General features: G+C 43.1%; 9 protein-coding genes and 1 long non-coding RNA gene across 23 annotated transcripts; 5 read left to right on the top strand and 5 right to left on the bottom strand.

Moving 5' to 3' along the window:
• Positions 1-14,532: 14,532 nt before the first annotated feature.
• On the top strand, positions 14,533-24,543 carry VCAM1 (vascular cell adhesion molecule 1). Of its 2 annotated transcripts, none has more exons than XM_083445211.1 (7): positions 14,533-14,876; positions 16,329-16,604; positions 18,009-18,329; positions 19,466-19,732; positions 20,273-20,539; positions 20,832-21,176; positions 22,552-24,543. In XM_083445211.1, exons 1-7 carry the CDS (start codon positions 14,819-14,821, stop codon positions 22,710-22,712), a joined length of 1,695 nt encoding a protein of 564 aa, XP_083301337.1. In that variant the 5' UTR covers positions 14,533-14,818; the 3' UTR covers positions 22,713-24,543. The 2 variants fall into 2 exon arrangements, with proteins under 2 accessions (XP_083301337.1, XP_083301338.1); XM_083445212.1 differs by having other exon boundaries at positions 14,535-15,736; positions 15,794-16,604.
• A 20,321-nt stretch (positions 24,544-44,864) lies between these two features.
• RTCA (RNA 3'-terminal phosphate cyclase) lies at positions 44,865-56,190 on the bottom strand. Its single transcript, XM_083445233.1, has 11 exons — positions 55,998-56,190; positions 54,489-54,589; positions 53,079-53,222; positions 52,462-52,585; positions 50,213-50,271; positions 49,879-50,020; positions 48,290-48,414; positions 48,098-48,156; positions 47,718-47,812; positions 46,715-46,819; positions 44,865-45,396 (listed from the first exon to the last, which is right to left on the bottom strand). The coding sequence occupies exons 1-11, from the start codon at positions 56,043-56,045 to the stop codon at positions 45,298-45,300; spliced, it is 1,101 nt and encodes a 366-aa protein (XP_083301359.1). The 5' UTR covers positions 56,046-56,190; the 3' UTR covers positions 44,865-45,297.
• A 1,330-nt stretch (positions 56,191-57,520) lies between these two features.
• DBT (dihydrolipoamide branched chain transacylase E2) lies at positions 57,521-77,547 on the top strand. The gene is made up of 11 exons (XM_083444959.1): positions 57,521-57,635; positions 61,868-61,991; positions 63,140-63,215; positions 64,434-64,615; positions 65,940-66,067; positions 68,665-68,902; positions 70,144-70,310; positions 71,438-71,515; positions 73,208-73,399; positions 74,349-74,420; positions 75,244-77,547. The coding sequence occupies exons 1-11, from the start codon at positions 57,585-57,587 to the stop codon at positions 75,409-75,411; spliced, it is 1,476 nt and encodes a 491-aa protein (XP_083301085.1). The 5' UTR covers positions 57,521-57,584; the 3' UTR covers positions 75,412-77,547.
• Positions 77,548-78,471: 924 nt separating this feature from the next.
• On the top strand, positions 78,472-92,923 carry LRRC39 (leucine rich repeat containing 39). Of its 5 annotated transcripts, XM_083445050.1 has the most exons (10): positions 79,163-79,328; positions 79,529-79,582; positions 79,695-79,867; positions 80,298-80,403; positions 82,206-82,362; positions 83,603-83,739; positions 86,746-86,891; positions 88,464-88,616; positions 88,837-88,976; positions 89,715-92,923. In XM_083445050.1, the coding sequence occupies exons 3-10, from the start codon at positions 79,707-79,709 to the stop codon at positions 89,762-89,764; spliced, it is 1,050 nt and encodes a 349-aa protein (XP_083301176.1). In that variant the 5' UTR covers positions 79,163-79,328; positions 79,529-79,582; positions 79,695-79,706; the 3' UTR covers positions 89,765-92,923. The 5 variants fall into 5 exon arrangements, with proteins under 5 accessions (XP_083301177.1, XP_083301176.1, XP_083301174.1 ...); XM_083445051.1 differs by lacking the exon at positions 79,529-79,582 and having other exon boundaries at positions 78,472-79,328; positions 79,703-79,867; XM_083445048.1 differs by lacking the exon at positions 79,529-79,582 and having other exon boundaries at positions 79,656-79,867.
• Positions 89,532-97,711, bottom strand: TRMT13 (tRNA methyltransferase 13 homolog; the record flags this gene model as incomplete). 4 transcript variants are annotated; one of them, XM_083444964.1, is made up of 11 exons in its annotated part: positions 89,532-90,199; positions 90,517-90,928; positions 91,593-91,667; positions 92,753-92,819; positions 93,101-93,268; positions 94,004-94,110; positions 94,525-94,594; positions 95,318-95,380; positions 95,824-95,890; positions 95,982-96,028; positions 97,694-97,711. In XM_083444964.1, the coding sequence occupies 5 exons, from the start codon at positions 93,248-93,250 to the stop codon at positions 90,004-90,006; spliced, it is 900 nt and encodes a 299-aa protein (XP_083301090.1). In that variant the 3' UTR covers positions 89,532-90,003. The 4 variants fall into 4 exon arrangements, with proteins under 4 accessions (XP_083301090.1, XP_083301087.1, XP_083301088.1 ...); XM_083444961.1 differs by lacking the exon at positions 97,694-97,711 and adding an exon at positions 97,026-97,169 and having other exon boundaries at positions 94,525-94,597; XM_083444962.1 differs by lacking the exon at positions 97,694-97,711 and adding an exon at positions 97,026-97,169.
• On the top strand, positions 97,210-114,684 carry SASS6 (SAS-6 centriolar assembly protein). Of its 4 annotated transcripts, XR_014512325.1 has the most exons (18): positions 97,210-97,343; positions 100,121-100,181; positions 101,321-101,400; positions 101,803-101,907; positions 103,546-103,717; positions 104,483-104,560; positions 105,687-105,806; positions 105,888-106,079; positions 106,292-106,486; positions 107,037-107,126; positions 107,215-107,394; positions 107,934-108,015; positions 109,195-109,316; positions 109,638-109,763; positions 110,263-110,360; positions 112,667-112,761; positions 112,868-114,379; positions 114,414-114,684. XR_014512325.1 is itself a non-coding variant. In XM_083444909.1 (17 exons), exons 1-17 carry the CDS (start codon positions 97,273-97,275, stop codon positions 112,954-112,956), a joined length of 1,953 nt encoding a protein of 650 aa, XP_083301035.1. In that variant the 5' UTR covers positions 97,210-97,272; the 3' UTR covers positions 112,957-114,684. The 4 variants fall into 4 exon arrangements, 3 of the variants coding, with proteins under 3 accessions (XP_083301035.1, XP_083301034.1, XP_083301036.1); XM_083444909.1 differs by having other exon boundaries at positions 110,266-110,360; positions 112,868-114,684; XM_083444908.1 differs by having other exon boundaries at positions 112,868-114,684.
• A 2,123-nt stretch (positions 114,685-116,807) lies between these two features.
• Positions 116,808-139,192, bottom strand: MFSD14A (major facilitator superfamily domain containing 14A). Its single transcript, XM_083444960.1, has 12 exons — positions 138,825-139,192; positions 130,332-130,427; positions 127,887-127,949; positions 126,704-126,831; positions 125,650-125,764; positions 125,008-125,226; positions 123,072-123,185; positions 122,219-122,290; positions 121,638-121,750; positions 119,758-119,855; positions 119,344-119,507; positions 116,808-118,241 (listed from the first exon to the last, which is right to left on the bottom strand). Exons 1-12 carry the CDS (start codon positions 138,909-138,911, stop codon positions 118,035-118,037), a joined length of 1,476 nt encoding a protein of 491 aa, XP_083301086.1. The 5' UTR covers positions 138,912-139,192; the 3' UTR covers positions 116,808-118,034.
• A 10,996-nt stretch (positions 139,193-150,188) lies between these two features.
• SLC35A3 (solute carrier family 35 member A3) lies at positions 150,189-178,188 on the bottom strand. 3 transcript variants are annotated; one of them, XM_083445055.1, is made up of 8 exons: positions 178,083-178,188; positions 164,281-164,485; positions 163,236-163,390; positions 163,008-163,130; positions 161,342-161,513; positions 158,725-158,843; positions 157,395-157,528; positions 150,189-152,391 (listed from the first exon to the last, which is right to left on the bottom strand). In XM_083445055.1, the coding sequence occupies exons 2-8, from the start codon at positions 164,465-164,467 to the stop codon at positions 152,301-152,303; spliced, it is 981 nt and encodes a 326-aa protein (XP_083301181.1). In that variant the 5' UTR covers positions 164,468-164,485; positions 178,083-178,188; the 3' UTR covers positions 150,189-152,300. The 3 variants fall into 3 exon arrangements, with proteins under 3 accessions (XP_083301181.1, XP_083301179.1, XP_083301180.1); XM_083445053.1 differs by lacking the exon at positions 178,083-178,188 and adding an exon at positions 172,388-172,790; XM_083445054.1 differs by lacking the exon at positions 178,083-178,188 and adding an exon at positions 172,213-172,235.
• A 3,383-nt stretch (positions 178,189-181,571) lies between these two features.
• LOC310679505 (uncharacterized protein) lies at positions 181,572-252,221 on the bottom strand. Its single transcript, XM_083444820.1, has 78 exons — positions 252,147-252,221; positions 243,701-243,896; positions 242,955-243,091; positions 241,042-241,130; positions 240,099-240,231; positions 239,689-239,718; positions 239,313-239,348; positions 237,203-237,244; positions 236,148-236,198; positions 235,856-235,897; positions 235,441-235,479; positions 234,569-234,598; positions 234,345-234,383; positions 234,225-234,242; positions 233,397-233,429; positions 232,683-232,715; positions 231,506-231,544; positions 231,243-231,272; positions 230,741-230,776; positions 230,195-230,233; positions 227,881-228,138; positions 226,226-226,258; positions 225,606-225,644; positions 225,315-225,353; positions 225,156-225,194; positions 224,980-225,018; positions 224,829-224,861; positions 223,532-223,576; positions 223,303-223,347; positions 222,427-222,498; positions 221,785-221,823; positions 221,240-221,278; positions 220,223-220,261; positions 220,078-220,116; positions 219,802-219,837; positions 218,967-219,005; positions 218,751-218,789; positions 218,475-218,510; positions 217,666-217,701; positions 217,392-217,430; positions 214,946-214,993; positions 214,290-214,328; positions 213,752-213,796; positions 212,816-212,848; positions 212,010-212,051; positions 211,837-211,878; positions 210,335-210,403; positions 209,370-209,405; positions 208,021-208,062; positions 206,876-206,914; positions 204,949-204,981; positions 204,076-204,102; positions 203,302-203,334; positions 202,944-202,970; positions 202,744-202,785; positions 202,407-202,445; positions 201,364-201,405; positions 201,084-201,125; positions 200,901-200,936; positions 200,462-200,533; positions 199,423-199,467; positions 198,946-198,978; positions 198,745-198,777; positions 197,601-197,639; positions 197,395-197,439; positions 195,576-195,695; positions 193,039-193,077; positions 192,866-192,904; positions 192,728-192,757; positions 192,022-192,060; positions 191,859-191,897; positions 190,139-190,168; positions 188,785-188,898; positions 188,164-188,226; positions 186,826-186,864; positions 186,067-186,096; positions 183,740-184,319; positions 181,572-183,478 (listed from the first exon to the last, which is right to left on the bottom strand). The coding sequence occupies exons 2-77, from the start codon at positions 243,894-243,896 to the stop codon at positions 184,233-184,235; spliced, it is 3,807 nt and encodes a 1,268-aa protein (XP_083300946.1). The 5' UTR covers positions 252,147-252,221; the 3' UTR covers positions 181,572-183,478; positions 183,740-184,232.
• Positions 247,486-250,510, top strand: LOC310679626. Its single transcript, XR_014512416.1, has 3 exons — positions 247,486-248,253; positions 248,548-248,636; positions 250,185-250,510. It is a non-coding gene; the product is annotated as an uncharacterized lncRNA (long non-coding RNA).
• Positions 252,222-269,869: the final 17,648 nt, after the last annotated feature.

Raw genomic sequence — 269,869 nt, 5'->3', positions numbered from 1 at the left:
TCAGGGCGCAAGCCTGGGCAGTGTGTTTGGAGGTCCTGGGTAGAGGTAGATTTAGAAGAGTGCAAGTGGCATCGAGCCAAGAAAGTGCTGCAGGGGCACCCCAACAATGACTTAGAATGGAAAGTGAGAGGCTGGGGGCACCAAACTTTGGCCTTGCACAGGGCACCACTGAAATCTGGAAGCCCAAAGTCTGCCCTGGGCTGCCCAGACAATAAGACCTCTTGGCCTCGCTGATGTGGTCCAAATGAAAGCAGAGCAATATGTTTGTCACCAGCTTGGCTGCAGGAGTTGCCAGAAAGAGGTGCTCAAGGCGCCATCCAACTGTCTTAAGGACTCCGCTCTGGATTTGTGTTGTGTCTACTCCTTTGCCTTTTCTCCTCCCAAGGCAGTGGGTTCAGGGTTTTCCTCGGGGATTACTCCCAAAGCCTTTCTTACAAATGAGTATACAGTGGTACCTTGGTTCTCGAACTTAATCCATTCCAAGAGTCCATTTGACTCCCGAAACTGTTTCCTGCACTCAAGCAGAAGCCACGTTGGATGTTCGGCTTCCGGAAAACATTCACAAACCGGAGTACTTACTTCCGGGATTGTGGCATTTGGGAGCCGATTTGTTTGAGCCATTCAAGAACCAAGGTACCACTGTAGCAAGGCAGCAGAGATTTATGGTCTGTGTTTTCTTTCTTCCCGATGGGCTACCTGCCCAGGTTGACAAGCCACATCTGGCCCTCACTTCCCTCTACAGCACGTGCAGAGACCACCTTCTTGACCGTTGGACTCATTTTGGGTCTTGTCCACTCAATCTGCCAGAGCCAGTCTTGTAGTAATACCCTGCTTTACAGCTATATTAAATTTGCTGGTGCTTGGAGCTTCATTTGCATCTGCCACACAGGGCAGGGGCTTCTAACCTTTTCGCTCCAGGATAGATATTTATAGATTGTGGCTAAGGAGATAGGTATTTGGCTTCTAACTTCAGATGTGGGAGCACATTGGAGCCAAAGTAAACAGGCATGTGTACACAGCCTAAGACAGCTCTTGTCTCCTTGTTTTCCTAATATATTTATTGCAAACAGTGAATCACCCTGTGCATTGTTAATCTGTTTAATTGCCTTCCCATTGGGAAATATGCAGCTGTGAGTCATTTCAGTTTTCTTGCTATGGTGGCGGCCAAACCTTTTAGCTTTTGTCAGATTGCTGGTTAATAGTTCAGAAATAACTTTCATCAAGTCCCACTCAGACCACCCATTCCAAGTACAGTTCTGTCCCTTTAACAGTCATGGTAACTTTATCCTGGCAACTTGTAGTTTAGACACTTCCATTTCCCAACATCCTTAATAAATGACTGTTCTCAGGATTATCTCTTGATTGATTTGGGAAGAGACCTGCCCACGCTCACAAAGGAAGAACCAACAGCATTCTGTGTTGCAGATATTAATATTGCGCAGTTTGGAGCGACTGGAAGCGTAAGAACTGACTCCTTTTGGAAGAAATTGTTGTCCAGGCCCATAAAAGTACTATTAAAATTTTTACTTGCAGAACTCTTCAAAAACAGAACATAAGCATCAAAGTTACATCCAAAAATATCCATACAATGTCTTGTGCTGTGCAGCACAGGCTCAGCATCTTAGAAAATATGAAATAATCCCAACAGACTAATGAGCAAAGGTTTCTCTCTCTTTAATAGCATCCATTTCCCGTGAGAGGTTAATTTACATCAGGGTTTCCCAGACTTGGGTCTCCAACTGTTTTGGTTTTTTACTACAATTCCCATCATCCCTGGCCACCGGTGCTGATAGCTAGGGAAGATGGGAGTTGTAGTCCAAAACCAGCTTTGCTTTTGTTTGTTGGTGAACACAGCGAAGCATTCTTCTCACTCATAATCTGTTGTGGTACAGTCAATACAGCTACTACCTGCATTATGGTTCCTGAAATCAAGAATATTGTTTCCATCCATGTTTGGGTACAACTGGACACCATTTTGAATCAAAATGGTGGACTGAACCTTTCAAAACTGCACTGATTTCGTTTGTTTCCTAGAATTCCCAAGAAGCACGAGTCTTATAGTCTAGTCTAGTCTAGTCTAGTCTAGTCAGTGCTTTTTTTCAGGGGGGATACAGGGGTATGCATACCCCTAAAAAATTTGTGAATCCAGATTTGGCCTCATTGAAGGGCAGTATTTCAATATGAGTAGGAAAATGAGAGTACCCTTAAACATTTTTTTATAGAAAAAAAGCACTGAGTATAGTATAGTATAGTATAGTATAGTATAGTATAGTATAGTATAGTACAGTACAGTACAGTGGTACCTCTGGTTAAGAACTTACTTCGTTCCGGAGGTACGTTCTTAACCTGAAACTGTTCTTAACCTGAGGTACCACTTTAGCTAATGGGGCCTCCCGCTGCCACCACGCCGCCAGAGCACGATTTCTGTTCTCATCCTGAAGCAAAGTTCTTAACTCAAGGTACTATTCCTGGTCTAGAGGAGTCTGTAACCTGAAGCATCTGTAACCCGAGGTACCACTTTATACCAATATCTATAGCTATCTTCAAGTTTTAAGAAGAGATCAGACCTTTGCACTCCCAACTTTTCCTGGAGCAGAGAATGGGTTTTGGGTCTGGACACCAGAATACGCTCAGTCTCTTACAGGCAATTTATACACCTATGTGCCATAAAATATTGGGCCTTCATTGGAAGTGACATAGAGAGTCTTGTTGATCGTGCCTAAAGTGCACTTCCTGTTTCACATGGCAATTCATCAGTTGATGTTGCGGTCCTGAAGTGGCGAATACGCATACACAAACACCCAAAGAAGACATATGTGGCTATTGTTGTTTGCTTGAACTGGGAAAAGGATGATTATGGAAGTTCCAGGAGTGTGGATGACCCTTCTTCTCCTACCCCCAAAATGCCCCACAAGAGTTGGAAGGTGGCTAGCTTAAAGAAAGTCCCTAAAACTCCCTTGGAAGAGAAAGACGTGTGTAGCTTAAAATAACAAAGAAAACCCAATCTTCAGGGCCATCGCTTTCCTCCTGAGATGGCACCAGGTGCTCAGCATTGTCATAGGCAGGATACTGGATCATAAAGTGGTCTTGCTGACGAATGAAAATATCTTCCAGCATAAGAGCCAGAGTTTCTCTCACCCCAAAGCCAACTAACACCAATTTGAGTGCACACTTTTATCCAGACAGCCAACTCCAGCCAAGTCAGCCCTTGGAGGAAATCTGTGGGGACAACAGGAGGATGAGGGCTTCCTTCGAGGGATATTTACCTTTGCCATAGCAGCACAGGGGTCAAAATAATGGTCAACATGAAAATGCAAAACAAAGAAGTCAAATGAAGCAAGGAGGGTCAGTGATCTGATGGTAAGAGGAAAGATAACAATGGAAATCTTGTGGATGTCAGTAATTCGGTTGGTAATTTATAGATGCAGTATCTCCTCTTGTCTGTTTTGCTTGGACATCCTGCCTCTGTTGTGTGTGTGCCCTGTGTGATAATTTGATTCTGAAAGCAACTCCGGTGAGAAGAATGCACGACACGGTGCAGAATTTGGGAAAACAAAATGCCCCCCACAAATGTTTAGAAGTGAAGGTGGGTGATGTTGAAATACGAAGTGAAATCTCCCGTCCAATATATGCCTAAGGATTGGTCTAGAACAGGCTTCCTCAAACTCTGCCCTCCAGATGTTTTGAGACTACAGTTCCCATCATCCCTGACCACTGGTCCTGCTAGCTAGGGATCATGGGAGTTGTAGGCCAAAAACCTCTGGAGGGCCGAGTTTGAGGAAGCCTGGTCTATAAGCAAGCGTGGCTAGGAATCCTTAAATATTATTGCACACCACCTCAGTCTCCACAGTAGTACAAGATCCAGGGATCCCGGTGCCTGCCCTTTGGGGATGAGGCAAAGCGGAGACTGTGGTGTCTTTAGGATATATGGTTTATTTACGCATATATGCAACCTGAGCCTATGATGTGGAGGAGTTCACGGCAATACACTCCAGTAAGGTCTCTTACTTCTCCCATAGGCACAGCACGATTGGATCCAAAACAGAAATCAGCCCTGCTCTCTGATTTCTTTCTGCAGCCTGTTGCAGTTTTTGCCAGCAAATCGCTACCAACTGCTATCCTAAAAATGCTGGCCTTTTATCTCCTACTTCACTACAGTACGTAGGAGCTTACACCCCTCTGCTATTCAGGGCAAACTGCTTTGTTCTTTGCCCATCTCCCTGCCCGTGTTAGGTTAATAACTCAGCCATCATCCCTTTCTCCATGCATAATTTTACATGCTTCTATCGTGTCTCCTCTTGCTCACATTTTCTCTAAACTCAAAGGCCCCTAATGCTGCATTCATGGGGGAATGAAAGCCAGCCCAAACACAGCAGAGGACAGGAAAAGGATGTTTATGCTGGCATTAACCCACCTCCCATGTGGTTGAAGCCTATGGCTACATTTCCTTACAAATTCCCATCATTTGGCGGGCAGCTAGCTAGTAATAACATGATATTTTGTCTTATATGAAATATTTGATCCCCTGGATAATCCAAACATCAGCTTTGACGTTTGCAAATCACCCCCCCTCCATCTATTGTAGTCCTGCGGACTTTGCTGTTCCAACTCATTAATGCTAAGAATGTTTCGTTTGCAAGGGAAATTTATTTAGCCCTTTGAAAACCCTCTATGCCTTGGCAGACAGTAAGGGCCCAAGTTCCTACCTGGCAGGAATATCTAAGAACTTGCAATTAATGTGGTAATAATAATAATAATAATAATAATAATAATAATAATAATAATAGTGATGATTTGATGGTCCAGCTAACTTCTGTGAAATGGAGGCTATGATTTTTCAGCAAGCAGCCAGAAAGAAAACCACCTTACTATTTTAGACCAAAGAGCCGAGGTTTTAATCGAAATCATTTTGCCGAGAACACAGTGCCCCCGCAATTGGGCCTGTTCCATCGAAAATACCTGCCGCGGAGATTTTAAAGAACATTTCTTTGTTCGACTGTTTGTTTAAATATTTATAAATGGCACTTTCATAGAAAATATCACTAGGTGGTGTACAGCATAAAAACACACAGCGCTGCAAGAATATCAAGAAAAAACATCAGTAGCGTGCCAGTAAACCGGTTGATGAAAAGGTCGTCATTCGAAGCCGTAGCTACAGTTTTTAAAAGACACGTAAGATAAAGCAGGGATGTCTTCCACCAGACTCCCACTGGCAAGGCATTCCAGAGGGCACATGGTGTTGTTGTTGTTGTTGTTGTTGAACTGTAGCTGTTTTTAGAATGTTTAACTATTTTAGAAGGCTTTTTGAGGTTTTTTAAGTATGGGTGTGCTAGGTGCCTTGGGCTCCTTTGGAAGAAAGAGAAGGTTATACTTTCAATACATAACAGCAACAACAACAACTGGTCTCTGGCGAAGGCCAGCCAAAACTCAGGGGCACAGGGGACCACCCAAAGTGTCCCATCAGAAGAACTCAGTGATCAAGATGGACAATGTTTGATTGGAATTGAGACACAAGAACTACCCACTCTGGAAGAATGGCAGATGAAGGTGATGGACTATATGGAACTGGCAAAAATGACTGGCAGAATCAGAGACCGGGGAGAAGAGACGGTGGAGGAAGATTGGAAGAAATTTAAAGACTACCTACAGAAACATTATAAAATTAATAAATGTTAGAATGACATCGGAGGGAGGTTAAAAGGTTATTAGTAATAATGTGGTGAAGGAGTATGGAAAATTTGAAGGTCAAAAGACAAAGAGTTAAAGGTTTAATATACTAAGATAAAGATTAAGATAAGATAGAGGGAAGGGATTTGCTGATTAAACAATTGAATTGGAATACAGTGAGGGGAGGTGTGGGGAAGTCTGGGAAACAAGTAAATGTAAGAAATACTATGAAAATGGAATTGTTTTTATTTCTTTTTCTTTTTTCTTTTTTGTACTTTTGTATGTTTCTTTTTTCTTTTTTCTATGTAAAAGACTTAATTAAAAAATATTATTAAAAAAAATGATTGGAAGTGAAGGGCAGTGTGGTGTAATGGTTAGAGGGCTGCACCTCGTAGACCGAGGTTCAAATCCCCACTCAGCTGGGTGACCTTGGGCCAGTCACTCTCTCTCAGCCTAGCCCACCTCACAGGGTCGTTGTGAGAATAAGAATGGGGGGGGGGCAAGAAGGGCAATCGCCACCCCAAGCTCTCTGCAGAAAAGGTGGGAAATAAATGCCATAATAAATGAATAAAAGCAAAATTCCCAAGTGCCTCTGCATAGAATTGCAGCCTTGGCAACTCAGTAATCTCTGTTGTTGACTCTCCCACTGTCCAACAGTTCTTCTTACAGGTACTTTTATCTGGAAAGTGTATTTTTAGGATAGGTTCCCTTTAGTGTGCATAGCAAAAGAGGCAGAAATGTGTTCAAGTATGAGCGGCTCGCAGCCTGATAAGAACTATACGCAGCCCCTTCTTGCAGACAAGCCAAGTGAATGGCGACATGAGCTGCTGAGATTGAGTTTCCCTTTCAAGAGGCTTGTTTGGCTGGGCATCAAAGACGGCAGTCCTTGTATTCAGATATACATATTTGAAGGAAAATGTTTTGCATGGCTGTGTCACCCTCTATCAGAGCGCAGAGTGAGTGCTCTTTGGAGATAAAGAAGCAAGTTTTCTTTTTAAAATAATGTGATGTGCATGTGAAATCCTGGCATACGCTGTCTGGCTGGGTGCTGGATGATGTTGAAGAATATTTCAATTCAATTGACTCATTTGATTCCTTAACTATGAAAATTTCTCAGTGTATCAATGTGCTCGTAAGTCCCTGGTTTTCAGCCAAATTGTACTTTGAGCGACATAAGAGGGTTTTTATTTTATACAAATCAGATACACATCTAAGCTAGTGGTTAGCTCCAGGCTGCTCCAGGCTGGTGTACCTCTGCAAGTATATTCTGCAACATGTCATTGATTCCCTTATAGCGCTTTAGTGATAGATTTATGGAAGTTAAAGGGCTGATCTGGAACAGAAGAAATGGAGGTGAAGGCATCTAAACCAATTAAATGTTTTCCTCTCAAAGATTTCTTTTCTTGAAACAACGTTTCTGCTAGCCAAGTTTATTTGAAAACAGGATGCGGACAGAAGGTCTGATATTAGAGAGAGCATTGTTAACTAGATTCATGCCCATTTTCACATTTTAAATTTGGGATTTCCACAACGTGCATTTGGTGCCAACAACAACAACAGGGCATTTCCTTACTTTCCTTTTTTCTGGATGTCATTTTTCTTGTTACAGCTCACTAGATTCATAGATAAGGTTTCGTTTCATCCAAAGAAGAACCACTGTTTCAAGGAAAGGTGAAAATCAGGACGTGGCTGGGCTCCTCGATGGAGGACCTTCTCACTCGGCCCTTCCCCACCACCACCACCCCTTTGCCTCTTCACACACACACACCCCACACACATGAGGGCCACAGTGTCAGGTGTGGAGAGTCCTCCCCTCCCTTTGGTAACTTCACAGATAAGAATTAACGTGTGGTTTCCAGGTGGAAAAATCAAAATTAGAAACAGAACTGCTAGAACCCAAAACTAAGATTTTGTCAAGAATGTATAACTTGCTGTTGAAATGGAACACACAGGATGAGACAGTGAAATCTGCAATGATTAAATGGGCACAAGATGTTGGTCATAATATACCGGTAATGCTGGCTGACTGGGAACGGTTATGGACCACTGGTACGAAATTCACAGCATGTAATGCCTTAAGAGAGAATATTATGAAAATGATATACAGATGGTACATGACCCCAGTCAGGTTAGCAAAAATCTATCACTTGCCCGATAATAAATGTTGGAAATGTAAAGAAACTGAAGGTACTTTTTTCCACCTTTGGTGGACATGCCCAAGGATTAAGACCTTCTGGGAGATGATTTATAATGAACTGAAAAAAGTGTTTAAATACACCTTTCCAAAGAAACCAGAGGCCTTTCTCCTGGGCATGGTCGGCCAACAGGTGCAAAAGAAGGATAGGACCTTTTTTATGTATGCCACAACAGCAGCAAGAATACTCATCGTACAGTATTGGAAGACACAAGAGTTACCCCCTCTGGAAGAATGGCAGATGAAAGTAATGGACTATATGGAATTGGCTGAAATGACTGGCAGAATCAGAGACCAGGGAGAAGAGACGGTGAAAGAAGATTGGAAGAAATTCAAAGATTATTTACAGAAATATTATAAGATCAATGAATGTTAGAATGACATCAGATTGAATGTAAAAGGTTATTAGTAAAAAGTTTAAAAACTAAAAGACTTAATATTTTAAGATATAAGATGATTAAGCTATATTATGATATTAAAATTATGACAAAAATTAATCAAGACAAAGGGAAGGGATTTGCTGATTAAATATATGATTTGGAATACAGTGAAGGGAGGTTTGGGGAAGTCGGTGAAATAAATTAATGCAAGAAATTTTGTGAAGATGAAATTGTTTTTATTGTTGTTTTTTCTTTTTGATGTTTTGTGTTTTTGTAACTTTGTATTTTTTTGTTGCTTCTTTAGTGTCTGTTATTTTTTGTTTTGTCTTTTGTGTTAAAACTTAATAATAATATTTTTTAAAAAAAGAATTAACGTGTAGTTGAAAGATTTATAGTCCTTTTATTACAGCATCATGCTGCAAGGACAAATACACAGCTCTCCGCAAGGAGGGCAGTGGGCTACTCTAAACCCTCCTTCCGACTTCCACAGCATTTTGGGTGCCAACAGGGAGTCCCTCCCTCCCTCTGACTTCTTTGCTCTTTGATACGTTCGGACCTCCGGGTCCATGGTGAGGGGGTGTTCCCCACACTCTCAAGTGACGTCTCAACTAGCTGCTCCCTCCCTTCTGATTCTGCTGTCATTATATCGTAACTGGGTAACTCCCCCCCTAAGCTGTTCAGCTCCTGTCTCTTTCTCTGCTTCTGAACACGCTGTGGACAAGAGGGGGGAGCTCTTCCCCCACCAGCTGTCCATCGAAGAGAAGCTGGTCTGCCCTAGAAAGCATTCCCCAGTCCTCTTCTTCAGACCATTCCCTGACACGCAGCAACTCCCACGCCCACAATTAATTTTGTTTAAAGCAGAAGTTCCAAGTTGGGGGTGGGGGGGACTCAGGAGGAGCCAGGCCTGAGTGTAGTGGTTAGGAGTGGTGGATTCGTAACCTGGTGAACCAGGTTCGCGTCCCAGCTCCTCCACATGCAGCCACTGAGTGACCTTGGGCTAGTCACACTTCTCTGAAGTCTCTCAGCCCCACTCACCTCACAGAGTGTTTGTTGTGGGGGAGGAAGGGAAAGGAGATTGTTAACTGCTTTGAGACTCCTTAAGGGGAGTGAAAGGCAGGATATCAAGTCCAAACTCTTCTTCTTCTTTTCTTGTGACATACTTCCAGAAGCCAGCGTCACTTGGGCCACATGAAATGGAGGAGAGGGGTGTGTGAAGGTGCAAGGCAAGAGTGTGGCACCCAAAAACGCCGCGTCATTTGGTCCCGCGCTCTCGCACAAGTAAAAAGCAGTATCTTCCAGGATCCAACCTATCAGAAGCTGGGATGGCTTCTGTAATTCCAGGATATCCCAGTCAAATTGGGATGGTTGGTGGGTATGTTCACCCTAATGGTCCACTATCCTCTGGGAAGAGGTCAGCTGTATTTTGATAAATCTACCAGTGTTTCTGTCTTTCTTGCCTTCTTGTTTCCACCTCCTTTACATTCCATTCCAATCTACATAGAAGACAGGAATTTCCCTTTATTTCTGAGAGGAGGATTTATTAGAAATTCAAAGGCAGTTGCTCAATACGTTGGCAAAGACGGATTTTCACATTTTCCACCAGAAGGGCTGGTGGAGGGTTCAGCTTCAGCCGTTCCATGAAATGGGGCAAAATTCGAGGGCGGCCAACTTTTTGGCCTTCGCCATTAAGAGTGGATTCCTCTTCAGACGATTGTGGCAGGTGATTGTGGTTATTCCCAAACTGCAAAACTTTTTCCACCTGCTGATTTGTAGATCAAGCTTGGCCCAATGAGCAGACCAATGTGTTGTTTTCCTGGTCAGCTCACCTACAAACTAGGGATGAATATTGGAAAAAAGGGTACGCAGAGAAAATGCAGAGTAAAGTTCAATGATTCCGATTTCTGCTCTGTCTACCGAGGTGGAAAACACTCATTTAGTTTCGGTTTCCTTCAGACAGCTTCATTTCCTGGTTCCATTCTGTTTCTGAATTTTGAAGTCACCCCATTGTTTCCACTGGGAGGGCCACCCAAGTCTAAATTAAAGTAATTTTCTTTTAAAGTCCCTTCCTGGAATTAGGAGCAACAACAATAACAAAAATCCCTTTCAATTATTTGGCTATGGCAATCCCTGCTAGGCCACTAGAGTATAGAGAAATAAAATCACAGATTACTTTGGTAAAAGAGTGAAAGAGCTTTAGTTACCAGCCATTCTAAGGTAATTAAAGTCGATCTCTTGTGTTTCTACCCTTTATGAAATCTCTAGTTTATCTCTTTAAAATATAACCTGTGGCCAATTTCTACTGTGTATTAGGGGTATTATGGACTGGGGGTGGGGTGCAGGGTACTGAGGAATGACAGTTTTTGTGTGGCATTTTTCTATATTTATTTGTTACAATTCTATCCATCCTTTACATCAGAAACCCAGGTCAGCAAACATAACCTGTTCTTCTGCCCCATTGTGTGGGCTGAGAGATAGTGCTTAACCTAGGTGGGTTAGCGGGAACATCTAGAATATTGCCAGGGCACTTTTCAAAATAGTGTGCAACGGTGTTCTCCATTACTGTTATGTATTGAAGTTCTCACCCTGGCCACCAGGAGTATCGTGTGTATATAGTTTTCACTCAGGTCCACATCAGTTACTTTAGGCGGAAAACCCTGGGTTGTTGTTGCTACAATGTTGACAGCCTATAAAAGTCGGCTGAGCTGTTTACTGTTCAGTTCTGTTCTAGCTTACAAATAAAGAGCTGCTTTGGAGAAATTGCTGCATCGTCTGCTATGTCTATCCACTATTTAACAATTACTGTCCCTTCAATGTGCATTTCCACAGACTTTTTATTCATTTATTTTAATTCCCTAGTCCTTTGAAAGAAACCGGGGCAGTGATCTACTGATATACAGAAAATATATGCTGCATATCCGCATACGAAGGCAGCTTAGTCACTGTCCAGCTTCCTATTTTGACTATTTTTATTCATACATAAGTTATATACATAGTGAGGAAGAGGAGCACAGCTGTGCAAAGTCAATAGGTCTGCCTCAAGAGTGGGAAACAGAGCTCTGTGCACACATGTGCTCAGGAAGTGCTTGAGAGGTGCCCCTTTGGCACAAAAAGGATTATAACCATTCCAGCGTCACAATGACAAAAAATGGGGGACAGGGATGACATGGGGATGGTTTCTGTATAAGTAAAAGTAAAAGGTAAAGGACCCCTGGATGGTTAAGTCCAGTGGACTTCAACAATGGGGTGTGGTGCTCATCTCGCTTTGCAGGCCGAGGGAGCTGGTGTTTGTCCACAGACAGCTTTCTGGGTCATGTGGCCAGCGTGACTAAACTGCTTCTGGTGCAACGGGACACTGTGACAAGTGCCAGAGTGCACGGGAACACTGTTTACCTTCCCTATTTATCTACTCGCACTGGTATGCTTTCAAACTACTAGGCTGGCAGGAACTGGGACAGAACAACGGGAGCTCACCCTGTTGTGCAGATTCCCTCAGCAGTGATACCTATTTATCTATTCATGCTGGTATGCTTTCAGATGGCTAGATTGGCAGGAGCTGGGACAAAGAGACAGGAGCTCACCCTGTCACGTGGATTCAAACTGCCGACCTTACAATCTGCAAGCTCAAGAGGCTCGGTGGTGTACAGCACCCCAAAAGATGCAGAGAGAAAACACCCATGAAGCCAATGTGCTTCATGTCTAAATTCGAACCCTGGTCTAATCCAGGGTGAACATATCAGACAACATAGCAATTCTTCAAACAGCTCTTGTTTATTCACAGGCCAGAACAGAACTGAACTGAAGGGTTCAGCCAGCCTGCTTATATAGAGCTCCACTAGAACGCAACAGTAACCGCTTTCTGTAACTATCCAATCACTGAACGTCACTTTCAATCCCTTATTTGCATATTTGGACCTGAGTGAAAACGATCTACAGTATCCCCCTGCTGGCCCAGGGTGAGAAGTTCAGTACATAACACATTGGCTCCTTTCTCAATGCTTCAATGGTGAACAAAGTTCGGCTTGTCAGATTCCCTTCCAAGTGCATGACACATTGATAGTGCTTAGCAATTATACAGCTTCTGTCACACTCAAAGTGCATCGCACGCATCTCTAGTTGCAACGAACCAGAAAACGAAAGGATCTGCCTTGTTTTCATGCTGCCTGGGTTTGCAAAAGAAATAGCTTTTTTTCCACATAAGGAAAACTGTCACCCGGGGTGGCCTATCCTGTTTCGCCGTCTGAGGCAAAGCAGGAAGGTGCTGTCCACCCTTGCCAAACCCCTCACTTACGAGGGCTCCTGCAAGATCTCGCTCGAACCTGGAAGCCACCACAACCACTTCTCCTCACTTCTCCAGTGACAACAGGATGGGTGGTTTGCTTGTAGTGGCATCTTTTGGATTCTGCCACCTGAGCCAGTTGCCTCAGTCTGCCTCATGGAGGGGCCGGCCCTGCTATCACCTGCTCATACGAGGGTGGGGATAATGGACCATGCAGAACTGGCAAATTAACAGCAAAAATAAGATAATCTAATGAGGAGCGTTTTATGAAAGAACAGGTGCCTTTTTTTGTACTAAAAGAAATATAATAGTATGATGAACTCACTGAGCAACAGAAGTAATTAGATTATAGCATTGTGGGTTATGATTTAATAGATAGAAGGAAGAAACAATAACTCCATGAAAAACGGGATGGGAAGTCGACGAAAATAAGAGAAAAAACATAATTGTGTATTGGATTGTATATGTTGAAAATGTTGAAACTTAATAAAATATAATTGGGGAAACAGTAGAGGACAAACAAGTGCAAGCAAGGACTCAGCAAGACTCTTGTACATTATGGGATATTTTTAAGGGGATATTTATTGAAATTATTCATGGCCACATTCATGGAATGTTTCTGGCCTTTGTTTTTAAGCTTCAGTTTTAAAATTGGGTTTTTAAAAAATGGTATTTTATATTTTGTCATGTAAGGTGCCTCATCAGGGCTAAGTCCTAAAAGTAATTAAATAAAGGAGTGACGAGGGGAGGAACACAAGGGTGGGGAACCTCAGGCCCAGGGGCCAAATGTGACCCTCCAGACCTCTCTATCTGGCCCTTGGAAATCTCTCAAGCCCCACCTCGATTTCTCAGGCCACACACCTCACTGTTCCTACTTTGCACCGTCCTTTGGTGTTTTTGCCTGGCTGCAATGTGCCCTTGAAGTCTTGCATGACCGGATGGATGAGAGAAGTCGGCGCAGAATTTAGGCAAATGTAGCAAAAGTAAAATTTGGTGCTCTGCCTCTGGCCCTGCCCAGCTCTGAAATGTGGCCCCTGGGAGGTTGCTCAGAAAGGACTGTGGCCCTCAGCCTGACAAAGATTGCCCACCCCTTTGCTAATGAGTACAGGTCAGGCCCTCAGCCTGACAGATCAAAGGACCGTGAGCCAGTAAAGCAAATAAAAACGGGAACCTTAATATAGGAATTGTTACAACAGCCCTGCAATGTTGGCCAGTGTTCTCATTCCCTCTTTGCAAGGGGTTTGGGGGGGGGTACTAGAACCAAGCGAGAAAGAAAGAGGCTCACTTAAAGTCCTGTATATGTTGTCACTTGAAGTCATTTAGGGTCATTTAACCCTTTTTCCTCACCATTTCCCCCCGGTAGAACAAGCCCTAAAATTCCTTCCTGTAGGCAGATGAAGATGATGGATTTTTCGGAACTGGCCAACCTGACTGGAAGAGTCCGCGATCAGAAAGAGGAGGAGTATCAGGAAGAATGGATGAAATTTAAAGACTATTTAGCTAACTATATTAAGATAACTTAATTGGGAATGCTTGCAAATAATAGATAGGCTAAGGATTCAAATATGTAAGGATAAGGTTTAAGATGTTTAAAGTTAAATCAGAAAGAATGAAAGATGTTATGTGATCAAGTTAATTTTTTGAGAAAATCGATTTTGGAGAACTGTTAAAATGATATGAAATTCAACCAAGGGGATTTGAGGAAGTCACTTAATAATGTTACCAAGATTTAAACAGGATGTATATTATGTCTGTTTGTTTGTTTTGAAATTTTGAAAATTAATTTAAAAAATTGGAAAAAAATAAAATTCCTTCCTGTTAGATTTTCATTTTTCTCCTGCACTTAAATTTATTTTCTCTTCCTTTCTCCTTCTCTCTCTCTCTCTCTCCCCCCCCCCCCCCATTCCCTTCTTGACAGAGAACCTCTTGCTTTTCTTTCATGCTGTTGTCAGGGGGTTTTTTTGTGTGAAACAAAATATAGCTCAGGAAGAGGGAGAAAAGCCCAGGGAGCGAGTCCAAGTCCACTCCTCACTGAGGGGAGTTTCACTTTTCACTCTTGCTTTATGGGGTTTCCCGGCATGGAAATTCCAACTTTGTCTTGCCCACCTCACCCCTTCCCCACAGCCGCCCCTCCTTCACTGTATATAAAAAAGAAAGGGATGGGGTTTCCTCACACTGCTTTCCCTCTCGGAGCAAATACTTTCAAAAGCCTCGGCTTTCACTTCAGAAGGAGCAGCATCAAGGTTTTGAGACTGGTTTCCTTTTCCCTCTCGATAACGGTTTAAGACGAGAGGCAGCCAAATGTCAAGAGGAACTTCGTCAGCGTTGACTGCGCTTTTACTTATGTCTGTCCTAACTTGTGAGTTGTGTGCTTTGCTTTGGTATTTTTCAGGAGGCGGGAATTCTGTGCTTTTAGATATATGCTAGCATTGCTATCTGTTGAGTTTCGGCTTTGCCTGCCCACCCTGCCCTTCACTTCAGAAAATAAACATACAGCTGTAGTTTGTTCGATGTGAGGCATGTTTTAAAAAATTGCATGCTCAGTCTAGCAGTATGAGACACTTAAACTGTTACTTTATAAATGAATGGTTTCAGCAAAATAGCATCACTCGCGCAAGGAAGAAATTTCAATGATAAATCTAAATTATTTAGGTGCAGAAGAAGCCCCTTAATAAGGGGGTAGTTCTAATCCTTATTTGAGAGCAAAACCTGCAGTGGAACTTACTTATGAGTAGGGGTGGATCAGTCCGTTTCGGTTATCCCTGTTTATCATTTTTCCAGTTATCCACATTTTGCACTTTAGTGTGAATTTCTGTTTTAACTAACATATGCATTGTTGCAAGCAATTAAGTTCTTTTCACCAATATATTAATTATTATGCACACTTCCCCACAAAATATGCATTTTTTTGTTCGGCGAACTGTATTGCAAAATTCAAGTAAGTGCGAATTTTGAAGGAGAGCTGCATGCATTTTTGTTTTGGAAAGCGTGAATTTGCTTCAGCTTTAAATGTGAACGGAACAAAATTTCTCCTCCATCCCTACTCCTGAGAATTAGTGACTTCATGCATAAGATTGTGCTGACAGTCTGATCCTGCCTGTGTTTCATTAATAGCATAAATTATTTCCCCTGAATTCAGTAAGACTTACTTGAAGTAGGTAGCCATGTCTGTTAAAAATGTCTACTCAGAGGTAAGTCCTAGTGAATTGAATTAAGAATGTCTACTCAGAAGTAAGTCCTATTGAATTGAATTAAGAATGTCTACTCAGAAGTAAGTCCTATTGAAAGTGGGGTTAGGATTGCAACCTAAATCTTGCTGAGTTCAATGGGGCATATTCCCAGCCAGGTAATTTTACATTGGAATTCCTGCCCAAGTACTTATGCAATTTTAGAAATGCTGTTACAGTTGTATGCAAAATCAATTTGTGTATTAAACAGGTCAAGTGAAATGAATTAAACAAGGCCTTTGGGGCAATAATTCACCTGCTGTCGGCTGTTCAAAGCAGTTGGTGACAGGTGGATCTTAGGTCGCCAGCAAGCATAAACTTGTATAGGTTTATAAACTGTCACAATTGTAGATTTAACCCCAGGCATCTGAAACTCAGTACAGTATTTGCTTAGACAGTTGTGTGTCTTGCTTGGCAGAATGTGCCATTGAATTCAATGGGGTCTGGACTGGAGATGACTTGTTGAGAATAGACAATCTGATGGATTTAGACATTGCCTATATGGTGGGGAATGCCATTAGAGGAAAATATAAAGCCTATCTGAATTGAAGAGACTGACCCTGTTTCTTTCCCTCTTCTTTCAGCTAAAGCATTTGAGGTGGAGGACATTGTGCCCGGCCACCAAGTTGCCGCACAGATCGGTGAAGACCTGAAGCTATGGTGCAACACAACTGGCTGTGATCGCCCCACTTTTTCCTGGAGGACCCAACTTGACTTCCCGTTAGGTGCAAATGTGAGCCAACGGGGAAGCAGCTCAGTCTTAACGATGAAGGTTGGCTTTGAAAACGAGCACGAATATCTCTGCAACACTAGATGCGGTGAGGTCAGGAAACAACGGAGGGTGCAAATTGACATTTACTGTAAGTAGTATTCCTGCACAACCCTCTGAAACAATCACATTTCAACCTACTAATAGCTATAACCCTTGGCGCCGGTTTGTTTTTTCTGTTTTAGTTGCATCTTGCTTTTCTCACGGTCTAGATCCAGGATTTAACGTGCTCATTGTTCCACGCGCGTCTCATTTGATCTATGCTGGTTTCTGGGTTTGTTTGCTTTGCTCAAGACAATCCAGATTACAGAGAGAGGTTGCACACCAGTTTATACAGTGTGAATAAATTGAGTAGCATTCTCCTGGGGTGAGGGGCCTGCAGTGGCGTAGCGTGGGTTGTCAGCACCCGGGGCAAGGCAAGTAATTTGCGCCCCCCTGCTGCACTGTCCCTCCCCCAGATAGTCCCTCGCTCTCTCTCCGCACCGCACGCCAGGCACCCTCCCCTCCACAGTGGGCGGTGACCCGGCGGCTCGGATCGGATTCGCACAGCCAGCACTGCAGTGAGAGAGAGTGAGTGAGCCAGGTAGGGGCAGAGAGCTGCGAGTGCGAGCACCCCCCCCCCAGATGTTGCGCCCGGTGCGGCCGGCCCCCCCTGCACCTCCCATGCTACGCCACTGGGGGCCTGCACCCCCTCCTCAAAAAAGTTCAGTTAAGCAATTTTGGACCCACCACTGTATTAGATGGCCCTGAGTTCTGGTATTGTGTGAGAGGAAGAAAAAACTTCCCATTACCTGCTTTCTCTGCAGGGTGCATTAACATACTGAATAGGTTGTGTTGAACAAAATCTCCATGGAAATCCTTCTTAAGCCTCATTGAAGTGAGCAGGAGGTGAACAGAGCACAGTCAAGCTCTTGAAGAGTTTCCAATTGAATATTGTCAGTGAGGGGGGACGATTCCCCAGTACAATGGTACCTTGGTACTCGAATGGCTTGGTTCCCGAATGCCGAAAACCTAAGTAGTAAGTGTTCCGGATTGCGAACTTTTTCGGAAGCCGAACGTCCTGCAGCCAATCGGAAGCCACCCCTTGGTTTTTGAATGGTTTCAGCTGTCGAACAGACTCCCGGAACGGATTAAGTTCAAGAACCAAGGTCCCACTGTACAGATGGAGCCATTATTATTTAAAACACATTGTAGAAATTTTCTGTGTTGCTTTCTAAATACACGGAAGCAAGTGGGTCCTTCATATTTTGATGCAGCTGAATGAGTACTTGTTCAACAAACATGCAGAATTTGGAAAGTTCTTTCTGTCAGGGAAGAATTCGCATATGAAAACCCCCTCACCGCTGCTTCAGTTTTCCTTCAGCTGTGATAGGTCTTAACTTGAGAAGCAGATCATACTCAAAACACCAGAAACCTGAATCTAGGGTGTGTGCACAACATGCAGACATTCCACTTTGAGCCTCTCTCGAGTAACCTTTTCTCCTTCTATTTCTAGCATTCCCCAGTGATCCTGTTATAGAGATCAGCCAGCCGCTTATTCTGGGGGAACCAGCCACTATCACCTGCCGTGTTCCTAAAGTGTATCCCGCTGACCGACTGGAGATCTACTTGGAGATAGAAGGGGAGGTTCGTCGGATGACAGAGTTTTCCCGAGAACCCCTTATCAAATCTGTCGAGACGAAAAGTGCGAGCATGACGTTTACTCCCAGTGAAGAAGATAATGGGAAAGAAATCACATGCAGAGCTGAACTGCCAATTGATGAGATGGAGTTTGAGCCCAAGGCGAGGAAAACAACACAAATACTGCATGTTAACTGTAAGTAAATTGAGACCATTGGTATTCAGGGATACATTATATGTACAGGAGAGAATCAAGACCTAGGGTGCAGCACTGATTAATTATCCCATTATCATCATCACCATCATCAGTGTGGATGTGACTTAGTTTTCATTTTCACACACTGTAAAGGTAAAGGTACCCCTGACCATTAGGTCCAGTCACAGATGACTCTGGGGTTGCACACTCATCTCGCTCTATAGACTGAGGGAGCCGGCGTTTGTCCGCAGACAGCTTCCGGGTTATGTGGCCAGCATGACTAAGCTGCTTCTGGCGAACCAGAGCAGAGCACGGAAACGCCGTTTACCTTCCCGCCAGAGTGGTACCTATTTATCTACTTGCACTTTGATGTGCTTTCGAACTGCTAGGTGGGCAGGAGCAGGGACCGAGCAACGGGAGCTCACCCCATTGCGGGGATTCAAACCGCCAACCTTCTGATCGGCAAGCCCTAGGGTTACAAACACTTTGGGTTACAGACTCCGCTAACCCAGAAGTAGTTAAGAATTTTACCTCAGGATGAGAACAGAAATCGTGTGTCAGCAGCAGAGCAACAGTGGGAGGCCCCATTAGCTAAAGTGGAACCTCAGGTTAAGAATGGTTTCAGGTTAAGAACGGACCTCCAGAACGAATGAAGTTCGTAAGCAGAGGTATGACTGTAATAATAAATCTATCCCATTTTGGCTCTTGATTTGGCCATTGTTTAATGTAAACCACTTGCTGGTTTTTACTACAATTAAGCGATGAGTACACCTTGATAAGTAAAGAAAATAAATAAACCATATGGAAGCAATAATACATACATATCAATTTCTTTTGAGAGACACTAATGCTTTGTGACATACGAAGTAGATCTTTTGGCACTGGCTGCAAAAGGAAAATTAAAACTGGAAAGAGTTAGATGATATTGCTATGATCTATTTTGGAGATCCAGATGTTTAATCTGATTTTTCTTTCCTTTATATTATTGGTGTTGGTTGTATTGTTGCTATGTTTGTATTTTGTACACTATAATGTAATGGTCAGAGCTTTGGGCTAGCACAATAAACTTACTGAACTGAATGAAAACGTTTAACAACATACACTAATGACAGGTTTGCAACGTGGTTGTTTCGTAGATGCCCCCAGACGTCCAGACTTCTCCATCCTTCCTGCTGGGTCAGTTAAGGAAGGAGAAAGTGTTACTTTGCAGTGCCTTGCAAAGGGCAACCCTGCTGCCAAGGTCACCATAAGGAGGAAATCAGCCAGTGGAAAAGTGGTCCTTGATAGCAAGGATGGAGTCGTCCACATCCCTAGAGCGACTCCTGATGATGCAGGAGACTACGAGTGTGAAGCAGAGAATGAGTTTGGGGAAGTCAAAAGGGCAGAAACACTAAGTGTGGAATGTAAGTTTGAATAAATAAGCAATACTTAGCATCTATTTTATTTATTTGTAATTTACTCAATGAATTTATATGCTGCCTTTCTTCTGAGGCACCCAAACTGAGTTTTAGAGCTCTACAGTTTTGCGATTGACTCTCTGGCAGATAAAAATAAAAACACAAACAGCCCTCTCCCCAAGCCCTCTCTTCCTTCTTACAGGGCAGAATGGTGTCGGTATCATATTTCTGAGTGCCCTTGCCCTGTAAGACAGGTCAAGACTGACCAAGCACTCCTCTTCTTGCCTTCAGATGTGTTTAGCAGAAGACCTTCGTGTTCTGGAAAGCGCTGATGTTAGCATAAGCTGCTTCGTGAAAGCTTTTGCTTTGAAGCGTGTGGTGTAAATAAATGAAATAGATAAATGAAAAAACAAATCTCCATATTCTAGCTGTGGGGCTAAGGTTGTGAGGTTTGTCTTAAGACCAGCCAGGGTATCTGCAGAACACACCTCACATCTTTAGTCAAGGCTTGGATAAAGTGCATCCTTTTTGCATTTTGTTTTCCAGATGGACCAAGGAATACAAGGATTGTCTCTGTGCCTTCTAGCACTGTGAAGGAAGGAGACACCGTAACTCTGACTTGTTCCACCTATGGGAGTCCCACCCCAAAGGTTTTCTGGAAAAAGCAGCTTTTGAACGGAGGCTCTCGGCTCATTTTGGAAGGTGCTACTTTAACCATAAAAGCCATACAGGCAGAAGCTATGGGACTTTATGAGTGTGAAGCAGTTAACGTGGCTGGGAAAGAAAGCAGAACTGTGGAAATAATTGTTCAAGGTAAATAAAGGTTTACAGCGAAACAAGTTCAGCTTTGATTTCTAGGGCCAGATTGTGTGCTCTTCACTTTTGGTTAAGGGCAGAGATGAAATTGACTTGCCTGCTAAATCCTTCTCTTCAGTTTTTAGTGCTGGAATACTCCCCAGCTCTGAATGCTCAAATGTTTGCCAAATATTTGAAAAGTTGAGATATGTATGTGATTCTTGATTTGACAGTATTTGCACAGTGTAACTCAACCTTTTTATCTGGATTGATTATGAATGCCACTAAATATATCCCCCTTTTTCTCCAGTCTTGTCACCCTCTACTCCAGAAATGTCACATTCTACTCCAGAATTGTCACCAACTGCTTCAGAATTGTCACCCTCCACTCCAGAATTGTCACCCTCCACTCCAGCATTAACAGATCAAACTGAAACTGTTACTGAGGTGGATGATTTTGCCATTAAGAGCACAACCTATAATACTCAACATCAAGTGACTGACAGCAAAGGGGACGATCCGGAAAAGGAAACTTCCCTCACCACAAACGGAAGAATCTTTACAACGTATACAGCATCCAGAAACAATACGATCACGTACGCAGTGAAAGTTGATGATGTTGGAAACAGTACAGAAGAGGACAAAATAATCAAAGGTAAGTAATTCACTGCCCCTCCCCAACTATTGTCTCCTCACACCAGAGATGTGGCAATCATGGGAGTTGTAGTCAATCAATACCTGAGTTAGCCAAAGAGCTAACTACAGTCATACCTCGGGTTGAAGTAGCTTCGGGATGAATATTTTTGGGTTGCGCTCCACGGTGACCCAGAAGTAACGGAGCGTGTTACTTCTGGGTTTCGCCGCTTGCGCATGTGCAGACGCTTAAAATGATGTCACACGCATGCGCGGAAGCGGCGAAACACGACCCGCGCATGTGCAGTTGCGTGTTACGTTCGCTTCAGGATGTGAATGGGGCTCCGGAACGGATCCCGTTCGCATCCAAAAGTACCACTGTACTTAGTTGCAGTATAAGCTCTAGGTGGTTTACAAGAAATATTAGGATCCTCAATAAAAATAGATTAAAACTAATAATAAAAATAAAAATGAAGCATGATACCCGAACAACATCCAAGTGTCGGGATGTGCTTGTCTGAACAAAAACTGTTTTGAAGACATGCCGAAAAGAGTACAGCAAAATTGACAAAGAAGTTAAACCATGGGAAATAATTTAAGGGAGGAAAAACAGAAATACCATGTCTTCGGCAACAGTTTAGGTGATTTATTATGTCTCTTTACTCAAGAAGATGTAGCAGTGGAAGAAACTGTCCATTTTGGTTCTCTCCGTTTCTCCAGTTTTCAGTCTTAAATTCAGTTCTCCACATTTTGCAGCAATTTGTGTGTTTGTGTTTTTTAAAAGAAACTCACAAGAAAATTCATCACCATTTTAGCATGAATTTCTCTTAGCAAACACTTTTTTGCTTGCACTTTTAATGTGCACATTTTTGCAAGCAATTTGCATTTTTGTATGTTATTTTTACTAATACCTTCATTTCTATGCACACTTTTGACCTAGCCTATCCATTTTTGTCAATATTATTTACATCACAATATTCGGATAGGTGTGGATTTTGAAGGATTCATATTGAACATATTGTTTCAGAAAGTGCGAATTTTGTGGATTTGACTATAAAGGTGTACCAAATTGAATTTTTCCTCCATCCCTAACAATGATGCAAACAATTGAGTTGGAGGAGGGAGCAAGAGTGATGTTAAATTCAGAAGGGAAGGGAATTATTTTGTTAGGACAGGGCTAACCAACATGGAACACTTTGCATGATGTTGGACTACAACTCCCATCAGCCAAAGCAAGCGTGACTAAAGGTCAGGGATTATGGGAGTTGTAGTCCAACATCATCTGTAGGGCAGTACATTGGCTACTCTGTGTGAAGATGTATTGTCTTTAAGGTAGCACTACTGATATAATAACTCAACTTCACTCAACTTCTTTATCTTCCCCCCGATTTCTGCAGAGAGGATAGAAGAGCCAGATTACGTGACTCCTGTGATCATTGCTGTTTCTTCGTTAGCAACGGCGGCTGGGCCCATGGCAGCCCTATTGATTTACATTTTTCGAAAGGCGAAAATCAACAGATCCTACAGCCTGGTGAACTCCCTGAAACCCAAAGTATAAACAGAGCAAGAGCAACCACATGTTTTCTGCAAGATTAACAGGCGGATAATGTCGTGCATTGCTTTGATGAACTTCCTCATCATAACTCAATGTGATAAACCAAAAATACGCACTTTCGTGAGAATCACCGTGGTGTAGTTGTTAAGTGTGTTGGGCTAGGACTGGGGACACCCAGGTTTGTCCCTACGCAGCCGTTAATCTTGCTGGGCTCCCTGGGGTCAGTCACTCTCTCAAGCTAACCTACCTCACAAGGTTGTTTTAGTGAGAAAATGGGGATGAGGCTATGGGTGCTGTCCTGAGATTCTTAGTGGAAGGACAAGGTATCTGAAGAAGCGTGAATGCACACAAAAGCTTATACCAAGAACAAACTTAGTTGGTCTCTAAGGCGTCACTGGTCAATTATTATTATTTTTAATATATATTTCGACTGTGTCAGACCAACACGGCTACCTACCTGAAGGTTTTAAAATGTGATATATACAGCTTCACATCTTTTGGTAGCTAAGTTAAGGGATCTGTGGGCAATGGCAGACTGGGGGGTTTCAAATTTCAGCACCATAATTTCATTCTACATCATAGTTGTGGTGCCCCTGAAGCTCTGCACCCAGTGGAACCGAACCACTCAGGCACTCCTAAATCCACCTCTGTCTGCGGGGCAGATGTTACCTATTAATAAAAGGTCAATAGCTTGCTTTCGAACTGCCTTCACAGAAGGAAATCCTGGAAGCATTCGACCATCCTTAGAAATAGCGTATATTTTATAAAGTCACAGATCTGAGGAGGAAATGCCCAAACTTGCCATGGCCCTATTAGTTCTGTGCCAAAGCATTTCCTTCCACATATAGCGGAATAATTGCCGGATGGTTCAAAAAGCAAGATTGGTGAGTTTGTATTATTACAGAGTGTGGGGTTCCACGCCCCTCTAATCCAACTGAAGTTAGGGATTTTAAAGACCCACTGATTTCAGTGGAGGTTATTTTAAAAGACACGCTTAATCTTTCCATTGAAATAAACTGTACTTCTTACAGTTGGGCAGATCCACACCACACATTTGAACTAACGTGACATCGTCTCTGTATACATACCCAATCCTTTCCGTCATTTTCAGCAATGCAATCTGGTAGTTTCACGAACCTACAGCAGTGTAAAGTGAAGTTCTATGAGAAAGACTAGCTGGAACTCTTAACATGTTCCTCAGCACCCATGCCAGGAATCTGGGGGGGGGGGGAGCTGCAACAGTTAAGCTTGTTTAAAACTGTCACAACATGGTAGTGTGTAGGCAATGTTCTGTGACGTCATTCTCTATGACTGAATAAAACTAAGGCTGCAATCCTATGCACGCTTCATAGGGCATATTTATCCGAATAAATATGCTTATGATCACATGGCAGAACGTCCTCCACTCATATTAAGTGGAGTTCAAAACATGTGTTGTCTCCCTAAATTCTAACTACAAAACAACAAAACTGACTTTTAATGTCTACTTTGAAGGACGCTCTCAACTGTAATTTTACAAAAATTAGCTTGTACAATAGCACTCATGAAATTCATTCCCAGCGGAGTGATGATATGTCCTTCTGAAAAGATTTCCGACACCCTCACCTGCAATTTCATGTTCTTGGTACTTTTACGTCTTGCACAGTATTATTTAAATCTGTTTGCAGCAACAAAGTTTTTTTTTATCCTGTGAATAGAATATTCGTGTTTACATTACCTCCGCTCCCATTTGTAAAATGTTGTTCTGCTAAACAGCAACGTAGCCGAAGTTCTGTAGCTAGTTTATGTGTTATTATTACCTTTGTAAATAAATGCCCTTTTCCTTGCTTTGTAAGGGTTGCTGTTTTCTTTTGGCCCTTGTGAGATTTCGTAGAATTGTTTAGTTGTTTGCTGTAAACCGGGGACAGGGAACCTGTAGCCTTCCAGATATTGTTGGACTCCAATTCCCATCAGCCCCAGCAAGCATGGCCAATGTCTAGGGAGGATGGAAGTTGTAGTTCAGTAACATCTGTGGAGCCCAAGGTACCCCAGCTCTGCTGTAAACCTTGGTTTGCTTAACCACACCTGACTTCAGCACTGCAGCTCTCTCAATCAATGGAAATTAGCTAGTAGGACTAGGAACTAATGAATGTTGATGTTGCCCCACAAGGTGTCTGTCTACTTTAGCAGTGGCAGTTGTGCTAATGTAATTGACAGTGTGAACCTAGGGCGTGAAGGACGGACTGCCTGAAAAGAACATCGGAGGGTGGTGGGTGAGAAATTTCACAGCAGGCCTTTCAGACCCCTAACATGTAACCAATAGTCACCAGGGCGTCTGCAGGATTTTTTCCAGGTTGAGGGCAAAATACATACCGTACATACAAAACTAGTGTTTGAGAACGGACTACCATTTCTGGTAAATTCCAAGCTAGGTAGACCTGGCCTCTGAGAAACTTCTATACCATCTCTACTCCTCTGTTGTTTCATGATGAGTAGACCTGATGTGTGTGATTGTATCTTGCCAATGAAACTCTTAATCTCACTTCTGGCTCCCATCAACCCGCTCTTGCCCTTGATTAATTGCACCGCTGATGCAATCAACTTTAACTTGCATTTCCCCAAATGGCAAGAGCAGCAGGAGAAGAGATTGCTACACTGCTAAGTGGTCATAAACTCTGCATCCCACCCCACCCCCAGTAAAATGGATGTAACAATATTGGGCTACTTTGCAGAGCGGCCATAACCCACACTCTCTCGATACAGCCCCCATTCCTGCTTATATCCCACTTTTTCTTTCCAAGGAAATAACCAACTTGATGTCCCCATTTTCACTTTTATTTTTACAATGATGAGAGCTCTTTCTCTCTCTGCCTGGGATGATCCTATGGCCGTTGGGGAGTGCTTCTGAATATTCTCCTATGAAATATTGGCATTGGCAGGGAATTGTTTTTTAATGTTAACAAATTAAATATTAAAGTTTACAATATTTAATAAATTTTGAGTAAGACCCGAGTAAGAAGACCACTTTCTGCTTTGGAAAAGAAGCAGTATTTCCATACGAGCCTTTTGCTCTTATCATTCTTGGCCACTGACTACAGGGTTGGAATGTCTTGTAGCATTTGTGTGATTCTTGGGCTTATGACTGCTAGTCTAAGTACATTAGCCAGCTCAACAGCAACCATTCTGCAGATTAGGAATCCTTGATCCAACTTGCCTCTTCCCCAGTAAGCACATAACCTCTTCTAGGAAAGCTTCTCTTCTGCCAAGATTCCAGCATTGATTCTCAGCAGCTTTTGACATATCCCTTCATGCAAACATTTGATAGTTTGTTTAGAAAGAGAGGAATGCAACCACTTTTTGAAAATGGTTTGCTGTTTCTGCTCTGCTGACGCCATGTCACGTACACAGAAAGAGCTGGCAAGGGCTCCTCCAGATGGGTCTAATTTTACACATTCAATTTGAAGTTAGATTGGTGTTAAATTGCCCTTATTATTTCAATCAATGCAACAAGGATCCTCACAAATGTCTTAAGGCAGTGGTGTTTTAAGGAATACGGCAGGGAGGGAAGGAACATGGGAGTTTACTGTATTTTAGTTTTTGTCCAAAGGCTACCCTAAAACCACGTGGTAGGATGAATAAGACTGACCTTTCTACCACACACTGTTTCAGACTAAAGATGCGAGTGGCGCTGTGGTCTAAACCACGGAGCCTCTTGGGCTTGCCGATCAGAAGGTCGGTGGTTCGAATCCCCGCAACAGTGTGAGTTCCCGTTGTTCTGTCCCAGCTCCTGCCAACCTAGCAGTTTGAAAGCACGCCAGTGCAAGTAGATAAATAGGTACCACAGTGGCGGGAAGGTAAACGGTGTTTCTGTGCTCTCTGGTTTCCGTCCCAGTGTTCCGTTGCGCCAGAAGCGGCTAAGTCATCCTGGCCACATGACCCAGAAAACTGTCTGTGGACAAACACCAGCTCCCTTGGCCTGAAAGCGAGATGAGGGCCTCAACCCCAAAGTCACCTTTAACTGGACTTAACTGTCCAAGGGTCCTTTACCTTTTTACCTACCTTTTGATTCAGACTTATGGTGTGTGGCTGGGTGGGTGGCTGTGTGTATTCTGCAACGTGTCACTAGTGATGGATTTATAGCGGACCACCCATATGGACCATGCACACATCATTCTTTGTCTTTAAACTGGACAGCCCTTCAAAAAGATGATGGTCCTCTGTAAAGTTGGACATCTTACCATTATTTGCTGATCTGCCTTTGCCCCCCTGCAAAGTTCCTTTGCCTTCCTGAAGGCGCTGGTCCCCCAAGTGAAGGAAACCAGAAGGTGGAAATTTGCGCAACATTTCAACACTAGGATGATGGGCTGGATTTTCTAGATAGCATGTCGAACAGAGAGAATGCAGTGCAAGGAAATCTGTTCTGCATCTCTGCAGGCTGTCAGTAGGAAGAGAAGCCAAGGGGGCAAAAACTGGCAGTTCTCCTATCAAGTGAAGGTCTCTACTGAATGTTTAAAATATATGATGAGAAATTGCCCAGTGGTACCATGCACTAGAAATTCATGATGCTTTTCATAATTTATAATGAAAGAGTAATTTAGAATGCTATTTAAGCCATTGCCAAGCATTTAATACCCTCCAATATTTCTCTGATGGAAATAGGGACGTTCTATTCCATAATACATAATACTAATAATTTTGTTATTTATGCCCTGCCCATCTGACTGGGTTACCTCAGCTACTCTGAGAGGTTTCCGACATATTTTTTTAAAAAACCATAATAAAATATTAAATGTTAAAAACCTTCCCTATACAGGTCTGCCTTCAGATGTCTTCTAAAGGTTTTATAGCTACTTATCTCCTTGGTTTTGGGGGGTTACATAACTCCATACCCTGCAACATTTCTCTGATCAAAATAGGGACATCCTAAGGAAAAGCAGGACATTCCGTGATCAAATCAGAAACTGGGACAGCTTCTGTAAGTCCAGGACTGTCCCTGGAAAATAAGGACACTTGGAGGGTCTGGCATTTTATAATATTTGCATGGAAAACACCAGCAGTTCAGAACAACTGCAGCACCATGAATTGTCAGGAAACACAACAGCAATGTTTTCTTTACATTATAACTGTCAGAGCTCTAGGAAGGCTCTACTTATGTGTTTTCCTGTGAAAGTATAGGCTCCGTCACAAAGGCTTGGCTCTGAGCAAATCCCAGTTCCATAAGACATAAGAAGCTGCCTAATTGGTCCAGCAATAAGAAGTCAGTCCATTGGTCCATCTAGAGCAGGGGTCAGCAAACTTTTTCAGCAGGGAGCTGGTCCACTGTCCCTCATACCTTGTGGGGGGGGGGCAAACTATATTTTTTTGGGGGGAAATGAATGAATTCCTACGCCCCACAAATAACCCAGAGACGCATTTTAAATAAAATGACACATTCTACTCATGTAAAAACATGCTGATTCCCGGACCATCCACGGGCTGGATTTAGAAGGCGATTGGGCCGGATCCGGCCCCCGGACCTTAGTTTGCCTACCCATGATCTAGAGCACAGTTGACATCTCTACAACAACTGGCAGCGACTTACCAGGATTTAAGGTCCCCCAAGAGATGAAAGGAAAGGGACGCGGGTGGTGCTGTGGGTTAAACCACAGAGCCTAGGACTTACCGATCAGAAGGTCGCCGTTCAAATCCCCGCGACGGGGTGAGCTCCCGTTGCTCGGTCCCTGCTCCTGCCAACCTAGCAGTTCGAAAGCACGTCAAAGTACAAGTAGATAAATAAGTACCTTTCCGGCGGGAAGGTAAACGGTGTTTCCGTGTGCTGCTCTGGTTTGCCAGAAGCGGCTTAGTCATGCTGGCCACATGACCCGGAAGCTGTACACCGGCTCCCTTGGCCAATAAAGCGAGATGAGCGCCGCAACCCCAGAGTCGGCCACGACTGGACCTAATTGTCAGGGGTCCCTTTACCTTTACCTAAGAGACAAAGGGTGGTTTACAATACGAAAACACAAAAATACATACCGTAGCAACAAACGAAAACAATAACCCCCTCCACAGCATTATTATCCCCAGGTGAAGGCCTTTACAGATGTTTAGATTATCACTAACCTAAAATTACAGCCTGGAAGCCTTCACCTGCCTCAGCTGCAACAAAACATGTCTCTCCCTTATCAGTCTCTACAGCCACAGAAGGCGCTGCAACCTTCCCATGGTTTGACTTCACACCCAAAAGCACACTCCTCCATTGTCTCCTGAGATAGATGGACGCCAATACATTTGGAATTACAGGGCAAGATTAGTTATGATCACTTTGAGTTCAACCTATGAAGCTTTCTTTGGGTATCCTTTTCCCCATTCTCATAAGGCCACTTGCTGTAATTGGTTGATCATCATATCTTCTTGTATGTGTGAGTTCCATGCATGCCAAAAGATTCCCATAGGTTGAACTCCTTCTCCTCTTCCCCTTCCTGGATACAAGGAGTTCTGGAGAACACTGCTACATTACCTTCAATGGGAAACCCCTCTTGTAGGGTGTGAATGAGTTGATTAACTAGTCCTAAGTTGATTAACTAGTACTGGGTGATGGCCAGTTTTAACTGGCGAAATAAAATTAAGGGCACAGTTTTGTTTGTTTTGGGGTATTTTGGTTCCAGTGTGCATGCAAAGGAAACCGAAGAGGAACATACAAAAACTGTCTTTTTCTTCTTCACGAAACAATTGTTCACTCTTGTTTAGAAAGCAGTAAATTTCCTTTAGCATCTCAAAATGGCACCTACTGTATACCTGAACCTTGGATAATGTGCATGTTATCTAAATGAAATGGATTTGCTTGCAGATGATAAAAGGAATGGAAAATCTTGTATCATCTGTAGTCAGACCAACATTTTAATTTTATTTCAACATGTTTGGGAAGTTGGATTGTGTAGCAAACAGTTCAAAGATGAGGAAGTCCTCAAGAAAAAGATACTAATCGCAGTACATTTTGACTTATTGACAGCACTCGAGGGGACCAAATTACAGGAACAATCTAGGTCACTATAAATCTTCATCCTGAATCAAAGATCGTTTGAAAGATGTTGATTGTTCCCAGTTTTCCTATAGGAAATTTGCAGTGTGACAGAACTGGATGAAACTGATTTTAATTTACACTTTTTCCGGGCGCCTCATCCAACTGGCAGCTGAGTCATTCATACAACAATGCTTCTATGGCGACACAGAATCATAGACTATAAATATGAATTGCTTTTGTCCATGTCAAAGGGTCATCTTACCTGAAAATGAAATTGTGCTGTTGAGAGAGGAATATCAAATTGGCCAATCACATTCCTATTGTCTACTTTTACGTTCCACCAGTTTAAACGGGAAATGGTTGCAGAGATGCTGAAATTTCCCATTAAAACCAATGAGATATGCGTTTTTTAATTATTTAAATATTTTTATTAGGAATTTCAGCAAAACATTTTATCAAAAAACATATCATCCTTAACCCCCCCCATTTTCCCCCTCCCCCCTCCCCATAAAGTAACCCACTCCCCCCCCCCGACTCCCCTCAGCTCCTCTCTCTGGTTTATCAACAAACTTTATTCTCTACATGTTACAAAGTTGTATAGATGCTTAATTTTTCTGACTGGCTATTATCAATAAAAAGTTTGTGAGTGTTTATTCAAAACCTGCCAAGGAGTCTAGTTTGTTTTGTTCTTTCTTTAGGTACTTTGCAAAGCGTTCTCATTCTTCCTTAAAGTCACAGTTGTCCTTATCAGGTAGTTTATATGTCAGTTTTGCCAATTCCGCATAGTCCATCAGTTTCTCTTGCCACAGTTCTTTGGTTGTGATTTCTTCATTCTTCCATCCCTGTGCTATTAAGATTCTTGCCGCCGCTGTCGCATACATGAAAAAGTTTTCCAATTTCCTTGGCAGGGCTTTTCCTACAATCCCTAACAGAAAGGCGTCAGGTTTTTTTACAAATGTTAATTGGAACATTTTCTTCAATTCATTATATATCATTTCCCAGATTTTTTTAATTTTACAACAATCCCACCACATATGATAAAAGGTCCCTTCTTTTTCCTTACATATCCAACATATATTTGAAGCAGTTTTGTACATTCTTCCTATTTGCACTGGTGTTATATACCATCTGTACATCATTTTTATATAATTTTCTTTCAACAGAGAGCAATCTGTAAATTTTAAGTCATTTTCCACAATCTTTCCCAGTCTTCAAACAGCATTTTTTAATTATTAAAGGCAAGGTTTAGTTTGTTCTTTGCATAGATGGTCTGTTTCACAAGGCCTTCCAGCATCAACCTATCTGTTCATTCTGTTAATGCTCAGGAATAGGATAGTACCATACTTTCAGGGCAAGCATAATGTCACTGGGATCCAGATAATAATTTATAGTGGAATGACGTCAAAAATTAAATGAACATAGAATGCAGCTTGTTAAAACTATGACCCAGGATCCAGCCAAAGAGAACCACTATTGACTTCTATGGGAGAGAAATAAATTCATTCTTAAGATTACCTAGATTGTAATCTGGATTTTTGTGTGTGTTCATTTGTTTGGCCTTAATTTGCATCTTAAATTTTGATTTCCATCAGATTAATTTTACTTCTTTTCTGATCTTCTTCCTGGTGATTTTATTGGGCCCCTACAACATGTCTGGAAGCAACAGAACGTGATATTAGTAATTTGACTTACCATATGGTTACTCTATGCCCTCGTTCATTTTCTCCTACACAAATTGAGTGTGTGTGGATGTTTACTTTGGAGAGCCACTTAAAGGCTGTCTTTCCAAGACGTCTATGCTTAAGAGAGTGTCGCTGAGAAGGCTGACAGAGAAGAAGGACAAGCCTCTCTCAGTATCATATCAGAACATGCCGGAATGATGACCATGTGGTTTGGAGCTGATACGTTTCGTTTCCAAGTGACAGAGAGCAGAGCTATCAGTGTGTAGGGGTGATGTCTATTGATCATCATGCACAAATATGATGCAGTTGCATCGCTGCAAAAAAATTATTGGGGTAGAGAAGGAGCTTGGCTGCAATCCGAGGTCATTTGAAGTGCAAGGGATTTGGGCCGCCATTTTAATTAGAAACAAGATGCTACCGATAAGCAGTGAGTGATATCTAACTAACACATTCTGTTGGCACAAGGATTTCCATTTCTGCAGTTGGACTTTCCCCTTCCTCCTTCCTCCTTGTGTGCCTCCTCAGATCTGCTCTGGAGAGTTGGGGGACCCCCTAAAATAGATTTAGGGGGTGCAGAGGAAGGGGGGAGTGGAAATCCTCACACTGATGGGACCATGGCTTAGGGCTGCTTCTAGGCCATCAGTATTTTGGGGTTGGATTCAATCTCGTGCCACCAATTTCACTTGCACCATACCCAATGTCATTCATCCTCCCTGCAAACAAATCCAAATTAATGTTCCTTAAAAGCCAATGCCGTCTAATCGCCCTACAAACAAATCTAGATGAATGTTCAGTAATCAGGTCTTCTGGAAGCACCAATCTCACAGCAGTAGTCCATTTATTTGCAAATTCATCACATTTTCACACAGGTCCTTCAAAGGTTGCTTTTCAATATTCTTTTCAGCCTCACCTTCAGGGTACACATTTGTTTGTTTGTTTGCTTGTTTCAAAAAACTCAATTAGGTTTAGAACTATAAACACCTGAGCTATTGCACAGCTACCGTTTGTGATTTCTGTTTCACAGCCATTATGATTAATTGTGTTGGTAGCACAATCTTCGGAAAGTGCAAATCCCGGTTTTGAAAAATGAAATGGGAAAACGTCGGGTGAGCCAGCTGCACTGCAGAAGACAAGCTCACGGGCAATGAATCACACTCAAGAGTTTCTCAACCTGATGATGAAAACACCCATCACACTTCAAGTGCTTAGATTCTTAGCTGAACTATTTAAACCTGGACGCACTTGTACCAGGCATTACAGCTTTCGGTGTATGTCGTTTTCCTTTGGCTCTACCCAGCATTAACAAAGATCAGACCAACCCCCCCACCCAACTGAAAGCATGCAGGTCCCATGAGAAAAACCTGAGGCTGCCTACAAGTAAAACAAGTATATATCCTTTCTCTCAAGAATACAGTCACCCACTTCTGTCTTTTCATATCATGCTGCTCTTTCTATCACAGGTGACAGAGCCAGGCTAGTAAGACCCCCCCCCCCACACACACACACAGGTGACAGAGCCACCACAGCAGAGCCCACGGTGCTCCGACAGTCTCTGCTCTGCTCGGCTGTTGGCTCTTGCCCCAGCTGCATGGCAGCTAACTGTTTCAGTGCCGCACCCAGAGCGCCGTGTAACGTCGTGGTGGGATCTGCTGCGCACCAACAGTACTGAAGGCAGCAACAAAACCCGAGAAATAGGAGCGTACGGATCCTGTCCGGAGATGTTGCCTCCTATGCCGCTTGCATTCCCCATCGTTCTGCACTGGCACCCCACATTGGACGGCGCTGGGAGTGTGCACCAACAGCAGAAAAGCCAGCAAAGGAACCCACAGCTTGGCGCACACAACAGGATGCATCACACAGCGCCCACAACGTTACACGACGCTCCGCACGCAGCCAAAACACTTAACCGCCATGCAGGGGGGGAGGCAGCGGGCAGACAGCACGGTGACTGTGCCACCCAACATTTTGTCGTCCCCCCCAGCGTGGAACCCACACTCCCTTCATTCGCCCCTGTGGGGGGGGCGCTGGCACCCCTTTTGGTTTGCGCTGTGAGTCCCTGCGTCCCACAACTGTTCTAAAGGTTCTAAAGGTAAAAACTATTTCAATAACTTTGCCCCTTAAAAAATGTTGACAACTCTGGGCAACCTAGGGGCGCTGGGTAGATCTTTGCACCCCGGCGCTGCATATGCTTAAAACGGCCCTCCATCCCTGGCTTGGAAGGAGGGGGCAAGGGGGGGCCGAGACAGGCCTGCTCCACCCCAGCCCAGCCCTGTTTTGCTCAGGTTGGCGCCACAACCTCCTGGCACATGTGGGGAATGGATTCCCCATGGAATTAACATCTCACAATTTCCAGGCGGCTTCCCCTTCTTCACTGCGCCACAGCAGCCGGTGTGGCCTGCCTGTCTTAGGACCTGGGAGACAGAAAGGAAAATACAAAACAGAGGAAGTAACCAACCAGTTATTCACAACAGAAAATATCATCTGGGGACACAGCTGAGGACCTGCCAAGCTATCAACAGCTGTGGACAAGTCATGCCAGGGAGCTAAGCCACATGCATCAGTGACGTGTGATGCTAATAATAATAATAATAATAATAATATTTCTATGCCACTCATCTCCTCTGGGCCTTGGAGCTCCTCCTACCTTCAGAGGTCCCTCTCATCATTGCTAATGGGCACACTTGTCTTGCCAAGTTTTTCACCATCATCTGACAGGCATCCCTCTTGCAGGTTTGTTTGCAAAGCAGCACTTTGTGACATCAGCTGGCAAACAGGGGCTAGGCTGCTGGGTTGTCAGGCAGCTGAATTAAGAAAAATAAGGGGGGGGGGCAAAGTGTGCTGGGATGAGGCCAACGTGGGTCAGGCCAGAGGGTGCTGTTGGGGTGTGTGGTTGTGCCTCTCCTTGTTGTTCATCTTGCTCCCCCGCCTGTTCCTTTAGCTGCTCGATAGAATCATAGCATGGCAGAGTTGGAAGGGACCCCAGGGGTCATCTAGTCCAACCCCCGACAATGGAAGGATCCTGCCCACAGCAGAACTACCCAAAATGCATAGAAATTTATTCCTGTATGCGACTACAGCGGCAAGAATGTTACTCACCCCAAAATGGAAAGAAGCAGAAGTCCCAGCAAAGGAAGGATGGATATAAAAACTTGTGGAATATGCTGAAATATTGAAACTTGCTGGAAGAATAAGAAATCGAGACAACAAACTTTTTATAAAAGACTGGAGATGGTTGTGTCGTCTGATATGTTCGCCCACAACTTAACAGTGCCAATATAGCTCCTTGCCAAGAATGCAAGGGAGCTGAAATATACTCGGAGTCGAGAGTGGATTTCATGCTCTTTATTCAGCTCATAGTGGTGAGGAGGAATGGAAGTTCCCCCACAATATCTGCTTTATATACATTATTTACACAATGGGCTGCACGTGATTGGCTAATTCCGGGATTCTCCTGTAGGCCAATCAGGTTGTGGATTCACTTCCACCTGGAGCTGGAGTGGGTGGCTCCTGCGGACCAATCATACTGCTGCATTGTTCTAGGACCAATCAGACTGCTGCATTTTGGATCCTATTGTTCTAGGACCAATCAGACTGCTGCATTTTGGATCCTATTCAACTCAGTACATAACAGGAGCCTAGGTATGCTTCTGTTGGAGACACAAGGACCAGCACAGGAATGAAAGGAGCATAAGCTTAGAGCCCAGAAGACTACGAACCACTTCCTCCCTTCACACAAGTGCTGTGCTGATCTTAGGATAATATTTTTTTATATAAAAAACAACAACCCCACCAATGATTAGCTGTTTAAACTCCCCAGGATAAACGGTGCCAGCCAAGCAGGGGAGATCAGCTTTGTAAAAGCACATGAATACAAATCTGGAAATCGAGTTAAAAATAAGCTGTTCCCATGGGGACTAAAGGGGAGGCTGGCTCATCCCATCTCTCTGTATTTCTATGCAAAATGGTGACAGGAGAACCAATATTCTCCATAATTAATGTGCAAAGATGCAAAAATTCTGGAACAAAGAGTCCTGCTTTTGACATCATTCCCCCCCCCCCTTTTGGGGGGGGCAGGGATAAATACCGGTAATGTTTCTTCCTTCTAGAAATCAGCACTTCTTACCGTGGGTAGGTTATACCCAGCCTACCTTGCTGCCTGGTGCAAGCTCCAAAGCAGCGTTTACATGGCGAAAATAGAATTAATTCCTGGGGAAATATTCTGAGTGACTTGAAAAGTAGCATTTAACAGCAAAGCTGCTAATTGTGCTTCAACTGGTGGCCACTAACTTCTAAAGAATTATGCCCAAAAGACAAGCTCACAGCATCGTTGGAAAGAGGCAGAGCCGTGTGTGTTACCTTGAGCTCTTTGAAGGAAAAGTAAGAAACAAACGCAATGATTTCATGCTCTTTATTCATCTCATAGTGGTGAGGAGGAATGAATGAAAGTCCCCTCAAAGTATCTGCTTTATATACATTATTTACACAATGGGCTGCACATGATTGGCTAATTCCGGAATTCTACTGCAAGCCAATCAGGTTGTGGATTCACTTCTATCTGGAGCATGATTGGGTAGTTCCTGCCAACCAATCATACTGCTGCATTGTTCTAGGACCCATCAGACTGCTGCATTCTGAATCCTATTGTTCTAGGACCAATCAGACTGCTGCAGTTTGGATCCTATTCAACTCAGTACATAACAGATTTGGACTGCACAGCCCTAGAGGATTCCTTCAAGCAGACAACTGTCTTCTGTAGGATAGGATACATGGGCATCCTAACGGAAAATGGGACTCTCCAGCCAGAGTTAAGCACTCTTAAGGGACTTGAGTTGGTGCTTTGCTCCTCCCAACCCACTAAATTCAAAAGGACTTGAAAAGTGCCTAATTCTGGCTGCTTATTTATTTAAGTTGTTGGTATGCTGGGGGGTTTTTTCAGGCAGACCTCACAAAGCATTTTACATAATATTATTAAAATAATCATCACCAGTAGCTATTATAAAGTAGAAATATTATATAATAGAATAACAATCATCAGCATCACTTATACAATAGAACAGCTGTTTCCGTTTCTGCCCTGCCTTCTACCCTCAGGGCAAGACAGACACCCACACACTATTTGGAAGGGAGGCACCATCTTTGGGAGCTGGCGGACAGCGGCTCACCAAACTGCTTCTCCGAGATTGTGATCAATGTTATTCCAGCTCTATTTGTGCCATTTTGAAGTTAACAGAAAGCAGGGGTGTCATGAAAGTTCAAGACAAGCTGCATTCAAAGACCATCAATGAAGCACACCTCTCTGTGTAGGATTCATAGCTGTCAACTTACAGATTTGAAAATAAGGGGCCAGCAGCCTCGGAAATGAGGGATCAGCAGCCAAAATAAGGGATTTTCAGAGCACAAGTATGTTCGACTTCTGAGCCCCTCCAAACCAAAGGCAGAAAGCCCAGCCAGCAGCCAAACGAAGCCTTGAGCGGTGGTTCCCACAGTGCAGCAACCCGGCAAAGGGGTTGCAGCAAGGAAAACCACCGTCACCTCTCTGCTGAGAAGCACTGAGCAAAGGCGAGTCCCCAGGCAACATGGCCGATTTCATCGGCACAAGGCATGCAAGCTCCACCCCCCCAGTCGTTCTTAGACTTCTTATTGGGTGAGCAACGCAGCCAAGCAACACAGTTGGAGCCTCCCTCCTCCCTGGCCAGCAGAGAGGGAGGGAAAGGAGCTGCTTCCTTTGAAACCCGGGAAATTTAAGGGACATCATCAATAAGGGACAGCCGTGGGACACAGCACTGGGATAACGGACTTTCCTGCCAAATAAGGGATGGTTGACAGCTGTGGTGGGATTGCTTACGCCACCACTTCTAAGCACACACAGGTCATCCTAGAAACTGAGTTCCAGCAAGTTCTGGCTGGAAAAAAGTCGTGTGTATGCACTCAGCTATACAGCTGCAAATAAAAACGTTTTAAAGGTGTTGTAAAGTGTAATATACATATGTGACACTAGATGGCGACAGTGAGCTATGCAAAATTCAATGTATTTTTCAAAACTTTTTTTTTAAAAAAAAGCATTTCACAGCATTTTTTAATATGTGTGTAGATTCAACCTGTGTGTGTGTGTGTGTGCATTTTGCTGCACATTCTGAAAAGCAAAATGTCACTGACATTCTTCCTCTTGAAGATGATCTTTCAGAAAGCACAGTCATCTTCAGCCCTCATTGCCAAATCAGCAGCTTTCAAATTTTTGTTTTTAGTGAAAATTTTAGAGTGATCTTCATTACAAAAGAATCACAGGACGGTTTCTAAAATTCTTTTTTAAAAAAACAACCCACCAACACATTGTACAAAGAAAACAATAAGACAGCTAAAATTTATTATAAAGCCACCTCAGAAAGCAGTCACAGCTCACACACATCTGAAGGCCTTGGAAAGCCTAAATTGTTGGTGTTGGTGCTGACCTTTAAAGTCCTAAACAGCCTTGGCCCAGTATACCTGAAGGAGCGTCTCCAACCCCATCGTTCTGCCCGGACACTGAGATCCAGCGCCAAGGGCCTTCTGGCGGTTCCCTCTCTGCGAGAAGCCAAGTTACAGGGAACCAGGAAGAGGGCCTTCTCAGTAGTGGCGCCTGCCCTGTGGAACGCCCTCCCATCAGATGTCAAGGAAATAAACAACTATCTGACTTTTAGAAGACAGCCCTGTTTCTAATATTTGGTTGGGAGCCACCCAGAGTGGCTGGGGAAACCCAGCCAGATGGGCAGGGTATAAATAATAAAATTATTATTATTATTATTATTATTATTATTATTATTATTAGGATTGCCATCTTCACTTAAAATTGTCACTTTCCTCCTGGTGGCAGCATATCGGATAATGACCACCTGGACAGAATTTCAGACCAACCATGGCAAATTATTCGAAGCGGTAATTTATTTATGATCCACCCTCGCTACTCGAGCAATATTACGGAATAACCTCTCCGCTTCCGCTGAACTCCTGCAGTGCCAGCAGCATGAAATCCAGATTGGCATGAACTATTTAGGCAAACGTAATGTACATTTATAGAGCAGAACAGAGATGTCTCATGCCTTGCGCTGAGCAGAAGGTTAATATATTCTCTACATCTTGTTTAATCTTCTTTACCCTAATTGTTTACTAACAATATAGTTGCACTGGGATTAGCTATGATTAACTGTGCCTCTTAAGTTAATACAGGAACTTTCAAAACGTGTGGGTTGTTTTTTTAAAAAACAAGTTACTTACCAATATCAAAATGTATTGCACTTAATATTTTAATGACCAATTAATTTTCTAAACTGGGGTACAAATACACACAGCATGGACTTTGGCGAAGTTAAACTTGCTAGGGCAAAGGAACAAACTGTTTTTAACCGCTATAGCGAAAGACCATCACTAACAAAATGAGGAGGAAAGACAGATTTGTCAGTTATAATAAAAAGGATAAAAACAGATCGACAGAACGTAGGAGGACATTGAAACAGGAATGGCAAAACATTCATATCTCCCCCTCAGGTTTAAGGGGGAGTTATACTTACACCAATACTTACTTTTAAAAAAAATTAATTTGCTACACCAGCTTTACAGAAGTTATAACAAAATCCGCAAGGCTCAAAAATACCTCAAAAATGTAAAATGAAGACATGACCGAGGCAAAAACAAATAAGCCAGCTCCATGGGAGATATTGATGCATTTGTTTAACTCTCCAGCTCAAATCCTTTGGATTTAAAATTGCGTAACTTTTGCTTGATTGTGGGCTACATGATTTGTGAAGCTAACCTCCTCTTTCCTCCGTCATGTTTATGTTGGGGTTTTTGCTTCGTTTCGTTTATGAAAGACCGTTTTATTCCTGCAAGTATTTAAGCGGCTGCAGCCACACAACTTGAAGAGCTATAGCGGCAAGATTTATGGGGTGGAGAAAGGAGCAACATTGCACATTTCGCAAAATCAATCACGGAATTGTACGTCTGGCAAGGATGCCCTATAATCTCACTCAGTTTGCTGAAAAACGTCCCCTTCCTTCCCAAACATTCCTGGCGTGTTAGTCTAGCAGTTAATGGAAACCAATTCAAAGACTGCCAGATTGTTTGCTAGACCAGGGATGGGCTAGGACTCCAGCTCCCATCAACCTCAGCCAGCAGGGCCAATGATGGGAGTTGTAGTCCAATGATATTCTCTTAACAACTATGCTGTTTTAAATGTGCATTTTATATTTGACTCCACTTAGCATTGTTTTCTTTTGAAACATTTAAGATTATGATTTTTGGGTTGACTTTGTTTGTGTTAAATATGTATTCTGTATTTGACCTCCTTTGTAATGTTTTATTTTGAAATCTTTAAGATAATATTTTAGTTTCCTGTTAATTATGTTGCTTTGACTGTATACTTTATATTTTATTTTCTTCAGAAATGTTGATTCTGGATTGCTTTATTGATGTTTAATATAAAGCAGTATAGAAATTAAAATTATTAATAATAATAATACTGAGAGAGAACCACATTGGCTACCCTGGTTATCTTGTCAGTAGGTTAGCACTGCTGAGGTAGTAGCTCAGCTTCACTCTTCTTTTATTTCTCTTTCCTCCCATTCCTGCCTTAACCCCACCTCCAAAAAAACCCCCTGAATTTATCAAAAAAAAAAAAAAAAGTGTACTTGCTGCTCAACTGTAATTTGTGGAGATGTAGAACAGTCCTGGTTCACTTCAAGCTGAAGATCTGGTGTGGATCATGTGATTATCCCTTTGAAGTGTACAAAATATCTGTATATTTTTAAGCTCAACGCTGGCCTTCCTACTCAATTATTGGCACAATCCCTTTTCAGTGAAACCAGCTGGCTAAGCAGGAAATGATGCACAGCCCCACCTCTCCCCACAAGGAACAGTTTCCATATACTCAAGAGAATGCCCTAGGTGTGCTATTGTATAGAGGTTTGTAAATTTTCAAAGGGATTATTATTATTATTATTTAGTGGTCCAACAACAACCTGTGAGCTTCTAAGACTGAGGGCAAGTGTCCTGTCCCAAGCTGGCAGCAGGAACATTATTGGGCGTCTGTGATCCACATACCCTGCCCCACTTGCCCTAGAGCCATTGTGGCATAATGGTTAGAGAATGAGTAGGCAAACTAAGGCCCGGAGGCCGGATCCAGCCCAATCGCCTTCTAAATTCGGCCCGCGGACAGTCCGGGAATCAGCATGTTTTTACATGAGTAGAATGTGTCCTTTTATTTAAAATGCATCTCTGGGTTATTTGTGGGGGCCATAGGAATTCGTTCAATTTTTTCCCCAAAATATAGTCCAGCTCCCCCCACAAGGTCTGAGGGACAGTGGACCGGCCCCCGGCTGAAAAAGTTTGCTGACCCCGGGGTTAGAGTGTAAGACTAGGAGCTGGGAGACCAGGGTTCGAATTCCCACTCACCACTAGAAGTTATGAGTGTAAAGAAAATCAATATGAGAGGTGATTGGGCCACATATGGTCAATTGTTATTGAAAGAGGGAGGAAAGTGGAAATTGAAACCATATGAACAAGTTAAAAAGTATGTATATGATTGGTTGCATTATTATCAAACAAATGAAATGTTTAGGAAGGATGTAAAAGAATGTGGTTATGCAGACAAAGAATCAATATTCCAGTCAGAGATAGTAAACAAGGAAGTTAAAAACTTGTCGAAAATGTATAAGTTGTTATTAGAGTGGAATCTAAAAGATGAGGAAGTAAAGTCGGTCATGATACATTGGGCCAGAGACATTGGTTATAATATTCAGTTTGAAGATTGGGAAAAACCATGGAAGGAGAACTTAAAATTTACAGCATGTACGGCATTGAAAGAGAATGTTATGAAAATGTTTTATAGGTGGTATATTACACCGGTAAAATTAGCAAAAATGTATAAGACTTGTAATAAGTGTTGGAAATGTAAAGAAAAAGAGGGCTCATTTTACCATATGTGGTGGGAATGTAAGAGAGTGAAAGGCTTCTGGGAAATGATATATAATGAGTTGAAAAAGATTCTAAAGTATACTTTTACAAAGAAGCCAGAGGTCTTTCTGTTAGGTATTTTTGGAAAGGAGATTAAGAGAAACGATAGTAAGTTTCTCCAATACACAGTGACGGCTGCAAGGGTGTTACTGGCACAAAAATGGAAACAACAGGAAATACCGACAATACAAGACTGGAGATCAAAGTTGTTAGACTATGCTGAATTGGATAAGATGACTGGGAAGATTAGATACTTAAGAGACCAAAAGTTTACAGACGACTGGGGAAAATTTGTTGAATATCTGGAGAATATAAGTGAGGGCCAAATAACGCTAGAGGGTTTTAAAAGAGCACTGTGAAAATGTGAGAGGTATTGTTAAAAGGGAGTAGAGGAAAAAGATTCAAATAATGATAATACAAACAAAGGAAATGCGTAAATTAATAATGACTACGAAAGATTCACGGAAAAGCTGAAGGAAGTTCAAAAGGAAAGATTTGGAAAAAATTTGAATGTGAAAATAATGTATGTCTTGTTTTGTTTTGTTGTAAATTAATAAAAATCATTTATATATATATATATATAAAGAATTCCCACTCAGCCATGAAGCTTTCTGGGTGAGCTTGGGCCAGTCACGGCCTCTCAGCTTAATCTACCTCACAGGATTGTGGATGAACCTACACTACCTTGAGTTCCTTGGAAGAAAAAGGTGGTATATAAAGGTAATAATAAAAAAATAGAAGAATTCCCAAACCAATCCTTAGCTTAAGCTACCTTGGCAACCAGTCTTTATAGGTCTTTAGAAGGACAAAATTGCATCAGGAGTTACTATCTTGCAAAAAATGGAAATGGAAAACTTACGCCTATTTGATATCAAATCCCACAAAGTAAATAAATCACTCATATCATGATGTGGCAGATTGGTTAGCATGGCAGACATGAACCCAAGTGGCCTAACTATAAAACCAAATACACTTTTATCCTAGGAGCACAATTCAACACCTTCTGTCGTTCGTCATAACACTTCCACTCTGCAATGGATGATTTCTGCAACCGTCACAATGCACTAGTAATGCAGGTCTGAGTAGATGCTGGAAGAGACTCGCTCAAGGCCACGTACTGTTGCAGCAGCAACAGATGTGAAACTTTTGATTCAAGGCTCCGGCATTGACTCTCTGGTCATTGAACTAGTGCTATTTTCTTTGAAAGCAGATACCCACAGAATGCATGTTACTTTTTCAAGCTTCGCAAATAGTCGATGGATAAATTAGGGCCTTTTATTTATTTATTTTTGAGGGGAGGAAAACACAAGAAACTCAAGGAAAAAGTCTTGCGATTGTATTTTTTTAAAAGGAGGGATACTAATAGGGTTTAATAAGTTATCTGCTGCCCCCTTCAGACAAACTCCAAACATTACAAATACAGCTGAACAGCTGTGAGATTAACAAGAAAATCAAGCCGCCCCAGCTTCTGTCACTACATTGGGACACATTTGGAAAGGGATTACAGACAAGCTTTCTGGCTGACGGAACGCAAGGTGAAAATCAGCTAACACCTGCACAAACCAGGAGAGTTCCTGGAAGCAGGTTTGCCTGGAATTGTGCCATTTTGGCTCCTGGTCCTGTAAGCCCTGCTCCAGAAGAAGTCCTTGCCCCAGTTGGGCTTCCTATTGCTTCTAACAGGGTAGATTATCTCTCTCACACACAGACGTCAGTACGCCTTTCAACCGATGTCTGTGACTGGGCTCAGTAACCGGTTCTGCCCCGACTGGGCTAGGTGACAGGAGCACTTTCAGAGACCTTCCAATCCTGGAAAACAGGTCCCAATGCACTGGACTCGCAACTGGGCATTGTGAACACCAGACTCATGCAGAGTATAAATAACGCGGAAGATAGCTGTGAAGCATAGCTCCTTTTATTTCTAATAGCTACTACAAACTAACAAACTACTGGCTTGCATGAGTGTTACGTATCCCAGTCAGCCATCTAGTCACTACATAGGTAAGACTCTCTCCACACAGCCAGGCAGCCAGTAGAAGAGCAGTTTACGCCCCCTCCTTTCTCAAAACATCAGATCAGGAGATTCTTGCAATGGGAGGGGTGAAAGTATCAAACACACACACACACACACACACACACACACACACACACACACAACATACCCTCCAACATTTCTCTGATGAAAATAGGGATGTCCTATTCCATAAAATAAAAATAGTAATAATTTTACTCTTTATACCCCGCCTGACTGGGTTGCCTCAGCCACCCTAGGCTGCTTCCAACATACAGTGGTACCTCGGGTTAAGTACTTAATTCGTTCTGGAGGTCCATTCTTAACCTGAAACTGTTCTTAACCTGAAGCACCACTTTAGCTAATGGGGCCTCCCGCTGCCGCCACACAATTTCTGTTCTCATCCTGAAGGAAAGTTCTTAACCCAAGGTACTATTTCTGGGTTACTGGAGTCTGTAACCTGAAGCATATGTAACCTGAAGCGTATGTAACCTGAGGTACCACTGTATATAAAAACATAATAAAACTACACAGGGCAGCCTTCAGGTGTCTTCTAAAGGTTGTATAGTTACTTACATTGCTTCTAGGGGAAAAAGGTGTCGGTACTGCTTACCCCCAGGGGAAAAAAGCACTGGTTACTTATCTCCTTGGCTCGGGGGTTACATGACTGCATACCCTCTGATGAAAACAGAGACGTCTTACCATACCCTCCAACATTTCTCCAATGAGAATAGGGATGTCCTAAGGGAAAGCGAGACATTCTGGGATCAAATCAGAAACTGAGACAGCTTCTGTAAATCCAGGACTGTCCTTGGAAAATAGGGACACTTGGACACCCACCCACCCACCCCCTCAGCAGGGCCCTGATGTTGTACTAACAACACGTGACTGATCAAATTAAAACAACTATCACTCTGCCAACCTCTGCCTTCTGAGTTCCAACTCTGCACATGGGGCAAAGTACAGACAACGCTGGAAAGATGTATATTCAATACATTTTATATATTTTTAAAAAACAGCCAGAAATTGCAGACTGGGAGAGTGCCAAGTGTGAAGGGTTTGTGGCATGTCTGCCTTAAATATTCGCACTGATTTTTAATGGTGTTCTTATCGCTTCTTCTCTTTCTTGCACTGCGCTGCGTTACAGCAGAACTCAAACTGGGCTACAAGAAATGCAACGTAAGAAAGAAAAGGAGCAACGAAAACACAATTATAAAGCATACGGCGTCTAGCACAGCGCACTGAAATTGCTACAACAGGCAGAAATATCATTAAGCGCGTATACGGAGACCCTCGGCAGTTTTCAAGTTTGGGAGCAACTGCACTAAGTCAAAGCTTGCAGCAGTAAATGGGCAGGGAAAAGGGACACAGCTACATTCTCCCTTTCCGGAACCTGCACACTTGATGCAAACCAGGTGATACAGGTGCCACCGTCAGAAAATGCCCCCCATATTATTTGCAAACCTCTGCCCTTTTACTGGTAATAAGTAGCAAATATCTTCATCTTTTGAGACTGCTTTATTTTTATCTGTAGTCGTGTGCAAGAAAGGGTTACAGAAATAAAAAGACAGATGTGAACAGAAACTGTTGAAAATGACTTTTTGCCGACATTTTTGTTGCAACGCACGTGAAGGATTCCATATGATCAGCTCCCAACAGGGGACGACCGAATCGCAGAAGTCCGTTTTTAAAAGCCGAAGCTATCGCTTTCCCCACTCTGCTGTGATCTATACTGATCATCTGCTGTGTTTAACAGCAGCAATATAGGCTTTTTATTATCTAGAGAGCCCAAAATGGATGTCCTTTATTAGAATTAATTCAAACCTAACACTAATCACACTTTTCTCCCTTGAGGATGTCAGCAATATTTTTAAAGGCAAAACAAAAACAAAGCCAAAATAATAATTAAACCATTCCAACAAACAGCAGCAGCTACAAATTGGTGTTTAGCAGTCCAATTCCTTGGCACTCGATAATGTAGGCATCCTTGGGGGAAGCGTCCTCTTCTGATTTTGTCACAGTAAATTTAGCCTGCAATGAAAATAATTTTAAGTGTCATAAAGTGGGTTTATTAACGTATTCTTTAAAATGCACACCTGTATATTGTTTGCATGACGTGCAAGAGATTGCTTATTAAAATCAGGCTCTGAAAATAAAATACTATAACAACAACAACAACAACACAAAACTGATAGTAAACAACATTCAGTTTAAAACTTGAGGTGTTAAAAGCGTGAGTAAACCTGTCATATGAACAGACCTGAGGAGGCTTTGCTAGACCCCCACCTGAGGGAGACTATTCCATAACAGCAGCATAAACTACTGAAAATATCTACCGTATTTTTCGCTCTATAACACGCACCCGACCATAACACGCACATAGTTTTTAGAGGAGGAAAACAAGAAAAAAAATATTCTAAACGAAACAGTGGATGTATGATTTTTGTGGTTCATGCTGTGGCCACAGACATGTAATCTGAAGGTGAGTTTGGGGTAGCCCAATGCAAAAATCCTGAGGATCCACGGGGATCCATGTTTGTAACCACGTTTTTGCACCACTGCGGCCCCAGGCAACAGTGGGTGCGTGATTTTTTTTGGTGCAAATTGTCGCCATGGACATGCTATGTGATCTGATGGTGAATTTGGGGTGACCCAGTGCAAAAATCCTGAGGATCCATGTGGATCTGTGCTTTGTAACCATATTTTAAGTGGGGAGGGAAGGAAAAGCACTCAAGGGACAAGGAGCACGCGTGGGGTGGGTGGAGAAGGATGCTGCTAATAATGCAGGAGAGGGGTTTAAGGGGAGAAGGAACACGCGTGGGGTGTGTGGAGAAAGATGCTGCTAATAATGCAAGAGAGGGGTATAAGGGGAGAAGGCTCCTCTCCTCTCCCACTTTGCTCCTTTAAAGCAAGCAGGCTCTGCTTCTCTCCCTCCTCCCCGGCTCATCCCCCCGGCTTAGCGAGCTGAAAAACTTTGCTGCTATTTAGCGAGCTGAGTGGGGAGGAGGGACAGAGAGCCTGCTTGCTTTAAAGGAGCCAACCGGACAGGAGCCGCTTACACTCGTGTAAGTGGCTCCTTTCCTCTCCCGCTTTGCTCCTTTAAAGAAGCAGGCTCTCTGTCCCTCTCTCCTCCCCACTCAGCGGCTCTTCTCCCGCTTTGCTCTTTCAAAGCGAGCCACGGAGGAGGGAAGCATTTGCTCCGTAACACGCACAGACATTTCCCCTTACTTTCTAGGAGGAAAAAAATGTGTGTTATGGAGCAAAAACTACGGTAACTAGAGAAAGCAAGTCTGTGAAGTGTGTACTCATCAACCGACATTAAAACAAAAGAAAACTATGTATCACTCACCTTTGTCAGCTGTTCTGCAAAATGTATAGCAGTTTTTGTATGGAGAGTAATTGGTCCAGTTTTCACTCTGGAGAGGCCATTTGCTAAAGCCATGAAAATGATTAGCTTGAGAAGAGAGAGGAAGAAAAAAAACCACATCATTATTAGTGATGCAACTCCCATGGCAGCTAAAGAAAGCCAGTTGAAGTAACACTCCTTGCCCACATAACTCACAATAAAATCCTATTCATGTCTTTGCAGAAGTCAGCATAGGTAAAGGACACCTGGACGGTTAAGTCCAGTCAAAGGCGACTATGGGGTTACGGCGCTCATCTCACTTTAATGTTTAAGGGAGCTGGCGTTTGTCCACAGACAGCTTTCTGGGTCATGTGGCCAGCATGACTAAACTGCTTCTGGCACAACGGGACACCGTGACGGAAACCAGAGCGCACAGAAATGCCATTTACCTTCCTGCTGCAGTGCTACCTATTTATCTACTTGCACTGGTGTGCTTTCAAACGGCTAGGTTGGCAGGAGCTGGGACAGAGCAATGGGAGCTCACCCTGTTGCGGGGAGTCGAACCGCCAACCTTCTGATCAGCAAGCCCAAGAGGCTCGATGGTTTGGACCACCTGTGTCACAAGGGGACTTACTCCCAGGTAGGTGCCAGAGTGCAGCCCTTTCAAGACCACCGACAAGCCTGATATTCTGCCCTTCTCGTTTTGGGAGGTGCCTCCCACCTGCCCTTGTCAAACTCTTGTTTCCTTATATGCATAGCTGTCAATGTTTCCCTTTTTTTAAGGGAAATTCCCTTATTCCAAATAGGATTCCTCACAAGAAAAGGGAAAAGTTGACCGCTATGATTATATGCGGGAGCCTCTGTGTCAAGGATAGGGAACCTGTGGCCTTGGAGATGTTACTGGACCACAGCTCCCCTCTGCCCTGGCCATTGGTCAGACTAGCAGAGTCCAACCACGTTAGGAGGGCAAAAGGTTTGCCTTCCCAGCTCTACACGAAACGCTTACTTGGTCTTGCAGATAATCGTCCACTGCTCCCCCATGTCGAAGATTTCCAAGCAACATCTCAGCAGCTTCGATTCCAACTTTGTCAGCATTTTTACCTGTGTGAAGAAGAAGCACAGGTAGAACCTAACACACCTGTGCTGCATGCGTGGCAAGTGTTTTGTGCTTGTGTGAGCTATGTGCAAAAAAAAAAAAAGGGTTAGCTACCGTAGCTCAAGAATGTGGCCTTTTAGTGACTGTAATTATTACATCGTAATTATGCAGAACATGGATAATATAAAATAAGACACCACCACGAAGCATGTCAGAGCGCCAAATTAGTTTCCATTAGAAGCTTTTCCAAAAAAATAATAATTAAAAATCCTCTTTGCCCAAATCCTCACCTCTTTTACCAAGCGATGATCCAGCCAGCAAGCAACCTGTGGAAGTCTCTGCAACAATTCTAAACAGAAGGGGGGATCGTGAGATGTTGGAACAGTTATGCATAGAAAACAGCCTTTGGAAAACTTTGAAGTGCAGATAAGTGAATTTCTGGATAGCGAGCATGCGGAAACCTGCAATTTGAGCCCACTCACATGATTCCACTTCCGGTTCCAAAGGCCTCATTATCCGGTTCTCGAACGGCCTCAATGTTGACGTCAAGGTCTCGGATTTCCTTTTTGATGCACCTCACTGCCGCCGACGCCATGTCTTTTGCTAACTGACGTGACGAGGTCAAACAAAGAAAAACAACTGAAACCTCGACAGAAGAGCTTTCCACCATAGTCTGAAGTTCCTATGTAGAAAATGGCTTCTATCATACAAAACGGGCGATAAAATTCTCCTTACTCCTCGGCAGGTTGACACCTGGCTTGCTAAAGTGTCTCATATACGCAAAGCGTGTTACTGCTTGGTAAACGCTTAATAATGATAATAATAATATTTTTTTATTTATACCCCGCCCTCCCCAGCCAAGGCCGGGCTCAGAGCGGCCTATTAGACAATGTCTATACAATGTAGGTCAGGGGTAGCTAATGTAGTGCCTTCCCAAAATTTGTTTTTGGGACTCCTATCATCCCCAGCCATTGGGGCTGATGGGAGTTAGTGCCCTATAATGTCTGCAGGGCACCCCCATTGGCTGGCTATATCTGGATTAGCTTCCTCTGCATATTTAGAAAGAGGTGCTATTCCGATGTCACAAAAACGAGACCCTGGAAGATACATTATTCCAGGTCAGGCTGATTCACCAACATCAGCTCCCCCAGAGTCTCTGGCAGGGGTCTTATCACATGCTCCCCATTCCTTCTTTGAATCAAAGGTGCCAGTGATAGCTCCTGAGACACCCCCCATAAAAAACTATGGTCCTTCTCCTTATGCTTCTATAACAAAATATGTGTGGGCACCTGCATACATATGCGTTACAAATTCACTGATATGCTGGAAAGAAAGTAGCTACACATTTTTTTTATTCACCATGTGCAGCAGAACACATGCATTTTCCCCATGAGGGTGCATTTAATTTTTCAACTGACAGATCACCAAAAGGAGGGGTGCTACAAAGTTATATTTTGACAGGATGTTTTGGTTAAATTAATACAATTTGGTCCTGCTTGGCAAGTAAAATGTGTGTCGAATTGCACAGAAATCATTAAAAATGATTGCCAAGTACAGTCGTACCTTGGATCCCGAACGCCTTGCGAGTCGAACGTTTTGGCTCCCGGACTCAGCAAACCCGGAAGTGAGTGTTCTGGTTTACGAACGTTATTTGGAACCTGAACGTCCGGCGCAGCTTCTGATTGGCTGCAGGAGCTTCTTGCAGCCAATAGGAAACCGCGTCTTGGTTTCTGAACGTTTTGGAAGTCGAATGGGCTTCCGGAACGGATTCTGTGTGACTTCTGAGGTACCACTGTACTTGCAGTTAGTAATATAACGTAAGATTGATATATAATCTATTTAGTATTAACTGACATTTCCAGAAGGTAACATTAAAATGCCTTGGTTTTCCAAAAGCAGTTAATGAGCTGGACTTACCAAGCTGAGAGCTGTCCAATCACAAAAAAATAAAGAGCAGATTTGAACGCCTCACGCCCAAAAACTTTGTGACCCCCTCACTGAAAGAAATTTGCAAAAAAATGAGTTTTACCCCCTAAAATGACACGCCCTAAGAATACGAGGACAGGCTCACTTTGACTGGCAGAGCTCCAGCTACGAAGGCTCTTCCGTGTATCTTGGTCACGGTGCCGCGGTCGGTTAAGTCAATTGGGCTCAACTGTTTTACAGGCGACATCCGTATGATCACTTCGCCACCCCCCTTGGGGTAGTAGCCCCTGTCAAGAAACAGCAGGTTATAGGCCAGGTAATGTTCCTGTCATGGCAACGAAGAAACAAGTCAAATAAAAACTCGAGTTTATGACTGGCTTATTTAAGCACAGTTCAAGGTTCAAACACAATATCAAACTGCAGTTATTTAAAAGCTTCAAATCTCATCCTCACAGTCACAAAAGGAGCCTGAGACCTACCTCCTTTTTATATCGCAGTCCAGAGTCAAACTGAACTTCTCAACCATTGGTTTGAAGACCTGGAGAGTAAATACATTTGCTGAAAAACACAGATACATACATATTTTAGTGAGCAAAATATTCCTTCCTATCACCCTGTCAGAGTGTCAAAAGAATGTTGTTGTTTTTGACTTGTGTGCTGCCAAAGCACACATGTCAGTCATTGCTATGGGAGGTTGTTTTGTGCATATATAATACACAGATACAGTGCTATTTTTCTGGAAAAAGAGGGGCTAAAATTCACCATGAACACGTCCCTTGTTCTCTTAGAATGGCAATGGCGCCAGAACTGAGAGGTACTAGAACTGAGTTCCGGCAAGTTCTGGTTGAAAAAAAGCTCTGCATATATAGCGATAGAAAGATAGCTAGCTAGAAATGACAACTAGTTAATTTGCATGAATTCTTTTAATGGCATGAGGTATTTATGTTTTTAAATGTTTACTTGGAAACCTTTGGGTAACAAGCAACAAGTCAAACAAACAAAATTGCTAGTAAAGTAGTGGCTTAATTCAATCTTATTGTTTTATTACTTATTATGATTTATAACAATTTATTATCATGAGATCTCAGGGCAGTTCACAGAATAAAAAACAGGGTAAAAACAAGTCTTGGACTCTCACAATCCCTCTTCCCCTTCATTTGCACATGGCAACGGTGATGGGGAGGTAGATTAAAAGCAGCCACTTCTAATTCGTCTGAATGCAGAAAACACTGATTTGCACAAATCATTATTTATTTGCAAACTATTATCTGAAACCACAGTTTGATTGTGGCTTGCAGGCAAAATAAAGTTTTTGTAAATCAGTTCCCTGCAATCAGGCAAAGCAAGTCATGGCTTGCTGCACACTAGAAAAAGACTTGCACATGACAGGGAAATCATAAGGAAAAATCATGGTTTGACATTATGTCTGAACTGAGTCGATGGGCAGTGCTGACTTTTAGTTTCCACAAATCCTGGTTTGTCATTATGTATATCTTGGTTTAAAACAAACTCCAGTGAAGTTAAATAATCCATGGTTTGAAGTTGCATTCTTCTGAAGCATGCCTTTCAAGGAAATGAACTGCAAAGAAAATTCTGAAGGAACCACAATTCTGAAGTCAGGCGTACTGTGCTACTTATACAATCCCATCTATTTCAACAAATAAGAAGTTATAGCACCTGAATGAATGGTTTCAAGAAGTGACCAGGCTGGTAGACAAGCATTCACATAGTCACCTGTGACAAGTGAGAATTATTTCCAAGTGATCAGACAAAGATGCGTTTATTATAGTTAAAGGAAATAAATCTGCCTATATAAAAGAAATAATCTGCCTTTATATGGGACTGTCTGACATCTAGGTTTGTCATTGCTCTGACAAACCTAGCAATGACAAACCTAGACAGCATCTTTAAAAGCAGAGACATCACCTTGCCAACAAAGGTCCGTATAGTTAAAGCCATGGTTTTCCCAGTAGTGAGGTATGGAAGTGAGAGCTGGACCATAAAGAAGGCTGATCGCGGAAGAATTGATGCTTTTGAATTATGGTGCTGGAGGAGACTCTTGAGAGTCCCATGGACTGCAAGAAGATCAAACCTATCCATTCTGAAGGAAATCAGCCCTGAGTGCTCACTTGAAGGACAGATCCTGAAGCTGAGGCTCCAATACTTTGGCCACCTCATGAGAAGAGAAGATTCCCTGGAAAAGACCCTGATGTTGGGAAAGATGGAGGGCACAAGGAGATGGGGACGACAGAGGACGAGATGGTTGGACAGTGTTCTCGAAGCTACCAACATGAGTTTGACCAAACTGCGGGAGGCAGTGGAAGACAGGAGTGCCTGGCGTGCTCTGGTCCATGGGGTCACAAAGAGTCGGACACAACTAAACAACAACAACAAATCTGACATCTGCCTGACAAAGGACTACTCAGAGCCATACCATCATAGCTGCAGCATCAGACCATTCAAGTAGTCTTGTCAGGGAAGCTACCAAAAACAATTTTTTTCTTTCCTCCTTCCTGCCAACAACATGCCACAACGCCAAAGTAGGTGGACATGGAAAACTTAGAACTAGTAACTTTTTGTGGCTTTATCTCCACTTTCTGGAATTTAGGTCCACTTAACCGTTTGGTGGCAATTTATTTCGGATGTAGCTTTCTTGTGTAACGTTGTTGCCAAAGTCTAATGAAGCAAAGGACTGACTTGGGCTGCAAAGATGGAAGGGTCAACTTACCATCACTGTATAGTCAATCTGGGGAGCCATCTCTGCATTGGTGCCACCTTTCAAACGAAGCTCCGATGGAGAGGCTGCAAAGAGCACACAGGGCATTGCAACTTGCATCAGCAAGCAGACACTCCTGCAACAGGAATGAGACACAGACAGAATGTGTTATTTATTACGGAGGGACTGGAGCCAATGGGGATTCCAAAACTCCCAGATGCAATTTTCTATCTGTGGGAATGTTGTGGATAGTAGGAGAGGATATAGGAGAGGAGGGCCTTCTAGTGGTTCCCTCACTGTGAGAAGCAAAGCTACAGGGAACCAGGCAGAGGGCCTTCTGGGTAGTGGCACTCGCCCTGTGGAACGCCCTCCCATCAGATGTCAAAGAGATAAACAACCACCTGACATTCAGAAGTATCTGAAGGCAGCCCTGTTCTGGGAAGTTTTTAATGTGTGACATTTTAATGTATTTTTAATCTTTGTTGGAAGCCGTCCAGAGTGGCTGGTGAAACCCAGCCAGATAGGCGGGGTACAAATAATAAATTTTATTATTATTATTATTAAATATTATCCCTGAACACGGAATGACAATTGCTACATCAGCACCCAAAGAAGTCGCAGAGATATACCCCGCTGTTTTGGTATCCGCGACGTGGGTTCCACCCTGGATCTTCCCTGGCACGAAAGTGACTTCGGTCGATCCGATTTCTCCACCTTCCATCTGCCCGTTGCAAAGGTCGCGAACCATTTTCAATCCTGACAGGTGCTGAGGCCTTCAAGTCAAGAGGACTGAGTTAGAACAGAAGCAAAGCCTGCGTATGCACTCATGTAGCAAAGAATGCTAGATTTTTGAATGTCCAGTGCACCAGAGGTGCAAACAGTAACTTGCCTGCAAGCTCAGGGTGAGCAGCCATTGTCCCTGGCCAAGAAAGTTAGTGGTCATAGCGGCAATCATCTTCCAGGGAAAGAGGAAACCAGCGCTATCACAGCTGCAGAATTCCCTGGGAAGAGGGACTGGTTGCTAAAGTACCCTGGAATTCGTAGCTCTGTGAGGGGTCTCCTAACAACTCTCAGTATCCTTCAACAGCTCCCATAATTCTTTGGGAGAAGCCGTGACTGTCCAAAGTAGCACAATAATGCTTTAAATGCACAGTGCACATGAGGCCTCAATCACTGCTAGCACACAGAAGAGATGCTAAGTCTGTACGGGGGGCTAAGGGATTTCCGGCTGCAAGCAGAGGCTCATATGACTGAATGCTACCCAGCAAGAACAACAAAAGATTCCTACACATAGAAAACGAGTGTGTTGGGGAGAATCTTGCCCTAGAACAGGACTGGGGACTCTGTGGGCTTCCAAACAATCATCAGCGCAGCTAAAGGTCAGGGAGGATGGGAGTTGTAGTCCAGCAATAAATAAAATAAACAAATAGCTGAAGAGTCACAGGTTACCTCCCCAAGTGTTATCGATGATGATTATAATTTTTACACTTGTCCTATACCCATAGGCCTCAGGGCAGTTCACAGGATAAAATCAGAACACAAAACCAAGAAGCACACAATCAAACAAAAACAACCACAACCCTCCCCCGAAACACATTTTAAAACGGCAGAGGGTGTACGTTAAAAACAGTTAAATCACTTTTCAAAATGATTGAAAAGTACATTTAAAAAAATTAAAATCAATTTAACAGAAAAAGCAGTACTCTCTGCAGGGCAGCAATGCCAGTCCTTATGAAGCCTGTCAGACCCCACCCTGGGTCAGGTAGATAGAGGCAGGAGCAGGACCCTCTCAGCAGGGTGGTCCTTGATGACTGCCCACCCCGACTTGCTTTGCTATGCAAAATGGATGTGCATTCAGCCACGTTGACATTCCCACCCTGCAGTCTGAAGCGATAATGTCCAGATGCACAGCATCATGGGGTCGGGTGATTGACAGGTGGGCTGTCCTATCAAAGCTGGCCTGCCAGGTTGGGGGCAACGAGGTTCCCCAATGCCTCTCCTAAAGCAAACCGCTTTGACAACTGTTCTCCTGGTCTTACCTAAGGCCAGGCTGACTCCTGCCGGCTCGGATATTTTTCACATGTAAGGGCGTACCGCAGAGGCAGCTCAGAGCTGTGGTGACGCGCAGGATCTGGCCACCCTGAAAGGAAAAGAGAGGATCAAATACTTGCTACAGATAGAAACATTATGAAAATGATGTATAGATGGTACTTAACCCCTGTAAAATTAGCAAAGATATATCATAATAATGATAATTTATGCCAGAAATGTATGCCAGAAAGAGGGTACCTTTTATCATATGTGGTGGACCTGCCCCCAAGGTGAAAGACTTCTGGGAGAAGATTTATAATGAATTGAAAAAAATGTTGAAATATACATTTATTAAGAAACCAGAGGCCTTTCTTCTTGGAATAACAGGTTTGGAATTGCCCAAGAAAGATGTTAGATTGTTTTTGTATGCCACAACTGCAGCTAGAATTTTGTTAGCCAAGAATTGGAAAACACAAGAAGTACCAACAATGGAGGAATGGCAGATGAAGATGATGGATTTTTTGGAGCTAGCCAACCTGACTGAAAGAGTCCGCGACCAGAAGGAGGAGGAGTACCAGGAGGAATGGATGAAATTCAAAGACTATTTAGTTAAATATACTAAGATAATTTAAATACAAATACTTGCAAATACCCGATAGGCTTAGGACTTAAATATGTGATGTTATAGAATAATATGTTTAAAGTTAAAATGAAAAGAAAGAAATATGTTAAGTGATTAAGTTAATTTTATGAGAAATTTGTTTTGGAAAACTGTTACAATGATATACACTGAAACTCAGCCAGGGGGATTTGAGGAAGTCACTTAATAATGTTACTAAGATTGGATTAAGTACAGTTAAGATTTATGTTTGTTTTTAAATTTTGGAAAATCAATTAAAAAAATTGAAGGAAAAAAAAGATAGAAGTGACTGTCATACAGGTACAGCCTTGTCACTGTTTCCAGGCAGGCTGCTCCTCTTTCCAGAAATTAAGTACTGTGATGCTATTGCAGTTACCCAGTCTATTTGTATGCATGCGGACACAAGTCCCACCCGGGCCTTAGTTTGCCTACCCATGTGGTGGGCTCTCCTTCCCTGGACGTATTTTTAGCAGAGGTTGGATGGCCATCTGTCATGGCTGATTTTGCGGAGATTCCTGCATCGCGGGGGGGGGGGGTGGACTAGATGACTCTAGGGACCCCTTCCAACTCTACAGTTCTATTCAGAAGCAAGCCCCACCGAGCAGGGCTGCAGCCTACTCTAAGTAACCTGGGTGGGGTAAGCAGAAAGGTAAACACAAGCAGTTTGGCATTCCCGTTGGGGAAAGCAAGCAAGGAGTTATACGGCTCCACGGCAGGGAATCGAAGGGGAGACGCCCCCCCCCCAATATCCAAGAGTGCAACTCCGATCTACCTGGAGGCCAGTCCGCCCCCCCCCCAAAAAACGCATTCATTCAGGTCCATGGCGGCTATGAACCCCGAGAAAGGCAGCCGGCCCCGCGCTTAATCCCCAGCTCACCCCTTCCATGATGCCGCCGTCGATCTCCACCGGCTGTGGATCGCCCATGATCGGAAGCCGCCGTCGAAGATCCGAGCCCCGGAGCCTGCGGACCTGAGCGAGAAGGAGACGCCGGCACACCCGCCCTTTGCTGCAGGCCGCCGCCAGCGAGGAAGGGACGTCGCAGACTCGGCTGAAGCGCCGCCTACGCCGGACTCCGGTTGGAGGCGCGCGGAGCAGGCGCACAGGAAAACCAGCGCAGCCGCCCTTTCCGCGGAGCTGCGGAGCTGCGGTGCCGCTTACGAAGCGCGTCTCTCTCTAGCGTTTCCCACCCTGGTGGGATTTGGCTTCTCTTATCTACCAACAGGCCTTTTGCTTTTATTGAAACCGAAAATGCATAAGATCCTTCCCAGAGCGCAGGAGATTTATTTTATTTTTTAAATCTCAGGGTGGTGGGTTCGAGTTCGAGTTCCACACCGTGGGGCGAAAGTTCCCTGCGCCGCAAGGGGTTGGACTGGAATGATGAGCTGCGCGCAACTGTCAAAACGCCGTATCATAAATTTCATTTATGTGCCTTAAAATTCTAGACGCCGCTTGATTGTAAATAAACAAATTTGCAAAAAAAAAAAAAAAGGAGAAACGGGAAGATCAAGAACAATTTGCAACCAGTGCGTGCAAAAGGTTAAAATGCTAGAACAAATACCGCAGCGTAGTCTTTCCTGAGTGTGCTTCGACTTGCTTTTATTCGGTTTGAGCAGCAATAGGATCCGGCCGACCCCATTCTTGATGCAAGAAGGTAAGGTGACCACCTTGGGTGGCACAATCCACAGGGGCAGCAGATCCCGATGCAGATCTTTGTTCCCCGATGTAGATCTTGATTCACCCCTTGTTCCCATGGCAGGGAGGGGTTCGCCTCGAGTGCCAAAATGTCTTGGGCCAGCCCTGAACAGGGTATACGGCAGTGCGGAAACATTGTTCCTTCCTTGCATTGCAGGACTAGATGATCCGTGTGGTCCCTTCCAACTCTACAATTCTGTGATTCTACTTTAGATCTATACTTATATGCAGAATTCATCATGCGAAAGGCTGGGCTGGATGAATCCCAAACCGGAATTAAGATTGCCGGAAGAAATATCAACAACCTCAGATATGCAGATGACACAACATTGATGGCAGAAAGTGAGGAGGAATTAAAGAACCTTTTATTGAGGGTTAAAGAGGACAGCGCAAAATATGGTCTGAAGCTCAACATCAAAAAAACGAAGATCATGGCCACTGGTCCCATCACCACCACAACACTGCCATAGGCAGAAGCCTGTTCCTTCTAAAATATATACCCGGCTTCGTGCGCTGCCGAAGAGTTCTGTGCCGCCCGGCTGCTTGCGGCTGTCCATAGAGGAATCTCGCTTTACCTTCCAAGCTAAGCGCCTCCCTCTCTCAACCATTCATTGGAGAGAGAGAGAAACAGACCTTCAAGGGGCGGGGGGCAGCCTTTCAACGTCTAATTGGCTACCGGGCGCCAATCGTGCGATCCCATTGGCTGCCAGGTGGGAGGGGTGGGGAGGCGAGGGTCTCTCCTCTCTCTTGTCTTCCCTCCCCCGGAGTAAGATGGCGGCAGCCGTCGGGCTGAGGAGCTTTTACAAGGCGACGGGGCGCCTGGTAAGGGGGCAGTGCAGTGAAGCCCATGAGAAATGGGCGGGGGGGGGGAGGTTAGGGGTTGGGTGGGTTAAGAGCAGCTCCTCAGTCGATCCCGCGCCCCAGCGATCCTCCTCTGTGGAAAGCAAGAGATCTGGGAGGACATTGCCTTGAAATCTGCCAATGATTGCGGGTGTTTGAGCGCCTTGGTTGCCCGCCATATGGTTGCTCAAGGCGGGTTGCAAGATCTGAAGGGTCACCTGAATCAGGGTCGTCAAAAGTGGGGAATTGTGGGTGATCCTCCTCCCCACCCCCCTCCCAAAAGCGTCCCTGTCGGTAACACCTTAAGAGATCTTCTGCTGCAGTAGGTAGAGCGTGTCATCTTAGGGGGGGTTGAATTAAAATTTTGCAGATTTCTCCCATGAGCAAGGTCTTTAAAATACGTTTTTGGGGTGCGAGGAATTCAAATCTGCTCTTATTTTTGTGACCGGACTACATTTGGCTTGGTAGATCTGCGTTCCATTTTTTTTAAAAAGCACATAAACTAGTTTTGCAGAATTGAAATCGTGTTAATCTTACAATCTGAGAATGTAAGGTGATAGCGAATAAGAATAACAACATATATAACACCAATCCTTTTTAATGGTTTCTGCGCAATTTGTTGCACGTTTTGCTTAGCCAACAAAGCTAAATTATATTGATGTAAGCGAAATATATTTTGCCTTACAACTTTTTAAGCACTCCTCAGTTTTTGGAAATTGAAGAATTCAACACCCCCTACCGCTGCTGCTGTCTTGCCCATTTTTGCAGTCTTAGCTCTCTGAAACCTCCCAGTATAAAATCTGCCCTGCCACATTCCTACTTGTGTATAAGGCTTTTGAAAACAACAGCAATTTTTAACAGATTTGTTAATGAAAGGTGTTTTCCAACCAGTGCTGGTGTCTTGATGAAGCTTCCATGTAACAGAGGCAGCATACCTCTGGGTAGGTCCCAGATGTTGGGACAAATACTGGTGGTTTGAAGACAGGCAAGGTCCCCATTCTTCTGAGTCTAGATGTGGTCGGTGCCTGACTGGGAGACGTCTTGGAAGCCCCATGTATGTTGCCTGAGGTTACACGATGAATATTTAGAAATGTGAAAAACAAAAACCCAGGAAATTACGGTTAAAAAATGTCAAGTTGTTTATGTTTTGCACTTAGTTTTGCACTTAGTCCTCTGAAGAACTCAGGGCAGCTTATGTATGGTACCCAGGCAGTCTATACATACAGTAAAAAAGGTAAAGGACCCCTGACAGTTAAGTCCAGTTGCGAACGACTCTGGGGTTGCGACGCTCATCTCGCTTTACTGGCCGAGGGAGCCGGCATTTGACCGCAGACACTTTTTCCAGGTCATGTGGCCAGCATGACTAAGCCGCTTCTGGCCAAACCAGAGCAGCGCACGGAAACGCTGTTTACCTTCCCGCCGGAGTGGTACCTATTTATCTACTTGTACTTTGACATGCCTTCGAACTGCTAGGTTGGCAGGAGCTGGGACGGGAGCTCACCCCGTCATGGGAATTCGAACCACCAACCTTCCGATCAGCAGGCCCTAGGCTCAGTGGTTTAGACCACAGCGCCACCCACATCCCTCCTGCCACCCGCATCCAAACTTCAGATCTTGTCACAGGACCTCCTGCCATTTGTCTAGTGGCCTGTCCTTTGTGAACCCACCGAGGGACTCTTGACCTGACATTTGTGAATGATGATTAGATTCTATGTGTCTTCTCCATTTGTGATGAACACTGTGAACAGGGGTATTCTACAATGTATTCAAACTAGCAAACTTTTGTTAAACTGATATAGAGTTGGAAGGGACCCCAAGGGTCATCTAGTCCAACCCCCTGCAATGTAGGGTCCTGCCTGCAGCCATCCCTGGATGGTCTCGAACCACCAACCTCCTGGTTAGCAGCCAGACCCACCGACCCACTGCGCCGCATGGGACTAACTGCAAGTACATCCTTCACTTGATTCTTATCTACGCACATGCAGATTAATCTGGCATACAGTCAGAACTTGATACCTTGAATTGGTAAACAATATGCATGTGCTTAGTTAAGTCTAAGCTTATTTGAGAATTCCATTGAATTCCACTGTGAGCTGTGGCTATTGTATGATAGTCCGATACCTAATCCCAATGTAAAGGATTGGGAATGAGAACAAGCCTGCTGTGTGGATCTTGATGCAGTGTTTTGATTTCATTTAATGTCTGGTTCAAGTTTGTGTGTGGTTTGCAGGATTTGTGAGTTGAGATGCTGCTGCAGTCTACTTTGACTTCAGATTGTATAAAAAAGTTTTGACAGAAGTTTACTTCAGAAAGTAGTTAATAAGCTGATGATGGACACTGAAATTGCCAATTTCAGTACTTTATTCATGGGTGCTTATGATGGTATTGGGGTGGTTATACATGAACACACAACCAATACTGTTTACACTTGCAAATGTTTTTGGAGTGGACATATTGCCGTATTTTTCACTCTATAAGAGGCACCAGACCACAAGACGCACCTAGTTTTTGGAGGAGGAAAATAAGAAAAAAAATATTCTGAATCTCAGAAGCCAGAGCAGCAAGAGGGAGCGCTGCGCAGTGAAAGCAGCAATCCCTCTTGCTATTCTGGCTTCTGGGATAGCTGCGCAGCCTGCATTTGCTCCATAAGATGCACACACATTTCCCCATACTTTTTAGGAGGGAAAAAGTGAGTCTTATAGAGCAAAAAATACGGTACTTCCTTTCTAGTCAGTGCAATCCCTTAGCATCCTGCTGAAATCCTGTAACTCTTTATACCCCAAATGTTCAGGCCTATTGTTTTGTCCAGCAATACTCCCCCCTCCCCCATAATGGGCTAACTTTGGGAAGCACTGCAGAAGAACCAATAACATGGAATGATGTTCTGATGGTCCTGTAAATTTCTTCCCAGTATAGGAGGGAAGAGAATTTGAGAAATCTTTACTCGGAGTTAAAGGTACCACATTTAAACACGTAATTGCCAACTTTCCCACACAGGTCTCCTCTTTCCTGGACCTGCCAAGAAGATCATTTCTCAGTTTTTACTATGTGAAATGCTTGAGGTACTTTGCGGGACCTGCTGCACTTCCTTATTAGGAATCCCAGCGGTTAACTTTTGTTTTATACCATTTTAGGTTGATTCTAAGGCATCTTGATCTCTTTTGGGAAGCTGTGCCAAAGAACAACTCTTTGAGTATTGTGCCGTTTTTGAAATGGAAAAACGGTGCCTTGTAGATTATTCTGCAGATGCTCTCTCACAGTCCTAATGACTTCAAAACTGGACTTGGGAGCAGGACACACCCTCTGTGACTCCTCCCACCATTGATGGATGGATGAGACCTGATGCATTTCTGTGGCTGAGCTGAGCATCCCTCCAGCTTCTCGAAAGAAGATCTTCTGCAGCACACCTGCTCCTTTGCATTCCTCCACAGCCTGAGAACCTCAGCATAGGAATTCTCCTTCCCTTCCCACTATTTCACTAAGAAAGTAATAAGCAAATACATGCAGTTTGCATCCAATGAGAATAACACTGACAATAAGATTACGTATCTGTGCCCTAAGTAAGTAAGCAAGCACCTATGGAAGATAATCACTTGCACCTTCTCACTGCTGATTTTGACCTAATTGCAGCATTAATCTAGTTGTGATTTTGGTAAACAATATTGTAGTGATTGGGACCATAGCTCAGACAGATTGCTGGTGTGGTTTTTTTCTTGGTCACCCCTTCAAAGCTCTGATGAGCTTGTAAGATACAAAATGGCTACCTCTTCAGTGCTGGAGCATGGTCCATAGATGCACTGTGAACGTACATTTCCTGATATTGCCCGAAACTGAAGAGAAGGGGGCAGCTTCTCTTTATACGGAGCTCCATGTTGACTCCAAAGCCCACGGCCCAGAGCTAGTGGAATCTGATGGTAGTTTTTAATATGGTTGTTTACATTTCTTCTATACAGGCCCCTCAGGATTTTGAGGACAAATCTTCACTTTTTTGTTAACTTCCAATGAACACACAATATGGCAGAATTTGCCTTCTGAAACAAAGCAATTAATAACAATGAGTAAGATGCAAATGATAACATCTGCTAACTTTAATTGTCATTTTCTCCCCCAATAATAAGTTGCTTCCGTGCACTTCTGACAAATTGAAAGAAGAGAATAAGCGGCGATTTCAGTCATGCTTGTCTCTAAGGCTTGTTTTTTGTTTCCTTTGCCAGCTCTGCGTCCACCATATTAGATTGTACAGTAACTTCCGTTCGCTAAAGGCAAAATACAATTGTGGGCTTGACAAGCCCTCATGGAGGTATCGAAATCCACACCGATTGTTCAGAACAACTATTGGTGAGTTTCTTTCACACATGAAATTGTTTTATTTTATTAGGAGTTCTTGTCACTCCAAAGAGAGGCAAGGAAACAAGGAAGGATCAACATCTCAGCAATCTCAGTTCTCCTAGTGTCAGGACTTATATAGCCAAAATGGCAGCCAAAATGGAGCCATGGACAGTGAATGGTGTCCCGTTAGGGCAAATGGGGCACTGCCCTCCCAACCTCAGTCTGTTGTGGAAGCCACCACTGGGTATCAGCATACTTGGGGAAATCCCGAGGTTTGCAAAAAGCCAAAAAACCTAAAAGAGGGGTGAGGAGGAATAAACCTCATGTGTGGTGGAGGAGTCCCAAATAGCTCAGAGAAGACTGGTGTGCTCAGTGGCCATGAAATGCTGAAGGGGGGGGGGGACTGGTAGTAGGGTTTGAATAGGATGGAGTAGCTGAAACCCTGAAGCACTCCATTCTGCAGTAAGCGTCACTGAACACAGTCTTGAGGTAAAGTATGCAGCAATACATAGTTAATTCACAGAGCCCAAATCATGGACCCAAAGTGTCTTAAGGACCATCTGGTAGTTTTTACTCCACCTCAAATTACTGAGAACCTCTGATGGGGCACTGCTGGTGGTTCCCATGCTTTGACTAGAGACCAAGTATTTCATGGAGCAAGCCCTGCCCTGCGGAACTGCCTGCCACTAAAGGTTTGGCAGGCACTGTCCCTGCTTTTTTTCACATCTTCTGAAAATTGTTCAGATGGGTCTTCACAATCAGAATTTTCACCCACCAGTACCTGCTGCTGATGTTTTATTGATATTTCTGCGTGGGTTTTATGGGAGTGGTTTTATTATGTTTTGTGTGCATTGAGCCTCCTTTAATATACTTTAGGAAAGTGGGGTTTATAAATATCTACATAAATAAACTTCTGGAACTAAGCAAGGCTGATGGGAGACTGCCTGAGAATCCTGTGTACCCCAACTTGATTCCACAAGTGAAGAAGATTGAGATTTAAATGTAATAAATAGGTTAGAAGGTGGGGACAGTATTGCACTTCTAATCAGCAGTTGTTGGGACCTGACTCTAATTGTATAGTTTGTACATAGAGCTACTTCATGCTGCTGTTCTGTTGTTTTGATTGACATTTGTTCCCTTGTCTTTCCCCCTCCAAGTGTCACGTGGCCAAATTGTCCAGTTCAAGCTCTCCGATATTGGAGAAGGGATTACGGAGGTGACGGTGAAAGAATGGTAGGTTCACTCGCTTCATGCCACAGGGCTCCCTTCGCCTTGCACTTCCCTGAAAGTTGGAATAGGGTAGGAAAGGATGTTTGAGTTGTGTTAAGGCAGGAATCGCATTGTGTCAAGAGGCCCCCTCACAAAATACACATACAAAGAAAAGGACATTGATAGGTAGAGCACTCCAAAGCTTTCAGTCTGCAGGTTAAAGTTCGGCTCCTAGCCATCACTGTTGTCATCTGGCAAGGGTTGAGCCATATAGAGCAGAGGCCTATTTTCTGACAGTGACTGGCACATGGCCCACTATGGGGAGAAATGGTCCCTCATATTTGAAGGCCACTAATTTCAAGAGTATAGCTTGAGGTTGCATTCTGCATGCATCCAACTAAAAAATAGTAAAGGTAAAGGGACCCCTGACCGTTAGGTCCAGTTGCGAACGACTCTGGGGTTGCGGCGCTCATCTCACTTTATTGGCCAAGGGAGCCAGCGTACAGCATGTGGCCAGCATGACTAAGCCGCTTCTGGTGAACCAGAGCAGCGCACAGAAACACCATTTACCTTCCCACCGGAGCGGTACCTATTTATCTACTTGCACTTTGATGTGCTTTTGAACTGCTAGGTAGGCAGGAGCAGGGACTGAGCAACGGGAGCTCACCCCATCGAGGGGAATTGAACCGCCGACCTTCTGATCGGCAAGTCTTAGGCTCTGTGGTTTAACCCACAGCGCCACCCGCGTCCCTGACTAAAGAATACTTCCACATAACTTTGGAAATATCTTTCTGTATCCACGGAAGATAACAGTGAGACATGAGGAACAACCAATTGGCCAGAATTAGAGAAGGATGAGAAGGTGGACCTCAGCCACTTCCTTGAACAAGCTCTTTCAACCAGAGGGTCTTTCTACACACTGTGCCAGGAAACATAAAACTGAGTGTGCATTGGCAGTTTGAAAGGGGGGGGGGGCTGAGCTACGCTAGGGGCCCCACATATATCAGGGTTGCCACAGCAATTGGAGGGAAGGTGAGGAAAAGCAGCTCCTTTCCTGAAACATCAGCAAACCATGATTTTACTCAATGCTGCCAACCCATTTCTGCCATATTTCCCATGGTTCTACCTGCAGCACCTATTTGGAGCATTAAAAAAAGGAGAGGTGCCAATTGTCCCATTGTTCTTTGGTAACCCTCCGGCTTCTCTGCCGTGCATGTTACGCAGGTCTTTCTTTTTTCTTAGGTATGTAAAAGAAGGCGACGTCGTCTCCCAGTTTGACAGCATCTGTGAAGTGCAAAGCGATAAAGCCTCTGTCACCATCACCAGCCGTTACGATGGCATCATTAGAAAACTCCATTACAACTTAGACGAAATTGCCCATGTGGGGAAACCGCTAGTGGATATAGAAACAGCTGCCTTGAAAGGTAACGTCAGTGGATTTCATCATTCTGTCAGGATGGTCTCATAGAATCAAATGTGAAATAGGTAAATGGGAATTTTAAAAACATAAAACCAGTTCTTGTTTCCAAGTGCTTTGCAAGTTGTAGGAGGTTCTTCACTAGGCGGGGGTGGGGGGAGTTTTATGCGCTTCTCAATTCATTTTTAGAGCCTGGTCACTCAGTTACGTTACAAACAGAAGTCAAGATTCAGAGAACCATTTCAAGTGTGTACAAGGGCCTCGAGCAGCAGACTCGGGTTCTTATTTCTTGTTGGCCATATACAAGTCTTGGGTTTGCATCTTCTCCCCTTCTTCGTCTTTTGCAGGCCAAAGGAGCAAGTTGGAAGCTTCTGCCTTGCATTTTATAGAAACCACTATGGCATCTGAAACCTGGGAAATTCTGGCCTAGTTAGATTCTGGTTGGTGAAAATAAGGCAGGATCAAACCACACTTTCAGGTTCTAGCTTGTTCTCAGAACCAAAAGCATAGTTCCCTCCATTTGTACGTCACAGTGGTTTAAAATCAGAAGCATCTGATCTTGCCCTGCTGGCATGCAGAAGACGAGAGGGGAGATGGCCGCACACAAGACTGCAGCTCCTTCTGATAGTGGGAAACCCTGGATTCCTGTACCAACTAACCCAGTCCATGTCACAAACTGCTTTTGGATGTCTTAAAAGCCGTTAGCTGTCTGGTATGCTATGACGCACCGTTGCTGCAGAGCCACAAGCCTAAAGTCCCTTTGAATTCATGGAGCTAATTGTATACAGTGGTAGTTCAGGTTACATACGCTTCAGGTTACATACGCTTCAGGTTACATACGCTTCAGGTTACATACGCTTCAGGTTACAGATTCTGCTAACCCAGAAATAGTACCTCGGGTTAAGAACTTTGCTTCAGGATGAGAACAGAAATCTTGCTCCGGCGGTGCGGCGGCAGCAGGAGGCCCCATTAGCTAAAGTGGTGCTTCAGGTTAAGAACAGTTTCAGGTTAAGAATGGACCTCCGGAACGAATTAAGCACTTAACCTGAGGTACCACTGTATATCTTTGCACCCTGGCCAGAGACGAGGGCAGGCTGAGGGCAACTTGGAAGCTGCCTCCCTTGGGGTGTTGTCCCACATCACTCCAGCGATGTGTGAAGGAAGGAACCACCATGCCGTAATCTAAACACGCGAACGGTTTCATCTCACACGTGCCCAAGCTTAAGCGAAATAAACTGGCAGCATTGTCACTGGACCCACGTTCTCCTTTCCCTTGACAGCCGCTTTCACTGCTGTGTTTTAAAGCTTTCACTGCTGTGTCCAACCTGCAGATGTCGCTCCCGAAGAGGACGTGGTCGAAACCCCTGCCGTGTCTCACGAAGAGCAGACCCACCAGGAGATCAAAGGCCACAAAACCTTGGCAACTCCTGCCGTCCGCCGCCTTGCCATGGAAAACAATGTGCGTTTCTTTTTCACTGCCTTGCAGTTGATCTCTTTTTGTAAGGAAGGATGCAAGGCCCAATGTAATGCATTCGCAAGCTGTGCTAACGTAACGGCTAACGCAGCAATTGTGCTAATGTAACGGCCAACCAGAAGGTTTGATGCTTCGTGGCAGGAGTAGGTAACTTCTTGGTGGCTGAAGGTGGTACATTGCCTTCCTGTATGTTGGTGCCCCACCTCCCATATTGTGGGCTGGGCCTTATGGCAAGCTCCACCCACCACATGCTATATTATGTCAAACGCAGTGGAGAGGCTTGCTGGGGATTAATGTGGGCTGAGAGACTCCATGGAACATGGAGAGGCTTCTAAGGACTGCCTTGCAACACTCGTGTCTTGATGAAGTGGCTTGCATGGCTAGCATCAGGAATTTTGAAGCCATTCACTTGCTGTGCGGAATAGTTCCGTTAGAACACAAAAGTCTCTTAGTGATATATGATATGTGTGACTTTGCACGCAGTCCGGCGCCCTTACCCATAATGGCACACAATGGCAAGCCTCTTTTGTGCAGGAGATGTTCTGAGTCCCATGTCATCAGGAGAAACCCCTCATTCCGCTCCCGCAATCAGGAGAACCTTGGGAAGAAGCCCTGAAGCAGCCTGGTCCATCCTCAAGGAGTTCCTGGAAACACAAACGGGGAGTTTGACGTGTGAGGCAGGCAGCGTAGTCCCATCTGCTGTAGAATCAGATTTGGAAGGTGCCCACCTTCAGTACAGGAAATACAGGGACGCTGGTGGCGCTGTGGTCTAAACAGCATATGCGGCGCTGGGGTGCAAAGATCCGCCCAGGCCCCCCCGCCGGTTGCCCAGTCCCAGGCGAACAGGAGGGCGAAGTCGGCCGGCCACCTCAGCATCTCGCTGGCTCGGTCACCCCCAAACTTGTGGCACAGCAGAAAAGCCCGCCATGGCGCTCCGACCAATGGGCGGACTGTTTCCCGGACTCTGGGCCTGGCGCCCCTGAGAGCCCAGTGCCCCACACCTCTAGCGCCTATGGGTAAGACGGCCCTTGGTCTAAACCACTGAGCCTCTTGGGCTTGGCATTCAGAAGGTCGGTGGTTCGAATCCCGGCGACAGAGTGAGCTCCTGTTGTTCTGTCCCAGCTTCCACCAACCTAGCAGTTTGAAAGCACACCAGTGCAAGTAGATAAATAGGTACCACTAGGGTGGGAAGGCAAACGGTGTTTCCGTGCACTCTGGTTTCTGTCACGGTGTCCCGTTGCACCCAAAGTGGTTTAGTCATGCTGGTCACATGACCCAGAAAGCTGTGGACAAATGCCGGCTCCCTCAGCCTGAAAGCGAGATGAGCGCCACAACCCCATAGTCGCCTTTGACTGGACTTAACTGTCCAGGGGTCCTTTACCTTTACCTTTACAGGCGATTACACCCACCCAGCTTCTCTGAAGGAGAATCCACCACTTCTCAAAACAATCTGTTCCACTGTTTTATAGATCATACCATCAGGAAGTTCTTCCTAATGTTTAGTCTAAAGTTGTCCGCACCAATAAGTTAAACCCATTGGTTCGGGCCCTACACTCTGAAGCAACAAAAACCAAATTTGTTCTTTATTGATGTGTCAGCCCATCAGATATTTGAAGATATCTCCTGTTCAATCCTTTCCTCTCTCGGCTTTTAGCAACCTCAACGGAATTGTGTATGGATCTTTGTCACAGCACATTTTGCATGTAGCCTTGAGCAAATGGATGATACAGAATTTTTGGTTCACACTATTCAGTTGCATCTATGTGTACACTAATTTAAGGGGCATGTGGATTCCTTGGGGAGTGGGTGGGTTACCGGTCCCAGCTCCACACTCACCTAGCTTCAACTATCCTGCAAAATTAGATGCTTTCAGATTATATGACTGGACACATGTGGATTCAGTGTTAATGAAGTACCTATAAATATTTGCAGAGGGCAGTATCCAACCAATGCATCCCATCAGCGTAAGGATTTTCCTTTCTGCAAAGGAAATTTGGGGGGGGTGCATGGGGGCAAGAGAGGGCAAGTTCTGTTGTGCAAGTGGAATTACCGTATTTTTCGGCCCATAGAGCGCACCGGCCCATAGGGCGCACCTAGTTTTTTTTGGGGGGGGGATAAAGGGAAAAAAATTATTTCCCCCCCAGGCCCGGGGCTGGGGCGGGGGAAGCCCGAGCTTCCCCCGACCCCAGCCCCCAGAACAGGCTGCTATCTGCAAGCCTAGGGAGCCCTGCGGGAAGTCGCGCCGGTCTCCCCAGGCTTGCGGATATCTGCCCGAAGCCTGGAGAGCGATGCGCACCGACCCCTCTCGCTCTCTAGGCTTTAGCAAAAGCCTGCATTCGCCCCATAGGACGCACACACATTTCCCCTTCATTTTTGGAGGGGGAAAAGTGCATCCTATAGGGCGAAAATTACAGTACTTGCACTGAGGGGATGCCTAAGTTGGAAACGGTCCACGTATTCTTCAAAGGCTTAACTTGCCTGCCTTCTCTCGCATTTTCTTTTGCCATTTCAATAAAAAGGATGCGTTCCCTCTGCTCATGCCCTATATCCAGAATTCTTTAGCTTGTGCTCTTGTCTTTCAGATTAAACTGAGCGAAGTTGTTGGAACAGGGAAAGATAACCGTATCCTCAAAGAAGACATTCTCAATTACTTGGCCAAACAGACGGGAGCTATTTTACCTCTATCGCCAAAACCTGAAATTGTCGCGCCGCCACCAACACCGAAGCCTGCAGCAGATAAGCCAAAGACGCCCAGAATCCCTCTGCCCATTTCCAAACCTGTCGTAATTTCACAGAAAGATAAAACAGTGGCCGTTTCAGGTAAATAAATTAATGAAACCTCCTGAGGATCTAATATAGAACAGCATGCGTAAAATATTTGTAAAGGGCAACTGAACAAGTAAAACATGAATATTTGTTTCTGCATTCGTAGCGAAGCACACTGCTGGTGTTTTTCCATTTGTAATCCCAGTAGGATGTTGAGGGATGTGCTGCAATTTTTTGTTACAGTTAGAGATGAATCCAGGAAAATGGCAATGCAGAATTTTTGGGAGAGCTCATTCAGGCACTGATACTTATGGAAGCTTCCAAAGACTGGCAGGTCTGCTCCCCCGTCCCATCTATTCTCATATTAATCAGGAATCACCAGATTATCTTCCTGACTCCTGGAAAATTAATCCAGGCACTGTTTTCATAAGACTTGGCATTCAGTGACATCACCATGCAACATTGCAGGGGAGAACAACACCCTGTTGTGGTGCAGCGCCAACATAGTGTATTTTCTGGTTACCCTAGTACTCTGGGTAACCAAACCATAGATATGGCCACGCGTCCTTCTCAAAACGTCTCCCACCCAGGCATCGATAAAGTCTGCACCCACTTAGCCTCAACAGTACAACAGCCTTGGATGCTGTAATCTGTTCATTGGGCAAATACATTCTTACTGTACTGCAGTCTTCTGCAAATAAATAAGAAGGTATTTTCTCATATGGTTTCTCCCCCAGAGTTTCTCCTATGGCTTACTGGAGTCCCATCTGCGATATTTAACCTTTTTAATAGTTTTGATGGGACGCGGGTGGCGCTGTCGGTTAAACCACAGAGCCTAGGACTTGCCGATCAGAAGGTCGGCGGTTCAAATCCCTACGACGGGGTGAGCTCCCGTTGCTCGGTCCCTGCTCCTGCCAACCTAGCAGTTCAAAAGCACACCAGTGCAAGTAGATAAATAGGTACCGCTCCAGCGGGAAGGTAAACGACGTTTCCGTGCGCTGTTCTGGTTTGGCCAGAAGCGGCTTGGTCATGCTGGCCACATGACCCGGAAGCTGTATGCCGGCTCCCTCGGCCAATAAAGCGAGATGAGCACCGCAACCCCAGAGTCGGCCACGACTGGACCTAATGGTCAGGGGTCCCTTTACCCTTTACCTTTAATAGTTTTGATGCCTATGTCTGAGGTTGTCATCGGCGTTAGTTAAGTGACATATAAATAAATTTGAAGGAAGGTGGAAAGCAAGGCAGGAAACCAGGACATCACTGGGCGTATTTTTTCTTCTCCCCCTTATTTCCAGGATTCCAGAAGGTCATGGTGAAAACCATGTCTGCAGCGCTGAAAATTCCTCACTTCGGTTATTGCGACGAGATTGATCTCACGCAACTTGTCCGGCTGAGAGAGGAGCTGAAACCTGTGGCGCTCGAACGTGGAATTAAGCTCACCTTCATGCCTTTCTTTTTAAAGGTGAGGCGGAACCAGCAGGCCTTGCTAATGTGCAAAACGAGAGGGGCTTGTAAGAAGCTCAAGCTGTCCGTACAGTAGTTTTGGTAAGATGCAAATGCATCAAATTGTAATAAGTTTCAAGGGAGATAATGTATATCTCCTGGTGATTTTTATGGACAGTTAGTACAGAAATCTATATCATAAATAATAAGAGTCCTTTAATTGGTAGACAGCACTCCTTCTTACAGGCTGTTACACCGACAACATATTTAGTTTTGCACATATCCTTGGCTACAACAATAGACTGACCTTTTAAAAAATACTTGATTTTTTTCATGCTTCTCAAAATATTTTGAAAAGTATGAGGCGTAGTCATGGTCCTCTTTCAAAATGCAATTCTTTGGGTTGGGGTGCCTCAGAAGTTGTTGATGTTAGTATTTAATTTATATACCACCCTTCATCAAAAGATCTCAGGATGGTTCACAATAATGTTGTAATTAACAAAAAGGATCTTCCATCCAATAATGTTTTCCATGGAATACCAGAAATTAATTACTCTGACTGGAGACATTTCCACTGAAATGCTAGATAAAGAAAAGCCAATGGGCTTCTATGCACATTTATTTAAATGAGGGGTGTGATTTTAAGTGTGGGGGGGTGGAATCCAGCTTACAGAAGGGCATTTGATCCAGCAGAGGCATTTGCTATTGAAAGAGGAGGGGAAGACAATTTCTGCCCATTCCCTTTCCCCCCCCATCAGCTCCGGTGAGTTGGGGAATGTGCCGGAACAGGGTGGAAGTGAGAAAGGAGAAATGGCAAAAAAATAAAATCCCCTCCTCTTGCATTAGTAGGCACCTCTGCTCAATCAGAAGCCCTTGGGAGCATAGGAAGCTGAGTCAGACCATTGGTCCATCTTGCTCAGTAAAGTCTGCACCGATGGGCAGTGTCTCTCCAGGGTTTTGGACAGGTATCTCTCACAGGTTTACCTAGAGATGCTGCAGCTTTCTGCATGAAAAACGGGTGCTCTACCACTATCTCCCTATGTACACGTATGCAGAAGCTATGTTGCACAGTTTCTGAAGCATGCAGCCTGTTGGCTCTGGCTGCTGGAATAATCCCATTTGTCTTTCTTGAAAAATATTTAACAGGCCGCTTCTTTAGCCTTATTACATTATCCGATCCTCAACGCTTCGCTGGATGAAAACTGCCAAAACATCACTTACAAGGTTTGTACATTGACATTCCTGTCACATTCTTAAGGGAGATCCAGCTCTGTTTTATGATGATTAGATACAGGGAGGGGGTGTTAGGGGAGGGGTAGTACCTCTGGTGGGGGACATGTTGTGCTCCTTGTGGGGTAGTTTGTCCACCTTGGGGTCCCCTCACACACACTCTGCTCTCACCTGTGGCTCCTCAAAGTTGTCAGCATGTGATAGTAGCCACACCCTGGGAATGGCTTTGACTGGCCGGCTAAACCAGGTGAGCGGAGCCGATAGGCCTCAGACTCCTGGGGTTAAAGACTTCCCCTGCATGCAAAGACAGGCTCCAGTGGATTGAGCGGACGAGACCAATAGGGGATGAGAAGACAGTTTCTGCATGGGGGTCAGATGGGGCTCATCAGCCTAGAAAGGGAGCCCGTTGAGGAGGGGAGAGACTCCCATCAGGCAAGGTCCGCTTCCACCTGCCTTGCCCCACCTCCGGGCCTAGGAGTCCTCATAAGGGAGCTGTTCCTGGAGGAAGAACTGTGAGGGGAGAGACTCCACCAGGCAAGGCCTCCTTCCACCTGCCTTGCTCTACCCTCTGCTTCTCAATGTGTATTGTATTATGTACTGTGGCTTGCCCTTCTTTTATTGATTATAGTTTAGATATTATTGTAACTGTTGAGTGGATTTCTGTTTAACTTTTATATGTTGATATTATTATTTTATACTATTCAAATTGATTGTTGAAAGTTACTTTTTTTGATGTAGGCTGCCTATTTTAAAGTTATGTTTTATTATCACATTTTTGTATTGCATTAGATTGTTATAAGATGTACATTTTTTGTTTCTTCAACTTGTAAACCGCCTTGAGTATTGTAAGATAGAAAGGCGGTATACAAATTAAAAATGAGGATGAAGGAAAACTCTGGTCCTAAACCTCCACTGCCTTGTGTGATATCTTCAGGAGAAGAAAAGGCTAAGGAGTAAACCCAACACAAATCTGGAATAGAGTCCCTAAAGTGGTTGGATGGCGTCTTGGACGCCTCCTTTTGGCAACCCCTGCAGCCAAGCTGGTGCCAAACGTATTGCTTTGGACTGCATCAGTGAGGCAACAACATCTTATTGTCTGAGCAGCCCAGGACCTCCATCCACACTAGCCAAGCTTGCATCCCAGGGTGGTCACTTGGGTGCTGCTAACACAGTGGTTTGACTTCACCTGTGGAGGCGCACTCCATTGTCTCTCACAACTGATGCCAACAAGATACAGGAAATTATAGTTTGTACTGCAAGCAAGCAGGGTGCTTATGGGAGTACGTCGACAGCAGTTTGCAGCTTGCATGGGTTTTTTTTTGTTTTGTTTCTTAAAAATAAAGTCCTGTATTTTATCCCAGTGTTACATCTCTCAGGAGTTCAGAGCAGCGTACCTGGTTCCCCCCAACCCCATCTTATCCTCAACACCCCTGCAAGTCAGCCTGAGGGAGAGAGCAATTCACCCAAGAGCCACCCTTTGAGCTTTTGCTTGTAGACTTGGAATTTGAACCCGTGTCTTTCTGGCTCAGTTGACAGTACTGGCTGGATCTAGCATTGCATGAATTGAAGTCCAGTTGTGGAGCAGGAAAGGGAGAATATATTGGTCATGCCTTCTTACATCTTGAAGAGAAATTCTGTTTGGTCCAAAACAAAGATGGATATTTTTTATATATTCATTCATTCTAGGCTTCTCACAACATTGGAGTTGCTATGGATACAGGGCAAGGCCTAGTTGTCCCTAATGTGAAGAATGTCCAGGCCTGCAGTGTATATGAGATTGCTTCAGAATTAAATCGCCTTCAGAGCCTGGGGTCTGCGAATCAGCTGGGAACAAGCGACCTCACCGGGGGAACATTCACACTCTCCAACATTGGCACAGTGAGTTTAAGCAGCCTTTAAAATCCAACTCTAGAAACATACCTAGCCATATTGTTTTAAATACAACCAGGCCACAAACTATTACCCCACGGGGGAGGGAGAAACTGGTCTAGCTTTGGGGACTAAGCCCCTGGGAGGACAGGGAATTAGATGAAAGAATATTTAGTTATGTAAATGCCCTACTTTTAAGCTGAAAAAGGCTCCCACCAGATGGATAATAATATCAGGCTAGCAACTCCCATCATCCCTGGCCCATCGGCCACGCTTAGGGCTGAGGGGAGCTGGAATCTCAACAGTCTCTGGGAGGGATTGGATTCCCCGTGCCCAGCTTAGATGATACCCACTGCTGCCAAAGTAGATAGTCCTGTTGGACTTCATCACAGGGCAGTGGAACCTGATGGTCTCTGTGGTGGGTGGAGGAGGGGTGGCGAAAACAGCTACGAGTGGAGATGTCCGTTGACCTTGCAGTCTGCTGTTGCTTCTCTTCCTCGCAGGACATTTGGAATATGAGAGAGTGGTATGGGCCCCCCCATGAAGAGTAATGGTGTTATGTACAGTGGTACCTCAAGTTACATACGCTTCAGGTTACATATGCTTCAGGTTACAGACTCCGCTAACCCAGAAATATTACCTCAGGTTAAGAACTTTGCTTCAGGATGAGAACAGAAATCATGCTTTGGCGGCGCGGTGGCAGCGGGAGGCCCCATTAGCTAAAGTGGTGCTTCAGGTTAAGAATAGTTTCAGGTTAAGAACGGACCTCCGGAACAAATTAAGTTCTTAACCCGAGGTACCACTGTACATGCGAGCACACATAGCAAACAACTCAACATGCACAGCTTCACCCATGGGCTGGGAGGGGGCGGGGAATTGTTTCCCCCAAATTAAAGATCACCCAATACAGATGTCATCAGAAAAAAATGCTTGTTTATTTTATTTTTTTATTTTCCAGATTGGCGGTACCTATGCAAAACCCGTAATTCTTCCTCCTGAAGTAGCTATTGGCGCTCTGGGGAAAATACAAGTATGTTGATTCTGAGTGATAAACCTACAGTTTCAGTATTGATTCAGTATTGATCACTCCCATACGTTTTGAATGCATTGTCACGACCAGTGTGCTTTTTTTCTGGGGGGACGCAGGGGTATGCATACCCCCTAAACATTTTGTGAATCTTAAGTTTGGCCTTACTGAGGGGCAGTATTTCAATACGAGGAGGAAAATGAGAGTACCCCTAAACATTATTTTAGAAAAAAAGCAGTGGTCACAACGCTCTGCAAGCGTTTGTCGGTTTTTACCTAGGGGCAGTGAAAACTCAAGCAGAGTGTTCTGATTGTGAGGAGCGGCCAGATTTTGAACCAGTCTTGCTTCTGTTTCACAAAGGCGCATTGTCCTGCTGCAGTCACTGAAGAGCCAGGGCTGTGGATGAGCACTTGTTCCACAAAGCCCCACAGTAGGGGATGGGGTTTGGATTGCTCAATAAGCCCACAGCCCCAAACATACTTCCTAAGGCGTAAGCCCCATAGTGGGAATTGTTTTTGAGCAAATATGCACAGGATTGTGCTGTAGAAGTAACTTGAAATACAGTACTAGCACTTTCCTCAATTGCAGATTTGCTGTCTGCTCAGTTGAGGCCGTTAGAGAGAGAAAAATCACACAACTGACTGTTTTCTGAGTGATACTATCAGTTTTGTGAGGCAAGCTTTCAGAGTCAAGAGGGGAAACTCTCTAATCCGACTAAATTCAGGGCCTCATGCGTATCCAGGGCAATAGCCAAAGGTGTTCGAGAGTTCTGATGTATTAACAATACTCCATTAGTATTCTCTCCTTTTCTTCCTGGATTTTTTAGGGCCTTCCTCGGTTTAATGCGAAAGGTGAAATATTTAAAGCACAGATAATGAATGTGAGCTGGTCGGCCGATCACAGAATTATCGACGGCGCTACCATGTCCCGTTTTTCCAACTTGTGGAAATCTTACTTGGAGAACCCTGCTTTCATGCTGCTGGATCTAAAATAAAGAGGACTGATGCATGGACGCATCGTTTAAATTTTGAAACTGCTATCAAGCTAGCTATGCTAGCAAGTGTCCTTAAATACTACATTTCACAATTCAGTGTGTGGATTGTGTGATCACTTACAAGGTGTGATCAATAGGCCTTTCTGATCACTGGTCAGTGTACTGATTAGCTGTTACATTTTGTCAGGCTGAGTAGGTTAGTTTGTAAATTATTAGGCTAGAGACCGTCATACCAGACTGTTATACTTTGGCTCTTTGGTGCGGCAGTGAGAAATCTATGTTGATAACAGGCCATATTCCACCACACTGACATTGCCAGATGAAGGTTACTAGCATTTATTTTTTAACTGCTTCTGCTGTTGGTAGATTAATCTTTTCTCAGAATTTGATTGGAAACAGGGTTTTCTCTTTCACAAAATAAAAGGGATGTTACCAAGTTTCCAATGCAACAAACGCACAAATCATGTTCAAATAAAATGCTTTTATTGCTTATTTTATTAAATACACAGGGATGGCCTTTCATTGGTTATTGATGCTAACATTTCTTTTCCAAATGTCCTTTCTGCCTAAATTAATTTCTGTCAGCAAATGGGAATATGTCCAATAGGAGTAAAGTTTGAAGCTCATAACAGGGCACAGCTTAGCTAAGGAGCCATAAATGAAACTCATGCAAAATAGAGTTTCTTCAGAATCCCAAGTGAGTTGACTTTGGACAGTGCTCCGTATCAAGATGGTATGGATAGGTATTTTGTGTGAAATCTAATGAATGTAACAGAGGGTGCCCAAAGGATAGTTTGCACAATATGTTTGTTTATTTTGCTGTCCCCCGCATGCTGCTGTGGACCAGGGCCACAGAATCCTGGGGGCCCAGCCCTTTTGGGACACCACCCCAGTATTTTGGGGGGCCCAATGTCCAAAAAACAGGAGGAGGCCTGAGCGCGGTGCAGCTTCCATAGCCAGTTCCTCCTCCTCTTCCTGCTGCGGAGGGGAAGGAGGGTCCAAACAGCCCCCAGCCAATGGCAGCGGGAGAAGGAGGAGGAGCCATTGGCTCTTGAAGCCATGTGGCCGCCATGTCCAGCTCTGCCCTGGCTCCTCCAGATGCTCTGACATCATGTGTGACATCAGCCCATCGCCCTCCCAATCTGGCACCTCTGATGTGGACAAAGGTAATTTGTGAAGCAAGCAACCACAGATAGACATAGCTGACATCACTTCCTGTGATCAGAGAGGCACATTTTGAGCCAGCACAATAATAAAATTTGCCAATGGCCAATTCCTGCGTTAGGTTTCTCCACATGAGTGCATGCCTGGGTTTGGAGAGGAGGCTGTTAAGTAGGAAGTAAAGGCATACAGCAGAAAGGTGTTTCCCCATTCACATGAAATGAATACTTTGAAGAGACGCTGGGTTCAAGTGGTTTCATCTGAGGATTTTCCACAGCGTCGCTGGAGTTCCCGATCCCTTTTTCTGCACATGCATTTAGAGCTGAAGAATGGTATCCAGTTAAGTCGCTGTGTGCACAGGAATTGTCCCTCAAACCGTCCCCCAAATCTGCTCGGAAAGCTATTCCAACTCTCTTGTGCAATTGTGGACTGGACTTCAGAACAGCGAAAACCTGAGATGCAAGCAGAAAGGGGTTTGAAACAAGCAATACACAAATGCGCAACTGTTTAGGGAGATTTAAAGTGACCTTAAAAGTGAGCGTGCCGGATTGAAGGCTGTACGTGACAGAAACTAAAAGGCACTTTAAAGAAAGAAAATAAAATAAGCTTCTAAAAATCATACGGGAAATGATCATACGCTCAAGATGCTTGACAGAAGCTTAGTATTGCACGCACAGCATATTTTCAAACAATATTTTACTGTATCCTCATTGTGAAAGTTATTTGGTTAAACTCCTAAATCGTATATGTTCATTTTTTATTAAAACAAACACTCCTCTTGTCATCTGTGAGAAGAAAGTTGAGGTGAAATATCTGAGATTTAGAGACCTAAAGATGTGAAATAATACTCAAGTCTCATATAGATCTGTGAGGAATTTTGTATTCACTTTTGCCGATTAAAAAACAATTACTATATACTGTCTTAACATTTCTTTTAAATTGTTTTCTATTCTTGAATAAATCTTTTATTACAAACTTTGTGATTTAAGACTTTTGTCTGAGGGTATTTTGTGGCTTTAAATCCACCAAGAACATAAATCCACATACCGGGACAAAGTCCCAAATACACACCATTTGTCTTGTCGCATGAAAGTAACCGATTGAGCTCATCTGCAGAAACTTGTTTCTTTAAAGATTTTCTGTAGTGCCAGCAGCATTCGGCCTCCTTTTTACCTGCGTGCTGACACATAGACTGGATCAAAAAGTGGATGTAAATTCAGATCCAAGAGGAAAAATGGCTATGTGGCAAGATAAAGCTACAGGAAGAAATGGACAGTAATGAGTGGGGATATCAGAAGTAGGGAAAGACTGAGAGATTTTGCAAGAATCTGGCTGGGTAATGCCAATTTTTCTGTTTCCCTCCTCACTTCCTTTCACCGCAGCAAATCATCATAATGTTTACAACAGCCAGGATTTACGTATAAGCTAAACAAGCTATAGCTTAGGGCCCCACTCTCTTGCCCCCCCCAAAAAAATTATGAGTCTTTGTAAATTGTGTTTCTAAAGGAACTTTTTTTATTGCCAAATGCCAATGTGTTTGCATTATTAAGTTTGTTATGAATAAAAAATCATTTTAAGTTAGAGCTTAATGATTATTTCACTATTAATATACTTCTTAATTGCATTTCACTATTAATATACTTCTTAATCGTATTTCAGTTCAACAATTACTCTGATAAAATGCATATTTTGTTATTTGCAAATGGCCTTAGATACCTATTAGGTCCATAAATTCCCATATAGCATATATTCAACACAAAAAACAGCGGCAAATTGTTGTTGACAAAGGACAGCTGCACATATAAAGGGCGCCATTGTGACTGAAGGGTCAGTTCTAATTTTTTACCTGTGCATTTCAGTCACAGTACTTAGGACAGAGGGCAAAACTTAGATCTGTAAGCTTAAGGAACTTTCCCTCATTGTGGAGGGAGAAGAGAGACCTCCTTTGTGACTGCCAGCCCTGGCTGGTAAAAAGTGCCCCCCTTATTGTTCTTCTCATCCCAGAGTCACCTTTAAAGATGCTGAGTACATAAACCTCTGGATTTATTTGCAATTTTGCAGGATCACCTCTCGTGCTCACAGAACTGCCCACAGTACACTAGGGAAAATTAAGTGATTACTTCTTCACTCATCCAAAAACTATAATGTCTACCCTTGTCTCTGCAGCTATCCTTCTGAAATTTGGCAGGGCTCACGCTCTCTGGAGGGGTGACCTTGCTCCAATTCTGGCCAAAGATAAGAAATAGAAGGCGGATTGAGAGAGAGAAGTTACTGCCAGGAACTTTACAATAAACTGCTCAAGCATTTCTGGCTGTTCCCCATTATTGTTTGCTAAAAAAATGACCGCTGTTATATACCCAAATTGGCAGTTCTTCTATCCAGGATTCCTCGTGGATTTAGATTCGTGTCACCAATCATAATCAGAGCTGTATTATAGTATCAATATAGTAAAACTTTTTTCATACAGAGCAGCTGAGTTTTCTTCGACTTATAGGAACACGACGAGTTCTGAAAAGCGGAAAGGGATTCAAAATTGGGGAAATGCTTCAGAGGGCTGTGACACCTGGTCACAGCAATACTTACTATTCCCGGCCAGTGTCGTGGGTTAAAATTAGAACTCGGCAGGCGTTGCATTTCACTCTTCCATAGTTGGTACAAAGGTTGTAAATGGCTTTAGCAAAGCATTCAGGGTTTGCGGCCGATTTCTGTTGTCGCACAGGAATCGGGGAGTCATGGAAAACCAGGCAATAATTGAGGTAAGCCATTACAAAATGCTTCCGTTAAAACGCCTGAGGTGAATGCATTACCAACGGATTTGTTGATCTGTTTGCTTTGTGGCTAAAAATGGGAGCAGGCTTTTGAAACAGCTTGTGATCGCTGAGCAATTGTGAGATTGGCTTTGTCCAAAATAAATAAATAACTCGCCTCTCCTCTTTTTGTCTGCTTGACTACATAGGCCTGCGAAGGAGGCTGTGATCATTTTAGGCTGTGGAACCCTCTCAATTTCATTGTACATTGTTTTTTATTATTATTACTGAAAGTTAGCAGGGATCAATGATTCTTAACACTGAAGGTCTCGCCAGGTTTTCTTCTTTTATGTGTGACGCCCCTGTATGCGAGAGTGATGCAGAAAAATGAAACCAGACACTGAACCGGGAGGTGGAAGGGCCATGACTGAAACGTCAGTTTGTGTCGGCACATTTACAGCTGTTAAGGCACTTTGGGAAGTCAGGATCCAGAAAATCAGCGAAGAGCTTCGAAAGCAAAAGGCATTCAGCCAGAGGTCTGCAGAGAGGTAGGTTGTCAATACGACTTGAGTTTCCCCAAAAAAACAATTTAGAAATTGATTTCCTAGCTTCATTGGGAGCAACATATTAAGTTGAACTATCTCCTTTGAAGGCCTGATCTGTTGGTTTATTTAGGGTATTTATGAATACCCTGATACTCCAAAGGAGTTCATGGCAATAGACAACAAGCAGAAAGCAAAATGCACCAAACATCAGTCAAAATGTGTATGAGCTAAAAATTAAATTTCAAAAACAATGGAACACCGACTCATGTTGCTTCTGAGGATTAAGCATCTTGTTATCAAACTGTAATACTTTAGGTAATTCAAAATATCTTCGGTTGATGTCTGAAAACTAATAATATGGAAGGCAGAGAGCCAGGGCCTCATCACAGGAAAAGCCCTTCTATATATTAAATATGTTACAACCTTTTTCTAGGCTGACGCTTGTTTGGGAAGAGAGAGTCAGTTTGGCCAAGCTCAAAGAAAAAGTTATCACAGAAGATGGAAGGGCTGTTTTAAAGATTGAACAAGAAGAATGGAAGGTATTGTTTGCGTGGTGGTGCTAACAAAACAGTTCACATTGTTATCCCGGCTTCAGTGCTCCACTTCATCACTTTAATCCAAGCTGTGCCAATATTATGGACTACAACTCCCATCATCCCTGACAATTGTCCATGCTGGCTTAAGCTGATGGGAATTGTAGTCCAAAACATCCAGAGGGCACCATGTTGGGTAAGACTGATTGAATCTATTGTTATATGCTCCTCTCTTCTTAGAGGAGGAGAGTTCCACGGACAATAGGCTTCATTTCTTTTGGATTAGTATGCGTACTTGGAGACGTGTGCCTTTATAATATCAGATTTTAATATACAGAAGCACATTGGAAATGCACAGGCTTCCAAAAGCACAGCCACTAACCCTGCATAAAATTCCCACATCAACAGCGCTGAGCTCCCCGCAGCTCCCTAACCCAGCTTCCAGTTTCATTCTCTCTCCATCACATGCTCTCGAGCTGCAGATTGCTTCTAATGGTCTCTCTGTCCTATTCTGCTGTGAATGCTGACTTTTCAGCCAAGCAGAGGAGTACCCTAGACAGCTCCATGCTAGGCTCAGGCTGAAGACTTCATGAGAGCAGAGCTCTGATGTTGCTTCAGCGACAGTCGCCCTCAGCCTGGAACAGGAGCCGTCGCTCTGTTTCAATAGCTAGTCTCTTCTTTGGTGTGAGGAATACTTTCCTCTCATCTGCTTTGGCAGTCATTGAGTCCAATGGGATGGAGGAGACGGGTTGCAGTTGGGCTTCTAAACTGGAGTCTCTTGAGCCAGAGGAAAGTGACAATCAGAATCATAACACCTTCCCCAAAACCTGATGGGTGAGACAGCCCAAGAGCAAGAGGGAGAGAGATTAAGCCATCAAATAACAATTCTTCCCTTTCGTTAAGCTACTGGTTGCCCATTAGTTGCTGGACTCATAACAATATGCTATGTGGTTTTATATTCTGATTTTGTTCTGTGAGCTGCCCTGAGACCTATAGGTAAAGGTAAAGGGACCCTTGACCATTAGGTCCAGTCATGACCGATTCTGGGGTTGCGGCGCTCATCTCGCTTTATTGGCTGAGGGAGCCAGCGTGCAACTTCCGGGTCATGTGGCCAGCATGACTAAGCCGCTTCTGGCGAACCAGAGCTACACATGGAAACGCCGTTTACCTTCCCGCTGGAGCGGTACCTATTTATCTACTTGCACTTTGACGTGTTTTCGAACTGTTAGGTTGGCAGAAGCAGGGACCGAGCAACAGGAGCTCAGCCCGTTGCGGGGATTCAAACTGCTGACCTTCCGATCAGCAAGTCCTAGGCACTGTGGTTTAACCCACAGCACCACCTGTGTCCATCCTGAGACCTATAGGGCGGCATATAAATTCAATAAATAAAATAAATAAATATAGCAAACAATGTACAATGACTACAAATGTGGTTATTATACAGAGAGCGGTGGGTAATGAGGGTTTGGGTTGAAGTTGAGCTTTCTGGCATTTTATAGACTTTAATATACAGTATTGAAATCCGGTCTATGTTAGCATACTGAATGATTACCATTTTTATTCCCCCTGCCACCCCAAATCTTGGAAATTGTAAACAGTGTTTTTACCTATATTCTTTGTACCGGATTATTGAAGGTGTCCAAACTACATAGGCATAAACAGAAATCTCTTAGTAGCCATTCATTTGCTATATATGTTCTGCATTGGTTCCTGGTCTTTTTTTGGCACCAAACTGATTGGATTATTGTCATTGTTTATCTGGCATGATAAGTGACATCTCCCTCTTGTTTCGTCTCATGCAAATTTAGACTCTGCCTTCTTGCTTACTGAAACTGAACCACCTCCAGGAATGGCAACTTCACAGAACTGGTCTGGTTAAAATCCCTCAATTCATCGGTCACTTTCAGAGTCGCATTGTTCTAGATCTGTCTCGAAATTCCATTGCAGAAATTCCTAGGGAAATCGGTGAGTTGAACCATGAAACCTTGTAGTTGCTTCTGAATCAGGAATGCAGGAATTTGCACAGCAACATTTATCCCGTCGAAAAGAATGCAGTGGTACCTTGGGTTAAGAACTTAATTTGTTCTGGAGGTCCGTTCTTAACCTGAGGTACCACTTTAGCCAATGGGGCCTCCTGCCGCCTCCCGGCAATTTCTGTTCTCATCCTGAAGCAAAGTTCTTAACCCAAGGTACTATTTCTGGGTTAGCGGAGTCTGTAACCTGAAGCGTCTGTAACCCGAGGTACTACTGTTTGCTTAAAATGCACCGTCTGTTGATTTTTGCTGAAACGTAAATAATTCTGAGGTTGCTTGAAATATAAAGTGGTATACAAGTCAGATAAAGTAGTAATAAATTGGGATTCCTGTTGGAATAGCTTCCTACAGAGAGGGCCTTCCTGTATGGTCTCTGTGGAGGTGGACCCAGCTTAACACTTCCACAGTCTTGAAGATAAAATTGAGAGAACCTTCAAAATCTATCAGAGATGGCCCCTCCAAAGCATCCACCTTCTTGATGTCTTCATCTGGGTTTTTTCCAGAGGATGCTATTGTTGTATGTGTGGATTTTACCCCAGGACAGATCCTGTCATGGGGGCTGGATTAAATTGACTGGTGGGCTGAATTAGGCCCCCGAAACAGACTTTGGACATGCCTGCCTTAAAACATGTAGCAGAATTTCCCAGAAAACCCCAGACCAGAGGCAATAGTACTTCATCCAGCAGAGCTTTACTTGTGCTGAAGGCAAATGAGCATAATGGTCACAAATCCAGTACATTCAGGATTAGCACTGTCCATAAGAAATCCAGTTGCAGCGTTTACAAAAGCTTATAAACTTAACTCATAATAAACCTTAGCACTAAGCATACTATGTACAGAACAGCACACCAGAAGGAAGAGAGATAGAGAAATAAAGTAAAACCCAGGCTCCTTCTGGCCTATATTTATAGTCAGCTTGACCTTAATTGGAAGAGATAAGAGAATCACTTCAAACCAGCTTCCCAGAAGGTATAACCCAAACAACATTAAGCTTCTTTCATACAGAGAAGCTTCCAGAACCTTCTTGAATGAATTAGAATAGGAAAGATATCTACACATCAGATCAATACTTTCTGCACTAAGAAATGCAAACTGAGAGCTATTTGTTGGAAAATAAGCTTTTAACAAGTGAACATTATCACCCATTTTTGTTTCATTCATACCTTTGGCAGGCCAGTTGTCAAATCTCCAAGAGCTGATCCTCAGTTACAATAAAATTAAATCTGTTCCTAAAGAGCTAAGCAACTGTGTCAGCTTAGAAAGACTGGAGCTGGCAGTGAACAGAGACATCTGTGACCTTCCCCATCAGGTTTGGAAAGACCACATTCCTTCTCTCCGTTTCTCTGATCACAAGGGTGACAAGGGACTTGCTTACAATTACCATTTTTACACCAGTGTAACCAATGTGTAGGGACGTGGGTGGCACTATGGGTTAAACCACAAAGCCTAGGACTTGCCGATCAGAAGGTCAGCGGTTCAAATCCCCACTACGAGGTGAGCTCCCATTGCTTGGTCCCTGCTCCTGCCAACCTAGCAGTTTGAAAGCATGTCAAAGTGCAAGTAGATAAATAGGTACTGCTCCGGCGGGAAGGTAAACGGCGTTTCTGTGTGCTGCTCTGGTTCGCCAGAAGCGGCTTAGTCATGCTGGCCACATGACCCAGAAGCTGTACTCCGGCTCCCTCGGCCAATAAAGCGAGATGAGTGCCGCAACCCCAGAGTCGGTCACGACTGGACCTAATGGTCAGGGGTCCCTTTTCCCTTACCTAACCAGTGTGGAATCTATCCCCTTCATTATGTGCCAACTTAGCCCTTCCCTTCCCTTACAACCAGGTGGCACCAACATGGAGACACCACTTGTGAGAGTAGATTTAATGTAACTGCCACAGTTCACCCAATTGTGGAAGCCTTTTAATGGTCAAAATTGCAGTAGCTCCATGTACAGCGCCATGTGGGTATGCCAGTTCTCATAAAGACACTGCTGCACAACCACTGTCCAATAGTTAGCTCAAAGACAGATCCCAAGGAACTGGTGCAAGGACTGCTATTTTGAGCTATCCCCTAGTATCACATTCCATTGTACAATTAGGACTGTTGACCGATTAAAGGAATCTCGGTTGATTAACTGATTTACCACTGGTTAACTCTGCATGCATCGGCACGTCAAATAATAGTTCTGAAGGAGAAACATAATTTTAAAAGATAATGCATGCATGTTCCACAGTAGAAAGAGATTTTCCTTTTGTATTTGCAAGCAGGTGGGAAGCCTGCTATAAGATGGCATAGGACACAACAGCATAAGCCTATGCACGTTTACTCGGGAGTAAGCCCCACTGTGTTGAATGGAGATTCTTCCTTAGTAAGCATGCTTAGGACAGCATCCGAAATGTTGCAGCCAGAGCGGTTCAAAGGGGGCAGCGCTAATGATTTGTTTATTATCCTCTTGATTTTATTGCAAGGAGATCCATTATTTCCAGAGAGGTTACTCATGCTTCTACTTCCTCGTTCCGTTTGGTAATGTTTGACATGGCTCTGCCTAGCTCGTTCTGCAGCCGTTTGTGCATTACATTTCCTTGCAGAAATTCTCAGGCTTGGTTTTCCCTTGTCACTCTACCAAAATATCTTGGGGCTCTGTGTTGGCCTTTTCATACTATTTGCACAACGCCCGCAGGCTTATGTGCTTACTATACAAAGTCAAACGGAGAAAGAGAACAAACGAGCCATTGCTATAGAAACAGGGCCGATTTATTTATTGAACAAGCATATCCCACTGGTCACTCAGACACCTGCTCTGCAGGCCCTTTGTTGTGGCTCATCTTTCTTACAGTATTGTATACTGGACTAGATTCAAGAATAAGCTGGCTGCCTGACTATATCCGACACATAGCCCTGGTGCCACTGATTTAGATATGATTCTTCTCAAGTAGGTGGTGGAGCTTAGCTGGCAATGGCACAAGTAAGGTCAGAGCTTTGTCTATGGCCTTGTTGGACGCAGAAGACTGGTAGGAGGAAGCAGTTGGGGAACTACGAAGGGAATAAGTCTCAGAGCCCTGGGAGTGGTGGTGGGACAATGTTTTAGTGGGCTGAAGGAGAAGACTGGGAAGAGGTGTTGGAAGCTGAGGAGGTAACAGGGTTTAGTGAATTGGAAGAGTCTGTTTCAGAGAGAAGTCCAGAATCAAGAAGCTGGGGAGTCCAAGAGGCAGAGATGAGTTAGGCTGGTGAAGAGCCATAGTAATAATTATTATTATTACTTATATCCCGCCCATCTGGCTGGGTTTTCCCAGCCACTCTGGGAGGCTCCCAACGGAATATTAAAAACACGATAAAACATCCAACATTAAAAAACTTCCCTAAACAGGGCTGCCTTCAGATGTCTTCCAAAAGTCAGATAGTTGTTTATTTCCTTGACATCTGATGGGAGGCCGTTCCACAGGGCGGGCGCCACTACCGATAAGGCCCTCTACCTGGTTCCCAGTGTGGTGTAGTGGTTCAGAGTGGTGGACTTGTAATCTGGTGAACCGGGTTCAATTCCCCGCTCCTTCACATGCAGCTGCTGGGTGACCTTGGGCTAGTCATACTTCTCTGAAGTCTCTCAGCCCCACTCACCTCACAGAGTGTTTGTTGTGGGGGAGGAAGGGAAAGGAGAATGTTAGCCGCTTTGAGACTCCAAACTCTTCTTCTTCTTCTTCCCTGTACCCACACTTCTCGCAGTGAGGGAACCGCCAGAAGGTCTTTGGAGTGTCTCTCCCTCCTGCTCCCCTCCCCTCTCCCAGAGCCAAGAGAGGCATGAAAAGGGCGGATAAGAGATTGTCTTCACACAGGCAGTCTCCAATCGCTTGGGAAAACCCTAGAAAGGAGGGAAGGCAGGAACTTTCAGTCTTGGCAACTGAACCATGGGGCAAGACCTACCGGCGATGAGCTGCTGTGCTCCTGAGGCCTCTCTGCCACGTCTGTGCAGACTGTGTTCTTGCTAATAAAGCATTAACTCCAACTTGCATGGTGTGGTTTACTGCTTGCTCGCTCCCGATACCTGCTGAGCTAAGTCCTGCACACGTGGTACAATGCTTAGGACCCTACATTCTGCTTTCCTTTCAAAGATCAGTGGGGAGGATGGATTAAAGATGACAGAAGCAACATGATTTATGTCCAGGTATATCCTGTGATCTCTCCCACCTCATGGGGTGGGGGATAGGGAGAAGCACTACTGGTTTATTGCACAGAAGAGCCCAAAATTGGATCCAACGCTTCCTCAATGTTTATAGCCCACGGCATGCTTCATAAAGTTGTTATCACTGAGATACTTATGCGTTTTTACCAGCTCAGCAACATGAAGAAGCTTTATCACCTCGATCTGAGTATGAATCAGTTCACCACCTTCCCATCAGTCATCCTGGATATGCCAAACCTGGAATGGTTAGACATGGGGAGCAACAAAATTACAGAAATCCCTGGGGATCTGGACAGGTAAATTACAAACCTTGGGGAAATTCCTGCCGCTTTCCCGTATTTATTGGTAACAATCAAAGTTTACTGAAATGAAATGCCTTGTTACCTAGATAGTAAAAACTGAAATATATTGCAGTATAGGCAAGCTGTATTATTGTACCATTTATCCTAAAGCAAACAAGTCCTTGCCGGTCGTGGGACAGAACAGGCTTTGTTTCCTTTGCAGCCAGCAGAGAAACCAAGTTGCCCATTCTTTCTCCACCAGCCTATTCAGTTACATGCATGAAATTCTGAATGCTTATGACTACCAGGCGAGTCCTTAAATATAAGGGTGTGCAAACCGAGCTAGCAGTTCAGGCTCATACATTGATGAGGATCATAGAAGCCCCCTTTGTGAGTTGTGCAGAGAGGGGTGAACAGGTGAATGACAAAACAATTTTGGCATGACTGTCTGACTTTGGGGGGGCCATATTCTCCTCTGGAAATGCTATAGTTAGTTCCTATTGCAAGGGTTTACCCTCCACCAATTCAAACTAATGCTTTGATATTGTCAGCCCTGACAAGCACCACCTCTTCAAGATCTCAGGCAGATACTGTATTTTTCGCTCCGTTAAAACGCACCTGACCGTAAGATGCACCTAGTTTTTAGAGGAGGAAAACAAGAAAAAAAAATATTCTGAACGAAACCGTGGATGTATGATTTCTGTGGTTCATGCTGTGGCGACAGACATGTGATTTGATTGTGAGTTTGGGGTAGCCCAATGCAAAAATCCTGAGAATCCATGTGGATCCGTGCTTTGTAACCACATTTTTGCACCATTGCAGCCCCACGAAACAGTGGGTACGTGGTTTTTTTGGTGCAGGCTGTAGCCATGGACATGCTATGTGATCTGATGGTAAATTTGGGGTGAGCCAATGTAAAAATCCTGAGGATCCATGGGCTTTTACCTCCCCCTCCCAAGCAGCCTCCTTTATCTCTAGAGTCTCTTATCTCCCTCCCCGATCCCTTACCGATCAGCTGCTTCCTTTCAACACTCCCTTTCCTCTTGCTTGCCCTAGTGTCTTTTCCTTAGCTGGAGCAGTTTTTTGCTCCTCCATTTCTTCTAATTTCTCTCCTCATTGCTTTAGTCTTCCTGTTTCCGCTCCTTGCAAGTTTGCTGTCTTTACCTCCCCACTCCCAGGCAGCCTCCTTTATTGCTAGCGTCCCTTATCTTGCTCCCGATCGCTTGCCGATCAGCAGCTTTGTTTCAACACCCACTTCCCTCTTTAAAAAAAAAAAAAGCATGCTCTGCTTTTTGCCCCTGGGCAATTCGGCTCCAGAGACCACGCATTCACTCCATAAGACACACAGACATTTCCCCTTACTTTTTAGGAAGAATAAAGTGTGTCTTATGGAGCAAAAAATACAGTATTTATCCTCAGCTAGCTGCCAGAGATTCCATAACTGAATACCACAGAGAAATTGCTCATAGCACTCCATGCTCAGCCTTCATTACTACCACTACAAAGAAGAATTACAGGGGGTAAAGAAATGTGTATATATAGCCAAGTAGTTTTCTTCATAATTAAGGTATCTGCTTGACTTCACAGAGCTGAAAACCTACATACTTTGTGGCTCCAAAGGAATGAAATAACTCATTTACCCGAATCCATTCGTAACCTGAAAAATCTGAGCACGCTTGTCCTTACCAGCAACAAGCTCCAAGATATTCCTGCCTGCCTAAAGGACATGACAGAGCTGAGGTGAGAGGAAAGCAATCGCTGTGTCCGCAATGTTCATATTCATAGGCAGACAGACAAAACCACACCGCTGCCTTAATATTGTGGAGGAAGTGGTCCAATAAGGTTTCAAAGTGCACATACTACTCCAGTAAACTTCGCTGCAAACCATTTCACCTGAGGATTAGATTTTAAGGCCTGAAACAGCTCTTGCTTTTTGAATTTCTCTCTAATGCATTACTAGATTCGTCAACTTCAGAGACAATCCACTGAAGCTGGAGGTAACACTACCCCCTTGTGAGAATCCTGAAGAAGAAGAAGAACAGGAACTGTATGGCATTCAGTTCATGCAAGCATACATTCAGGAGTCACTCAGCAGAAAAGGTATCTTTATACCATTAAAATAAAAGTTATATTTGAATTCAGCGACCAAATGCTAAGAGCGTATTTTCAAGTGATGCAACTTTGTAATCTTTTACTTTCTAATCTTTATTCGTTCTCAGGGTGGAAATATACTCCTTCTTAAGATTGTTGGCGCTACTTTTAACATATAACAAAGGCATTTCTCTCTGGGCTGTCAAGACAGGCTGGGAAACACTAATATATTACTAGATTTGTCAGCATGTTTGCATGTGCTATCTAATTATTCCTGCCTCACCCCCCTGTAGCGTACGATTTTCTAAAGGTAAACAGCTATGAAAGCTCTGGTGAAAAATCACCCCTTCTAGAGGCAAATTGCAGCTTCAGAAATAAGGGTTTTCACTGCACAGGAGAAAGGGTTCAATGCTCACTCTCTGTGCAATGCAATCCCAGTTCTGATGTGGGAGCCTCTAGCTGCTATTTTAAAAGAAAAAAACATAAACATATGAAAAAGTAAACTATGTGTTACGTATAATTTAATTTACAGTCCATTGGCAGGGGAAAAAATACTCAACAGACTTCAGCTAAGTACTTTAATTCTATGCAAGCACATAATGCAAAGAGTATAAAAACTTGTTTTAAAAAAGCCTTTCAAAAAGATATGGTGAACAGATAGGATTATAAATAAGTTGCCAGCATTATTTTTTTTAATGTAAGTTTCTTGGCATGTAGATTTCTTCCATTAAATATTTTCTCTTTCAGAAAACATGGAAGGTGGTATGCTAGCTGGTGCTGCTGTCAATGAAAAGTAAAAAAAAAAATTAAAAAATTGCCAGTCTGAGTTTTCACTGCTGCTGGAAGTTCACAAGAATATGTCTTCCAAACAAAGGCGTTCTCTCAGTGAAGAAGACTAAGTTGATGTTTCCTTTCTTCTGGTTCCAGAGGAGGCTATAAAAACCTCTAGCTATTTGGTAAGCTCTATACTGGATGTTAGAAGAGGAGGCATGTTCTGCAGACTGTGTGTCCAGTTTTTTCTAAAGTCCTCTTGCTTTTAAGCAGTTGAGGGGGTTAATGAAGACTGACATGGCACAGCTGTCAAGAGTACATTTTCTAAGGACACGCTGAGATCTGTATAGTGCTGCAACACAGCTTCATATCCTCTCTGCTGTAAATATTCGATCCGACCATGATCAATCAACAGTTTGCAAAGCTGACCTATCTGCTTTCGGTCCTCAGTGGTTAACAGCCTAAAACCAGAAGGAAAAAATATTGTTAAATACAGCAATTGTAACATCTCAAGGAATCAGGACATCAGATTTAGAGCACTGCAATACAAATGGGTGACTTAAGAATTCCTTAGAAGTCATACAGTGCCTTAAAGACCAACAAATTTACGTTTGTGGACTGGGATCTACTTTAAAATCTTGTAGGTTGCAACCAATTACAAAATACATTTTGGAAGGGAAAATAACACTCCTAATTTACATATCTGAAAGAGTATCAAATGCAGAACGTTAAAACCTTTTTATTTCAATAATCTGTTGTGCTGAAAAGGATCACGTACCCTTGTAGGCTATCCACATTGTATTCATCTTGGTCATGTTCTTCTGTCTCATTGCTTTGTTCTTCATTCTTTGTATGAGTTGCATAGCTTTTCCTCTCAGTTTCTCTCATGCCACAAGTGGCCCAGCTTGTCATCCTTTTAAAATAATTGAATTCCATCGCCCCAAGTCCTACTTTTGTGAAGAAGTCTTGGCCTACGTAATGCTTCCAGTCACATCTATGATGGCAACACAGGGCAATAACAACTCCAGCCACAGGGCTCCAGCTGTCTGCTATAGGCTTGCCATGCGATTCACCAGAATTATTAGAGGTTATGTTGGTTTCATTGCTCTTAAAGCGTTTAGGCGCAGGGCTCTCCTTCTCGCCTTCGCAGAGTTTTGCATATGTTTCAACTAAGCATCTCAAAGCAAGATCTGTGAACACAAGTATTGTTTAAACTGTGGCTGCTTCAAAGAGCAATAGAAATAATGTATAACTTGTAACATTTATGTCATCTTGGTCATGTTCTTTTGATGTCTGAACCATCTTTTCACCTGATTCCATCCACAACAGTTGGTTCGTTAACAGATGTGCCAAAGTTATGGTGCAACATTTTCAAGCTATATTCTTACTTAGCAGCCCAACCCAATAGGACTCCAACTCCCAAGTTAAGTGTAAGAAGGCTTGCAGCTTAAGAAGTACAACAATTATTTATGAAAGGGTTTGGTAAGTTCTATTAACTTGCCTTAATTACCTTATCAGTGTTTCCCAAACTTGGGTCCCCAGCTGTTTTTGGACTACAACTCTCACCATCCCTAGCGAGCAAGATAGGGATAATGGGAATTGTAGTTTGAAAACAGCTGGAGACCCAAAGTTGGGAAACAAGGCCTTACATTGTATTTTCGTGAATATTTTTAAGCAGATCCAACGTGTTCAGCTATATACCAAGGAGAGATTATGAAATACTGATACTCAGAATAAAGTCAAAGCCTGCGCCAAGTCCTGTGACCCTTTGGGCTTGTGTGATTTTAATCAGCGATAACTTCTCACTGTATAGTTCAATCACCTCTCTCTTCACCAACTAGGACAGTCTTGTACCTGTTGCCGCACCACAAACATGTTTTCCAATTCCTATCACAGGCAGCTTCTCTTTCACAAGAACGGGGACCTTATCTGAAAGAGAGAACCCCAGCCAGCATGTTTCTGACTGCTGCAGACACACACGTGCATCAAGCAATCAGAATAAAATCAAAACTGAAAATCGTATGCTTTTACATACAAATTACATGTTGGTCCAACCACAGAGCAGCCAGAGACACTGTGATGAAAGGTTTTTAAAAGAAAGATTACCAAAAAAAAAAAAAAAAAGCACAGTAGGACATAAGAGTATCAAATCTAACAACATAAGTAAATAAAATCAAAAGCCCATCTCACAAGCTCTTTTGAAGCCAGCTCTGGGAAACCCATAAGAAATAAGGATGTGAAGGCAATAGCCCTCTTCCAATCCCAAACAATTCAAATACACATTCCTAGTCAAATGTATCAAGTTTTATACAGTGGTACCTTGGTTTTCGGACGTCTCCGTCGCTGAACGTTTCGGTTTTCGAACGCCAAAAACCCGGAAGTAAATGCTTCCGTTTTCAAATGCGCCTTGGAAGTCTAACGGCTTCCGCTGTGTGTATCTGTTGTTTTTCACAATTTTCTCTATTTAATTGGCAGACCGCTCTTTGCACCTCAGTTTTCTAACGTTTTGGAAGTTGAACGGTCTTCCAGAACAGATTGCGTTTGAAAACCGAGGTACCACTGCACTTGGATACAGTGCCTTCAAGTTTTTCAGTGCACTGCATTTGGCCACAAACAAATATTCTAAAAATAATATACAGAGGACTAATCTGAAGTTAGTTCACTGATGGTAATCCGAATGTGTAGAGTAATGCACATGAAACCGAAACACTCTGATTGATTTGTGTATCTGACCTGCTTTGTGATTATTAACACTTAAGGAATACAAATGGGGAGTGTCTAGTAATGGATTTGAAAAGTTGTATTTATATACCTACCAGTATATTAAATCTTGCCACTGAAATCCTGTTCTCTAGCTCTTGCACCACTTGTTCTCAAATCTCAGTTTAGTAGGACTGATCCTGCTTTAACTGTTTCTAAAATCACCAGGGTTTTTTCTGCACTGTCTTTCACAGAGTTCATAAAGAATGATTACTGTCAAACTGAAGCATATGTTAAATGAATGAGCAACTTACTTAAACACAAATGCTGGATATCGACTTGAAGCCTTTCAAAGCAATTTTTTCTATGCTTACCATCTACCTGTGAAAAAACAACAAGAAAGTTTTATGAAGTAATTGCCTCCTAAAAAAGCTACTTGGCAAATTCCAGTTATATTTCACAAATGAAATAAAAAATGTTCAGTAACATTGTTCCTGCTGCAATGTTGTTATTGGCAAGGCTTTAAACAGACAAGTTTCAATTTGGCCTTACTTTTTTATTGATAAACTTATTTTTTGTAAAAAAAACCAAACCAGAAACAAAAAACCCTTGAGTTGGCTTCCCCTGGGGGGTGGGTTATAAGGCTTGTAATATTGCCTTACCTTGAACCTAGTAGTTGCTCTTTCAACAAGAAGAAAATGCACATCTTTAGAATCTTGTAAGGCTATATCCACCCAGTGGGACAGCTTTCCTCGTCCCGCTCCAAATTCAACAAAACAGTTGCCAGGTTCAAGCAAATGTAGTCTTTCCATGTTACCTAATATAGAAGCCTATAGATGTCGAAAGATTATTTATCAGCCCAGCAAAATCAATTCTCTCTAATATCATCAATGTAACAATCAGAAGAATTTTCCATAGCACCTACTAAAATGCTACTTCTGATTTTGTTATTTTGAGCATATTCTGATAATTCCAGGCCGGGGGGGTGGGTCATCTATGTGGCACCCACAGGCACATGCACCCACAGAGGCCCTTCCTGCCATCCACATAGACCCCTCTTCTTGCTGAAATTAGGCTTGAAAGCTGTGTAGACAACAGAACAGGTTGTGGTGTGTGTGTTGCACCCACAACAGTTCCTTTGCTTTGCAAATGCATACCCACAGACCAAAAAGGTTGGTGAAACTGTAGCCAAACCTATTTTTGATTGCTGCTTACCTAATATATGAGCATTTTCTTTTGGCATCTACTTTTTAAAGAATTTCACGGATTCATTTCATGTCCAAACTCAGCACAAACAAATGTGAATGAAAGCTCCATAAAGCACATAACATGCATACACACACACACACACACACACACACACACACACACATATACACACACACACACACACACACACACACACACATATATATCTGTAATTGCTAACACTTCCAAGACGTTTCCAGGTAATGCTGCCAGTGCTTAACCCGACATCTTAAGAAAAAACTGTAGAGTCTACAAATCAACCAGAAACTTAAAAGAAAGTTTTGCTAAAGTCATTATTTACCACTAAGAGTACTCACCTGTTGTTTCAAATGCTTAAAAGCCACATCTCCATTTTGGGGGTCATTCAAGGCCTCTTGTAAAGCTTGGTGAGAGAGGATTTGGTCCTTAAGTACGTAATTTATACCTGAAGAGGAAAAGCATTATTATCCCTTGCCTGAGTTTCAACTGAGGCAGTCACAAAGAACCTCCTTCCAGGTAAATACTTCTTGTAGACGCAAGGATAATGGATGGCATGATGGGGCTCTGTAACTCCCAACCTCGACAGGTAGTGCCACTGCTGCTTATGGAGAGGGGGAAAGAGGAAACATGGGCCCAACTCATTTATGCAGCACATCCTGCACCCGTCAATGCAGTTGCACCATAGCAATGCCCCCACCTCCTTGCCCCTCCATCTCTCCTTGCCCCTCCATCTCCCAAGGGTAATGTAAGCCGAGGTGCTACTGTATTCAAAAAACATTAGGCTTTCACCATTAGGATTATTTCTACTCTATTTCCTCAACACCCGACGTAATCTATTATAAAAATAAAACAGACTCACAGTTACTTGCTCTTCTTAGCTTTCTAATTAAGTCCTCCAACTCTTCTTTAGACAGCGCAGAAATGGGTACCTGCTGAAGGGTACACAAATTGAATGCAGAAGCGATAATGGTGCAATTCTCCCAGCCTGTCTACACATTCTAATTGAAGTGAATGGAAAGCCTTGAGGAGGAGAGCTTGATGTTTCTCACTGTACCTAGTAAATGTGAACGCACATCTAGAAACTTGGTTGTCCGGGCAACTGTCAGTTACATCCTACCTGGTGCTCTTTTTTTATATGCCGTATATATAGCTGTTTATGGTATCATTGGATCCTGCTTGGTGTGATTCATAAGCACCTGTAGTCCAGTCCTACATGCATCTACATGGAAGTACCGGTAAACTCCAATGATTTTAGTGGGATATATTTCTGAGCAAAAACACATAGGATTAGGCTTTTTCATCAGAGCCAGCCACAGCAACAATGGATGAAGAAGATAATGGCACATATAAGAAGATGGATGCAGTCATCTGAAGAAAGGCCCTTTGGGTGTGGTGCCTCAAATGATCAGCAGCATATGATTCTGTCCAAAACCAAAGAAACAGCTTTTTCTATACTGAGGTTTAAGATACGGGTCAGCTAAGATCAATGTTTAAACCCCTTGGATTGTCTTCTAGGCTAATAAATCTTGCTGCAGAACCATGACTGACACACAAGGAAATGTGCACTTACAAGAGGCAGTATCCTTGCACCAGAGAACATATTGCAACTATCATTTGCAACAAACATCATACATTAAAATTTAATCATTCACCTGCTCTTCTGGCAACTCTGTCGTATCTTTCAGTCCTGCATTAATATCTTGAGAATAGTAGACCTTAATTAAATCATGGAACAAATATCATGTTAAAATCTAATTATGGCAGGACAACATACAATTACTTTTTCAGTATGTTTATATGGTTTTACCTAGCCTTTCATTAAAAGGTTCGCTGAAAGAGTTCCTTCTCCATCCCCTTTCCATTTTTCTTTTGATGCCATTCTTCTTATTCCCCTGTTTTAAACTTTAGTGGCCACCTCTTTAGAGGAGCCTGCCTTAGACTTTTATATCCATAGTTTTAAGAGAACCCAGTACTCCATAAACCATGTCTGCATAACTGTCATAAAAACAGCACCCAAACAAATCCACATAGATTTTATCTCACTGGAGAACCACCAGAAGGAAGAATGGCAGTAACATCACTGCAGAAGGCAGTTTTGCTTAAGAGACACCATTAAAAACCCCGTTTAATTCATTCAAACCATTAGATGTACACTCACAGGCTTTGGCTTCTCTCTTGAATTACACTTTTTCAAGTGTTTTTGCAGCTGATCTTCATATACAGTACTAAAAGCAGAAACAGAAAGAAAACTAACAGCACTGTTCACTGTTCTCAAAACAAAAAGTTAGCGTGCAAACATCTATTAAGCATGCTTACTGTTTCGGATCCAAAGGGCATGGAATTCTTTTCCTGCCATTTTCTTCCTGGGTGGCAAAAAAAGGTTTAACTTTAAAACTGTGTGTTTACTTTAGCAGTCAATGGATTGTATTGTTATATGTTATACAGAGAGTGGCCCCAGTGAGATCAGTGGACTTGACCATGTCCTCTAAACTGCATTTAGCAATCCGCTACGGAATACAAAATCAAAACTGGCTTTCATAGAATGGGGTGTGCAGTTTGCACTCAAACCCTTAAAACATTACCTGGAAACAAGTTTTACTTAAAAGCATGTGTAAAAGAGAAAGCTTTTTTTATTTTATGACCTGATGTTTCAGGCTGCTGTCCTATATACACAATAACCTGGCAGCAAGTCCCATCGAAGTCAATGGGTCTTACTTTTGGGTAAAATGCCATCATAGAATTATAGAACTGTAGAGTTGGAAGGAACCCTGAGGGTCATCTAGTCCAACCCCCTGTAATGCGGGGAAGCTTTTGCCCAACCCCAACACACAACCGAGATTAAGAGTCTCCTGCTTTCCCAATTGAGTAAAGGATTGCATTGCACAGAATTTCAGATTTCAGTTTCCAGTTTTATAGGGTGTGGTTTTTTCCTCCTGGGAATGATACACTGCCCACAAGTCGTCCACTATAAATATTAATTTAAAGAACTAAGCATATGTGTGTGTTGCATCAGATGAAGACTTCATCCAGCATGGAAATAAACGAAGCCACGAGGAATCTGCAACAACTGAATATGCGGTGGATCTGTCGCAACATACCACCGTGCCTCTGAGCACGTGCAAAGCGCATTTCCTCGTTTCTGGAAGGAAGGGTGTTCTTATTGACGGCGTGGTTTTTATTTTGGTCATTTGATGGTGGGGTTTTTTTTTGGAGGGGTTGTCATTGTTTATTAGAACGAAAGCGAACTAGCTATTTGCCAATCTCTCCCTCTGCCTCCACGTCGCCTGGTGAGAAACGAGCTCCAGCTGCGGCCATTTCTCTCTCTCTTTCCTCCCCGCCCTCCGCCTCCAAAGCGACTACCTCACGGCCTCCGTGCTCGCCGCAGAAGCGCTTGCCCCGGGCCGGCACCATTTTGCAGAAGCGCCTTTTCCGCGCCACGAAATAGGCGCAGCGGCCCGGCTGAGGGGAGACCGGCGCGTCGGCGGCAGCAGCCTCCGCCGCCATCTTGCCTCCTCCTCCTCCTCCGCCTGCGCCGCTCGTCCCCGAGAGGCCTCCTTCCCTCTTTTCTCCGCCCCGCGGGAGGCCGGCGCCAAACTCAAAGCGCAAGATGGCGGCCGCCGAGAGCCTGTTCAGTCAGTTGGTGCCGGTGCAGGCCAAGTGCCAGGGCTGCGAGGAGAGGTGAGCGGCGAGGCGCGGCTTCCCCACAAAGGGAGACGTTTTCCGTGTCTCCCCTCACAATGGCCTACGGGGGGGGGGGCTTTCTTCTCCCCACTCCCTCCATTGCTTGAAGGGCCGCCCTATCCCCGTCGCAGCAGGCGGGCGGTTGGCTCGTCCCCTGGCGGGACCCGGGGAGGCGGAGGGGCCCTTGAGGTGGGGTGTGGGGGCAAAACCGGCTGCTTGCCCCCCACTTCTCCAGCGCAAGACCCTCGGACCTAACATGCTCCGGCTTTCTGTAGTCTGGCCGCTTTTGAGGGGGTTTATCAAGTTGGGGGGGGGGGGCTTTTTCAGAGACTGGTCGTAACACGAACTCTGGCGGGCTGTGAAGACGCGTGTCACGCTTTTCAAACAACCCCCTTTCGAGGTTGCAGATAAATGTCGTGCGTTGCGGGTGTTAAAGCGCTGCGAGGCTCGGGAGCAACGGACTCGGGAACCTGCGTGTGTTTGTGGTCCAACTGAGTTCAGTGGGGAGGAGGAGCCAGGCGCCGCACCTGAGCCTTAGGGGTCTTTTGCCCGAGTTCATCCCCTTCCCAGCATGTTGGCGCCATCATTTTGTGTGTGTGTGTGTGTGTGTGTGTTGTGTCGGATTTACGTATAAGCTAAACAAGCTATAGCTCAGGGCCCCACTCTCTTGGGGGTCCCCAAAAAATTAAAGGAAAAAAAACCTGGGTGTACATTTCCAGAATAGAAGATAAAAAACAAATAAAATAAAACCTACATATAGCAACAACAGTGTAGGCGCCTATGATGTAAGTAATGGGCCCCACCTGCTAGCCTGCTCCCTAAAATATCACTGGTTTGCCCATTTCTAGTATCAATTGCTTTGATAAAGTACATATTTTGTTTTGCGCAAATGGCTTTAGATATCTATTAGGTCCATAAATTTGTTGTTGTTTAGTCGTGTCCGACTCTTCGTGACCCCATGGACCAGGTCCGTAAATTACCATATAGCATATATTCAACACAAGAAACAGCGACAATTTGTTGTTGACAAAGGACAGCTGGACATATAAAGGGCCCCATTACAGTACTTTCAGTAGCTTAGGGTCTCATCAAACCTAAATCAGTCTGTGTGTGTGTGTGTGTGTATGCAAATGCATGCAAAGGTAACCATGAGCATATAGACTGGCACCTTTTAACAGGGTTGTGAGCATGGGCATAGCCAGGATTTGTTTTTTTTTGGGGGGGGGGGTTAGGACACCCCCCACCTGTCATCATCCTCTGTCTAGCAGATGGGGAATGAAACCGTCCAGACAACAGTTGTTTTAAATTACTTCATTTCGACCCCGAGTTCTCACAAAAATCTGTCAAAATCTTTCGATGCTTTCTACTTTTAGTTAAGTATTTTTTATTGACTTGTAAATAGAATATGTACGTTTCCGAGCGCAATGCAAAGTGCTGGGTGCTGACCTTTAAAGCCCTAAGCGACCTCGGCCCAGTGTACCTGAAGGAGCATCTCCACCCACATCGTTCAGCCCAGACACTGAGGTCCAGCTCCGAGGGCCTTTCAAACTTGAGTACACCTGCATTTGAACTTGGTGGAGCGCAAAATTTGAGCCATGCTTGCTTGCTTGCTTAAAAGTAAGTCCCGTTGCAATTCTAAAAAGCTATTGCTAGGAAGCAAGTCCTGTTCGATACAGTAAGACTTAAGTTCCAAGGAAACATACATAGTAAAAATCACACTGTTACTGAGTCATTAAGTGCAGGAAGCCCATAATTTTTAAGAATGCTGTGAGCAACTTGGTGCAAACTATTTTTTGAATAGATAGCGCTCCTCTCCCCCCCCCCCCTTTTGGCCTATATTATATGGAATCAGTATTTTGTTACAGCGTTTTAGAATTAAAAACGGGATAATGCACTAATCAATTTAGATTTTAGAATGAATTGCACACAACAAGCATGACTTAGTAAGTTTCTGTTTATTTCTCATTTGTGCTGCAAATTGTCTATACAAATGGAATTTGTAACAATGCTGTAGTGTGGAGTGCTTGTGTTCAGGATTCTTGTCAGCCTTGTCATTTTCCAGGATACAGTGGTACCATGGTTTAAGAACAGATTAGTTTATGAACAACTTGGATTAAGAACTCTGCAAACCCAGAAGTAGGTGTTTTGGTTTGTGAACTTTGCCTTGGAAGCAGAACATGTTCCGCTTTCTGCTGAGTGTGTTCCATTTGTAAATTGAGTCCCCGCAACTATGGGAAAACACACCTTGCTTTAAGAACGCTTTGGTTTAAGAACGGACTTCCGGAACGGATTAAGTTAGTAAACCAAGGTACCACTCCTCACCGTCACTGCTGCCGCAACAGTTGCTCGGCATCTTGTGCTCACTGATCATGCACAATCTGCATTGGGCTGTTTTGAGTCATCCCCCCCCCCCCCCCGCATCGCTATTGGAAATGATATGTAGCCTGCTAATAACTTGTACTGTTTTGGCTTCATAAGGATCCACACTCAATGAGTGGGCTTGTTGTTATTAGCTAAACAATGGGTGGTATGAAACTAAGGTTCACTTAGAGTAAACCCATTGAAAGTAACAAAAATGACTGTAAAGTCCATTAATTTCAATGTGTGTACTGTAAGTAAAACTTGGTTGCATAGCACTCCATATTAGTGGATTGGTTTTAGGATTAGTGATATGTGTATAAATGAATGGTTTAGATAGCAATTTTACCTGAAGTACAAAATATTTCATTTAGTAAAATGAAGAATAAAGATGGAATCACATGTCTGTTTTGCAGGCGAATAAACGTTCGTGTGAATATTGAGCTGCAATCAACAACAAATCCCATTCATAGAAAGGTTTGTACTTTGCTTGTCATGTGTTGGTTTTGCTTCTTCATATGATCATGTTTACTAACACAAAGTAGGCTCATCGATAAAACAGCTAGCACCAAACAGATTTGATTCCATGAACAGTAGCCTTGTAAGAAGTAATAGATTTCTGGGGATTAGTATTCTTTCCCCCTGCCCCCAAACACACACTGTGTTTCCTGAGACATTTCCTAAGTATAAACAATGCCTTAAAGGCTGGGGCATGGACAATGGACAGGGATGATGTAGTTCAACAATATATGGAGGTCCACAAGTCCCCATCCTTCTTGTAGGCACTGCTGTACAGTTTCTTGTGGAACATTATGAATAAGCATTGTTTTTGGGGTTAATATTTCTATGTTATTGTGCTGTGGTATCATCTGTTGTATAGATGCATTCAACAGTTACAAGATGCATGGGTAACACTAAGGCATGGTTTGTTTGAATGTCCAAGCCTAGCAGAGTACCCATGGATTGTTTTCTACTTTGTTACTACTTTGAGCTGGTTTGCATGTAATGCTAAGCTGAACAATGGTTTAGGATGAACAAGCAGACTGCTGGAGATTGGATTGTGCGCACTTTGTTCCTCCTGCTGTCCTCTTCCTTCTGTCAGTTAAGCCATGGTTTTGCTTAGCATGTAATCTAAACTCAGCCTTGTTATTTGTCTTTCTCCAGACAAATTATGAGTGGTAACCCAGGTTTGTTACTAGGTTTGCAGCTCATCTTGTGACAGCCAAGAAAAAGGCCTTTTTGTTGTGGTACCCTGCCAGTGAAACAGTCTCCCTTGAGATAAGGCAAACACCTACTCTTGGTTAGCAGTGGTTGCTAAAAACATACTACTACTTCAGGTTTTTGCCTACCATTAATATCAGCATATTGATTTTATCTTAACTTTTTTTTGTTCCTGAATTTATTGATTTTATTGTATTTTTAGTGTTTGATTGTGAACCACCTTGAGATTTTTTTCTTAATCAAAGGGGATATGGAAGTATTTAAATAAATTGAAAACAATCCATAGTTAAAACAAACTGTTACATATAGTGCAGTGTGCAGACAAAGCCACTGAATGCGTGACTCCGAAAGAATTGTGAAGCTGTAATAAATTTCTCCAAACTATTGTCTTCTAGGATTTAGTTGTTCGTCTAACTGAGGATTCTGACCCCTTCTTTCTATACAATCTTGTTATTTCTGAGGAAGATTTTCAAAGGTAAGTTACCAAGTTCTGATTAGAAAATGCTTAAGATAAAAGTTTGAGTAGCTGCGTTTTAGCTAATGATTATTATGAACATTGTTCCTATGTACCTAATGACTTGCATATCTCAGAAGGAAAAAAGAGATTACAGCTAAACATCAAGAATAACTTTCTGACACTAAGAGCTGTTTGACAGTGGAACAGACTCCCACAAGACCTGTTGGACTCTCCTTCCTTGGAGGTTTTTAAGCAGAGGTTGGATGGTCATCTGCCATGTATGATCTAATTAAGATTCCTGTATTGCTGGGTGTTGGACCAGATAACACTCAAGGTCCTTTCCAACTCTACAATTCTATGATTTTAGTAACAAATAGTCAATAGGAATACATATTTATTATACTTTTTCTTTTTATATAGTTTAAAACTCCAGCAGAGCCTTCTGGTAGATTTTTCTGCTTTTCCTCAGCGATTTATAGACCTCCTTCAACATTGTATCCAAGAACAAAACAAAGACATCCCAAGGTTAGTAACGCTTAAGCAGTAGTCTATGTTTTCATTAAAACAAGTAATACAAACAACAAAAGTAGGATTCAAGGAGACTGATTGTGTCTAAATCACTTATTTATTTTATTAACACTATTTGAAATCTCATGTTCGGTAACAACAAAAATGGGCGATGCAAAACCTATGGGCAGAATTCAGCTAATGGAAGCCTGCACAAGTGGGCTTGCCCACTCTCCTGTCCCCATGCCCTCTCCCAAATTGACATGGGGAGGGGGCAGGAGATCTGCTAGAACAGGGAGCTGGAGGAGGAGAGAGCTGACTGTCCCATTGTTCCGAGCTCAATTCAAAGTGTTGGTACTGACCTTTAAAGCCCTAAACGGCCTCGGGCCAGTATACCTGAAGGAGCGTCTCCACCTCCATCGTTCTGCCCAGACACTGAGGTCCAGCGCCGAAGGCCTTCTGGTGGGTCTGTCACTGCGAGAAGCGAAGTTATAGGGAACCAGGCAGAGGGCCTTCTCAGTAGTGGCGCCTGTCTTGTGGAACGCCCTCCCATCAGATGTCAAAGAAATAAACAACTACGACATTTTGATATGGGATGTGGGTGGCACTGTGGTCTAAACCACTGAGCCTAGGGTTTGCCAATTGGAAGGTCAGCGTTTCGAATCCCCGCAACGGGGTGAGCTCCCATTGTTCGTTCCCAGCACCTGCCCACCTAGCAGTTCAAAAGGACGTCAAGTGCAAGTAGATAAATAGGTACTGCTCCGGCGGGAAGGTAAATGGCGTTTCTGTGTGCTGCTCTGGTTTGCCAGAAGCGGCTCAGTCATGCTGGCCACATGACCCGGAAAAACTGTCTGCAGACAAACGCCAGCTCCTTTGGCCTGTAAAGTGAGATGAGCGCCGCAACCCCAGAGTCGTCCATGACTGGACTTAACGGTCAGGGGTCCCTTTACCTTGTGACATTTAGAAGTCATCTGAAGGCAGCCATGTTTAGGGAAGATTTTAATGACTGATGTTTTAATGTATTTTTAATCTTTTGCTGGAAGCCGCCCGGAGTGGCTGGGGAAACCCAGCCAGATGAGTGATGTAGAAATAAATTATTATTAGGCAAGGAGAAATGTTTGTGCTGTGAGAGCAATCTGCTTAGCTCTGTGTTGAATTATTCCATATAAATCTATCAATTATATTTTGCTTTGACTTGACTCTAGGAGTGCTAGTTGGGGTTGTTGACACCCTTTAAGTGGAGAACACATACCTCTTGCTGCAATAGAGTTAGAGGCCAAGTACAAACTCTGCCCAGTCCATCTAATACTCTGTTATAGTGCAGTGTGCCTCCCCCCCCCCCAGCTGCTTCCTTATTCCATTTCCTTTGCCTTTTCATGAGCTACTTCCAAAAGATTGTTGCTGGCTTTTTAAATAAGGCTTGCAGACTGCTTAGGAAAAGGTTGTTGCACCTGCATTGATCCACACTGCTACCAGTGGGCAGAGGAAGTAGCCAGTATTTGTAATGATCGGTGGATTAACACAATGATGGGATGGCAGTGGAATTGGAAGAGTTATTTCCTTTGTACCTGCGTACCCTTCCATAAGGATATGTGTGTCGTGTGCTGAGAGACCCAGCTAGCAAGTCATTTTTAATGTGTTCTTATTCTTTTTTAGGTTTTTGCTGCACCTGGTTTCATCGGGCCCTAATTTAGATCACACTCCTGCTTTTTTAAACGTGGTCGAGACAAACCCATTTAAACACCTCACACACTTATCACTGAAATTCCTACCCGGAAATGATGCAGAAATCAAGAAGTTTCTGGCAACCTGTTTGAAATGCGTTAAGGTAAAACTAAGATTTCAGTTGTATGTTTTGGGTTTCATTTTCGGATCTTTCGGCATAGCAACTAGCTTGGGTCACTTTGTCTAAATGAGGAAGCAAAATAAAAGTTGTGGGGTGTGTCCTGCTGTGTGGTGTGGCATACTCTGCTTTTCTTTTCGTGACAGTGGTGTAACAAGGCCACCTTCACATAAGTTTTTTATATTTTACAATTGAAAGTTCACACATCATATTAAACCAATGTTGAAATAAAGTACGGTTTAATGTGAAATTGCAGGTGCTCCTGCTGCACTGCCAGGAACAAGTTACGTTCTGGCTTATCGTCATCTGGTATGGGTTTTGGTTTGTTTCTCTCCAGCCAAACTATGAATTGAATCCAAGGTTTGTTCTTGGCTTACCACTCATGATTTGTTTGAGGGAAAGAAGCCTCAGGCCTGTGTTTGTTTCCTTGTAGCGCAGCGGAATAAAAGCAAAGCACTTGTGAATTCAGCAGTGTGCACCAACATGCTGTTCATTCACATTAAACCATACTTCATTTTAACTATGGTTTAATGTGATATGCAAATGAGGCCAGTGCATCTTTCAGAATTAGGCCTATGGAAAAGCACCTAATAATTAAGTAGCCCAACTCCTGTAACAGGAGTGAGTTTGTATCTGATGTGCTGAACAGCAGTGCAGTCCTACGCATGAGAATGTTTAGGATTGTAGGTTTAATGATTTCAAGAACTGGAAAGGGTTGCATTGACCGACAAAGCTGTCAACTGTACCTAGGAAGAAAAATTGCTGCTGGAACAGAAACTTAGAAAAACAGACGAGGACCTTACAAGACAGCTGAACTATGCCCAGCAGGTAAGAGCAGAATTCCACTGTGGGTCAATTGGTAGAAAATTAATGTTTAAAAAATCCACCCTGTGTTGGGTTGTGTACAATGTTATCTGTGTGTGAGCAAAACTTCCACTGTAAGCACTGGGGCATCACCTTCCTCTAGTTGAGATTCCTGCTTTGGACTATATGACCCTCTGCAATTCTCTTATTCTTTACGCTCCCCCCTGCATGTCCTTAAAATGACAACCCCTCTGGAACAGATTTTTGGAGTACGTTGGGGGGCTGCAGAGAGGATAGGAACCCATTGCACAAATCAAAGTCTGCTTGAGCAGTGTTTGACTCTTCCTATTATTTAATTACTGTATTGTGTTTACTTAATGATCTTTTTGTACCTGACCCTATAGAGAGAGAAAGTCTGACAGATCCTTACCCCAAGGGGCACTCAAATCAAAGTCAGACATAGCAAAACAACAGAGGGAAGGGAGGAAATGGAGGTGTGGGCAGGGCAGGGAAAGAACATGCAATTCAATTTGTTGCACTAAGGTGTCGGGGCTAAGAGAATGAGCCCAAAGGCTCCCCATGAAATTGTGTTTTGAGGGGTGGGAGTAACAGAAAATGAAGATTATTGTCTCTATTTTATTGAATTCATTGTATAAATACTGTGTCTAAATTTAGGATCTGTGATATGCCTTCTTGCTGAGAATTCAGTACAGGAGGAGAGGAAATGATTTAAGAATAGCTGCATTAGATGGCCGAAGAGTTCTCTGGCTCCTTGAAGTGTAACAAACTTATTGCAGCTTGTGCTAAAATAGGCAAAAGCCTGTTTCATCAGATGCATGGGAGGTTAAGGGTAGGCTCAGCTGTAAAAGCTCATATTACACTTAAGTTTTAGTGTTTAAGGTGCTATAGGTTTCTGTAAAAACAGAACTATGTGTGTCTATATAATGATGTAAAGTGCAAAGCAATTACTTTTTTTCTGGGATAGCTATGATGTGGGAAATGTTCTGTAGGCTAGTCTTTGCAGAGGGATGTGTTTGTAATAGGATAACCTGCCTGTAACCATTTTATAAAGCACTGGCACAATATTGATTAAAACCCTTCAATTACATGCAAGTTGACCATCTTACTATTTTTATTTTCTCATATTTAGAGCTTGTCGGAAAAGAGCAGGGAATTGGACAAGCTGAGAAATGAATTGGCATCCAAAACAGCATCTCTAACCAACAAATATACCCAGGAACTGACAAATGAGAAGGAGAAAGCTCTGCAGGTGTGTAAAGAGAAGCCTATATACGTCTAGCAGAATCCTTATGCCTTTAGTAGTTGCTCAAGTAATTGCTTTTCCTTGCAGGCACAAGCACAATATCAACAACAGAATGAGCAACAGAAAAGGGACCTGGAAAGCTTGCATCAGAAAACAGTGCAGCAGCTGCAGAATAGGCTGAAGGAATTGGAAAATGTCAACAAGGAGCTAATGGAAAGGAGATACAAAGGCGATTCGACAGTCAGAGAACTTAAAGCGAAATTGTCTGGCATAGAAGATGTAAGTAATATTCACCTATTAAGATCTACGTTGGGAGACAATTTGATAGTTTCCAGTCACTCATACAAATATACTAAATATTGCCAGTTGTGTATTGAAAACAAGTTTTTTTGTTTTGTTTTTATAGAATATGTTTAACTTCTGTCAAGCATGAATTTTTGCCAGCAACATTTTTGTTAAAATGCTTGTAAAATATTTCTTCAACCACATAGGAATGCCAGAGAGCAAACCAGGAAGTTCTGTCTCTACGTCGAGAGAATGCTACCCTAGATGCTGAATGCCATGAAAAGGAAAAACTAGTAAATCAGCTGCAGACTCGAGTTGCTGTTTTAGAACAGGAGGTCAAAAGCAAGGAGGATCTGGTTACTAGGGCAAAAGAAGTATCGGATGCAACACATGAGCAAAAGGTTCTTAATTTTACTTTCTAGAATACAGCAGTACTTTAACTCATGGAGAATTGCATGCTGAAATGAAAGAACATGAGCTACAATCCGAAAAGCTGCTTATCGGTGCATAGCAGGGGTTCCTCATGCCCAATCTACTTTACTTCCTATTTGATACAACATAAGTGTTCTGCTCCTCAATATTCCCTTGAAATTCCTTTGAAGTTTTAAAAATAGTGTGCTGTGTTACATGGGACATTCCCATTAGAGAAACAAATCCAAAAGCTGCTGGGCACACAAAGTTCTCTGGATTATGGCTATATTTAGAAAATGTAGGCAATACTACAATGTATTGACTTTTTAAAAAGTTATATATTTCACCATGCTTGTAGTCACTATAGTAATATAAAATAAGCATTTTTGGATGTGATGGGCTTTTCAGAAATTGCTAGCATTTTACATTACAGAATAGGAATTTCAGAGCTAGTGTTCTTGTTACTTTATGCAGCTGATCCATGTGAATATTTCTTGGCAAAACAAAACCTCCCTAATACAATATATGCTCTATTAAAAGGTAAACCTGGAAAAAAATATAGAAAAGAAACAAATTCAAATAGGAAATCTGGAAACAACGCTAAAGTCACTATCATCTGAACTCCTTAAGGTTTGTTCAAAACATGTTATTATCCTTCTTGATGATGATTATTTGACTTCAGGTGTTCTTAAATTAAAATTATGCGGTTGTTTATTAGGCCAATGAGATAATAAAGAAATTGCAAGGCGATGTAAAGACTCTAATGAGCAAACTGAAGCTGAAGAATACAGTAACAATTCAGCAAGAAAAACTCCTGGCTGAAAAAGAAGAAAAACTGCAGAAAGAACAAAAGGATCTACAGGAAGCAGAAAGTTCTCTCCGAGCAAAAGAGCAAGAGGTAACTTAAGGGTCAGGTTTCTATCCAGTAAGTGTTTTTTTTTAAAAAAAGATGCTTAACTTTAAACTCATGCTATGTCAGTTCATGCTAGGTCTCTGCCTTGAATCATTTTGCATAATCCCTGTACATATGATTGACAGACCAATTCTATGGTGTCGTGGAAATACCGTCAGTATGAGCTTTTCAATAGACTAAATACACTTTGCTTTTAAAGTAAGTTTTGGCGTTGCCGATTAAACTGCTATGGACTGATAGTGTTAAAACATAGGTAGGCAAACTAAGGCCTGGGGGTCGGATCTGGCCCAATCGCCTTCTAAATCCGGCCTGCGGACGGTGCAGGAATCAGCATGTTTTTACATGAGTAGAATATGTCCTTTTATTTAAAATGCATCTCTGGGATATTTGTGGGGCATTCGTTCATTTCTCCCCCCCCCCCCAAAAAAAACCCCAATATAGTCCAGCCCCCCACAAGGTCTGAGAGACAGTGGACCAGCCCCCTGCTGAAAAAGTTTGCTGACCCCTGTGTTAAAACATTTCAGGTGTGCAAGTTGCAGGAACAATTGGAAGCAACAGTACAGAAGCTGGAGGAAAGCAAGCATCTTCTCAAAACCAATGAAAATGGTGTGTGTATATGAGATTCTTGCATTAGCCACTAATATCTAATCCTATCAACTTTTCAGAGCCTAACAATTGAAGCTGGTTTGAGACATAATCTCACTTTCATGGGTCTACAAATTCTATGTTCTTTCTTAGATATGTGGCAGTTGATCAGCTTACTGTTAAGGAAGTGCAAGCATGTAAATATTACTGTGCAAAGACTAAGAATTCTGTTTGGCAGCTGGAACCTAAAGAAGAATTTCTGGGGCTGTCATATTCCTCCCCTTTTGTTTCCTTCTCTCTTCTGCAACTTCATTATGTAATTTAAATTTTTAATAAATAATTCCTGAATGTAATTTCCCCAATTCCCATCTATTGTGTAAGGCTTTCGCAGAGTACTGACTAGGTTTCTCAGTCTCTAAGTTAATTTATGACAAAACTGGGGCTGTGGTCCCTCACCCAAGCATGTTGAACTTGATGGACTGACTTCAGTGTATGCATTCATAAGATAGCACTGTGAATTATTTACCGTATTTTTCGCCCCATAGGGCGCACCTAGTTTTTTTTTTTGGGGGGGGGAATAAAGGGGAAAAAAATTATCCCCCCCCCCAGGTGCGGGGCTGGCGCAGGGGAAGCCCGAGCTTCCCTCAACCCCAGCCCCCAGAACAGCCTGCTATCTGCAAGCCTAGGGAGCCCGGTGGGAAGTCGCGCCAGGCTCCCTAGGGTTGCGCAGAGCTGCGCGAAGCCCAGGAATGCAGGCAGCTCTGCGCAACCCTTGGGAGACCGGTGCGACTTCCCGCCGGGCTCCCTAGGGTTGCGGAGAGGTGCATGAAGCCCAGGGCGCGCTCTTCAGCGCGCCCCAGGCTTCGTAATGCAGGCAGCTCTGCACAACCCTTGGGACACCGGTGCGAAGTCGCGCCAGTCTCCCAAGGGTTGCGCAGAGCTTCCTGAAGCCTGGAGAGCGAGAGGGGTCAGTGCACGCCGACCCTCCTCGCTCTCCAGGCTTCAGCGAAAGCCTGCATTCGCCCCATCGGACACACACACATTTCCCCTTCATTTTTGGAGAGGAAAAAGTGCGTCCTATAGGGCGAAAAATACGGTATGTATGGCTGTCCAGCAGTATACTGAGCTATGGTTTAGATTTAAAACAGCAGATAAAAGTCCTGAAAAGTGAAATACTTGGTGCACATTTTTTCTTTGTAGTCATCACATGGCTAAACAAGCAGCTGAATGAAATTCAGATGACGAGGAAGCAAGAAGTGTCAGGAACATCTACTAGTCCTAGTGGTACCACTCCCAGAACTGGCATTTCACCTCACAGTATGGTAATAGTAATGTCCTTATGAATTTTTGTATGGTCCTTCTGGTCCTTTCCTTCTCCTATAGTGTTAACTTCTACACATACTGGGAGAGAAGGAAGTGCTTATACCCAATATCCACTACCATTAAGATACAAACAGAGGAATTTGTTTTCAAATGGAAAGAGTACAGTACAAATTATGAAGTACTATATAAATTATTAGTATAGTTTAATTTTGGATGTGTTTGCTTTTAAAGACAAAAAAGGGGAAAGGTATGAAAGGAGCTTTGGAACTAATAGTGTGCTGTTGTTGCTCTGGCTTTATAATTTTAATTTTCTTTTGCAGGTTGATAGCAGAATTCCATTTTTGAACTCGGGACTAGGCTATCCCATCTCTCCTTTGCTGCCTTTTCAAAGTTTCCCAGATACAGTGGCTGTCAAAAGCATCAACCAGCAAACTTCAGGACAAAAGGCAGGCACCCAAATATATAATTTTATATTCTATTGCATCTTTCCACGTTAGCATTATAAGCTGCTGCACACCCAGAATACAGGCTTTAAGAATACGTGTAACAAGGACTGAGCTGCAAGTTCTCATATGGAGAAACTGCTACCTGTGGCAGCAGAACTAAAACAAATATTTTTTAATGAACAAAAAAATTACCCTGTCACTGTTTTGGCAAACCTCATCCCTCAGGAACAAGTCTTTCCCCTCTTAAGTTGTTGAAATCTCTTAGCCTCTCCTTTTTGCAGGTATATAAAGTGAAATTAATTTTCACAACTGCCCTCCTTTATAATTTCAACAAAATACTGGGAGTGTGGAAGCCTAAGGTTTATCCCTTGGTGGCTTAAATTAAGTTTTAGTATTGTGCGTATGAACCAGATTTTAGTAAGTCTTCTTGGCATTCTTTAATGTATAATTAAAGCCTAGAAATGGAAATGTGAGTGTGTGAAAAATTTTCTGTTTCCAGCAGGTTCAGTTCAATGTGCAACCTCAAGAGATTAACAGATGTTCGGATTCGCAGCCAGGAATTCCTCTGATGACGAATCACCCAACAAATAAAGAGAAGTGAGTGCTTGTGCTTTTAGTTGAGGAGTGGTCCATCGGTGGCCCTGGCCTAATTATGTATGGGTGGAGGTTGCCAGAAGAGAGGAAAGGGGTGCCAAAATAGATGGCACAAAGTCCTTTGGCAAGAGTGATTGTCCCTCTGCTGGCAGTCTGCAGGATGTGGGGAGAGAAAAGGGTGGCAAGAAGGAAGGAAGCAGGTATCTACATCCTGAATGTGTCTCCCATCATATTATCCCTGAAGGAATGTAGCCTTTGACTGAAAAAGGATCCTCAGGCATGTTTTAGATGACCCATTGTAAAAAAAATGAAAGTATTCTCCTGCCCACACCCCAAGAGTAACAGCAGCAGTATTATTTTTTAATTTTGAGTGGGAGGAATGTGCACAAGCGACCCTTGAGATAAATCTCTTGGGATTTTATACACAGGTATGCCTGATCTTTTTCATCAGATTCCTTTTCATGGAGAAGCTATTCGGTATGACTGAACCCATTTATGATAACTATCAAAATACCGTCCATAACAGAGTGACAGAGACTAAAGGGCAACGTGGCGATGCATTGCTCTGTTTTCCTCTGGCCACACTGGGCATATCAAAAGTGGCAGGATCCAGAAAGTGAATCCAGAGAAGATGCAAAAGTATTTTGTGATGCTACTTGAATCTAAAGTATAGGTGAAACTGCATACATGCAGTCATTTCGATATGCATACTTTTAAATTATCAGCTGAATCCCTTGTGGAATTGTCTGACTTCCCTTAAAGATGTATAGCTGCTTTATGCGGAATTAATACTACGTTATGTGAATCATTGATCTACTTACTATGTCTGGCACTGGCTCTCCATCAGATGCCTTTACTATTAGCTGCTACCTAATCCCTTTAAGTGGAAATACCCGGGAACTGAACCAGGGATTTTCTGCATGGAAAGCATATGCTCTAGCAGTGAGCAATATGACTCTTCCCAGCTGTAGCCCCTCCCTGACAATGGGCTTGATCTGAATAGAACCCAAAAGCTGCTGCCAGACCTTGGACACTATTACATGAGCACTGTTCCACAGCATTTGATGTTTACATACATTCATTCGAAATCAGATGGGTTTATGAAGCAATTCTATATCCTCCCACCACGCTGATGAAGAATTCTGTGAAACAGTAGTCAATATCCGGAAGCGCTGTTCACTGTTGGACATCATATTTGCTGAATACACAAAGCTTCACAGCTTACCTTTCATCGTACAAAGTCTGGTACCTCGCTTCATTTAAAGATTTTCAGAGACTTGAGACTAAAGATTTCATTTTGTACTTGTTATGATTTGAAGGAATTCTATATTGTTTATTGCGTATGTACATGGTCGTGTTGCCTAGACCTTGGACGCTGGCTGGGGAGTCCCAGGTTCAAATCTCCACTCGGCCAAGCTTACTGGGTGACCTTGGGCTAGTCAGTCTATCACAGCCTAATCTACCTCACTGGGCTGTTTTGTTATGGTAGATAAAACATAGAAGAGCCATGTACCTTATCTTTAGTTCCTTGGTGGAAAGGCAAGATACAAATACAGTGGTGCCTCGCAAGACGAAAAGAATCTGTTCCGCGAGTCTCTTCGTCTTGCGGTTTTTTTCGTCTTGCAAAGCAAGCCCATTAGCGGATTAGCGCTATTAGCGGTTTAGCGGCTATTAAAGGCTTAAGGGATTAGCGGATTAGTTGCTAAAAGGCTATTAGCGGCTATTAAAGGCTTAAGAGATTAGCGGATTAGCTGCTAAAAGGCTATTAGCGGCTTAGATCAGCTGTTAAGCGGCTTAGCAAACAGCTGTTAAGCGGCTTAGGGGCTTGGGGAAAAGGGGAGGGAGGGGAAAAAACCCCAGGAATTGCAAGGCATTTTCGTCTTGCGAAGCAAGCCCATAGCAAATTCGTCCTGCGAAGCACCTCCAAAACGGAAAACCCTTTCGTCTAGCGGGTTTTCCGTCTTGCGAGGCATTCGTCTTGCGGGGCACCACTGTAATACTACTTTGACTAAGGCAGTCCGAAACAGGCTACATGTCTGAGTGTTCCTGAAGCAATGTCTAACTTGTGGCCCTCAATATGTTGTTGGGACTCCCATTAGCACCAGCCAGCAGGTTGGACTACAACTCTGACAGTCCCCAACACCATCTGGAGAGTTTGACTTCTTCTAAAGGAAGCAGTATTTTAGGAGACCATAAAATGTATTATTTGAAGATCTTATGAATCCCCAGCTTGGTGAACTTAGAAACATTCTTTGAGTGTGGCAAACTGAAATGGTTTCTTCTTATTAAGTATCTTCCTTCTGATTTAGTGGTGAAAACATGGGATTGGAAGCAAAATATTTGAAGAAAAGAGAAGACAGCATTCCTTTACGAAGGCTCAGCCAAAACACATCTCACAACACAGGTGGGCAAGCATGCATGTGCATTAAACTTAAAATGGGAGAAGTTGCTCTAAAACTTTTTGAAATCTTCTGAAGCTGTTCATTTAAGATTCTTTTCCCCATTATTAGGACACCTGAAGTCAACTGCCTTGATAAAAACTCAAATACCAGCCAAATCTGCAGCACCTTCCAGACCCTCTGCTTACTTCCCTGGATAGTGGACAACGTATTTGCCATGGTAAAAAAGTTTATCAGCAGTTGCAATTCTTTTTATGATTATCTCCCCTGTAAAGTGTTAACATAAACTCATTTAGTAAGCAATGAAATATCTGAGAGATCACAAGAGCTAGTCATTTGGTCTGCTTACATTGTAATGTGAATTCCAGAAATTTCCTAACAAGACTTCCAACATTGTAAGGACCCAAATGAGTGATTGAGCAATTTTGTATCAATTATTATCAAAGTGCACTGACAGGAAGAAAGGTTTGCAATTTCTCTCCCAGGCTGAATTCTCTGCGCTACATGTTTCTTGGATATGGACCTCAGAGGTAAAAACTCAGCTTTGAAGCCTTGGAGCCTTTTCTTTATTTTAAAGCTTGTCAAAGTTACTATGCACTTCAGCTGTGACTCTTCAAGTCATCGCTACCACATCCTAATTACATTTAAATTAAATTTTTACCAAGGATGAGCTCATCCATTCATTCTTTGCAACACTTTGGAGGCTTTCAGAAGTGCAAAAATGTCCTACTTACCATGTTAAACTAAATTACCTTAATATTGATTGTCTGTTGCTTACTTGACCAGATGGTGGCACTCTACATAAACGTTTTGAACCTTTCCTAACTTTACAGGGAGAAAAGTAAATAAGCTCCTCCAGGTTTATTTTGCAATCTTGCAAATTTATTTTTCATTGCTCCTAAATATAAGTAATTTGGTAGTGTTCCACTAATTTCAGTGGGACATTGAGCAGTGCAAAAATCCACCAAGATTCCTAATAGTAAGCCAGTGTGTCTAGTTCTTAGCAGGATTCAGGAGGCATTACTTGATGTTGTTGAATACCAAATGCAGCAGTTTAAATTAGATTTGCCAGGTGAGTTCAGCCTTACAGCAAACTCATATTTTCATTTAATTTTGAAATATATCAACTTTTTATCTTAATGGTCTGTAGTATATCAGAGTACCTTTAACATTCTAAGTAACTGTTCAACATTTGAACCACAACAAAGGATAATTTTCCTGCTTTTCAAATTATTTTAAACGTAAGATGTCAGTTTTTAAGTTGTAAAATGTTGCCGTCAATGTATAGTGGCATGATTTAAGAAGTCTTATATAACATAAAACTGGTGCATACCTATAACAAACAACTTTTGTAAAATTAATGAAAATCAGCAATCCTTCAAAATGATTTTGAGGCCTTTACATTGCTACTGCAATCAGTTAAGATATATAAGCACTATTCTGATTCTCCCAAAAGCTATGGAATTTCAGAATACTTGATGGTGGGTGATTAATGCCCAGTGCAAGACCTATTAATCTCAGTGCGTTGTGATTACACTTCTCTATTCTAAATAGAAGCAGTGTAAGATTTTTGCAAAGCATTTTTTTTATCAGTCTCACTGATTTATATTGGGAACTCTACATGTGTGATTTCAAAATTGAAGTGTCATTTCTTTAGCTATTAGCAGCCATGATATTCAAGTCTCTTAAAGGTGGTTAGTATAGTAGGTTGTTACCCACTTATGAGTGGCTTGCTTTTTTAGCACATGGGCTTTTTGTATATTGTTACAGGTGTGTAAATACAAATTATTTGAACATGTATGGCAGAATCATTCCTTGCAGTGTAAAATTTGTACATTTGTCTTTTAATCAGAATGCATGTTCACATGTATCTAAATGCTCGTTTCAGTAAATTTTCAAATAAAATGAAACAAATATTGCTGGTGGAATTTATCTATAAATTTTGACTCTTAAGAGAAGATGCAAACATTTAATTTTGTCAACTGACAAAAGCTAAGGGTTGCATGGTATTAAGGCTACAATCCTACAAAGGCTTACATGGGTCTGACTTCTCAACAAATATGACACAGGATTGCGAACGCTCTTAAAAGAGACTGTTGCAGAAAGTCAGCTTCTGCCCATATTCCATGCTATAGAAGACAGGTCACCAACCTTTTTTGGACTAGTGGGCACATTTCCAACTTTGAGAGTGCTGGGGCTGCCATGGGGTGGGGACATGGCAAAACACAATATGAAAGAGCTACTTCTAGCAACTTTGTTACCCTGGGAAGACAGCTATATCCTGTTGGTCCTGATTGTGGGAGATCAATACAACACTGATTTTTACCTTCATGCATTGTGACCTGTTGCTAATAGCAACAGCATGCATTCCTCAGTACCAGGAAAAGTATACAAGGGAGGCATAACACACTCATTCTCACTTCACAGAAATTGCTTTGTAGGTACCTGCACATTTTGCCCCATAGCTTGCTTTCTGAATGAAACAGGAGATAACCCCAGATTTTACATCAGTGCATTTGATTTGTGCCCTACTCCTTGTATTCCTTAGGGACGCGGGTGGCGCTGTGGGTTAAAGCCTCAGTGCCTAGGGCTTGCCGATCGTAAGGTCGGCGGTTCGAATCCCCGCGGCGGGGTGCGCTCCCGCTGTTCGGTCCCAGCGCCTGCCAACCTAGCAGTTCGAAAGCACTCCCGGGTGCAAGTAGATAAATAGGGACCGCTTACCAGCGGGAAGGTAATCGGCGTTCCGTGTGCTGCGCTGGCTCGCCAGAGCAGCAGTGTCACGCTGGCCACGTGACCCGGAAGTGTCTCCGGACAGCACTGGCCCCCGGCCTCTTGAGTGAGATGGGCGCACAACCCTAGAGTCTGTCAAGACTGGCCCGTACGGGCAGGGGTACCTTTACCTTTTACCTTGTATTCCAGAACAGAAATTTTGCAGTTTTTCTGCCAGTAGAGAAAGCCTGTCTTTTCTCAGATGTTATAGGGCAAGGTCAGATGTTATAGGGCAAGCACTGTCAATTTTTAAGCTTAAACGCCTTATTGAGTCAGATCACTGCTCCATCCCTGAGAGTTTGAGATAGCTTTTTCCAGCTGTACTGGAAACACCAGGGATTGCCAGGCTGATGAGCCTTTCCCCTAAGTCACCTCCATAATTCTACCCATGTTAAGTTTTTCCACAGGAAAATTACAAAATGAGGCTAAGAGTAACTGGCAAGATGCACCAGTCCTGCAAAGGTGTAAATATAAATGCCCAGTTGTGTGCTTGCAGTACTACTCTAGTGCTTTCCCACTACTGTCTCAAGTGGAGGAGCTGCCCACCAAAAGCATTTCAAGTTTCAATTCTACGGTTCTTATTCAAAACTGTCTTACTCATATAACTCCTCCACTAACTGTATATAAAGAAAATTGTTACTGACATTACTGGCTGAAGACAAGGCCAAGAAACTGTACATTACCTAATAAGATTCCCTTCTGGAAAATAACTAGGTTGATTAATTCATCAACAAAGGCAGAAATCTTAACAGCTAAATCCAGTTGGTGCTATGTTGATACATTTTGCTCCTATAAAAGTTTTACAAGAGCCAAATTCGAAAAACACCCTTTTATTTAGTCAGTAGGGAATTCTTTCTACAGTATTCCATCGCTCCCCTCACCAAGTGCTCCGACAACTGTCTAAAGCAGATTTAAGAGGGGATTGCCAAATTTTCCTCCCCATTCTGCTGGCAGATTCTTTCCCATTAATACATAGTCACCATTGGATACTACACCTTATAGAATATGTTTACTTCTTCTTGGTGTCTCATACAAAGCATGGGCTGGTGATGCCTTTAAGTAGTAAAGAATATCTGTGAGTACATAGAAGAAGAAGCGTTACCATGAGAAAGGTATAAGCTCATCTACACACATGGCATATAGTCTTGTTTCAAGTAATTTGTTTTTAAAAAATCACTAAAATATTCAACTTTATTAACAGTGTATTTACATATTTTTTTCCAGCTTTTAGTCAACCGTGGTGCATTAAAAAAGCTAAGCAATAACCACAGTACAAGATGAAAACATTTTGAACTATACAATACTTTATACACGTTTTATACAAAGGAACACTTAAATAATACAACCGGACACAAAAATATACATTTTTAGAGAAATTCACATCAGTAATTGTATAAAGCTCTCTCCTGTACTGTGGTCCTGAAACGGCAGGACTAATCCTTGGCTCTGAAGTGTTACTTGTGACAGTCCTGAAAGGCCACTATAGCGCAAGGATTGCCACCTCTATTACTAGGCAGGGCTACTTACCAGTCGCCACTCTCTCTCTCTCCGCAGACTTCATTCACAAATAACAACAGAGCCAGAGAAGGCAGATCAACTGCCATTTGGCTTTAGCTCTGTACTTAAAAAGCTACCGCCGCTGACCAGTAACAGAAGTGGCAATCCAGCATAGACCACACCAACGTCTTCAAGGCTATCAGCTTAGAGTTGAGTTTGTGTGTTCAAGTGTTGAGGTCCTTATGCAAAACATCCAAAGCATAGTGGTATCAAATTGTATTTAGGAAGGTAGAGTTCTGGAGCCAGTAATAAAATCTTTCAGGCTCACGCTACCCACTAGTTTTAAGTACTACATACTGATATATACTTAATTAAAAGAATGAAAGAATTAGCAGAATAATGCACTTAAAGGAGTGTGTACTGTTCAGGATGTGTGTTCAACACATGATTGTGTTAGTAAAAATAAGGAAAGCCTGCCAGACACTGATTTGACAGTCCAAGGTCAACCCAGTTCACTTTTCTTGGTCAAGTGCATCTACATTAAGGCTTTGAATTCGTCTGACCCAAGATTTTACAGTTAAAATAAATGGGTACCCAAGTCCTGCTAGTATTGTCTCATTGAGACCAACATGAAGAGAATAAAGCTTAACACCTTCCAGAAACTGATGCAAGAACACATGCCGATACCTTGAATATATATAATTTAGTTTCAAAATTAAGATGTAAAGATTTAATAAGTTTTTGTTTTTGTTTTTTCACTAGGACATTATGGCAAAAAATCCTAGAGGGTAAAAAATAATAATCAAAAATCAAATAATTTAAGTTGTAACTTCTTTGGAGGATTTTCCACTTCCTGTTTGTGGTTCTTACAATTTTCATGCAAAGAGATAAAATTTCTTAAGACCACCTTAAGAAACGACACTTTCAATGGAAATGGAATGTGCATCCAGAACTGCAGGTGGGGGGGGAAAGAGAGTAAGAAACTCGCTCTAGGAGTCCTCGAGTTTTGTTGTCATACATTTGTGTCTTGTAATAAAGGTTCCTTGGCCTCTCCAGGGGCCTGTGGACTGTGCGGGTGACCGTGGCCACCGCAGTGCTTTTTCCAGTTGCTCGATCGACCATTTAAGTTGGTGTGTTCAGGAATAAACAAGGCAACAAGCAGAGCCAGTAATACGGAGCATGCTCCAAATAGAAACGGGGGACCAGGAATGATGGAGTTCTGCAAGGAAAAGCACAAGAGAAGCTTACCAAAAGAAACCACCACTTTTAGTTTGAATTGTGTTTCCCCTTTAGATTATCTTACGCCAGATGTTAGTGCAGCAAAGACTGGACACTGGGCCAACAGAGTTGCAAAGTTTCTTTCCCACCCTTCCTCCCGCTAACCTAAACTATTAGAGGGCACTGGACTTTGAGCCACTAAACGCAAACAATAACCTATCATCTCACCCCTGGATGTGTGGCATATTTAAAACCAAACTACAAAACTGCTCCAGATATTTGAGAATGCCAAACACAACAGGTAATCCCATATATGACATTCAAAGTAGAGATGATGGCTACTCTATGCATTATTATTATTATTATTATTATTATTATTATTATTATTATTATGCACCAAGCATTGGACTTGCAAGAATAAAATGTTCACACAGTAGAAGTAATACAAAATCTTTGTTGGCAAAATTCTGGATTTACCCTTGAATGCCATTGCATTTATCAATCAGAAATCGGCCTTAAGCTGCATATGGGTTTTCCCCAGATACTGTAAAACCGCTGTGCACTTGCAGCCTCACTCCCCTTTCCAACAGCCAGAACTGCAGCAGGCAAGGTACGACACAGTTAACAAAATAAAATGATTTTCCAGCTGTGGGCAGATGTGAAGTATTATTTTTATAACTTGAGAATGGTGAAACAAATAACCTTCAGTATTTCCATACAGTGATGAAATGATATTATTAAGCCACTTTGAGGATCAGATATTCTAAGCCAGGTACAAGGTACAGTACATTCTAAATGTTGTGGACTCCCAACTCCCATCAGTCCAGTCAGCATGAATGATGGACAGGGATGATGACACCTGTATGGTACCACACAGGCTACCCATGCCGTAAGCTTGGTATTCGCAACCTCTGCTATCATGTACCAGAGAAGATACTTTTTAGAGCAACCTTCACGGATTCTGTTTCTGAAATGACCCTTAAGGACAAGTCACACATTAAGCAAAGTCTACCCCCGCATATACACCTAAGAGGTACTTGTATGCAAGCAGTGAAATGTTTGCCCCCCTCTGTTAAAATATACAGAAACGCTGAAGACAATACCTGCTGCGAATGGTGCTGTGTGGCTACATTATCTCCCAGATCATTCTGAGTCACTGGAATTTCATTCAATTCTACATGGAAAATGTAGAATATAAAACCATAAAGTGCTGGTCCCAAGCCATTGCAGAGGCCTCTAATTCCTGTTATCATTCCTTGAACGACACCTGGAAAACAACAAAAGAATCAGCTACAGGCTAACAGTTTTCTATACTGGGGCCATACTGTGTGCTTAACAAATATTTGCCTGCCGTATCTGGAACAAACTGTCTGGAAACTGTCTCCCCACAATCCCGAGATTGCTAAAGACATTTTGATCACTTTTTACTAGTACTCAATGTACTTCTAAAAAAATAAAGCCATTTATTGGTTCTGAGAATTTTCCACTTCATGTGTCTTGTCTTATGAAGTACCTACCCTGTTGATCAGCATCAGCAGTTCGCGAAACAAGTGCACTGACGGCTGGAAATGTGATGCTAGACATGGCAGCAACAGCCCCTGCTGCCCACATCATCCTGGGAAAAAGTTGAAATTGGAATGGATAAATTTGTCAAGGTATGATTCAGAATCACCTCTGAGAATTTCAGCTCGAAATCACATAATACTGCAGAGAAACCAACTATTTGTATGACAATAACGTGCCTTATTATTATTAGCAAAAAGGTCTCATCAGTGCTAATATTGCAAAAAGGAGCAACAAAATAGCTTGAATAATGTATGTAAAATCTACATAGAAGACATCGGAAAACAGCAGCTTGTTACACTTCTCTGCAGTCATTAAAGGCAATACCCCAGAAAGTCATACACTCAGTAGACCACATCAAATCAAAAGGCTTAAGTCATGACAACCCATTGCTTTCAGAGAACAGCCTTCCTGGATCAGATCAAAGTTCCATCTAGTCCACCTCCTCTTCCCACAATCAGATGCCTTTGAGAAGCCCACAAGCAAGATATGAGCAATGGAATTCGGAGGAATACTGCCTCTGATCCTGAAATATATACCCATGCCTAGTAGTCAGTGACAGCCTTATCTTCCATGAATTTGTCTAAACCCCTTCTAAAGCTGTGCAAGTTGGCGATCATCACTACAGTACTGTGGCTGTTTAACTACGGTGTGAAACTGCTAGTACATTTGCAAACTAAGCAGGGTCTTACATGGTTTCAAACTGGATGGGCAACTGCGTGTTGAGATTCCTGCATTGCAGGCGGTTGGACGATCCTTGGGATCCCTTCCAACTCTACAATTCTATGGTTCTATACCTTCTTTTGTCTGTATTGAATTGTGCAACCTTCAGCTTTAGTGCATGGCCACGGGTTCTAGCATTACAATATGATTTAATCAGATACAACCCATGCATTTGGATGGGTGTACTCAGATTTAACCATTGTAAAGGTAAAGGGACCCTTAACCATTAGGTCCAGTCATGACCGACTCATCTCGCTTTATTGGCCAAGGGAGCCGGTGTACAGCTTCCGGGTCATGGGCAGCATGACTAAGCCGCTTCTGGCGAACCAGAGCAGCGCACGGAAACGCCGTTTACCTTCCCGCCAGAGCGGTACCTATTTATCTACTTTCACTTTGACGTGCTTTCGAACTGCTAGGTTGGCAGGAGCAGGGACCGAGCAATGGGAGCTCACCCTGTCGCGGGGATTTGAACCACCGACCTTCTGATTGGCAAGTCCTAGGCTCTATGTTTTAACCCACAGTGCCACCCTCGTCCCTTTAACCACTGTATATCTCCCTAAATGTGTAGCTCAGAACAGAGGCATTATGACAATCATCATTGCACATCTTTAGAACATATACAGTGGTGCCCCGCAAGACGGAAAACCCGCAAGACGAAAGGGTTTTCCGTCTGCAGAGGCGCTTCGCAAGACAAATTTCACTATGGGCTTACTTCGCAAGACGAAAAATGACAAAAAAAATTGATTTTTTCCCCGCTCCAAAACCCCTTATTTTGAATTGCTAAGCTGCTAAAAGCATTTTAGCAGCAAAACCGCTAATCTCCCAAGCGTTAAAAAGCCGTTTTTAGCCCTTAAAATGTCAATAGCGCTAATAGCGCTACTCTGTCAATGGGCTTGCTTCGCAAGACGAAAAAACCGCAAGACGAAAAGACCCGCGGAACGGATTCTTTTCGTTTTGCGAGGCACCACTGTACTTTCCAATACTGTGAATGAAAGCAAAAAGAGAGAGATTTATGAGTCACATAGCATATATTTTAAGGAGTCTTCTAAATAAAGAACAAGATTCTGCCAATAAACAAACAAAAAAGCAACAGATTGAAAACGTTACTTACCAAGGTTCTGAGCCAAAGCCATACCACGCAAGTTGCAGTATTTGAAATCCCAGGCCCAACAGGATGGTGTTTTTGTTTCCAATTGACCTCATAAGTAAACTCAAAACTATTGTCTGAGGGGAGAAAAATGCCAATATTTTAGTTAATGCAGTATATGGTTATTCGAAACACCCAGGACACCTCAGAGATTTAAAAAAGCACTAGCTACAGAAAATCCTGGGTTAGTTCTCAGTGACCCAGGCATCTGATTTCTACAAAGCAGGAGACTCGGGGCATGATGGGGGGGGGGCAAGTGGAGAATCAAAGTAACAACTATTGTTTGCTTTCATCACACACATTTAGTAAAGTTGTACTGGAGTGTAGAAGTTGAACTTTATGTATCATTTGTACTGGGAAGCCCTTCGTTTTCATCTTATTTTTGCTGTGGCTCCACAGATTATAGTTTAAACATCAGTGCCCTAACATGAAAACTTAAGTGCCTTACTTAGCTAATCACCAGTGACAGCCCAACCACCTCTGTTCTTGAAGATATTCTGCTAACAGAATCTCTGCAGCAAACCATGATTGTCAGTTATAGTTACCTGGGCAACAATGGAGAGAATCCCAAGGACTGCTATAAATGCTGCAACACTTTCTGGTGAAAATCTCATTATCTAAAGGATAAATAAAAAATCATTGGATCATTTTTACGTTAAGCATAGATGAGCGTGTCGAACTGTGCTCCGTTCACATAATGTTACCTATCTAACTAAAATCTTTCATTTAATAAAATACTGAATCTAGCTAGCCAACTCAATTTCAAGGCAGGGCAATTTTTAAAAATGTCCCTAAAAGGGTACAGGTGTGCTGTGGTCTAAACCACAGAGCCTAGGCCAGCAGTTCGAATCCCCACGACAGGGTGAGCGCTCCCGTTGTTCGGTCCCAGCTCCTGCCAACCTAGCAGTTCAAAAGCACGTCAAAGTACAAGTAGATAAATAGGTACTGCTCCGGCGGGAAGGTAAAAGGCATTTCCGTGTGCTGCTCTGGTTCACCAGAAGCGGCTTAGTTATGCTGGCCACATGACCAGCAAAAAGTGTCTGCGGACAAACGCCGACTCCCTCGACCTGTAAAGCGAGATGAAAGCCACAACCCCAGTTGTCCGCGACTGGACTTAACAGTCAGGGGTCCCTTTATAATAATAATAATAATAATAATAATATTAACTTTACAATGGTACAGAGGCCTGAGTTTCAGTCAGTTCTTCAGCAGAAAGTGAATGTGCTTTTAAGCAATGCAAATGATTCCACACATCACAGAATAAAAAGTGATTTGCCCCCTTCAGGCAAAGCTGACAAGTCCTAGCAAATGAATGTATCATCGAGTCGTTCCGGCTTGATCACCCCTCATTTCTGTCAATTAATATTCCACAATCAAAATAATTAGGCAAATGCTTACCTGTCTGAGGTACAAGAAAAAGCTGGAATACTGTCCTGCCTCAGGGAGGTATGAGAGAAAGACTGTTATGCAGATTAGCAGCACTATGGAATCCTGACCAACTTTCTTCAATGACTAGAACAAGAGGGGAAAAGGGAAATGGTCAAGTATCATTTATAGAGCCCATGTCATGTAGTGGTTAGTGTGTTGGACTGGGACCTGGGAAAGGAGGGTTCAAATGCCCACTTGGCCATGAAGGCCAGTGGGTGACTTTGAGCCAGTCACTGCCTCTCAGCCTCACCTACCTCACAGGGTTCTTGTGGGGTTTAAAGGAGACTGGGGAAGGGGAGAACCATGCCTGCCACTTTGAGCTCCTTGGGAGAAAAAGATGGCATTCAAGCACAATAAAATAAATAAATGTTCCTTGCCTCGTGGGAGGACAGCGAACAGGGCCACAAATAAGGAGGGATTGCTGCATACATGAAGAGATCTCCCCAGGAACGCAGGATAAAAGATGAGTAAATTTTCAAAGGAAAAGAAAACCTGAAACCGCCCAACAAAGACTTGAAAGTCCACTGGCGTTCAGGAGCCACAGAATGTTGAAGAGAGTTTGAAATAAACAGAGAGGGAGAAAAACTGACTTGGATGAACAACTAATGCCTTATCCTGGGTGGGCAATTAGGGTAGGGAATGTATGCATCCCCCAACCCAGCTGTATTCTCCCTCTCTCTAGAATTTCTCCAGGACACAATAAGGTTTTGAAGGGCTATATCCCCGTCAAAGCTAAATCCTCTCTAATCACATGGACATATATGGTCTGAAGCAAAGAAAGGGATTTTCAGAAATTGGTTTATTACTTTCATGTCTCCATTCTGAAACTTCATAAAAAGCAAGGAGGCCAGCGAGGACTGAGCTTTTCTCCTACAGCTGAATTTCTTTCCCTGCCCATTTAATAGATGGACAGAATTCAGTTCACACGGTACCCACCCCATAGCTGTTCATTCCTCTCCCGGAGTTCAAGAATGTGCTCATGTTGGAGCCCAAGTTCTTTTGTGTCCTGACACTGCCCCAAACATTTTTACAGTAGTTAGTGAGCCTGTTCCACTTGGATGGGAACTTCCATATACAGTGGAACCTCTACTCATGTCCACAATCCGTTCCAGAGGCCTGTCCTGAAGTCGAAACGGGTTGCTGGGAGAGGCGCCGTTGTGCGCAGGTGGCGACTGTCCGCTTCTGCGCATGTGCGAATGGCGATCGCCGTTCCTGCGCATGTGCGAACGGCAGCAAATCCGCTGGTTACTTCCGGGTTTGCTGAGGACGTTGGGCGAAATGGATATGAGCGGAGGCGGACGTAAGAAGAGGTTTGACTGTAAAGTTGAACCTTGGATCCCGAATGCCTTGTAAGTCAAACGTTTTGGCTTCTGAATGCCACAAACCTGGAAGTGACTGTTCTGATTTGCGAACTATTTTTGGAAGCCAAACGTCTGGCAGGGCTTCTGCAGCTTCCAATTGGCTGCAGGAGCTTCCTGCAACCAATCAGAAGCCGTGCTTTGGTTTCTGAACGTTTTGGAAGTCAAACAGACTTCCAGAACAGATTCCATTTTGACTTCCAAGGTACGACTGTAGTTTCTTAAGGGTTAGGGGACAGCTAACTGGCTAAAGAAGAATCCTGCCTAGACCTACAAGTGTGACTCTGGAAAGAGAGATTAAGTAAGGAAATTATATGGAAATATAGACCGGCCAGGCATCTAGCCGCAGACCAAGTGTGTTTGTGTGTTTTGAAATTGGGCCAGCCTCCTAAAACATTAGCTAAGCAACCAATTGCAAAAAGCAGTGGGGTGAAATTCTGGTACAGACATGCTCAACAAAACATTTACTGTTACACATTAATAAAAACTCAGGAGTTTCAAAGCACACCACAGCACCCTCTGTACCAAACGTTTAAATACATTATTACCGCAAATGGGTCAGCTTGTTCCCAAGAAATGGGTGCTCCCCACGACGCAGGCCTCATCTTTTCTGGCAATGATTCAGGTACAGCAACAAGGATAAAGCAAATATCCAGCAATGCAATAGCTGTAGCCAGGACCACAACCAGGCTGTCTCCGTACACACGACCCAGGTAGGCACCAATGGCAGGACTGGTAACTAAACTCGCAGCAAAAGTTGCCGAAACCTATGAATGATAACAGGGATAATATTTCCAGTGAGAAACCACATCCTCTCTTTCTAATACGAAGAAGGATTCAAGAAAGTTGACAGAGAAATAGAAAGCATTTAACACAAAACATCACCATAAGTTTTGACAATTTATAGACTTAATGATCATGATTTTCCTATAGCAACTGCTGAATGTTAGGTAATGGAAGAATGACTTAAAGTTATGAGTAGGAGTAGCAATAGATTGTTCTTTCACAATACAAAAGATGTAAAGATTCTTCTGATAAATAGGAACAGGAAGCCAGGACCGTAGGATGCTAACCAAGAGGAACCCAATTAGCTGAATGTACTTCCTGTAACATGTAACAACTCACATTAAAAGAATTCTAATTACTAACGACTGTTGTGTTTAAAACATTCAGATAAACTACACACATACCAAGCCATACGCCATGCTCCTTTCATGTTCTTGGGTTATATCTGCTACATAAGCAAACACCACTGAAAAGGTCACTGCAAAGACTCCAGAGACAGATATAACAGCAAAGTACCACCTAGGAACACAAAAAAACACAGTAATAGTTTCTTAAAGGGATAGTTTCTTAAAGGTAGTTACAATTAACAAGAAAAATCCTAGCCTGGGCTGGAGAAATACAGCCAAATTTTCAAATAAATATTAAAACAGCATTTTTTTGACAAACCTTTCCACAATATATTAAATTTAAAAAGCTTTCATATTTGTTTTATTTATTCAAAGTATTTATAAACTGCTTTTTAGCTAAGCCCATACAATGCACACAGAAAGAAAAACATGAGTTATGTTAAGCACATTGAATAGGTGAATTTGGCATACTTTGTCAGAGTAAACATCCTTGAGTCATAAAAAGTGAATGTTTCAGCAGAAAAGGAGAAGCAAAAAATGACATATAACTGGTCATTCCAGACAGACGCTCTACGCCAAAAACTCTATAGGACTCATTCTTGTCTAAAAACCTGATGAACAAGAAATTGCAGACTCCCATGAACCAAATCTCTGCTTCAATAAAGCCTAGGGACTGCAGGAAAGCCTAAAGCATACCAAAAGGCAATCTCCAGCACTGCCTGAGAGCAAAACAAGGAGAGCAGCCAAGGACAGCTTGTCTATGTCATTCACAATGCATTCATTGCTAAGTGAGCTGGCACTCTGCTAACAAGCACCATCTAGCTTTGCACAAAACACAGCAAGTTTTGACATTTTGTCGTCTTCTTCTTTGGCGATCACTCGTAGCCGAGTAAGATTGTCTTCCATAAACACGGTTTTAACAATGAGTCCGTAAGTGACTGTGGAGGCCAATTCTGGATCCACATATCCTTCCACAGTAGGGACATTGGTTTCTGGGTGGGAGTCGATCACGATGTGGATTTGCCAAGTGTGCCTTCCTTATAATAAAAACCAAGAACACAAGACTAACGTGACAGACGTATACAGACAAACTTTAAAAGGGGACACTAACCATGGACTGATCTTCATTAGTGGAATTGGTGCACAGGTAAAAAATACTGTTAGCAGCAGGAAGGATTTTCGGCCCCAAACGTCAGACAGAGCCCCAATCAAAGGGGCGCTCAGGAAAGACAGTAAGCCCTGGGAAGTAAAAACAAATGCTTAAGTGAAGGACAATGCACACACTGAAGAGCTGAAAGGTTTCACATCCTGATACATTCATTTAAAGCAGTGCTTCCCAAACTTGAGTCTCCAGCTGTTTTCGGACTACAATTCCCATCACCCCTGACCACTGGTCTTGCTAGCTAGGGATGATGGGATGATGGGAGTTGTAGTCTGAAAAAAAACACCAAGTTTAGGAAACACTGATCTAAAGCCTTTTTAAAAGAAACACATTCATCTACTTTTAAACAAAAAGATAATCTGCCCCTTCCTTGAAACGACTCACTACTCTACAGCAAGCAGATTCAGTTAATAGGATGCATATGACACACAGTGCAGGATAGGGCTCGTATGGATGTCTCTTAGCCCACCAAAAACACAGGTAGCCCTACAGTACCAGTTTTGAAGGTCGGCACTGCAAAAGCCTTTTTGTGTGATATAAAGCAAGCTTATACACCATGGTTCACTAGGTGAGAACAAATCACCTGAAGATAACCAGGCAGGAAAAAACTGTTTGGACCTCAGCACGTTCCAAATAAATACTCACTCAAAAATATATGTTATCTGAGTGGCTCACAAAAATGATTAAAAATGCATTACAGACTTGTTCTTTTTGATAAAGAAAACAGGAATCATAAACTGAGAAGCCTATATTATACACACACGTTGTTTAAAAGGCCTGGGTTAATAACATGTCTTCACTTCACGATTGAACTAGAACATTAGGAATCCCTGTCACTACAGGAATTTAGTAACAGCATATCTTGAACCGAAGGCTATGATCTGCCTAGAGTTTGAGAGGCTTCTTAAAGGAGTGATATGAAATACGTAGAGGGAACGAAGAATTAAATGCAGCCTAACTTTTGGCTTATCGTGTTTGATTTCACCCTAAATTCACAACATCAGGTATAATCCTGAACTTGAATAGAACAAGGTGGAATAATTGAACCATTCAGGTCTAATTTGCAGGCATCTGATTTATGAATGAATCATACACCTCAATAGAAAACATTTTAAAACTAGGCTGGTCTTACCTTTACTCCTTGGATTAAGCCATTCATTAAAAATGTATGTTTGGGAAAGGTTTCGTGCAAAACCTGTGAAACAATTATGCATGTGACATATTAATGAAGGACACCTAAGAGTCTGAATACTCTATTTAAGCACAAAAAAGTTTCAAAGTCCTTAGCCTCCATTACCACCAGCACAGTTTACTGAGACAGAATCACTTCCCTTCATTGCAGAAAATGCTCACTAATGCCACTACTGTAAAATGCTTATCATCATTTGTTACGTGATTTTTCTAAGAAAAAAGGAAGAGGGAGAAGAATGACGTTTTACAGCTAAGGGCCTGCAATACCTGCAGCGTTCTGATGTGATACAACTATCACTCAACATGGGAACTGTTTCTACCATAAAGAGCATTGCAACTGCTGATGTATCCATGCCCACATTCGTCAGAAATCCCAGTGTAGCGTGGTGCTACTTGGCAGTGGGGCAACACTGCCATCAGTAGCTTCCTTTTGCCCTGACTTTTGAGATACTATGCCTCTTTTTTTAAAGAGACAGTTTCTAGGTTTCTGCATATGCGAATTCAGATAATGCAGACACACTTATATTTTACTTTTTAACAAATGCAAATAGTGTAATATAAAATGTGATTATGACTTTCTTAAGGTTCTAATTATATTAAAGAAAATAAATATCTAATGTATCAAAAGAAAAAATATGATTACTCTGAAGAAACATGAACATCATGATATAGCATCATATGGTGGAAAAGAATTATGTAGTATTAAATTGCAACTAATTTTGTTATTCCAAATATTAATTTTTTAAAAAGGCTTCTCTCTCTTTAAATCAGCCTGCTTGCTGGTTGCTTAAAGTTCATGCATTAATTTGGTCATTAGGAAAAATTCCCATATATTCTGTCCATTCTTTGAAAGATTGAATTATTTTTCCTTTTCAGGGTTGGACAATGCATAAACCTGCCAGATGTTAATGGACTGGCAAGCTAACTGCACTTCTGTAAGTACTACTTCTGAGTTTAGTATACACAGAAGAGCAGTTTTAAGAGTATTTGAAATATTATATCCGATAATTTCCTATATCATGTTTAACACCAATTTCTATTTCCATTTTTACACAATTAAAAAAAAGTGCAAGTAACCAGTCAAAGATTTTAGAGAGCTAGTATAAAGTATTCTGGTACCAAGTGCAGTTCCCCCCCCCCCCCCGCCATTATATAATAGCACACAATAAGCTACAATGACCATGCAAACACAGGAACATTGATGGTCAGCAATTTGTTTACTACCTCCATTATCATATTTGCATACACTGCACTATTTGCAGTTGTTTGCTTTTTCTGCATAGAGAATTTGGAATTGTGCTCACATTTATATCATGAGGCACTGGGAAGGAAAGTTTGACTCTTACTGAGGGGTGAGCTAGGAGAAAAGAAGTCTGAAGAGACAGAAGGCATGGATAGGGTGCATGCTGCCGAGTTAGAACTGGCGAAGGAATCTTTAGGAAGACCTTGCCCTGAAGATATCACAAAATTCAAAGCCACCTATCCACAGGCAAGCCAGACGTTGCTAGCATGTTTCTGGCCAAGACAGATTCACACTGCATCAAAAAAGGGGAAAGTGAAAGAAATCAGCAAGGCTGCCCTAGGAAATTCTAAATGGGTGTGTGTTTTGGAATTGAATTTACAGAAACACAGCCTCTTGTTTTAGGCTTTCCATACTTCAGAAAGTTAGCAATGAAATAATGCAATTACTTCCTCCTCTTATTACAAAGCTAAAATTGTATGTTCAAAGAGTGTTTATTTTTACCTTTCAAATGCAAGACGAGCCAGTTTACTTGGATTACATGAATATTTAACTGAGAACAGAACATTTACTTGAGAACAAATATCCCGGTCACACTATGTCCCTTGAACACAAACCGCCCCATTTCAGTTACACATTACCATCAATAACAGCATTTTGCCAGATACAGAAATAGCAATAAATCACAATAGAACACTTAAGAATATATTCAGAATTTGCTTTTAGCATGTATTAAGTCATCTTAATGCCTGCTTAAGGGGAATGGCTCTCTCATACAGCCATGCACATAACCTGCCAGTCATGCCAAGACTGAACACATTTATCTGATGGCAAGCGTAACTGTTTACTCTGTTGCGTATTTCCAAATAACCATGCACTGTTTTACGCATGATACAGATGCGCAATCCCCAACTTGCTAAACTGTAGTTTAGCAGCAAGAATGAGTAACCCATCTCACTCCTCCTCCTCCTAAATATTTGCTTGCTGATTCAATCAAACCTCAGCTATTCCAAAACAGGGAGCTGTGATTTAATGTCAGTTTACTAACCAGCTTTAAGCACCAAGGAAGGGAGGAAGCAGAGAGAGGAGTGGGAGTCAGGTCTAATCCCTTGTTAAAATACAGTAATTTTTTAAAAAATCACTTACCACTAAGGTAGGTGCTGTCAGAAGCCCCCATGCAAAGAATTCCAAAAATATTACTATCACAGCATGATAGACACTAGGTGAGCCTATTCCTTGAGGCTGAAAGAAAGAAATATAATTGTTACTACATATAGCCCAACCAGTCACATATAATTTCCTCACTAGCAAACAATAGGGAAGAGGTGGTTAACTGTGGCCCCAGAAGCTGCTGAACTTTAACTCTCATCAGCCCCAGCCAGCAGTACCAATGGTTAGGGAAGATAAGACTCGCAGTTCGACAGCATACAGAGAGGCACTCCTGCAACAGGGGATGAAAACAGATGTTACAACTCAAGGGAATGAAAGACACCCAAGCTGCATTCAGACATAATGGCAAATTACAGTTTGCAGTTGTATGAATGCATGCATAGAACTTATGTCTCAGGTATTCTACCCACCCACCCAACCAACCAGGAGAGATTTATAAAGTGACCTTGCTTGTTGACAAGATAAAAGTTTGTCACATTCATGCACAAGGACAAATTGGGGTGTGGCCAATTATAGTTTGCTCTTAAAGGAGGAACAAAATGTATGCTAGGATCCTTGATTAAGGGCAAATTAAGGACAGGTATTCAGACAAAATGGACAACCGATGGCTTGCTGGCTAACAGGAAGCCACTTTAGGAAACCCCCATGTGTGAGTGGAGAAAGTGCATGAGCCCAAGACTCAAGTTTCGATGAGCATGTAATGGAAAAACCACAGTCTGAATGCATCATACTATTCATACAATTTTTCAGTAAGAGTTTTCATTTCCATTATGAAAATCTATTTTGACTCTTATATGATTCCACTATAGGTTTGAATACTGGTCCTCTATTCTCTCAGGTCAAGTGACATTCATGACAATAATACATGTTCCAGTTACCTATCCCTACATTACTAGATTGGTGTTCCCCCAATTAATCCTCTCAACTTAAAAGTGTGCTAGTTCTTCCTTTTGCAAAGAATTTGCATACCTTCATGCAAAACCCACTATCCATGAAAATGTATCAATGACAAAGTAACATGCAGCCATAGTATTGCTTGAACAAATCAAAATGAGAGCATCCAAGTTTTCAAGTGTGGCCATTAATTGCATAAATGGAAAACTGCCACAGCCCTTTGCTAAAATGGATGTTAAGGTTAAATGCCTTACTGTAGCAAAAACTCTTCAATATAGAACATACTACTGTTAAGCCAGCGGCTTATTGTTGGGCACTACACCCAGAGACAATCATGTAGTGGGCTCATTTTGGTTCTCTTACTTACTATTATCTCTCCCAACAACTCTGCATGAGACCACATTTAATTGGGATTACAAGCGCAATACCTGTTTGAGGGCATGGAAAGGTCGATGCTAAAAAGCTTAACTGCCACAGGAATTCAATTACTCCTCAAACAGAATTCAGCCAAGAATGAGTACAAGTCTCCACAGCACAGTTTACACCTGTGTACAGTACACACAAAACCAAAAATGAATGTTTTAGTGTAGCATTATTATTTATTTATTTTTTGGTCCCAAATTGAGCTGAATTTTGCATCAAAACTCATGCGTGGAAAAACAATACCCTGCCAAGAGTTGTAACAGCCAGAATGCGTCAACATTTCTCCAGAGGAGCTCCTGGCACTGATGCATCTATGCTTGCATTCTTTCTGTGACTACAGAAAGCTGGGGGAGGAGGAAGAAATGTAACTGGAGGGTTTGACAGTCTTGTTCATCAAGCTAAGATAGATGATCACCTGGCTGGGAGGCAGAAAAAGTCTGCATGCCTCCGCCACCCCTTGCCAGCTGCAATGTGAGAGAGAATGGAGGGAAATTAATCATTTCCCCATTTTTTACTGAGCTCCAAACATGATCTCTAACTTTCATATTGTTTCATATCTCTCTCTCTCTCTCTCTCTCTCTCTCTCTCTCACACACACACACACACACAATAATTTCCTATTTAGCAGCTTTACTTATGTGCAAAAGATTCATTCCCCTCCCAATCTTTCAGCCAATTAGAAGGGGAGTAGTTGGTTGTTTCAGTTTCTGATTCCCCATTTTTCTTCTTTTCTTGTCTCTCCTCCCTTTAACTTTGGGTTTCATTTTGCACTTGGGAGTTTATTAGGCTGATTTTTTGAGCCTCTTGTTCAGAACTTAAACCAGAAATCAACCACTCTGGCATTAAAAAAAACACTTCAAATAGATCAAGTTACATTCCTTCACAGTGGCTATCTCCCACTCCCCCAAAATAGGGGCATGTTCAGAGGAAATGTTTTTGGTCAGACACCAAAGCCACCCAAAAACATTTGACACCCAAGTGTACACACACACACACTGAGAGTGGCAGCAGCCATGGTGTTGTGGCATTTCCTTACAAAAAATTGTTAAGGCTCCTGCATCTGTACACTGCATCTTTTATGGCATTGTGACACATCTATAGCGCTCAGACCAGCAGCAGCCAACTCATGCTGATACGCTTTCCCAGCCAAGCCAACAGAGGGGAGGATTTCATCTGCAGCTACCCTCAGGATTTCATCCTTTTCCCAAAAGGACATGATGGAACAGCGGCAGATGGAGGGGAAAGGGAAGGTATAAACAGGAGCGGTGCCTCAATTCCTTGTAATTACTCATAACAGACTTGGAAAAAAGTTAAGAATCTGCTGCAAAGGATTAAAACATGGAGTGCAGAAACTTTTTTAAAACGACAGTACTCAAGCTGCAGTAGCATCACACAACTTCACATTTCTAAAATTCTAGAGCACTTTCAAATACAATCAAATGCTTAACCACATCCTGTCACACCCAGGAGCTGTATAGCATGCTTCCTTAAAATGGTGGTATGAACAGAGTTGGAATCGACTGAACATTACAAACGGGGAAGTACAACAAAGATGAATGGCACTGAATTAATGTTACTTCCTTTGGGGGGGGCAGTATTCCTTTCTTTAATTACTTTAACTCTTTTGAATCAACATTTTCTTGAGCAGTGTTAATTCACATTATGGAACAGGAAAACAAGTCAGAACTTTGTCACTTATGTACATTTTCCTCCAGACATATTTTACATATTTTACACAGAAACATCCATTTATAAGAGCATCTGACTGACCACACTGCTTTTATATGTAGATAAAAAAGTCAGCTATGTTTACAAGCAATTCTGCAACTTTTCATGAAGGCACCCAGGCGTTAAATATGCAGCTGAAGACCACAGAGCACCAAACACATCGTAACTACTATACCATTATGTACAATCAGCACAGAAGGGCAATTACATGCTTCCCTTGAGGGTGTAAAGTAGTAACAGCACCTCCTCATTCTTCACAACAATCTTACTCTGGGCTGGAAAGAGCACGACAGCACTCCTTATCCAAGGGGAAAATGCACTGTGATGAAGCAATATTGTTCTTCCTACATATGAATACATGAAGTTGCCTTAGAGTGATATGTGTTTTAAACCATGATTTGCCATGTGTGCACTGATCACGCTCACTTTGCCCCTCTCCCTACTTGCACTGGAGAGAAACAAACCACGAGCCCTGCCTTCATGTTTCCATCCAAACCATGTTTTGGTTTTACTCCAAACCACAAGGATAAGCAAAAGTTTGTTCTTTGCTTATCAGCCATGTTTTTTTGGAGCAAAACAAACCACCATCCCTGGTTCAGATGCAATTAATACCCAGTAGTTGTGGTTTGTAGAGTGTATAGCCTATGCATGTTAAGCCATGAGTCAAAACGTAAGTCTGTCTAGTTCAGCTTTCTCCAAACAGGTGTCCTCCAGATGTTTTAGCCAAACATACAGTGGTACGCTGGTTGTCAAACTTAATCCGTTCTGGGAGTCTGTTCGATTCCCAGAATGATTTGAAAACCAAGGCACAGCTTCCAATTGGCTGCAGGAGCTTCCTGCACTCAATTGGAAGCCGCATCGGACATTCAGCTTCCAAAAAATGTTTGCAAACCGGAACACTCACTTCCGGGTTTGCGGTGTCCTGGAGCCAAAACGTCCAAGTACCAAGGTGTTCAACAACAAAGGTACGACTGTAACCAAGGTTTGACATTACGTGCACAAGCCTCAGTCTTGTACGCTTCTTCCTACTCTTCTGTGTGGCCATTACCTCTTTCCTTTGAGATTAATCCAAGAGTAGAAGTAGGTAATTGTGGTGCATGATGAAAGGGGCCATGTGTCATGGTCTGGCTGGACGCAAAGGAGTGGTAGGGTGAACCAGCTGGGGAACCACCAAGGGAAAAAGGCTCAAAGCATGGGGAATGGTGGAGGGACGACTTGAGCGGTCAGAGGGAGGTGGTGTCAGAAACAGGGTTTAGTGAGTGGGGTGAATCTGTGGCAGAGAAGAGTCCAGAATCAGAGGCAGAAATGAGACAGGCTAGTGAAGAATCATGGGTGTCTCCCCCTCCTCAAGCTCCTCTCTTCACCCAGACTTCCAGAACCAGATGAGGCATGAAAGAGAAGGAAAGTCAAGCTGCACACAGGGCAGTCTCCAATTGCTTGCAAGAAGCACTGAAGAGGAGAAGACATAGGTGGCTGTGGGGAGGAAGGGACTTTTAGTCTCAGCAACTGATTTCATGAAGTAAGATGCTGTGCTGAAACCGCAGAGTCTGTGAAAATAGTGCTTTGCTAATACACAGTTATCTCCAGTTTTGAAGTGTGTGATTTACTGACTGCCTGGCTTTGCAGCAGAATGTGAGCCTGAAAGTTCAGATAATCTCTTCCACCTAATGCCCCAAAATGATTTGGTGATTCATGTGAACCACCACTATCAGTAGCTTACCAAAGTCTAAGGCAGAGGATTTTCCTGTCTCTACTACCTGAGATTCTTTAAGTAGTGATTCAGAGGTCTGAATCTACCGCCAAGCTAGGGCATGTGCCTTGGGAAGCTGTGACAACCCTGCCTCATGTCTTATAATAGGCAGTGCTGCAGGTGTCTCAGTCATCCCTTTAAGGATGAAAGAGGTGACTTGTCTGCAACAGCGTACCTACTCTCCTGACCTATTACTGAAGCACCTTCAATGATCAAGGGGAGTAATCCCCAGGGCAACAAGATTTCAAGTACAGAGTTCTAGAGTAATTTATAAGGCACCCTATGTTTTGAAGTTTCACATACATTTATGTTGAACTGGAACTTAGAAATCTGACCTGCAATAAGGAGGGTGAAAGTGACAACTATGAAACCTAAAATATTTGTTTTCTAGTATGAGCATTTGCAAGAGTAATTTGAAATAAAGGGAAGGAATTGAGCAGGAGCTGGAGGGAGAAAGTTTCACTGTAAGTTGTAAGGAGACAACCACTGAATCAAAGTCAGGAAATGAAACATCACCTATTAAATCAGAACTCAAGGCTACTAAGAAATATACATCCTTTATCAACTTAGTTTCAACATAACCAACCTCAAAAATTTGAAGCAGTCTCTCCTTGCAAGCACAGGCAGTTCACAGAGGGAGTCCCCAGAAAGTGAACAACTGTTGGATAAGAAGTCAACCCTCCATTCACAGTCTTCACTAACCTGGTGCCCTCCACAGGTTTGGGACATACACCTCCTATGGCCAGGAGTAGTCTAAAACATGGGGGGGGGGGGCACCAGGTTGGCAAAGGCCACTCTTTCAAAATTGCTCTATACAGTGCAGCACAAGACAACACACCTGTGCTGACTACTTAGCAATTTTAACAATAATTATGTAGGTGGTGTTAAACATTAAAGGGTGCAACTTGTGCTTTAATCATTTCTACCATAACATGAATACAGTGTCTCCGCCTGTGTCCCTTTACTATTGATACAGCAGATCCCAGTCAATTTAAAAAAAGCTAAACTACATTGGAACAAGTTACCTGAAGAAGAATAATCAAGATATACAGACTGTGTGCCTTCCTAAGTAGAGAAATGGACAGAGCATTGACAAGCATGTTTTTTAAAAAGGACAGTGAATTTTACAAGCAAGTGAGGCTGCAACAAGTGCTCTACCTACTTTAAGCACTATTAACAACATAAGAGTAATCTTCTGAAAATATATAGGATATAAATAAAATTAACATGGCAATGGCGATAAGCTGAAAATACAGTTAACTGCAAGTAAGAATTGTGGTGTGGAACTGCAAAAATATTGAAATGCTTTATCTTCAACAATTCTGTACTATTATTCCCCTTTTAAAAACGGGAAACTCAGAATTCATTTAAGAAAATGTATCTTCTAAGCTTTGTTCCTTCAGTGAAAAGTGTCATTCATTTGAACCATCATAAATAACTGTGTAAATTGATAACACATGAGTTTGACTAACAGGATTATGGCATTCAGAACTCTTGAGTCAAAGCTCTTCATTGTCAATTTGAACAAAACATTTTCCTGCACACGAAGAAACATGCATGACTTTCTCATGTGCAGAATTGTGAAGAGAACATCAGCAAAAACCAACCAACCAACCAACCCAACAGCAGAATCCAGAATAGCTGCTCACACCAAGAGCGGTGACATGAAGAATGTAAACAGGAGGCCTGTCCCCAAAGACTCTGGTTCCCTGATGTGTGTGTGTGTTCCCAATTGGCCACAACTCTTTGAAGCATATCTATTCATGGTTCTACACATTTTAGTTTGACATATGTACTGTTCACATTTTATGTGTGAATTATGGAAAACATTGGTGCGACCACAGAATGTGTTAAATGTAGAACAACTCCGAATTCATAACCGAGCAGGAAAGTCAAGCCAAACTCAAATCAAACATCAATAGGCTATTATCAGTTCTCTGTCATAAACTCACTCTCTCTTTGCTCAAGTCCATAAACTATAGGTGGCTAATCTTTCCAGCCAGTTGCTGCTGGACTTCAACTCCTCCCATCCCCCGTTACCTGTCATGCAGGCTAAGGTTGATGAGTTTAGAAGTCTAACAACATTTAGGGGATCACAGGTTAGCCACTTCTGCCTTAAATACATAACAAGAACAGGCAAAGCTGGATTCCAACCATAGTGTTAAAAATGTAAAAATTGCAATCACAAGCTTGACCATTAGAGTACAAGAAGATAATTGTGCATCTGTTGCTTGATGGTTCTAGAGAAGGAAACACAGTGTGTGTTCATGTGTCTATGACAAGATGATCTCCACACAGAAAATATATTTAAAGCATGAAGCTATCCATTAGCAAGAGATGTACATAAGTAGCTCATAAACAGGGTGTGTGAAGGTGTGGGTGTGTGACATGCTGTAAATGGCAAAGCATAGAAATTAAAACTAAGTTCAGCAATTGAAGCCCCCTAGGCCAAAGCTCTTGTTCAAACTGCCAATCCAAGGGTAAAAGTGGATGTGCCAGCATACCATCTGGGGGACTGGCAAGACTGAACTAGAAATACTAGTTGCCAAGAAAATGATCTATTACACAGAAACCTCAGCATCCTTGCAAAATTACAAATGCCTTTGAAAAGTGCTCTACATCTTGTGACAGAGAAAGCTGTACAGACATTAATTTTGCGTTCCCCTCCCCCCAAAAAAGTTTCAGGGATGAAAACAGGGACATGCCTGTATACCATGAAACATTCAAATCAAGATTACTTCCTGATCAGCACACATTGCTGAAACAGCCATATATTTAATATAGCATAGTACAGAGCAGCCATCCTACACCGGCTGGAGGTGATGCACAGGTGAAACCACAGCAGTTTCCTTTAACAAAAACACCTGACTATGCTAAATAGAATTTGCAATCTCCGGGTGGATTTTTCCTTCAAACAGTGAATTCGAGCAGCTCAAGAGTGTCCATCACTATGGAAGCACAACAGGTCCGCCCAGAATAAAGCCAGTGATTTCTGCACCAGCCAAGAGATCTCAGAGAAAACATATGTTTGTGAATCAAAAGAAGGACGTGCCCTTTTCCTTCCACACTTTCCAGTATAGTGTGTGTGTATATATACACCATATGGTATATCTATAAAGATGTCCGAACCAGAAGCCCCTCTAATGATATACAGGACAGCAGAGAAAAGAGAGCGGAAGCTGTGCTCCCCTCCCCCTATTCTCCCCACCTGAAATTCACCTTCCTCACGAGGCCCGGTTACAAATTTTGTCCCTGAAAAGGGGCGCATCTTTTAGGGAGCCTATTGTGTGACAAGCTGATTTTGTGTAACGGGAACCCCAAACCCACTCGGGACCAAAGGACGGCGGAAGGCAAACTCGCTCCCTAGGGAAAGTGTAGTCAACCAAGCTCCTTTCAAAAGCCACCCTTAACATTTTCCCACGCAGAACCAAAAAGAAAAAAAGGCCCCCCCCCTCGGTCAAACCGGGGCAGTTGACCCATTCCGCCTTCAGTTCAAGGCGACCCACCAAACTCGTTGGGCGGGCAGGCGGCGGCACCTGGGCCCGAAGCACGCGGGCGGGAGGCCTGCCTGGTACCGCGGGGGTCTCGCGGGGCACACACACACACACCCGCGCCCCGGTCCCCTCAGGGCTCCGCTCCCCTCAGGGCCCCTCGGAGCCGCCCCCCCCCCTCACCGTGCCGCCGTCCTTAATGATGATCTTCTTGGCCAGCAGGATGCTGCGGTTGGCGGCCCTTTTCTTCTTCTTCCCCGCCTGGGTCATTTTACCATCGTCCTGGAGGGCCGAGGGAAGGGCGGGCTGGGCAGCGAAAGGGGCTCGGGGCGGAGGCGTCGCGTCTTCCTCTCCCGGCAGCGGCCGGGACCTCGCTTCCTCCGCGCGGCGACAGCCTCCCTCTCAGGCACCCGCCGGCGCCGCCATCTTGGAGAGGGGAGGAGGGGAGGGAGGAGGGGAGGGCGGGGCGGAAGGGGAACAACAACTGCGGCGCCGGCAACAGAGACTCACATCACGCGATCACCCGATTGGTCAAGGGGCCTTGCACGTGAGCCCCGGGGGCCTCGCCCCTAACTCCACCCCCTTCCAACACAAGGCGGCGGAAGGGAGCCAATCGCTTTCGTCGACGCTAATTTTCGCGCCAGCCCCGCCCAACCTTCGAGAGGTTCACGCGACGGGACGCGAGCGTCGCTAGGGTAGGCGGGGCTACGTGACTGGTGGAGCAGGGCGTGGCAGGAAGGAGCCTCGTGAGGGCGGCGCGTCACTCTTCCCTTTTCTAGCTCTGTAGGCGTGAATGTACCAAAATTTCATAAGTGAAAATGAGGCTGCGGTCTTATTTTATCAGTAGTATTGCTTTTATTTTTATTTTATATACTGTGCTTTTTTCTGTGAACCGCCAGACTTCTGGGTACAGTGCGGTATATAAATTCAGTTAATAATAATAAATAATTTAGAGTTCCAGTTTGAAGAACTGGTTCCTGATTTTGCTTTCCCGCCCTGACTCTCCCCTGCCTGTGCCCTCCCCCCCCCCCCTTGTAAGCCTGCCTTCTTTAAATGGATTGTATGTTTTGGATAAAAAGCAGGAGTACCAATGTCCGAAAATAATAATACACTGCCTTTTTTATAAGTGGGTGGTATGTGCAGGCCTTTAAATGAGATAAAACAACAATAATCTGAAATCATAATCATATCAATGTTGGCAGAGTGCCCTGTAAGTAGACCCATTTAAAACCAATGGATTTAAATCCATTCATTTGGACTTAATTCTATGGTTCTGTTATTTCAGTGGCTCTGTTCCAAGTATGGCTTAATTGGGTACAAGCTAAAGTACTGAATTAAACGCTTTAATTAGGTACAACCAAAAGTATTGTTATGCGTTTGGGGGTGCCAGGCCCCTCTATTCCTGGATCCAGTAGGTGTTGGAATCAAGCTTGGGGTCTTAAACTGAGTGCCAGACACCTAATCCCTGGACTCAACAAGTGTTAAAAGCTAGTCAAGACAGGCTAGATTATTGTGTTCAGGTAATAGCCTGGGGAATGGGCCATTAAGAGAGCAAAGGAAAGGGGGCTCTGTGCTAGATACAATATGGGTGGAGCCTCTCTTTCAAATCAGAAAAAAAGGCAGAGTTTAGAATTGAGTTTGTGCCAAGTGAGCCAGAAAGTCGACGTAAAGTAGCAAGCTGGAATGTCAACGAGGTAAAATATTCAATTGGTGTTTGAATCCAAGGCTGGGAGAAACAAGACCTTTTTGGGATGTCAATGCTGTGAACCCCTCCATTACGGCTCAGGTTGTAAAGACACCACGGTCTTCACTGTGTTTCATTCCAAAACGAAATACGAACCCTGTATAAACTCCTGGAATCTCACACCACTAGGAGATTGAGGGAGCATCCAACAGTATACAAATCACACCCATTTGGTTCAGGTGTAGATGTCCTGTTCTGCCATGAATGTAACAACATTTATTTATTTTTTTAAATATACTGTATGTTTACACTTTGTGTGGTAAATATAGTACATTGGGTTATATTTACATTGTGCAATAAAGAAGGAACTACAAAGTGTACATTAATGTATTTCATTCTTTCCATTATTTTCTCCGCTCTCTCACAGTGGGGCACATTAAGCCAGTTCTTGCACACTGGGTTTATCGACCCTCCTGGTCAATACATACACTAACTCACATAGGCCCTATGCAACCCTACTGCTTTCAGAGTCATTTAAATGAAAGGCACTGGCAGTATAAATCTTTAACTGATACACGGAGCAGCAGAATGAATTTGACACAGACGTCACACTTTGTGACTAGTAGAAAAATGTCCTTTATGAAGCTTAACTCACTGGTTAAACTTCAGAGAACAGAGACGGACGGATGCAGTTCTACAGTTCAGCTGCCCTATTTCACACAGGACTTTACTTGCTACTAGCCTGCAACTCATGAGATGCCCTTTGCCTTCCACAAATGAGGGCAAATAGGGAATTGGAGGAGTCTGAAATCCGCCAGTTTGGAAAGCCTCAGTTATGATGCCTCAGAATTTAGAGTTCGTACAAGGGTTTGTCTCCATTTCCACTGCAATCCTGTCCACGTCACCATACCCTCCTCCAACCAAACAAAATACCCTTGAAAAGGATTGGAAGGAAGGAACTGGGGATGAGAAGGGCTTGCTTCTCATCAAGACAGGAAAAGAGTAAGCCTCACTCTTGAATGGAAATGAGCTCCTATGTGATGAAACATCAGGTTCCTGATGAGGAACCTGAGATTTGAAGTTTTCTCTGCTTCCCTACTCTGATTGGGAGGCAGGGGAAACTACAGATCCCATGCTCTCCAGCAGGAAACAGCATTCACCAACATGCACATCAATTCTCATACTGGAACCAAGCCCTTCTCACTTCCATTTATTTCCCTCCCTTGCCAAGGATAGTCAAGGTGTTGGTTTTTTAACGACTCAGAATTGGGTTGTTATTTTAAAAACATTTATTAGAAAAGCTTTTTTCTTTTTTAAGTGACTTCTGCAGCAAGCCAAGTGGAGCTCATCCATCACCACCTTTCATGCAGGCCACGGTTGCCCAAAGAGCTTCTGCAAACTTTGGCAGACTTCTCCTCACTCCCTGGCCTGAATTTAAATTGGAAGGACACTTTCTTCTTACAGTCTTAAATATTTGCTTTTAGTGTGTGTAAAGAGTAAGACTCAGCTATGCAAAACTGCTATGATAGGGTTTGGAAGGTTGTGCTTGTAGACAGACCAACACAACATTGTGGAGAAGTCAGGGGGCGATATTACCAGAGATAAATGTTATGATAACGGGTCTCCATTCATTTCTTTCATTAATTCCTCAGCAAAAGAACCTGGACCACCTTCTATTATATATTCATTTTGAGATATTTCCTGAACTTCCAGATTTTTGTTTATTTAGGCATCATGTTGACTGTCTCCAAGGTTTAAAGAAGGTTATTTTCAACTTTGTAAGTCTGCTGTTGTAATTGATCCTATATGTTTGGCATTTAGAGATATATTCTTTCCAAACGCATGTAATGAGGACATATCGTTCATGTACATTTCCCCCCTCTCTTGACATGATCCTTGGAATTGTTGTGGTTGTTTTGTATCGGTTTGTTTTAATTTTTTGTTTTAAAGAAAGAAAGAAAGAAAGAACAGCCCAACCAGACCTAACTAGGAAGACCTTGAGGTCATAGTGGATAGGTCAGATGTCAACCTGGTGTGTGGAGGCCATGAAAAAGGCAAATTCTAGGGATCATTAGGAAAGGAATATAAAATAAAAACTGCCACGGCTGTTCTGCTGTTATACAAATCTATGCTGTGGCGACATTAGGAATACTGTGTCCAGTTCTAGATGTCTCACCTCAAAAAGGATTTGGTAGTGTCAGAAAAGTTTCAGAAAAGGGCAGCCAAAATGATCAAAGGACTGGAACAAATGCCTTATGAAGAATGGTCGCAGCATTTGGGGCTTTTTAGTTTAGAGAAAAGGTGAGCAAGAGATGAGATAACAGAAGCACATAAAAGCATGTGTGGGATGAACAAAGATAAAGACAAGAAAAATTTCCCTCTTTCACAGCAGAACCCATGGGCATCCAATGTTCTGCTTCATTGGAAGGCTCAGGACAGACAAAACAAACTCCTGCTTAGGTGCTCTACATAGGTGTCCAGCTGGTCGCTGTGAGAATAGGATGCTGGTCTAGATGGGGCTCTGGCCTGATCCAGAAATCTCTTCTTACGTTCTTAACCTCAGGGTAGTCTAGCCTATGCATTTGGAAGAAGGCAAGCCAAGAGCAGAAAATGCACACTGAGATTAGCAGAAAGCATGTTTTGGAAGTGAGACCTCGCAGCTCACAAGGGTTTCTTTCATTTACTTCTTTTGGCCCTCCAGTTCAAATTCATCATAAAATGTTTCTTTAAATAGTCTGAAAAGGGCATCCATTATTCCGATAGCTTGTGGTTCTAAAACAGGATGCCTACCAAATTATCCCCCTTCTTTTCATATTTATCCCATCAGGTTCTGGACCCAAATGTAAAAATCATTTTCACCTTACCAACTGAAATCCTTGGCGAGTTGCCTACAACACTTTCACAATGTTCTGCAGCTGAGATTGTATTTTTGAGATTATATTACACCTAGGGAAGGGGAAAGGTTCATAACAGGCACCTGCCGCAACAGGTTTTGACAGAGCAAAGAGGCTGCTTACCTGTCTGCAGCTTCCAGAAGGTGGCTGCGTATGCATATTATAAACTGAAAGGCCTGAGGGGAAGCAGGACTGGTGTTCTGTCTTTTGGAAGCTGAACAACATTAAACCTCAGCCCACGCTCTTACCTACTGGTGAGGAAGTGAAGAGAATAAAACAAATGCTTCAGGAGATGACTAATAAGGTGTCTCCTGTTGTAGCATAGTTTGGGCCATAGATCGGTCAGGCACCCAAGTAATAATTTCTCAAAACTTCTTTTAAAAGCTTAGACCACACTTCCCCTTTTTTCTACCTGTTTTGCTTCCAATCCCCCAAACTTGAAATGATCTTGTGGAGCTGAACAGTCATTGAATTGCCTAGGACTTGCCAATCAGAAGGTCGGCGGTTCGAATCCCCGCGACGGGGCGACCTCCTGTTGCTCAGTCCCTGCTCCTGCTAACCTAGCAGTTTGAAAGCCCGTCAAAGTGCAAGTACATAAATAGGTACCGCTCTGGCGGGAAGGTAAACAGCGTTTCTGTGCGCTGTTCTGGTTTGGTCAGAAGCGGCTTAGTCATGCTGGCTACGACCCGGAAGCTGTACGCCAGCTCCCTTGGCCAGTAAAGCGAGATGAGCGCCACAACACCAGAGTCGTCTGCGACTGGACCTTACGGTCAGGGTCCCTTTACCTTTTTACTGTTTGCCAAATAAATACTGTCTCTGCCTAGAGCAGGGAAGCTTTCTAAAGACAGAAATGAGGTTGGCTGTATGTATCAGCAAGCTGCAGCTATGGAGGCAGAGGAAGGGAGTTCTTACCACTTTTTTGGTGTCAGTGGAAGCCTACAGTACTAAAAAGTGACTAGGGAAGAGGGAGCTCCATTTGGCTCCCTGGAACTTTACCACTTCCATGGTTTTCCCCCGCAGATCATCACCAATATTGGGGCTGGGCTTGCACCACAGGTTGTGAACTTAGGACTCTCCTAAGTGGATTCTGACTTGGCAGGTACAAAATTTCCTTCAGTATGCATGGAGCTTTGGGTTTCATCAGGGTAAAAGGATCATCATTGTCATCGATTGATGCAAGAGTACATGCATGAAATCTTTCATCCAAATGTTCTTTCTCAGAGAAGCAGCTGCTAACATGAAATCAGTCCAGCATTATAAATATCAGGGAAGATTTATCTATTTTAAAAAGTGAACAAAATCAGGTCTTCAAATTCTTCCATACGGGAGCCATCAAATTACATTTCTACAAGTCCAGCAACACGTATGCATCATAATAAAACATCCTATTATGTAAAAAGCAAACATTGTGGCCAAACATACAGTCCACTTTCTAAAGGGAGACAAAACAGCAGCAGCAGGTCACAGTAAAAATATAGTTTTTACAAGCAAGGACAAAAAAATGCTCATCTTTCTGTGTGCAAATGACTGGCAGGGGAACAATTATTCTTTGGCTAAGCCTAGAATGCAAGAAAACCTACAAGCAAATTCAATTCAAATTTTTGTTTCAAAGGAAGTTCTGTATCCAGTTTTGTGTATATGTACATACAATTCATGTACAGTATTGTTTATCCAAATCCGCTATCCGTTTAAACCAGTGCCAGAGCTAAATCTGCCAAAATGGACTCTGACAACAGGTATTATGTCAAAAGAAAGAAGTGACAAGGGAGAATGATGACTGGTAGCAGTCATAAGTGAAATCAATGAATCTGCTTAACAAATTCAGTTTTGCATAAGTGGGTCTCTTTAAAGATGAGCCAAGAAACCTGGTCGTCTCCCGTTTTTGCTACTGCTGCATATACCAAGTTTAAACTTACTCAGAATAATTCTTCACATCAACAGCAGGTAGCTATTGTTTTGTTTCTCTAGCCATTGCTCTGGCTTGTTTAAGATGTATGGAAAACATATTCCTAAGATGATCAGATACAACAGTGAAATATTCCTACTGTGTGCATGCACGCTTCCAAAATAAATTTGCACTCATTATAAATAATGTGGGTGTGACATAGTGAGGTATTCATTGGCAAGGTTGATTTAAGTATATCAAAACTACTTTCAAATACTGTACACTAGTGAATTCTTGGCTGCAGAAACTACAAACAAGGTCATCTTGGGTAGTCTGGGTGTTTCAGAAGTGGCATGAGAGCTGTTCTTCTGCAGGTTTATCCCATAGATGGTGCTGCTGTAGCATTTAAAGGCATGCTGGCACGTGAGAGGGACCTGTATATAAAGGGTCCTTAGCTCATTATTATTGGTGCTGTCCCAGCTATACAAGAATGGTTTAGTTAGCTCCCACCATGTAGTGGCAAGCTTTTAAATGTTACAGCATAAATCAGCTCTTCTAATTGTAACGTATGATATAGGTAAAGGACCTCTGGACGGTTATGTCCAGTCAAAGGTGACTATGGGGTTGCAGCGCTCATCTCGCTTTCAGGCCAAAGGACCCGGTGTTTGTCCACAGTTTTCCGGGTCATGCGGCCAGCTTGACTAAACCGCTACCGGCGCACAGAGGACCGTAACGACTGCCAGAGTGCACAGAAACGTCGTTTACCTTCCCGCCACAGCAGTACTTATTTATCTAAAACGTAAAGGGACCCCTGACCATTAGGTCCAGTCGTGACCGACTCTGGGGTTGCGGCACTCATCTTGCTTTATTGGCCGAGGGAGCCAGCGTACAGCTTCTGGGTCATGTGGCCAGCATGACTAAGCCACTTCTGGTGAACCAGAGCAGCGCATGGAAACGTTGTTTACCTTCCCGCCAGAGCAGTACCTATTTATCTACTTGCACTTTGACGTTCTTTCGAACTGCTAGGTTGACAGGAGCAGGGACCGAGCAACAGGAGCTCACCCCATCACAGGGATTTGAACCGCTGACCTTCTGATTGGCAAGTCCTAGGCTCTGTGGTTTAACCCACAGCGCCACCCGCATCCCTCACCTATTTATCTACTTGTACTTTGATGTGCTTTCAAACTGCTAGGTTGGCAGGAGCTGGGATAGAGTAACGGGAGCTCACCCCGTTGCAGGGATTCGAACTGCAGACCTTCCAATCAGCAAGCCTAAGAGGCTCAGTGGTTTAGACCACAGCGCCACCCGCTTACCCTATCTGAGGATCCATCCTTACTCAACCAGTGATATGTTTGCTATTTCCCCTCTCCTTCATTACATGCTTCTCCAATAACGTCTGCGCAAAGGTAATAATAAGGGCAAGCAAGACTCCTCAGTAGGAGCATCAGATTTTTTCAATAACTTTTTTCTAAGAGTTTCAATTAATCTGTAAAGTGTGGAATCATGGAAGATTGCAGCCGTTACATCTGCGGTTGTGAAAGTGTATTGGTTTTTAATTACTTGCTGCGTTAGAGGACTTTTTTAGGTTTTAATTTCTTCTTGATTGGTGAGCTACTCTGGAAACTTTGGGATACAGAGCAGGGTAGCAATGTATGGAATGAATCCCATTGTTCCATTTTAAAAATGAATACGATTGTGCCATTTGAAGAATCTGAAGCTGTCGCTGCCGTGTTCTCTGAGCCCTTGCTTCAGATATTTAACTAGTTTTAATTGGCACTTTTTCAGGCGGTGGGATAGCTATTTTCTATTTTGTTCTGGGATCTAGGTTCAGTTCACTTGCCAGTCAGGATGGCACAATGTGACTTTAGGCAAAACTTTCCCCATCTGTAAAATGGAATTTAATAGTGAGAAAAGTATTTGCAAGGTTGCTGTGAAGACAATTGGAACAGCTAAACAGCATTCAGTGGACACTGAACTGTTACATTGCCCTTTAAGGTCATTCTCCCCACCTCCATCAGCCAATTTTAGTATTTCCAAACTTTTATTCTTACTTACAGAGGTTGTTCAACACCGTAGTACCAATTATTTCCTCAGATTACAGGATTCAGATATCCTATTACAGAGTAATCCCTGTCTCCTCAGAAATTAATCCTATTGGGTTCAATGGATCTTTCTCCCAGGTAAGCGAAGCACATTCAAGTAATTAAAAATGATGGCTTAATCTCAAACTATTACGTTGAGTCCTGCATTTCAGTTAATCACAGGCCCAATTTCATCCTAGGGCTTCGGGGGGGGGGGGTGCAGATACTGACAAAATGATTATAAAATATGCTGTATTGATTTTTTTATATATGAAGTGATTTGCTAATCCTCTGAATTAGGGTTGCTAAATAAGCAAACACTCTGTTCGCCCAACAGAAAGGAATTTGCAAGATGAGATAGCCAAAATGATCAAGACTAGTATAATGTCTCCTGAGAATACTGTGTTTGGGGCGGGGGCAATAGGAACCCACCCTCTTGATAAATAAACTCATCCAGTTATCAACCAGCTGCCATTTCAACTGAATGATTATGTCTCTGACAATGCCTGAATTTGTCCAATTCAAGAGCCCCCAAAGAACGAAAGAGAACCCTAATAATACTGGGAAATTCATGCCTACTGTAACTCTGCCCCACACCCATGCTGAATTGAGGGATAGCTCAAATTTCTTAGTAGTTTTATCCAAACAATCATAGGAGGAAAAACGAATGAATTCCAAGTGCAGCATTGTAATAAGCAAAAAGGAAAACAGAATTTAAGGAAAAACAACATCGGCTTCCAACCTGAGCTCCCTTCCACCAACATGAGAGATGGCTAAACTTAATTTTCTTCACAATGACCAGTTGTTTTTTGTTAAAAAAAGTCAGTTGTGTTTATACTTCTTTCTAGTTCTAAAATCTTGCAGTGCGATCTTATAAAGTCTACTCAGAAGTACATTCTATGGAGTTTCCTGTTCCTAGGAAAGCAGGTATGGAATTGCAGTCTGAATGCAATGGTTGGTTGTTTATTTTTATATACAGTGGTGCCTCACAAGACGAAAAGAATCCATTCCGCGAGTCTCTTCGTCTAGCGGTTTTTTCGTCTTGCGAAGCAACCCGATTAGCGCTATTAGCGGCTATTAAAAGGTTAAGGGATTAGCGGATTAGCTGCTAAAAGGCTATTAGCAGTTTAGTGCCTTAGAAAAAGGGGGTGGGGAGCGAAAAAACATCGCAGGAACTCGCAAGACATTTTCGTCTTGCGAAACAAGCCCATAGGAAATTCGTTTTGCGAAGCACCTCCAAAACGGAAAACCCTTTCATCTAGCGGGTTTTCCGTCTTGCGAGGCATTCGTCTTGCGGGGCACCACTGTAATTATTTGTATTTGGGACTTTCCAGCCGTTTATTTTCTATATTTGTTGGTTTTAGTATTGCATTCTGCACAATTTCAGTATGGATATCCCTGCTCTGTGGAACAGTATTCCTGTCAAGATACAACAGAAACCCACTCTCTGCATTTTCCAGAAACAGCAGAAGACATTTTTGTTCCAACGGCCTTCTCTCTCAGCTGGATAAATGTGTCTACTTTGTGTTGTTTTAGTTTTGTTTTCAAACAAAACTTTTGGTGTTCAAAGGTTTTTGGCAGTTTGTACTGTACCTCGCCTTGAGATGATGGTATAGAAGGCAATTAAAATATTAGTGATGATGATGGCAACAACATCCACCCACCTTGGGAGCATTTGGTGAAGGGCAGGGTTATAATTAATAAAAAAAGCATTCAGTGCAGGGTTGAATAACATATGGACTGTTAGAAAATTGCTCATGCTACAGGAAATAGGAACACCGCAAGACTTTCATGGCTTCTCGGGGAGAATTCAGAACCGGCAAGACCAGAGATTTACCGAGGACTGGAATAAATTTACAGAGAATATTAAGAATATATGTGAAGGTCAATTAACGTTTATAGGTTTTCAAGAAGCTCTGTGATAATAATGGAAAGAAATATTGTTTTATAATAATTGTTAAGATTAATTTGGTTAAAAAAACCAAAACAATATAGATGCAAGAAATGTGAATAACTGTGAAAACATGAAAATTTCCAGATAGACTGAAGGAAGTCTGAAAGTGGAAAGATTAGAATTGGATGTATAATTCAAATGGAATGTGGTTTTTTTTTATTGTTAAATTTGAAAATTTTATAATTTTTTTTTTTTAAAAAAGAAGACTTTCATGGCTTCTCATTTGTTTCTAGTTTTTTAAGGTTTGAAGCTATTCTCTCCCCATCCCAACCCCAGTCAGGTTATGATGTTGGAAGAAGTTAGGATGCGAGGAAATGGCACTGGGAGAGAGCAGCTTTTGCATTGTGAGATAAGATGTAGAAAGGGTTAGGCATCCTCTCCACCCTCAAACACTGATTCTCCCCTGCCTTAGATTTGTGCTTATAAGCAGACATGCTCAGAAAGCATTTATCTCAGGGGTCAGCAGACTTATTCAGCAGGGGGCCGGTCCACTGTCCCTCAGACCTTGTGGGGAGCCAGACTATATTTTGAAGGGGAAAATGAACAAATTCCTATGCCCCACAAATAACCCAGAGATGCATTTTAAATAAAAGGACACATTCTACTCATGTAAAAACACGCTGATTCCCGGACCGTCTGTGGGCCGGATTGAGAAGGCAATTGGGCCAGATCCGGCCCCCGGGCCTTAGTTTGCCTACCCATGATTTATCTGTTAGTGTAACAGATCCCACAATATGTGCACTGGATTTCTTGCACAAATGGGTAGAATTTCTTCAAAACATGCATAGTTCCGCTGCCTGAAATCATGATCACAATACAACATAACATACTCTCGAGAGAAGTTTCAGCCAGTATCACAACAGTCTGATAAACTTTCCCATTTTCTCCTTGTAACACTAAAACAATGACTTATAAATGAGGTTCAAGATTGGTAAACAAATGGGGGGGGGGTGGATACATCAGCTGATAGTCAAAACGATAGCATTTTTTGTTAAATATGGTTGGTCAAATCACCATTACAATTTTGAAAAAATAAAAATAAAAGCTCCTTTGTTTTCATAAACACTTTATTTCTTTGCTAATGCCAATGTCTGGAATATAAATTACTTTCACTTTGAACCATTACCAGTGGAAACGCTGCAGAAAAGCAATCATTAATGCACCGTTTGTAAATTAATTCTTTGCCGTAAAAAAGAAAGAAAGCTGTGCACTAACCTAACCCTTTGATTAGGTTTGACTTAACGGACTTGAGATTTCAATCCCATCCACACTTACCCGGGAGAAAGTCCCACTGAATGTAATGGGAACTTGCACCTGAGCAGAAATGCATGGGATTATGCTCTGAAATATTTTAATAGACTAATTCTGGAGCAAAGGGACATTAAATTAACGTAACTCAATAGCTCCCCACGAAAAACCCATAGAATTGTAGCTGTGAGAATCACAAGAGTGCTCTGAGACTCCTAGCAGCATCACAGAAACATCCATTTATTTCTTTGACATTTATTTCTTTGACATCTGTGGAACACCCTCCCATCAGATGTCAAAGAAATAAAGAACTATCTGATGTTTAGAAGACATCCGAAGGCAGCCCTGTTTAGGGAAGTTTTTAATGACTGATGTTTTAATGTATTTTTAATCTTTTGTTGGAAGCTGCCCAGAGTGGCTAGGAAAACCCAGCCAGATGGGTGGGGTATAAATAATAAATTATTACTATTATTATTACTAGAAACATGTTGGGGCAGAAGGCAAGAAGAACCATGGTTGTTACACAGATGTGTAAGTGGGCTGTTTTGTAGACATTTCATTACTTTTGATATGTTACCGTAAGCAGTTTAATACCAGATTTGCCCACAATATTAAGCCGTAACAAGTGTTCCAAGAAAGTTTGCCCAGCCATTCCAGGATGAAGGAAAGAAGGTTCTTTGGCAACCCCTCGTACCAGGAGAAATGATGCCCTATACTCATTGCACAATAATGTTATCAATATTAATACAGTTAGCATGTATTCTTCACAAGACTGGACAAAAACCACTCTCTGTTACATAATTCTTACGTGTGTGTGTGTGTTTTTAAAGCTCTGTAATATAATACAGTATATTCACATGATAGATCACCATGGCTCCAAAAGGAACGATAATACCTTTAAACATTTCCATGACTAATTTTAAAAATACAGTTTAAAATATTTTCAAATTAAATTTTGAAGCAATGAAATGCACTGTAAGGTAATTACAATTTTTTTTTTTGCTTTTATATATTTATATAAAAAGGATTTGCTCTTTGAACACACACATCCATATCTGGTGCCGACTCTGGCACTCTATCATAGCCTTTTGTTGAATGAAAGCCCAGTAGCTATGCTTCTTCGATTTGTTTTTACGAAGCCTTTGGTCAGACTCAATGGTAGTGCTGCAGCAGCGTACATTGTGACATGATCCCTTACAACACTTCTGATTAATCCTTTTTATTATTTGTGGATTCAAATCCTTCCTCTCTGGGAATCTTATCAAAAAGGTTTCTCGTGACCGTTAGAAATGTGTATAGATATGTTTCCCAACACCAATTTCTGTTTACTTGTACAGCTTTCTATATAAAATATATAAAATGTCTGAAATGAGAACGATTCAATCCTACTTTGCAGGGGTTTAAATCGGAAACCAAATCAGAAACACCATGGTTGCACCAAGTCTTATTTCACTTTGATTTGATCATTACAAATATACAGCAAGTTAAAAAAAAAAGCATACTAAGATGAAACAGTCAATTTCCAAAAAAAAGAAAAGAAAAAAGGTATGATTCAACAAATGTCATGTGCTCTTGCAAGAAGAGTGCATAGGGCATTTCTGCAGCTGTCAAATACAGTAAATAATTCTGATTTAACCTCAGAGTTCAAGCAGGAAGCATTTCTAATTGTAGGTATTAGATGCAACGTGTTCCCTTCAAGTTTTGTTCTAGGACTTCCTTCGTTTCCAGAGGTACATACTGTTTTCTGTCTTTCTGTAGTTTGGTCTCCCATAAACCATTATTTTAATATGTTGTCATTCTTCAGATACCATGTAAACTCTTCCATTCCAGTGCTTGGTGGTCCTCCATATAATTATTTTGAGGTCCTTAATGCACAGTTTTTGCAAAAATAAGGGCTGGCACTGAAGATTCTGCTACGCTTTAATAGGATTCCCCGCAGGCTTTGGATCATAACCGTATAGGAATGTAGCAGCTATTACAAGAACGGCTCCAAGGAAAAAAACACTGAAAGCGAAAAAGAAGGGGGGGAGAGACTTAAGATCATATACATTCATAAACTGGATATCATTTACTTCAATGTATTTATTTTATGACCAAAATGTTCGTTAGTTTTGCTTTTCCCATTTCCCCATTCTTCTTACAAGCAGATTTCTGGCTTTTCTCTTAACCTGGTCATATAACGCAACACCAGGACAACTACAGAAATCTGCAAAGGAACAATAACAAAGTGATAAAATAGTGCCTTATTAAATAGATGCGGTGAGCAAATATGAGACTTTTGCACGGCAACACGACAGAACTTCCCAGCTTGCAAATGGTTACTGTTAAAGTCTCATGATGTTGTCTGAGAGGGAATTGGACAAAAAAGCCATTGTTTTGCCTTGGACACTTCCACAGGCATGGAAGACAGTGGCTTAGACTGAGAAGTCCAATATGCATGCTGCAGGGTTCAAAACGGCTGAAATAGTGGGTATCAAAAAAATGTGGCTATCAAAATAGTGGGCTTTCAAAATTCAGGCAAGTAGGTACCTGCTCTAAGATATTTCTATTGGAGTTAAATATTTTTCTTCCGTTTCTGACTGAATGCACTGCTGGTGTTTTAATAAAGGTACCCCTGCCCATCAGGGCCAGTCGTGACCGACTCTAGGGTTGCGCGCTCATCTCGCTCAAGAGGCCGGGAGCCAGCGCTGTCCGAAGACACTTCCGGGTCACGTGGCCAGCGTGACGAAGCTGCATCTGGCGAGCCAGCACCAGCGCCGCACACGGAAACGCCGTTTACCTTCCGGCTAGAAAGCAGTCCCTATTTATCTACTTGCACTTAGGTGTGCTTTCGAACTGCTAGTTGGGCAGGAGCTGGGACCGAACAGCGGGAGCTCACCCCGCCGCGGGGATTCGAACCGCCGACCTTTCAATCAGCAAGTCCTAGGCTCTGTGGTTTAACCCACAGCGCCACCTGCGTCCCATGTTTTAATATTCTCTCTTAAAGTATGCAAATAAGGAAAGGAAAAATTCTAATCAACTTATGTTCAACATAAGAAGCTGCTCAATGGAAAATCAAACTGTTGGCTCGTCCAGCTCAATCAATGACTGGCAGTAGCAGGGTTTTATAAATGGTATAAATGGTTTTTCCGAATCCTACCTGAAAAGCTCAATCTGATGTCATTCAGTGTGAGCAAGTCTGAGTCCTGTTTTTCCTGGTGGAAAAGCAGTTCCTTCAGCAAAAGTGTTTTTGTGAAAACCTCTGAGGATTGGGGATTTTTGCAAGCCCCAAATCAGTGACTTCGTCTGTTTGTATGACTATCACTGGCATGTCAGGATTTCTGTGTAGAGAACTGCTATGGCAACAAAACTGCTGCGCTATCCTTACAAGCATACAGTGCTACCTTGGGTTAAGTACTTAATTCGTTCCGGAGGTCCGTTCTTAACCTGAAACTGTTCTTAACCTGAAGCACCACTTTAGCTAATGGAGCCTCCCGCTACCGCAGCACGATTTCTGTTCTCATCCTGAAGCAAAGTTCTTAACCCGAGGTACTATTTATGGGTTAGCGGAGTCTGTAACCTGAAGTGTATGTAACCTGAAGTGTATGCAACCCGAGGTACCACTGTACAATATTGGCTCCCGTTTATGATGGAGGAAGGAACATTTTTGGCTTAAAGTTTCTTGCTGCTCAGCTGCAATTTCATGTGCTGTAGCACAGCCCTCAGGTAAGAACAGGGGTGATCGACACATTACACCATCAAGGACTGTAATAGAGATCATTGCATCAAAAGCATGTACTACTCTGTTACTGAGCTACAATCCTGAGTGTCAAACAAGGGAAACCGTTGCAGGTGCACTATCAATAGTGCCCTCCTTGTTCCCTGGCTCCCATTCTAAAGGAGAAGATTATAGATCTTTTCTTCATTCTACCAGATGGTGTAACGTGTCGATCGCCCCTGTTCTTACCTGAAGGCTGTGCTAGAGCACATGAAATTGCAGCTGAGCAGCAAGAAACATAAGGCCCAAAATCCTCCTTCCTCCATCATAAACAGGAGCCAATATTGTATGCTTGTAAGGGTACTGCAGCAGTTTTGTTGCCATAGCAGTTCTCTACACAGAAATCCTGACACGCCAGTGATAGTCATACAAGCAGACGAAGTCATTGATTTGGGGCTTGCAAAAATCCCCAATCCTCAGAGGTTTTCACAAAAACACTTTTGCTGAAGGAACTGCTTTTCCACCAGGAAAAGCAGGACTCAGACTTGCTCACACTGAATGATATCAAATTGAGCTTTTCACATCTGATGAACAGAACTGGCACAGCTCAGCAATGGAAAAGAATCTGCGCAAGAAGTGGGTGGACCATGGAACTTGGAGCAGATAGATGGGCAACAAGCTCCATCAATAAAAGCCTAATCTATGTTGACCCTGCTGGATGAGGCTTTGGAGGGCTTTAAATGGGCATGCCATTTGTGTGTCTAATCACCATTAAACTTTCTGAAAAACACCTAATCCCCACTGTTTAGTTTAGTTGTTTAGTTCGTTTACAGTTTGATTACAATTGCCAGGCAAATACTGATACAGTGGTACCTCGGGTTACAGACGCTTCAGGTTACAGACTCCGCTAACCCAGAAATAGTAACTCGGGTTAAGAACAGAAATCACACAGCAGCGGCGTGGCAGCAGCGGGAGGCTGCTAAAGTGGTGCCTCAGGTTAAGAACAGTTTCAGGTAAAGAATGGACCTCCAAAACGAATTAAGTTCTTAACCCGAGGTACCACTGTACCTGAGTATGTACTGAATTAGAACTCAGGATGTCCAACATTAGTCCAACAACAGATGGTGAATATTGGTTTCAAAAATATATACAGTCCTACCTTGGTTGCCAAACACCTTGGAACTCCCGAACAATCAAAAACCAGAAGTGAGTGTTCCGGTTTTCGAACCATTTTCAGAAACCAAACGTCCAGTGTGCCTTCCACAGCTTCCGATTGGCTGCAGGATGCTCTTGCAGCCAATCAGAAGCCGCATCTTGGTTTTTGAACAGTTCTGGGAGTCGAACGGACTTATGGAACGCATTCTGTTCGAGAACCAAGGTATGACTGTGTTACTTGAATGTTATACCAGTGAAAATTAGTAGCAAACCAAAGCCGACTCAGCTAGATGTTTTGCACTCTGGCATACTGAATTTGATCATTTTCCTTATCTGAGTTAATGTTTGAGCTATTAATAATGGGCTTCTGGTTGAACTGTAACTTTAGTTACTGTAGATCTTGCAGATAGCACCTCAGATTGAAACACTAAACAAAATTAGGATCAGCAGATACAGAGATTATTATTTTTTTGAGGGGGAAAGAGGTAGAACTCTTTTAAATGTCTTACAGTTGCTATCTGAACCATATGTACTTGTAATCAAGTACCTCTGTATTCAATGAAACTCACAAAGAAGGTGGTTTTTTTTGGGGGGACACAAATTCATAATATGGTTTTACATAAAGATATATGCCACCTATTTCAAAGAATCACCCTGAAAAATATTTGAGTCCAGATTAATATGGAAGTAGTCTAAAATGCCGTAATTTCATATTTCCTTCCCTGAAAAGTAAAACACTGTGACCTTTACTCTTTGCAGATGTTGATCTTAGCGGAAACGAAAAGTAGTATGTTTGGCTCAGAATAAACCCACTGAAATTAATGGCCAAATTAAAAGTTATTTCAGTTGCATGGTTAACAGCCATGCTTGGAGTTTTTCTTTTTCAAAAAAAAATAATTAATAATAAACTGGGGGAGCAATTTTTATTGGAATCGCAACAAGGAGGGAAATGAGTTGCGACATTTGCAGGAGAAGGGGGTTCGTCATGTTGCTGGGGAGAGAAGGGTTATATCTCCTCTCCCTGAAGGCTGTGGTCATGATAGGCAGTGGCGTAGCGTGGGTTGTCAGCACCCGGGGCAAGGCAAGTAATTTGCGCCCCCTAACCCGGGGCAAGGCAAGTAATTTGCGCCCCCCCCGCTGCACTGTCCCTCCTCCAGATAGTCCCTCACTCTCTCTCCGCACCGCACCGCACGCCTGGCACCCTCCCCTCCACAGTGGGCGGCGACCCGGCGGCTCGGATCGGATTCGCACAGCCAGCACTGCAGTGAGAGAGAGTGAGCGAGCCAGGTAGGGGCAGAGAGCTGCGAGTGCGAGCCCCCCCCCCCGATGTTGCGCCCGGTGCGGCCGGTCCCCCCTGCACCCCCCACGCTACGCCACTGATGATAGGACTCACGTCCCCAGCAATTCGGTCTTAACTTTTAAAAAATGTGCATCACCAGGCTACCCAAGAACTGCACAGTCTATGTCTAGCTTAACACTAAGAACCGTGCAGTCCATTTAATGAAGTAAATCAGTGCAATTCAGGCATAAAAACTGAGTCGGTCAGAAAGAAGCATGTGAAAAGGTCCTGAAATAGTGGCACAAGCGGCCATAAATGTGCATTTTATAATCTTTGATAGACTCCGACTAGAATCTATATTTTGTAATCCGCATGACAATCACCATTCTCCACGATAAAGTACAAAGGCTGCATCCTATTGCAATGTATTTAGAGTGCGTACTAATCTAAGCAGTTAAATTTACAGTGGTGCCCCGCAAGACGAATGCCTCGCAAGACGGAAAACCCGCTAGACGAAAGGGTTTTCCGTTTTGGAGGTGCTTCGCAGGACGAATTTGCTATGGGCTTGCTTCGCAAGACGAAAATGTCTTGCAATTCCTGGGGGGTTTTTTTTCGCTCCCCACCCCCTTTTTTTAAGGCACTAAGCTGCTAATAGCCTTTTAGCAGCTAATCCGCTAATCCCTTAAGCCTTTAATAGCCGCTAATAGCCGCTAAACCGCTAATCGCGCTAATCCGCTAATGGGCTTGCTTCGCAAGACGAAAAAACCGCTAGACGAAGAGACTCACGGAACGGATTCTTTTCGTCTTGCGAGGCACCACTGTACTTAAAATCAGTTGAGACACAAATTTCAAGTTATTTATATAACGTACTCTTACCTTGTAGGGACAAAATCTTGCAGCCAGAAGTATGAGATTAATGTTGACAGTATAATAGACAAAGATGTTGCAAATCCTTTTAAAATGTTGTCTGCATATTTTATAACAGCAGCTATAACAAGGCCTCCAAGTGCCTGGCAAAACATTGAAAAGTAAGTTGTCATCATATTTGAAAACTTCTAAGGAGAGGCCTTCCTTACTATGCCAAGAAAATGGAAGACTGTCTTTTCAAAGACGGCACCTCCCCTAGGGCTTTTGTAAGTATTGCAATAAATAGGTATTTGTTAACACAAACATGTAGGTCAGGGATCAGCAAACTTTTTTAGCTGGGGGCCAGTCCACTGTCCCTCAGACCTTGTAGGGGGCCGGACTATATTTTGGGGGAGAAGGACGAATTCCTATGCTCCACAAATAACCCAGAGATGCATTTTAAATAAAAGCAAACATTATGCTCATGTAAAAACACCAGGCAAGCCCCACAAATAACACAGAGATGCATTTTAAATTAAAGGACACATTCTACTCATGTAAAAACACATTGATCCCCAGACCGTCCAGAGGCCGGATTTAGAAGGTGATTGGGCCGCATCCGGCCCCCGGGCCTTAGTTTGCTTACCCATAATGTAGGGTGAGGAAGTTCAAAATTATATTACATTAATAATAGGGCTGTCAACTGAATGAAGAAAAGTTAGTTGATTAAGTGGGGTTTTGTCAATTAAATATGCATAAATCTGCATATGAATAATCTGAAGTAAAAAACAAAACTCTTATAAGATGACACCTGCACATGTCACAAAAGGCACCGTCTTAGAAGAGACATTATGCTTTGTGTTGGAAGTTTGATTTGGTGGTGGAATTTGCCAACATACGTATATTTCAGTTTAGGAAAAATAATGTCTGATTATTGGGGGGGGGGGGCTGTTTAATAAGTCAAAGTATTTTAAACTAGTAATTGAACTGAACACAGTGGTACCTCAGGTTACATATGCTTCAGGTTACATACGCTTAAGGTTACAGACCCTGCTAACCTAGAAATAGTGTTTCAGGTTAAGAACTTTGCTTCAGGATAAGAACAGAAATCGTGCTCCAGCGGCACGGCGGCAGCAGGAGGCTCCATTAGCTAAAGTGGTGCTTCAGGTTAAGAACAGTTTCAGGTTAAGAACGGACCTCCGGAATGAATTAAGTACTTAACTCGAGGTACCACTGTAAAGATAATTGACCCTCCTCAATAAGATGCAGCAGTACTTATCCCAGAAAACTGACATGTCTATCCTGCGAGAGAATTAAGTTCTGCTGGTTTTTGTGTAAAATGTAACTCTGGATGCATTACCTGCAGAACGACGACTATCCAGGTGAGCTGGTTGTAACCTTGAAAAAATCCATTCTTCGATACAAGTTCCCCATCATAAATGTACACACCCATCAAGCCAAATATGCTGCCAAAAAATCCTAAAAAAGATGAGACAGATTTTTTAAAGCACAGTGAAATGAACGGCAAAAATAAAAGAAGAAACTCTCTTAATTCACCTGCATGTAGAAACGCAGGTTGGTCCCCTTCTGCGTCAATTAATGTGCTCCACGTGGGGAATCCCGAATCATGTCCTGGTGCTTGCAACTAGTATAAAGCTCTGTCTGTTTACTGGCAGGTGCTGGTCATAGGTAAAAAGTAAACTGGCTGCCTCTCCTGTTCAAGGCCTTTGTTATGATTTTTTTATCCTTTTATCCTTAGCCACCAGACCAGAGTGGGAACTCTCTCGCCCAGGTCCACCAACCAAGCGTCACCCTATTGATTGCCCATGACTGGGCAGTTTGAGCTTTAGACTTGGTGGGCTGTTCTGCCCTGCAATGTGGCTGGCCATGGAATTTATGCCAGCTGGCCGCTGGAACATGACTGCTCGCCACCCTGGGCATGGTGTTCAGCCTGTGACGGTTGAGACTGGCACCCACCCGGAGCAGGATATTATGATATTTAAAGCCCTAAACAACATGCTCACAGCATATCTGTCAAAAGGAATGTCTTTCCCCTTAGATTTGAAAATGTATTTATTAAAGCAAGCTTTTAATTTGTGAGTCTGTCACTTTTAAGAGTTTCCCCTTTTAAAAAGGCTATTTTGATCTGAAGCTACGAGTTCTTCATTTTGAGCCTACGTTTTTGCATTTTTATTAGCTGCAAACTATTTTATTGATCATTGCTTTTCTGTTTTATATACACGAAGGAGCGTCTTCACCCCCATCATTCTGCCCAGACACTGAGGTCCAGCGCTGAGGGCCTTCTAGCAGTTCCCTCACTTCAAAAAGTGAAGTTACAGGGAACCAGGCAGAGGGCCTTCTTGGCAGTAGCGCCCGCCCTGTGAAACGCCCTCCCATCAGATGTCTAAGAGATAAACAACTATCTGACGTTTAGAAGACATCTGAAGGCAGCCTTGTTTAGAAAAGTTTTTAATGACTGGTGTTTTAATGTATTTTTAATCTTTGTTGGAAGCTGCCCAGAGTGGCTGGAGAAACCCAGCAAGATGGGCAGGGTATTATTATTATTATTATTATTATTATTATTAGCTACTTTGGGAGCAATTTGTTACAGGAAAGCGGTGTGCCAATTGTTGCTTGTGAAGAAAGCTGGCGTATACCGTATTTTTCGCTCTATAGCACGCACCCGACCATAACACACACATAGTTTTTAGAGGAGGAAAATGCCACCCATAGGCATTTCCTCCATAACACGCACAGACATTTCCCCTTACTTTCTAGGAGGAAAAAAGTGAGTGTTATGGTGCAAAAAATACGGTAAATAAACAGAATAAAAATCTGGGCCTCCCCACTTTTTAAGATCTGCTTTAAAATTCTCTGTCTTTCTCACTGCATGGGCTCCAGAATGCCCGGGATGCTTGCGTGGGGACAGTTCCAAGAATTTCAATATATATGCGTTTTTCTGTGTCTGCTGAACCCTTGGAACCAAACCCCCTTGCAAAATGCAATCATACTGTAAATGCATTTCTATTTTCCTGTGCTTTAAAAAAAATTGCAGTTGCATTTTACTCTTATAGTTATTTTACTGTGTAACCAATACTGGATTTTTCAATGCTGCCTTGAGTGCATTTAGGAGAAAGGCAATTAGCAAAATTAATAAGGATGGATTCAACTGCTAACATGAGGTCTCGTAGCACAATTGTACAGTCAATTCAGATCTAACCTATGAACTGCAGAGGAGCTTTTCTACAGGTTCATAATATATCTCTACAAATATACATGCAATCATATTTTTAAAATGGCAGTCCCTAATCCTGTAATCAGTTGTTGAGAAATGATATGTTTTGTTTTAAACAAAAGGAATTCATGCGTGTTTTTATTACACAATTCTGTTACAGACATGGGGGGAGGGATTTAAGTATTCATCAAGAAAATGTTTGCAGGATACATGATATTCCCAGTTTATTTTCAAAATAAAGGCAGAGAGCCATGTAAAACTGCCACATTAGGATTATGCATTAAATTGGAAACATGCAGTCAAATTTAATCTTGTTCTAGTAAAATACATGAGCCAGGATCAAAGTCTTATCTTAGGTTTGCCCGTGAACTTGCGACACTTCAGACGGAGTGTTTGACTTTTTAATCTTTAAACAGAGGACCCTCGTGGAAAATGACAAAGCATTAAAAAATCCCCTAAAAGAGAATTTTAGTTGCACTGTGGTTTGGATCTCAGCCACTGTATTTAGCACCCATTAGATGATATCAAATCAAACAAAACAAGCTGACTCAGATGTTAAATGAACAACAATTGTATTCCGAACAGGATGCAGCGTTTAGAGTTCCTGTTAGCAAAGTTAATGGCAAATTTGGCAAATGCTTCTGTAACAATTTAATTACACAAAAGCATGTTGAGGTACTCCGATTAGATTCTGCTGGAAATCTGAATCTCCGTTCTGTGTTTTTCTCGAAACAAGACTCACCCAGCTGAATGTTCCTGATCCATACTGACTGTTTTGTTTCTTTCAAGATTTTCTCAAAATACACTCCAGCAAATCCGCTTGAAAAGCAGGCTATAAGTACTGCCATCAGGCCCACAAACTGTGATCCTGCTGAGAGTTCTTTAGTGGCTGCTTCTTGTGAATCTGATGGCCACTAAAGGAAATAAGCAAAATAAAACATGTATATTAAAATCGTTGCCAAATATAATTTAACATAGCGCAGAAGTTTGTGCTTTGTTCTTGCTGACAGGAAACGAAAAGAGGCAATGAAATACCAGAAACATTTCTCATCCAGCTCTTGTTTAGTCCTTATTCACATCTTTATACCCATAAGCAGCTATTGATGGCATTCCAAGTTTGCAGTGAATCAAACTGTACTGATAATAGAATTGGGTTTTTAATAATTCCCTTTAAAAGTTGCATGCCTAGGCGTAAAGGTAAAGGGACCCCTGACCATTAAGTCGAGTCATGACTGACTCTGGGGTTGCGGCGCTCATCTCGCTTTATTGGCCGAGGGAGCCGGCGTACAGCTTCCGGGTCATGTGGCCAGCATGACTAAGCCGCTCCTGGCGAACCAGAGCAGTGCACGGAAATGCCGTTTACCTTCCCGCCGGAGCAGTACCTATTTATCTACTTGCACTTTGACGTGCTTTCGAACTGCTAGGTTGGCAGGAGCTGGGACCAAGCAACGGGAGCTCACCCCGTCGCGGGATTCGAACCGCTGACCTTCTGATCGGCAAGTCCTAGGCTCTGGGGTTTAACCCACAGCGCCACCCGCGCCACCCATAATTGGATATTAAATGGCAAAAGAGGAATAAAGAAATAGAACACAATTGCAATCAGTTCTTTTGTCAATAAACGTCCCTCCCTGGATCTCTGCTTGTGATTCATTCATCAAATATACCTTCAGGGTGCACTGAACTCCTGATTAATTGAACATTGATAAGCAGATGGTGATGCTGCAGAGCAACATGGGCCAAATGTTCACAACTCTTTTGGGCACTGTTTAATAATCTTGTTATTTTGGAAGGAAGTAGCAGAATAAATACTGTCCTAAACATATTTCACATGTTCAATTTATGCATGCTGTTCTGGGATATGATCCCGAGATATAGGCCATGTCACCAGTAAATGTACCTAGCTCTTTAGGGGCACCACTTACAAAACATAGAATTCAGTGCTCCCAGTGTTCAACATCTGTTGAAGGACTTGCTGGATTAGTTGTTTTATTATTATTATTATTAGTATTAGTATTAGTATTATTCCCTGCACATCTGGCTGGGGTTCCTCAGCAACTCTGGGTGGCTTACAGCATATATAAAACATAGTAAAACATCAAACAATAAAAACATCCCAATACAGGACTGGCTTCAGATATCTTCTAAAATTTGTGTAGTTTTTTTATCTCCTTGACATCTCCTTGACATTTTTCTGGGGAGATGCAGAGGTACGCATACCCCTAAACATTTTGTGAATCTAAGTTTGGCCTCATTGAGGAGCAGTATTTTAATATGAGTAGGATAATGAGAGTACCTCTAAACATTTTCTTTTTGGAAAAAATCACTGGATACTACCCCAGGTATTAAGTAGTAAAGCAAATAAGATCTACACTTTTAATATTCAGGAGTATGTTTATGTTAATATTTACCTGTACAAATGCAACTCCAGCCATCAAAATCACTAATGAAAGCCATTGATACACACCTAATTTCTTACTGAGCATGGACACAGAAAATAACGCAGTGGTAAGAATTTTCAGCTGATACGTGACCTGAAAAGACCAAATCAAGATGACTTTTGATTAATGACTCATTATTTGTGTGCACAATTTTAAAAACAAACAAACAACAGCAAACTCCTCAAAAGCATACCATACCTGGTAAGTGGCTGCATCTAGGTTTGACAAGGCAACATACAGGAGATTATTCTGTAGTGTGTAAATCCCAGAAGGAATAGCCAGTTTAAGTGTCTCCATAGGCTTATTAAGGATTTCATCATGCAACACTCTGTTCAGAGATCGTAAATTGCACTCTATGCAAAAAGAGAGGATAATAAATTCTTTGTAAGTTTAAAAACAGATTAGTGTGGCCTATTAATTATAACGAGCTCTTTTTGCTAAAAACTTTTAGAGCTTTGCTTTTAAACATGGCATTCCTAAGCAAAAATTTGCATAGCTATGTAGTTAATGTCCATTTACAGCAATGGGTTTTCTGCGGCGTCTTCATTGCATAACTGTGCAAAGCTGACAATGGTTTGTCCCGATTAAGATATAGCAATATCTAGTTCCTGCTGATGAAGACATCTAACTCGTCTCTTCAGCACTAGGAACACTGGCAGCAAAACGAAGAAGTTGTTGCTGTGTCCAAAATACAATTCATTTCTAATAGTTAATTCAGGTGGTGAGTGGCAACAGAATTGTAGCAAAAACAGGACCACCAAGAAACAAGAAGAAGATTATAACTGTGGATGGGAAAGCCTGAGGTTTACAAGATGTGGAATTTTTAATTTTTTTTACACATGCACAATAATAATAATAAATTTTATTTATATCCCGCCCTCCCCAGCCGAAGCTGGGCTCAGGGCGGCTAACAACAATAAAATAATACAACCTTCTAAAATAATATCATTACAAAAAAGATTAAGAGGCCAAACTACTCCCCCCCCCAAAAAAAACCAGCCCAATGGGGTCTGAGCATGCTCAGTAGTTGTGGAATACAGTTGGGGGAAACAAAAGATAGGTAGGTGTGAGAAGAAGAGTGGAGTTTTCTTTTTTTAGGAAAACGAGTTCCTGCAACACTGAACAGGAGCATTTCATTTAGGAGGGAGGATACAATGCAATATTTTGCTAAAGGTCCCACCTTGTATTGAAAAAAGTATTAACCCCCTCATAATAAACCAACAAACAAATAGCAGACACCTACTGCTGTCTTTGTAAACCAACAAAATACAGGCTGTGATCTTCAAAAGCTCAGCAATAACCACTGCAGTCGAAGATAGATAACGAGGTCCTTCTTCTTTCAGTGTCCTTGAATACCGCATAGTCAAAACCAAGCTAGTTGTCTGGAAGACCAAAATCCCCAAGGAAAGGTATTTTAAGTTGGTAGACATCGCTTGACTATCGCTTTCCTGAGGAAAAAAAGAAAAGAAAACATATATATCAAATGTAAAACAGGGATTACTGAGTAAAATAATATATTGAAGCCTGTTTAGGAATTGCTTTCAGTACAAAAAGAAGTCTCTGAAGTCAAGGAGTAACGAACCAAGTTTTTTTAAATGAAGCCACTGCATTACAGGTAGAACAAATGGTCTATAGTGGCAGCGCTGAGCCAATGCAACAGAACAATACCTTGTTTTTGCTTACTTTGGCTGTTGCCACTTGCTTTAAGGACTATTGCTCAGTGGGTTTTTCTTTGAGCCGCCTGTCAATTCCCCCCAAAAAACTTCAAGCTACTCAAAATCAGGAAGCATTTTGAAGACAGTTAAGAAAAGCAAATGTGTCTTTTTAAACTATATAAATACCCACAAATCAGCAGGTAGTTAAAAAAAACCACCCCATGTTACTAAGGAGGGGTGTACATGGGATGTTTATTTTACAAATTAACTAACAGATGGGTGATTCTTATTTATAACCTGCCCTTCCACTTACTAAAGTAGCATTCAGTGCAGCCAACAACATTCATCATGCAATAAAACAATCAAAGCAGCACAGCAAGGAAGTAACAGAGTTCACGTCAAATGCCAACACTAACAGAAAGCCTGCCGGAACAAAACAGTCTGTGTGGCAGTGAAGAATTCCACTGCTGGTGAAATCTATGGAAAAGACCAAGCACTGAATGTCAAAGCAGTAATAGGGAACCTAGACTACAGTTCCCATCATCCTTCCCTATGGGGTTGATGTGAGTTGTAGTCCAAGAACATTGGTCTGGCCACAGGTTCCCCATTTCAAAACGGGGCACAGCAAAAGCTGATTAAAAAGTCAGAACTGTGTAAAAAGAAACCACAACCTACTCTTTTACACTCCTTTAAAATTCCATCATGATTTTTCAAGAGCTGGCGGCTATTCTTCTGTATCCTTCCCCCACTGATAGTCACATTTACACACATACCATGCCCTCCAACATTTCTCCACTGAAAATACAGGTGCCCTATTCCATCATCAGGGACGCGGGTGACGCTGTGGGTTAAACCACAGAGCCTAGGACTTGCCGATCAGAAGGTCAGCGGTTCAAATCTCCACGATGGGGTGAGCTCCCGCTGCTCAGTCCCTGCTGCTGCCAACCTAGCAGTTCGAAAGCACATCAAGTGCAAGTAGATAAATAGGTATCGCTCCGGCGGGAAGGTAAATGGCATTTCCGTGCGCTGCTCTGGTTCACCAGAGGCTGCTGGAACCATGACCTGCTGTATGCCTGCTCCCTCGGCCAATAAAGCGAGATGAGTGTCGCAACCCCAGAGTCGGCCACGACTGGACCTAATGGTCAGGGCTCCCTTTACCTTTACCTTATTCCATCATCAATCATCAGTAGTAGTAGTAGTAGTATCATCATACCCCACCCATCTGACTGGGTTGCCCCAGCCACTCTGGAAGGCTTCCAACATATATGAAAACATAATAAAACATTAAACTTTTCTTTTTTAAAAAAATCTCTATACAGGGCTACCTTCAGATATCTTCTAAAGGTTGTAAAGTTACTTATCGCTTGGGGGGGCACACACAACCATACCCTCCATAGGGATGTCCTAAGGAAAAGTGGGACATTCCAGGATCAAATTAGAAAACTTCTGTAAATCCAGGACTGTCCCTGGGAAATAGGGACACTTTGAGGGTCTGACATACAACTTTACTAGAGTGCTGTGTGCGCATGAATATTTGGGCCTGACGTTGTCTCATGTAGTTCCATACTAATAGGAGCATACTGTTAATAAAGCAGACTTTGGAGCGTCCTCTCCCCCCAAATGTAGACTTTATTAGGGTTGCACAAGAGTTGCGTCATGCCCTTAATACACAAGAAAGCCATACAAATTGTCAGAGCCAGGCTGGGGGCCATGGACAGCTATATCCAAATTTAATCTTCTGGAATCAATGAGGGAGAGGAATCCACTCTCAGGCTCACCAAATAGGCCCCTCAGTCTGCTGAGGTAACTTCTACAGATTACTTGAAAGGTTGTCAAAGGCATCTATACTTTGACAATGACTTTGCTGGCGTCCTGTTGCAGCAGAACAAAATTTAAGTTTCTCTGGGGATCAACGCAGGCCTTTGGAGACATGGTACCCAAAGAAATGAAAAGACCTGCAATACTATCCTGGAAGGCCAGAAGCACTAACTTGGTAGCCTTCAGTGCCAATTAGCTGATGTTTACAACTGCATGATCAGATCATGAAAGGAACCCACTCCCAATTAATTTCAATGGGTCTGATTTGAGTAGAATTTAGTTGGACACAACCCTCTTATCCCTGATTCAGGATACAAACACTTTGACTTTTGAGGGTTACATCTCCATCGGCAACTAGGCTATACTGCACTATTTTGCTTCTCTCTTAACTAGTACATTATTCAAACTTAATCTCTAATTTCACCAAGATAAAGACGCCCCTGTTTTTCTTTACTTCTACTTTCTACTTGTCTTGGAATCTGATTGTTTTGTTTAAGGTACAGGGCAGATCTGGGTTACATGTCAGGATTTATCATCCCACAATACAGAGCTGTTGCTCTTTGGGGTGTAGCACCTGAGCGAAACTTATTCTGGCTGCCATCTCTATCTCGGAACAGAGCCTACACCTCTGACCTTATGGCTCTAATATCACAATTTTTTGTACTTAAAAAACCCCCCAAAACTTTTCTCATTCCACCCCCCCATTCATGTTTGATGAAGAGTTGTGCACAACTCACAAGCTTGCCAAAAGGTTTTAATTATTTTAATCATTTTTCCAAATTATAACAAATCAAACCAAATTACTTAAATTTAATACAATTTCTTAAAATCAGGTTTCCTGCTCCTGTTGCAAGCATATGTCCATAATTCCCCCTCCCAGTTAGCCTCCAACATGGGGGCAATCACTCAGCAAATCAGTTTCTCAAATTTATATTTAAAATAACAATTTTGCTTGGCCCTTAAAATTCCCCACCCCGACATCTTTTCAAACTTTTCTCATTGTTGTTAGCCGCTCTGAGCCTGGCTTCGGCTGGGGAGGGCGGGATATTATTATTATTATTATTATTATTATTATTATTATTATTATTATTATTAAAGTCTTCTGGGCTTGAGAGTGTCTACATAGGTCTGAGAAGAAGTAGCTCAGTTGGAAGAGCACAAGTCTCTTAACCTCAGGGTTTTGGGTTTGAACGCCACATTGTGGGCCCTTCCAACTCTATAATACTATAGTTTCTTCTTGGTAAGAAGTTCAGGAGTTCCCTAGGCTCTTCTTATAGGAAGAGAAAGGCCAGTTTTCGGGATATTGTGGGTGTCTGTGTGGGTGACAAGCTTTTTGGGAGGCCCGCGGGTGGAGCTGTGGGTTAAACCACAGAGCCTAGGACTTGCCAATCAGAAGGTCGGCGGTTCGAATCCCCGTGACGGGGTGAGCTCCCGTTGCTCAGTCCCTGCTCCTGCCAACCTAGCAGTTCGAAAGCATGTCAAAGTGCAAGTAGATAAATAGGTACCGCTCCGGCGGGAAGGTAAACGGCATTTCCGTGTGCTGCTCTGGTTCGCCAGAAGCGGCTTAGTCATGCTGGCCACATGACCCGGAAGCTGTACGCCGGCTCCCTCGGCCAATAAAGCGAGATGAGCGCTGCAACCCCAGAGTCGGTCATGACTGGACCTAATATTCAGCGGTACCTTTACCTTTTAGCTACTTATTCACCCTCGATAAAACCTTCATGGAAAGAAACTCGGAGCGTGGAAAGAGAAGCTGCCATCTATCTCGGCTTTGCTCGTTGCTGAACTGCAAGACCTCGGTCAGGTCGTTTGGCTCTTACCCAATTCTAGCTCTTTACCCCATAACAGAGAGGGGAATTTGCTTGCCACCGGGAAAGGTGAGAAATGGGGACTGCTAACCTTCTCCATTGCACTGGTCCCTCCCAGGCTAGGCGCCACGGTGCTTCCCTCTTGCCACGGTCCAGGACTGCCTCTCGTAAGAGGATGAGAGAGATGCTCGGCAGAGGAGGCCGGTGCCTGCTCTGCCTCTATAGAGGGGATAGCTGGCATGAGCTGCAACGCTGCTTTTGCAATGATGCCAAAGTAACAAAAATTAAAAGTCAGGAAAGAAGAGCTTCTCTGGGTACAAAGCCTTCAACGCTCTCTCAGGGACTGGTTGCTGCTGGGTGCCATTTTGACAGGGAAGACAGGCCAACTTCCAGCCTTCTCAGCTTCCTCCTTCTCTGCCCCCAAGACAGGAAGGGGAAGAGCTCACTGGGCTTGTGTAGCTCCTCCACTCTCAAGAGGGCAGTGTTCCCTCCAATGTTTCTCTGATGAAAATAGGGACATTATTTTAGAAGACATCTGAAGGCAGCCCTGTTTAGGGAAGCTTTTAATGTTTGATGCATTATTGTATTTTAGTATTTTGTTGGAAGCCGCCCAGAGTGGCTGGGGAGGCCCGGCCAGATGGGCGGGGTATAAATAAATTATTATCATTACTGTATTATTATTATTATTATTATTATTATTATTATTAATTTTATTTATACCCCACCCAATTGACTGGGTTTCCCCAGCCATTGTGGGTGGCTTCCAACAAATATAAAAAACCTTAAAAAAAAAATTTTAAAACTTCTCTTTACAGAGCTGCCTTCAGATGTCTTCTAAAGGCTGCATAGTGACTTATCTCCTTGGCTTGGGGAGGTCGCATAACTCCATAGCCTCCAACATTTCTCCGATGGAAACAAGGACATCATCATCATCATCATTTTACCCCACCTATCTGACTGTGTTGCGTCAGCCACTGTGGGTGGCTTCCGACAAATATAAAAAACCTAGAATTATTTTTAAAACTTCCCTTTACAGAGCTGCCTTCAGATGTCTTCTAGTGACTTATCTCCTTGGTTTGCGTGGGTGGGGGATAGCATAACTTCACAGCCTCCAACATTTCTCTGATGGAAATAGAGACGTCCTAAGGAAAAGCGGGCCTGCTCCTTGGGAGAAAGGCGATGACAAACCTAGACAGCATCTTAAAAAGCAGAGACATCACCTTACCAACAAAGGTCCGTATAGTTAAAGCCATGGTTTTCCCAGTAGTGATGTATGGAAGTGAGAGCTGGACCATAAAGAAGGCTGATTGCCGAAGAATTGATGCTTTTGAATTATGGTGCTGGGGGAGACTCTTGAGAGTCCCATGGACTGCAAGAAGATCAAACCTCTCCATTCTGAAGGAAATCAGCCCTGAGTGCTCACTGGAAGGACAGATTGTGAAGCTGAGGCTCCAATACTTTGGCTACCTCATGAGAAGAGAAGACTCCCTGGAAAAGACCCTGATGCTAGGCAAGATTGAGGGCACGAGGAAAAGGGGACGACAGAGGACAAGATGGTTGGACAGTGTTCTCGAAGCTACAAACATGAGTCTGACCAAACTGCGGGAGGCCGTGGAAGACAGGAGTGGTTGGCGTGCTCTGGTCCATGGGGTCACGAAGAGTTGGACACAACTAAATGACTAAACAACAACAACAACAACAACAAGGAAAAGCAGGACATTCCAGAATCAAATCAGAAACCTGGATGGCTTCTGTAAATCCAGGACTGTCCCTAGAAAATAAGGACACTTGAAGGGTCTGGGGCAAAGGGAGGCTTGCAAAAAATGTTCCTCTGTGCGTTCTCCAATGGCCTCCTATCAGCAGTGGGGTGGGTGTATGGGATGCTATGACAGCCTGAAGACAATTTTGGCTGGTTAACATACGATGCCCTTAAATGTGTTGTGTGAGAGGGAATTACCGGTTACAAATTTAAATAATAGTAATAATAATAATAATAATAATAATAATAATAATAATAGATGTTCACTCGGAGGGCAGGAAATTATGGACTCCTGTTACCTGCTAGCCAGTCAAGGATGCTGAATAGCCTCTTATTTTGGTAACCCAGAAAAGAAATCCCAGATGCGATAAATGCCTCCCACTATTTGTACTTTCCGGAAGCAATTAAAATATCTTTTTGCTCCAACAAGCTTTCCCAGTTGGCTGAACAGATCTCTGCCAGGGGTGTCTGTTTTGCATTGTTTTTTAAATTCATCTTTTATTTTTTTTTACACTGTTCTTAATGGTTTTTACTAAGTTTTGTAAACTGATTTGAGATATATATATGAATCTAAGTATACTACTACTGTGGCACTTTAGGACAAAAAAAAATGTTATTTTAGGATGGCACCCAATACTTGTGCTTTTTCTAAGCAAATATTAAAATAATAAAGTTTTTTTTAATCTGCTGCCCAGATAACCAGCAACTTTTTGCTTGACCAAAATGTTTTTTTAACTGATTAATATACCGATCAACTAAATACTGCAGTCTTAGTCAAATGTGAACTTAATGTCCCACAATGCTTATTTCCCAATGACATTTCAGAGAAAAATATCTGATGGGTTCTTGCCTTGAGTTTTCCGGAGCAATGTGGATTTAGAGCTGAAAACCAAAGTTTGGGATAGAGGATTATACCACATAGTAGCTGTCACAAAGACTAGAAGGAAGGAAGGAAGTTTACAGCTAGGTGACTTTCCATTGCATCTGTGACCAATTTCACCTTTTCTTTACACCTTTTCTATTGTAGATGATGCCACACTTAGGAACCTAATGGATGCCTGGTACCCAAGAAGAGGATGATTTGGGAACAGTCCCAGCCTTGATTTCAGTGTCAAATGAAAGCGGGAGAGCTCAGAAAGCGTTATTTCATGAAACTGCATGAGTTGCCTATGGAAACTTAGGGGAATAAATGCAAATCTGACTAGGACAAAAGGGAATGAGAACGATTATCTGTGGGGGTTTTTTAAAAAAAACTGTTCACGAATTAGGAGAAATAACTGTAAGGGAATAAGATAGGAATAAGCCCACAGGAAGGAGCACAGGCATCCTGACACTCTGGGATAGGGCAAGACATAAATGAATTTGTACATTTGTAACATTTCAATTCAAAGACAGCTGTATTTCACATTGACCAGCATTTTGAGTTTTGCACAAATGTCTTGGAAGTGAAAAGAACACGTCTAACTGTTCTTAGAATTCTCCTGCACGCATTTTATATTTGTATAACATCTGAACAACTAAACAAAATACAAGCCAGAAAGAAATACCGATTTAAATTTTCATGAACTACCTTAACATACGAGCTGCTAACTATGCCTAATAAACAAGTCCAATAGAAGACAGATGGCTGTTTCTCCTGAACGACAGGTTTCTCAACTTTTATGTCAAACCAGCTTCGGCTGGTGGCCCAGCTACGCCCTTATCTGGATAGGGATAGCCCAACTACTGTTGTCTATGCTCTGATAACCTCAAGGTTAGATTACTCCAATGCGTTATACGTAGGGCTGCCTCTGAAGACGGTTCGGAAACTTCAGCTGGTGTAGAATTCAGCGGCCAGGTTGCTCATCGGAGCAAGACAGTTTGAGCATAGTACACCGATCCTGGTTCGACTGCACTGGCTACCAATTAGTCTCTGGGCCCAATTCAAAGTGCTGCTTTTGACCTACAAAGCCTTAAATGGCTCAGGACTCATTCTGCATGTTCAAGTAGATTTTGGGCTTATGGTAATCAAAGAGAAAAACAACTATGCTGCATACAAACTACTTTTGAAACTAAGGGGATTTTCAAAAGTGGTTTGCAATATAGCATGCAGATCTATTATTTGAAGGGAGGGGCGAAAAATTTATCTGACATACCTAATTCCTTTGGCATACCAGAAGTCGCTCTTTGGATCCTCACCCCCATCAGCCAACAAGAAAACTCCCAACATATTCAGCACTGTTATGTATTTTCTTAAGAGCATTCTTAATAAAAACATATACGGTAGGAAATGGTTAAAAAAACCAAAACAAACCATAGAGATATACTAACTTCAAGTATAATCTTCTCTCCGTCTTCTGCCATTTCAAAAACTGAAATGTTAGGCACATAGAATTATTCAGTCAACCTTGCTGGAGAAGAACGACCTATCAGTTGATAAGTTCCATGCCACATTTTCTTCCCAAGCTGTCTTAGAAGAAAGCACTAGATTTCCAAGTTTTGTGTAGCATCAGCTTGCTATATGCCAATTTTGCTTGCTGTCGTTCTTCTTCAGCAAACACCAAGCTTTGTAGCATATGCAAAATGATTTCATTTTCTTGTAGGGAAAACGTTTTTCTAAGTCAAGACTCCAAAAGATCGATTCCTCATGTGGACACTTAAGTACCTTGTACACAGAAAAGCACCTTTGATGCTATGCTGTACCTAACACCGCCTTTAAGACAAGTGACGTGTCAGAAATTGTGTAACTAGCAATATTCTACGCATTCCACTGAAACAATAAACCACTCACTGTTAAGCACGCTGCAAAGCGCAGCCTGTTTAGAGATATTTATTTAAATATCGTGTTTCCTCTAGATAAGAAATCTCAGACTAAAGATCTTCAAAACAGAGACTGAATTCCACAAAGCACTTTATATACGCTAAATATTTACGAACACAGAAACTTTCAACATAAGGCTTAACCCTGCTATGTGTTTGTGGAAATGGACAACTATAAAACGTTTCTAAGACACAGGTTGATAACCTTATTTGCTCCTTTAGGACAGTGCATGGTACATGAAAGACCAAAATGAATGGAGTTTTGCTCAGCAGCAGAGGATGTGGTGCATTTTTATTATATTCAGCAGTATAATTTTGGGGGTAAATATTAAATATCTATAACCTTGTCAAAAAACAATGTAAGAAATACTTTACCAATGGTTTTTTGAGGGGGCGGATATGATGGCAAAAAGCAATGGGCTCAGGTTGTAACGCAGGGGTTTTACGCTGGAAATCTTCCTATTTGTAGAAACTACTGGGCAACAGAACAAATTAGCCAAGAGAGACTTTTAGAAAACTAAGGCTGAAAGCCTGCAGGCTTGAACACAATTATGGCTAGTCCTACTGAACTCAACAGAACCTATTCCTGAGCAGGCATGCATAGGATTGCACTATGAACATTTAAGCCTTATGGAATAGAGGCATTAGGAATTAAAATAGGAACTGTGGTTATTCAGATTAGAAGATAACATCTTGAACATAAGGGTACTGAATTGATTTTAGAATGCTGTATTGTTTTACTGTTATTAGCCGCTCTGAGCCCTGCTTTGGCTGGGGAGGGCGGGATATAAATAAATTATTATTATTATTATTATTATTATTATTATTACTGTGAGTGTGGTGCATGTGTTTGCCCACCTTACAATAATAGGCTAAATCTGGGCTGGCTGAAGCATTGACTGGGTCTTTGGCATAGTTTCAGACCCTGGGCCCCTCCTACATCAGTTGAACACTCACCAGCCCCCAATGGAGTTACCTAGTGGTGAGCTGTATCATCAGTGTTCCCCTAACCCAGTGGTTTCCAACCAGGGTGCCGTGGCACCCTGGGGTGCCTTGAATGATGGTCAGGGGTGCCGCGGGCAACACTGGCCTCTGTCCCTTTTTTCTTCCCTCCCTCCTCTGATGCCCTCTTGTGTCTCTGCCTCCCAAAGGCTTACGGGGCTATTTGTTGCTGCAGCCCTGGCTACAAGCTCCCCAGGTGAATGGTGACTCTGGGGCTGGCCAGGGGGTGCTTTCCAGGCCCCTGAGGGGCAATGTAAGGAGGCGCCTCTCTTTGGGGCGGGCGGGCGGGGGTAGCTCAGAGACCAGGGGCGGCAGCAGTGGCTGCCCAGAGGACTCCCAGTGAGAGGGGAGAAGAGAGGAGGCTGAGGGAACACTCTACAAGGGAGGGTATTTGAAAAGGGGTGAGGGGGCTGCTGGCTCTGCAGGCAAGGGGTGACGTAACTGAGCTCCTGAGCCCCACAGGGGTGCTGCAGAAGGAATGTAGTTGGTCAAGGGAGCTGTGGACCCAAAAAAGGTTGAAAAACTTTGCCCCAACCTTGGGGCAGCTTGGAGCCACCATTTAAATTCCTCACAATGCTTCAGGGTATGAATAAAGGCTAGTTAGCACATGCACCACCCACACTGGCCTACACCAGGGGTCAGCAAACTTTTTCAGCAGGGGGCCGGTTCACTGTCCCTCAGACCTTGTGGGGGGCCGGACCATTTTTTTAAAAAAATATATGAATGAATTCCTAAGTCCCACAAATAACCCAGATATGCTTTTTAATAAAAGCACACTTTCTACTCATGTAAAAACATCAGACAGGCCCTGCAAATAACCCAGAGATGCATTTTAAATAAAAGGGCACAGTCTACTCATGTAAAAACAGGCTGATTCCTGGACAGTCTGCGGGCTGGATTTAGAAGGTGATTGGGCCGGATCTGGCCCCCGGGCCTTAGTTTGCCTACCCATGGTCTACACCCATCAATGTAAACTTAGTTCTGTTTGTTCAAACCTCTCTCTAGTTCAGTATTTCCAACGCCAGACCTCACTCGCAAGTACTTTGCAGAGAATTACAACTTTCCCCTTCACATTGTCAAAAGTTGTTAAAGCAGGCCATAAAAGAAAATGGGGGGGGGGGGCAGGGTATCCATTTCTTTGAGAACAGAACCCTTCACTTATTTAATTATTTCAAAAGCTTCTCCTAAACCAGACTGCATTTTTTTTTTAATTAAGACTGATGTCCCAGTCTCATAGTGTGAAGGTAGAAGAAATCTAGTCAAGTTTATTATTCTGTCATGTTTGGCTTGTTTATCTGCCATGCTGCTTGTCTGTTTCGATTGTGTAATTTTTTAAAAAAGTTGTATAATCACTTAAAAACACGCAAACACAATTGTTAAGTGCCTTGAGCAATTTTTCAAGCAGAAAAGCAGGATTCGTGAAGGAATAAATACCCTCAGTTTTCCTGTTCTACTTGCTATCGCCTAACCTCACCCATCTTTGTTCCATACTACCTAAGCTAAATTGCAAGAGGATGGAAGTTGTGGTCCAAAACATCACATCAGCGCACGCTTCCAGCAGTAGTAATACTCACGACTATCTAAAAAGCACCACACCAGCCATGCAAATAAAGATTTATTCACTGCTCAAAGCAGAAAAGGGTATCCCACCCATTTCAAGGTGTGACGCAAATCTCACACAGTTTAAGCTGTGGTGCAACCTCATCCATAGTTATTTCAACAAAGCACTTGGCAAAGGTAGATGTGTTTTTCAAAGACTGATGACAGTAGCAGTGGTACTAACATTTATAGGCAATTATTAGCTTGACTTTCAACCCAGGGGTGGGCAGAGTTCAGGCTTGCTGGATCTATTTTGCCTCTTCCTAGAATCAAAATACTACCAACCAGAGTCAGGTGCAAGAGACATAAAACGGTTGCGTGCATAGGACTACTAGAAAAGAGATTACTTTCTTTTGCACTAGTCCCAGTTACTTCAACTTTTCTTCATTTCAGCAGTCTAATTGAGCTGGAAATGTCATTTTGCTGTTGCTATCGTTAACCAATCGGGAATTGGAAACCCATGCAGATCTACTGCAACTCACACAATTTGCCAGTAGATCCCAATATGCCCTCTGTCTACCTCACCCTTTTTTTAACCGTACCACTGCCTTCCTTTTGTAAGCCACCGAGTTATTTCTTATCTCCCAATTGACATCCTCTTTCGCCCTCCTGTTATTTTTTCTAGTTCTTGCTCAACAATCAAAAATCTAATTCTACTTCTTAATCCTTCAGTTCCCCTTCAATAGTAATTCTACAAAGACACGGATATTTTAGGATACTTTCCAAGATCACTGTCTCCCCCCGCCACCAAATTTCAATTACCAGGGTGGGTATGAGAAACCTGTTTCACCATGCTTTTAATACTTCTGGAAATAGTACAACCTAATTGTGTGGGAAAACCTTTCAAAGAGGAACTATAGAGAGTCAGGCTGTAACCTGTAAAACATGTGATACATCTTCAGCCTCTTCTATTCCTCCCTGCCAAATAGAAATTCCCTGACACAATACACAAAGGTGTGATTAGATGGCTGCTATTCAGAAATCAAATAAGGAAGAGCACAAAGTAAGAATCCTGATGCACAGGAAATTCTGGGCCTCATAGGTTTACATTACTCCACAGATTAGCCGTTACTGTGCACACACAGAGAAGCCAGAGTTTGATATTGACTTAGGAGTTCGTGTGTCCAACTCTCTGTGGCAAAAGTAAATGGAATCGTTTCCCTCTCTTTATTCATAAATAGTACATACAATGTTTTCATTGTGTAAATGTCACTCCGTATTTTCTCTTTCTATAATATAGTGATAGGTGGCAGCTGGTAAAGTACACATATTTAGGCTGCAATCCTATACACCTATACATATTTTCTTGAGAGTAAAGCTCAGTGAGACCACACTGCACTTCTCCTAAGATTTGGACAAATGTGCCATTAATCCTTAGGTACAGTGTAAACTGAATTAATACAAGTGCAGTAATTCTGGGAGTTCCAGCTGTTTGTGTCTTTTTCATATGCAAGGAATGGCAGTCCTTTTTCGTTGCATCTTTCCCAGCCTTAAGCTTCAAACTTTTCCTCAAAACCCAGTTCCTTACCTACCTACACCCCTGGGCTACATGCTCCTGGCTTGCAACAAACTAGCATTAATTTGTTAAATAAAACCATAGAAGGAGTTGCTGTTGTTTCTAATTAACTGCCATGTACCATCTCCCTGTGTTTCTCGCTTGCCAAAGTACAAGTTACTGGAATCCAGGCCATCTGAGTGTCCAAAGAACTCGATGCACAATAGTAATAAATTTGTTTCTCAACAGTCCTTCAAGTTGAGCCCACCAACAAGAAGGCAACCTATTTGGCAGGAGTGGCATAAGGCACAAAGGAATGGCAGGGTGTCTCTTAACTTCATGTATCCCTGATCCAAATGACTCCTTAAATTTTTGTAAGCCTCAAGCTTAACTAGCCAATTCTAAGCTCAGTAGTCGCTTTCCTTGGCGCCAGACATTTCTAAAACAAGAATCACAGAACTGCAGAGTTGGAGGGGGTCTCGGGTGTCATCTAGTCCAACCCCCCTTGCAACACAGGAATGCAGCCCACAGCGGTCCCTGGGTGGCCTCAAACCCGCAACAGCCAGACACCTTGACCCACTGCACCAATCACAGAACTGCAGAGTTGGAAGGGACCTCGGGGGTCATCTAGTCCAACCCCCGCGGCGCGGGAATCTTGGACTTGAACCCTTCACCCTGAGATCAAGGGCCTCATGCATCACCGACTGAGAGCTGCCTCCCAGCTAAAAAGCCCATCTTTTATCCTGAAAAAAAAAATCAAAGCTCCTCGAGGGACTCCTGAGGGCAATGCGCAAGGCGGAGGAAAGAACACGAAACTTTCCTTTCCTCGCCGCGATCGCAAAGCGTCAGGCATGGCCGAGAACGGGCTGGCTGCTTCTGGGCGGGACGGCACTCTGCACATGCTCGGAGGGACCACCCCCTTTCGCTGGGGGTGCCCAATCCCTCGGGGATGGGGTGGGGGGTGCTTGAAAGCCAAGCCGCCCCCCACCTCGAAGAGCCCCGCCTCCTCCAGGTTCGCCTCCCCTCCGGGTCCCGATTCCTCCCGCTGCCTCCCTCGGCGAGGACCTGCCCTTCCTTCCCGCCCGGGTCTCCTTCGCTTCCCATCCTCACCTGCCGCGCGGGGAGCCTGGCGCGCTTCCCTTCCGGGTGCTGCTTTCTCCCCCCCCACCAGCCGCCGCCGCCGCCGCCATCCACTCCCGGTCCCGCCCCGACAACGCTCCGGCTGCAGCCGCGGCTCCGCCCGCTCGGTTCCCAGCGCCCCGGACGGCCCTTCCTTTCTCCGAGGCCTCTTGCCGAAGCCCCGCGCTCCTCCAGGGCGAACTTCCCCCGGGGAACCCCCGGAGTGCGGGCGGGAGAAGCTTTCCGCAGGGCCGGGGAAAGGAGGCTGAGGGGCTGGAAGCGAGCGGAGGGCAGCGGGCTCACCTCTTCCACCCCTTTTGACAAGTGCCATGCACAGTCCTGGGACAGATTTATGGTGCCATAAGCCTACCTTCTTTCACACAGTTTATTATTGTTATTATTTTCTCCTTCATGTTAAACATTATCTCTCTTTTTCTTCTACAGGAGAATGGGTAACTTTCAAGAACAGTGCTATAGGAATTTTCAGGTCGCGTATATATAAATCATATGTTCATAAATTTACAAGACAAGCACATACATAAGTATATAAACTATGTGTCTGAAATAGTACAGGAGAGCAATCCTGAAACCATTTTGACTCTCCTAAATGGACCTGAAATGTTTCTCTGCAAGGAGGAAGGAAATGGGAAAACCCGTTGTCTCTTTGCTCACAAATCCTGTCTTAAGGGCCTATCTGTGTATGAATAGGGTTAGCCTGTGACCTGGATTCAGAAACAAAAGAATGGCCAGGATGCCTAGGTAAAAGCAATCAGTGACCATTATCAGGTATCCTGGCAGACAGGTTTTCTGCTGTAGACCTCCCCTTCAGTGATGTATGGTATGTATGATGTTTTGCGGGGTGGTCTTGAGCTACAGGGGAGGCAATTTTCAAATGTCTGTAGAAGAGCTTGAACACCATTGTTCTAGGTTCCTCTCCACCCTCCCTGCATGGGTTGAGCGGGGGACCCTGCTGCAACAGTTTAATAAAGATCATGCTTACTAGCTTCTCAATATTCTCTGGTTGGGCTCTGTTATTTTCTCCTACCAATAGAGAACCTACCTAAGGAATCTGTATGGGCTCTTAGATACCCCATGAGGGAAAGGGAGCCGTATTTTTCTTATAACAAACTATAAAGGACATTGTTTAAATTTTGAGCTCACAATATTTGTGAGACACGGCAGGTAGCCAGGAACGTCCGTGACCCCCTTCCAAATAACATTTGCCCTCCCACCACCTAAGATAGACCTGCATATCTGTGACCATTCAAGCAAAATGCACCCCACCCACCATGAATGGCAGCCCACCAAGGGCTCCATAAATTTGCTTTTGATACCTTGCCTGAAAATTCAAAAGCAAAGGGTGAACTGTCAAGCTGAACTGCAAACAGCTGAAAACATGTTAATACAAACTCTGCAAGTGTCCATTATGATACCATTGTGTCTTTGGAAACCACCATGTGGCACAGGGGTTGGTAATTATGAATGACATTTTCAGTAGCTGTTGTGCAAGTTCCTAACATCGTTGATGTTCTTTCTGGTAAAGCAAGTCAAAGTATGTAAGCAGGTCAGTCCTGGGCATTACAATGGTGCCAAACTGGCTTTTCCTGTTCATTGCTTGCAATTCCAGATTCATAAGGCCTATGGGCATGTTTCTCTTCTTTTAAAGGCCTATTGTGCTCTCTTTGAATGCTAGTAAGTTTCTGTTCCTGAAACAAGAACCCTGAGTTCTTCCTTAACTCATATTCTCTGAAGAATATTTGGGAGTGGCAGGTGTAGCAAGTGAAAAGTGAAGACAATGATGAAACCACAGCCACAAATAGAGAATTGTCTGTCCATGCCGGTTCCATTATGTCTCTTTTCTGACTAGATGCACAGAATGGTAATATATTTTGTGTGACTTTACAGAATGTTATGTACAGTGGTACCTCAGGTACCTCTACTGACATTAATTCGTTCCGGAGGTCCGTACTTAACCTGAAACTGTTCTTAACCTGAAGCACCACTTTAGCTAATGGGGCCTCCTGCTGCCACCGCGCCGCCAGAGAACGATTTCTGTTCTCATCCTGAAGCAAAGTTCTTAACCTGAAGCACTATTTCTGGGTTAGCGGAGTCTGTAACCTGAAGCGTATGTAACCTGAGGTACCACTGTACCAGTATGTCTCTGGCACTGGATATAAATATGAATTTATACATGGCACTAAGCTCCTCTTCTCACAGTAGACTTTTAGTGTAGTATTTGCCACAGTGTGGTCCCCAGTGTGGAATGTACAATGCCCTCTTTAAAACTGTTTACAGTGGTACCTCGGGTTACACACGCTTCAGGTTACATACGCTTCAGGTTACAGACTCCACTAACCCAGAAATAGTGCTTCAGGTTAAGAACTTTGCTTCAGGATGAGAACAGAAATTGTGCTCCGGCGGTGCGGCAGCAGCGGGAGGCCCCATTAGCTAAAGTGGTGCTTCAGGTTAAGAACAGTTTCAGGTTAAGTACGGACCTCCGGAACGAATTAAGTACTTAACCTGAGGTACCACTGTATCTGCAAAGCAGTCTGTGTGGCTGGCTTTGTCCTGAGATGCTATGAATGCAGGTTCTTCTTCTTTGGCATTCACTCATAGCCGAGTGAGATTGTCTTCCACAAACACGGTCGTAACAGTGAGTCCGTAAGTGATTGTGGAGGCCAATTCTGGACCCATGGATGAAAGGCGCTAATAAATGCTTTCAGCAATGGAAGCTATATTGTGGCTTACCATCTGTAAATTCCTAAATTTAATGTTCATTTGCATAGAACTAGCCTGGCCACAAAATTGCCTAGTGGAATTTTAAACATTGGATTTGTTGATTAGCACTTAAAATTCTATTCTTATCTTAGAAAAAGTTAAAGACGGGCTTATCTGCACAATTATTCAAAGCTTTTCCCCCAGCTGCATTTCAGCCATTCTACTGAAACATTTATTTATTTGTTGGGTGGTGTATACAAAACAATGTCAGTCTGTCATAGAATAGTTCATTTTGGCAAAGGGATATCTTTGATTCATGTTCATCATTCCTTCCTACTCTTTTCCCATCCTGCAAGAGACACACATACTAGCTCATCATATGGGGTGTGTAAGTGATTACATCTACTGACATTAGAAAGAATATATAGAGGGTGGGTGGAGGAGGTTGAATTATGTATGTCAACATCCTGAAATACATAATTAATTATATTTCAGAAGCATATAACATGAGGGCAGTATTTGCTCCATCTATGTTGCTTTGGTGTCTATTTCCAGCTTTCTGAAAGCACCAGATTCCCTTAGTTTCCCTAAAGCACTACATTTCCTTAAATAAACCTTTAGACGTTTCCGTTTCAACGTATAGCCAGAATATCTAGCTTATGTTCCTAAGCACAAACTTTATGAAACCCACGTAAATTGGCTTCTTCAGTTTCTCAAATACAGTTACTGAAAATAGAACAACAAATTGCAAAGACACGTCAGTTCGTATGAAACCAATAATAAATTTATTAGAACAATTTAATACCTATTCAAATGAACAGTATATTACATCCTAAAGACCTTTCGAAGTTGTATATCTATCGATTGGTTTTGAACAGAATCGTAAAAGCCTTATTTGAGAAAAAAATGTGTTTTTGCCACAAGCTATGTAAAACAATGATGCAAGTTTTAAAGGATTAGGCACATGTGAACACTAAGGGGGGCAGCCATGGTTACTTAGAGTAGATCCATTGAAATCACAATGGACTTAAGTGACTTGAGTCCATCAATTCCAAAGGGTCTACTTTGAATATGACTGGCTTAAGAGTGAGACTGAAAAACCCTTTCCTGACAGTTAATTATTTGACTACCAAAGGTCCATAGAATTATAATGGAGTTTAGGCTCAACCTGAATCCTCTCTCTTGTATTTTATAGCTTCTAAAGTGTCATGGAGGTTCCTGCTTTAGGGATGTTACAATAAGGACTTCAATAGCCATGTAGTATTGTTCAGAATGTTCCGAATTCTGATTTTGAGCTATGAACAACACCCAATAAAATAAACACCTATTGTTTATTTTATTTTTTATTTCCCGCCCTTCACTCTAAGGCCTCAAGAGCATTAAAACACAACATGAAAAACAATTTAAAACAACTTAATAACCATAAAAATAAGCAGGGTCCTACGAACATACACTTTGAGAAACTCTTTGTACTTTTATAATCTGAGGTACTTGAAGTGGGATTAAAAAAAACAACCCCTTCAAGCACTGCTGAATTCTGACTCCGGATGTGCTTAATAAACACACTAATTTAATTGCAAATAGTCTGTCTTAACTGAATTATGGATAATGTTGTGTCGTCCTAATTCTATTCAAACAAAAGGCCCATTTTAAAATGCCTATGCCGTTTTTAAGTTTAAGGACATGTTATAGTAAAGATGACAGGAATTTAAGTGGTCTTAAATTTCTGAAACCTTTTAAAAAGTTATATGCAAACGCAAAGCATGCTGTTGCAGAAAAAAACACACCCCATTGTATTAGTGGGTCAGAGGCAATGTAATAAACATTTTTAATTTAGATCATCACTAGTGTACCTGGTACATACTGTATGTGATGCTATCACATTTCTCTCTAAGAGTCTGTTTATCGGGGAGGGGGGATCCACAAGTAGGAGTGGGTGTTGTTGTTTTTAAATAAAAAGAACATAACCCAAACATTTGTAATTTTAGAACAAGCCTTCTCAAAATGTATGTCCTCATCCCTGCTTGAGAGGTGTCTGAAAGGCAAGCCTTTTGAGTTACAGACTGGATGGGGCTGATTTAAAACAAAAACAAAAATTATAACTATGTTGTAGGGTAGCTGGCAACTGGTAACTTGGGGAGGAGCTAGAGTTGATCTACTGGAGCTGGCTGGAGATAAGGGAGCCTGAGCAGTCTCCCACCCTCTTGTAAGTAAGACGAGGCCACACAAGCAAGGGCTGGAGCTCTAGTGAAGAGAGGGCACCACCAAAAAGCTGGGACAGGATGCAATTGCTAGCTTTGAGCAGGACAGAATCAATCAGCTTTTGCTCCATATTATTGTGGCCATTTTGCTTGGCCTTCAGAAGGCAAGTTAGCCAAGAGGTGATTTACAGAAATATTGTGGAATTTTAAATTGTGCATCCAGCACAAGCTCACCCCATCAGTAAAAGCCTTGATGTCATAGCTATTTGTATGAATATAGGAATGCTCAAGCTTGTTAGTGGTTCCTGGTTATTTAAATCCAAGCATCTATTTGAAATTGAATATAGCTTATCTTTATTCTCTTATAATCATCATAAAGGTCTGACATAATTGTGCTTATGAAGAAGAGGGAATGTTGAGATATTCACCGCAAGAATAGTTTCTCTTTCATAATCTTTAGGCTGATTACTATACAGTGGTGCCTCGCAAGACGAAATTAATTCATTCTGCGAGTTTTTTCGTCTTGCGAAGCACGGTTTCCCATAGGAAATGCATTGATGGTTTCCCATAGGAATGCATTGACGGTTTTAAGAAAAAGGCGCAAGACGTTTTCGTCTTGCGAAGCAAGCCCATAGGGAAATTCGTCTTGCGAAGCAACTCAAAAAACAAAAAACTCTTTCGTCTTGCGAGTTTTTCGTCTTGCGAGGCATTCGTCTTGCGAGGTACCACTGTAAATTCACTGAGGATAATCATCCTTGTTATCTTACTGTGGGTCACTTTCTGAAAATTAAGGTGTATTGCTGAAGGTTTAGATTATTACCATTCTATACATGCCAGGTGGACGGCGTATATATAATAAAATTATTATTATTACTATTGTTACTAAATGGATTGTCACCTATAACTCCCAAATTCTTTAGAACGAATAGAATCCTGCTTAGAGCAAATGCAGAGGAAGCATTCATTACATCTCAAGAAGCAAATAAAACATCATATTTCTTGCAATTAAAATCCCTACTTCATACGACGCATATGAAGCTCTGCTATGAAAATAAAAAGACAAGAAGAGTCAGTGTCATGACCTATTGCATTGTTAACCCAGGGGTGGGGATGGGGAGGAATGAATGTTTTATCAGTCCATAAATTTGACTCAATCGTTTCGTATAGAAAGTAGTATTCTGTTGAAGAAGGCAATCTTCCTCATTGGTATGGCTTCAGAAGTTTAGATCATCCAATGAATAAGAGATAGTAGAGGTGCGAGAACACTGAAAAGTATCAGGCTGAAGATGGGTCGTTTCCCAGAAGCGTCCTGCAAAAGAACACACATATATAATTACTCTAGAATCAGTTTCTAGTATTGTGAGGCGGTGAAAAAATTCCCTTTCTGCATAGTTGTAGAAACCTCTTTCAGCCCTCATATTTACCCCATACAAAAAAGCCCCACAACACTTTGCAGCAGTTCTATACATGATTTCTCTCAATTAAGTCCAGTGAGGCTTACTCTCAGGTCAGTAGGCCTAAGAATGCAGCCTTAGCCTTTCCTCATAGGAAAGTGCTTTAATTGCTTGGTCATTTGGGCAGTAGTCATTTGCTGCACCTTTTTCTAGCTCTGCAATATCCTAGCACACAGTATTCCTAATGCACACACACAAGAGACTTCTATAATGGCATTATGGCACTCATCACTTTTTATTTTCAATCCCTTCTGCTAGTAATTTGCATCATAAAATATGCATTTCTCATGGCTGGCACACAATGAATTGATGTTTAAAGTGAACTACCTGCTGCAAACCCAGCATCTCTTTCAGTGCCTACCGGCCACAATTTGAATCCCTTGGCCCTTTCTTCCACTGAATTTTGGTGGACATTTATTTTGTTGCCCATTCCCCAGTTTGGAGAGCTCCATTTCGAAGGTTTCACAATCTGCTTGGATTCCCACCATCGCAAATAACTTGGTGGCATCCACAGACCTGACCACCTGACTGCACGTCATTTATGAATAAGGCCTTGTCTGCTCATGAGGCGGTAGAATGAACTGTACCGCTTCAGACTGCCAGTGGTAGCATCACAATCGTTAAGTGTTTCCCTATGTTAAAAAGCAATAGCCCAAACATGTACTTGAAAGTGGAAATTTCAAATAGAGAAGAGGCCAATATAAAACCTTTCTCCCTCACGTGCTAGGTTTATGTTTTGTTTGCAGTGAACTTGTGGGAAACTTCCAAAAAATGGCATGCACCACCTTCAGAACGCAGTGGTACAGCCCACTCTGCCACTGCATTACGATGCCTGAGATTAAATAGCATCAGTCTCTGGATAGGTCCTGAGGGTACCTCACTGTTTACCTTCCTGATAACCCATCCTTTTATCCTATGACTTAGGATCCTTTGGCTAAAGTCCAACTACAAAATGTTAACAAGACTGTAATTTTTACAAGTTATGAAAAGAACCTTTTCGGACAAAAGATATGTGCAAACTTCCATTTAAATACAAAGCGGGGTGTGTGATTAATTTTAACAGTAAAAGGAGCAGGCAGGAGAGGGACTTTTAATCCTCTTCCTCCTCTCTTGCCTTTCCTCTTCATGTCAATTGCTGCAGGTAATTTTCTCCCTATGCAGCTCTGGTACCAGAAGTGAATTGGAAGTGGAGAAAATACCTGGAGTGTGGAAGAATGGGAGGGTCCACTCCCCTCTCCCGCACCCTCCCTTTGAAAAACCCAATCCACATTTCTACTGTACACATACATTGGGTGGATATACAAGAGAGAGAAAAAGGTGTCTGCTCCCTTAGACTCCAGTGCATCACTTCAAAGCATTGGAAGAAGAAGAAGAAGAAGAAGAAGAAGAAGAAGAAGAAGAAGAAGAAGAAGAAGAAGAAGCCGCCTAGATGTGGCAGTCAACCAAAAGTTGCACAAAAATATCAATGCACATTTCTAGTCTATGCCACCGATTCAATACCATCCAATATTGTTCACAGGATTATTTGTGAACATGGCCGTTGTCATTTAACAGAAATAAGGAAGGGGGTGTGTGTAAATGTTCTAAAAGAAGTGTACTTACAGAGTGAGGAGCCTGATTGCTTTGAAAACCCTGCAGAAGGGGGGAAATGGATGGAAATTATTTCAGCAACTCAGCCTCGGCACATTCATAGTAAGTCCTCATATGGCCTCAAGGTGCAGAGGCCTTTCTGTGCGTAGCCTAGGAGTCTCTGGCTCATGATGGGACCTCCAGAGCCCAGAATTTCCCCTTTTCTTATTGAAACACAGTTCCCTCCAGATTTCTAAGATGTGGCACAGATTTTTGCCAAAGAGGAGTTTGGCAGCATTCTTACACAGAAGTAAGGCACTTTCTTCTGTAAGGGCATAGAAAACTGCAACCATGCAGATTGTTCAACAAAATTTATTCTTTAAGAATACACACGATCACAGACTTGCAGCACATTCCTATACTTGTTTATTTGTGAAGAAGTCTGGCTGAATTAAAGGCCAACAACTCCCATGATAGTGTGTTTTAGGCAGCAATTCTAAGCACACTTACTAGGAAGTAAATCCCACTGAATTCAGTCAAGCTTACTTTTGTAATTCAATAAAGTTGTGGCCAAAATTATGCCAAAAAACAAAACAAAAATGTTGTGTGAACTTTATTTGGGGGTGTCCTTTGGGGCCTTGACATGCAATAAACCAGTTTTAATACTGGGTCGAGTGCTTCATGATTGATTACAGTCCCAGACTATTTAGGAGCTTTGCTGATACTTTCAAAGTCATATATGCTCTCCAAGCCAAGAAGAAGATTAAAAGCTAATGCAGAAAGGCTGCTTACCTTGTTGGAACCATAGGGCCTACTTCCGTATGGTGAACCCTGTAAAAATGAGAAACCCATTAAATCTAGAAAACTTGCACTGCTATCCGGCTGGGGTGGAGGAATCACCTACTCAGTTATGATCCTCCTTGTGAACATTGGCCACTGATTCCAACCAAGGTTACAGAACAATCCTAGAAATGTAAACTCAGAAGAAAGCTCCATTGGGTTCAATGGAGTTTACTCCCAGATAAGCAGATACAGGATTGTCCCTCGCTTCTCAGCATCAGTGTGTAAATGCTCTTTGGCTTTAAAAGTATTTAGTCGCATATTTTGAAAGAGCAGGGGAAAGCCTACTTCATAAGGATATTCAATAAACACACAAGACGTAACTGGCTGTACTTTTGAATAAATAAGGTATACTATAAAAAAGGTAAAGGTACCCCTGCCCATACGGGCCAGTCTTGCCAGACTCTAGGGTTGTGCGCTCATCTCACTCTAGAGGCCAGGAGCCAGCACTGTCCGCAGACACTTCCGGGTCACGTGGCCAGCGTGACAACGCTGCTCTGGCGAACCGGCACCAGCGCAGCACACGGAACGCCGTTTACCTTCCCGCTAGTAAGCGGTCCCTATTTATCTACTTGCACCCGGGGGTGCTTTCGAACTGCTAGGTTGGCAGGCGCTGGGACCGAACAACGGGAGCGCACCCCGCCGCGGGGATTCGAAACGCCGACCATGCGATCGGCAAGTCCTAGGTGCTGAGGCTTTTACCCACAGCGCCACCCGCAAGGTATACTATATATTGTATCAAATTGTAGATTTCAACGGAAGTCTCATAAAGTTCAACGAAGAAAGCAGAAGACCCAGTGGATCAGTTCATTCTCTAGTTGATGCATAAGGTCCATAAATGTAAAAGTATCTATTCCACCTGTTTGTTCAAAGAGTCCAATAATTCACATGAATGGTTGTTACAGTTCCACAGAATCCTTTCACAGAGTCTAAGACAAGGATTTCCAGAATAATTAGCCTTGTTTCGCCATCCTAGGCTTCATCAGTAGAACAGACTCATATGTAATATTACAGGATAGTAGTGGTGAATTATTGTGGTGGTATTGTAAGAAAGCTGCCTTATTTTCTTTTGAAGGTGAGAAAAAGAAAAATCTCCAAAACTCCCTCAGAAAAAAAAAATGTCTTCTGAGAAATTTTGACCCAGTTCTGAAAAGCATAAAGCTCATTGCCATATTATATTAAGAGGACAAAGCAATTTAGCATGGCTCCATGCTGATTTACTGAGAAGTTAGTCCTACAGAGTTTATTGGGACTTATATATAATAAATACATTTGTTAAACAGTCCTTACATATCCACCATATTGGCTGCCTAGCCGTCCACCACCATATTGGCTACTTCCATAGGGGTAACCCTAGAATCAAAACAGAAATGAGAAAATAAATAAATATATATTAAAAATGTAAACACCAATATTTTATTTGTTAATGCTGCAGAGAAAATTTCTGTCTTGTCCACCACCACGCTGGCTACTTTGGTTTCCACCATTTTGGTACAATCCTGTAAAGGAAAGCTCTGATTTTATCCGCCACTCATGTAAAAAAGAAAAGGGGGAAAAAAGCTTCATATATAGGCCAAACTAAATAAGATGTTGGAGTACTGTGACTGGAGCTCCTGCGATGGTTTCTCTTTTTGCACTGGGGGAGAGAGTATAATCCACTGCCTCTGTAGAAGTTTTTCAATGTAACCCCTCTCCCCCAATATTATTCAAAGTTGAGAGGGATACAGGCACAATATGGGTGCCTCTAGGTTTCAATCTCCACGACTACTAGCTGCACAAAATTGGCACACTGAAATTGATTACCCCACAAAATAGCCCTGAACCAAATCAAGGGCTTCAAGGTTGCTTTTTGAAAAACAAAAATATGTCACGTGCTCCTAAATGTAAATACTATTGAAAATTGTTCCTTACTTGTCCGTATCGTCCACCACCATATTGATTGTTGCCGCCATATTGGTTTCCTTGCCAACCACCATATTGGCCGCCTTGGCTGCCGCCATACTGGCTACTTCCTGACTGAGAACCCTGTAAAAACAACAACACACAAGCCAGGTTGTTTTTAATGCAATTAATGTGGTTGAAGTTTATTCCTTGTCCACTATAAGGGTGGGGTCAGAAGGACAATTACTTAGAAATAATGCCATTTGTTCGTATCTTTTATGGGTAATATAGATAGGTTTAAAATATATGCCACAACAGACTAGCCTCAAACATTTAATAACTGACACAGTACATACAAGAGATTAGGTGGGCAATCACAAAAGAATTAGCTGCACTCATGCTGCAGAAAACAGGAGTTTTGGAAAGTACCGTATTTTTTGCACCATAACACTCACTTTTTTCCTCCTAGAAAGTAAGGGAAAATGTCTGTGCGTGTTATAGAGCGAATGCCTACGGATGGCGGGGGGATCTGCTGCAGTCGTGAGCAGAGGATCCATGGTTCCCCTTCCTTCCCTCCTCCGTGGCTCATTTTGAAACAGCAAAGTAGGAGAAGAGCCACTGTGTGGGGAGGAGAGAGGGACAGAGCCTGCTTGCTTTAAAGGAGCAAAGCACGAGTGTAAGCGGCTCCTGTCTGGTTGGCTCCTTTAAAGCAAGCAGGCTCTCTGTCCCTCTCTCCTCCCCACTCAGCTGGCTAAATAGCAGCAAGGTTTTTCAGCGAGCCGGGGAGGAGGGAGAGAAGCAGAGCCTGCTTGCTTCTCCTCTTATACCCCACTTCTGCATTATTAACAGCATCCTTCTCCACCCACCCCACACGTGTTCCTTGTCCATTGAGGGCTTTTCCTTCCCTCCCCACTTAAAACGTGATTACAAAGCATGGATCCACATGGATCCTCAGGATTTTTGCACTGGGTCACCCCAAATTCACCATCAGATCACATAGCATGTCCATGGCTACAGCTTGCACCAAAAAAATCATGCACCCACTGTTGCCTGGGGCTGCAGTGTTGCAAAAATGTGGTTACAAAGCATGGGTCCACATGGATCCTCAGGATTTTTGCATTGGGCTACCCCAAACTCACCGTCAGATCACATGTCTGTGGCCACAGCATGAACCACAAAAATCATACATCTACTGTTTCGTTTAGAATATTTTTTTCTTGTTTTCCTCCTCTAAAAACTATGTGCGTGTTATGTTCGGGTGCGTGTTAGAGAGCGAAAAATACGGTAGTTCATTCATAAACAAACAAACACACACAAACAAATGCATCCATCTCATATGGCTTCCAAAACATACAAATGAATACAGCAGGCAATGGGTACTTACAGTCATTCCACCTGGACAATAACACCCAGGCTGAAAAGAAAACACAAAACACTTGTCATATTTCTTTAGCAATCTTTCTAGACTGCCATTTTTATGGAGGAATTTTGTGTGGATTAAGATTGATCAATGATTCTTTACACTTTAAAAATCACAAAACGCAACCCTGTATCGGGAATTTTTTTAATGTTTAGTGTTTTACAATTTTTTATGTGTTATAAGCCGCCCAGAGTGACTGGGGAAACCCAGCAAGATAGGTGGGGTATAAATAATAAAATTATTATTATTATTCTGGACCCTAAAACTTCAGCTCTTAGTTCTTCCAAGATGCATTTTCCGGACATTGCTAAGGTTTCGGTTTTGATTCTTCTTCTTTGTATTTCATTTCTGTTGCGTTGTCTACATTAGATAGCAAGCCTGTTTGCACAGGGTCTGTTTTCTTAAAAATTCAGGTACATTCATCTGGCTTGTACCTGAATGCATGCAATGAGCACTCACACCCTTCTTTGTGGGCGCCCTTTTTCGGGACTGCACATGGCACCGCGGCCCACTTGGGACCCACCAGCTGGTTTGGCAGGCCTGCCCCCCTGTGCTAGTCCTTGGAGGTTCAAACCTCAGTTAGCCAATCAGCCCTGCAGAGAGGCGGGGCCAGCTGTTTAAATAGGAGGCGGAGCCAGCAGCAACCATGTGATCGGCTCCGGAGCTTCACCCACCTACCCAACCTCCCATTGTTTAATGCTTTTTTGCAGGTTAACCATTTTCCTTCCTGTTCAGCGGGCGCTGCTACGGTCTCTGGATGGTTGCTGTTGAAGAGCCGGGAAGGAATTTCCTTGCATTGGCAGGTTTTGCCTTCCCCGTAGCAATTCGTCACAACTTTGGCGGTTTTAGGCCTTGGGCATAATCCGCGGGGACGTGAAGTGGTGACCTTGAGGACTATGAATGTAACCTCCCGGGCAGGACTGGAACTTAGAGGGGAGGGGTGTTATATACTGAGTTGAATAGGATCCAAAATGCAGCAGTCTGATTGGTCCTAGAACAATAGGATTCAGAATGCAGCAGTCTGATTGGTCCTAGAACAATAAGATTCAGAATGCAGCAGTCTGATTGGTCCTAGAACAATAGGATCCAGAATGCAGCAGTCTGATTGGTCCACAGGAGCCACCCAATCCAGCTCCAGGTGGAAGTGAATCCGCAACCTAATTGGCCTAAAGAAGAATCCCAGAATTAGCCAATCACGTGGGGCCCATGTGTAAATAATGTATATAAAGCAGACATTCTGGGGGAACTTCCATTCCTCCTCACCACTATGAGCTGAATGAAGAGCATGAAATCCACTCTTGACTCCAAGTATATTTCACCTCTTAAAGGGGTTTGTATATGGGAGTCTCTGGCCATACACTGAAAGGTTGCTAGTGAACTCCCCTGCGTTGCAGGGATATGGGGTGGGCTGCCAGTATACACAAGCATCTTGCTGTGCACCCTCCCATATTCCATTCACCCTGAAGAGCCCCAGTTCTCCCGGCTGGGGGGCTGGGAGGGATACACACCCAATGCCTAAGCCAAGGTCTTCCTACGTCTGAAAGGTTTAATAAAGTTGTGGCCAATTTTTAATCCCATAACACGTTGTCATGAGTCATTATTCCTTCTGCTGGTCTCTCGGGGCTGGGGGGGGGTGTCCGCCTGGGCTTGCAATTAGCAAGCATGGTAACGAGAAAATGCTTACCTGTCCACCAGGTTGCCTGCCTCCGGCGTATGATGAGCTCTATATTTGCAAAAACAAACCAACAGGCTTTCATGTTCTAAACTTGTCTATCTATCACTACACAAGAGTTTACCAATAGAATCCAGTAATTACAGTATCAATTGTGTGAGGGGAAAATGCTTACCGGACTACCCTGCTGGCTTCCTGAAGGGGATGCTGAACCCTGTAATTATACAGTGAAAACACAGGTCATATATATAGCAATGGCTTTCTGATCTTTATACAGTATGCGGAATATGATAATAAAGCTTTATGATAAAATAAAGTGGCCATTACACAGTCAACACAGACTGGAAAAAGCCTTGATTGCGGAGGGTTAGGCTAATAGGAACTGACTCTTAAGGCATTAAATGTGGAAAAGGTTTGGTAAAGGAATCAGGGGAGAACGATGATGGTCTGTGGCCCAGCGGCCCATGATTAATTGGCTTCAAATCCTGGTTAAGAAACAAAGTTAAATGGAAGCTGATTGGCCTCATCCGTGGTTGACACTGGCTTTGGGATGGAGACACATGATACAGCAACCTTGCTAAAGTTAAGCTGATCTGAGCCTAGTCAGTGTCTCCATAGACCACCTGGGAGCCCTATATATGTCTGATGCCTGAATTTCATCATGGAAAAAAGTCAATATATTTATGTAATAAATAAAATAAAGGGGATGAGAGATGCAGATGAGAGCCACAATGTGAGATCATCTGCTTACCCACAGAGCAGGCAAATGACAAATTGCACATCTGCTCTAAAATATTGCAGCAAATTCATAAAATATCTAAGCAAATTTATAAAATATTAAAGCAAATTTATGAAATATTAACGTTTTGAGTAAACATTACCTGTCCAGACTGGCTTCCTCCTGAGGAGCCCTAAAAGCAATACAGAAGCAATCAAATTCTGTGCTAATATGGCAAGATACCTATTTCTCTTTGTATGGTTTCTCCCCCCCCCCCCCTTTCTGCATGTTAATTTCTTACCTGTCCAACAGACTGACTGCCTCCTGAAGAAGTCGAGTTCTGTAAAAGAGTAGGAAATGTTTATTTCTGTTCCTTTTAAAAAGCAACAGCCAAGCAATCTTTGGGTGGTTTAGATTTCTTTGGGAAATAATAGAACGTCTATACCTCAATCCAGCTAGGTGCCAAATTCTTACCTTTCCACCAGGCTGACTGCCTCCTGAGGAAGAGTTGTTCTGCAAAAAATTAGGAATTGATTGTTTCTGCTCCTGATGCTTTGCGGTACGGTTCTTTGGAAACAGGTAAATGTCTATATTCTGACCCAGCTGCAAGTGTCTCTAATGATGGATGAGAGCAGCACCAATTTGCTTTGCATCCAGAGTTCCTTTCCTATGGCTCATGAGAAAGAGACTAGATCTACTGCCACCTGCAGTCCTTCTGAACAGCTGACTGCTCCGATTGCTGATTTTTCTGACAGCAGTACGCATGTGCAGACCTATCTAGTGTGCGATGGGGTATCTTTAAAGATATACCGTATTTTTCGCTCTATAAGATGCACCAGACTACAAGACGCACCTAGTTTTTGGAGGAGGAATACAAGAAAAAAAATATTCTGAATCTCAGAAGCCAGAACAGCAAGAGGGATCTCTGTGCAGCGAAAGCAGCGATCCCTCTTGCTGTTCTGGCTTCTGGGATAGCTGTGCAGCCTGCATTCGCTCCATAAGACGCACACATATTTCCCCTTACTTTTTAGGAGGGAAAAAGTGAGTCTTATAGAGCAAAAAATATGGTAAATAAGGTTTCTATATGGCCTGCTTGTCCAGGTTTTGGCCAGATTCTGAGCATGCCATCCAGTGCGGGCCATTTGGGCCACATTTCCAGCTTCCATTGAAAAAATATTAGGTTGCCAGCCTTTGTAGAACCAGAGATATGAGGCAAAACCACAGGAAGATTCTGGCCAATTGTTTAGCGAGACGCCAAGTCTGTGTCTGCCTTCCATTGTCTTAGGAAGGAAGACACAGCTAGGATTGCCATACAGAGAAGCAGCCATAACCACCTTTGTTTCCCTCTTTCATAAACTGATGGCTACAAAGCAATGCAAGAAGCAATTTACGATCTCCTCCTTGTCAACGTATTTGCTCTTTTTTATAATCTAGCTGAAGGGAAGCTGCCCAACTTTTCTGCTTCCTAGATTTTAACAGGCTTCTAAAAATAAGTCAACTTAAGGCGAAGTATCTCATACAATCTTATGATTTCCAAGCCTGGTCCTGTATTTCCAAGGCTTGAAGAAATCCCATGGATACCAACCTCATTCTTTCCCCTTCGTCTTAAATCAAGATTCTCCTCCCACAGACACTGAACTCCAATGCAACTTTACATTTTGGCTCCCCTAACCCAAGATTCTACTTTCATCCATTAACTTTTTAAAAATCGGATTCTTTAATTATGAGTCACTACGTATATAATATACAATCTTTCTTTCTTTCTTTCTTTCTTTCTTTCTTTCTTTCTTTCTTTCTTTCTTTCTTTCTTAGGGCCCTCGTATTTATGGGACCACCTCTCCTGGTATGCCCCGCAGAGGACCTTAAGGTCCATGAATAACCATAGTTTAGAGGTCCTGGGCCCCAAGGAAGTCAAGCTATCCTCCACCAGGGCCAGGGCCTTTTCAGTGATGGCTCTGACCTGGTGGAATGCTCTGTCCCATAAGACTAGGGCCCTGCAGGATTTAACCTCCTTCTGTCTGGCCTGTAAGACAGAGCTATTCCACCTGGCTTTCAATTTGAATTTAGCCTGATCTTTTATTCCCCTCTCTTCCCTCCCCTCCCCTTTTTATGAAGATTACCTGCTCTGGGACCCTACCGCTAATTCTCCCCTGGCCTCGGCACTGGCCCAAATAGGACTAATTTAGCCAGTTAGCCTTGGTAACTATCTAATGTTTATTGGATAGATTTCCCCCCAAATTGATTTGTGAACTTTAAATTTATTGTTATTCACGCTTTTATACTGTATTTTATGCTGTTTTTGGTTGTATCACAATTAAGTGTTTTAAATTTGTTGTTAGCCGCCCTGAGCCCGGTTTTCTGAACCGGGAAGGGCGGGATATTAAAAAAAAAAATTTATTTATTTCTCTTTCATAGGTCCTTCCGTGCCCTTGAAGAAAGCTTTTGCCAAAATGCACTGGACATTTTACACAGAGAGAGAAAGAGAGAGAGTGAGAGAGAGACAGAGAATAATTTTGAGATCTCATTTCTTTCTTTCTTTCTTTCTTGCTTGCTTGCTTGCTTGCTTGTGTCTGATGTTACAGCATTTTTTCCTCTTGATTTGCATAGCCAGCAGATTTGCTTAATATGCAAACCCGGCTGGCCAGATTTGGAGAACTGCGGCATAGTATTTTGTTACTATTTCGCAGTTATCATAATGGTTCCTAACAGTTATTAGACTGAGCTACAAACACATTCTGATAAACAGGAGAACACCAGTTTTCAAGACCCTTGCAAAGATTTCTCAAACGCATGTCTCAGCTCCACGCATTAAAATATGATCGCATTTTAGAAGTATATTTAAAGCATGATTATATCGGAGTATTCTTTCTGGGACTAAACAAAAAGCTTTCTATTCAAATTCGAAATACTCATGGACCAAACCTGCACTAGGGAGGAGCCAATGTTCCAATTATAAAAGCGCATTCACTGTCAATGGTAAGAAAATTATAAACAGGAAAGGATTTTTTTACCTTTCCATATTGGCTGCCACTGCCGTATGATCCACCCTGCCCATACTGGCTGCTGCTGCTGCTGCCGCCATATGATCCACTCTGCCCATACTGGTTGCTGCCGCCACCGTATGAGCCACTCTGTCCAGAAAACAATTTAAAAAGAAAAGAAAAGATGGTTTGTCACTGATGCACCATATTACCATATCAAAAGATCTACAGCAAGCCACTCGCTAAGTAGAAATAAGCAGAAAATCTTCTTGGCCCTGCTAGTACTCTTGATTCAGTGGGAGGCATCCATTCAGTGGCGTAGCGTGGGTTGTCGGCACCCGGGGCAAGGCAAGTAATTTGTGCCCCCTAACCCATGGATTTGCGCCCCCTAACCCTTGGATTTGCGCCCCCTAACCCTAACCCCCAGATGTTGCGCCCGGTGCGGCCGGCCCCCCCTGCACCCCCCACGCTACGCCACTGCATCCATTCACTACTGGCAAATTTTGCAGATTTTGCCTCCTCCAATTTCCAGCACCTCCTGAAAATCTCCTCCGGAAGGTTCCAGGAGCCTCTGGAAAAGATCTCCAGGGGCTGCTGGGGACCTGCATAGAGGTAAAAGGTAAAGGTAAAGGGACCCCTGACCATTAGGTCCAGTCATGAGGCTGCAGCGCTCATCTCGCTTTATTGGCCGAGGGAGCCGGCATACAGCTTCCAGGTCATGTGGCCAGCATGACCAAGCCGCTTCTGGTGAACCAGAGCAGCACATGGAAACGCCATTAACCTTCCCGCCAGAGCGGTACCTATTTATCTACTTGCACTTTGACGTGACTGCTAGGTTGGCAGGAGCAGGGACCGAGCAACGGGAGCTCACCCCGTCGTGGGGATTCGAACCGCCGACCTTCTGATCGGCAAGTCCTAGGCTCTGTGGTTTAACGCACAGCGCCACCCGTGTCTCTTGGGCATAGAGGGAAGGAAACTGGCAAAGTTATCTCCCAGTAGATGGCACCATTCAAGGCAACCCACACTTTTGTTTCCTTATGTATGGATTGGATCCAGGCGTCACTCCTATCATGGATGGAGAGGCTAATTTTTCACCTCCCGCTGTAGCCCTCAGTGCCACACTGTTCTGGAGAGTGTCAGTGTCTTCATCCAGGACAGCATGGAAGGATGGGGGGGGGGGGGAAGCAGGGAGAGGGAGGAAGTGGCAGAAAGTCACACCCCCCCAACACACACACCTTCCACCAGATTCATCCAATGGATCAGAAAGCTTTGTGGGCAGAAGAAAACCTTCCATCTACAGAAGGCAAAGTCCAGATGGCTTTATGCCGCCTTGAGATATCTATCTATATCTATCTATCTATCTATCTATCTATCTATCTATCTATCTATCATCTATCTACCGTATTTTTCGCCCCATGGGACGCACTTTTTCCCCTCCAAAAACGAAGGGGAAATCTGTGTGCGTCCTATGGGGCGAATGCAGGCTTTCGCTGAAGCCTGGAGAGTGAGAGGCATCGGTGCGCACCGACCCCTCTCGCTCTCCAGGCTTCAGGAAGCTATCCGCAAGCCTTGCAAGCCCTGTGGGAGTTCCCACGGGCTCACAAGGCTTGCGGGCGGCAGCCTGCCGCCCGAAGCACAGGGAGCCCTCCGGAGGACTCCCCGTGCTTCGGGCGAGTGTCCGCAAGGCTTGGGGCGGCAGCCACGGCTGGGGGGGAAATAATTTTTTTTTATTCATTTCCCCCCCCCCCCAAAAAAAACGAGGTGCGTCCTATGGGCCGGTGCGCCCTATAGGACGAAACATACGGTATCTATATCATCCATGTATGCTACTTTATGAATTTGTTTTTACCTGCCCATATTGGCTGCCTCCACCGTATGATCCACTCTGTCCACCCTGCATGGGAAACATTAATTACAATAGCTACTTTTTATGGCTGCTTTCTATTACCAGGAGCAGAAATTAGCATATAAATGTTTTCTTTTATTTATTTTTTATAGCTGTGTTTATGCTAAGGCATATGTTCCCTAATATGCATACATTAAATGAGTTTTTACCTGTCCATATTGACTGCTGCCACCGCCATAAGATCCACCCTGGGGAGAAAATGCATTATTATATTATTATAATATAATCAGAACCAGTGAAGGCAGTGAAGGTCCTGTGTGAGTGCCTGGAGGCGGTTGGAGGATGGATGGCGGCTAATGGATTGAAGTTGAATCCTGACAAGACAGAAGTACTGTTTTTGGGGGAGAGGGGGCGGGCTGGTGTGGAGGACTCCCTGGTCCTGAATAGGGCAACTGTGCCCCTGAAGGACCAGGTGCGCAGCCTGGGAGTCATTTTGGACTCACAGCTGTCCATGGAGGCGCAGGTCAATTCTGTATCCAGGGCAGCTGTCTACCAACTCCACCTGGTACGCAGGCTGAGACCCTACCTGCCCGCGGACTGTCTCGCCAGAGTGGTGCATGCTCTAGTTATCTCCCGCTTGGACTACTGCAATGCGCTCTATGTGGGGCTACCTTTGAAGGTGACTCGGAAACTACAACTAATCCAAAATGCGGCAGCTAGACTGGTGACTGGGGGCGGCCGCCGAGACCACATAACACCGGTCTTGATAGACCTACATTGGCTCCCAGTATGTTTCCGAGCACAATTCAAAGTGCTGGTGTTGACCTTTAAAGCCCTAAACGGCCTCGGCCCAGTATAGCTGAAGGAGCGTCTCCACCCCCATCGTTCTGCCCGGACACTGAGGTCCAGCGCCGAGGGCCTTCTGGCGGTTCCCTCATTGCGAGAAGCAAAGCTACAGGGAACCAGGCAGAGGGCCTTCTCGGTAGTGGCGCCCGCCCTGTGGAATGCCCTCCTGTCAGATGTCAAAGCGATAAATAATTACCTGACATTCAGAAGACATCTTAAGGCAGCCCTGTTCAGGGAAGCTTTTAATCTGTGATATTTTAGTGTATTTTTGGTTTCTATGGAAGCCGCCCAGAGTGGCTGGGGAAGCCCAGCCAGATGGGCGGGGTACAAATAATAAATTATTATTATTATTATTATTATTATTATTATTATTATTATTATTAAAGAATAGCAAACCTTCCCTAAGATATTTTCAAGATTTAAGAGCAAAATAAGCATAGCGTGTGTGAGTGTGTTTGTAATATTACTATGGCAGGTATTTCATTTATCTATTAACATAGTTCCTACCTGTCCGCTGCTGCCGCTGCCATATGATCCACCCTGGGAAGAAAATACTTATTTATCATCATCATCATCATCATCATCATTATTTACGAATAGCAAACCTTCCCTAAGATATTTTCAAGATTTAAGAGCAAAATAAGCATTGTGTGTGTGTGTGTGATATTACTATGTCAGGTATTTCATTTATCTATTAACAGTTCCTACCTGTCCGCTGCTGCCGCCTCCATATGATCCACCCTGAACAGAAAACAATTACTACTTCAGATAAGGTCTATTTGTTGGTGCAATACCACATTACATTAGTATATCTGACATTCAGCTACTTTCTGTATTGCGGAACAGAAATAAGCATAACACTTTTACGATAAGACATCTTTGTGCATACTATCTAACACTACTGTATAGACGAGTTTTTTTGGACAACAATTCCTATCATCCCTGACCACTGGTCTTGCTAGCTAGGGATGATGGGAGTTGTAGTCCAAAAACAGCTGGAGACCCAAGGTTGGGAAACACTGGTATAGACAATGTCTCCAGATGTTGCTGGAGTATAACTCCCATAATTCATGCCCATTGGTTATGCTTGCTGCAGATGATGGGAGCTGGAATCCAGTGTCTGGAGACCCAAGGCCGAAGAACATTTGTAGAGATTACATTACACACACACACACACACACTTACCTGTCCGTATTGGCTGCTGCTCCCGTATGATCCACTCTGTCCACCCTGAACAGTAAAACATGTTACTTCAAAAAAAGATTGTTTCTTTCAGATGCGATAGTACCATATGCTTAACACACATTGTGCAACTAATTGGGATCCATTTCTATCTGGTATTTGCAAAGAAACTGCCTTGTTTGATCTAGCTGGTGAACGATATTGGAGAAAAGGCAGGACCTCCAGGGCTGGGAATTCAGCTTAACATTATTGTCATTCAAGTTAATGGAATGGACATCAAAGGTCTCCTAGTCCAAATGCCTGCTATGAGTTAACACCTCATGGATTTCTCCTTAGTTATCTCCCACCTCATAAAAAGGGCCCATTAGGTCCAGTCGTGGCCGACTCTGGGGTTGCGGCGCTCATCTCGCTTTATTGGCCGAGGGAGCCTGTGTACAGCTTCCGGGTCATGTAGCCAGCATGACTAAGCCGCTTCTAGCGAACCAGAGCAGCGCACAGAAACGCCATTTACCTTCCCGCCGAAGCGGTACCTATTTATCTACTTGCACTGGTGTGCTTTTGAGCTGCTAGGTTGGCAGGAGCTGGGACAGAGCAATGGGAGCTCACCCCGTCACAGGGATTCGAACCGCCGACCTTCTGATCAGGAAGTTCTAGGCTCTGTGACAGAGTTATCCCTAGTTATCACCCACCTCATACAAAAGGGCCTCTGAAGCAGATCTTAAGGATTATGCAGGAACATAGGAGGGGAGAAAAATGCTCCTTCAGTCGCCTAGTCTTAAGCTATTTGGGGCTCTTTAGAGTAAAAGCACCACATTTAGTGGTGCCCAGAATCAAACAAATTGTTAGCTAGAGATGGATAAAATATTTTCAGACCAGCATTAATAATCTTGATACCATGTTCTGAATTTAAGTGAAGTTTCTAAAAAGCTTTCAGATGGCAAATAATATAACAACCAGTAGTCTCGCCTGGCTTTTACTAGAGCACAGATAACGCCATAATGACATGTACATTGTATATTACATGCATGTATAATTCTTTTACCTGTCCATATTGACTGCTACCACCGTATGATCCACCCTGTCCATATGGATGACCATAACCATATGATCCACCCTGTATTTAAAAAAGTCTTATTACTACTTATTACAACCATTTTTTAAAAAAAAAATATGCAAGCTCAATATAACTGCATAATCAATAAACTGTAGATAAATAGTCAAAGCTGGGGGGAAATATAGGAGAAACAACCACATTGGCAGTTGTCCCCATATGATCCCCCTGCCCGCTGTCCAGAAAACAGCTATTTCAAGAAATATTCTCTGATGCTGAAAAACTATATTGCTGAAATATATCTGCACTCAGCTACTTTCTATAACCAGGACAGGAAATAAGCATAAAATGTATTTTTATTTTATTTTTCATAATTCTCTCTTTCTCTCTGTCTTTCTCTCCATATGCTATATTACAAAATAACATTTACCTGTCCATATTGGTTGCTGCTGCCGTATGATCCACCCTGAACAGAAAACAATTATAAATTACTTTAATACATCTCAACTAGCTTCTTATATTCAAAGGCAGAGAACCCCCCACTAAACTTTTATCTATATAATAGCACACTGTGTATTACAACACACACACACAATAACAAAATACTTTTTACCTGTCCATATTGGCTGCCACCATAAGATCCACTCTGTCCACCCTGAACAGAAAACAATTATAAATTGAAAAAGGATTACTTTAATACATCTCAACTAGCTTCCTATATTCAAAGGCAGAAAAAACCCACCAAACTTTTATCTACATAATAGCACATCATTTATTACTATATATATCTATTCTATCTATCTATCTATCTATCTATCTATCTATCTATCTATCATCTATCTATCTATCTATCTATCTATCATACATATACTAGATAACAAAATGATTTTTACCTGTCCATATTGGCTGCCACCATAGGATCCACTCTGTCCACCCTGAACAGAAAACAATTATTACCTTAATAATATTACCTTAGCACATGTGCAATGCAATCCTACCACTGCCTAAATGGGGTTAGGAAGGAGTGAAGGTTTGTCTCCTTTGCTAGAGATGAACCTGGGTAGCAAAGGGCATGGGGGTTCCTGTTATGCCCTGTTATGTTCCTCCATGGTCATACAGAAACAGCTGTTGCTTATTTTGCGATCGGTAGCTGGCGTTAGGACTCAAAACAGAGATTCAGCAGGGGAAAGACAAAGGTGGCCTTGGGACCCCTTGACCCAAGGCCTCTTCATTTGCCAAATGGGCTCCTGAATTGAGCTCTTACCCTCTGTTAGCATGGAGCTGGCCTTACTTATCACCTGCCCATTCCCCATTCGAACTGGGGAAGTGGGGATTAAAAACAAAACACCCAGCCAGCAAAAAAGAAAATTACACCCCAACACCATCTACTCTGACCAGCACAAGCTGGCAGGATTTTGGAAGTGGTGGCTATTCTATCACTATTCCAGTTCAATTTAGGATTGAATTCTAAACTACTTTTATGTGGAGGATCAGAGTAATAATAAAAATATGTATACCATGTAAGACCTCGTATATATTACATATAGTGAAGGTAAAAAGGTAAAGGACCCCTGGATAGTTAAGTCCAGTCAAATGACTATGGGGTTGCAGCGCTCATCTCGCTATCTCAGCTTTCCGGGTCATGTGGCCAGCATGACCGAACCGCTTCTGGCGCAACGGAACACCGTGATGGAAACCAGAGCGTATGGAAACACCATTTACCTTCCTGCCGAAGCGGTACCTATTTATCTACTTGCACCGGTGTGCTTTCGAACTGCTAGGTTGGCAGGAGCTGGGACAGAGTAATGGGAGCTCACCCTGTTGTGGGGATTTAAACCACCGACCTTCTGATCAGCAAGCCCAAGAGGCTCAGTGGTTTGGACCACAGCGCCACACTCTCCATTACTTATACACTGTATGTCAAAAGAGTTTTTACCTGCCCATATTGGCCGCTGCCGCCACCATGCGTTCCTCCCTGTGCAGGAGACATTTTTAAAAATACATTCATGTATCTGCCCTAAGCAACTCTCAATATTTAAGAGCAAAATAAGCATTAAACAGATTTTATTTTCATGCCTCTGCATATACTGTATATTTACCATGGTGTTGTATCTGGCTAAATCATACTCAGAGCAGAACCACTGAAATAAAGTCAGTCATAGTTACCTGATGTCGAATAATTTCAGTGGGCTCACTCTGAATATGACTTAGCTGGATGCAAGCCATAGTGCAGTATATATTCTGTACGTACTATAAATTAAAAGTGCTTTTACCTGTCCATATTGGCTGCTGCTGCCATATCCGAACCGTCCACCCTGTACAGAAAATAGTTATTGTAAAAAAATGTTGCTGGAAAAAAACCATATTGCTTTCTACATTCAGAAGCAGGAATAATGAGAAACACTTTTAATATCTCTGGTATGCTACTTGTAATGCCTATTAAAAGTTCTTGCTACTTATTAAAAGTTATTACCTGGCTGCCACCACCATATGATCCACCCTGTAGGAGAAAACAAACAATCAATACTTCAAAACGTTTCTTGATGATCTGTTGTATTACACTAATATATGCACACTAAACTATTTTTTAATGTTCAGGAGCAGCAAAAAAGCAGAGGGATATCCTACTAAAGTCATACTCCAAGTAGACCCATTAATATCAATTGACTGAAGATGCTTAAGTCCGCTGATTTCATTGGTCTGCCAAGAGTATGACTGATGCTGGATATCACCCATAAAACCCATTTTTCCATTCATTTTTAAAACCTTAGTGTATAGTATTACTGCATGATGCATTTCATATATGCTGGGTATCAAAAAAGAGTTTTTACCTGTCCATATTGACTGCCATACGATCCACCACCCTGCACAGAAAACAATGACTTCAATAACAACAAAACCCAATTGCTAAAGATGCTATATCACTTTAATAGGTCTGCACTGCGGAAATACTGATAAATGTAAAAGTATCTACTGTACATGGGATGAGCAATCCCAAAAGTGGGGGGGGGGGACAGACTAAAGTCAGACAAACTGCCATATTCATAGCCTTGCCAGACCTGTGTCACTACAGAGGACGAAAGAGTGGCTTTCCTATTTATTGTCTTCTCCACCCCATGACCAGGAAAAGTAATCTTATGTGAACCAGGAGTCCTATTACCTATAACAGGGTAAAAGGTAAGGTAAAGGACCCCTGGATGGTTAAGTCCAGTCAAAGGTGACTATGGGGTTGTGGCACTCATCTCACTAAGGGAGCCACCGTTTGTCCACAGACAGCTTTCTGGGTCACATGGCCAACATGACTAAACCGCTTCTGGCGCAATGGGACACCGTGACGGAAGCCAGAGCGCATGGAAGGACCATTTACCTTCCCGCCACAGCAATACCTATTTATCTACTTGCACTGGTGTGCTTTTGAACTGCTAGGTTGGCAGGAGCTGGGACAGAGCAACAGGAGCTCACTCTTCGTGGGGATTTGAACCGCCAACCTTCCGATCAGCAAGCCCAAGTGGTTTAGATTACAGTGCCACCCACTCCCTCCAACCTATAATGCTAAATGAAATCACGAGACAACCAGGTTGGGAACAGTAAAGAAAAATAGTTACCTGTGCACCAGGGCAAAAACATTCTCCCTGTAAAAATACAAAAGTTAGCTCCATTTTTGTTGTGAGAAGTCAGATGAAATGCAATTCGCATTCCCCTAAGTTTATATTGATAAAATGGGAGCTGCAAGATTCTATGGATACTTCTGCCACATTTTAAGTAACATGTGCGAATTTGAAAAGGTTTTAAGTTGTAATCTATTCCTACATGGGATGGGAGTCAAGCCCCAATGTTGCATCAGCATCTGGGGGAAAATCCACCTACTGAATTTCTGAGGTAAAATTGATTTCTGTTTTCTGATGGAATATCCAGCATGCAGTTGCTTGATGGCGTCAGGACCAATCACTGTGACACCTCTAGGCTGGGGCGGCAATTTGTCTTGAGCGATAGGGGTGTGAATGTGGTGGCAATGGCCCCACACCCTGTCGTGTTCCACCGCTGCCCAGCCAGGACTTGGGTTGTCCTGCTAGTTATTAAAAAAATTATTGTATGAATTTATGTGTATTGAGATGCAACTCGCCCTATAACCGGTGGAACCGGTGAAGGGCAGGATATGAACTTAGCAAAAGCCTCAAACAAATGCGCAGGGATGTCACTCAGGATAATCTTAAGATTTTCTTTGAAATGCAGAAGAAAAGGAACTACAGTTGCCCAAGTGTCAGAAAGAGACTGGTTGTCAATAAAAGGTAGCGAGGCAAGGAAATTGAGGATTGGAGAAACCAAAAGGATGAAAAATGACCAGAGAGGAAATTGACTGGGAATTGGGGCGGTGGGGGAGCAATTGAAAGAAGGAATAAAAACTGAAGTCTCCTCACTCTCCCATTAATGTTTGAATACAAGAAACAGTTGAACAAGGTCCCATCAAATTTGCTTACCTGCCTATTGGCATAAGCCACAAATGATCCATCCTATAAAGGACAAAGTGAATTAAAAAGAAATAGAATCTCAATATACAGTTCATTCTCCTATCTGCACTTAACTGCTCAAAGTGCTGCTTACTGCGTGTGTTTAATTATTTCATCGCACCAAGCTCTAGCATTATTAAACATAATTTGAATTTTGAAGTATTTAAGGCAGATGTTTATAGGTCGATGCACACACTGTGGTCCATGTGTTAGTAACTTCGAGGCTGGATTACTGCTATGCGCTCTGTGTGGGGCTGCCCTTGGGCCTGGTTCAGACCTGTTCCAGCTGGTGTAGAATGCAATGGCCAGATTACTGACAGGGACATCTGGCCGACAACATCTGCCAAAATTGTTAATGCATCTGCAATGGTTGCTCTTCTACTCCTGAGCCAGGTTCAAGGGCCTTGTATTATTTCACAAAGCCCTGAACAATTTAGGAGCACCTCAACCCCAGTACAGTCGCTGAGATCAACTGCAGGAACGTTGTCAGTTGTGGCCTGAGTTGGTGAGGCTCATTCGACAGAAACATGGAACCGAGCCTTTAATGTCATCGGCCCGGTATTACGGAATGGTATACTAGCAGAGATTTAGCAGGCGCCTTCGGTTTCAAGTTTCAAACGCCTGCTGGAAATGTTTCTATTCTGTCAGGCTTATGTAGATAATTAAGAACAAATCTTTCCACAATGTATAGCTGATTTCTGTTTTTATTTTTATTTTATATGTTTTCAATTGAATGGTTTTATGTACAATTGTTGTGAACCACTTTGTTTTTGTTTTTTTTTGACAATAGCGATATGTGACTATATATATATATATATATATATATATATATATATATATATGAGCAACAGCGCCATAATTTGTCTTTACAAGATTATCATGCTGCTGTACAATGTAGGTGGAAGACCCTAGGATTTGCTGCTGACCAGTGAAAGTTCTTCCCCCTGGAAGCTAAAATGTCAGGAAGCAGCCTATGCCATAATCAATCTTCCTGCTAGCAGCTGTTGAAAGAGATGTGATTTCCCCACCAGTGTCCTCCTGATTTTCATTATAAGTGCTATCCTATATGACCAACAATATACACCCAAAAATGCACCTGGAGGACCTTTGTACGACTTAAGGAGCTCATGCTACAATCCAGGAATTTCTATTTTTAACTTTCTAGCATTGTGCCTGTATAAGCAATATGAAGCAACATAAATTATTGGGCAAAGACAGAAAGAACAGGGGAAAAGATAGCCCATATTGCATCCTGCGGCCACAGGGTGAGCCCAAATTTGCAACTCAAATGCAAAGCAATGAACTGAAGACAATATATATTATTATCAATGCATTACCTATACTAAGTAATAAACTATGCCAGCCCATCAGTTTTAAAATGTTCTAAGACTGCGGCATTTTTCAGCTTATTTGCTTATTTGTTTTCCCTTTCAGAACCAGATTTGCATTTTTTTCAGACAGAACAGAATCCTGGAGAAGAATCTATTCATTTGGACTACATTCACTGAGTATATTTCCAAATAAACTCTGGTGCTTCATATTTCTTATATAAATCTTTTCCTGTGGATTCAGATTTTATTTCATTTTTAAGCCCAAATTGTGTTTTGGAAGATCGTTTTACATTTTTTGTTGAGTTTCTCTTCGTTTTCTTTTGCATGAGGTTAACGATTTCATTAAAATTCCTAAATTTATGCCACGTCCTGATTAGGAGCATAAAGAACCATTGATTTTTCCCACACTTTCAATAGGAAAATGTATACTCCCTGAAGAGTTACTTGCTCTCACTGTCTTTGTATGAACACCAGAAAACTATAGAAAGTGAGTGGTAATTACTCTTGGATCAGAGTTGTTTGAAGGACCATCTGATCAAATTGATCTACAATGAGAAAATTCTTACCTGTACATTATGGTTTTCGTTATTATAAAAGCTTTCGCCCTGTGAAAGATGCAAAATAATAAATAAACGCCATGTATTTCTGTAATGTAATTATCAAAATATTATAAAACTTTACAAAGAATTAGTCTATGGCCATTAGGATATACAATAAGAACCAAACAGTCTGATGTGACTGAAATACAGAAACGTCAAGAAAGTCTGACAGGATTGTGTAGGGTATGTACTAAAGTGAAAGCTAAATTAGTAATATCTGGGGAAATTAATTAAAAGGACCACTGTAGTCAGGAGCCAGAGACTGTAGAGGTTATTTATTTACTTAATTTCTATCCCACCTTTTGATCGAGAAGTACCCTCAAAGCATCTTAAATAAAATACTACAATGCAACGATATTGGGGCTGCTTCTACTTCCTCTGGGACCCAAAATTGCTCAGGGGTACGACATATCTGTTTTCATAGGAATTCACTGTCCAAAGGATGAGAAAGAGGAACAAGTCTGTCTCAGGTGAACTGCTGAGCGCTCGCATTTGGATCTTTAGCTGCCTGGTTTGTGCTTCTTCCTTTCATCCCCTAGATCTGCAAACCATTTTTACTCTCTGAGGGAAGTTTTGTTTCTTGGACAGGAGCCAAACCACTTTTGAACTGAAGAGGAATTTCAAAAGCATGATACAACGTGGTCGGTGGTTCTGCTGCCCACTGAAAAAAACGTCATTAAAAATGCACCAATTGTTTGCAAGTCCTTGAAAACTCCTAATATTGCAGTCTGAGAGGATGCCGATTTTGCTAACAGGTCCTCCTCTATAACAAATAGGCGGGCCTGATTTACTCTGCTCCAAACCCTGGTTATTAATCCCTTAAAGCAGGTTCTAGCTTGCCTGAGCAGCAGTAAGTATAGTTCCCAACTTGCTTGCCAACGGTGTTTAAGGTGAGATGAAGAAATTTCCTCAGGGGAATGAAGTGTGCATGGCTGATTTCTTAGCTGCAACACACATGTGCCCAATTGTATCTTCATTTGTCTCTTAGTGAGCTCTTAGCATGTAGCACCACACCACACAGACTGGGCAGGCACAAGTGATGTACAATGGCCTCATTTCAAGTCATAGCTAGTATGTTTCAATGAAGACTTGATGGGAGTGGATGTCCTTACCTGGCCATAGGTATTGATACTTGGTGGATTAGAGGTTTCATTCTGTAACAAAGCCAGAAATTTCAGAAAGCAGAGTTATTTGCTTGCCTGAGCAACAGCTTAAATAAACGAAACGAGGCGAAAGAGGAAAATCTGCCTGTTCACTGGATTTTCAAAGCTATAGAAGTTTGAGAGCCCAATCAGTGGCAAGGCAGCACCAAAGTTACAAAGGAAATGAAAAAGCAAGTTGTGCTGCTTTCAGTAGACATTGTATTCATTCGAGAATTGACAATGTACCTTGCATTTGATGCCGAATTTCGACGGTGCTGAACGCAAGCCATGTTTGCAAAGGAACAACCAGGAGCCTTGGGTCCAAATTGTTTGTTGGCAAGAGCAGGCTCCAGATTATTCCTTTGCAAACATGGCTTGCGTTTAGTGCTGCTTTGCACCTGATAATATATGATGCTGGGTGATTGACAGATAGGTGGTTCCACCCACCTGTGAAAGGTGGCCAATCACGGAAGGTTGGCCATAATTGAATCTGGACCATTGACGGAAAGCGGTTCCCTACCCTGATATACAGAGACACATTGTATAAAGTGAGTATAAATAATCCTAGAAGTTTTCAGGAAACATCTTCTGGTTTAATTGATGTGCTTATTTAGACACATGTGCTTTTTCTTTGCCATTAAGAGCTGTCTGGTTTGGGGGGAAAGCTCCCCTCCACTTTGCTGCAAACAGCAGCTCAGTGGACAATTATATGTATGTAGGTTTTAAGTAGGCAGTGCTGAGTCAATAAGGCTTTGTTTGACGAAGACCTGTATGAAGTAAGGCCCAAATCATCTCTGCCATTAACTACACCGTAGGGCTGCGTTTAGCTCTCCTCATGCAGCCCAAAGAACACTTCTTCTTTTCTTTTATTTGTAATTTGTTTATTGAGATTATTCCACTGAGTACAGTAACACACATATAACACAAAAATTGAAACATAAACCTAAATATGTCTTTTGCGGGTGGCAGCATGAAAACACAGGAGAAAGCTGAGTGTTATCAGAGAATGGTTACATCAGGTAAAAAGGTAAGTTCAGAGATATGCATTAGTTGGACCAGCCACATGTTCCAAAATACCACAGGTCAACCTGTTCCTTCTTGATTTGTAAATGTTATAATGGTCCACCAGTCTGCAGCGAGAGAGACTTGCTTCTTCCTGCCACTTGCTAGGCACAAGCGTTGTGTTAGCTTCTAAGTTAAAGCTCTTTCCTGTACTTTATTTTAACACCTCTACAGTACAAAGAGTTAATTGTGGCACTAGCAGATACAACAGGTGCTGAAGAGTCAAAATGAAGAAAATGGTGTCAGGCAGTTCTTACTTTTTCACTCCGAGCTGCTCTGATCAGAGCGCGAGCCTGCAGAGAGAGAGACAAGGGAAAGTTTTAACGTCTTGCTTTTATCTGAACAAACATCAAGCAAACTACTGTGTACCATACTAAGAGTTTGGTTAGCCACTTTGCAAAATATGATGTGGGCCACCTGAAGCTCAGAAAGAACTGCAGAGATATAGCTAAAGGGAGCCCTGATCATTAGGTCCAGTCGTGGCCGACTCTGGGGTTGCGGCGCTCATCTCGCTTTATTGGCCGAGGGAGGCGGCGTACAGCTTCCGGGTCATGTGGCCAGCAGGACTAAGCTGCTTCTGGAGAACCAGAGCAGTGCACGGAAATGCCGTTTACCTTCCCGCCAGAGCGGTACCTATTTAACTACTTGCACTTTGACATGACTGCTAGGTTGGCAGGAGCAGGGACCGAGCAACGGGAGCTCACCCCGTTGCAGGGGCAGAGATATAACAAGGGATCAAATTTTGAAAAAGCTCTTCTTGGATCTTCCCCATCTCTGAATGAGTGTTGGAGGACAAAGCCGATTAGGAGTTCTGCTCTCAACATAACATTTTATTCCAGTAATTCAGGCTGGGTGGGAGGAGCATAGAAAGAAATCGGTACTGGGGCATATCTTCCAACTATTTTTTTTTATTTAATAATTTGGATTGGCAGAGAAGATTGAACGGGATGGGACTTTCTAGAGCAACCTCTACAATCTCCCTGAGCTGAACGCTAAAACAACAAACAAAAAGGATTTGAAAGATAGTGCAAAGGAGAATGGGAGGAAGCCAACACACACCACTGGGTTGGAAACATGCCACAGCTTTCCCTTCCATTCTCAGGGTTGTGGGTTTGAGTCCCATGTTGGCCAAAAGATTCCCGCATTGCAGGGGGTTAGACTAGAGGATCCTTGTGATCCCTTCCAACTCTACAATTCTATGATATATACAAGTAGCGCTTACTTTTTCACTCCGAGTCTTTCTGGTGAGAGCGCTTTGCACACTCCGTGCCTTTCTGATTACAGGAAGTGCCTTGGGAAGTAAGGAAAGAAAAGATTAGTTTTAGATAACATTTATGCTTATAGCTGAGAGCAGTGCTCTTCAACATTCCTATGTTCAGGGAACTTTTCCACATCACCTTATCCACTGAGGAACACCTGCATTTCACAAAATATTGTTTTAGGTAGGCCTGCAGGGCCTTTGCATTACTCTAGCATACACCTTGAAACACACTCAACACTCTTGTCTGCAGTGCATTATAAGGGAGAATCAACAGCAGTGGGAAGGTTGACTTCCCTCCACTAGATGTGAAAGAGCTGGGTTCAAATCTCTGCAGTTAAGAAGCTCACCGCATTTCTCTTTCTCAACTTAACCTAGCTCAAAAGACTGATATATTTTGCCACACAAACTGGCCAATTCACCCATGAGTGTTCAGGCTCCATAATAAAGTTGGCGCCATCTATTAGTGAGGTCTTTCTGCTTACAGAGCACATCCTCAGGAAGAGGATATTGTACAATATGTACATTTGCATATAAAAAATGAAACATACAACATCAAAGATGAGAGAGAGAGAGAGAGAGAAGAAAGAAGAAGAAGAAGAAGAAGAAGAAGAAGAAGAAGAAGAAGAAGAAGAAGAAGAAGAAGAGTTTGGATTTGATATCCCGCCTTTCACTCCCTGTAAGGAGTCTCAAAGCGGCTAACATTCTCCTTTCCCTTCCTCCCCCACAACAAACACTCTGTGAGGTGAGTGGGGCTGAGAGACTTCAAAGAAGTGTGACTGGCCCAAGGTCACCCAGCAGCTGCATGTGGAGGAGCAGAGACGCGAACCCGGTTCCCCAGATTACGAGGCTACCGCTCTTAACCACTACATCACACTGGCTGAAAAAGATGTAATATTAAATTATGGAATAACTGTTTTTTTCTTTTCTATTTGGCTGAAAGTTCTGCTTTATTATCATTTGGTAAAACTAGCAAGGACCAGTTAAAACTGCCCTGGTCTGATGCCATTACTATATCTCTTGCAGGAAAACATGAACTTCTGGGATGAAGGCTTGGACTATACAGAGGTGACAAATATACAAGTCAAATAAAAATTATTATAATGTCACATCAGGAAAAGTGCCTAGGTACACAACACCACAGAGAATACCATGGGTAGCTGGAACCAGGCAGTTTACAAATACCACACTCACACCACGACCCAACACAAAGGGTCAAGAATGTATGACTAAAACTCTCTGCTAATGTACATCAACCCGTGTGCAGTTATCTACTTCCTGAAACAGTTTTTGAAAGCATTTATTCCCTTGACCTCAAAGCTGGCAAAGAATCCTGCCTCCTGTTGATACAGCTACATATATTTATACAATTTTAAGAGCATATGAGCCGGTGCTGCCAATAAAATCCAATCCTGCTGACTCTTTTAAGAGTTAAAACTGAGATTATGGGCATGGGTAGTGCTTACTCTTTTTTCCTGAATCTTTCTGACGAGAGATTTGAATGCCTCCTGTAAGGGGAAAACATAAACCCAAGTTAGCAGATGCTGAATGAATCCCTCTGTGGCTTTGTTTACACAAATATGCTCTTTAGAAGCATATGTGGAGCAAATCCAACATGTGGAAACCAAAGAGTACTTACTTGAGCTGCCACGTCCCTTTTGCCTCTGCAGTTTGCTGAGCTCTGTCGAGATAAGTGGCATGGAATGAAATGAAAACAGGAAGCTTTTCAATTTTTTAAAATTAAAACGATGCCCACTCGATTTGTGACCCATGAAAGTGGAAGCTGAACTCAGCCCTCAGGTCCCTGACATTCCCTGCCCCCGAGGCAATATGAAATGTGCAATGGTCAAAATGCAATAGATCAATGGAAATAGCTAGCGCCAGAACTTCCTGACAGTAAGAGCTGTTCGACAGTGGAATTTGCTGCCAAGGAGTGTGGTGGAGTCTCCTTCTTTGGAGGTCTTTAAGCAGAGGCTTGACAACCATATGTCAGGAGTGCTCTGATGGTGTTTCCTGCTTGGCAGGGGTTGGACTCGATGGCCCTTGTGGTCTCTTCCAACTCTATGATTCTATGATTCTAACTGTGCAATAGTGAGCAATTGTGCAGCAGCCTCGTGATATAATAAGTAAAGCCAGCCAGCTTTCTCTCATACCTGGAAGGCTATAGAAAATTTCTGGTATTAGGTTCCATTTAGTAGTGCAGTCATATCAAGATCTGAATTATCACTTCCTTCACCGGCTGCATTTTGAAACAGCCTGTAACACTTGCCTACTCTAGAATATTTGTTAGTCAAGTCTTAGGTTCCTGAGCATGAGCGATGATTACAAGGTTCAAATCTGAGACTTATACTCTTCCGATTCCAAGGATAATGTGTGGCCCCCCTAATTCAACTTAGGCAATGCCTAAACTGATATTTTAAAATATTACAAATGAAAAATATTTACCACAGCTTTTCCTCCGTAAGTAGAGGCATCACCCTGCAGAGGGGGGAAATAGTATATTGTTATATATTTCGAAAAACAGAACCAAGAGACTAATTTGTGATATCTAAATATAAGGTGTCCCTCGCCCAAAGCTAGGAATGCATCAGTAGTACTAACTGAAATGGTTTAGCATCCCCTCCTCCAGGGAATTTTAAGGTACTGTAGTTCTTTAAGGGTTTAATGGGCTTTAGTGAATAACTGTCAGTACTTTCAAGAAATGGGATTCTGTGAAACCACCAAGATATATAAGTAGAAAAGTGATAAAAGTGTAAAATATCAACAGACCTAGCAATGTCTGTCAATCTGAAATGTGCCATTAGGGGATGCTGTTTGTTAAAATGTGAGAGAAAGCAGAAGACAGCCATTTTTATATCAGATTCCATGTGGGTTTTAAAAGTTGAAGTACAGATATTAGAAACATAAAGAGTGGTGAAAATGGCTTTCCCCAGTCAAATGTCTTATTTTCTCCTGCCTTTCCTTTAGCCTGGAAAATTAATCAGGAAAAAAGCACTAATTTCATCTTGTATAATCGTTTTGTGCAAATGTAATGCACTGCAAGACAAATGTAATGTCCTACCAGCTTCTAAAAATTCTAGTTTCAGTTGTATCACCTTATAATATCGAAAAGACGGTTTGAAGAATGTGAAGTAGAAGATTTCAGACAAAATAATATCCATGCTTATGATTTATTTATTTTTTAAATGAGTTGAGTTCAGGAAAGTAGAAAAGGTAACTGAGCAATATGACTGCGCTTAAAAAAAAACTTTGAGGGGGGGGGAAACGGTGAGAGTATCCCTTTAGGATTTCATTTCAGAAACGAGTGAAATGTTATCTCCTGGGGATAATTAGCACATCACATGCCACGTGTCAGGTGCAAGACAGAAGGGCTAATCTTACCTGATCGCAAATGACATTGCTGTAACGTCCACCAGTCTGCGATCCCTGCCAAAAAGTAAAATAAGGAACCCAATTATTTACCATGATAAAAACTGCATAAATATCATGAGTTAAGGAGCCTGGAACTGAAGTCTGCACACCAAGGAACACCAGAGGTTTGTTGCCGGCTCTGTCACTGGGGGAGATGGAGGGGGGGCACTGTCCCATGTCTTGCATGTTGTGTGTGTGATGTGTGTCCCTCCATGTTTGGGTACATTTAGATGGTCATCACCAGCCCAGTTCCTGAACTGATGGGGCACCGGCAGTATTTACTGGAAGACTGTGGGCATCTGTTGGTTTTCATGGCTTCTTTGCATCTTCTACTTGCGTATATTTTTCCTGCGCTTCAGGGCTGAGCATGCCTTTTTCCTTGGCAAAGCAGAAGTGTATCTCTAGTTCCAACATCTAGCCTAACTATAGGCTTGATATCCCCATCTCTCTGTGGACGATACCATGGAATAATCTGCACATATGCTATAATATTAAAACAATGTTTTACCTGTCCGTACTGACTGCTGCCACCACCAAATGAGCCACCCTGTACAGAAAAAAAAATACCATACATCTTATTTAACATATCTGCACAAGGCTACTTCCGCTATTCGGGAGCAGAAATAAGCAGAGATACTTATTTGCATTTTATTTTCTGGATCTCTGTGTATACTTTGCACATTAGCAAGTGTTATTGGTATTATTAAATTATCCACCCTTCACCCTAAGGCCCCAGGGATGTTTACAACATTTAAAAAACATCAATATGAAAACACAGTATAAAAAACAGTGTGTAAAACAACTTAAATAAGGTGGACTCTGAAAATAGACATCTCAAGTGTCAAGGGATATATATACACAAAGCGTTAAAGAGAGAAAAAAATCATTTGATCTTTAGAGACCCTTTTGAGTATCTTTATTGAGGTGTTCAATAAATTTATTACCGACCAGGGGGAAATATATCTGAAGATTGTACTATCTCTTAGACCTGCTATGTTTGTTATTTCCTAACCTGTCAGTTTTGATATTTATTAACTGGTTCTACAGAGGCTGAACTTTGTTATTACTTCATATTTTGGTCTCTCTGTAATGGATGGTTGACAAAAGATTAGATTGATTGAGTGACCAAGCCCTCTATCATGTGTATTTTTAAAGTGTTTTTACCTTTCCATACTGGGTACTGCTGCTGCTGCTACTGCCGTATGTTCCACCCTGCAGAGGATACAGTTTATTATTATTGTTATTTTTTTAAAAAACAGATTTTTCTGCTGAGATACCAGCTTGATTTAATACATCTGCACCAGCCCTGCAATAATATGGCCTCTGGAAGAAGCACTAGGATAGAGTGGATCTCCCTCTCTGAGGACAGAGAAAGAGAGAGAGATCTACCCTTGGAGAGGAAGATCTCACCCCAGGTCCCCTGCGGCAGAGGAGAAAGGGAGCATGCCAAGAACAGATCAGGAGAAAGCACCCACTCTGCGTTTCATGTGCTCCAGTCTGGAGCACAAAAGCTCAGGAGTTCTAGGAACTGAGCCTCAAGGCAACTGAAGAGATTGAGTATGACCATGGTTGGATACTACCCAGATTAGAACCACTGACATGAATGGATTAGGATTCATTTACTGGTAGGTCCTTTGATTTCACCGGGCCTACTTTAGTTAGCTACATCCCATAGATTTTTGGTGGACTTTTCTCATGCTTAAGGTGGGTTATAGGTAAAGGTAAAGGGACCCCTGACCATTAGGTCTAGTCGTGGCCGACTCTGGGGTTGCGGCGCTCATCTCGCTTTATTGGCCGAGGGAGCTGGCGTACAGCTTCCGGGTCATGTGGCCAGCATGACTAAGCCGCTTCTGGCGAAACAGAGCAGCGCACGGAAACGCCGTTTACCTTCCCACCGGAACGGTACCTACTTGCACTTTGACGTGCTTTTGAACTGCTAGGTTGGCAGGAGCTGGGACCAAGTAACAGGAGCTCACCCCGTCGCGGGAATTCGAACCGCCGACCTTCTGATTGGCAAGTCCTAGGCTCTGTGGTTTAACCCACAGCGCCACCCGCGTCCCGGTGGGTTATAGTTTGCTCTAAATTAAGGTTACCAGATTTTTTCCAATGAATCCGGGGACACTTTTCAACTTCCTACTAAACATTTCCTACTATTTCCTAAATATTTCCTACTAAATAGATTGATTTTGTCAGGGGGCAGATTTGTAAATCCGGGGACTGTCCCTGGGAAATGGGGACTTCTGGTAACCTTACTCTAAATAACTTGGGTCTGGTCACCATCCTTGAATGCAGCTTACAGTCATGGATTCCAATAATCCTAAACCTTTCCTCGTTCCCTGACATGCCCCCCGAAACCAGGGAAGAAACGACGCCAGCCCACCACTGTATTTCTGCCCTTGCAGAGCTATGTAATCTGCTGAATTGTAACTGGAAATCAGTAAATCAAAACAAGCAAATGAGAATAGGGCAGAGGAGGAGGGCATGGGCACAGTTCTGCTTTCGCACAACATGCTAGGGCACTAGATGAGCTGGTTTGTCCACCTTTGTTTCCCTGTCTACCCCACCTTTAAAACCTACAGCTTATGAGTCTGTACACAGCACACATTCACTCTCACCACCACAGTCGTTGGAAATGTAGTTTGTTAAGGGAGCTGGGTCTGTGAAAGTCCCAGAATTGTTGAGGCGGGGAGGGGGGGGTTACATGTATGGTGGGTACGCAGCCTAAGAACCCACAGTAGTCTTTGATGCGAACTATAACCCTGTGTGTGTGTGTAAAGGTAAAGGTACCCCTGCCCGTACGGGCCAGTCGTGTCCGACTCTAGGGTTGTGCGCCCATCTCACTTAAGAGGCCGGGGGCCAGCGCTGTCCGGAGACACTTCCGGGTCACATGGCCAGCGTGACGAAGCTACTCTGGCGAGCCAGCACCAGCGCAGCACACGGAAACGCCGTTTACCTTCCCGCTGGAAAGCGGTACCTATTTATCTACTTGCACTTAAGGGTGCTTTCTAACTGCTAGGTAGGCAGGAGCTGGGACCGAAGGCGGGAGCTCACCCTGCCGCGGGGATTCAAACCGCCGACCATGCGATCGGCAAGCCCTAGGCGCTGAGGTTTTACCCACAGCGCCACCCGCGCGCGTGTGTGTGTAGACAGATACAAAACACAGTCACACACAATGAAAGACCACAGACAGACACAGAGTCCTGTTCTCCAACCAGCATTCAAAGTGAATGGATGTCTTCTATGGGGTGACACAGCACCCCACATTTATGTTGTGTACACAATCTAAGCTACAGTGGTACCTCGGGATGCGAACGGGATCCGTTCTGGAGCCCTGTTCGCATCCTGAATAGAATGCAAGACGCGACAGCGCGTGCGCGGGTCACATTTTGCCGTTTCCGCACATGCGTGTGACGCCATTTTGAGCGTCTGCGCATGCGTGAGTGGCGAAACGCGCTCCGGGTTGCCGCGGAGCACAACCCGAAAGCGTTCAACCTGAAGCACATTCAACACGAGGTATGACTGTACTTTCTATATTCAGAAGCAGGTTAAAAAAATAAAAATCTTATGGAGATAGATAGATGATAGATAGATAGATAGATAGATAGATTACCTGTCCAAATTGGCTGCTGCCGCCACCGTATGACCCACCCTGTACAGAAAACATTTATTGCAAGAGGGTTAATTGAATATATCTGCAGTTACTTCCTATCTTACTCCTATTTTATTTTCTATGTTTGTGTGTGCTGGCATGTGGCCCTCAGAAGACTGCTCAGAAGTAAATGCGGCCCTGAGGCTGAAAAAGCCCCCCCCCCCCCGGTGTATACTGTTTATTACTAGCATGTATATTATATACTCTATAAACGGTATATTACAAGTGTTTTTACCTGTCCAAATTGGTTGCTGCTGCCATATGAGCCACTCTGCAGAGAAAACATTTATTTTAGAAGGATTACTTTAATATATATGCACAAGCCTACTTTCTATATATTGTTTCTAAGGCTGGAAAAATAAAAAACAGAAGGTCCTAAAGGAGGAGATCAGGATACTATCATAAACACAACAAGAAATGGAAATACAACAGGGAGCGGAATTTGAACATACGGAAATGGGCATGAACTAAAGGATATATAATAAGGAGGAAAAAAAGGAATATTAGCCCAATATGTGATCACAGTGGAGAGATTTTTAAATGGACATGGACGGAAGAATTTACTCAATATGGAGTAATGGTAGTGAGAATTAAGGGAGGTAAAGTCAAAAGAAAGAATATGGTTGGCATTTATCAATAATAACAATCTCGGACTTTTCATGCGGAAAAGAAATAAATGATTTCTGACACCTTGGCTTAAAAGAAATATTGTTTAACAGAAAGTGGAGAAGACGGATGTTAGCATAGATGGAACATTTTAAATAATCCACTTTTTATGCCCGCACAATGAAAAAGGTTCCCCACACCTGGCGTATACTGTCTATTACTAGCACATATATACTCTTTAACCTGCATATTAAAGATTCTGAGTCTCCTTCCCTTGGGGGTTCCCTGGTTCGTTCCTTCCACCATTCCTCTGTGTCCAACAAGTCCATGACATCTGGTGTATGGCCCTCGGAAGGCTGCCCAGAAGGGAGGGTGGCCCTCAAGACTGAAAAAGGTTCCCCACAACTAGGGTATGGTGTCTATTAAAAGTCTTTTTACCTGTCCAAATTTGTTGCCGCTGCCATATGAGCCACTCTGCAGAGAAAACATTCGTTACAGAAGGATTACTTTAAGATATCTGCACAAAGCTACTTTCTATATTATTTTTAATTTTATTTCCTAAATCTCTGTGGGCTGGTGTGTGGCCCTCAGAAGGGTTCCCAGATGAGAATGTGGACCCCGGGCTAAAAACGTTTCCCCACACCTAGAGTAGACTGTCTATTACTAGCATATATATTATATACTCTATAAACTGTCTATTAAAAGTGCTTTTACCTGTCCGTATTGGTTGCTGCCACCACCGTATGATCCACTCTGCAGAGAAAACATTTATTACAGAAGGGTTACTTTAATATATCCGCACCAAACTATTTTCTCTATTATTTTAAATTTTACCTGCCTGTATTGGTTTAAATTTTACCTGTCCGTATTGGTCTATTCCTAGCATATATATTATATACTCTATAAACTGTCTATTAAAAGTGCTTTTACCTGTCCGTATTGGTTGCTGCCACCACCGTATGATCCACTCTGCAGAGAAAACATTTATTATAGAAGGATTGCTTTAATATATCCGCACCAATTTCTCAATTATTTTAAATTTTATTTCTTGTATCTCTGCCTGCTGGTTTCACCAGAGCCTGCCAGTCAATACCACACAGTTCAAAGATGGCGTTAACTCTTTATTAGCTAAAACACAACCTCCACAGACTCGGTTGAGTGTCAGGTCTAATAAGCAGAGCGGCTCATTCCCAGTGGTCTTACTACATGAATAATTAACTGCCAAGACTGAAGGTCCCTGCCTCTCCATTGCCATCTAAGTACTATCCCCTCCAAGGCCTTCCCCAAGCAATCTGAGACTGTGCCTTCGTGGAGCCAACCTCTCCTCTGCCCTTTTCATGCCTCTTCTGGTTCAGGGGGACGGTAGGTTGTCGCAGCAGGAGAGGAGACATCCATGCGTCTTCACCAGCCGGACTCATCTCTGCCTCTTGGCCTTCCTCCTCTCCTGCTTCCGCTCCTATTTCTGAACTTTCCTCTACCACAGCCTCTTCCTGCTCACTAAATCCTGTTACCTCCTCATCTTCCGACACCTCCTCCTCCTAGTCTTCTCCCTCTGACCACTCTTTGTCATCCCACCACCAATCCCCGGGCTCTGAGTCTTCTTCCTTGGGGGTTCCCCGGCTAGTTCCTCCCACTATTCCTCTGTGTTCATCAAATCTATGACATCTGGCATATGGCCCCCGGAAGGTTGCCCAGAAGGGAAGGTGGCCCTCAAGACTGAAAAAAGTTCTCCACAACTAGGATATGCTATTAAAAGTCTTTTTACCTGTCCAAATTTGTTGCCGCTGCCATATGAGCCACTCTGCAGAGAAAACATTCATTACAGAAGGATTACTTTAAGATATCTGCACAAAGCTACTTTCTATATTATTTTAAATTTTATTTCCTAAATCTCTGTGTGTTGGCGTGTGGCCCTCAGAAGGCTTCCCAGATGAGAATGTGGCCCCTGGGCTGAAAATGTTTCCCCACACCTAGAGTAGACTGTCTATTACTAGCATATATATTAGATCCTCTATAAAATGTCTATTAAAAGTGTTTTTACCTGTCCGTATTGGTTGCTGCCACCACCGTATGATCCACTCTGCAGAGAAAAATTTTATTACAGAAGGGTTACTTTAATATATCCGCACCAAACTTTTTTCTCTATGATTTTAAATTTTACCTGTCTGTATTGGTTTAAATTTTACCTGTCCGTATTGGTTGCTGCCACCACCATACGATCCACTCTGCAGAGAAAACATTTGTTACAGAAGGATTAATTTAATATCTCTGCACAAAGCTACTTTCTGCAGCCCTGCAGTCACAAGCACATTAGGAACACAGACGTCCGTGGAGGCACAGGTCAATTCTGTGGCCAGGGCAGCTGTCTACCAGCTCCATCTGGTACGCTGACCCCACTTGCCCTCAGACTCTTTGACGGGTGCATGGTGCATGATTTGGTTATCTCCCACTTGGACCACTGCAATGCGCTCTACGTGGGGCTACCTTTGAAGGTGATTCGGAAACTACAACTAATCCAGAATGTGGCAGCTAGACTGGTGACTGGGAATGACCACCAGGACCATATACTGTAACACCAGTCCTAAAACATCTACACTGGCTGCCAGTATGTTTCCGAGCACAATTCAAAGTGTTGGTGCTGACCTTTAAACCCCTAAACGGCCTCAGTCCAGTATGCCCAAAAGAGCATCTCCACCCCCACCCCCCACTGAGGTCCTCCTCCGAGGGTCTTCTGATGGTTACCTCACTGCGAGAAGTGAAGTTACAGGGAACCAGGCAGAAGGCCTTCTCAGCAAGTGGTGGCCTCCCTGTGGAACACCCTCCCATCAGATGTCAAGGAGATAACAAACTACACAACTTTTAGAAGACATCTGAAGGCAGCCCTGTATCAGGAAGGTTTTAATGTTTGACGCTTTATTATGTTTTTATATGTATTTGAAGCTGCCCAGTGTGGCTGGGAAAACCCAGCAGGATGGGCTGAGTATAAATACTAAAATTATTTATTTATTAAATTATTATTATCATCATTTCTATTTCATTTTTACTTTTACTTCCCATATCTCTGGGATCTCATGTGGCCCTCAGAATGCTCCCCGGATGAGAATGTGGCCCTGAGGCTGAAAAATGTCCCCTACACCTAGAGTATACTATTACTAGCACATATATTAGATAAACTATAAACTGTTTATTAAAAGTGGTTTTACCTGTCCAAATTGGTTGCTGCCGCCACCGTATGATCCACTCTGCATAGAAAACATGTATTACTACCAAAGGATTACTTTAACATACCTGCACCAAACTACTTTCTATTTTATTTTTTATATCTCTGTGAGCTGCCATGTGGCCCTCGGTAGGCTGCCCATAAGTGACTGTGGCCCTCAGGATGAAAAAGATTCCTCACATCTGGCATACAATTTTGTCTTACACACATTTAACTTGTTTAAATTTAACCTTGTGCTGTTGAAGGCCGGCTGGCTGAAATCACACAGATTAAATGCATGGAAGGTGAGGAGCTTAAAAGCACTTTTTGCACTGTGCTTTCCTGGCACAGAAAGAACTTTTAATCTCTCTTCCTTACTTATCAGGCTCTGGGATGCTCTTGCGAGATCTCAGGGAAACTTGGGCAGTACCACGAAAGCATCCCAGAGCCTGGAAAGAAGGGCAGAGAGCTTAAAAGCCTTGCTTGTATACTATGACTCCCATATATTGTACATATTATATAAGCTATATATGAAAAAGGAATTTTTACCTGTCCATATTGGCTGTTGCTGCTGCCATATGAGCCAACCTGTGCAAATAATAATAATAATAATAATAATAATAATAATAATTGCAAAACAGATTTGGTGACCACTTTAAAATCTCTGCACTAAGTTACCGTATTTTTCGCCCTATAGGACACACAGGCCCATAGGACGCACCTAGTTTTTTAGGGGTAAAATAAAGAGAAAAAAAATTATTTCCCCCCCAGCTGCGGGGGAAGCCCGTGCTTTTAAAAACGCACCTACCGTAGTTTTTAGAGGAGAAGAGGATATCTGCCCGAAGCACGGGGCGCTCTGCTTCAGGGCATCCTGCGCGCCGGGCGGCAGGCTGCTATCCGCAGCCTAGGGAGCCCTGCGGGAACTCCCGCGGGCTCCCCGGGCTTGCTGATAGCTTCCTGAAGCCTGGAGAGCGAGAGGGGTCGGTGCGCACGGACACCTCTCGCTCTCCAAGCTTCAGCAAAAGCCTGCATTCGCCCCATAAGACGCACACAGATTTCCCCTTCATTTTTGGAGGGGAAAAAGTACGTCCTATAGGGCGAAAAATATGGTACTTTCTATATTTAGAAGCAGAAACGGAATAAAACTTTTTAGGAAATCCATCAGATTTATTACACATCGAAAGCTTTTACCTGTCCATATTGGCTGCCGCTGCTGCCGCTGCTGCCGCTGCTGCCGCTATATGATCCACTTTGTCCTCCGCGCTATGGAGAAAACACGCATTACTTTGAAGTATTCAAAATATTATATTAGCAACTATTCCTGCTTAGACCCACTAAACGACACACAGGTGCTTTTGAAAGCGCACATTCCTACAATTCCTGCATGGAGCCAGATGGCAGTACAGTCGAAAAGAAAGTCGAACAGAAGTCGACTTCAACTTCAACTTCCAAAACATTCGGAAACCATTCAACTTCCAAAACATTCGGAAACCAAACTGCGGCTTCTGATTGGCTGCAGGAAGCTCCTGCAGCCAATCAGAAGCTGTGGAAGCCCCGTCAGATGTTTGGCTTCCAAAAACAGTTCACAAACCAGAACAGTCACTTCCGGGTTTGTGGCATTCGGGAGCCAAAACGTTCAAGAACTAAGCTGTTTGAAAACCAAGGTACAACTGTACTGGATAAGCTTTCAGTGGAAGTGAATTATGTGGAGCGAGGGCAATTGTGTTTGCCTATGCATATTTTGTTTGCTTAGAAAAGTCTTCAAAAGGTTCCAGGGATTGCTTGGGGTCACATAGTTAGGAAGAGGTTCCATATTAAGGCAAAAGGGACTGAGTAACTCTTGAAATGGGGCATTCGAGAGCAGAAACTCCCTGCTTTTCACACTGAAAATGCTTAACTGTGGACATTTGGTGTAGCTATAGCCTGGCGTGCTCTAGTCCATGGGGTCACGAAGAGTCGGACACGACTAAATGACTAAACAACAACAATAGCACACTCCCATCCACAGACACCTTGCTTGTGTTTTCACCTGTTAGTGTAAGACCATAGAAGACAAAGAATTTTTACCTGTGGACAGTTGCTACTGCTGGTTATTTTACCGGTATAACCATCCTGGAAGGGAAAAAAAAAAAAACATTTTTAAGGCACTCTGGTTTATTTAAACTGTTGCTTAAAGTACCGGTAATGCATAATATGCTATCAGTTAAAGATCCAACTTCAAAAGCCAGCAGGGAAGTTGGCACTTTATAGCCAAATATCTTAAACTAAGTTAACAAACAAGGAGAAAGGGACATACCAGTCCACAAGGATTATAGTTGCCTCCTTGGGAATATGAACCACCCTGTGGAAAGTTGGAAGGAAGGAAAAAACAACAGTTACTTCCTTTCAAGATATATATGCATATATTCCATAAATCAAGGTACATTCAGTCTAGGAAAGAATATAATTAGGGCTGGGGAACCTCTGGACCAAGGGCCCAAAGTGGAAGAAAATGAGGGTGGGAGAAGGAAATGACATCACATGATTGGCAGGGGGAGGAATTTTGCTTAAAAAATGGCCTCAGGCGCCATTTGAAGAGACCTGGTGGGCCAAATAAAGCCCATGGTCCAAAGGTTCTTCCCCAGTACTGCTAAAAGAGAAGTGAAATGATTTTCCAGTTGGAAATAAGTTGGTACAGTGGTACCTCAGGTTAAGTACCGTATTTTTCACCCTATAGGACACATTTTCCCCCTCCAAAAATGAAGGGGAAATGTGTGTGCATCCTATGGGGCGAATACAGGCTTTCGCTGAAGCCTGGAGAGTGAGAGGGGTCCGTGCGCACCGACCCCTCTAGCTCTCCAGGCTTCAGGAAGCTATCCACAAGCCTTGGGAGCCCAAGGCTTGCAGATAGCAGCCTGTTCTGGGGGCTGGGGTCAGGGGGAAGCTCGGGCTTCCCCTGCCCCAGCCCCGCGCCTGGAGGGGAAATAAAATATTTTTTCTTTATTTTCCCCCGCTCCCCCCCAAAAAACTAGGTGCGTCCTATGGGCCGGTGCGCCCTATAGGGCAAAAAATACGGTACTTAATTCGTTCCGGAGGTCCGTACTTAACCTGAAACTGTTCTTAACCTGAAGCACCACTTTAACTAATGGGACCTCCTGCTGCTGCTGCGCTGCCGGAGCATGATTTCTATTCTCATCCTGAAGCAAAGTTCTTAACCTGTACTCTCCAAATATAAAATGAGCAACGGCTGCACACTTAATTGAAACAATCAGTCGTGATGTCCGTGAGAATGTGTACTCTCCTTCCAGGAGGTGGAGCACTGGAAACTGTTACATGGACCCATTCGCATAAACCATACAGATGTGCACATTTGCATTGTTATTGGCTTTTGTACAGGAAGCAGCAGCTATGTAGAACTGGGTCCTAGGCTTTTCATGTTTAGGGATGGGGAACCTGTGCCCATTGGACTCCAAATTCTATCAGCCCCAGACAGCACAGCCTATAATCAGCAATGCAGTCCAGTTTAGACTTGTCGTCCAACTTAAAGGCCCACAGGTGACCCAAATGTGTGCTAGACCATAATGCTAATGGGGGATATACAATATGCAATTTACCTGTTTGCCTCCAGTTTGCTGGGATGAGCCACCCTACAAGGGAAAGAAGGAGGAAAAACAGTCTTTACTTGTGAAAGTGGACCTTTTCAAATACCAGATGGTGCAATATCTTTTATTACTACTATTATTATTAAGTTAAAAGCAGATCTACCTGGCTACTCCCGTAAGTTTGTTGGGATGATGAGCCGCCCTACAAGGGAAAGAAGGAACAAAAACAGTATTTTCTCGCGAACTGGGAGCTTTTCAAATACCAAATGCTGCAGTATTATTATTAATAATACTAATACTTATTCCATAATAATATAGGGAGGTTCAAAACAGTTCTACCTGGCTACTTCCGTAAGATTGTTGAGATGACGATCCACCCTACAATGGAAACAAAACAAAAACCAGTGTTTTCTTGGGAACAGGGAAATGGCAAATGATGCAGTATTTATTTTTTTAGCAAAATGGGTTAAAACGTAGGGAAACGAAGAGCCGTTTTACCTGGGAACTTCCATAGGTTTGCTGGGATGATGATCCACCCTGAAAAGCAAATAATTTAAAATACTGTATATTGTCAGAATATAAAAAAAAAGATTGGCACCTTTAACACCAACAAAAATATGAAACATTTGCAAAGGGAGTAAACGAGGACTGTATCCTGTATATAGTCATGTTACGCTATATCGTTACGCAACGAGGAGGCAAACAACAAAGAATAATATAGAAATTTATGATAAATTAGAACCATTAAAAACGCCACATGAAGGATTATTTTCAGTAGGAATCCTTTACCTGGATACTTCCAGAACTTTGCTGAGATGATGATCCACCCTGTGGGAGAAATAATTAATAAAGACATTAATTTTGTTAAGTGTGTACCTGCGTCTACACTACTTTCGGTACAGTAGGGTGGGGTGCTGGGTTCCCCCACTGTGGGGGTCCCAAGTACATTAATGTGGTATTTCTCTCTGTACCACCCTTTTTAAATATGGGGACCAAATTAGTAGGTGAGAAGTAAGACCAGGAGACTAAATCCCAATACAAAATTACAGCTGCTGAGTCAGGGAAAAGATTTCACGATATTAAGATCCATGCTGGACACGAGTCTTCAAAGAAGAAGAAGAAGAAGAAGAAGAAGAAGAAGAAGAAGAGTTTGGATTTGATATCCGGCCTTTCACTCCCTTTAAGGAGTCTCAAAGCGGCTAACATTCTCCTTTCCCTTCCTCCCCCACAACAAACACTCTGTGAGGTGAGTGGGGCTGAGAGACTTCAAAGAAGTGTGACTGGCCCAAGGTCACCCAGCAGCTGCATGTGGAGGAGCGGAGACGCGAACCCGGTTCCCCAGATTACGAGACTACCGCTCTTAACCACTACACCACACTGGTGTAGAATTCAGAGCAGAGGAATCTTACCGGTTTGCAAGGATTGCCGTCAGTTGTATAGCCCTAAGAGAAAATTATGAACATTAATATTAATCATCCTCCTCAAAAACAAAACATACTTTTTACTTCTGGTGGACATTTATTTCGATCTTTGACTCCATTGGTCGAGAAGAGATTGTGTCAATTAATTAAACTACTAACTGGGCATTAATTATCAAGCTGACAAAGACTTAATAGACAGACAAATATGATCTGCACAGATAAATCAGCTATGCCTTTTACATTTGCTATGGTTCTTCAACCAGTATTTATTTGCGTGCCAAGGCTCCGTTCCCTAGTGGATAAAAAACAAAGAGACCCAAGTATTTTGGTTTATGGGTTCAAATAGGCCACAACTTTATTGGTTACAGATGTGAGCGGTTTGGCTTACACATTAGGAAAAGCCAGACTATATTTTGACTCCTGCCCATCTGCAGGGAGTCCATCTAAGGGTAAAGCACCAATAGGGGGAGCCCTATGACTTACATCAAATAGGGGCACCCCATGGGGTCTCTGCTGAGGTTGTGGCATGGCCCTAGCCCACATCTGGGCATTGGACAGAATCCACACCCCCAGATCCCTTTAACAGGATACCCCTAATGAGGAGGGGCAGGCGGAGTCTACAACCTCCCCTCCATCCAAGCAAAGGCTTACCCAATGCCTAACCTCACAAAGTTGTGACGATTGCTGCAAGCTAGGCGAAAACCAAGTGGCTGGTACCAATTTGCCAAGTACCCGGCACCAACAATATGGCGGCCAACATTTGTCCATAGCAAAGTCATATCAGAGCAAAGCATGAAAAGAGGGTGGATGGGATTGGAAGATCCGGGGAAAGGGCGAGAGAGGAGGGCCGTGGTTAAATCTCCTGTGGCCACTCCTCCTACTGGCACTGATTGGTCAGCGGGGCCACACTAGGCGTGGCCCCATCCAACGCCGGCAACACGGCCAGGACAACATGGGGGGGGGGTCAACTCTCCGCCCTCACACCTGATCACTGCAGTGTCCCAGATCCCTGGCTGCAACACTGCCCACCGGAAAAGGTGAGTGGGCTTATTTCATAGAAGGTATATTCCACTTGGTTTGGGGCTTTATTTTCAAATACAAATACCTTGCAACTTATGCACATTTAACTTGTGCACATTCAGCTTTACGTGCTTGCCAAAAGAATAAAATGGGATTTTTTAAGGAGATGGGAATGGGATAGGTGTCCAGGAAAAAAAGACTTTGGCAATCGCACCCACCACCGAACCCAATGTGTTGACTAAACGTGATTTAGGCCCAATATCCAGAATGTAACGCCAACATAAGTTTAGAGTTGCCTGTTAACTGAAAGTGGTTTACAAAATGAACCAGCAGAAAGCTAAGCTGCCGGCAACTGAAGGTAACTCTATCAACGTACAGTGCAAAAATTATTATAGAAATCTGAATTTTTAATTTTGAAACATCACCCACAATGCAATAAATCAGAATGGATACAAAAAGGTGTTTGTCAAGGGAAAACAAAGTCAAATTAAACCAGTGCTCATATTATTGAATTTTCTTCATCTGCTTACACTAGGGTCAATGAAACAAACCGTTCTTTAACACTACAAGATATGACACAATTTTGGCAAGTTCCTATGCCTCGCATTTGTGGCAATTCTTACCTGGCTGCAGATGCTACCTCCAGCTTTAGAAGAGGATCCGCTGCCCACGACCGAACTTGAGGATCCACTGCCAACAGAACCAGGAGATCCACTGCCTCCAAAAGTAATAGAGACCCCGCTGTTGCCAACCGAAGTTGAGGATCCACTGCCGCCAGCGGAATTAGGGTATCTGCCGCCACCAACTGAGCCGGGGGATCCACTGCCGCCGAATGTCACAGAGACTCCACTGCCACCAACCGAAGTAGAGGATCCACTCAGCTAAAGCCCATACACACAAAGAACCTTGTCAGCATTAATGAACGCCATCAGCTGTACTTTTCAACCTGAAATCTGTTATCTTGGGGAGGGACCCTTTCTGAGGTAAATCAATAGGAATAGCATGAAGATGGGCCATTCCCAGTGTCGACGCCCCACCTACGCAGCAGTCTCCCAAAGGAAATCAGGCAGGTCCCCTTTTTACCTGCATTCAATAAAACCCATGTAAAACTTCCCTTATTTATCCAGGCTCTGGCCAAATTTTTATGAGTACTTTTACGCTGCTGGTTTTAAATGCTGCCTGTACAGTGGTGCCCTGCAAGACGAATGCCTCGCAAGACGGAATACCCGCTAGACGAAAGGGTTTTCCATTTTGGAGGTGCTTCGCAAAACGAATTTGCTATGGGCTTGCTTCGCAAGACGAAAATGTCTTGCGAGTTCTGCGGGGGTTTTCCCCCTCCCCCCGTTTTTTCCCCAGCCCCTAAGCCGCTTAACAGCTGTTCTCTAAGCCGCTTAACAGCTGATCTAAGCCGCTTATCAGCTGATCCACTAAGCCGCTAATAGCCTTTTAGCAGCTAATCCGCTAATCCCTTAATAGCCGCTAATCCCTTAATAGCCGCTAATCCCTTAATAGCCGCTAATAGCCGCTAAACCGCTAATAGCGCTAATAGCGCTAATCCGCTAATGGGCTTGCTTCGCAAGACGAAAAAAACCGCAAGACGAAGAGACTCACGGAACGGATTCTTTTCGTCTTGCGAGGCACCACTGTAGTGTGTTACAGAGCTGCATTGAATTGGTTTTTAAGTAACATTATTATTCTGAGCTGCTCTTCACACCCTTTGGGGAGGAAGGACAAATTATAAATCTGAATGAATCAATAAATAAATATTTGCAAAAGGTAAGGCCATGGAAATTATAAGGCAAGGGGGGTAATTTCCAACTGCTGGAGAGAGAGTATTTCCTCCATATTTTAAGGCTACTGGAATAATTAAGCAAATAATATTTGCTTCGTATTTTAAGACAACAGGTAATGTTTTGGAAAACCATAGTGTGTCATGAAATTATTGCGTTCAGAAAACATTATGAACGTGCACTTAATGTTGGCTATTTTTGCTCCGATCCAGGCAGGGACAAGACTCAAGACTACCGAATTCTGCATTTAAAAATGTGTTGTTATTCTAATTATTATTGATTTCTTACCCACCCTTCACCATAAGGTCCCAGGGTGGGTTAAAACTATACGGACACATAATATTTAAACCATTTCTCTAGTTGGATGTGCTGCAAAAAGGGTTTCTCTCACTGATGCAACTGCAGGTGCAAATCTCTCTTTAAAAACTTAGGTAACTGAGCAATATATGAATGGCTTAAATAATCAAAATAAAAAGCGATTGCACTTATGAACCGTTTGCAGGGAGCACACACACACACCTTGCTCTCAACAACTCGGTTGGCACAAGGCATGCTGTTGTTTTTTAAAGAAGGTTCCGTGGATGTATCCCAAGAGCTGTGCATGCATGCATGGGTGGAAGACTTCCTTGTTTAGGGAAGCTTTTAATATTTGATGAATCATTGTATTTTAATATTCTGCTGGAAGCCGCCCAGAGTGGCTGGGGAAACCCAGCCAGATGGGCGGGGTATGAATAATAAATTATTATTACAGTGGTACCTCGGGTTACATACGCTTCAGGTTACATAGGCTTCAGGTTACAGACTCCGCTAACCCAGAAATAGTACCTCAGGTTAAGGACTTTGCTTCAGGATGAGAAGAGAAATTGTGCTCCAGCGGCACAGCGGCAGCAGGAGTCCCCCTTAGCTAAAGTGGTGCTTCAGGTTAAGAACAGTTTCAGGTTAAGAATGGACCTCCAGAATGAATTAAGTACTTAACCCGAGGTACCACTGTATTATTATTATTAGGTTTGGTGCATCTGGGTTTCTGACCTTAACCAGAGCAGCATGGCTGTAGGAACTATCCAGCATCAGTTCTTCTACACCACTAAAATAACAATCTTCTAAGAACTCCTAGTGAAACCAGTAGGAATTATACAGGGCTATTTACCTTAGAGCCGTAGGAACTGCCTCCCTGTGACTGAATACTCTGTGAAAAAACAAAAACAAAACAGATATTTTGGTCACCTCGCTGTGTAGAAAAAATGGCAGGCAATACTTCAACAGCTGCTTTCAAACTGCTAGGTTGGCAGGAGCAGGGACCGAGCAACGGGAGCTCAGCCCATCGCGGGGATTCGAACCGCCGACCTTCTGATCAGCAAGTCCTAGGCTCTGTGGTTTAACCCACAGCGCCACCTGCGGGCCTCCCAGAAAGCTTGTCACCCACACAGTCACCCACAATTATCCTGAAAAAACTGGCCTTTCTCTTCGTATAACAGGAGCCTAGAGAGCTATGGTTTAACCTACAGCGCCATCTGTGTCCCCTGCTAGCATGCTTAGAACCTCTTAATGACTCCCCCCACCCCCCATTATCAAATATCCAAGTAGACAAGAGGAACACTGCTACACAGGGTAAGCTCACAGAGCTATGTGTGTTTTAACAGACAGATCTCTCAAATGAGCAGAAATCAAGCTGAAGCCATATGAATGTGTTTACCATTTTACAGGCTTGGCTGTTGTAGGAGGATGAGGTCTGTGAAGTAGAAAAAGAAAGAAATTACTTCCTGAATTAACACAACTAATATGCTAACTTGCAGAAAATTTCAGCATCTGTTAAAAATTATCTGATTGTTGTAGGGTTACTTAAAGACCAAACAAAACATTTCTTTGGAAAAATAAATAGTGAAATAGTTAGGAGCCGGGGAGTTTATGCATAGTACAGATTACTATCTGTAATAATTTACATTTTTGTGGAATTTCCTCAGTACTGATATACAACTGCAGACACATATACACTGGTGTTTTGTTTTGTTTTGTTTTGTTTTGTTTTGTTTTGCTTTGCTTTGTTTTGTTTTGTTTTATAAATGCTTGGTCCTTAAAGCAGTTATTGGAAGTTTGATCCATTATTGGTCATTCAGGTAGTCTTCCTTCCAAACTTATTTCTTGGACGAAAAGCCAACGTTAGTTAGTATCCAACTCAGAGGTGAAACAGCACTTACCTTATCACAAACTCGCCCAGGTTGTCCACTCTAATTGGGGGGGGAAATAGAAGCCATTGTAAAACAAATCTTTCAAATGCAATATAACACCATGTTAGAATAAAATTCTGCACGCATTAGAGTCAAGACCGTTTGTTAAGCAAATTTCTGATCTCGAATATAAACGCTAATTGGTTTTGTGATGCGAAGCGAACAGTACCGAGAAACACAACTGTTATCATTTTTGTCACTTAGAGGTTTTAGTGCAGCTACACCATAGTTACCTGGATGGTTATTCGGATGTCATCTTGGGGTTTTGAGCCCTGTGGGGGAGAATATGATAATAATAAATACAACAACAACAACAATTTTGCAATCAAAGTGCAGGCAGCAGAATGTCCTACAGCTAAAAGATTTCCCTAGAGAACAATTTTTATTAAAATAATTTAATAACAAAGGGCATATAACCATGGCGAACTAGTCGCAATGTCACACCTGCCCAGGTGACAAGCTAGATGGGAAAAATAAATATTTGTTGCATGAACAATCGGCGATCTCCCTCTCATAAACCAAAGCAAGTTGCCACAACAATATTCTGTACTATTATAAAAGCATTGGGGCAAGTGCAATTATATAATTAAAGAGATATAAAGAGATAATCGCAACTCATTTTCTTAGAAAGAGGATATAACGCATCTGAACTCTGCTTAAAGCCAGGAGTATTCTATAGCAATTGCATGCTTGAAAACTCACTTGCTTTCACTGAAGCTAAATTCTGATGTGTGTGTGAGAGATCAGGTCTGTTCCCACACATGGTTTGCACCATATCTTTATAAATTGACTTTTACAGGTCAGAATCCAGCACGCTCAGGGCAACCAGCTTGACTAAACAAACCACTGTGTTGCTGGAGGTGGGTGTCATTTAAGAAATAGGTCTCTTTGGGGTCCTCTTCACAAGCTTTAGGCTATATTGTTGTATTTTGATTTTACAGATGGGAAAGTGAGGCTGAGAGATGATGACTGTTAACTTTGGATGGGCAAATATCTCTATTTTGGTCTTTCTTCATTTCTCATTTGACCACATTCCTCCACCAGATTGCAACGTTTATTTATTTATTTTGCTACGTATTATTTCTTCAGCAGTCAAGAGAGGAAGTTTACAGCTCTCATCCATGAGGCATGGAGTTTTCTGAATATTCTTTCAATACTGAATTTACTAAATCTTCACCATCTGGGGGGGGGGGGATTACACAGCCATCGCAACGGCACGTGCTGCTTCCATGGCTCCTGAGTTGTTAGCAATTTAGACTGTAGCTCAGGTGTTTGGCACATATTTCCACAGTACTGTGTGAAAGCATCCTCAGTAACACAGGATAATCTGCCAGTGCAAACAAGGACCAGAACCAAGCTGTTAATTGTAACAGAGAAGCCTATAGATGGCAAAGAAAAATTAAAACGTACCTGGGCCTTGATTTTGTCCCCATATATAGTGCTCTGCAAAGGAACCGGAAACTAATTAGTTCAACATAGAGGAGTATCTGCCTTCTTGAAATACTTGCTAACTTTGTGTGTACTCCATTCTTACAAGTGATATCCCTTATGCTGCATTGTTATTAATATTTGCTGGATAATACAGTGGTGCCTCGCAAGACGAAATTAATTTGTTCTGTGAGTTTTTTCGTCTTGTGAATTTTTCGTCTTGTGAAGCACGGTTTCCCATAGGAAATGCATTGACGGTTTCCCATAGGAATGCATTGACGGCTTTAAGAAAAAGGCGCAAGACGTTTTCGTCTTGCGAAGCAAGCCCATAGGGAAATTCGTCTTGCGAAGCAACTCAAAAAACAAAAAACTCTTTCGTCTTGCGAGTTTTTCGTCTTGCGAGGCATTCGTCTTGCGAGGTACCACTGTATCCTGCTTCTACATCCTGAACCCTGTGTCATCATTACACTGAAGTGGAGTGTTCTAAGAAGCTAGCAGTTCAAAACAATAAACCTAATCCTCTCCCCTTGCTTCATTTATATATTTTTTTGCATCACAGCGCTCATCTACAGTTCTTCTCACCCCACAACTCCCCATCCCTGGGGGGGGGGGGGACCACTCTTTAGTGCTCAGTTGAGCAAATGGCAATTCCTTTAGAGTGAGGGTTCCTGCCCCAAGCAGAGTAGAAGTGCTTACCTGAATGTGTTTGTATTTAGAGTTGGCCAGTTGCTAAAAAGGAATCAGAAACCATTTTATTTGTATTGCGTATGCACACATCACATCATTATTCTCATAGTCATGACTTTGTGCTGTGATAATGATTAGGAAGAGAGGTTGGAAGAATGTTTCTTTTGTCAAAACAAGCCAGCTGATAATTAGGGCATACTCGAAATGGAAATAAACCCAAAACCGTTTCACAGAAATAAAAATGAATTGTTTATAAAGACTTTTAGGTATAACGACGAAATGAGAGTGTCCAGCAAAAAAAAGTAAACGATGCTTTATTTGAAAGCAGACCCCAAAGTTGTTCAGGAATGAACAGTGCAATCTTATGCGTGATTCATCAGAAGTAAGCCCCACTGAATTTAATCTTGCTGAAAAAGCAGCTAAACAAATTAACAAAATAGGGGTTTTTTGCAGGGGGCATTTCATGAAAAGCAAAGCAGGAGTACAACATAGGGTTGGCATACGTCCCGAATTTCCTAGACACAGCTGGGATTCAGCTGTCAGAAGCTGTGTCTGGGTGGAAATTGCTGAAATGTCCGGGAAAATCTGGACATAAGGCAAGAAGCGTAGATTTTGTCGGAAGTGTAGGTTTTGGCAAATTTTCTTATAAATTGCTCAAAAACGTCTTTTTCAAACAAATAGATTTTGCAAAAAAATAATAATTAGCAATTCTAGTACAAATATGTTGAAGTTCCACAGGTACCCATGCTTAAATATCACTTCCAGAAATAATTCCAGGAACGGAAGAATTCTTGCATTGAATTAGCTTAAGAGCAAGAAAAATTAAAATATTCTTACCGATGGGTATGTGTTGCGCTGTGAAAACAACAGAAATACAAATAATTAGCCATTCCCAAATAACTTTCCCCACATTAATAAAAACCTCAAAGCACAAAATGATATTTTAAAAGAGCTTACTTCGGGTGGGTAGGGCTGGCTGGGAGCATACACTATGACCTGACAAAAAATAATAATAGTCAAATGACAAGTTAAATTGGGTTGATTTCAAAAGACATTTCCTGTTCTGCCTCAGGTGGCAAAACATCTTGAGCCATCCCTACTGAGGACAGCGTGGCTGCACCAATCTTCATCCCAGCTGTTGCTTAAATCAGTAGGAAATTAGCTCAGAAAGAGATACATACCTTCCCTTGGTTTGAAACAGTTGAAACGGACTGTAAGGAAAACAGAAAGCAAACATTGAATACTTTTTGTTCCCTTGTGCTCAGCTGACTGGGCTGGAAGCATCAGGGAGTACTAGGACAGGAATAGGGAACAGTTTTCCACTGAAGGGCCACAGTCCCTGCTGGGCATTATTTCAGGGGCCGCATGGTAGTGGTGGGCAGAGCCAGAGGTAAATGGGGATTTTAGCTTTCTATAGCAGGCTAGTTTCTACACACACACACACACACACACACACACACACACCCTCTATCCTCCATCCATCCAAGCAGACAAGAAGCATTATAGGAGTTCAAGGACACATTCCAAGCAGGCAAAAAACACTCAAGCAGGATGTCAAGTAGAGTTGGGGAGAGGTGTGGCCTATGGAGACAGTGTTCCTGGGGGCCACATTTGGTCCCCAGCTTTGAGGTCCCTCATCCTTGCCCTAGTACTTCCTTTCTGTGAGGCTTGTTCCATATTTTTGGACACCTTTGACGCAGCAGTACTAGTTGATTGCTTGGGCCTGCGAGCACTCCAGTTGGAGAACAGCCTTTACCAAAGGTGTCATGGGCTTTGAAGACACTCAATCGCAGGACGAAAGGGAGAAAAGTGCAAACAGGAAGGCATGCTTGGAAAACTTTCACCATGATTAACTCCCGCCCGGAAACCTATGTCCTCACTGTGGAAGGATGTGTGGATCCAGAATTGGCCTCCACAATCACTTACAGACTCACTGTTAAAACCTTGCTTATGAAAGACAATCTTACTTGGCTACGAGTGATTGCAGAAGAAGAAGAAGAAGAAGAAGAAGAAGAAGAAGAAGAAGAAGACTAGTTGATTGCTAGTTTCTCACCTGTCCGTAGGAAGTGCCACTACCATAGCTTACACCAGGCTGCATAAAAAAGAAATCTCAGTTACTTCTTTATAAAAGGCACACATTTCAACAAATTGCTATGTTATGAAATTAAACCCATTTGCAATGGTAAGTTTAAAGAGAGATGGCAAGAATTCAGGAAAACGGTGTTGATTAAGAGACATTCTGTTGCCGATTAACCTTTAATTTAAATATGTAGATCTTGGGGAAACCCTTGTTGGTGGTTGGGAGAATCTAATTCAGATTTCAGACATCCAAATGAGCTAATGCTGAAGACACAATGTGGAGGTTTTCACTTGCACGACTAGTCACTTGTGGCTTACGACACAAACCATCCATCACATATCTAACCGTAACAATCAACTTCTATGAGGAAAAGAAGGAGAATGCTTACATCGTAGCAGCCAAACTTGTTGTAGATATTAGCAGTGGCACCCTGTATGGAAAAAAAAACAGAGAACTGATATGATTCTTTGTTTTAGTCTGCTGGTAAATGGAATTTAATGGCATACAGTAATATGGGTTCTTACGGCTGAGGACAACTCAAGTGGATGCAGCCGGGGGTGGGGGTGGGGAGGTTGAATATATACAGAATACAGAACTCCCACAAAGGCTGCCTAGATCTTCAACTACAATAATTGCACAGGGGCAAGGTTTTAAATGAGAACAGAAAAATGTCTGCTTACCGCAAGGCATCCTCCGCCTTTCTTTACACCTCCTTGGTAGACTATAACTCCCTGTAAAGGAAGTAAGGACAGGTTATTTCTTTGTCAAAGACTTTATTCAATGCAGGCGTAGAAAACTGGAGTGCCTTCATTGCAATCCATCCAGTTTGGAGGGGATGGAGAAGCTTGCTGGAGAGTACAGCTGCTGTCCTTGGGAGCGACACGTGTAATCTGCCAAGACCCTGGAAACTGCCTTGGTGTAAAAGGGAGAATGAAACCCACTGAACGCTTCAAGTGTCTTCCTTGCTTTTGATACAGGTGAAGGACAAGAAGAGCTTTCATTTCCCCCTGGTTCAGTCTTCATCCTCTTGCTCTAAATGACTAATTCACAACCAGGGCAAAGTGACAAGGGGATGCCGCTGCCTGTTGGTGTCTTGGAGATAATGGATGCTTCCAGGCGAGGACTTAATTTGCAAACACGTTGTTGGTATTTTTCAATGTATCAGATTTTCTCCAGAAAGGGTAAATCTAGATTAAACTGGGGTGGGGGTTGGCATTTTGATGCCTTGGGGGGGTACCAGCTTGGCGACCCCAGTCTAAAATATTATTAACTGGCCACAGAAGGGGTTATTCAAGTGAGAAAGAGAAAAGGTGCAGTAGCAGCCCAGAAGCTGGCTCCCTCACATTTATCCTTTAAAAGCCCAAACTGTGGAGTCTAATGAACCTTTGGGACAGAAATAGCTTTGCGTGCTGTTAAGACTGGTACATAAATGTGGAAAATATAAGGGCATGGAATGCAACACATGGAAAACAAGGTACTGTGAGAAGAACAATGGTGGCAGCAGTGAATTCCTTCTATGCAATTCGCGTCAGACTATGTAGGTGCCTATTTTCACAGAACTGCACTAATTCACACAATCAAGGCATCACCGGAATGAATCGTTGTACTCTTGTTTCTCTGTGTAAGTGTAAATCTCTGCTCTGAGCAGTTGGGTGTGGTTGCGCAACACCCAAGATTATCGCGAAGACGAGTGAGCCTATGAAATTGGTAACACATTGGGGAAAGCGGAACTTACCTGGCCTTGAGTGCTACCACCCTGAGAGGAAAACGTTGACCCCTGTGAAGTAAAAAGGAATGAAAATGTGATGCTGTGTCCATCAAGCACAACTATTAAATAACAGAATTTTCATAACCCTCCTTCATGGCATGAACAAGATGCAGTGGCTTATTCAGCTTATCCTGTGTTTTATTTCACATCATTCTGCTGCTCTGCATCATTTGAGCGGTAATTCCACCCACTCTCCTTGGAAGTAAACCCTGTTGAACTCAATGGGATTTGCTTCCACGTAAGCAGGCATAACTTACTTGGGCTGCTCACATGATAAATGTGTGTACAGTTCAAGATGATGATGATGATGATGATGATGATGATGATAATAATAATAATAATACTTTATTATTTATACCCCGCCCATCTGGCTGGGTTTCCCCAGCCACTCTGGGCAGCTTCCGACCGAGTATTAAAAACAATACAGCGTCAGACATGAAAAACCTCCCTAAACAGGACCGCCTTCAGTTGTCACTTAAAAATAAAATAGTTGTTTATTGCCTTGACATCTGCTGGGAGGGCGTTCCAGAAGGCAGGCACCACTACCGAGAAGGCCCTCTGCCTGTCAGCTTGATGGGGAAGGAGGAGCAATATGAAGAAGGGCCGCGTGTCGCTCAGTGGCAGAACACCTGCACTGAGTGCAGAAGGTCCTTCTTCCCAATATGTCTGGATAAAGCTGGGAACATCTCCTGTCTGAGACCCAAAAGGGCCCTCTGCCAGTCAGCTTGATGGGCCAACAGTTTGACTTGGTATAAGGCAACACCCCATGTTTCAAATATTGGACTCACCTGCCCTAGATTCATGAGTCTTGTGAAAATAGGCCGTGTCTGCTCAAGCAGAGCCTCTGTTCACAATACCTCTGGGTGGCATTTTTGTCAGGTATAAGTGTCTGCATACACTGACAACAAAAATTAGCAGTGGTAATATTTATAGCAGTAATCCCAGTATATGGGGTTGCTTGGGGGCATAGCTGTCAGCGTTTCCTTTTTTTTAAGGGAAATTCCCTTATTCCGAACAGGATTCCTCGCAAGAAAACGGGAAAGATGACAGCTGAGTGCCTGGAGGCGGTTGGAGGATGGATGGCGGCTAATGGATTGAAGTTGAATCCTGACAAGACAGAAGTACTGTTTTTGGGGGACAGGAGGCGGGCTGGTGTGGAGGACTCCCTGGTCCTGAATAGGGTAACTGTGCCCCTGAAGGACCAGGTGCGCAGCCTGGGGGTCATTTTGGACTCACAGCTGTCCATGGAGGCACAGGTCAATTCTGTATCCAGGGCAGCTGTCTACCAGCTCCACCTGGTACGCAGGCTGAGACCCTACCTGCCCGCGGACTGTCTCGCCAGAGTGGTGCATGCTCTGGTTATCTCCCGCTTGGACTACTGCAATGCGCTCTACGTGGGGCTACCTTTGAAGGTGACTCGGAAACTACAACTAATCCAGAATGCGGCAGCTAGACTGGTGACTGGGGGCGGCCGCCGAGACCACATAACACTGGTCTTGAAAGACCTACATTGGCTCCCAGTACGTTTCCGAGCACAATTCAAAGTGTTGGTGCTGACCTTTAAAGCCCTAAACGGCCTCGGCCCAGTATACCTGAAGGAGCGTCTCCACCCCCATCGTTCTGCCCGGACACTGAGGTCCAGCTCCGAGGGCCTCCTGGCGGTTCCCTCATTGCGAGAAGCAAAGCTACAGGGAACCAGGCAGAGGGCCTTCTCGGTAGTGGCGCCCGCCCTGTGGAACGCCCTCCCAGCAGATGTCAAAGCGATAAATAACTACCTGACATTTAGAAAACATCTTAAGGCAGCCCTGTTCAGGGAAGTTTTTAATCTGTGATATTTTACTGTATTTTTTGTTTCTATGGAAGCTGCCCAGAGTGGCTGGGGAAACCCAGCCAGATGGGCGGGGTACAAATAATAAATTATTATTATTATTATAGCTATGCTTGGGGGAAGTTCAATAGAGAGAGACAGAGAGTATGTGTAAAGCTAAAGGAAATAGCTTTCAGCAAATAATAGAAAGGCTATCAAAGGGCTAACATTATCATGTGTGCCCTATATTTTGAAAAAATGAGCACTTACCTGGACACACTTGCTGCTGCCTACATGAGCTCCTCCCTGCAAGCAATAAAAGGCATTTGACATTTAGCAAATGTAGTACAGTTTCAGGTTTAGTGACGAGAAAACGCATTCCCAAGCATCCCAAAGAAAAACAGAAGCAGGAAGATGGAGACAGGAAGTTGGAGCCACCAGCACCTTCCCTTCTCCATTGCATTAGGGCAGATGTAGGCAAAGGTTTCAGCACAAGAAAAGGTGTCAGAGAAGAAAAATACCGTCATTCTGCCGGCTGAGAACCATTTTGCTGCTTTTAAATGCGCAGTAATGGACACAATGCATTAAAAAAGCAGTTGTGTCAATAAGGGATATCATTGGAAATAAGGAGTTCAAGGATACTTACTGGTCCACAGTCTATTTTTATGGTAACGGACTGTAAAGAAACAAAAATAATTACGATTTAGGAAAAGGGCTTGTGCTACAGCTTTTTTTTAAGCTGCACGTATCATTGACATAAAAATAAATCACGTGAACACGTTCTGTCACATGACTGTATGAGGATCAGAGACTACATAGCGTGTGAACCAGAGGAACATGGGGTGAAACAGCTGCCCCTTCTACAAGAACAGATGTCGTAATCACAAAGGCTCATCCTATCTAACCACACAATTCACACTTAGACTTTTCTCGCTGGTTGTGCAATCCGTGGGACTTAAAAGTTCGCCATCTGGGCCAAATTCCAGTCATAATAATGTAAGGGGAAAGTGCATGAAAATATCAAAGATTTATCATCTGTTCTTTATTTCAGCATACCTTCTTCCTACTTTTTGACGATACATTGGCTTTTTTAGACTCATCTTCAACTTTAGTCTCATTGGAAAGCTTAGGAAACAGGACTATGCTAGGAACCAGCCAGTACGTTTCAGCATCTTGGAAAACAGTCGCTCTGGAAAGAAAATGCAGTTGTTAATAGGTCATGGTTTGGATCACAATGGGTTTCTTGTGCAGTGTCAACAACAGGTTTTGCCTTATTGCTGTAAGGTAGGCTTTCTGGTTGCAGTTTTCCCCATTAAATCTGAATGTATGCATATTTCTTCTATTTTTAATGGACTGTTGTTATTCACCAAAACGATAATAACACATGATATGTCACACTATTCTGACATATAAAGAACTTGTTGAATCAAAACTCTCCTCCGTCCCTCCTCTCCACTTTTCTAATACTTTCTTCTCCATCTACCCAGGATTATTAATAAATTCACATTCTATCTTAAGAGTGTGATTGAATGCAGGCTCCATCATCAGTCAAGCTTTTTCTCCCTGGTTTTGTTTACTGTCTAGCCTGATGAAGAGTTCTGGAGACCTCAGAAGTTTGCACACTATTTTGTACCATTTCGGTTGGCCCTAATGTACACATTCAATGAATCACCACACCAGTAAACCAGATGGATCACTATGCCATACGTTGGGCGGCCAGATGGGGGAAGAGAGAGCTCTTCCTGAGCCTTTAATAGTTGTGCAGAAGGGGGAGTTTCAAAAGGTGTGCCTTGCATGTCACCCTATTTATATGTCTATCGAAAACATGCAACTTTTCCTGCATGCAGCATTATAATATTTAATCTGAATGCCAAGCTGAAGTTAAAAAAAAACCTCCCAAAACTAGGGGATGTTTGTGAGTATCAGAGAAATTCTTGGATTAAAAAATAAAACCTAAAGAAACAGAAAATCACAACGAAGCTTTCTAATATGCACTTACACAAACTGAACCTTTTTAGCATCAGGTGAAACCCAAAGAGATGATACGTTGTGCTTCTCTTCTGAGTCCTTGTGAATTAATGACGAATTCTGAAAAATTAAAGACAAACGTTAAGATTATTCGTTCATTTTTAGACATTTACTGAACTTGATTCTTTGAAGGAAATGTCTTAACAGCAGCACTGGAGACAGAAATCCAGTTTACTTTTTGCAAGAGAACTTTTGTTACTGAGTAGTGTATAAATAGGCAAAATAAAAATAGGTACTCCAGAAAAGGACAAAACAAGACATTCAACAGCACTGTAAAGCCCTCTCACATGCTCTTTGTGTGCAACTCAAATGTGTTTTTCTGCATTGCTAGCGTTTTATAATAAAATATTCCCATGGTGTTTTCTGCATAAGCTCGTTATTGTGCTTTGCTTTGTGTCAGGACCATATAAGGTGTTTTTTTTCTGTCCTAGGTAAGGTTTCTTCTGGCCTTTGTAGAGACCGCCTTACGAAAAATGAGACTATTCCCCATGGGTCATGTTGAATAGTGGGTAGACATGGCAGACGACACAGCGATTTCTCCAAAGCAGCTCTTTATTTTGTAAGCTGGAACAGAACTGAACAGCAAACAGCTCAGCCGGCCTGCTTTTATAGGAGCCGGCTGTCAACATTGTAGCAACAACAACCCAGGGTTTCCCCGCCTAAAATAACTGACGTGGACCTGAGTGAAAACTATCTACAGTATCCCCCTGCTGGCCCAGGGTGAGAACTTCAGTACATAACAGGTCACATGGGGAGCTGGACATGCTGCAAAACACTGTTTCTGACAGTTTGAATTGCATCTCCCTAGGGTGCCTTCTTGCTTTCTTTTAAAGTGGTGCTAATGGCCCAGCCCTGGGGAATCACCATGGAGTCATTACCGAGCACACAGAACAGAATGCCACAAGGTTGGAACACTGAATGAAATCCAGTGGTTTGACGCAAACAAAATTATCCTTTCCCCTCAGGTGAACAGTTAACAAGATGCCTTTTCCCACCCACTGCATGATCCAGAGCTTTGTACTCCTAAGTACAGATCAGGCTCCTGCAAAAATAAATGTCCCCATTTGCTAATTGATTTTAAGAGGCTGAGCCCTGCAAAGGCAGCCCAGTGAGGACGACTGTGCAGACACCGTACACACCCTACGCAGGCTTACATTGTAAGAGAGTGGTGCCTGTTGTCAAAATGTTATTCCCTATTATAAACACATCCCTGCTTCATCCTCATTAAGTATAACAGTGGCTGAATTCATTCATAAATATATTGCAACAGACCCAATATTTATTCTTGGGGGAAATCCACTGTGAAAGTGATTTGTTTATTACTGCCGTTTTGGGCCCTGGGGTTAAATCAAAGGTTGTCTTCCCTCTAGACAGCTCTGACTAATGTCCAGTGTGCACTTTAGTTCCATTGGGTTGTCTAAGGGGTTGTTTGTTTGGGCTGACTCTATGGTCACCATACTTTTTTTGTATGCAGGCAATAACAAAATGGCTTACTGAGACAATATTGAAACAATGTGGTGGTGGTGGGGATCCTTGGTAATCCAAGTATATGATGTTGACTGGATCATGCCATCTAGATGTCCGTTGGCCCATCCCATCTTATGTTGAACCTCATTCAACAGGGATTTTACCATGAGTTGGCCACAAAATCTATCATGGAAAGCGGTACTGTCTGAATTCTCCTAAGGGTAGTATGCTTTAATTCATTTCTCTGTTTGAGCAGGATCATAATTTCTAGCCTTAGGAGAATTCAGACAAGGATCCCACCCACTAAGAATCCTTTTTCATGTAGCTTATTGTGTATTGTACCAGACAGATTTCCTCTAGCTGGGACCTGCAAATTCAACCATGTTAAATAGCCAAGCTGAAGGAGCAAACACATACCGTCATGTTGTAACAGTCGTGGGTCTGTGTATTTGGATCCATGACTTGAAACGAACCAACAGGGATGTTCTCATCAACGTCTCGGGCTTGTAGCATAAACCATTTAAATTCAGCTCCGGGTGCTCCTTGTATGTCAACTGGAGAAACACAGAACATGAGAATCATAAGTGTAACATATTTTGCATTCTGTTTCAATAGCACTGACCATAATATATGGGTGGTTGGGTTACCCTCACTTATGCCTCACTCTTATGCCTTCAGTAATATGGGACATTTTTAGCTGCCGTAGCTAAATCCATAATATTTCTATTAAAGCAGAAATAGGAATTATGCCATGTGGTTTCCAAATTCCATTCTGGCAAAAAGACCGATGATGGCATGGAGAAAATCCCCTGCTCCACAAGGTGTCCACTACATATCAGTCACTTATCAGAAGAATACAAGCACTATCGTGAGTAATTTAAAACAGCCATTTTAAAGAAGCAACTCTATAATACCCCTTTTGCATGCACAGGTTGTAAAAGCAGGAAAAATATACACGCTTTCAGTGAATTAAAGTTATAGTCTATTTTGCTATAGTAATTTGGCATACACACCAACAAGTTGGTCTCATAAGACACATTATCTTTTCATAACTCACCATCCAACTTATTCCAGTCACCTTCTTTCCAAGAAAGTGTTCAGAATAAGAAGGATGGTGAACTATAGCAAAATTCGCAGAGTAAGAGGACGCTTATGTAACATACCTTTTATTTCACTTCCTGGGTCGTACACCTCTGATGGCACAGAAATGGAATAGGGCAATTCAGATTCCTGAGGCAGAACTGGGTCGTCGGGCAACAGAGTTCCACAATCTATTGAAAAATTCCTGTACGTAACGCTGAAGACTCTTGACATGAAGACGCCACAGAGCAGAAGCACAACCAAGTGGTACCTCTCCATCTTGAGGGGGAACAGAGAACAAGAAATAGGTGAGCAGAAGTCTAGTGACCAAAGCAGTAAAGGTTAGGTCCAGTTGCAGATGACTCTGGGGTTGCGGCGCTCATCTCGCTCTATAGGCCGAGGGACCCGCCATTTGTCCGCAGAACATGTGGCCAGCATGACTAAGCCACTTCTGGTGAACCAGAGCAGTGCACGGAAACGACGTTTACCTTCCCGCCAGAGCGGTACCTATTTATCTACTTGCACTTTGACGTGCTTTCAAACTGCTAGGTTGGCAGGAGCAGGGACCGAGCAACGGGAGCTCACCCCACCGCAGGGATTCAAACCGCCGACCTTCTGATCGGCAAGCCCTAGGCTCTGTGGTTTAGACCACAGTGCCACCCATGTCCCTATGACCAAAGCAGTAAGCAAACACAAATGGCACGACTCTCATAGTAGCCAACCTGTTGGGTCAAAGTACGAGGTGATGTCACTCTGATACACTACAGTACACCTGGAGCCCACCATGGGCCAGGGCAATTTTGGCAGTAAGTAAAGGGCTGGAGTGGAAGCTGTCATTTTATTGAGGGACCCAAGGAAACATAGAGAAGTGGTCTAAGCAGAGACAGTATGGGGTCATTACAACAGCTTCAACCTCAGACTGAATCCTACCAGAACCTTTCTGGTCTATCTTGTGTTCAGAGCAAGCTTGAATCCTACATAACATCTCAGCTTCAACTAGTCCAGATTCTAGCATCCTAGAACCACTAGGAAAACACAGAGTGTGCTATGTCAGTTGTGGTACCTTGCATTGCAGGTTGGCCACTCACATTACAGGATGTTGATAACAAAACATCCTGCACAGGCATCATCTTTCAGGTGGCTCACCTATACGCAATATCTATTCTGCATAGCCATCAAGCCTGACTGTCCTGATTAAGAAGGTGGCTGAGGGTGTTTTCATACGTCAAGTTTAAATTGGCTTGCCCTGAAATCAATGCCTAATGTGAATGCAAAACTGGCAAATGATCAGAACAGGCATTCCGTTTCTCCTTCTCAGCTTATTGCCTTTGAACAACAATGGCACAAATGGTGCACGGAGGCTTCAGTGCGCATTTGATTTCCTTGTGTGCAGTCTTAAGACATATTGACTTAATTGACACAAAACTATATTAAATTCAGAATGAGGAATAACTGGCTAAGTTGTTATGGAGTTAAGAATAAGGTTCAGAAAGTTATAAAGGACAGGAAAGCATGAAAATCAGTTATGATGACAATGCACGAAAAGCTGGTATCATTTTAGGCCTTTATCATCTAAGCCAATGCTAAGCAACTTCATTGTGTATAATTCTAGACAATGAAAATGAACAAGCTTTTTCTGCCTCAATGAAAAATGTAAGTGAGAGGCATATCAGTTTTCAACTATTTTGAAAGCATCTCAGCCAAAAAGGGGGAACAACTGATCGCAACAGCCACCAAAGATAGTGCAAGCAGCAAATTGAGCAATACATTAAAAATATGTGAATTTTATTAAATTAAATAATCAATATTAAGGGGGTAAGAAATCAGCAAATGTAGTAGCAGTTTAACTGGAGGACAGAAACGGGATCTGCTCAGTGGGTCAAATCCCTAATTTCCGCACCCCCAGTGAATCACCTTTGACAGCTGAGCAGAACAACTCCCCAGTTCTTCTTCTTGTTGTTATTATTTCTATACCACCCCATATCCGAAATCACCAGCCATCATAATGACACTAGGTGATTGACACCTGTCAAATTCAAAGCAGCTACTGATCAACCAAAGCCTATTTGTGGGAAGTGATTTGGATTCAACAGTGTGCATCTTTTTACCCCAGGAAGGTTTTGTAAGAAAGGCTGGACAGGAATTTTTAAAAAAGAATGTTGTGGTTTCATGACAGCCTTCTCTAAGTTGTTAATCACATTGCCTTAACAATTATGACTGCTTTCACCTTTTGCATCATGTGTGCAGTGAATCCACCGAAATCTTTTAACACATAAATCCTTACAAAGCAACCCAACTTGATGTTTCACCTTAAGTGAACGATCCTCTTTTCTGTTTTCCTGATTCTTATTTATGAGGACTCACATCAGCTGAGAACCTGCACTGACATGTTTGATTCAGAGCTCAGGGCATATTAATTTCCTTTAAAGGATTCCATTCATACTCAGTATCGCCTGATTCTTCCCATACCCACTGGAAAGCTACTCTCACATCCTTCATTTAATACTCCAGGGCCTGACAATGAACATAGCCACGCTTCCTCTTGTCCTGCTGCTTCCCGCCCTCCACCAGGGGAAACCACTCAATCGGAGCAAATGGCAATTCAGGTTTTCTCCGGATTAACGTCTGCTCCGAGTTAGCACCAAAGAGTGGGTTTTCCCTGGGAAAGGGGCGGGCAAAGGGAAAACTGCTCAGACTCTTGCTTTCTAGGCACATGAGAAGCAGAAGTGTGGACAAGCCCAATGTTCAACATTCTGTTTCTTTTTAGGTACAATTTTTCAGATGGACAGATGGGCAGATCCACACAGGCTTATGGAGGAAGTGGAATTTGCACACATAGGGTAAACAGTGGGGTTTTCCTGGGGAAAGCAGTGGGACAAAAGATCAACATTATGGACCCATGCCTAGAAATCATGGGTGATGCCTAGAAAACCTGGATGAGCCTTTATTCAGCATACTGGATGTACTAAGTATTGCATTCACTCATTACATCTCTAGAAGAGGAGGAGGAGGAGGAGGAGGAGGAGTTTGGATTTGATATTCCGCTTTATCACTACCCGAAGGAGTCTCAAAGCGGCTAACATTCTCCTTTCCCTTCCTCCCCCACAACAAACACTCTGTGAGGTGAGTGAGGCTGAGAGACTTCAGAGAAGTGTGACTAGCCCAAGGTCACCCAGCAGCTGCATGTGGAGGAGCGGGGATGCGAACCCGATTCACCAGATTACAAGTCCACTGCTCTTAACAACTACACCACACTGGCTGCCACATGGTCCCTAACTGGAGCCTGTGTCAATTCCCCTGACAGTCCACATGGGAAGAAAGGGGGGTTGCTTTTTTAGCAAAACCTGCAAAGGAGACACTGCTTGCCAAGTCCCTGTGCAATGTCGACACAAGGTTCTACATTTTCAAGGTGGAGGAAAGTTTCCTGAAGCAAAGCGAAAGGAATACACTTGCTGTCGGATCCTACAAAAATCGCATATAATTTATTTTTTGCACGTAGGAGCAATATAGAACCAATATTAATGGCAAGGGGAGCACTGGGTCCAATGAAGGCAGAGCTCTATGTTATATATGGGAGGGGCGGGCTAAGCCTGCTCCCTGATGGCCCATGCCCTCTTGTGATTTGCTGATTAGGTGATCGGGCGGGACTAGTTACCCAGGCAGCAAGCTTAATCCCAGAGGCTTCCTTTGCTGCCTGGGAAACGGTCCCTGGGACTTCCCATGTCAGTTTCTACTGCACGCAGGAATGGCAGTCCGCAATGGCACCCATCAGAGTGGACATAGAACCACCGATAAAGACAATGAATGCTAAGGATGTCAGTGGGTTGCATATGGACATAGAAGTCGTTTGCACTTTTTCTTTGTAATTTCTGAAATGAGTGCTTTCTTAACCGGTGCAAGATTTTAAACCACCCATAAATTGATGCATCTATTGTGGCATGAGTTTTAGTTGGCAGAAACCTACCCCCATGAGACGGATGCCATGAAGGAGATGGTGAAAGTGCTGGATATAGATCCATGTGCATCTACACAACACACAGAGGGGCCCAGTTTGCAAAAAGGTTTGCAAAAGGCACGGATAACAAAAGCAGAATCATAGTACATGAGTCGATCAACAGAAGTAAAGCAGATTCGGATCAGTGAGGGGCATCAACAAGATCTAGGTGGGACCAAGCACATCTTCTGAGCCCCATTTCGGATATTATAAAGGAGTATGGGTGAGTTGTGCTTCCCCATCCCCTGCTTAAGACCACTTTGGCAAGTTCAAATCCCAAAGCTAGCAAACAAGCTCCATGGGCTGCTGGAGTCTTCTGGCAGCTGTGTTTTAGGTTCACAAGCTTAGGTGACAACAGAAACCAAGCAGCCATGGGAACAAGTCACAGTGTCAGCAGAAAAAGGAGGAGGTTGCAAAGGCTGTGATGAAAGAACTGAGTCATGCCAGGGGAACAGCCCAGGAGGACCTGCTTAAGCTTTGCCGTTGTCACAATCGATGCAAGGTAGTGAGCAATCAGACGCCTGGAGGAACAATGACCATCCCTATGAAACGAAAGGGATGGAGACTGTTTCGCTCTCGGGTGCCAAGGGAACTCATTCACATGGGATGTTCCGCATGGATTTATGTTCAGGTATCAGTGTGGTAGGTGTGGTTGCTCGCTTTCCTGTGGGTACATCCACTTGACCCACCTCTAATTAAATCTTAAGTACGGCATGTGGGTGCTGCTCTTTTAAGTGCTGTGATAAACAGCGATTTCGTATGAGCTAGTCTCTGTGTTGTTGAGATCTTTCCCTCTGACTCATAACTCCTAAGTAATGAGCCGCTCTGTTCTGGTCTGAAATGTGACATTTAAATCGGACAGGTTTGGGAAATGGGAGCTTTGAAATAATTCTAAACCTGAACTTTGTACTATCTTCCTTCCTTCTTGACCTGGAGGTGAAGGAGCAAAACACAGCATCCCTGACCACAATCAGATGAAAGGACCACTTCATATACTGCGGTTGTTGGTGTGTGTGTTTGTTTAGGTGAGTATAGCCTAAGATGGTTTAAGAGTACACATAAAAATCTGAAGCGTAAATGTGACAAACGTCAGCATCATTCCAGCTGGCGTTTGTTGCATTTTACATGTGCAGTTAGCATTTGCATGTTCTGGTCCTGCAGGGACATGAGGGTGGGGCAGGGGACCTTGTGTCCTTTTTCTTCTCCAAGCAATGGGCTAGACTGGAGGAGAAGCAATTGCCCACTCTACCCAAAACGGAAAGGAAACTCAAGCATGGCTGAGAGAGCTTGATTAGTGCATGGCTGTTTGGCCATACAGAAGAATACAGAAGAACCAGAATTATATTCCAAATCAAGACGTGGAGAATTATTTCCCTCTGCAAATCCATATGCCTGACCAACTTTCCAGATCACTTCATGAATCTGATGAAGTTTTCTGTAGATCTCAAATGTTTATGCCACAATAAATGTGATAGGCTCTCAAGTTCACCTCCGGAAGATCAGTATTTTTGCGTAGGGATTCGATTGCATGGCAGGAATTAAGTCTTGCACAATTAAAATGGATTAAAATCCTCTGGTGCAACAAGTCTCCACTCCCTTTTTTTAAAAAAGGTAATCTTGCAGTTAGGAAAGCAAAGTGCACCAAAAAGGATAGGACAGTGACTGGTTGATGAGAAGACATACAACTTCCCGACAGGGAAACCAGGACTGATTGCTCTGTTAAAGGTGGACATTGTATAATCTCCATGCAAGCTTTGTGCCAGCAAATCAGGATGAGTGTTCATTAAACAGGAGTCCTAAGATGCCACAGGCCTTTTGATTATATTTGCTACAACCAGCTCAACCCTGTTTTATACCATTGCCAATTCCAGAACCTCAAAATTCTTCGTTGTTCTTTCCAGAACTCTTGAAGAGGCAGGCTGTCCCATGCTCAGGTGTGCTAGGCTGGCTGCTGTGGTAGGTGAGGGTGGCAGCAAGTGGTTTGCCATGTGCCCACTCTTGCAGAGGACATAGAATTGGGCAGGATCTCAATCACGGGGATGGGGAACCCCATGTTGAACCTTGAGGTGATGCACCAAGCAGCCCATCACAGCTCCCGTGGAGCTCAGCCTGGTGTCACTCAACTCAGGTTGCCAGCGGCATCCCGTGCATGACTTGCACCATGTTAGATCCTCCCCACTGGTTAACTCCCATGACATTCCTCAGCTGGCATTCTGGGATGGGTTTTCTGTGAAAAGAACATCAGACGTTTGCAGCAGAGAACATGCCATGCCAACCCCACAATTATGTTGTGGCCTATTTTAACCCACATTTGTCTTATTGTAGCCTGGCCTTGTCTCTGGAGCAGCTTAATGTGCCTGCCCCACAACTCCTGCACTCCCTCAGCTTTTTCTCACAGCAGCGCCACAAGCCACTTCACCTCAGGAAAACGTCTGTAGATGTTTTCATGCCTGCCATGTCCTTCATCTTCTCGACTTTGGGCACCAATGACCTTAGGTCTATCAACTGCCCTTCACACCACTCAGCCTTATTAAAGCTATGTAATCTTTCCCTCTTCTCTCTGTCCCTTTCAGCTTCTGCTTTCATGTGCAAACAAACAACAACAACACCGTAGCAGCCTTTCCCAGTCATTTTTATTTTGTCAGTAATGCTGCTTGAGGAGGGGCTGCAACCAGGGCAGGAAGGAAATATAAAACCAAAACTCCTTTGCACTTCAAAGCATCCCTGACTGGGGCAACCACAGCAAATAAGGCAGAGTAAACCTTCTCTCCAGACTTCTACCTCATTCTGCCCTCACAATTACCCAAGAGATTGCTGCTGCCCATGCTGGGCACTGCCAACACGGTCAAAATCAAAGTTGCACTGAGGGACATAAGAACACAAGAAGGATCTGCTAGATCAGGCCGTTGGGTCAAACATTCTGTTCTCACAGTAGCCAACCAAGTGTCCATACCAAATCACTGGTGCAACTTGAGTGCAACTTGCATTCTCCCTACCTGCGGCTTCCAACAACTCCTATCTAGAAGGATATTGCCTCTGACAGCGGAGGTAGAACATCGCCACCAGAGTTGGAACCCCAGATTCTCATTTCTTTGCTTCACATGTCTACCAACCCTGGCTCATACAATTAACAGGTGAGGTGGTAAATATATTCTGTATCTACAGTCTATGTTCCACTTCAAATTGCATAGCCAGGGACTGAATGCCCCTCCATATGCAAAGCAATTATTATTATTATTATTATTATTAATATATACCCTGCCCATCTGGCTGGGTTTAGACACACAAAAGTAAATGTTGGGGGAAACGACTAAAGAATTGTCTTTTCCCTGATATTTTAATTTTGCATGCAGTGATTTCCCCTCTACCCACCCACGGGAAGGTATTCAACCATACAATTACTCCCCTCCACCCCTCGTAACACACACATTATGAAGTTTTACCACTTCACCTACAGCAGTTTCAAACTTGTTTCTCTGGGCCACACTTCAGGGGGGAAAAGGTTGCTTGTTCCCCACACCAATTTTTTTATTGATAAGCAAGACAATGGAAAACACAACTAGGGTTGCCCTCAGTCTCACTTGACGCTCTTCCCCTCTTTTTCAAAAGATATTCATATCCATATTCTGCGAATATTTTTTTTAAAAATTGATACTATACTACACTGAAATATCCTTCCTTTGATTGTCATTAATCTTCCTGCCATACTTGCCATCTTCTCTTGCCACACCAGTCAGGCTTGCCAAACCCTTGGAGAACCACTGACACACAGCTGGAACTAATCCACAAATGGTTGTGTTCTTCCATTATAAAAAATAAGAATCTTGTGCAAAGATACCAAGTGGATATCCTATGCTCAAAGTTATCATGTATATCTTTTGCATAATATTACAAAGGATGTTTGGAGATTTAAAAAAAAAAAAAATTGGACTTTTTGATTCAGGCCTGAAAATAAATGTTAACCAAAAGGAAATGGGTGGCATTCACATGGAAAGAAATGTATCCAGAATCTCAGAAAAACTATCACAGAAGGAAAGACTACAGACATTGAATTGGCCAAACTGTGCAAATGGGAAATAAATGCTGTACTATATTTTGTCCTCGTATTGAAAGCATTCTGAGTCTTATTGCCCTCAACCACAGACAGCACTGTCGAATCATTTACACAAAGCATCCAACCACTTATAATTTAGCATTACTTCATAGCAATATATATGCTTACATATACAACAGCCTCAGCTGCAGGCATTAGAAAATCTCATCCCTATGGAGAAAACCTAAATAAGAGCACCCTCAAGAAGCAAAAGAAGCCACATGCATTTTTTGTTTTTGACATTGTCCCAATTGCATATTTCTCAGCCAGATTTCCACCCAGCTCCACTATTTCTTAGCATAGCACATCCTTTCCCTTTAGGAATGAAATCACTCTAGAATATCCCATTAAAGCAAACTGCGGTGACAAAGGGAGCAGGTGAAACCTCTCCTCCTCCTCTCCTCCTCCTCCTCCTCCTCCTCACAAATTCCAACCAACACACCTTGTTTCTGGAGAGCAGATCAGCTGTGAGCAACTCCTGTGGTCAGTGTGCAGCAAGTGTACAGCCCTGGAGTGCAACAGCTGAGCTAAGAATGGCAAGGAAAGCCTATCAGAGGTGGGTGGATACACCAATCGCAAGCAGGGCGGAGAAAGGAAGCCAGCCAATCACAGACACTGGTATCACCTCCTCAACAATTAGGACAGAGCAGGTGGAATCCTCCATCAAAGTGTGGCAATAGCCATTCGCGCTGCTCATGACTCACTCCTTCTCTGACCTTAAAACCACCTGTGTTGAAACTGGTAGATTTAAAAATGGAGCCTAGGGAGAGATTTGTTTCCAGCCAAGGCTTCTGGTTGGAATGGAAGAGAAGGTGACAGGAAACTCAAGTGTTTACACATTTTGTTGGCATCTCAAACGAAAAATCATTTTGAACTTGCATCTCTAGGCAAGCACCTTACTATTACATTACTGTGAAGTGAAGACTAGGATACATTTCGGCTTCTCCCTTTCTAGTGTCCAAGTTAAAATCTATGTTTATATTAAGCTGATTGTATGTCATGAAGTCACTTCAGGAAAATTTACCAAAGGATAAATTTCATACAAAGGAAAGGAAAGGAAGGGAGAAAATTAATATTTACAGGCAACATGACACAGGCCTATAAACTTTTTTTAAAAAAATAAATATTGTCAGGCCTAGGGGTTTGCAGACAATGGTTTGGAGATTGCTTTAAACCACAGTTAAGGGTAGCTATGATTTAAAAATGAGTGTGTGGTATGCTGGTACATGAGGCTAAAATTGTGGCTGTTTCCAGGGGCGGAGGAAGGGGGGCGCAGTAGGTGCAGGACACCCCGGGTATCACCACTGAGGGGGGTGACAAAATGTCGGGTGGCACTCTGCAGTGCCCCCAAGCCACGCATCTCTCCTTGGGTGCACGTGGCTTGGGTGCGTGCTGGCTCCATGCTGCCCAAAGATATCGGATTGCCAGCAGTTTCAAAATTAGCTGGCAAAAAAATAAGCAAACCTCCTCCTGCCCAAACACTAACGAAATCTTCTGAATACAGTGGTACCTCGGGTTACATACGCTTCAGGTTACATACGCTTCAGGTTACAGACTCCGCTAACCCAGAAATATTACCTCGGGTTAAGAACTTTGCTTCAGGATGAGAAGAGAAATTGTGCTCCGGCGGCACAGCGGCAGCAGGAGGCCCCGTTAGCTAAAGTGGTGCTTCAGGTTAAGAACAGTTTCAGGTTAAGAACGGGCCTCCGGAACGAATTAAGTACTTAACCCAAGGTACCACTGTATTCTTTATTCACGGGGAAAGAATTGTTTCCAAGAGTCAAACCCATTTATTAGCAGAGATACCTGCATCTGTACACAGGTGCAGTGGCGTAGCGTGGGTTGTCAGCACCCGGAGCAAGGCAAGTAATTTGCGCCCCCCGCTGCACTGTCCCTCCCCCAGATAGTCCCTCGCTCTCTCTCCGCACTGCACCGCATGCCTGGCACCCTCCTCTCCACAGTGGGCGGCGACCCGGCGGCTCGGATCGGATTCGCACAGCCAGCACTGCAGTGAGAGAGAGTGAGTGAGCCAGGTAGGGGCAGAGAGCTGCGAGCGCCCCCCCCCACAAATGTTGCGGCCGGTGCGGCTGGCCCCCCCCTGCACCCCCCACGCTACGCCACTGCACAGGTGCCTATTTCTCCTTGGAAAACCAGGATTGCTTCTTTGCCCAAATCCTGCTAGAGGCTGCTAAACATTCATGAATCCATGGCTGAAATGCGAATTGCATGAGTAAATGGGTGCTACTTACACGATTCCCTGGATCAAGACAACAGCTTGGGAAGGGCTGAGTAGTAGTGTTTGTATTATGTGGCAGAGGTGGCTTCATGAAACCCACAAGCCCCCAGCCTCCCCACACAATATTCCCAAATCATGCCTCTCCTCGTGACCTTCTATAAGTAATAGGTAAAGGAGACCATTAGGGTACAGCGAGCTCGATCCTGTCTCCCCTGCCCTAGGCAATTCAACCTCTGATTATAAGAAAAGGTGGAATTCTGCCAATAGACAGCTTAAGGAAGAGGGATACTGGGTTTAATTGCATCCGCTCTGCTAATTGGAGACAGTCTGGTGGTTCCTGATACACACACAATCGCTTGGGTTGGGACCAATATTTGGGTGTCCACTTCCGCACTGCCACAAAAGAGGAAATGCATCACCAAGGGAGAGCACAGGGCTGCACACTATTGCCACATGCTAATTTATTTATATATGGGCAAACTTAGAAATAATTCTTCCAATTTAAATACAATGAAGCTCACCATAGTTGTGTGAGCTGGTCACCTGCCTACTGTCCCGGTGCAAATGTCAATAATAATAACAACAACAACAACAACAACAACAACAACAACAACAACAACAACAACAACAATTTTGTTATTTATACCCCGCCCATCTCTCTGGGTTGCTCAGGCCGCTCTAGGTGGTTTCCAATGCATATAAAAACATAATAAAACGTCAAATATCAGAAACATCCTGAGGTCCAGCAGTAGAAGGGACAGTCTGGGGGTGTGCACAGAAAACTATAAATCCCAGCGTAAATTACTGTGTGAAATACTTCTAGCAGCAGACAAGTACATTCACGCACAGTCTTAAGGTTAATAGGCAAAGTGACAAACAAAACACAGCAGACATTCAGGGAAGTAAAAGTGCAACTATTTACTCCACCATTAATTTAGTAGAAAACAATAGCATTTTTGGTTCCCAAAATATGTGGCATGCCACGTTTCATGGGTAACAGGCTAATCAATTTGCTAAAGCTAAGAATTAACAGAAACCATAACCTTTATAATATCTCCTTGCACAAGTTCCCCACTCTGCCTTATGGTTCTTTGCCTTCAAAAATGGACTTGCACCAGACTAACCTTTCAAACAGAGGACTTCTTTAAACAGAGCACTGTCTGTTATCGCTCTCATGGAATCACAGGTTTTTAGAGTTGGAAGGGAACACAAGGGTTATCTAGTCCAACCATGGGGTGGGGTTCCTAGAGAAGCAAAAGTGGGAGGGTATGGACCCTACAAGAAACCATTCTTCTTTCACACCAACTCTTTGAAGAAAAAGTATCACACATTTCCAATGCTGAGTATTGACCATTCTCCTCTTTGGGAGTTTTGAATGACACCACAAAGCTGAAGGATTCAACTAAGACAGTGTTGGGTCTCCAGCTGTTTTTGGAGTACAGTTCCCATCATCCCTGACCACTGGTCCCGATAGCTAGGGATGATGGGAGTTGTGGTCCAAAAACAGCTTGGGAAGCACTAAACTAAGTTGTTCAAGTGGAACGAGGTCCGCCCATGCAAGGAGACGTTTCCCTTCTCTTCTCCCCATGTCCATGTGCCCCTAAATCGGCTCTGGGGGGTTGGAGGAAACCCCAGGACAAGTTATGAGGACGCAGTGGCAGGAGAGGTGGGAGAAGTCCTGCGGTGCAGACAGACCTCATTTTGCTCGCACATACCCCAATTTAAATGCTCTAATTCCACCCTTTGAACTAAATACATTGCAGACGTCACTAACACCACAATACAGTATTGTATTTCGGTCCCCAGTGTCATCAGCATCATCACCAAAGGAGGTGTTGAAAGGAGGTGTTGGGACACGGATGGTGCAAGCCTATTTGCTGTGACATCCATGAGACAGCTGGGCGAGGCTTTGGGCATTTAACGTCTCACGGCTATGTCAGCACCTCTGCGTTGGATGCTTCAGTCTTTCTTTCCCTTTGCTTGACTCAGAGGAACTTATTATCTACTGCTATTGTATGTTTTATTGCATTAGCTCCTAAGGCCCACATCCTTTTCCACTGGCTGCTGTACATATCAGAGCAATTAGACCGTCCCTGCCCTACAGAATGGCCAAGCTGGTATGTCATTGCTGTTAGAAGGACGGCCTTTCTTTGAATTCTGATTGTGTATCCTTAGTTGCAGGCCAGCATTCTAAAGGCTCCTCTGTGGTCTCAATCCAGCCCAAATTAAAAGTCTTGTTTATTTAAATAGTAGAGGGACAACCACAATTGGCCTTCGGCTGAGAGGTTTTCACCTTTCCCTTAGTGCACGGGTAGGCAAACTAAGGCCCAGGGGCTGGATCCGGCCCAATCGCCTTCTCAATCCGGCCCGCGGACGGTCCAGGAACCTGCCTGTTTTTACATGAGTAGAATGTGTCCTATTTATTTAAAATGCATCTCTGGGTTATTTGTGGGGCCTGCCTGGTGTTTTTACATGAGGAGAATGTGTGCTTTTATTTAAAATGCATCTCTGGGTTATTTGTGGGGCATAGGAATTTGTTTTGTTCCCCCCCACAAAAAAGCCGGCACCCAGCTGAAAAAGTTTGCTGGACCCTGCCTTAGTGGATAGCAGGTGATGGTTAGGCTACTTTATATCTGTTGCAACTTCGTAGCAATGGCACCTGGTAGGATCTAAACATAACGGGGGTCCTCATAAGGCGTCTTGAGGAGAAACTCCAGTTCCCAATCTGAGCCTGGCACCACCAGTTTCAGGTTTCCAATGGGATACTGGTCACCTTCCATGGCATTTCCCAGCAGGCATGCTAGGATGGTATGTCTACTGCAGATATTAATAATGTGCAGCATGAAGAAGCTGGATGCATAAAAGCTGGCTCCTTTTGGAATAAAAATTGTCCAGACCCATAATTATTATTTAGAACTTTACTTGCAGAACTTTCTTCTCAAAGCAGAACAAAAAAGATCAAAGATACTTCCAAATAATTCTATACATGTAATATCTTGTGCATGTGTAGCACAAGCTCAGCATCTGATAAGAAGAAAAAGATCATTTCATTCAAGTAATTCAGTTTGACTTGTAATAATTTGGAAAATTAATTTAAAAAAAGGGGGGGGATAAAAGATCATTCCAAACAGACCTAGAAGCAAAGGTCTCTCTTCCTACAGTTTCTATTGTTTTTTAGTCGTGTCCGACTCTTTGTGACCCCATGGACCAGGGCATGCCACAGTTTGGTCAAACTCATGCTGGTAGCTTCGAGAACACTGTCCAACCATCTCGCCCTCTGTCGTCCCCTTCTCCTTGTGCCCCCCATCTTTCCCTTTTCCAGGGAGTCTTCTCTTCTCATGAGGTGGCCAAAGTATTGGAGCCTCAGCTTCAGGATCTGTCCTTCCAGTGAGCACTCAGGGCTGATTTCCTTAAGAATGGATAGGTTTGATCTTCTTGCAGTCCATGGGACTCTCAAGAGTCTCCTCCAGCACCATAATTCAAAAGCATCAATTCTTCGGTGATCAGCAGGAACCGGCAAGCCACTCCAGTATCTCTGCCAAGAAAACTCCATGGACAAAGACAACAGTTTCTATTAGTCTGGAGCTTTTTTCTCTCACTTCAGAAGATTCATTTACACCTCCCTTGGTCTCTCTGTGGCGTTCAGAGAAATACTAACTCACCACAAAATGGAGACCCACAGATTAACATATGCTTAGAGTGTAATCCTATATCTTTCATGTGATCTAAGTCAGGCACATGACAGAGCAGAGAGCAACAACAGTTAATTGTCAACCCATCCAAGTGCTTAGAGAGCTGTTTTTTTAGCTTCAGTGGAATCTTCCAGTTAAACCCTTTCAGCAAAACACGTTTCAGAGTAAATTAAACAATTAACGGTGTTGGCCTTCAGATCGGAAGCCTTAAAGGTTCGCAGATCTTGACTGGCAACCCCACTAACTTCACCTGTGGAAAACAAACTAACCTGAAGTACAACAACTGTTCTAAGTACTGTGGAAGGAACCCTTGTGATACCTGTTACTCTCGAAAGTAGATCAGATGAGATCAACTGAATGCATGCAAGTAAAATTTGAGCAAGGTTTTGGTGACAATTCCATCATCCTGCCACACAGTTCCTTACATCAGACATAGCAAATATAAGTTGGAGGGATATTATATTACAGATGGCAACTTACCTAAAATGGTACAGATGGAAGTACATGGAGAAAAAAGGATTCTAAAAAAGTAAATACAACAAACTGCATACCACATTAATGACAGTGGCGCAGCTGAACCCCTGTGGGCTGTGGGAACTGAATGTAAGGTGATCTGAACTTTTGAAGATGGATTCAGAACCACATTGAATAAGAACACTTAGCCCAACACATAAGTGCTCATAGTTTTTCCTTTGTTTATTCAGTAATGTACTAGTAATGTGGGAGGGATCATTATCCCCTGTAAGGGATCAAACCCACACATTCTGAAACAATATGAGAACCATAACACTTCAAAATCCCCAATTATCTGAATTTTGCGATACAGTTTTGCAACAAATGTTTACAAAAATGCATCTGAGTATCTTACTGAAAATAATGTAAAAATGCATTTCTTGGGGGGGAATTGCTTGCAAAAATGTGTGCATTAGTCAAAACCGCATACGAAAATGTGTTTATTAGGAGAAATTCATACTAAAAGGCTGACGAATTTTTATGAGGATTAAAATATATAGCAGGAGATCATTAGGCAGAAATGTGGAGAGCTGAATTTAAGACTGGAAAAATGAAAAACTAAGAGAACCGAGGCTGGCAGATCCATCGCTATTCTCAGTTTACTAACACTGAACTGGAACAGAAACTCGAGCTTTCTTACATTCCAAGAAAAGTGTTTCTAACCACATGCCCATCCTTCCTATCTGATAACGATAATGATAGTAATCATCTCTGTGTTGTCAACAGTAAACTAATTGCCTCAGTGTCAAAACAATCTCATGTTCGCATTATTATTATTATTATTGGTCTACTTGCCCTCTCAGGTGGGCACCATTGTGGGCTCGAATTCCCCCAAGCGCCAGCATCTGATGTGGGAGGTCCCAGGGATTGTTTCCTAGGCAGCAAAGGAGGCCTCCGGGCTGAGCTTGCAGCCTGGGTAATTGGTCCCGCCCACTCACCTATTCAGCGAATCGCGAGCCAGCATGGGCCATCAGGGTGAGGGCTTAGCCCACCTCTCCAGTATATGACATAGACATGTGGCTTGCTCTGCAGCCACTTTTTGTTGGATCTCCCGCCATCCCACCCTTTATATCAGGCTTCCTCGGCCCTCCAGATGTTTTGAGGCTACAGTTCCCATCATCCCTCACCACTGGTCCTGCTAGCTAGGAATCATGGGAGTTGTAGGCCAAAAACATGTGGAGGGCCAAGGTTGAGGAAGCCTGCTTTATATATTGCTGTTGCTTGTTGTTCTCCCCGCCCTTGCTATGGCGTAGCCGGTCGCCAAATTCGGGCCCAGGCTGGAATATTCCCAGCTGGCAAATTGGCTCCAGCCCTCTGGTTTTCACCTTCCTCATAACAATTGTGACAACTTTGCTGGTTTTGGCATTGAATAGGCATAGTCTTGGTTGGAGGGGAGGTTGTAGCCTCTGCCTGGCCCCTCCAAAAATGGGGTATCCTATTAAAAGGATCTGGGGGAGATGTTAAGAGCTTTTGAATGGACGCGTGTTGTGCTGTGTCTGTAGCAGATGAGTTTTTTATGCATGCCTCCTTCTTTATTACAGGAAGAGAACAGTTGGGTTAAATCAAGGTATGAACTGCTGATTGGTGTGAAATAAATGGAAATATGCTCACAGAGTGGAATCGTAGGGGAAACAAGCCTTATTCACTGACATGGAAACACCTATGATTCACAATTCAGTCTTCCATTAGCAGAAGCCCTAAAGGGAAAAGGATATGGCGGATTTAAAATCCTCAGTCACTGCTAGCTAACATCCAATCAATGAGGCACGTTCCAGGGTGTGACTTCCCCCACCAATGGTGTGGCACTTGTTCTTCCACCACCACTGCCTTACTAATACTTCCAGACTTCTTTCAGCCTTGGTCCTTTAATCCCCAATTCTCACAACACCCTTTTGAAACCGGAAAGTGGCTATTAGTTGTGTTTTACATGTGTGGAAATGTAGCATGTTAGCTATTAGGTGCTCTTGCTATAAACAGATGCAGAAAAGGGCAAGACAGAGCAGGTTTAATTGCCGATTTAAAGGGAACGAGCCAAAAGAGCAATTAGCAGCTAGACATGGATATGTATACCTTTATTTATTCACAATGTAAACACACACTGCATACAAAGCTGGCTAGGATCTGTGTACAATGGCTTTACCACAACTTTATTAGTCAATCAGAATTATACTAGGACAAAATTTCAGTGTGACCTTCTCCCAGGATGGGAAGAGAATGAGGCAGAAGCAAACATTCCCTGCTTTGTGTTTTTTTGTGACAACCATAGTTGGGTTAAACCACAGAGCCTAGGACTTGCCGATCAGAAGGTTGGCGGTTCGAATCCCCTCGATGGGGTGAACTCCTCTTGCTTGGTCCCTGCTCCTGCCAACCTAGCAGTTCGAAAGCACGTCAAAGTGCAAGTAGATAAATAGGAACCACTCCGGCAGGAAGGTAAACGGCATTTCCGTGCACTGCTCTGGTTCACTAGAAGCGGCTTAGTCATGCTGGCCACATGACCCCGAAGCTGTACGCCAGCTCCCTCAGCCAATAAAGCGAGATGAGCGCCGCAACCCCAGAGTCGGTCACGACTGGATGTAATGGCCAGGGGTCCCTTTACCCTTTACCTAGATAGATGGCACACTTCAGAAGAGGGGTGCTCTGAATTATATGTTCAAGGTATCCTCTCTGTACACAGATTGTGTTTATAACACTACTTCCCATCAGCAGGGAAAGGCATTTTGCACACATTCAAACAATACGGATGCGAGTAGCGCTGTGGTCTAAACCATGGAGCTTCTTGGACTTGCTGATCAGAAGGTTGGCGGTTCGAATCCCACAACGGTGTGAGCTCCTGTTGCTCTGTCCCAGCTTCTGTCAACCTAGCAGTTCAAAAGTACACCAGTGCAAGTAGATAAATAGGTGCTGCTGCAGCAGGAAGGTAAACAGTGTTTCCGTGCTCTCTGGCTTCTGCACGGTGTCCCCTTGCACCAGAAGCGGTTTAGTTATGCTGGCCACATGACCTGGAAAGCTGTCTGTGGACAAACGCCGGCTCCCTCAGCCTGAAAAGCGAGATGAGTGCTGTACCCCATAGACGTCTTTGACTGGACTTCACCATCCAGGGGTCCTTTACCTTTACCTTTTTTTTACACATTCAAAGCCTGAGGTACCATAATTTTAGAACAAAATTCTGACGACCCTATTTTATCACAATTTAATGATGTGATTATAATTGACGGCTTACTGGCCTTACATGTCACCAGTTGCAATTGTGGTTCACTTATACAGTGGTACCTCGGGTTACATACACTTCAGGTTACATACACTTCAGGTTACAGACTCCGCTAACCCAGAAATAGTGCTTCAGGTTAAGAACTTTGCTTCAGGATGAGAATGGTAATCGTGCTCTGGCGGCGCAGCGGCAGCAGGAGGCCCCATTAGTTAAAGTGGTGCTTCAGGTTAAGAACAGTTTCAGGTTAAGTACAGACCTCCGGAATGAATTAAGTACTTAACCCGAGGTACCACTGTATAGTTTTAATAGTGCTTGGACATTCATCCCCAATTTTACCACCACCTGAAAGGAAGGAATGTGCTTTGCAGTGTATCCAGAATCAGTGTCATTATTTCCCTCTGGCTGTGTGCACACTTGCACATTAGAATTCTCTCCTCTTCTCTTGTCTCCTGCAGTCTCCTATTCACCCTCAAGATCTGCTACAGAGCGTTGGGGGACCCCCGGAGCAGTTTTCTGGGCCATGCAAGGAAAGGAGTGCACAAATGGAACTCTGCTCACACAGCACTGAATACAATCCTTAATTAAAACAACATCAGCCAGGTGGTTGTACATATCCCAAGCTATGATATATACAATCTGCCGTTTTTAGGCAATTTTTGCTTGAATTCACTCTGTAATGCGGAGGAAGAAACATAATATGTGTGTAAATTTTCTATCATCTCTGTTGAACTATCATAAAAAAATATGGTTATGCAGAGAAGTGATTGGGGCTGCTATAGTGAAAAATTAAGGAAAAAGGAAAAAAAAGAACACGCAGTGGGTTAGAATCCAAACCATTTAAGGTATTGTTAAGATACAAGAGATTACATGTGAGTTAACAGGAGTTTCCTCTCATAAACTGAGAATAGACTTTTATGTATGCCTCAGAGGTGTTGAGGACGCCTTGTTAATATTTGTGAAATGGGTTGCAGATGGTGCTGCGTAGTCATCAGATGATTATTATTTTGGTTTTGTAGGCTGCCGTGGAAACTTGATGACAGCATCAACCAATTAGCATTGGAAGGCATTGTTTAAAACATCAGTTGCAGGTCCAGGTGCTGTGAAGCCATGGGTGGCAGACTGAGGCATGGTGAACTGCAATAAATACAGGGCAGCCAAATGGGATATAAACAGAGCACAACTTTAGTGATTGCAGATACTGGCAATGTTTTGGCACAGGCATTGGGTGTGTCTCCCGATTCAACCAACCTGTCAGTTGGGGGATTATTTGGTAGGGTTAACCAAGGTTAAAGACCTATGACCAGCTGAGCTATCTTCCATGACAAGATTGCCCTATGACATGCATCAGATCGGGGTGGCCCACTGAGAACACCATTTGGGAGGGTATTATGTCCCACCAGCCCCCATCTGGCCACGTGGACAGCACCTCCCATTGGATCCCATTAATGGGATACCCTGATTTCTTGGACTGGAGGGGGCTCTCGATCCCTCCCACCGCTCACCAACCTAATGCCTTATCAGCCACTTGAGTTGACCACCCACTGCTCACCCGCCACCAAACCAGTCACATCTGCAACCAATCTCTAATGCTAATGCTGGTGAAATATTCACCCTATCAGGTCTGTTGTCAAATCTGATACCTGGGTGCTGAATCACCCGGCCCCTGAGTGCCAGCTTTTGGTTTGATTGTCAAACTGCTCTCACCACCTGTAATGGTTCTAGGGGTTGCTCGTGTGTAAATCGGCGCCACGCCTGGGTGGCTTGCCTGAGTGAACCCTTTCTGTCTGGACAGCCACTCGCCCGTGGCTGTCTCAATCGCTGGCAGAATCCGTCAGTGGACGTTTCTTGAACTTCTTCCAGCATAAAAGTTCTTTGACGCCTAGTCTTCGCCTACTCTCCTTGCACGGAAGCCTTCTGCGCAGGGAGGGTGTGGGCATCGGAGGACCTGTGCTCTCCCCGCTGGTCCCCGGCGAGGAGTCTTGGAGCCACCTCGCCAATTCCCCCATCTGCCCCCCTTCTCCACTGGTGTTACGCTGATTTCCTTCCCCAGAAGATGTGCTGCTTCTCTCCCTCCCGGGACGCTCTCCGGAATCCCTCTGGAGCCCTCCCTCTCCCTCTGGCTCCGATGGCAGTTCCCTGACACCACCAATGAGATTCTTTTAATGTTCCACTAAAATCTAACCTCCTCTAGGTTAAGTCAATAAGACTGAGCCGTGTCCTCTGGGGCAAGACAAGATTCCCTTCTTCTGCATGACAACCTTTGGCCTGCCCCACATCATCCCTCTTTCTTCTCTTTTCCAAGTTAAACATACCCAGCTCTTTCAACCCAGCACTTAGCCTCAAACAAGGAAGTTGACTTGTTCAAGCGCTGTAACGATGATGTACTACAGGTTAGGTTTCTTGGAATCTTACCAGTCTATCAAATTGATTGCATACTGCAGCAGTTTTGGGATCTCACTTGATCATTAACATTGTTGACTCTGCCCCCACAGTACATTATTATAATTCCCTGTTTCCAGATGCGGCATAACAATTCAACTTTGCAGACAAATTGCAGCAGCGTTTGCCCTTGTCGCTTCTGCATAAACATTCATTGCTGCCGTTTGGTCTATGGGCTCATTACAAACAAAGGAGATGTTAACAGTTTGATTATCAGACGAGTCACACCTTAATGAGGGGCTGGTCCAGATTTGCTGCTGATACAGGTCTAAATGACATCCTTTCCAAAGCAAAACAAAGCCATCGTGAAGTGAAGTGGTTGTTTTTGATCTGCGTTCTTCCGGGGAACCCTGGCCATCAGTAGCACATGATGTGGGGGGTGGAATGGCAAGTACTCATGGGCGGTAGTAGATAAATTCAATATGAATTCAATAAGTAAGGCAGTAGTAAGGTTGATGTGGTGCAAATAAACAGGTGGAGCCAGTCCTGGACTCCCACTGGTGTGTTTGCACCATGCCAACCTTGCGCCACCTTTCCCCTTCCCCTCTACTTCCTGGTAAGCAGCAGCGACACAACAAGCCAGAGGTCCTGTGAACAACGATGCATGATGCCGGGACTTCCTGGAAGTGTCTCAAAGATTCTTCCATGAGAAGATCAGTAATGGTGGTGGAGAAGCTTTCCTAAAATACGTCTTTCCTGCTGCCGCAGAGTATATTCTCCAATGTTTCACAGATGAAAATGGAGACACTCTTGCGTTAGGGCCTCTTGAACTATGGCAGTTCCCATGTCAAGAGCAAGATTCACATTTGTGAATCTTTCCTGTCATTCTAGACCAGGGGTCAGCAAACTTTTTCAGCAGAGGGCCGGTCCACTGTCCCTCAGACCTTGTGGGGGGCCGGACTATGTTTTTTTGGGGGAAATGAACAAATTCCTGTGCCCCACAAATAACCCAGAGATGCATTGTAAATAAAAGGACATGTTCTACTCATGTAAAAACACGCTGATTCCTGGACCGTCCACGGGCCAGATTTAGAAGGCGATTGGGCCAGATCCAGCCCCTGGGCCTTAGTTTGCCTACCCATTTTCTAGACCCATTCAGGGAAACCTACAAGTGTCTAGGAGTTGCCAGCCATTGTGAAAAGAGAGAAAGAATACAAAATCTTGCGAGGAATGGGCCTATATGAGGCTCCATGTCACATAGCTCAGACTCAGTTCAGCCAGCCAGGCAGCAGAACATGTCTCACTACATCTCATCATCTGGAAATGGACACACCTTTGTGCACTTCTAACATCTCTATCATCACATCAACTTGTATTACGGTTTGAAAAACCTCCACCCCTTCACCACAGATCATTAAAGGCTCTTCACGGCCTGCTATTTGCTTGGAACAGCCTTCTTCAATAGTTTGACTAGCATGGTGTGTTAGTAAACAGACTCTCTCTCTCTCTCTCTGTGTGTGTGTGTGTGTGTGTGTGTGTAAAATGTTTAACCAATTGCGAACCCATGTGCTAACCCCCCGCCCTGGGAGCCAGCCTGAAATAAGGAGACACAACAACCATGTTATGGTAGTGATGGCCAAACTTGGCCCTCCAGCAGTTTTGGGACTACAATTCCCATCATCCCTGACCACCGGTCCTGTTAGCTAGGGATGATGGGAGTTGTAGTCCCAAAACAGCTGGAGGGCCAAGTTTGGCCATCACTGATGTATGGGATAAAATTAGGCCACAACTTTGTCGATTTCAGATGTAGGAAACCTTGGCTTAGGCATTGGACGGCAACCCTCTCAGCCCCGGTTGGGTCTGAGGATGCGCAGGGCAGACAGGTGTTGTGAGGGGGACTGTAAAACGAGAATTTACACAGCTTCCCCCCCCCCCACTTCACCTGAAGTAGGGAGTTTGACCTTACGCCGCCGCTCAGGGCCAGTGACTCCCACAATCAACCCTTTAATGGGCCCTGCAAACGCAGCCACATGGGGGCACATAATAACGCTACCCCCAAGACTATAGGAGACAGTTCAAGACCTAAAACCTCCAAAGTTGTGACAAATGCTACAGGGAAGGCAAAACCTGTAGAAAACCTGGGAAACAGCAACCACCATGGACTGTAGCAACACCTGTGAACCTGGGAAGGAAAAGATAACCTGAAAGAAAACCATGTTAAAGTTAGAGGGCGGGGTGGTTGGGTGACGCTCCGAAGACTGACTGGAGAGACGGTCAGCTGGAGCCCGCAGTACCTGACCCTCACTCCGCCCCCCAACCAGCAGTCGATTGGTTAACTGGGGAGGGGGCGGAGCAATTGCCAGCAAGCGAGGGGGTGTCCCCCAGGAACAGGAAACCCATGCCGGGTTGCAAACCCTGCCCACCGCTTTTTCTGGGTGAGCGGTAATTGTGTGCTTGCTCAGAAGTGTGACATATGCCTAGCTTTTCCTAAAACAGGAGACTAAGTGGTCCTTCGGCTTCAAATGAGTTGTCGTGATCCTGCTGTGTCTAAGACATGGCGTTTGTCCTCAGCACCATTTCTGCTTTGCCTCATCCGGTAAGTGGGTACTGAGATTGCAATTGATGACACTTTAGGAAAACTTGAAACTCTGCACTGATCTAAAACCGCAGACCAATGAATGTCTGCTTGCACACTCGCACAGACAACTCACCAATGCAATTGCCATGATTCGCCCTTCAAATGCTGTTGGAGACAGACCACCACCAACCCCAGCCATCAGGGATGGTGAGAGTTGTAGTCCAACAACAGCTAAAATGCTGCATTTTTTCCTACACCTGACCTATGGCATACCCAGAGTAATCTTCACATTGTGAGTCAAGGGGTGTTAAAACTCCCCTGGTTTACTGCAAGAGAACACTGCATTTTTTACCACCCTTGTTTCTTATACCATTTTCACTTCCATCAGCACTAAGAGTAGATGGCCATTTCCAGCCTGTGTCTTCTATTTTAAATATGGGCTGCCGTAATCCATATTAGCTAAATTACATTGTGTGTAGACTAAGGAGTTGTAATCCAAACAGAAAGGGAAATTAGTTTATTCTTTTCCAGTCGTTGTGTAATGTAGTGAAAAGACATGACAACAACGCAACCACAGAAACGCTAAAAGCAATAAACAACGCTATCATTTCCTCCTCCTTCCACAGGTCAGAACCAGAAATGGAAGACAAAGTTTATTGCAAGACATGCACTTGGGTGATTAAAGACAAACACACACACACACACACAGAGAGAGAGAGAGAGAGAGAGAGAGAGAGACAGACAGACAGACAGACAGACAGACAGACAGACAGACATATAATGTAGAGAAGGAGCAATTTGCAGAGGGGTAGCCATGATGATGGTGATGATTCACCATAAGGTTGCAGGGCATGTTCAAAGCAATATTAAAAACAATCAAAACAATCAAGAGAATAGCATGGATCCTAAAAACATATATCTCAGGTGTCAAAGGCAGGGTGAAGAGGTGTGTCTTCAGCATATGACAGAAGATATACAATGAAAATGTCCGAGGAACCTCTGCCAAAATCAAGGCCAAAGAGAGAAACAACAGTTTGGCTCATGGAAGAGACTGAGACCCAGGAGGAGGCCAGAAGGAGGAGGGAGATTATTTTTGCTGACACACCTTTTGCCCTGCACCACTTCTCACACTATTCCAGAAGCGCTCCCCCCCCCATTCTGGAACAGCTTTTTAGGGGCACAGGGGGTGCAGGGAGAAGGATGGATCAGGGAATATCCCTCCTTCCTGCAAGAACCTCCCCAGAGAACTCATGGGAACCCCTGGATCCAAGCCAACACGCCATATCTGAAACACAGCCATTGCATCTCCTTTGCCTGGGAAGACACAGGAATACATCTAGAAACATGGTCTAGAAACAGCCATAGACAACCCCAATTGGTCTTCTAAAAGGAAAGTTCAACTTTCCATGGGCTTGAAAGGTACCAGACACTTGCAAGGGTTTCACCCACACCAACCCACACAGATTAACACATAATGCTGACAGCTGGAGAGATGCACACAAGCAAGCGGTGGAGTGAAGACTGTGTGTTTCAACATATCCTGTTTTGCATCGATTCATTATCAACGCCCTGCAATTATTTATAGGAGTAGATCTCCTGTTCCCTGAAGGGCATTCGCTCCTCCTTGTACTTGACAGACGGTGACACTGTTTTGAGTCAAAAAGGAAGTTTGGCTTTCCTTCGGGCTACTCAGCCAGCCGAAGAGTTCAGGGAGTTGCATTCCAATCCTATAGTGTGTAAGATTCTCCCAAACATTCAGAGAAATCCTTCGCCTTCTACCTCTACTCCAAAAATATGAACAACTCTGGAGCCTACCTTGATTTCAGCAAGGCATTTGACAAGGAGCCCCATGATATTCTTGTAAAGAAGCTGGTAAAATGTGGTCTTGACTATGCTACCACTCAGTGGATTTGTAACTGGCTGACTGACCAGACCCAAAGGGTGCTCATCAATGGTTCCTCTTCATCCTGGAGAAGAGTGACTAGTGGGGTGCAACAGGGTTCTGTCTTGGGCCCGGTCTTATTCAACATCTTTATCAACGACTTGGATGATGGACTCAAGGGCATCCTGATCAAATTTGCAGATGACACCAAACTGGGAGGGGTGGCTAACACCGCAGAGGACAGGATCACACTTCAAAACGACCTTGACAGATTAGAGAACTGGGCCAAAACAAACAAGATGAATTTTAACAGGGAGAAATGTAAAGTATTGCACTTGGGCAAAAAAAATGAGAGGCACAAATACAAGATGGGTGACACCTGGCTTGAGAGCAGTACATGTGAAAAGGATCTAGGAGTCTTGGTTGACCACAAACTTAACATGAGCCAACAGTGTGACACGGCAGCTAAAAAAGCCAATGCAATTCTGGGCTGCATCAATAAGAGTATAGCATCTAGATCAAGGGAAGTAATAGTGCCACTGTATTCTGCTCTGGTCAGACCTCACCTGGAGTACTGTGTCCAGTTCTGGGCACCACAGTTCAAGAAGGACACTGACAAACTGGAACGTGTCCAGAGGAGGGCAACCAAAATGGTCAAAGGCCTGGAAACGATTCCTTATGAGGAACGGCTAAGGGAGCTGGGCATGTTTAGCCTGGAGAAGAGGAGGTTAAGGGGTGATATGATAGCCATGTTCAAATATATAAAAGGATGTCACATAAAGGAGGGAGAAAGGTTGTTTTCTGCTGCTCCAGAGAAGCGGACACGGAGCAATGGATCCAAACTACAAGAAAGAAGATTCCACCTAAACATTAGGAAGAACTCCCTGATAGTAAGAGCTGTTCGACAGTGGAATTTGATGCCAAGGAGTGTGGTGGAGTCTCCTTCTTTGGAGGTCTTTAAGCAGAGGCTTGACAGCCATATGTCAGGAGTGCATTGATGGTGTTTCCTGCTTGGCAGGGGGTTGGACTCGATGGCCCTTGTGGTCTCTTCCAACTCTATGATTCTATGATTCTAGGTACTTTCCATTCAGAAACAAACACACACACACACGGGATTTGCTTGTAAAATATGCACTTCTCTGATGAAGGATGAGGTTTCTTTTAATTGAAAAGTGGACTGATTTAAATCTTCATTACTGATAAGTAAAGCTAGACGAATAACTGGGGGAAAACATAATTAGGTGAATTGATATGGATGGAAGTGGCACAAAACTCTAAATGTTTTTTCAAAACCACCTTGGCAATGAATGAGGACTGTTCCAAAAATTACTTAGAAATGGGTATGACTATGAATTACAATTAAGGTTCTCGTTTTTTTGGTGTATTGTCATTAATGCCATACCAATTTTAGTGCTGAAATGTGGGTTCGGCCACTGATTTCCCTCTAACTTGCATGGTGGAGAGGGGGAAAGGACTATGAAATTGACAGGATGTTAAATTGACAGGTTCCGTTATGAGATCTGGGTGACTAAAAAGTAGCTATTTGATTCTGAACCAACCCTGATTGAGGTCAGGTGCATTTGTGACGCTTTCTGCCTAAAACTACAACGAATGATTTCCCACCTCCAGAACCTTCCAGATGTTGCCAGACTCTGGTTCTCATCTGTGTGGCTAATG

The sequence above is a fragment of the Podarcis tiliguerta genome, assembly GCF_965153285.1.
Source record: "Podarcis tiliguerta genome assembly, chromosome: 6".
NCBI lineage: Eukaryota > Metazoa > Chordata > Lepidosauria > Squamata > Lacertidae > Podarcis > Podarcis tiliguerta.
Note: the sequence above shows the minus strand (reverse complement) of the source record. Positions and strands in the feature narration are given on the sequence as shown.

Bases quoted from the DNA above. Each gene is read 5' to 3' on its own strand.
- VCAM1 (XM_083445211.1), top strand. From the start codon at position 14,819: ATGTCAAGAGGAACTTCGTCAGCGTTGACTGCGCTTTTACTTATGTCT. The intron at 18,330-19,465 runs GTAAGTAAATTG...GTTGTTTCGTAG, and splicing joins ACAAATACTGCATGTTAACT to ATGCCCCCAGACGTCCAGAC. The intron at 19,733-20,272 runs GTAAGTTTGAAT...TTTGTTTTCCAG, and splicing joins AGAAACACTAAGTGTGGAAT to ATGGACCAAGGAATACAAGG.
- RTCA (XM_083445233.1), bottom strand. From the start codon at position 56,045: ATGGGCGATCCACAGCCGGTGGAGATCGACGGCGGCATCATGGAAGGG. The intron at 47,813-48,097 runs GTGAGGATTTGG...TTCTTCACACAG, and splicing joins ATCATCGCTTGGTAAAAGAG to GTAAAAATGCTGACAAAGTT. The intron at 45,397-46,714 runs GTGAGTGATACA...TTTTCATTGCAG, and splicing joins TTGCAGAACAGCTGACAAAG to GCTAAATTTACTGTGACAAA.
- DBT (XM_083444959.1), top strand. From the start codon at position 57,585: ATGGCGGCAGCCGTCGGGCTGAGGAGCTTTTACAAGGCGACGGGGCGC. The intron at 63,216-64,433 runs GTAGGTTCACTC...CTTTTTTCTTAG, and splicing joins GAGGTGACGGTGAAAGAATG to GTATGTAAAAGAAGGCGACG. The intron at 66,068-68,664 runs GTGCGTTTCTTT...CTTGTCTTTCAG, and splicing joins GCCTTGCCATGGAAAACAAT to ATTAAACTGAGCGAAGTTGT.
- LRRC39 (XM_083445051.1), top strand. From the start codon at position 79,707: ATGAAACCAGACACTGAACCGGGAGGTGGAAGGGCCATGACTGAAACG. The intron at 79,868-80,297 runs GTAGGTTGTCAA...ACCTTTTTCTAG, and splicing joins AGCCAGAGGTCTGCAGAGAG to GCTGACGCTTGTTTGGGAAG. The intron at 83,740-86,745 runs GTTTGGAAAGAC...CGTTTTTACCAG, and splicing joins TCTGTGACCTTCCCCATCAG to CTCAGCAACATGAAGAAGCT.
- SASS6 (XM_083444908.1), top strand. From the start codon at position 97,273: ATGGCGGCCGCCGAGAGCCTGTTCAGTCAGTTGGTGCCGGTGCAGGCC. The intron at 109,764-110,262 runs GCAGGCACCCAA...TTCTGTTTCCAG, and splicing joins AGCAAACTTCAGGACAAAAG to CAGGTTCAGTTCAATGTGCA. The intron at 110,361-112,666 runs GTGAGTGCTTGT...CTTCTGATTTAG, and splicing joins CACCCAACAAATAAAGAGAA to TGGTGAAAACATGGGATTGG.
- MFSD14A (XM_083444960.1), bottom strand. From the start codon at position 138,911: ATGACCCAGGCGGGGAAGAAGAAGAAAAGGGCCGCCAACCGCAGCATC. The intron at 130,428-138,824 runs GTGAGGGGGGGG...TCTTTCTTTCAG, and splicing joins TCATTAAGGACGGCGGCACG to CCTCAAGGAATAGGCTCACC. The intron at 125,227-125,649 runs GTATGTGTGTAG...TATCATTCATAG, and splicing joins GGAGCATGGCGTATGGCTTG to GTTTCGGCAACTTTTGCTGC.
- SLC35A3 (XM_083445053.1), bottom strand. From the start codon at position 172,420: ATGGCAGAAGACGGAGAGAAGATTATACTTGAA. The intron at 158,844-161,341 runs GTGAGTCTTGTT...CATCTTTTTTAG, and splicing joins GATCAGGAACATTCAGCTGG to GATTTTTTGGCAGCATATTT. The intron at 152,392-157,394 runs GTAAGAGTACGT...TTTCGCTTTCAG, and splicing joins CAAGATTTTGTCCCTACAAG to TGTTTTTTTCCTTGGAGCCG.
- LOC310679505 (XM_083444820.1), bottom strand. From the start codon at position 243,896: ATGGAGAGGTACCACTTGGTTGTGCTTCTGCTCTGTGGCGTCTTCATG. The intron at 234,599-235,440 runs GTGAGAAACTAG...TTTTCCTTACAG, and splicing joins GTGGCACTTCCTACGGACAG to TCCGTTTCAACTGTTTCAAA. The intron at 208,063-209,369 runs GTAAGAACTGCC...GCTTTGTTACAG, and splicing joins GAGCAGCTCGGAGTGAAAAA to AATGAAACCTCTAATCCACC.